Genomic DNA, 288,358 nt, shown 5'->3' on the forward strand with positions numbered 1-288,358 from the left:
TCTTACATTTCTGATGCATAAGGGCGGTCGTGTTAGCGACAAGTACATAACAGAAAACAGCGGCTTTTTAAATAAACTTTTACCAGGAGATCTTGTTTTGGCCGATCGCGGGTTTGATGTACGAGACAATGTTGGATCGGTATGTGCAGAAGTAAAAATTCCAGCATTCACTAAAGGAAGAGACCAGTTGTCTCCTCTTGATGTAGAGGCGACTTGCAAACTGGCATATTCAAGGATCCATGTGGAACGAGTTATTGGATCTGTTCGACAAAAGTACACTATACTAAATGGTTGTTTACCAATAAATTTTCTCATGAACAAAGACTCTGTTGGAAAAACTGTCACTGATAAAATTGTCACAGTGTGTTGTGGGCTTGTCAATCTTTGCGACTCAGTTGTTGATTTTAACTAAAACCTGCTATAGCATGATGTAAAACTTAGAACTGTTTCACTTTAAACTGGTTTGACGGACATATCGGTATTGTTTTTATTCTCAACCACTATGACAGTGGGGAAGTTGCCACTTAAATGTGGAGGTCATTGTCATTTAAAGTAATGCCTATGGAAATAGGATTGACATAAATAAAATTTACCTTTCAGTAGTAAATAAATTGCTAAAAGACAATAAAATATAATATTTATAAATAAATTTATTAGGTTATGAAATACTAATTTATTTGAAGCATACCTTAAACATGTACAGAAAAGTCAGGGTATAGGTAAATTTCTGTAAGTTGACAGAATGACATATATTCATACATAAATAATAACAATGTATATAAATCTGTCTCATCTCAAACAAGGTTGTTTATTCAAAATAGCCAAATTTATACGTTGCATTCACTGATGTAATGACTATGATATACCAATTAAAATGTTTATTGTTATGTCAGCTTTCATTTTTACTTTTTTCTGGTTACTTTTTGTCTTTTACATTGAGGCAACTTTCTACAGTCATGACAGTACCATTTGCCACGCGGAGACTTTTCAATTTTGACACAAGCATAATGGAACCATTGTATTTCACAGTCATCATTATCACACCCAATCATTTTCCCATGCTCCACCTGCTCACAATAGCAATAGATCTCCTCCCCAGCTTCATTGACTGCCCTCTTCCTAGAATCAGTTGTGTTTACCGGTATATTGTCCCCTAATTTGAGTTTGTTTTCAGTTGAAACAAGTGGCGGTCTGCTAAACTGAGTCGGTATTTTGGAAAAAAAATTTCCTACAAGTTCTGGCAGTACGGCAGATATAAACAATTTTTTAGAACGTTCACACATAGTATTCCAGAGATCACTGTCAAATATAATTTCTTCAATGTGCAAGTCCTTTTCCGTCCATACCACAAAGTATCCCCTTTCTACTTCACAACATCCTAATTGTGTTTGTACTTGAAAATAATATTCGTGACTCTTACTTAAAGTTAACATTCCATTGTTACTGTCTAGATATTTACAATCATTCAACTTCTGATCGCGAATACAAAAGGGGCACTTTATTTCAACCGTGGCTGTTCCACAGCAGTCACATGTAAATACTCCATCCGGAGAGGCACCAATGAATGGCTGTGATGTAGATATGGTGAATCCAACATCTTCCACACGACTGTTTTCATGCACAGTCGACATTGCCTGTAGGAACTGGTCACGAGCCATTCTCTCATGCTCACATCCCCACTTTGTTGCATTGTTTTTGAATTTTACTAAATCTGGATAGCAGATAGCTTTAATCAGGCTTGGGGCTAGGCTTGCTTCATCAGTGCTACACACCGACTTCATCCTGGAAGCTGTAATGCGATCTGCTCGGAAGGAGTTCCAAAGCTTGCTTCTACTTTGGTCCCTAGTGGCGAATTCTACAGCAGCACTTTGGTCCTTTGAACATGAAATTTCAATTTTTTCACAATGATCAACAACTTCCTTATAGTTCATTTGATAGCATTTGTCGTCCCTTAACTCTGACAAGACCTTTGGAAAGTCACTAGTGGTAGCCGTTGGTACGAAACTGTCACAATACGGCTCAACAATAGACAAAATTGCAGACTTCGCGCCAGATTCAAAAAATTTCTTATACAGTATATCCATATCCTCATCAGAGGCTTCGGGCACTCTATCTTCCCTAGGGTTTGAACCGGGAGTTCTTGTAATGCGTGTAATAGGGGTTGATGGTACGGGAGAATCTGCTGGTGGCTTACTCACACATGGGGATGAACCGAGAGTTCTTGTAATGCGTGTAATAGGGGTTGATGGTACGGGAGAATCTGCTGGTGGCTTACTCACACATGGGGATGTGACGGAATCAAGCGTTGCATTGAATTTTCTTTTTGCAGTTTCTGCAGATGTGAAGTCAATTTCCTGTACTTTCTTATATTCCACTGCTTTCATTGCGGAGGGTAACAACCAATACGCTTTTTCGTCAGTCACAGTTTTCGAGTCTCTTATTCTAACCGTAGCATCAATTGCAAACAGCAAAGCGGCTATGTGGGTACATGCCTCGCCTAGTCCAGCCATACATGTGCAGTGAGCACCTAATACCTGTCCGGACTTGTCACCTATGATCCAAGGTCTTAGCCATTGGGAATGGAGAACCTGGAATGAAATGGAGAAAGTATTTAATTTAGATATAACCGAATAAAAAACAAGAGCTGTCACTAATGGTGACAAATACCCCCCGCAGCGCCTTGACCTTTGACCTAGTGACCTTGACCTTTCAGTCTATACTTAGCATGATTTTTTATTGGGAATGTTGTCTTTGTCATACTAACATCAAGACACATCCATTACCAATTAATTGGTGGTGGTCTCAGGTAAGATTCATAAGATATCATCATCGTAATTACTGATTATTTTTCTTTTCAGGAATCGATCAACACATCGATTGTCGGCCATTATTGCTTACAAATGCTCTATTGATTAATTCAGAGTCTGAATGACAACACAGAATGAACTTCTGTTCTATTAAATTTGCCAGGACAGCATTTACCAAACATGAATTGGTTTTCAGTATTTTCAAACGGCTTTTAGCCGAAGAAGTCGAGCATCTTCTTTGTTTTTTGACAGAAGCAGGCTTCGATCTGAGAGTCAGTTTGGTCAGAAAGAATCTGCTATCATAAATTATCGCTGATGTATATAATTTTGTTTTAGATCGTTTATGCATAATATATCTTTAGATCAGCAATTATGTCATCTACCGGGACTCTTATGCACGTTTCAATTTCATTTATAGGTCACAAAGTGTGATGTCTAATAATACAGGGAGGACAACAGAAAAGCCGAGTGGCTCCAGCGGAATGATGTGTCCGGACAGGCACATTTGCTGCCAAGCGGGGTAAACAACTTGACAAGTTATCAAAAGAGCAAACGTTTTCTGGAGACATTTAGAGCTTCAATTTGTGCGTTTGAGGGAGAATCATTGGAGATAAAAGAGTTATCATCAGCAGTTAGTCACTTGCAAGAACAAATGGTCAGGCAGAAGCGTTCTGCAACGGCTTGTGGGTCAGATGAACTGCCAACTAAACTGGGGAAAATGAAGGGAACGTCCGAGGTCTGCGAGGAAGAAGACGATTTGGATATAGACGATCTTTTCTGGGAATCTGTTTGTACAAATCCAAAATTGGGAAGCAGTCGGACAATGAATTTATGGATGATTTTGATGACTTTTTTACTCTGGAGAACCAGGTTGGTGCACCACTGCAGGAGAAAGAGGCGCAAACAAGGAGCTGCGTTCAATAAACACTTGATGCCCCCGGTGGCATCCTTATCGATACAAAGCAGCCTAAGTCCAAAACAAGGTCAAGTTCAAGGTCAAGGTCAAACTGAGGTCAGGTTGATGTCTGAAGATGAGGAATGGTCACAGGATACATCTGCATTAGTATCAAGTCATTCTAGTAAGGGGTATTGATGCTAGACGAAACGTGTTCCAATTGGTTTAACCTTCGTACTGATGGACAAACAGACGACTGGACGCAGGACAATCACTATATGCCTCCCCGCAATCATAGAATGCAGGGTCATAAAATTAACAAACAACGAAGGCCAGCACAAATTGAATAGTGCTTAGTTGAAAGTAGCGTCAAAGACATACAAAAGACATAGAGCCACTGCAGTCCCAAAGACAGATGGATCTTTGAAACCACTATAGAACCCGGTGAAGGCACAGGATTTGAAGGCAAAAATCCATTTCACATCTGAACCGAACTGCTGCACCATTATTGCAAGCAAAGAACCATGTGTGGGGTATGGCGCTTGTATTTAGGACTTGAACCTGAGCACCAATGAGGTCTGGTCGCCAGACAAACAAACACTTCATATTAATGATCTTGTCAGTTAGGTTTATTGACTTTATGCGATAATAAGCACAATACTCACATCCGTATTTACACTTATAACACTATATCAGGAGACAATTCATTAAGGACTCATGCCCATATTGCGGGATAGTATGTGAGTAAACAGCTTATCTTATAAAATGAAAAACAATGCCTGAATGTCACAATACTCAGTAAAATCATATATAGTGTTCAAAATCTGGTCTCCTGAAATGGGTTTTTATTGCATCTATACTCAATTTTGAAGACAGACAGATATGCTTTCAAGACTCCCTAATCCATATGCGGTGTGCATTTGCTACTTTCATCATTAGACTGGTCCAATGCGTTCATGAAATGTTTCCCCGCAATACAATTTACTACCAAGCAATCTACAGAAGATTGTGCAGGAACAAAGCAGAAAGCGATACTGGAGACCCCCATTTAGACTACACAAATTGAGGCCTCACTTGCTTCATTTAAGTGTCAACCAGGGATTACCTTCAGGCTCCACAAACAATACTGAGACTGAGAAAAAGGTGCTGTGTGTTTTCAGATATCAGTGAAGCATTCCTCAAGCAAGGAATTTCGAGAAAGTCTGCCGATCTTATCACCTGATGGATGGAGACAGTCCACTCGGACACAATACGCGTTGGTTATCAAACGGTGGATATCGTTTTGTTATTGGAAATCAGTTGATTCAGTTAGACCGACTGTAACAAGAGCACCGCCTTGCGGGTGCTGACGCTCATCTGATTTTTTTTGTATAATAGAAATATTGTCCCTACCCATGTTTTTTTCTAAGCTAAAAAAAGCCATCACTCTTGCAAAAAGCTAGGATAATTATGTTCTTGGATGTAACAGGTGTCCAATTATGATGGTGAAAAACTGCTGCAAGTTTTAAAGCATAGCCTTTGGATAGTTTTATGAAAAAGTTGACTTAAACATAATATTCAACCAAGAAAATGATTTTTCTAAGTCCCAAAAGGGGCAATAATTATTGCAAAAAGCAGATGGAGTTATTTGCTGCTGTACAGTCAGCTTATGATGTGAACAAGAGTTGCTAGGTTTTAAAGCAATAGCTTGAAAGTTTAAGAGAAAAAGTTGACCAAACATAAAACTTTACCAATAAATCTGATATTTTCCTAAGTCCAAAAGAAGGGGCCATTAATCTTGCAAAAAGCAGGATTGGAGTTATGTCTTGCTGTACAGGGTCAGCCTTTTGATGGTGAAACAAGTGTTGCAAGTTGTTAAAAAGGAAAAGCTTTTGATTAGTTTTGGATAAAAGCTGAACCTAAACATAAACATTAACGCAAGGAACCTGATTTTCTAAGTCCAAAAGGGCAATAATTCTTGCAAAAAGCAAGATGGAGTTTATTTTTCTTGAATGATACAGGTCCTGCTTATGATTGTGAACAAGTATTCCAAGTTTCAAAAGCAAAGCATTGATAGTTTAGGAGAAAAGTTGATCTCAACAAAAAACTTAACCAAGAAATCTGATATTTTTCTAAGTACAAAAGGGGCCAAAAATCTGCAAAAAGCAAGATTGAGTTATGTTTCATTCTATACAGGTCAGCTTATGATGTGAACAAGTATTTCCAAGTTCAAAGCAATAGCTTTGATAGTTTAGAGAAAGCTGACCTAAACATAAAACTTACCAGCAAAAAAATAAATAAAACCCGACACCGTGCCGACAACTGCTCATGATGACAATAACTCATCATTTTTTCAAAAAATCAGATGAGCTAAAAAGTAACATTTAAACTTTGACGCAACTGTATTCATTAGGTTTAAGATACAGTGCCTTTAGGAACTGCACATGCTCGGTAGATGCTTATACCTCAATATGTGGAGATCACTGTAGCAATAATGTACAATTACAAAAGTTCATGAGAGGTATGCTTAATAATCAACCAAACATTACTAAACATCCAGCTGTTTGGGGTGTAAATATTGGTTAACATAATTAGCTTGTGTCATTCAAAAGATGATACACTTATGTTTTGTCCCAGAAAAAAACTGTGTCTTTAATTTCTTTGTTGAGTGCACAGAGGTGCCACCACTCATCTTATACATTAGATGATCTGGAGTTTAATTTTGCAACAATTAATTATTTACCCAATCAGTTACTGAAGCCGACAGAACTACATAACCATCTCCATCCTATTATTATCTTGATAGATAAATTAAGGACGAATGCTAGAATTGGTGCGATAATTTTCCCACTAAACAAATTTCATCAAACTTTGGATATCAAGGACAACCATCAAAGGAAACAAAAATATGCAATAAAAATCATAGGTCACACCGGTATCAAAAAGAGTTAACTGCCCATGAAAGGCATTATCCCCCAAAAATGGACGTTTTCAAGGCAGATAACTCTTTTTCCAGACCGTGCCTATGATTTTTATTGCAAATTTTTGTTTCTAGATGATTGCCCTTCAATATACAAAGTTTAAAGAAATTCTTTTATTGGGGAAAATTTTCGCCCAATCTCATAAACAGGGAAATTCTAGCGTACCCTTTAAGAATAATAAACTGTGTTTATGGTACTTGATCGCAACAAGAGTGTTACATAAATCCACAGAGCTTAAGTTACTTTACTAGTACACAGTCGACCGATAAATGAGTATCTAGGGCAACTGGCATTATCTGCCAACTTCCATTCTGTCATTTGAATCATTTATTTTTTTTTTTGAATTAATCTTTGAACAAGCATTGCCAACATGACTTCATGAATAAGCCATAACTCTAAAATTCTGACATTTGCCTTGAAAAAATTAAGCAAGAAGATATGGACTTGATACTGAAAACATAACATTATTTGAATCAAACCTTTCCAGGATCAAATACCACTATTAATAGATTTAGCCAGGCAGAATATGCAAAAGAATATTATTATTATGATTATTATTATTATAAACTCAACACATTTATCTTCCTTATATACAAACAAAACAGTCTTAAATCCACTTTAAGACCTTGAAACTTAATCATTAAAAGACCTTGCCACTGTATTTTAAAGATTCATTCCATTAAATGACTTTGCCACTGTATTTTACAGATTCATTCCATAAATGACTTGGGGCCACGTATTTTTACAAAATAAAACCACTAAAAGATATGTGCTCTTGTGATACAAATTAAAGCCAACTAAAAACATTCCATTTAGTTATCAAAATAAACACAGTGGTGCTTAAAAAATCAAACCAGATTTTCAGAAGTAACTCCTAGACAACATAATCTAATCCTGCCACTGTTTTACAATATCACTGATATAACTACAGTCTTCAATTGTTTTAGAAATTTAGAATTTGGTATTAAACCAACTGTGTTTTACAAAGTAATTCATTCAACATCAATCACTGTTTTTTTACAAAATAATACATTCACATTCATCCATCTTTTTTTGCTCATAATTTAAATCATCATTCATTCACTGAACAGTCCATTTACTTATAATGTTTAACAGGGTTATTTTTTTTTTTAAACAGTTAACCATTTATTCTGTGATCCACTTTATACGTTAATTCAAAATTACCTATAAATAGCCATTTTAATAAAAAGTCTATGCGGAACATTTACCTTTTTCTACCATGAATCCCTATTTTTTTAAATTTAAGTTAAAAAACTTAAAAATCCAGGCACGTGCAGCGTTTGTTATGGCTCGTTGGAGCACAGAAAAGTGTTTAAAGCACGGCGTGGCCAATAACTGCCCTTAAAGTATTGTGATATGGTAGTTTTCTGAAACCAGTTGCCCAGTATTTCTTTCTTTATCAAACCAATCACTAACAAATATGTTTAAATGCAAGAAGTGGTAGTTTTACTTCTAGACCATATCCAGTTACAACATCGTTATACATTAATTAACTGACCCACACTACCAAAGTCCTATAAAATGAATACTTCTATATGATAAAATAATATCAACACAATTAATAGCCCCCCCCAACAATGGTTTAAACCGTAAAATGCAGAAAAGGAGTAATAGCTAAACTCGTGTTATCTATAACTTCTAGTAAACTTGTTTAGATGAGGATTTTTCCTACCAATCTTCGGGCATTAACTTACTGCTACATCCATTAAGTGCAAGCATAATGACATGTAGTGTTGTCATCCATAAGACTGTCAAGTTTGACATGCTAAAATAAAAAAAGAATACTACACGTCCATTGTCAGCCCCAGTCTATATATAAACCCAAAAAGAGCCAAAAGATTTCTGGCATTCTTTTATGCTTCAGTATCTAGTCAGCAGTCAAGAAACACGCACACAGGCTCTTAGCACACTTTTTTTGTTTATATACAACTTACAAAAATATTTAATGATGAAATTTTTCCTATTCCTACTATATCTTTCCTATATCTGAAATTTCGTCCCAAAAATGAATGAACGTTGCCAAAAATGCCCTTAGATGCTGGTGATAAGGTAGTTTTCATAAACACCTGTAGCCAGTATTGAACCTTGTATTATTTCTAATAACCATATCCCTTAACAAAGGCTAAGATTATCAGGGGGAGAAAATATGAAGTATGGCAAGAAATATAAAGAAATGTTATTCATTCTTAACCAGTAGCCAATTAAAAATTTATTCATATTTGGCTTTTCATGTTACCAGACCACAGTCCTAAACTCTCAGATAAAATTCAGGTGTTCTCCCCTACCAATACTGGAAAAAAAAATCTTTGGAGAACACAAAAATTATTTTTTAAGCAGTGTTCTAAAATAATATCCTATAAATATAAAAGAATGATATGTCCTGAGATGCAGCCCTCTCTGATGATGGAATTATTTCCAAAACTTAGTGAACAGCCTGGCTACAATTGTTGCACACATAAAATGACAATATGGCAATAACCCTGTTACCTGTTATGTGAGAGGGCTGACTTAAACACAATCATACAATGCACTTTCACACAAACAGTGGCAGTTCTAAAAAAGCTTATACTGCCTTATCATCCTATCTACTGAAATTTATCCAAAAAACACGGCTCAAAACCATCCTTAAAATGTTGTGATAAGTAAGTTTCTGAAACCAACACAAGTTTTTTTTGTTAGCCCTAACCTACCCATATCTCTAACAGTGAATATTACAAATGCAAGAATAATAGCTTTATATATCATAACCTGTAGTCTTTTTGCGCTTGGATTTTGGCCTAAACCATCCTGGCTACAAGCATTGACAAAAATATTGAATAAGTATATCCTTACCCGAATATTTAATTTTGTGGCAATACACCATTGCAACAGCTTTCTTTAAGCACTAGGTACTTAATTATTACATACACCTTACAAAAGATTCAGAGTCTGCACAAGGAGGGAAAAAGCTATGCAGGGATGCCATCCCTATTTAGTATAAGCAGTCTTAAGAAATGTATTGTTTGTAAAAAATAATAGAGCATGGTGTAGCACCAATGGCTGTTATCCTCCTTCAGTTCCAGATTACAGTGGCTGAAAAAACAACACACTGACTCCTATCATGGCAATTCTCAGATTATAATGTACTCTTTTTATGTCACCTTCCAAGACCAAATTTACTGAAGCATTACTGTCTAGTGTAATGAATAACCATGAAAGATTTAGGAGTTAGAAAATTATTATAAAGCATGAAATTTGTCCTATATTATACACTTTTTATACACAACAACAAACACTATCCTGCTCATCAAATAATAATATTTCCATATCTGCCATGCTGAATCTATCTTATATGCTTGGATATTTCCATATCTGCCATGCTGAATCTATCTTATATGCTTGGATATTTTTATCTAACATTGTCAAACAAAGATAATTTTGTACTATTTCATTTTACTGCCAATGATGGCTGTAGTTCTAGAGCTAAGATAAAAATTTCTTGTCCAACAAATAAAAATCTTGCAATGTCGTAAGTTGTGACGAAAGCTTTATGACTGTATTGCTTTTTTACCTCTTACTGATCTGATAAAATGTTATGTGTGTACCAATTATGATATTAATAATCAGCCTCTGGTATGGTTCAGAGGTGAGTGGTGTTATCACCACCGAGGATTACTGTATTGTATTATTGCATAGGTATTGGTATAGCCTCTGGTATGGTTCAGATGTGAATGGTGCTACCACAACTGGGGATTGCCGAATTATATTATGGCATAAATATCGGTATATTATGCGATTGTATATTACATTTTTATTATTATATTATACATTTTGATCTACTCTTGGTGCAAAAAAAATCGAAAATAACTTTCCCTGATATTTTGAACCGAAACCATGAAAGCGTTCTAAAAATAAGAAAGTTATCGCATTTTTTTTCCCAACAAATTTTACTGCTGCCACTATATACAAGGGAAGTAATTCCATATCTCCTTATAAGGAATCAGAAGAGTTGTCCCATCCAATATTATATGAAAAAGATATGGATTTTTGGGACTGGAGTCCAATATGAAACAAGGAGCTGCGTTCAATAAACGCTTGATGCTCTTGGTGGCATCCTTGTCGATACAAAGCAACCAAACAAAGTCCAAAATGAGGTCAAGGTCAAACTGAGGTCAGGTGATGTTTGAAGATGAGGAATGGTCACAGGTTACATCTGAATTAGTATTAATTCATTCTTGTGAGCGGTATTGATGCTAGATGAAACGGTCCAATTTGGTTAACCAAGAGATGGCCCATACAAAGTAATCTAAGTCCAAAATGAGGTCAAGGTCAAGGTCAAACTGAGGTCAGGTGATGTTTGAAGATGAGGAATGGTCACAGATTACATCTGCATTAGTATCAATTCATTCTTGTAAGTGGTGTTGATGCTAGACGAAACGGTCCAATTTGGTTAACCAAGAGATGGCCCATATAAAGCAATCTAAGTCCAAAATGAGGTCAAGGTCAAACTGAGGTCAGGTGATGTCTGAAGATGAGGAATACTCACAGGTTACATCTGCATTAGTATCAAGTCATTCTAGTAAGGGGGTTGATGCAGAAAAGGGTCCAATTTGGGTAACCTGAAACGAACACAGGAAATCACAATCCCCCTTCCCGCCAGAAATGCCAGGGCAAATAAAAAATGGAAAATGTGGATTGAAAATTTCGGATTTTACTAATAGCTTAAAAAAACGGACACACTGTGACACAGTACAATACGGGTTTCTATAAGTATTGTCACATGTGAAAGAAACGCTTCCAATTGGGTTAAAATTAAAGGGTGAAATAAATTATTTAATGGTTTTGGTACAGCCTAAATGGCCAAGTAGAGTGGTGTTACACCCTGGGGAAAACCTATCCACGCTATTTCGTTATTGGCATTGCATAGTTTCTCAGTGGGTCAGGGGAGTGATGTATCACCTTTGGGGATTTTTACATTCATGTCTCCCCTTGCCCCCGAACTGTTTAGAGCTTTGACCTTTTATCAAACTTGAGATTCTGACGGAAAGTAAAAACTAAATGCATCCTCAGGGGCATAAAAAATAAATTCTTTGTTCACTGAACAACACAGATGCTATAAAATCTATTGGAGCAAAAAAAGGAAACTGTCAACAAAGAATAAGATATAAAATTTTTCAACCACATGGTTGGAAATGTAGTGAGATTCAGATGACCCTTTGGGGCTGACAAAACTAGAGAAGAAATTTTCACGAGCTAGCAGCACAAAAAAACAAGCATACAACACATCAGAAATAATCATATAATCAACCAGACGGACAGCATTTAAAGGGGTCTTTTGGGAACCTTTTTGCCCTTTGGGGTTTCTTCTCAAAATAGCAAACTTCCCAAAAGGGGTTATACAATTTGCTTTTGGGAAAAAAAAAGTGTCCATCAGCTGCTTTGCCTGAAGTTCCTGGGCATTTTTTTCAACTTTGCACAAGAGTGCCCTAAATTAAAACATACAAGCGTATGAGGGGTGACTTAAAAACTTCACATGTTTGTGAAATTTGCATGTTTTTTTTTTTTTTTATGTCATTGGTATTGGTTAGCCTCGGGTAGGGTTCAAGGTGAGTATGCTACAAAACCAAGGTTTACGTATTATATTATTGCTTTGGTATTTTATAGCCCGGGTATGGTTCAGAGGGAGTGGTGTTATCACCACCAAGATTATGCAGCGATGCTATACTTTTTTTATACAATCAATAACATAGAATAAGATGCACGTTTTAAATAGAATCTCAGATATTAACAACAATGAGACCAGACTTTGAATAAAAATAACAAACATACAATAATAACTAGAGCTATCATAAAGGTGTAAAAGTACCCCCCGCATACTGACACGACTTTGCAATTTGACGCACACAAGATTGCATAATTTTGTGGACTGTATGTATAAGACGTATTAACAGATAGTAACAAAAAAAAAAGTCCCCTAACTAGCAAAAATTTATTAAAAGAATGTAACTGCACCAGCACAATAGGGGTTTGGGACTGATCACTTTTGTGAAGTTTTATTAAAGTTGCAAGGTTTGGTAATTAGGGACCCAAGATTCTTTTGCAACTGTATGTCATAGTATGTTAAAAGAAAAAAAGTCCCATAACTCTGCAATTTTTTTCGCTGAAAGAAACCTAACATGCCCAAGCACAACTACGTTGTACTGATCACTTGTTAATTTTATTAAAGGTCAAGGGAGAGGAGAAGGTGCACACAAGATTGTGTCAATAATAAGTAAAAAAAAAAAACAAAGTCCCATAACCTGCAATTTTTTTCTGAAATAATCTAACAGCCCCAGCACAACACTGTTTTACTGATCACTTGTTGAAGTTTCATTAAATTTTTCAGGGGATAGAGAGTGGTGTGCCAAAATTTTCTATGTATATAATAGTAAAAAAAAAAACAAAGTCCCCTAACTCTGCAATTTTTTTTTTTAAAAGAACCCAACAGCCCCTGCACAACACGTTGGGACTGACACTTGGTGAATTTCATTAAATTGTGTCAAGGGGGTAGGGAAGATGGGCGCACAAGATGGCTATGTATTAGTAAGTATCAAAAAAAAAAATTCCAAACTCGCAAATTTTTTTTTTTTAAAGAACCAAACATGCCCCATCACAACTACTGTTGGACTGATCCTTGTGGAAGTTTTATTAAATTTGTCAAGGGGGTAAGGGGAGATGGGCGCCAAATTGGTCTACGGGCAGACGGACAACAGACAGACAACCTGAAACCAGTATACCCCCCCTTACAACTTTGTTGTCGGGGGGTACAATAACATATATATATAATTTAGCAACGTTTGACATGCCATATTTATGTGCGGCAAATATGATTGTTATTTACCAACATGTATACTGTATTAAATTATGGCACTGGTATTGGTATAGTCTCTGGTATGGTTCAGAGGTGGGTGGTGTTATCACCACTAAGGATTACTGTATTATATTATTGCATTAGTATTGGTATAGCCTCTGGTATGGTTCAGATGTGAATGGTGCTACCACAACTGGGGATTGCCGGATTATATTATGGCATAAATATTGGTATAGCCTCTGGTATGGTTCAGATCTGAATGGTGCTATCACAACTGGGGACTGCCATATTATATTAATGGCTCAAGTATTAGCATAGCCTCTAGTATGGTTCAGAGGAAAGTGGTGCTATCACCGCTCTGGATTATTGTAATATATATTATGTTATTTTTATTGGTAAAACCTTTGGTTGGTTCAGAGGAGAATGGTGCTGTTACCAACATAGTTACTTTATTATATTATGATATTGATAGTGATATAGCCTCTGGTATGGTTCAGATAGGAGTGGTGCTATCGCCACTCTGGATTGCCGTATTATATTATGCGATTGTATAATACATTTTTATTATTATATTATACATTTTGATCTACTCTTGGTGCAAAAAGATTTCGAAAATAACTTTCCCTGAAATTTTGAACCAAAACCAGGAAAGCGTTCTAACTAAGAAATTGAATGCTTACACTAACATATTTCATTCAAAAAATAAGAAAGTTATCGCATTTTTTTTTTCAAAAAAATTTACTGCTGCCACTATATACAAGGGAAGTAATTCCAGATCTCCTTATAAGGAATCAGAAGAGTTGTCCCATCCAATATTATATGAAAAAGATATGGATTTTTGGGACTTGAGTCCAATATGAAACAAGGAGCTGCGTTCAATAAACGCTTGATGCCCCCAGTGGCATCCTTGTCGATACAAAGCAACCTAAGTCCAAAATGAGGTAAAGGTCAAACTGAGGTCAGGTGATGTTTGAAGATGAGGAATGTCACAGGTAACATCTGTATTAGTATTAATTCATTCTTGTGAGTGGTATTGATGCTAGACAAAACGGTCCAATTTGGTTAACCAAGAGATGGCCCATACAAAGCAATCTAAGTCCAAAATGAGGTCAAGGTCAAGGTCAAACTGAGGTCAGGTGATGTTTGAAAATGAGGAATGGTCACAGATTACATCTGCATTAGTATCAATTCATTCTTGTAAGCGGTATTGATGCTAGACGAAACGGTCCAATTGGGTTAACCAAGAGATGGCCCATATAACGCAATCTAAGTCCAAAATGAGGTCAAGGTCAAACTGAGGTCAGGTGATGTCTGAAGATGAGGAATACTCACAGGTTACATCTGCATTAGTATCAAGTCATTCTAGTAAGGGGTATTGATGCTAGACGAAACGGTCCAATTTGGTTAACCTCGTATGGACAGACAGGACAATCACTATATGCCTCCCGCCTCAGTACATGCCAGGGGCATAATAAATAATGGAAAATGTGGATTGTAAATTTCGGATGTTACTATACATGCTTAAGAAAACGTGACACACTGACACAGTACAATACTGATTTCTATAATGTATTGTCACATGATAGAAAGAAACGCTTCCAATTGGTTAAAATTATATAGGTGTGAAATAAATTATGTTAATGGTATTGGAGCATTACATTATTACAGCATCTAATATGGGCCAGAGTAGAGAGGTGTTATCACCACTGGGGATAACTCTATACCACTGATATTTCGTTATTGGCATTGGCATAGTTTCTCAAGTGGGTCAGGGGAGAGTGCTGGTATCACCATTGGGGATTATTACATTACACTGTCTACATTGTCCTGTAACTGTTTAGAGCTTTTGACCTATTATCAAACTTGATGATTCTGTTTACTGAGCTCTGCTCAATAGGGATTGTCCTCTTAGTTTTGCTTACTGGGTATTGTTCACTGAGCTCTGCTCAAAAGGGATTGTCCTCTTGAGTTTTGCTTCAAAGCTACAAAAGGAAATGTAATTAATCTTGATAAAATCATAACCATGAACAATTCACTATGCTCTGTTCACTGACTATTGTTCACTGAGCCCTGCTCTCTGAGTATAGTTCACTGGGCCCTGCTCTCCAGGTATTTTTCACTAAGCCCTACTTTCTGGGTATTATTCACTGAGTTCTGCTTACTGGATATTGTTCACTTGTGCTCTGCACCTGAACTCAAGGTGAGCTGTTAGTGTACCAGGTAGATGATCTGTAGCCTGACATCCCCATTTGGTTTGTTTACACTTAAGAAGGATATAAGATTCTTTCACTGGTTGTTGGTGCAGATGGGAATTTCCGGCTTGGGGGGTAACTGTTTAGGCAGTAACGAGGCTCCAGCCGAGTTACCACCTAAACTGTTACCTGAGAGCCGGACATTCACATCTGAACCTACAACCAGTGACAGAATCTTTTTCTTGCATACCGATTTCAAGAAATAATAATAAAAATAAGATCAATCAAACTGCTTTCTTTTTTTTGGAACTATTTCTTATAGTAGTGCATTTATACAAAGCATTGGAAACCACCGTCCATAAACAGGAAAGAGGTCATGACGTTTCAGAGACAAATAACAATGTTTAGTTCTGGTTTTGTTTTATCAGTTGCAGCATAATGTTATGGTTTTTTGATAAAATAACCTGTTTTGAATCGAGAAATATACTATCAGGAACAAAGAGGAACTATCAAGGTACTGGATTTTTATTCCGTCCTTTGAAATAAAATATAAATTACTACATAAATCTTCAACATATAATGTAGTTTGTATTATGTCATTTACAGCACAAGAGCCATCTTACATCCCGGGGTGTAAGATGGATTTTTCCAGCACCGGCAAAAATACCGGAAACTCCTGTCTGGTATGCAAGAAATATTGTTCGCTCAATCTTAACGAATCTTTGTCAGAATGTGTGTCTGAATAAAGTTCTTGGATAATTTTAAATTTTATACATCTCTGACATGTCAAAAAAAAGTTGATAGGTCAAATCAAAGAAAAGCCGTGTAAATAGTTTAAAAGTTGTATTTCCTACCTGATCTTATCTGACCATATCATAATGTTTGTCTTTAAGAGATTTACAGTCAACAATAAAACTGGATAAAAGGTAGTTAGTTAACTTGGTCAAACAAACTTTTTTATACTCTAGGAGACCTATTTTCTACTTCATCTGTATAACACCTAATCAATCTTTTGTGAAATCTAGGGCATGTTGGCAACTTGGACATCATGACATATTCAAGATCAGACAGTGCAATCAGGTGGAGGTGGGGGTGGGGGCACTGTCCCATCATAGCCCTCTTGTCTTCAATAAGTTTTTGAATGACTGCCTTTTTGGTACATAAGTTTTCTAATTTTTGTCCATTTTAAAAAATTGCAAGTACTGAATGGAATTTAAGAGTTGTCACCATAACTGGAGGAAGCACAGAGCTCATTAAACATAACTGTCTGATAATTATGAATTATCTCCCTTATTACAATTTAGTTTTGACCTGACATTAATTTGCAGCAACTGGAGGAAATTTAAAGAAACTAATGTTACAGGTGGCAATAACAAATGCACTGAAACTGAACTCCTTGAACTGCCTACCTTACTGCATTTTTTCAAACTACGTAGTTACTTTTTTTAAATATTAAAGACTTTACATATTAAGTCCACTCAAGATCATCCCTTAATATAAGCCACAAAAGATCAGCCATAACATATAAGTCCACTCAAGATAAGCCCTCACATTTTTGGTTTACACAAGATCAGCCATAACATATGAAGTCCACTCAAGATCAGGCCTTAACTAGAACTGTCACAGGAGTGACTCATACCCCCACCATACGGTCTTGTCACAGAAGAATGGAAACCATAAGGAATCTTAAAAATACTTTGGAGTACTTCATCCTGGGCTTCCACATATAAGTAATACTAGTATAATACAAGTATAGTAATACAAGTAAATATATTAAACCTCTAATATTAGAGATACACTAAAAGTGAATACAAACAAGGGTGCAGAATGTCACAATATACGCCCGTCACAGCAAATTTGTTTACACTAGCACCTGTATTTGCAAATGGAATTTTAATTTTCTAGTTGTTTACAATGTTGTTTTTTTTAGAAATTATTGTAATTCTTTTATTTTTCTAAGTCCACAAAAAAAATCCTTACCAGGTAGAGATACCTTAAAATACACCCAAAATTTGAAAGTAATATCAATGTTGTACCACAGAAAAGTGGTCTTGGTTTTTCCCTACGGTCAATTATAAAAAAGTTACAACGTAAGTTATTTATAGTAACAACTAAGGGAAGTTAATCTTTAAAGAGAAAAAAAAAAAAAAAAAAAAAATCGAAAAAAAAAAATTACAAGTCCACACAAAAATCCTTACCAGGTAGAGATAGCTCAAAATACACCTCAGAATTGGATGTAACATGCATGTTGTACTACAGAAAAGTGGTCTCGATTTTTCCCTACGACTTGTAATGAAAAAGTTACAATATAAGCTATTTATAGTAACAGCAAAGGGAAGTAATTTTAAAGAAGGGACCAGTGCATGACACTCCGTCTCATGATGGGTGTACAATTGTGCCAAGTTGCATCAAAATCCCTACATGCATGAAGAAGAAATGCTCCAGACAAAGTCATTCTTGTATCTGACCTTTGACCTTTAAGTGTGACCTTGACCTTAGACCGAGGGACCTGGTTCTTGCGCATGACACTCCGTCTCATGCTGTGAACATTTGTGCCAAGTTGTATCAAAATCCCTCAATGCATGAAGAAGAAATGCTCCGGACAAAGTTTTCATTCTTGTATCCTTTGACCTCTAAGTGTGACCTTGACCTTACCCCTAGGGACCTGGTTCTTGCGCATGACACTCCGTCTCATGATGGTGAACAATTTTGCCAAGCTACATCAAAGTCCTTTCATGCATGAAGAAGATATGCTCCGGACAAAGTTTTCATTCTTGTATCCTTTGACCTCTAAGTGTGACCTTGACCTTAGACCTAGGAACCTGGTTCTTGCGCACGACACTCCCTCTCATTATGGTGAACAACTGTGCCAAGCTACATCAAAATCATTCCATGCATGAAGAAGATATGCTCCGGACAAAGTCATTCTTGAATTTTTCATTCTTGTATCCTTTGACCTCTAAGTGTGACCTTGACCTTAGACCTAGGGACCTGGTTTTTGCGCATGACACTCCGTCTCATGATGATGAACAATTGTGCCAACTTTCATCAAAATCCCTCCATACATGAAGAAGATATGCTCCGGACAAAGTCATTCTTGAATTTGACCTTTGACCTCTAAGTGTGACCTTGACCTTAGACCTAGGGACCTGGTTCTTGCGCATGACACTCCGTCTCATGATGGTGAACAACTGTGCCAAGTTTCATCAAAATCCCTCCATGCATGTAGAAGATATGCTCCGGACAAGGTCTGTGGACGCCGCCCGCCCACCCGCCCGCCCGCCCGCCCGCCCAACCGCCCATCCGCCCGCCAGGGGCGTTCCCATAATACGTCCCGTTTTTCAAACGGGCGTATAAAAAGGTCTTACCGACCCATGTTACCACAGAAAAATGTTTTCACTTTCTACATAGGACTTATAATAAAAAAGTTAGAAAAATACCTAAAATACTGAAAATCTAAAAATAGGATTTCTAAAAATAGACTAATTCCTGGAATTTAAGGGGAAGAAACTCAATACAAAAGTTAAAAAAAGGTTACTTCCCTTTGGCTCTAAGCCAATCAGAATGAGATATAGTGAAAATACATCAAAATTAACCTTAAATTCTAGGTAAAAGGGGAAACAATTCAAGAAAAATTAGTGTCAGAGTTATGCACCTTGTGTCACATGATGTGGGTGATGAGGTGGAACATCTATTTTAAGTCTGGATCAAATCCATTCAGTACTAACTGAGATGTAGTGAAAATACATCAAAATTTACCTTAAATTCTAAGTAAAAAGGGGCATAATTCATGAAAAATTGGTGTCAGAGTTATGCACCTTGTGTCACATGATGTGGGTGATGAGGTGGAACATCTATTTTAAGTTTGAATCAAATCCATTTTGTAATAATTGAGATATAGTGAAAATACATCAAAATCAACCTTAAATTTAAAGTAAAAGGGGGCATAATTCATAAAAAATTTATGTCAGAGTTAAGCACCTTATGTCAAATCATCTGGTTGATGAGGTGGAACAACTATTTTAAGTTTGAATCAAATCCATTTAGTAATAACTGAGATATAGTGAAAATACAACAAAATTAACCTTAAATTCTAAGTAAAAGGGGACATAATTCATGAAAACTCGGTGTCAGAGTTATGCACCTTGTGTCACATGATGTGGGCACATGATTTGGGTGATGAGGTGGAACATCTATTTTAAGTTTGAATCAAATCCATTTCGTAATAACTGAGATATAGTGAAAATACAACAAAATTAACCTTAAATTCTAAGTAAAAGGGGACATAATTCATGAAAACTTGGTGTCAAGAGTTATGCACCTTGTGTCACATGATGTGGGTGATAAGGTGGAACTTGTATTTTAAGTTTGAATCAAATCCATTTGGTAATAACTGAGATAATAGATTTTGGGACGGGACGGGACGGGACGGGACGGGACGCGACAAAACTGCCTCCTATATACCCCCCTCAAACATGTTTGGTGGGGGTATAATAATGATTATGGTAGCTGGCGCTGTTGCGTTCCATACATACAACTCACTGTACCTGAAATATTTCCGGTTTACAACATTTTAGCAAATTATTCCCATAGTAAGTAGAAATAAACATATGAATTCAAACAAAATTTAATTGTTAACAACCGTTGACATTTACAACTTACGAAACCAGTGTCAATAATTTTTAGTATGTGAAAAACTTGCTGTCAACCAGGATTGTGCATTATGCCCTTGGGGAATACCATTTGCTGTCACTGAATGACATACATGTACTTGTTATTATATCATTTTCTGAAAATTGCTTTTCTGTATCTAAATTATTACTTGTCTCTACAGATGTAAAACACTACTTTAAAAGTACAAACCTTTGCAGTGACAACAGTGTAACCATTACACACAACTGACGACCTGTCCCTAACCCATCCATTCACAAACTGGTTATAAGCTTCCAAGCCTTTGTAACTTTTTAATTCATCTTTTGTATACACACTCGGGGTCCATAGTAAGTAATTTACAATGTCAATGTACGTGACAGGCGGCAAAAGAGACACATCCGTAGACCATGAAACTATCTCGTAAGGGTCACAACCACCTAAGATTTTTAATTTCTCATCGTAACGCACTTTCTCTTCATCTTTGAGTCCATCTCGATACATTAACTTATTTGACACACTTTCAGTCTCTTTAGCACTCTTTTTTGACATGATAATAACGTATTTGGTATCTACAATCGTCAGTTATTGATTAAATTGTGCAACACTATATATCTTTTCTTTGTTTATTTGCGGAGGCCTCCAAAATGGCCGACTTCCGGTTTACGCATCAAAAATAACAGGTGCGTGAAAGACCTCAACTGCATGAAATTTTGTAAAGATCTTGATATATGTTTGACTTCTGACAGTATCCAGGGATAAAAAAGTATTAATAAACTTTAAGACAGAAAAAAATGTTTTTCATATATTTACTACACAATCTCTGCAAAATGTATTTTAATACAGTTCTATGGCTGCTTCCCGAGTTTTAGACCAGAAATCATTCCTTCAGAGGTTTGTGAAGGTCAGAGAGTTTCATTTACCTGAGAACATTTGGTAGTTTGGAAATGGAAGTATTTAATTAGAGGTATTTACTTTTTTGAGCTGTTATATATACATGAATCTTGCTGAATTGTATCGTTCATTAAGATATGCCAGTAATGGTATCAGATTACACAAAACTTCATATAGTTCAGATCTATATGATTTACTTTTGAACCAAGTTGTATACACATTATTTGCTACCAGTTCTTTATATTGGGGGTGTATCAAGGATAATTGTTTATATTCTTTATCAGTACCTTAAAGGTTACTGGTATGCAAATTATATTGAATTTTTATTTTCTTGGCAAAACACCTTGCTATATGCTCATTCTAAACATTACAGGATGCTTAAAATAAGGCCCTCCAAGGCAAATGGCAGGAAACACAGAAAGGCAAAAGATGCAGGCAGTCGTATAGCAACTGCCATCACGAGAGATAGGAATATGATGAAGGAATTAAAAGAACTTACGAATAAGCAGGATGAGCGGGACAAAACCTATGATGAAGAGAATGTAGGAAGATGGTACCTATATCAGTGACTGTACCAATGAAAATTTCACAGTTAATGATACTGCCTCTAGGTGATTCCTCAGAGGGGACTGACTCAGAGTTGGAGGATGATTTTACATGTCCTGGCCCTCAGAATAGCCACTCCGGAGAATTGTTGATCTATGTACTTTTTCAGCGGTACATCCACCTGTGGACAAGAAATTGAGAGAAACAAGAGCTGTCTCCATAGGATGACACATGCCCCCGATGGCCTTTTGAATGAATAGTTATGGCCGATGTTAGAGTTTATTACCTTTGACCTATGGAGCTGGGTCTTGCGCGCGACACATCGTCTTACTGTGTCACACATTTATGCGTAGTTATTTTAAAATCCATGCATGAATGACAATGATATGGACCGGACATGCCCATCAATGCACTATCATGAAAAAGGACATTTAATGTCTAACTGTGACCTTGACCTTTGAGCTACGGACCTGGGTCTTGCGTGCGACACGTCGCCTTACTGTGGTACACATTCATGCCAAGTTATTTGAAAATCCATCCATCGATGACAAAGATATGGACCGGACACGCCCATCAATGCACTATCCTTTAATGTCTAAGTGTGACCTTGACCTTTGAGCTACGGACCTGGGTCTTGCGCGCGACACGTCGTCTTACTGTGGTACACATTCATGCCAAGTTATTTGAAAATCCATCCATCGATGACAAAGATATGGACCGGACACGCCCATCAATGCACTATCCTTTAATGTCTAAGTGTGACCTTGACCTTTGAGCTACGGACCTGGGTCTTGCGCGCGACACGTCGTCTTACTGTGGTACACATTCATGCCAAGTTATTTGAAAATCCATCCATCGATGACAATGATATGGACCGGACACGAAAATTGCGGACAGACTGACAGACTGACAGACCGACAGACTGACAGACCCACAAACGGTTCAAAAACTATATGCCTCCCTTCGGGGGCATAAAAATTCTGAATATGCAATATATTGATATATCATCTCTGCTTTGTCCTACTTTGTCACTATTTTATAAGCATATAACTAACTTTGTACTACGTTTTGATTAGTAAATAATATTACTTTTTAATAAAATGTCTGACATTGGTTAGATGTTCATTTTCAATTCACTTATATCTTGTGGCCTTACTGTGACATAAATGAACTGAAATGAAATAAAGTAGTTTATATTTGCCTTTTAGCTACTATTATTTACATGTGCTCATATTAGCATGGCATTTGGGTCTTACTACTTTGTTCTTGTTACTTGTCCTTTCGAACCTTTTCCCCTTTCCTTTCATTAACTTCGTTTTGAGAGGAAAACATTGGACAAAAACATTGGACAAAAGTACAGAGAAGTTTTTCTCATTTTATTTTGTGGAAGGACTCAAACGGAATTCAAGACAGGCAGAGTTAAATCAGGATTTTGCAGAGTGTAGGCGATGTAGTGTTGATATTCCGAGAGGGTGCTGGAAATTAGGTCGTATAAAAGCGTTAGTAAAAAGCAATAATGAACATTGTCGTTCTGCGAAAGTTTCGATGTCAAATGGGTGAATAATTGGCCGAACATTAAACCGGTATCGCCAAAACTAGTAAGTGACAATCAAACCTCAAGGCCAAAACGCTGTGCAGCAATAGAAGCAGCCAAGAATATCAAACTTTTATACACTTTGGAATTTATCAAATATTTTCAGATGACAAAACATTAATAGACATAAAATTCTGACAGAATACCAAGCTGTTGTAGAAACTCTTAACCTCAACACTGGCAATAGATCACAACCAATATGATGAGGTTCCACAACAGACTGTCATTCTGATTGGAACAAGCCTCATTATCATTACAGTTGTTGTCTGGATGTGCTGTAGAAAGCCTAAATGGAAATATGCCAATGTTAAGAGAGTTATTGTCATTCAGTCTGTACTGTCATTCATCGTGTTCCCAATATCATACAGAATGGTGAATAGACAACATAGTCGTTATGTTGTAGACATTCCTTGGTTTACTGATAGAGTTTACAAAACAAATGCTCTTCTGGCATCAAAGATCAAGGATCAGCAAGTGCATTACTGGGTACCGGTACCCAAAGGTTTCTGGTCTGATGCGGCTTTGACAGAGCTTTTAAGTACTGATTGGGTCCATCTCTCATAAAGGGGTCAACAAAAGCTGTACAACAATATCCAAGCTGCGGTGGTTGTGGAGCTGAATGCTAGCCAGCTAGGCTGTTAAGATATGTATATTTTCATGGCACCTAGATGTATTTCTCTACAATTTACAGTTGAGATTAAGCATTTAACTGTACCTACACATACAGAACCTTGAACAGTTTTATTTGTCACAGATTCACAAATGCCGTTTTTTGTTGGGCTGTCATATATATATATATATATATATATATATATAGAGAGAGAGAGAGAGAGAGAGAGAGAGGATATTTGTTTGTTTGCAGTGAGATATCGAAATATATATATATATATATATATATATATATATATATATATATATATAGAGAGGATATTTGTTTGTTTGCAGTGAGATATTGAGATATCGAAATATATCATCACCGATAAGGGAGACAATTCTGATATTTTCACTCAGGCTCCGCCTTCGTGAAAATATTCAAGATATCTCACTGCAAACAAACAAATTTTCTTTTTATTTTATGCTAGTTTGTGAAGATCAACGAATTTTTCTGTTTATTATGTGCATAAATGTTCATATAAATCCAATATTTCATGACGAAATTCGGATTTATTTAAGCTACCGTGTTACATATGATATATCCGCTAAATTACCATGGACACTTAGGCACATTAATATCGAATATTGGTGATTAGGTTCATTAAATCAACACAACGCCATTTTGTTTTTAAAAACAAAAACTGCATTTAAATATTTTGTGTAAACAAGAGGGCCATGAAGGCCCTGTATCGCTCACCTGACCTATTGACCTAAAGATCAACAAGATTAACATTCTGACCAAGTTTCATTAAGATATGGACATAAATGTGGCCTCTTGAGTGTTAACTAGCTATTCCTTTGATTTTACCCTGTGACCTAGTTTTTGACCCCACATGACCCAGATTCGAACTTGACCTAAAGATCATCAAGATTAACATTCTGACTAAGTTTCATGAAGATACAGTCATAAATGTGGCCTCTAGAGTGTTAACAAGCTTTTCCTTTGATTTGACCCCGTGACCTAGTTTTTGACCCAACATGAACCAGATTCGAACTTGACCTAAAGATCATCAAGTTTAACATTCTGACTAAGTTTCATGAAGATACAGTCTTAAATGTGGCCTCTAGAGAGTTAACAAGCTTTTCCTTTGATTTGACCCTGTGACCTAGTTTTTGACCCAACATGACCCAGATTCGAATCTGACCTAAAGATCATCAAGTTTAACATTCTGACTAAGTTTCATGAAGATACAGTCATAAATGTGGCCTCTAGAGTGTTAACAAGCTTTTCCTTTGATTTGACCTACTGACCTAGTTTCTGACCCCAGCTGACCCAGATTTAAAGTTGACCTAAAGATCACCAAGATAAACATTCTGACCAAGTTTCATTAAGATACGGTCATAAATGTGGCCTCTACAGTGTTAATTAGCTTTTCCTTTGATTTGACTGGGTGACCTAGTTTTTGATCCTACATGACCCAGATTCGAAGCTGACCTTAGGATCATCAAGTTTAACATTCTGACCAAGTTTCATGAAGATAAATTCATAAATGCGGCCTCTACAGCGTTAAAAAGCTTTTCCTTTGATTTGACCTGGTGACCTAGTTTTTGACCCCAGATGACCCAATATCAAACTCGTCCAAGATTTTATTGAGGGTAACATTCTGACCAAGCTTCATTAAGCTTGGGCCAAAATTGTGACCTCTAGAGTGTTAACAAGCTTTTCCTTTGATTTGACCTGGTGACCTAGTTTTTGATCCCAGATGACCCAATATCGAACTCGTCCAAGATTTTATCGAGGGTAACATTCTGACTAAGTTTCATTAAGATTGGGCCAAAAATGTGACCTCTAGAGTGTTAACAGTCAAATTGTTGACGACGGACGGACGGACGGACGGACGGACGACGACGGACACAGGGTGATCACTAAAGCTCACCTTTGAGCACTTCGTGCTCAGGTGAGCTAAAAATACACACCGCGGCTAACAGAGACATTGACAAATGCCGGTAGTTAAGTAGAAGCATATTTAAAACTTTTCGGGTCAATCCGTCAGTTCGTTGAATAACCGGAAGCTTGCTTTGTTTACCAAAACACACGCTGAAGGTCAGATTAAAACAAGTGAATGAAGTATTGCCATGCAATACAAAGTCCCCTACTGGAAGGCACCTAATTTTTTCTACTGCAGTATAACATAATGAACTGATATCTGTCAATGATGTATAAACAATATTGTACTACATATACAATATGTTATAACATTATAACAACACACTTGGATTAAAATGTGCATAGACGCTATATAAAAACCCACAGTTGTTTTCATATTGAATTTTTTTGGCTGATTATAAAAATGTTATCATGTAAGTTATTTATAGTAACAACAAAGGGAAATTAATCTTTAAAAAAAAAAAAAAAAAAAAAAATTAATAATATAAGTCCACAAGAAACTCTTTACCAGGTAGAGATAGGTCAAAATACACCTAAAAATTGGATGTAACATGCATGCTGTACCACAGAAAAGTGGTCTCGATTTTTCTCTACTGCCAGTAATAAAAAAGTTACAAATAAAATCTATTTATAGTAACAACAAAGGGATGTAATTCTAAAAACAAGGGTGCCTCATGGTGGTGAACATTTGGTCCAAGTTACATCAAAATCCCTCCAAGCATGAAGAAGAAATGTTCCATACAAAGTCATTCTTGAATTTGACCTTTGACTTCTAAATATGACCTTGACCTTAGACCTAGGGACCTGGTTCTTGCGCATGACATGTTGTCTCATCCAGGGGAATATTTGTGCCAACTGATATCTAAATCCTGCTTTGCATGACAAAGTTATAGACCGGACAGGAAAAAAATCCTCTTGACCTTTGATCTCAAAGTGTGACCTTGACCTTTAAGCTAGGGTACTGGGTGTTGCGCATGACATGTCGTCTCATCATGGGAAACATTTGTGCCAAGTAATATTAAAATCCCTTCATGGATGGCACAGTTATGGACGGGACAGGAAAAAAACTCTGTTGACCTTTGACCCCCAATTGTGACCTTGACCTTTGAGCTAGGGGTCCGGGATTTGCGTATGACACGTCGTCTCATCATGGGGAACACTTGTGCTAAGTAATATTAAAATCCCTTAATGAATGTCAGAGTTATGGACCGGACACGAAACAGACCCTGTTCATGCTATGTTAACATTTGACTGCTAAGTGTGACCTTGACCTTTGAGCTAGGGGTCTGAAAGTTGTGCATGACATATCGTCTTATTATGAGGTACATTTGTGCCAAGTAATATTAAAATCCCTTCATAGTGGGAGAGTTATGGACCGGACAGGAAAAAAACCTTGTTGACCTTTGACCTCCAATTGTGACCTTGACCTTTAAGCTAGGGGTCCAGGTTTTGCGCATGACACGTCGTCTCCTCATGGGGAACATTTGTGCCAAGTAATATTAAAATCTCTTCATGGATGGGAGAGTTATGGACCGGACAGGAAGAAAGCCCTGTTGACCTTTGACCTCCAATTGTGACCTTGACCTCTGAGCTAGGGGTCCGGGATTTGCGCACGACACATCATCTCATCATGGGGAACATTTGTGCCAAGTAATACTAAAATCCCTTCAAGGATGGGAGAGTTGTGGACCGGACAGGAAAAAAGCCCTGTTGACCTTTGACCTCCTATTGTGGCCTTGACCTTTGAGCTAGGGGTCTGGGTTTTGCGCATGACACGTCGTCTCATCATGGGGAACATTTGTGCCAAGTAATATTAAAATCCCTTCATGGATGACAGAGTTATGGACCGGACACGAAATTGCGGACGGACGGAATGACGGAATGACGGAATGACGGAAAAGAGCATTCCTATAGTCCCCAAAACTGGTTTTCAACCAGTAGGGGACTAAAAAGAACACGAAAAATCTAAAAAAACTGTGGATTCACCAGGAATATGCCTAAGTCCTTGGAATATCAAGCTGCAGAATTAAATATCATCATGGATTCAATGGAAATAGCTAGGAAATATTGATCTAGGAGCTGCATAGCATAACAAAATGGATGGAAGTTGGAACACAACTGGCTGGGCTTGGAGTGGGAAAGTACTTCAACGAAAATGCTGGCATATTACGTAAGGTTGAGTTGATGTCTTGTGATAATTAACTAAGACAACAACCAACTAAATGTGCTGTCGCCAGTAAAATCTACCATACCATAGTGAACCAATGGAAAAAAATTAGAGGGAACAGATCTGTAGCTACATGAATGGCAAGGCCTAGCAACCAAGCTGACAAAGGTAACATTATTTCTTTTGCAAATTTAATTATAGCTAGCCAGTTCTATATAGGATTGTCTAGCAGTTCATGCCACGTGTATGGCTTGAATATTAGTATAATCCAGTAATTTTAAAGGCAGCAAAGGGAGGTAATTAAAGAATATATTTCAAGGGAGATAATTTATCTGGAAAAAAAAGAAGTTCGGCACTGTGAGTGATATCGATTTATATCTCACTGCTATTTTCCAGTATTTCACCAATAAGCATAAAATAAATAAATAAATAAATATATATATATATATATATATATATATATATATATAGTGTACACTGCTTAAGAGAATATTCTATTCAGCAGTAACCATTAGCGGTCTTGGCAGTTGGTTTGCTTTATTTAAGTTATTATACTTATAAACCCATGAGAATGTGTGCTTTAGAGTATTATTACACTATTTGGCATGCAGTTACACCATATAATGGTTTATTACCGTTGGCTTTTCTCAAAGCGTAGTGCAATTGTTCATGCAAATTTCACAGTCTACTGTTTGAGAGTTTTGGGTTTTTCCAAATCTATTCGATAGCTTTTCGGGATCTATATTTCTGATTATGCTGCCTACCTGTGTATACACAGCAGTCAAAATGGGTATTATGGTAGCAGTTCAGCTCATACCAACCACACATTTTTTAAAATTTGCCCTTGTAATCAGTCATTATATAAAACACAAAGCCCTGCTGAAAATAAGTTTAGGAATACAAACAGGCTAAAAGGACAATTCGGAGGACGGACATGACTTTCAAGTATTATACCAGGCTCACTGGAATAATAGAGTATCATCAGTTGCCAAACAACGCCAGAAATTGCGACACATCAATAAGCGGACTAAAATGCCTTTGACCGAAGACTTGTTTTGTTCAAAACCTTTGTGATGAAACAAAAACCAGCCTGGAAAATAATACCCCAAATAGAAAAGCCTGGGAAAGAAGCGGCAAATGATCATGGTTCGAATTATACTAGTCAATAAAAGAAGAATAGCTGAAGTAGCAGAACTAAAAGTATCTGACTTTCTGCAAACCCAGAGAAACGATGAAATGGATACGGAGATATTCAATGCCCTGAATGTGCCAGAGAAAATTATCTCCAAATGGTATGTTTTACTTATTATGTTAGGTTCCTATTATCTAATTTGGTCAAAATAGAAAATGTAGTTTTTCAGAAATCTGTTCATTTCCAATGCAATTTATATTTTTTTAGTAGTTATTAAACCGTCATAAATATTTTTGTCTGAGTACACCTAATTATTAAGAATGTAAGCATATTTACCACATCAGCATGAACGTGATAGAAGTTCGAGGCAAGTCTACGAGAGGACTTAGAAATGTTCACATAATATTAAAGCCTGACATGACAGAAGCCCTTGACTACCTTTTAAGGAAAAGAAAAAGTACAAGTCAGTTCTTGTTCTGCAGATATTTAATTTTGTTTAATTATGTTAATAGTGCTATGCTGGTTACAATACCCCACCCAATCATGAACGCTAGACAACCAAACTCTTGTCATAAAATTCACAAAACGTATTAGTGTTTCACTTTAAATATTAGTAACAGTTAAATTATAAAAATAAAATGTATCTTTTGTTAAGGTTTTCATAATTAATCATTATAAATATTACTTGTATTTAGTCCAAATGAAAGTAGCATGCACCATGTACTGTCAAACTTGTAATGGCCAGCATATTGGTTAAATCTGACTGGCAGATATTTATTCCGGGAAAAACCTACTTTCATTTTTGACGTCATGTATAGAATGTAAACTTGTATATAAACTAAAAACCGTTTGCTTATAAGAAGCATTCAACCGAAAGAGCTCAAACGAAAGAGTTATATAGAAATTCGAAGAAAGATAGAAAGAGTTAGAACATAGTTCAACTTTAAGAATTTTAAGACAGAAAGAGATGCAGGTATTTTATAGAAATATAGAATAGACAAAATTAAGGAGTATATATAAATTTCGTCTCCCACATAACTCCCCTAAGGGGCCCCATAGAGAGATGACGCAGCATCGACCACAGGCTCATCAGAACGAGGCTAAAACTAAAGGCTTATCGGTCAAACTTTTTCCAAAGTGTTTAAAATCGTGTTTTGAAGTTCGATTTTCATGGAATAAATCATTTTTTTGTACACAAGAGAAAGGATAAAAGTACCATATTTGGAAGGATATTAAACAAATTAGGTAAGTTTGTCCATAAATGGAATATTTAATCAAAATTTTATTATTACACGGTTGGTAACATTGTTCTTTGTTCTGAGCACGTGTTGGCATCACGTCCGGAAAAAAGGGAAATTTGATTTGGATAAAAAATAAAATACAGGGCGAACGAAGAGTCGTTATGGTCATAACGATGCTGTTATGAATTATTACTGATATATTCCAGCGTAAATCGCAAAAATTAGAAAGACAAGTATCAGATTGGTTAGACGACGTTATGTACGAATCGTGCAGAACGCGAATCGCAGGCGATACTTTGATCAAATATTAAAAGTTTTATACTTAGGCAGCGGGGATCGCTGTATTTAATCGAGTACAATATGGCAAAACAATTCACCTTGGGAAAAAAGGTTTTTTGTAGGTACAATAGAAGCGTAAATCGCAAAAAGAATGATAATGTTCAGAGGCGTGAAACGAAACAAAGAAAAACATATATTTATCAGCGTGAAACGCAAAAAACATATTGAAAATTAGCGTGAATCGCAAAAATGATTATGAAAAATTGATATTTATTTTCACGACCACCAAGACCAAACATTTAAGTAAGTATATGATTATGTAATTTTCAGAATGGCGAGTGGTCAGGGTGAAACCCGGCAAGAGGAAAATTTGGCAAATGTCCAGGGCGGAAGCAATGAAAAATAGAATGCGTGGTGGGGACCCTGGAGAGGAAATTAGAGGAATTTAGCAAAGCGGCTCAGTCAATTAAGACGCTATCAGACACGGTCACATGCCTTTAATCGGAAGTGAAATCACTAAAGCGAAAAGCAAATTCGCCGGCCGAAGAAACATCATCGGGGCCTTCGACGGGGAAAAAGAGTCTTGTTTCGAATTCGGACGAGGACGATAGGCAGGAGAGTGCACGAGGCACCGAAAAGGGGAAAGCAAATGACGCAGAATCGGTACATTCTAGTGGGGAAGAATGGGAAGATTATTTCGATCAGGATTCAAACCAAAATGACGACGAATTCTCAGACTTAGAGGGTTTTTTCGAAGAACAACAAGAAACGGGGGAAACTGTATGTGAAAAATTAGCTGGCATTGTGAATAGAGCGTTACGGGGGGAAAATGATAGCGGAGACATGGAAAAATTGAAAACACTTAAAGAAAAATACAAGAGACCCCACAACTTACAGAATTTACAGGTGCCTAAAGTTGACGAAATTCTGTGGAGGAACCTCCGGAAGGACGTAAAGTCGGTAGACTACCTGCATCAGCGGACAATAACTAACACCAATTTCGGATTAATACCGGTCCTTAGGGCCATTCAAGCCCTCAATGACAAGGACGCCTCGAAGGCTCAGAAATTCCTAATGGATGCAGTAAAAATTTCCTGTCTGACAGTCAAAACAACAAATGCAATACGAGCGAACAACATAAAAAAGGAAATCCTGCCAAAATACAAGACGGCATGCAACAATCCCCCTTCAACAGAACACTTATTTGGCGACAACCTGACTGAGGAATTCAAGAAAATGGACAGTGGCAAATTGAATGCCACCGTATCTCAACAGCCTTTTTTAGGGATGAAGGGAGCTGCGTACAGCAGCTACAACCAACAGAACCAGAGAATGAAATTCAAAGTGACACCAAATCGGTCACAGTACCAGCAAGGGAAGAGAATAAATCTCGGACGACCGAACAGATTTCCGCAGGCAAGGAAACAACAACAACAACAACAACAACAACACCGGAAGTAAACAGTGTGAGTAATATTTTTAATTACGTTTCAATAAACACTACTGAAAATTTTTATGCGGGGAAAACCAAACTTTATTTGGAAAATTGGACACGAAACACAAATGACCCTTGGATATTACAAACTGTATCAGGTTACAAAGTTGAAATTCTATCACTTCCGGTACAGAATTATGTACCGTCACCCTTAAAATTTTCGTCGGAAGAGTTGTTAAAAATAGACGATGAATTGGATAGATTTATCAAACAGGGTATTATAGAAGAGGTAAATGGGACAGATAGGAATGAATTTATATCCAATATTTTTACGAGACCTAAAAAAGATGGACGAGTCAGGGTTATTCTAAACTTGAAAAAATTCAAAGAAACTTATGCAAAAAATTCATTTTAAAATGGAAACTTTGAACACAGCTATCAACGCTATGAGGGAAAATTGCTATTTTGGTTCGGTAGACTTATCAGATGCGTACTATTCAGTACCAATATGTGAAACAGATAGAAAGTTCTTTAGATTTTACCACCCTACCAAAAATAAAAAGTTCCAATTCACGTCCTTGGTTATGGGGTTAGCAACATCACCTAGAGTGTTCACAAAACTGCTTAAACCGGTTTTTGCGTCATTACGAAGCATGGGACACATTAGCACAATATTTATTGATGATAGTTGTTTAGTGGGATTAAATTATGGGAGCTGTCTTGAAAATATCAACAAAACTGTACAATTGATGGATTCACTAGGATTGACTATAAATCGTGATAAATCAGTACTGATACCAAGTCAGAAAATTGTTTTTCTAGGGTTTGAACTTTGTTCAGTGACAATGTGTATTCGCCTGACCCGGAACGTTGTGCAGATATTATAAACTGTTGCAAAGAAATACTCCTCAAAAAACGGATTACAATAAGGGTTTTTTCAAAAATGATAGGAAAATTGGTCGCTGCAGAGCCAGGGGTTGAGTACGCACCACCCTATTATAAATCTTTAGAACAGATAAAAGAACAAGAATTGAAAAAACATAGAGGGAATTTTGACAGCTTTATGAATGTACCAATAGAATGTCATGATACTTTACACTGGTGGATTATCAATTTGCCCACATCTTATAAGAAAGTCACGCATGGTGCACCAGAAATAATACTATACTCTGATGCATCGGGTTCAGGCTGGGGAGGCTTCAATGAAACTGCGAATATACGCACAGGGGGTCTTTGGAGCGCTTCTGAACAAGACTTGCATATTAACATCTTGGAATTAAAAGCTTGTCAATTAACATTAATGTCCCTTTTGAAAGAGAACAGCAACTCACATTAGAATATATATGGACAACACTACTAGTTGTGCCTATATAAATAAGTATGGGGAAAAACATACAAATCTGAACAAAATAGCACGTGAAATATGGGTTTGGTGCATTGAACGAGAAATTTATGTCAGCGCTGCTCATATTCCAGGGCGAAATAATGTGGAAGCAGATAAGTTGTCTCGAATTAAAAACTAGAAAATGCTTTTGTAAAAAAGCGCATGTCTCCCCCAATGCAAAGTCCTATAGGCAAGAAGTCAATAGGGGTCAGGAGCGAAAGTCAAAGAGACACTGATTGTTGGCTGCTATAGGGATCATCTACTTGGCATGTCCAGTCATCCCGCTAAATTTCAACACTCTTGGCCTAGTGGTTCTCAAGTCACTGTTCAGGCTCCCGTGACCTTGATCTTTGATCAAGTGACCTCAAAATAAATAGGGGTCATCTACTCTGCATGTCCAATCATCCTATTAAGTTTCAACATTGTAGGTCAAGTGGTTCTCAAGTTATTTCCAAAAAATGATTTTACATGAACAGGTCACTTTGACCTTGACCTTTAATAGACTGACCCCAAAATCAATAGGGGTCATCTACTCCGCATGTTCAATCATCCTATGAAGTTTCAACATTCTGGGTCAAGTGGTTCTCAAGTTATTCATCGGAACTGGTTATCAATGGTCAGGCCCCTGTGACCTTGACCTTTAACAGAGTGACTCCAAAAACAATAGGGGTCATTTACTCTGCATGAACAATCATCCTATGAAGTTTCAACATTCTGGGTCGAGAGGTTCTCAAGTTATTGATTGGAAATGGTTTTCCATGTTCAGGCCCCTGTGGCCTTGACCTTTAACAGAGTGACCCTAAAATCGTTAGGGGTCATCTACTCTGCATGACCAATCATCCTATGAAGTTTCATTATTCTGGGTCAAGTGGTTTTCAAGTTACTGACCGGAAATGGTTTTCAATGTTCGGGCCCCTGTGACCTTGACCTTTCACAGAGTGAACCCAAAATCGATAGGGGTCATCTACTTTGCATGTACAATCATCCTATGAAGTTTCAACATTCTGGGTCAAGTGGTTCCCTAGTTATTGATCAGAAATGGTTTTCAATGTTCAAGCCCCTGTGACCTTGACCTTTGACAGAGTGACCCCAAAATCAATAGGGGTCATCTACTCTTCATGATCAATCATCCTATGAAGTTTCAACATTCTGGGTCAAGTGGTTCTCTAGTTATTGATCGGAAATGGTTTTCAATGTTCAGGCCCCTGTGACCTTGACCTTTGACGGAGTGACCCCAAAAACAATAGGGGTTGTCTACTCCAGCAGCCCTACAACCCTATGAAGTTTGAAGGTTCTAGGTCAAATGGTTCTCCAGTTATTGCTCGGAAATGAAGTGTGACGTACGGACGGACGGAAGGACGGACGGACAGGGCAAAAACAATATGTCTCCTGGGGGAGACATAATAAAGATACGGAATGGTCAATAAAACCAGAATTATTTGAACAGATTCAGTCAACTTTCCCAGGGTTAACATTAGACCTTTTTGCATCCAGATTAAATTTTAAACTGCCAAGGTACGTGTCAAGACATCCAGACCCGGATGCTATCGGTATAGATGCTTTTTCATTAACCTGGAACAGTGAGTTTTATTTAATTTTTCCACCTTTCAGTTTAACACCAAAGATACTGAGGAAAATAACAGAGGACGGGGGAAAGGCAGTTTTGGTAGCACCCATATGGACAACGCAGAGTTGGTGGCCATGCTTACTCCAGCTCATCAAAGGCCTCTGCTATCAGCTGCCACATCCGGGTCAGAGCCTTTACCTACCGTCAAACCCACAGTACAAACATCCGCTGAAGGCAATGAATCTCTGTCTTTTTTATATATCAGCAGAGCACTTAAACGTAAGGGAGTCCCGAAATCAGACAAGAATACAGTCTTACACTCTTGGAGAGGAAGTACCAAAAAACAATATGATTCATACATCACAAAATGGATTGACTTCTGTGAGGGGGAAATTAATCCCATTCATCCCAACATAAACCAGGTATTAAAATTTTTGAGCGAATTATTTGATAAGGGGATGGAGTACCGAACTTTAGGGGTTGCGCGCTCAGCGTTAAGTGTATTTTTAACAAGAGCTGTCCATAAGACAGCCAAGCTCGACTATTCGAAATATTGTCACAGAAGCTGGAAATTATTACCCAAAATGTTAAATATCAAAAGAGTTTTAAGTTCAAAAGGGGACATATCAGAGTTATGGGACTTGATGCTATCAACTAGTTTTATAACCCCGAAGAAACATGTTAAGTTTCAATTCAATATCTGCATTAGTTTTGGGGATAGTAAGTTGCATGTAAAACTTTAACCAGAATTTTCTATGTCCAAAAGGGGGCATAATTTGCTCAAAATACATGTTAAGAGTTATGGAACTTGACCCAGTGAGGTAGGTAATTGATCTAGAAAAAGAATAAATAAGTTCCAAATCTATATGCCTTTTAGTAATAGCTGTATGTACTTGCACGCAAAACTTTAACCAGAATTTTCTAAGTCCAAAAGGGGGCATAATTTGGCCAAAATACATGCCAGAGTTATGGGACTTGACCCAGTGAGGTAGGTAATTGATCTAGAAAAAGAAAAAATAAGTTTCAAATCTATATGCCTTTTAGTAATAGCTGTATGTACTTGCACGCAAAACTTTAACCAGAATTTTCTAAGTCCAAAAGGGGGCATAATTTGGCCAAAATACATGCCAGAGTTATGGGACTTGACCCAGTGAGGTAGGTAATTGATCTAGAAAAAGAAAAAATAAGTTTCAAATCTATATGCCTTTTAGTAATAGCTGTATGTACTTGCACGCAAAACTTTAACCAGAATTTTCTAAGTCCAAAAGGGGGCATAATTTGGCCAAAATGAAGGTCAGAGTTATGGGACTTGGTGCTATCAACTAGTTTTATAACCCCGAAGACACATGTGAAGTTTCAATTCAATATCTGCATTAGTTTTGGAGATAGTAACTTGCATGTAAAACTTTAACCAGAATTTTCTAAGTCCAAAAGGGGGCATAATTTGCTCAAAATACATGTTAGAGTTATGGAACTTGACCCAGTGAGGTTGGTAATTGACCTAGAAAAAGAATAAATAAGTTTCAAAGCTATATGCCTTTAAATGATAGCTGTATGTACTTGCATGCAAAAACTTAACCAAGGTGTGACGCCGACGCCGACGCCAGGGTGAGTAGAATAGCTAGACTATTCTTCGAATAGTCGAGCTAAAAATATGTGGAAATATAGACATCAACAATTTTGAGGAAGTGAAAAGATTCATGAAGGGTGCCTTTACTAAGAAACCAGCTTTCCCAAGATATCAAACAACTTGGGATGTGAATATAGTTTTGAGATATTTGAGCACTTTAAAAGAGGTAAATCTGTTGCAGTTGTCGTGTAAACTTTGCATGTTGTTTTTGTTATTAACTGCACAAAGAGGACAGAACCTACATTTATTGACTATGGATGACATTTCATTATTCTCTGATAAAGTAATTATCACAACAAACCATTTATTGAAACATTCAAAACCAGGACATCATACAGAAGTAATTACGTTAAAGTCTTTTAAAAAAGATGATAAACTGTGTATTGTTAAAATTTTAGGACAATATTTAACACGTACAAAACATTTGAGAGTTGATGACAAATTGCTGGTTAGTACTATAAAACCCCACAAAGCAGTATCTAAAAGTACCATTTCAAGATGGATAAAATTAGTGTAAATGAAAGCTGGTGTACATAGTTCATTTGCACCACATAGTGTACGTGCAGCCTCTACATCAAAAGCAAAATTGCAGGGGGTTCCTATGGAAACAATAATAAGAACAGTGGGTTGGACAAATGCTAGTACATTTGCTAAGTATTATGACAAACCTATTGTCAAGGAACTATCTTTTCAGGAAGGAATATTAATGTTATAATAAACCGATGTAATTGTTCAATGTTATAATGTGAATATTGGATAAATTTAGTTTTACAATGTTATTTGGTTAGTAGTTATATATTCACTTAAGGTTTTTCAAGGATCAATCTCTAAAATCTCTATGGGGCCCCTTAGGGGAGTTATGTGGGAGACGAAATTATAAAATTAAACGAGACTTACCTGTAAGGTGAAGTTTAGTTGTAATTTTGTCGACCACAAACTCCCCAGGGGGCACATACCCACCCTCCCATCCCTGGGTTGATCCTTCTCAAAACAGGAGACATTCCATTAGGTCAGGAACACATCCTATACCCTAAAACTCTGAAGACTGATGAGCCTGTGGTCGATGCTGCGTCATCTCTCTATGTGCCCCCTGGGGAGTTTGTGGTCGACGAAATTACAACTAAACTTCACCTTACAGGTAAGTCTCTTTTAATTTTATAATTTTGGTCTATGGAAAAATAAATATTGAAGTACAGAGCTCCAGATAAGCTTTTGGTGCAATTGGGTATTTACCCATCACTTTTTGTCTGAATTGGGTATTGGAAATTTGAATTGGGTAAAAATAATATCATTACCCAGCCTTTTCAGAAGTAATTGGGTATTTGCTAAAACCAATTGGGTATTTTACCAGTCTCGCACTAACAATTGAGTATTTTTTTGCTTACAGTATACATGGTGTATATCATTAAACAGGACTGACTAAGTATTTTAATGGCGCCCTTCAATGTTTAATACAAAAATGTATTTAAAATTGTAATGAATGTTTTATACTGTTGTTTTCTTTTTTAATTTTAATGCAGTCTGAGATCAGTTCATCCACAATATCCCGAACGATGTGGTCACCACAATATGCATTCTCCCAAAAGATGTCATCCAGTATTGGTGACACTACATCGTCACAAACAGATAACTGTCATTGTTGAACAGCAAAATATTCCACAAATTTGTTTGTTTGTGCTGCAACAATGTTTTTTTCCTGCAACCTCTTTACATTTTATCGGCGTAAAATTGTTTACAAAGCGTCCAAATAACACCGATCAGCCGACTGAATGGTCCTGTGATTTTTCCGATAAACTGCAACCTGTTCTGCGGTAACGTATAACCAGTCAGTCAAATCTAGCGTTAAAGTCTCGTACCCGTTCTAGTTATAAGAAAAATGCGATACGCAAGCTATTTTTTACGAATTGGATATTAGGAATTTTACTTGCGTTTCAGTACGCACACTGTATGAATTCAATTGGGTTTTCTGCAATTTTAATTGCGTAAATACGCAAATACGCAGCTTATCTGGAGCTCTGGAAGTATTTGAAGAATTTAATTTGATTATTGGCCGTCCTAACAATATGTTTCACAGATATTCATGTTTTATGAAGTGCTGATTGAAATAAACCAATTCTGTTGAGATATTTATTTATTCCAGCAAGTGTACACTGCTTAAGAGAATGTACTATTCAGCAGTAACCATTAACGGTCTTGGCAGTTGGTTTGCTTTATTTGTTATCATTAGGGGTGGGCGATATACCGCGGTAGACCGGTTATTGCGATGTTTTTCCTGACGATACGATATTGCGATATGATTTTCGAATACCGGTTATTTTATAACATTAAGTAACACTAACGTAAACCAAGAAGATTCACAAAAAAAAAACCCTTTCCTTGCCAGCACGATTCAACTTTGTTTTCATTTTTCTCCTTTCATTTCCAGTGCAGGTAGCAGACTGGTTTACAGGTATTTTACGGACCCAATTCCACATAATAAAACCAATAAGAAAATTTAGATAGATATAGTTTCGTATTTGTCAGCGACTCATTAGTAATTTTTCTATCAACTAGAATTTATTATTCATACAGCAGCTATACCACTTTCCTCGTTTATAATCGGTGAATTGAGCAACCTGTGTTATATGATTGTATCCGTAAACCGAATGTAGTGCCGCACAATAAACTAAATAATATTTTGACACAGTCTACTTTTGCTTTTAAATATCCGGTAATCTTGTCAAAACTTTTATTTTTTTGTTTACTGGTATTTTTATTTATTGAGAAGGTCGAGCAAAGACTCGTGTTCTTGATACTAGTCATTTTACTCATTTTTAATTGAATAAATTGAAAAAAGAACAGTATGATTCGTCATGTTTTTGTTCATTAAATAACTGGTACAATATATCGCAGTATATTGCAATATCCACATACAATATTGTAATATATCGCAATACCAATTTTCGTGGCAATACCCACCCCTAGTTATCATACTTATAAACCCATGAGAATGTGTGCTTGAGAGTATCATTACTGTATTCAGCATGCAGTTATGCCATATAATGGTTTATTACCGTTGGCTTTTCTCAAAGGGTAGTGCACTAGTTCACGCAAATTTCATGCTTGGGAGTATTATTACACTATTTAGCATGCAGTTAATCCATTTAGTTAACACCATTGCAACCAAATTTTCATATATTAACCTCCTATGATTCCAATATGGCTGACCAGCCGGCAACCTTAATTGGGGCCGTAGATAGGATTGGACCACAAAGAAGTATTCTGCTGACGACAAAGAAATATTCTGCTGACGACAAAGAAGTATACTAAAATGATTACCATAAAAATAAACATTTGCGACTGTTTATATTTGTGTGGGCAAAGGATCAGCCATAGTTATTCAATACAGAGGATGTTATGAAATGTCAATACCGTTTACACCATTAACTGATACACCAGCCAGCCTTTGTACGAGGAACAATGTCTTACAAGATCAAGACAATTTAACTTCATGAACAAGAGCTCTCACTATTGCTAACAAATGCCCCCAAAGCATCCCCAAGAATGCTACAGTTGTCTGCAGTTGTTGACATTAAGGTCAGAGACATGTCTCCTGCACCAATAGCAGCGAATGATCCAAATCCAATCTGAAACCAGTCAGTGGACAACTCGTCCCCAGATATGCATCTGCCAAGTTCAAAAAGTGAGACGAGAAGTCAAAACCAAACACAGGACACAATATATAACAGGTCAAACAGAAATGTAAACCGCCTGCCTATTTGAATTATTATATTACATATTGAAACAATAATTAAAGATATTCTACTGAAATCCTTGAATCCAGGAACGCAAGTTTTAAAGAGTAATTGACACATTACTTAGTTACATTGTATTAATCTAGTCTAAGGTCCAGTTTCTGAATCTCTGATCGTTTAAGTGTTGATGTTGTTTCTTCAAAAATCGGACTTTAATTCATCTAATACTTGTTGATCAAATCTAAGACAAAAAGGGATGCTGATATAGCTTGCTAGCAATATCTTTAGTGGTCGCTTACCTAATAAAAACGTTCTGCAAACGCTTATCTGATGTTTTTGTTTTCAAGAGTTTAAACCCTAAAGGTACCTAAGCAACACAGTCAACAAAAGTGCAACTCTGTTTCTCAGTCAAAGTTGTTCAGAAATTGAACGATGAAAACTTTTTGAAGATGGACACAGTTGCATATAAGTTTTAAAAGTTAAATTACTGTAGGAATGCCCTTTTTAGAAGTTAATAAATTTGTTGCACTATTTCTTGTATAGATTTGACCTTTCTGTTAAAATTCTTCATGGTCACAATCAACTTTTCGCTTCAGCATAGTGTCATCATGTTTCAAGGATCAAATGAACACCCTGATGAAATGTTGGAAAATGTTGATAGTTTAGATATGGTTATGTAACTTATTTAAAAAGGTCACTGTTCTGCATCAAGCAGCTTTTTTGCTTATATTTTTCACAGCTCAGAAAACAATTGGTTATTTCAGTGGCAAAATATTGAAAGTTTCATGTATATTTGATTTTTTTTGTTTGTTCAGTATCAAACTACCTTATCTGTTGTACAAAGTGATACCAAACTTTATTCAGCCTCAAGAAGTATGCACAATTACTCTTCATCATCAAGATAGATTTCTACTGAAGGATGGCAACATAAACATTATTCATTTATGACGAAACTGACAGTTCTGGAAGAATGGAAGAATTATAGCAGAGACTGATGTTTTGTTCCAGTTCAAATTGTATCTGTATATATTTATTTTCCACAGACTTGAAATCAAAATAACTTAAGGAGTAAATGCAGATAAATTATACATATTTCTGTATAGATATATATAATTACATTTTCAAGCATAGATTTGCGCAACTATATCATTGAAATAGTTGGACAACCAAAATTTTCTCATGGCCACCATGACATAGAGGATATTTGTTTGTTTTAGTGTAAGATCGAAATATATTTCACCGAGTGAACAGTAAAATGCAATATTTTCACGAGTGGCGCAGCCACGAGTGAAAATGTAAATTATGGTGTTCACGAGTGAAATATATTTCGATCTTACACTGACACAAACAAATTTTCTATTTATTTTATGCATTTTTTTAAAGGTTTTAACCAAATTATATCCAGTTTGTCCGAGCAACGTCACGTGAATCGCATCATGACGTCATAATGTCGTGACGTCAGGATATCTTTGTAGAAAAAGTAAATAGTTCTATTACGTTTCCTGATTTCTTTTACGTCTTATCATGATAGAATGTAAATATTTATGATCCTGTTATTATTTTTTATGCATCTACTAAGTATACCTTTACTAAAGAATATTTTGCAAGGAATTTTCTATCATTTATAATTCATATTTCTTCGCAGTCAAGTGTAGTTCCGTACCAATGAAAAATAAAAATGACATTTTCACTGTTTGCAACAGTGAAAATATCAAATTTTTTTCACTGATAAATTTCAGTATTTCACTGAAGAGCATAAAATAATCATTAGTTAATGGTACAGGTGGTCACTCAGCTGAAAATATCAGTATTTATTCCTGTCACAGTCTAGTTATTAAACACAGTCCCTGCAAGATTTCTGTTAATAGCTTGTTCTCAAAATTGCTCATCCTTAATTTCAGATGCTGAAAAAAACTACAAATTTTCAAATCATTTGCTATTAGCTATTTAGGAAAGAGATATGAGCCGTGCCATGAGAAAACCAACATAGTGGGTATGCGACCAGCATGGATCCAGACCAGCCTGCGCATCCGCGCAGTCTGGTCAGGCTCCATGCTGTTCGCTTTCAAAGCCTATTACAATTAGAGAAACCGTTAGGGAACAGCATGGATCCTGACCAGACTGCGCGGATGCGCAGGCTGGTCTGGATCCTTGCCGGTCGCATATCCACTATGTTGGTTTTCTCATGGCACGGCTCATATGTAACCAAGTGATCATATTCAACACGAAAATTCACTTTTATTATGTTTTCGTCTGCTTTTACAAAGTTTTGCAGTTCAAAAATTTGTCTACAGATAGTGGAATAGTACTTTCTATATATTTTTAGATTTATACAACAATGTATATGTATATGATAAAATTTACATCTTCAAAGTTGTTAAGATGGCAGTACATCAGTACTGTATGACAGTTGTTAACAAACCAAACAGACTGGAGGAACTTGATCAGAACGACTAACAAATTTGCAAGAAGTAGCTTAAAAGTAGAAATAGCCTTATAAATTCTAAGTACTTGATCTCTAAAGGAGGTCTTACTGAAGCAAGTGATCAACAAAATTGAAAAACCTACAGCAACATCTATCTTAAATCAATCTTCTGTTCTGACATAGAAAGTTTTAATTCTTATGTACATACAAAATCACTGCTAAATCATAAATGCATGATAAAATTCCTCATGTCAAAATTTTTCAGGTGATCATTATATGTTTTATACCGAATTATCTGAAAATAAAGATATGTTTAAAAGAATGAAAGGATCAAATTGAACATATGGAAATTTTGTCCTTATTCCTTGCATTGTATCTAAATGCTCCAAATGCTCTGTATATTTTTTAAGGATAAGTAAATATCATCATCAGAGAACAACTGCATATAAATAACACCTGGCATAATATGTTTGGTCTTTGTCAAAATCATAGGTATTCTTAGCAATTAGTAACATGCTGGCAAATATTGCACAATCATGTAAATATTGCACAATCATAAATTTCGCCAATATCTCATAATCTTATACTGTACTACTGACTGTGAAAGAGTCAGTGCATATTCTTCAAAATTATCAAAACTCGAAGTATTTACATGAGGTGTTCAACTTATATTTAAACAATCTGAACTCCTCTGAGGGGCTTTGTAGTGTGCTTCTGCAGCTGTATCTTCAGAGCTCTCCTTACACCGTAGTTCATACTTGGTATCCATTCCTCAGAAGTTATAACACTGACTTCCCTAGTTTTAAGACTTTCAATGTTTGTTCAAATGTACAGCTAGATACACTGTGTTGCCGCAACAATATGTTTAAGTCAGATCTTCTGGAAAAAGTTTAAGTACATCTTTGTTCACAAAAGGTTTAAAATCTGGAATTCACTTTAGTGCTTAAATATACTGATAGCTCCAAGGTTTAAAGTCTGGAATTCACTTTAATTAGTGTTTATATATGCTCCAATCCCAGTCTTGCCTGTTCAAGACACCAGCCTCTGCCAAAAGTCCTGCAGTTAAAGACATGCTTAATGATCTTCAGTTTCTCATGGTCATTGTCACTTTTTCTTATGTAGAACAGTGGTCTTCACTATACGTTCTCATCAAACACAACAAAGTTGTTTCAGTACAGATTCCACAATTTCTTAACAGCCTCCAGGAAAATACCCTTAATGTGTAGTTTTCTACACTGTTACACTGGGTGGATCTTTCTTTTTTTTTTTTGGTAACTCTGCACCCAAAATTTAAGAAATGATGTAGTAAACAGCTCCAAGAGAAAATCCAAACTTCACTCACATGTGTCTTTAAGGCATTGAACTGACCTCTGAGTTCATGAGATAAATCTGTAATCTGTAGTTTTTTGGAAATTTCCTGTGTTTCAACAATATGATTTTCTGTTGCACAAAAAGCCATCACAATGATGAACATTCCAAAGCAACATTTTATCCAAGGTCTTTCATCACTTTTCCAATACTCCCTCATGAATTGTAAGTCTTCAAAGGCATAAGCACTACACCCTCTAATTAATCACGTATCATTTTATATTTTTCAAACAAAGAATATGTATCTATAAAATACTGTGATGATGGAAAAAAGTCTTAAACAAATTTGAAATTCTTGTGCATGCTTCTCAGAAATTCAAATTTTATGCATCTCTGCTATAAGTTGAACACCTCCTGTAGAATCACATTCTTAAGCTTAAACTGAAGGGTGTGAGTCATATCTGAAAGAGGACCTTAATAAGCCTCTATTTCAAATATCATCATTTCCTGACTTGATTCACCGGACAACCTTTAATCATACAACATACTCTTCAATAAATAAAGTGTCAAAATTGCATGTCAAAAACTGAGTCCTAATTTCTAACACTCTTAAATTTTCTAAACCAAATAAAGATAATAAGGAGTTATATGCAATATACAATATAACTCGTCAAATATGACTCATCAACCTTAATAATAACTGTCACATGCATAACACTAAATTGAAAAGTAAAATATATACAAATAATGGTATGAAACACTGATCGTTCAAAATTGCTGGGTACGAGCGGAAAGCTAAGGTATCCATGCTTTGTTTAGATGCCGGAACGAGCCGTGTTTCACTACTGTAATAATAAATATAACACTAACATATTAACATAATTAGTAAGACATGCACAACCTTATCATCTAGAAATATGACTGGGAAATAACTGTATCTGCTTGTCACACATTTCTCTCAAATTAGGTCAATTAAAAATGTCATTTATAGTTTTGGTATATTTTGGATGTAGGTTCTCATTTAATTCTATTTTTATTACTTATATCTAGTAAACTGCATGTCCAGAATTGTATGGATAGGTAACATTTGTGATCAAACAATAGTAACCTGACTTTATTGCCACAGGGAAGCTACTCGTATTTTATAATTTCATTTTACCACATACTCGTAAATAATCCTACTGACAAACATTATCATGACAAGCAGGTGACAGAAATTTTCCAATGCCAAGTATACAAGAGGTATATCACAGAAAGGCACATTAAATATTAGACTAGACAAATCATTAATTCTTCAAACTTTCACTGGTAATATCAGTAGTAAAATCCTTGTCATGGTTTATGAAAAGTAAGTATTCCTTTGCTAGTTAAAGTACATTCCATATGGTATATATGAAAATTATGTATCATGTTAAATATTTCCAAACATTTCAAATAAGTACACATGTAATTTAGTACAGAAGTTGCGTCAAACGTTTGCACCGATAAGACGCACTGAATCGCTGAAGTAACTAGATGGAATGTTGTAACATGTACAAGCCTGGCTATCTGTTGACATCTACCCTAGACTGACCCCTGTTCTTGTATGAAGTCCTGCAAGACTTCCAACACATTGGCAACATCTGTGGCTCCCTCTGTTCTCACATAATGCAGCAAAATTTCACAATTGCCAGAGTCACGCAGAAAGACATACAATCTGAAATAGATGAAGGCATTCCATTGATGGTGGAGGAAGACCCTAGGTACACTTCCAGCATTGTTTCAGGCACTGATTGGGACCCCCACATCGGAGAAGGGCAAGTGACTTGAGGTGCACAATTCTAGACACTATGCCAAGGAGGCACCTATCAAGACAGTTGGACATGCACAGATGGACAGCATAAAGTCAAAATATCTCCCCACATATGGGGAGACATAATTCCCAATGTTATTAACTTAAATAATTTGAGACAGATAGAGGACCACAAGGACAAAGTGAAGGATTGACAGACAGACAGGACAAGGGTTTCTGATATATCCTCCTGGTGTTATTATATAATATATGACTAACTGATTATTCATCTTACATTTGTATCTTCTCTGTTAAGTTGTCTGTACAGCTTTAAGTCACTACAACACAGTTTAAGTCGGAAAGTGACTTCAGACGCCAGGCACCCATTTGGGCCTAATTCTAGACAGACTTCTTGGTAGAAATACAAGCATTCTCCAAGCTAGAATGATTTCCTCACAAAGTAAGGCCAGAATTTCAAGAATAATCACAGGCAAACAAGAGCTGTCCGTAAGACAGCACGCTCGACTTTTCTCAGTGCTCGACTCTGAATTAGAGCTTTGCCAGTAAAAAAAAATCCAAGTTAAAAAGGGACATAACTCTGTCAAAATTCAAACAGAGTTATGGGGATTGTTTCTCCTGGTGTAGACTTTGATAGTAAATAACTACTTAAGTTTCAAGTCAATAGCTTTGACAGTAACAGATATTTGACTTTATAAAAAACTTTAACCAAAAATTCAATTCTGTAAAATTCAAATCAGAGTTATGGGGATTTTTTCTCCTGGTGTAGATTTTGATAGTAAATAACTATTTTAAATTTTAAGTCAAAAGTTTTGATAGTGACAGAGATATTTGACATTATCAAAAACTTTAACCAACGGCGACGCCGGGGCGAGTACAACAGCTATACTTTTTCTTCAAAGAGTCGAGCTAAAAAGGCAACACATTTTTCAGGTATCCTTAAAGGACCACTAACAAGAATGTACTGTAGTTTGAAACAACTTGCATGAAATAAAGTTAAAACATTCCAGTGTTTTGGGTTCCACTTTTCTTAACATATTATGGTTCCAATGTACCTTGTCAACTTGAGGAATTTCTTTTTATATGCCCATTTTGAAAAAAGAAAACAGACATATTCTGTGATGGCAGGTGCATCTGCCTGTCTGTCCGTCTGTCATAATTTGTGTCTGCAGCATAACTTAATAACCATTAAAGATATTGACTTTAAACTTGGCATATAGGTAGATGGTGATGAGTCAATGTACAGAAATTTTGATTCTGCCCTTCTCTGATATAACCCTTCGGGCATATATTGCCTCACCTGGCAGAGCTCGTTTTTATATGCAATGAACTGTACATGTAGGACCATGTACAATTGAACCTGCTTTAGTGGGCACCTGAATTCGTTCTAGTTTCAACTTGTTTTATGCAGCCACTAGACTTAAAACAGCCAGACAGAGTAGCTTCCAGCCTGGGTAAAATTGTGTATCAATACCTGTATAATGCATAGTAGTCATTCTCAGCCTCTCTCAATAATCTCTTCAAGGTATTCATGGTCTGGATGAACTGCAATAGGACAATCATTATATTTTTATTAGGTCAATGTTGAATAACTGCCATTTTTATGTATGATTAATCTAAAAAAAAACTTAATTCTTTTCATTCTATCATTTCTTCATTCCTTTCTCATTAGCTCCTTGCACTTCTGAAAGTTTCATGTAGAGAACTTAATAAAAACATGTCTTTTATTTAACTGTCCTCATACATGTATTTTACATTGATATTTTAACTTCTGCATAAATTTCTTCTTTAACAAGATTGTTTTTCTTGAAAAACGTGTCTCTAACTACTTAATAACATGCAGACATTGTAAAATGCGACAAATTACAGGCCATAACTCCAGACAAAATCACTCAACCATAACATTCCAAAAATATACACAACTAGGCTTTACACTGATTACTCCTGTGAAGTTTGGTGGAATTCAAACCAGTGGTATGGAAGTAGCACAGACATCACAGAATTTGACAAATCAAGGGTTATGACTGAAAATCATTAAACAGGAACATGTGGATGCCTATGCAGAACTATGCTTCACACTGATCACTCGTTAGTTCTCTTAGTTCTGTTGAAAATCAGCCAAATGGTATTTGGCAAGTAGTGTACACACTGTAAAAATACAAGTCAAGGGCAAGAACTCTACTGAAAATCACTGAACAAGAACATACCAAGATATGCGTAACAAAGCTTGACACAGGCAACTCCCAAAAGGCTGGGTGAAAATCTGCCCAATGGTGAAAGAGGTGCCAAATTATTATAAACTTTGAAAAAGGGCCATAACTTTTCTGAAAATCAATGTACCAGAATATGCACAAGACAGGCTCAACTATGTCTGGCAATGACTATTTTCATTTAGTCTTGTAATTTCTTCAGTGATAGTGGAGCAGTTGCACTGACAAGATAAAATGTAACATAAAATGTAAATAGTAGCCAAAAATTCATAGAATTTGACAAATCAAGGGTCAAAACTCATATGAAAATCAATGAACTGGTACATGCTGAAGACATGCAGAACCACATTTTGCAATGATCAATCACACTTGTAAAGTTTTGTGACATACATACAGACATACAGCACAAAACCAGTATGTCTACTAAACAGTGGTGGGAGACATAATTACTTAAAAACATTCATATAAGCAGAAATAGATGGCAATGGCATGATTCTTTAAAGCCTGTCTTAATCAATACATTTACCTTCAGTTTGAATGCTTCAATGACTTGCTTTTGTCTAGCTGGTTGGTCCTGAAACTCAGGTCTGTTTATTGCATTAGCCCATTCTTCACAGAATCTGTTACAACCTGCAAAAACCAGGAAAGATATTAACAAGAGCTGTCTGTAAGACAGCCAATGCTCGACTATTCAAATTGTTGTCCCAGAAGCAGGAATATAACCATAAATGTTATAGTATCTACAGAGTTTCAATCCAGTATCTGGATTAGTTTTGGAGATAGTAACTTACATGCAAAACTTTTAACCGTAAGTTTTTAAGTTCAAAAGGGGACACAATTCTACAAAATACAAGTCAAAGTTATGGGACTTGATGCTATCACCTTGGTTTATAACTCTGAAGACTCCTGTGAAGTTTCAACTCAGTATCTGCATTAGTTTTAGAGATAGTAACTTGCATGTAAAACTTAAACCAGGACTTTCTAAGTCCTAACGGGGGCATAATTTGGCCAAAATGCATCTCAGAGTTATGGGACTTGATGCTATCAACTAGTTTTATAACCCCGAAGACACATGTGAAGTTTCAATTCAATATCTGCATTAGTTTTGGAGATTGTAACTTGCATTGTAAAACTTTAACCACGATTTTTTCTAATTCCAAAAGGGGACATAATTTGCCCAAAATGCATGTCAGAGTTAGGGAACTTCACCTAGTGAGGTTGGTCATTGACGTAGAAAAAGAAAAGAAGTTTCAAAGCTATATGCTTTTAAACGACTGCCATATCTACTTGCATGCAAAACTTTAACCAAGGTGTGATGCCGACACCGATGCCAGGGCGAGTAGAATAGCTAGACTAACAAGAGCACCGCCTTGCGGGTGCTGACGCTCATCTGACTTTTTTTTGTATAATAGAAATATTGTCCTACCCATGATTTTCTAAGTCTAAAAAGGGCCATCATTCTTGCAAAAAGCAGGATAGAGTTACATTTCTTGATGTACAGTGTCCACTTATGATGGTGAAAAACTGTTGCAAGTTTTAAAGCAATAGCTTCGATAATTTATGAGAAAAGTTGACTTAAACATGATACTCAACCAAGAAAATGATTTTCTAAGTCCAAAAGGGGCAATAATTATTGCAAAAAGCAGGATGGAGTTATGTTGCTTGCTGTACAGGGTCAGCTTATGATGGTGAACAAGTGTTGCAAGTTTCAAAGCAATAGCTTTGATAGTTTAAGAGAAAAAGTTGACCTAAACATAAAACTTAACCAAGAAATCTGATATTTTCTAAGTCCAAAAGGGGCCATAATACTTGCAAAAAGCAGGATGGAGTTATGTTTCTTGCTGTACAGGGTCAGCTTATGATGGTGAACAAGTGTTCCAAGTTTCAAAGCAATACCTTTGATAGTTTAGGATAAAAGCTGACCTAAACATAAAACTTAACCAAGAAAACTGATTTTCTAAGTCCAAAAGGGGAAATAATTCTTGCAAAAAGCAAGATGGAGTTATGTTTCTTGATGTACAGGGTCTGCTTATGATGGTGAACAAGTATTCCAAGTTTCAAAGCAATAGCTTTGATAGTTTAGGAGAAAAGCTGACCTAAACATAAAACTTAACCAAGAAATCTGATATTTTCTAAGTACAAAAGGGGCCATAAATCTTGCAAAAAGCAAGATGGAGTTATGTTTCTTGCTATACAGGGTCAGCTTATGATGGTGAACAAGTATTCCAAGTTTCAAAGCAATAGCTTTGATAGTTTAGGAGAAAAGCTGACCTAAACATAAAACTTACACAACCCGACCGAAATTCCTAAGTGTGACAAAACTCATCAATTTTTTTCAAAAATCAGATGGAGTTATGTTTCTTGCTATACAGGGTCAGCTTATGATGGTGAACAAGTATTCCAAGTTTCAAAGCAATAGCTTTGATAGTTTAGGAGAAAAGCTGACCTAAACATAAAACTTAACCAGGCAACGCCGACGCCGACAACCGCTCAAGTGATGACAATAACTCATCATTTTTTTTTCAAAAAATCAGATGAGCTAAAAATGAAATGCGAAACTTTAAGTGCAGAACAATATTTCCTTAAAGATTCATTCCTCAAGGTTACATACTTTTAGAGATACATGCAACAAACTTTAAGGCTCTGAATCAGTCAAGATCTCTAGTTTTCAAAATCACAAACAAAAATATAGTTAGACAGATTACACCCACACAGACAGTGGTAACACTATATGCCCCCTCCCAACTCAATTTCAATGGTGGTGGTCTAAACTGTTTGTAATACTAGAAATACAAGAAACAAACTGACCTTACCCTTGAATACATAGATTGCTTAATGATATGTGTTTTAGAGTCTACATAACCTGTATATTACAACACTGCCCTTTAAGGTCACATAGACCTAGACAAGAGTTTCAATGAATTTAAATGCCTATTGTGACAGTGAACATCCCATTCTAAAGTGTTCATATGTCTTCAACAGACAATAAATCCAACTATTTAACAGACGGTTAATACTGAGGAAGAGAAAGGAAGTTTACCATTAGAATCTAGCCTCACAGAATCTGCTGATATACTGACAGTTAATGTATTCTGTGCGTCTGTCTGTCTGCTGTCAACATCCACTAACAAATCAACACTGCCAGATAAGGATCCTGTCTCTCGCCTCAATCTAGTGTCTCTTAACTGAATCAATATATCCGATAGACTGCATGCATTATAAAATCTGAAAAGAAAAAAGAATTGTCAGCAGACAACTAAGCTTGTCATCAAAGATAAAAAGTTCAACAAGAGCACAATCAGAATGTTTAATACAGGTGGGATGAGTAAGAAAACAAAACAAGAGGGTCATAAAGACCCTGGATTGCTCACCTACATGTCATCAATAACAATAAAGTAGGTCAGAAGGTAAAATAAAGCATAAGTATTGAAATCTGTGAACATGGTCCAAATATCAAAGCTGATGCTAAAATATTCAGAAAGCAAAAAGGTGCTATGTTGTCTTTTTTCATTGAGATCACCAAAATAGCCAATTTTTTATGCTTTCAGGGATCATTAACACTAGAACCCATGGTGGAATATGGCTGGTTCAAGAAAGGAACCAAGATCATATGGTAATATAAGTTGTGAGCAAGTTTGGTTAAAATCAAATCATAAATGAAACCACAATCGTGTAGAAAAGAAACTGTTGACAGACACACAACGTACGACGGACATAAAGTGGTCACAAAGCTCACCTTGAGCCTTTGGCTCAGGTGAGCTAAAAAGATTAAAAAACTGCATGTATGAAAGTAAAACAAGCGCTGTACTTACAATAAACACATATCCCAACCCTCCCCACCTCCCAAACCCACACTCCCCCCTCCATGAGGGCCTGTCAGAGAAAAACAGAAACTGTGCTGACAACTGTAAAATGTAAAATCCTCTTCTTACGTTTTCTATGTACATGTACTTCAACATGCTGTTTTCTGAATAATCTTGCACACAGAACCTGCAGACCTTTAAAATAATCCTTGATCAATACCACCTAAACAAAACTGTAATGAATGCAGGACTGCAGTATTACAAGTTTCTGACATACCTTTGTATATCTGCCTGAAGATCGGCTGTCCCTCCTGTAAGCACCAGTTTGTTGTCATGGAGAGCCTGAAACAAGTAAAAGATATTTCAAGGCTGGCCATATCATACTGGGTTCAGGTTGTTATACTGATTTGCAAGGCTTTGGTTCCATAATACTTGGGGTTACAATATCATAAGATTGTTTAAGGTCCTTTTCTATCCTACTATGATGTCATTCTGTATTTCTCTACAACATATGTCATGGAGGACCTGCCAGGGTGCAAGGCAAATCCCACTGTATACAATTTGCTTTTATTATGGAAATACTTTGGAAACCCAAACTGTCACCAGATTTAAAGTAGTTCTGTATGTTTGATAAACAGATAGCTACTCATTGACACTGAAATGATACATCAAGAGATAGTTTCATTAAGATATGGTCATAAATGTGGCCTCTAAATGTTAACTAACTTTTCTTTTGATTTGACCCGGTGACCTAGTTTTTTACCCCACATGACCCAGATTCGACCTTGACCTAAAGATCCTCAAGATTAACATTCTGACTAAGTTTCATGAAGATACAGTAATAAATGTGGCCTCTAGAGTGTTAACAAGCTTTTCCTTTGATTTGACCTGGTGACCTAGTTTTTGACCCCACATGACCCAGATTTGAACTTGACCTATAGATCATCAAGATTAACATTCTGACCAAGTTTCATTAAGATATGGTCATAAATGTGGCCTCTACAGTGTTAACTAGCTTTTCCTATGTTTTGACCTGGTGACCTAGTTTTTGATCCTACATGACCCAGATTCAGACTGGACTTTGAGATCATCATGATTAACATTCTGACCAAGTTTCATGAAGATACAGTCATAAATGTGGCCTCTACAGTGTTAACAAGCTTTTCCTTTGATTTGACCTGGTGACCTAGTTTTTGACCCCAGACAACCCAATATAGAACTCGTCCAAGATTTTACTGAGGGTAAGAATCTGACCAAGTTTCATTAAGATTGGGCCAAAATTGTGACCGTGTTAACAAGCTTTTCCTTTGATTTGATCTGGTGACCTAGTTTTTGACCCAAGATGACCCAATATCGGAATTGTCTAAGATTTTATTGAGGGTAACATTCTGACCAAGTTTCATTAAGATTGGGTCAAAATTGTGACCTCTAGAGTGCTAACAAGCTTTTCCTTTGACTTGACCTGGTGACTTAGTTTTTGACCCCAGATGACCCAGTATCAAACTCATCCAAGATTTTATTGATGGTAAGATTCTGACCAAGTTTTATTAAGATTGGGTCAAAATTGTGAGCTCTAGAGTGTTAACAAGCTTTTCCTTTGACTTGACCAGGTGACCTGGTTTTTGACCCCAGATGACCCAATATCAAAATCATCCAAGATTTTATTGAGGATAACATTCTGACCAAATTTCATTATGACTGGGCCAAAATTGTGACCTCTAGAGTGTTAACAAGCTTTTCCTTTGATTTGAACTGGTGACCTAGTTTTTGACCCCAGATGACCCAATATCGAACTCGTCCAAGATTTTATTGAGGGTAACATTCTGACCAAGTTTCATAAAGATTAGGCCAAAATTGTGACCTCTAGAGTGTTAACAGTCAAATTGTTGACAATGACGGACGGACCACTGACGACGACAGACGACGGACACAGGGCAATCACAAAAACTCACCTTGAGCACTTCGTGCTCAGGTGAGCTAAAAACTGAAAAAATGCTTAGTAGCCACTTCACTGGTATTGTAATTGTTGTTGAGAATAAATAACAGCCCAGGTATAAAGTGTTAAACAATTAGCACCACTGTCATTCTTATTTGTTTTGTTTTTTTTGTCGAGTTTAATGTCGCACCAACACAATTTAGGTCATATGGCAACTTTCCAGCTTTGATGGTGGAGGAAGACCCCAACTGTCATTCTTAAGTTTAATTTCGACAATTATAAAGGTTTTGATGTAAAATAATATTATGAAATAAGCAACAATGTAAGGACTCCACCTGGTGAATTGTACATCATTATACACAAGGACTAAGACATCTTATTTGGCCAAATGACTGAAAATTGGTATATCTACATAAATGCAAAGTTTCATTAAAATCTACTATTGTGAACTTTTTCTTCAGGATTCATACAGGCTAATCCCAAAAAGGCAGTGTGTTTCAATGGTGTGAAGTGCCCATAATATCTTACTTTTCTTTACAGTTTTTATTCCGTGAACCTTGAACATTATTATTTTTTATACTATGTGTTGTTGTTGTCAGTGTTGTTACTGGTGGTGGTAGTGGTGGAACAGCAGAAGATTGTAAATTTAAATCATTCTTGTGGAATGAAATATTTCTAACATACAGTCGAATACCGTTACCTCGATATTCAAGGGACTGTAAACATTACATCGACGTATCCGAAGTTCGACGTAACGATATCGACGATATCTGGGACTACTTTGTACTTTTGTCGGACGTCTATATTGTCATTATATCCAATGCTTTTACCAGAGAGTTTGAAAGGGGAAAGAAATAATTTAAAACGTAAATACGATTTTAATTTATTGACAAATGAAGCATCTTAATTTATTGAAATACATACATACAACTTTTTAATTTTTCAAAATATACATTTAAACATTAACATTTTTATTCCTTCCATAAACAAGTCTGAATGCAGCGATAATGTTCCTAGTTGAGTAGTCATTTTAACTGTGCTTCAATAACGAAATTTTGCCAGTAAAATACGCATATTATTACTCAATACTAAATGGCAGAATTTTACCCCGTCAAACAGAAAATATTTCATCCAAATTAGTTGTTACATTGGAAACAGCTTTCCTGCTTTTATAAGACTAATTATTTTGAGTTAAGTAACCTTTTGACATTTAAACTGGATAAAAGATTAATTAACAAAAAAAACCCTACACAAACTGACTTGAATATGATTAATACATCGCCGGACAACAATAGGTTTATTTTCACACCTTACAAATAACATGGATATTTTTTGACAATCTGTGATATCGACAAAACCAGGTGTAAAAACTGTATAGGTAAGTTGACGGGACTGAAAAATCTCATCGAGCTAAACAAAATATCGAGCTAATAGTATCGAGGTAATGATAAATAATTACATTAAGATAAAAAGGAAAAAATCGGGACCGACTCAAACACATCGTACTAACCGGAGTATCAAGCTAACCGATATCGAGGTAACGATATTCAACTGTATCTCACTTTTAGCATGTGATTTTACTCTAGTCTTGTCCATGTTTCCAATGTCAAACTGTTCTTTCATACAATTCATACTCTGCTCTGTATTTATCAACTGTATTGCATAAATTTCAACCAGTACACCAATAAAGTAAAAATAATTTTGTAATTTTGTGTACTGTATAGTCAAAAAATATGAATATACAATGTACAGACTCCTACATAAAGCAAACAAGAAATAGGCTGATAAGAAAACACTTACAGAATAGATGAGAAACTTAAGACTGTCTCCCAGTGCCTGTTTACATCGGATCAAGTAGTCAATGGCAACAGTATGCCAGTTCTGTAGAGACTCAACTAATGTAGTAGGGAGCTCCCCATAATCAGACACATCCTGAGTTTTTAGAGGTTTGACAATGTCTGAGCAGTACTCATCCAAATCTGTTCTAAATCTGCATTGCTGTTAAGAATTATAATATGATCAACAGAATATAATATATAAGAGATTACAAACGACAAGAAACATGAAACTTTCCATAAAAACCAGGCTTTCAAACTTTGCATTAAGCTAGCATGTAATGTTTAAGGACACAGATTCCCCCACATACTGTGCCATCTTCTTAAAAGCAAAGTTTTTAGTTTTGCTGTTTTGTTTTGTTGGGTTAAATGTCGCACTAACACAATTATAGGTCATATGGCGACTTTTCAGCTTTGATGATGGAGGAAGACCCCTGGTGCCCCTTTGTGCATTTTTCATCACGGACGGGCACCTGCGTAGAACCACCAACCTTCCATAAGCCAGCTGGATGGTTTCCTTACATAAGGAATTCAATGCCCCAAGTCAGTTGAAGTGAAGGTCAAACCCACATCAGTGAGGGGTAAGTGATCACTCAGTAAAGTAGGCCCTATAAAGTTTTTAGTATAGACCGTCTTCATATGAAGGATATTCAACTAAATGTTTGAAGCCAACTGTATTCAGATAAGGTTGACCGTTGTTCATCTGAGCAACTTTGAATCCATTCTTTCAACAAGGGTGCAATAGTCACTGCAATAGTCACAAAATACGCCCATTGAGAGTTTGTTAGAAGAAAAGTTTTTGTACAAGTTTTGCTCTGGACAGTCATTCTTGAATTTGACCTTTAACCTCTAAGTGTGCCTTGACCTTAGATCAAGGGACTTGGTTCTTGTGCATGACACTCCGTCTCATGGTGGTGAACATTTGTGCCAAGTTACATCAAAGTCCCTCCATGCACAAAGGAGAAATGCTCTGGACAAAGTCATTCTTGTATCTGACCTTTGACCTCTAAGTCTGACCTTGACCTAGGGGCCTGACTCTTGGCATAACACTTCTTTCTCATGGTGGTGAACATTTGTGCTAACACACATCAAAATCACTCCATGCATGAAGAAGAAATACTCCAGACAAAGTCATTCTTGTATCTGACCTTTGGCCTCTAAGTGTGACTTTGACCTTAGATCAAGGGACCAAGTTCTTGCTCAAGACATTCCCTCTCACGGTGGTGAACATTTATGCCAAGTTACATCAAGTCAGAATGTTCACCTTGATGATATTAAGGTCAAGTTTGAGTATATTCGAGCTAAAAAAGGATACAGATCTAGAGTTTGTTCCTGGCTTGAGAGAAAACAGAGTAGGTATTTTGTTACTTCACTCTGGTCACTGGCATTCTCACCCACATGTACACTGTAGTAATAGCAGCCATACTTCTCCTCATTTTCCTCACCACCTGCACTGAAATTAGAGGTACAGTTTGGGATAAATTCAATAAGTCTATCAAATTTTTGAAGAAATAAAAATAGATTTAAGATTTTAATCATAAACAAGAGGGCCATGAAGGCCCTGTATTGCTCACTTGACCTGTTGACCTAAAGATCATCAAGATTAACATTCTGACCAAGTTTCATTGAGATATGGTCATAAGCAGGGTTTTCCCTCGGGATTTTTATTTGGGAGTCCATGGACTCCCATGGCTGCTAATTTAAGGGTCCCTAATAATTTTGGGGGTCCACAAATTATTGATCTTGAAAATGGACATTATTACTAAAAAAAATTATCCTAAAACCGAATGAACTTGTATCTTTTTAATTTAGATAGCAGCTGATTCAATATTTCGGAATGGTATCTTTCAAAATGGCATGAGCTTCTCAATCCAGACTGATAACAAAAGGTGTGACAGTCTTTTTGTTATGATCAACTAGCCAGTAATTACCGGCAATTAAGTGTCACCTCGTGTCAGTTATGTTGTTCACAGTTTGATCTCGGTTAAAGATAATACTCGATCCTTAATTAGTATAATAATTTTTGTGATTTATTAATATTTTTTCATCAAAATACTTTAAATTTAAATGAAATTAATTTTGTTTAATAGAAAAATAAACCATTCGATCTTTTACGGAACGTAACGGCAATCTGAGATTTTAGCGGTGTCAGTTAGCGCGGAGAGTAGTTTCCCTTTACCAAAATGGCGAACATCGGTAACAAAACTTGTTTTGAAGTTGGAAAATCATCTATACCTGTGTATAATGAGCACCCACGATTCGGGGATGGTCCCGGTGGTAAAAAAACTGCGCATTTTACGTGGGTATCTGCGCAAAGGAGGCTTCAGTGCAAAGGAGTTTCATGACCGATTTTGCGGGTCCAGTGGACGCAGAGGCACTACAAAATGCGAGTTCAAAGCAGTCAAAGCGCGTCAGGGACACAGAAAACCTGCATCCGTGAACACCCTGCATAAGTGTTAACTAGCTTTTCCTATGATTTGACCCGGTGACCTAGTTTTTTACCCCACATGACCCAGATTCGACCTTGACCTAAAGATCATCAAGATTAACATTCTGACCAGGTTTCATGAAGATACAGTCATAAATGTGGCCTCTAGAGAGTTAACAAGATTTTCCTTTGATTTGACCTGGTGACCTAAGTTTTTTATCCCACCTGACCTAGATTTAAACATTAACTATACATGTACATTCAATAAGTCTATCAAATTTTTGAAGAAATAAAAATAGATTTAAGATTTTAATCATAAACAAGAGGGCAATGAAGGCCCTGTATCGCTCACTTGACCTGTTGACCTAAAGATCATCAAGATTAACATTCTGAAAGAGTTTCATTAAGATATGGTCATACATGTAGCCTCTACAGTGTTAACTAGCTTTTCCTTTGATTTGACCTGGTAACCTAGTTTTTGACCCTACATGAGCCAGATTCAAACTGGACCTTGAGATCATCAAGATTAACATTCTGACAATGTTTCATTAAGATATAGTCATAAATGTGGCCTCTAAAGTGTAAACTAGCTTTTCATTTGATTTGACCCAGTGACCTAGTTTTGTACCCAACATGACCCAGATTCAAATATGACCTAAAGAACACCAAGACGAACATTCTGACTAAGTTGCATGAAGATACATTCATAAATGTGGCCTCTAGACTGTTAACAAGCTTTTCCTTTGATTTGACTCTGTGACCTAGATTCTGACCCCTCATGACCCAGATTCGAACTTGACCTAAAGATCATCAAGATTAACATTCTGACCAAGATTCATGAAGATACAGTCATAAATGTGGCCTCTAGAGTGTTAACAAGCTTTTCCGTTGATTGACCTAGTGACCTAGCTTTTTACACCACCTGTCATAGATTTGAACATGAACTATAGATCATCAAGATTAACATTCTGACTTAGTCTCATCAAGATAAGGTCATACATGTGGCCTCTGCAGTGTTTACTAGCTTTTCCTTTGATTTGACCTGGTGACCGAGTTTTTGACCCTACATGACCCAGATTTAAACTGGACCTTGAAAACATCAGGATTAACATTCTGACCAGGTTTCATGAAGATACAGTCATAAATGTGGCCTCTATAGTGTTAACAAGCTTTTTCTTTGACTTGACCTGGTGACCTAGTTTTTGACCCCAGGTGACCCAATATTGAACTCGTCTAAGACTTTATTGAGGGTAACATTCTGACCAAGTTTCATTAAGATTGGACCAAAATTGTGACTTCTAGAGTGTTAATAAGCCTTTCCTTTGATTTGACCTGGTGACCTAGTTTTTGACCCCAGATGACCCAATATCAAATTTGTCCAAGATGTTATTGAGGGTAAATTCTGACCAAGTTTCATTAAGATTGAGCCAAAATTGTGACCTCTAGAGTGTTAACAAGCTTTTCCTTTGATATGACCTGGTGACCTAGTTTTTGATCCCAGATGACCCAATATCAATCCCCTTCCAAGATTTTATTGAGGGTAACATTCTGACCAAGATTCATTAAGATTGGGCCAAAATTGTGACCTCCAGAGTGTTAACAGTCAAATTGTTGACGACGATCTTTTATTTTCATTTAAATGACAAAATTTGTAAGCTGAGGTAAAGCATGTTTCTGTGAGAAGAAACCTGCAATACAGCTTCTAAACACGTCATGTTTATCTGGAAAAGGATTTCAAGTGCTGAATGGGAAATGAGAAAACGTTGATAAAACAATCCTCATCAGGAATTCTTAAATGCTTTCACACTATCTACCAGGTATGTGTAAACCCACTATGAGACACTGTACTTAAAAGCCTGATGAAAAGTGAACTGATATGCAATAATTAGCCACTTCACAAAGACATTTTGTGATACTTTTTTCCGTTCTTGAAAATAGAAAGGGAATGACCAAAACTGTACAAGATAACAATACGCACCCAAAACAAATCAACAAAAATTACACAAGAGATAATGGTAAAACGCATAAGGGCTCCCCTTACTCGAGACTTAAACACTAAGGTATTAAGTATGCTGTCACTGTACCTTTGACAGTTCATTCTTTTTGTTTTCCATTCAAAAGGCAAATGCTGACACATAATGCAAAACTAGATTTATCCCAAAACTTTTTGGAAGGATTTATACTAGATAAGTGTCCTTCATGATACCGAGCTGGGCCAGAATTTAATTTTTTGTACTCGAAAAATTTTTGAAGTTAAGATACGAAAATGGACACTATGGAAGACGACTGTCCTAACAGACAGACTGATGCATATTCACAACTCCAATATTGCCCGCATACTTTGTCCTAACAATAATTATGTGCATGTTCACTTCATGTTCACATGGTATACAAAATTTCGTTTGTAATGAAAGAAAACCACGACCAAGAGAGGGACAATTGACAGATAACTCACTATATCACTCTGGGATCTTCAACACCTGTGGCATTTAAATTCAAAGTATACAAATCTTTTACCATATGCGAACAGTAATGCTGGAACAATTAGATGCTGGAACAATTAGATGTAAACAGTGATGCTGGAACAATTAAGAAAGCCCACTTTTACATTTCAGATAAAAAAGTATTGTACTTCCAATATGTAGGTACATGTATATTGTATTGTAGAACTTCAAACCTTAAATCAACAGTTATAACTGTGCCAACATCAGGATACATTATACCCTTCTCAAGTCTCTGGGAAAATACATTCTGTAGTTCTACTGACTGTTCTGGCTCACAACTTGTCTTTAATAACTTCAATTCTCTGAAATTACAAAACTGAACATTACAGTTTCGTTTTGATTAATATTAACAGCTTAAAGAGACAGATTTTGGCTCAAAATGATCATTCTTTAAAACTGAAGTTTGGACATATTATTAACACGAGTTTTTGTTTTTAAACCATCTCAAAAAAAATTGAAATCAAGAAAAGAAAATCATGTCGGTAATCGAATCGGGGCCAATCCGCAACAAAAACTTTCCTACCTTCTTGACCACTACACCATGAAGGAATATGTACTTAACGACCATTAAATATAAAGCTTTACAATTAAGACAGTTTACCTGAAAACATTTAGTAAAGTAATTCCTGAGAAACATGCTTACTTGCAAAACTTTAAGAAAAATTTCTATGATAAAAAGGGGCATAGTTATGACAAAATAAAAGCTAGAGTTATGCAACTTGTCCTGGCAGGTCATCTCATGATGCCGAAGACGGATGAAATCAAAAAGCATTTGGGCCTAGTAGATTCTGAGAAACCTGCTTACATGCAAAACTTTAATCTGAAATTTTAAGTTAGAAAGGGGCATAATTTTGACAAAATAGAAGCTAGAGTTATGTTACTTGTCCTTGAAGATCATCTAATGATGTCTAAGACATGTGTGAAGTTTGAAAGCATTTGGCCTAACAGTTGTCAAGAAACCTGCTTACATACAATACTTTCATGATACAGACACAGACACCAATCAAAGGATAATCAGAACAGCTCTACTTTTTGAAAAAAATTCAAAAACTGGTATTCGAGCTAAAAATCAGAAAAAAACAACTAATTCTCATGTGTTTTCATAACATATTATCTGTCAGTAACTAAGTTTCAAAGCCATCTTAAGAAATATAGCAATGATATACTGACATCTAAAATTTTTTTCCTTTTTTTGTTGTTGTACAATCTAGAGGTCAGTACCTTTAAAAAGATAATGTAAGTTTAAGATCAGAAGACATGTACAAACAAGAGGGTCATGACGACCCTGGATCGCTCACCTGAGTAATATGAGCTACATGTTTCAAATGTCAAACTGATGATTTTTAGAAATTTTTTGGAAGATTTTCTGATGTACAATCAAGTAACCCCTGGGGCAGGGCCAATTTTACCCCGGGGTTCATGATTTGAACACAGTTTGTAGAAGTCTACTAGGCAATGTTACATATCAAATATCTAAGATCTAGGCCTTCTGGTTTATTTCTAGCAAATTTATGAAGATTTCCCTATGTACAATCAAGTAACCCCTTGGGCTGGGTCAATTTGACCCGGGGGGGGAGGGGGGGGGGGGTCAAGATTTGAACAAATTTTGTAGAGGTCCACTAGTCAATGCTACATATCAAATATCTAAGCCTTCTGGTTTATTTTTAAAAAAAATTTGAAGATTTTTCTATGTACAATTAAGTAACCTCATGGGGCTGGGGTCAATTTAACCCCGGGGGTCATGATTTGAACAAAGTTTTTAGAGTCTACTAGGCAATGTTACATATTAAATATCTAAAATTCAGGCATTCTGGTTTATTTTTAGCAAATTTATGAAGATTTCCCTATGTACAATCAAGTAACCCCTGGGGCTGGGTCAATTTGACCTGGTGGGGGTCAAGATTTGAACAAATTTTGTAGAGGTCCACTAGGCAATGCTTCATGTCAAATATCTAAGCTCTAGGCCTTCCAGTTTATTTTTCAAAAATTCTGAAGATTTTTCTATGTACAATCAAGTAACCCCATGGGGCAGGGGTCAATTGGACCCCGGGGGTCATGATTTGAACAAATTTTGTAGAAGTCTACTAGGCAATGTTTGGATGAAATTGGCCTAGCGGTTTATGAGGAGATGTCGTTTAAAGTAAAAGTTTACGGACGGACGACGGATGACGGACTACGGACGCCGGACGGTGAGTGATCCTAATAGCTCACCCTGAGCCTTTGGCTCTAGTGAGCTAATAAAAATTGATAAAACCATACTGCGGAGTTAGACATGTTATCCCTCAATTATTGACTATTAAATATTTTTATATTATTGACTAAGTGAAGGACCAGTTGTATGTGGCCCTAGCTTCTTAGCCACTGCTGTAGTGTAAATAATCTGTCTACCTATTTAAAACTTCCAGTTTTATTGTTTAACAGAGAAAAAGCATATATAAGAGCAACAGAAACCAGAGATGGTAAAGATACAGCACAGAAGCCGTCATCGCTACAACAAAAGTGAATACCGTAGATACCATGTATAATGCGCACCCGTGTATAATGCGCATCCCCGATTTTGGCCCAAAATCCTGGAAAAAAAAAACATTTTTGGTCAATTTTGAGGTGGATGGAAAACAAAAGTAGAGTTTACATCGACACCGGTAATAAATTTTATCTCTGCAGCAGAGAGCAGCATCGGTCTCGCGGTACTATCGATTTTTGTTTTCTCGAAAATTGAACCAGTAAAATATTGTTTTATTTGTTGTTTTACCTTTTTAATTAACTATTTTGAATAACTAAACAGCAGCTGATTCAATATTTCGGAATGGTATCTAGTGTTATTTCTAGAGCGACGCAGCGGGGCGCCCCGCCCTGCCCTTTTTTACTGTCGCCACGCTGCCCGTAAAATGTGCCCTCCTCTTGCCTCTGATCTTCGGCTAAATCCCGCCAATTTCCCTGTTGACATGCCTCGACGATTTTTTGATCCGCAAATTACGTCACGGCGAGTACACAGGTAATGAGAATCTATGAAGTGTTAAAACAAATTGATAAAGAGTATGGATACTGTGAAATGTCACAAAAGCGTGCGTAAGCGGCCAGCTGATTACTGAGCACATAAAAAGTGCCCTAGATTTCTTTGGGCAAAATTAAAATTAGACCGTGGTTTAGTATAACCAGTATATATAAATGCAGTTTGATTCTACTGTAATTTAAACTAGAAAATGCATAAATTTTAATGATTATCGAAAGTAAAAGAAAGTTTAGAATGTCCATTCACGAGTCTTATTACTCCCGATGTTGTATTCAATTTTTCCATATTTCCTTCAAATAAGCTGACAGTTGGTGCATTTTTTATGATGAGAAACATCAAAATATGTAGAACTATCTCTAGTGGGTCATTTAAACTGAGTAAAAACTACTTTCAGACAACATTCCAAAAGTGTACCAGTATCCGGATAGTATATTTTGGATATGCGATTTTGTAAACTTTAACCTTACTGTAATTTAGCACTTTTCTGTTAATGAAATATTGATGAAAGACCTGATAAATACAACAGGACTTTTGATAATTATCAGTTTACAATGTGACTGAAACAGGCATTTAACTATGTTGTTTACAACATTATCTTGGTTTCAAGATTAAGCTTATATTAAGGCCCTCTACTATTTCACATTCATATGAATAAGTTGACATTCTTGCTGACATTTTTAAGAGAAAGGCTTGAATGGTTTAACCTAAACTATAAAGTAAGTAAAAAGCCTTTGTAAACTTTGTTACTGGTTTTGGGAAGATTTAGCACTTTATTCTGTGACATTTCTTTTAAGTGTGTAATAAAGATAAATGGAATACATATTAGCTAAAGACATCTAGAAATGCAACTACTGCTACAGTAGCTTTCACATCTAAAAGAGCACCCTGCCCCTTTTGAGCTCTAGAAATAACACTAGTATCTTTCAAAATGACATGAGCTTCTCAATTCAAACCAATAACAAAAGTTGTGATAGCCTTTTTGTCACGATCGAAGAGCCAGTAATTACCGGCAATTAATGTGTCACCTCATGTCAATTATGTTGTTCACAGTTTGATCTCGGTTATAGATAATTCTCGATCTTTAATTAGTATCATAATTTTTGTGATTTATTAACATTTCTTTCATCAAAATACTTTTAAATTTATATGAAATTAATTTTGTTTGAAAGAAAAATAAACCATTCGATCTTTTACGGAACGTAACGGCAATCTTAGATTTTCGCGGTGACAGTAAGCGGGGGGAGTAGTTTCCCTTTACCAAAATGGCGAACATCGGTAACAAACTTGTTTTGATGTTGGAACATTGTCTATACCTGAGTATTATGCACACCCATGATTCAGGGGTGGTCCCGGGGGTCAAAAAACTGCGCATTATACATGGGTATCTACGGTACAATCTATGAACAAGTCTAGGATTTCATTGTTTTTACAGACATTCTGTAAATATACAAACAATCCATAAATTTAAAGATTTTTCTGTCTGTAAATTTACAGACTGGGTATATCATGGTATATGAAATCTGTTAAAATTACAATATAAGTCAAAACTACAGATATAAACTTAAAAATTTAAGACTGCGTCCATGAATGAAGGTTACTTGTGAGTTTCTGTCAATACAGATGACTTTGAATGTTCGGAAAAAGTGAAAATATTAAAGTGATCCAACCTGCCTGAAATGCTCCTATTTAGTTTTATCTAAATTATGCATGTAAGAAGTTAGTCAAAATAATTTGACGTTCCAATTGTTTTATATTTGTGACGGGCAATCTAAATGGCAAAACTTTGAAGGACCAAAATAATGGAAGTTAAATCACAGTACACAGTCATGTAAAATGATTGGTTTTATATGGCGTGTAAACACACGGTAAACGTTGATTGTGTACAGTACATACAAAGGTTTAAATCACCAGAAAATTCCTAATTTTGGATATTATTTGATAATTTTAACATAGATTAATGAGGCATTGAATCCCCTTTCGATACATGTCAGCCAATTCCTGAAATAATCGGCATTTAAACCAATAGCACGTAAAGCGTCAGCAGCGATGAAAATGTCATCAGAAGTTGCTTCAAGTATTTTGGTCTTTCGAGTGTTTGACGTGAGTGGGGATATTGCCCATATGAAAAAATATCTCAATATTTCCAAGGATCGCATCAAATTAGTTGGACTAGTAAGAAGTGAAACATTTCATTTTAACCTCCAGTGATTTAAATTGTAATTTTAACAGATTTCATATACCCAGCTGTTATATCTTAAGGCGCTAATATGTACGTCAGTATTACGCGACGTCTTTTAACGTCACATCTTTGTATATACATGTCAACATCATATCCATTTTGTATGTTTTGATCTTATTATTATTAAATCTCAGAAGCGTTAGCTGCTCTTGTTCTGAGTCTTAACATTGGCGACGAGGATAAACGGCAATAAATTGAAGAAATAGCTATCGATAAGAAGTAAACATAGAGATAAACTATAGATAATCACCGGAGAATAGTTTATTATCAAGGAAGACAGAAATTGCCGAGATAAATAGAATAATACCGAGGAAACAGACAATTGTTGAGAAGATACCAGATTATTGTACCAGATAATTGTCGAGAAGATACTAGATTATTATCGAGAATACTTAGATTATTGTCTCAAGAAAGAGGAGAATGGAAGATCGTATTACAATTGTGACGCAAAACAGAAATTTGAGAACATTGCCGTTCATTCCTGACGGCAATCAACTTTCCACGGGAAAACAATGGGAAGAATGGTTAGAAGGAATAGAAAAAGAATTTAGATTTTTCAAGATTACGGAGTCACAGGACAGAAAAGATGCTTTGATTATCTACGGAGGGAAAGAAATTGCAAGACTGGAGAAAAGTTTAATAAATCCCGATGACGGCGAAGAGCAGCAGCTGAATGAATATGAAAAACTGAAAGAAAAATTAAGTAATTATTATGCGCCAAAGAAGAATAAACATTATTCAAGATACATATTTCTGAAGATGCGACCGATGCATGGAGAAACAACGACCACATACGCCGCCAGATTGCGTGAGAAGGCACACGGATGTGAATTTCCGAATGAAAACGATAGAATATTGAAGTATATCATTCAAACAACGGACAATCAATCGCTTATCAAGAAAACAATCAACCGGAAATGGTCTTTAAATGACATGTTACAAGAAGTACACCAATTAGAAGATACTTCAATACAAGTAAATGATATGAAAGAGAACCATGAATGCCGAGATATTGCGAAAATCAACTGACGATCAGACAAACTACATATCAAAAGAGATAGACATTTCTCAAAATGATAGAGAATATAAGAAATCCTTCACATACTGCGGAAATTTTCATTCGAACCGACGACGTGAAGAGTGTCGCGCATACGGTAAGCAATGCAACAAGTGTTTATGGTGGAACCATTTTGCAGCTGTTTGTAAAAGTACAATGCAGCAGGAGATTCATACGCGTGAATATAGCGAGGACCGGAATACTAGGCATGATAGACATGGCAAACGACAGCCAGGACAGGCACGAGATGTAAGGAGGACAGAAGGCGATTCAGAGAACGAATATAGTGAATACGGAGGTGAATCAAGTTCCGATGACGAATTCTTCCAAAATGCAGTGAACCATTTACAGAACATCAGGAATGTTCAAATATGGAAGGTAAGTAACCATTCGAAAACGGTTCCAGTTATGTTAAACGATGTACACGAGGAAGTTGAACCAGACAGTGGGGCTGATGTGAACGTCATGGACGAATACCAATACAGAGCATACCGACACAGAACACACGAAAATACATGTCTCACTGAAAGTAAATTGAAATTAAATACATTACAAAACTCTTTACCTGTCAAAGGAGAATTCACAACCACCGTGCGTAACCGGACACGAGGAGTACAGACAAAGTTTGTTGTTATCGAAGGTAGAATCAACTCACCACCGTTGCTGGGAAAGAAGACATTGATTGAATTAGGCATGCTGCAGATAAAGGTCGACAGAACCTTGAAAGAGCCAAACGACATGAGAATTAGAGAAGACAGCATAAAAAGTATATTAGACGATAAAACAAAGCAAATAGCGAAAGGGGTCAGTCCTTTCAAAGCACAGATGAGACGCGAAGTCAGAGAAAAGCTAGACACCACACAAACAACCACTGATGTCCAAGAAATGGAACAACATATCACAACGGCTGATCAATGCTACAAACATAAATGGTCAGAAAACAGACGACGTTCCAGAGACAGCCATCATAAGATCCAACATGGTGATACCGGTTTTCTACGGCAGCAGAAGACGAATAAATGGTGCACAGCATATGAGAGTGAACCATATATTGTGATCAGGGTCGATGGTTCGAGTATTGCAGCACGCCATTCCAGTGATGGCAGAGAGGTTTACCAAGACGCTACACATTATAAAGTGGCAAACAATTTTCCGGCCAATCCAGGATCCGACGGTTGGCGAGAACGTATATTGGAGGTCACGTGATGCACGGGGAAATGCTAATCAGACAGATCGTATACGAGAGAGGAGGGCATGTGATGTACGGGGAAATAATAACCAGACGGATGTACCTAGGGCTTAAAATAAAATTAAGTTTGTTTGACCTTTACCGACCGGCCCGAAAAAATTGCCCCGACTCAAATAATTTTATTGCATTCCAGAGAAAAAAAATATTTTTATTTTCTTATCAAAGGGAAAAACTTATTTTGGTGCTTGCAACTGGCGATTATTTTATTTAACAAATGCGTACATAATTATGGCAAGTGAGAAAGCAACCCGCGGTCGGCTAGTAGAACTCGATAAAGCGGACTGTTTATCATCTCGTGTATTCCGAAAACGTGTCAACTATGCCGATAACGTTGCCTAAGGCCATAGGATGCAGACGACAATCAAACCGCTTATAACCGGAAGGCAATCTGACGAAAGGACATAATTTTACAAATCTAGTATCTAATTTACCCGCTAAACGTAAAGAAACCAAAACGTCATACCGGTACTTTTCCATTCCACGAGCACGTGCGAGCTATCGTAATATCTAATTTCCATCACTCGATGTTACTTTTGTTTACACATACACAAAAAAAAAACGCGCGTAGTGCATTCATTTTTTTGTTATTATCGCATCAATATTTTTTTTAGCACCGCTTAAGAAGTAATATAGTTTGAATTCTATAACGATTTTAATAAGATATCGACAGGAATGTAGGCAAAATTCTATAAAAACGGTCAAATTTAAATTTAGTTCTTTGTAAAATTTCAAACAGTGCGGTCTTAAAATTACTTATTTCTTTCTAAGAGTAAATAAATGATAAATTATATGGGCATAAGGTTCAGACTTTTGACCAGAAGGTACAAAAAAAAAAAAAAAAGAAAAAAACAGAATAAAAAAATCTTAAATTATGAAAAAGCGTTAGCAATTTAAAATAAAATGGCGTTAAAACGACTTTTGGCAAACAGATTTATGTTAGTGCGGCAAAATAGCTCACAGAGGTAGGATATCCACAATTATCGTTTGACACATTTACTGTCAGTTTATACAGGCTATTGAATTCGCTTTAAGAAATTAAAGAAGAAACTTTTTATTGATTAATTCAAAGAACCGAGGCGGTACGATCAAACAGTGATGTGTTATATGGCGCGAAAACATGACGTAATTCCATGACAATCTCGGGCAACTGTAACGCTTTGATCTCCGCTTCAGATGCCGTGATACCTACACACTTCTTTTAGCTCTTTGAGGCGGGTGTTACTTGATGATGAAAACAAGGACAAGGACTAAGTTTATCAACAGATTAATTACCGATAATCGTTTACGCTTTTTATTACGCTTTCAACATTGGGTGGTTTATGATTATTGTGTCCATATTTTTGGGACACTTTACAAAATAATCATTTTTCGGGAATAAGTCTTGAGAAAGTGAAAATAACTAGTCCTAACATTTTTGGAAAATACGGTAAGGGCTAGACTGTGATTATTTTTACTACCGATGCAGTTATTATGGAGAGCAACTAGGTGGTGGTGATTACTAAAATTCCCTGAAAGAAAAATGTCTGCTGTGAAAACGAAATTTAAGAAGAACAAATATGATTGATTACAAAGGAAACGTAATGTACATGAATTATTATTTGTCTACTATGTGTTATATCTGAAAATTGCTTGTACATAATACTGCTTTCATAACAGTGACAGTATTACGGCAATTGACAGGCGAATGGTGGAAATTTGATTATCTGTGAAAATATATTATGAACTGACTTAATTGTTGATTTCAAAATGTCTTTAATCAGAGATCGTTTTGAAATGCATTTGTTCGAAGTGAGAAAATCTCAGTTTCCGAATTTCAAAAATTTTGACACGAACGTAAATGTTTTGAAATATGACAAGCTAGATAGTTTTAATATTTTAATTTTGTAATGCCAGAACAAAGAGGTATAAAAATCTTATACTTCTTTTGCCAGGACAGGGGCATAATAAATGTCTGATGTCGGGGAAACCCAATCTTGTTTCTGTTCTTAGTAACATGACCAATACGTGCAAGTAGCTTAAAGCTAAAAAATCATCACTTTTGCTTGCATACTGCCATAACCGTTGTAAAAACCTTCTAAAACTCATAAAAAGCTATTGAATTAAGCATCAAACACTTGTTGAAAATAAGCTGTAATTCAGTAGTGTGTTTAGATGCCAAATATTTTCCCGACTATATCGTTTTGTACTTTTAAGCGCAGATGTAGTGAAAACATTTTTGATATATATATAAAGAAAAAGTATAGACATGAAAGATACTACTTTGCCTTATGTGCAAATTAAGTCTGTGCCCATATTGTGTGTGCATGAATAGGGCTAGGGGTTTATTACAAGCATACATTTAACAGAGCATCTTCCAAGATTATCTACAAGCAATAGGTATTAATAAATATACTTTAATTTTTATTATTACTGAGACAACAAACATTAAAAAAAACTAAAATATAATAAAATTATTTACCTACCTACCTACCCACTGTAAAAATACTGGGTCGGTAAAGGTCAAACAAACTTAATTTTAATTTAGGCCTAGGCGTGAGCTGATAATGAGCAGACGACAGATTCCACTGAGGAACAGACAATTACCAGCAAGATATCGGAACTAAACATTTATGATAGTAAGACATATGTGTGAAACTTTATAAGAAAAAAAGAAGTTTAAATTAAGAAACGCATTTGATGATTATGGTAACACTAAAACGATTGTGAATAGCAGTTAAATGAAATGTGAATAGACGCTCTGCAGGTGACACCATGTGAGTTAAGTTTTTAAAATTTAGTGCAGAAGTTTTGAATTTTTAATTCACGTAAACTGGATTTCAATTGAGTTAAATTAGTTAACTTTTATATTTGTTAATCATTTAATTATTTCTTAATTCTTGTTATTTCTAATTTTGTGTCTTTTTAAAGAAATGGAGAGATGTTATATCTTAAGGCGCTAATATGTACGTCAGTATTACACGAAGCCTTTTAACGTCAGGTCTTTGTATATACATGTCAACGTCATATCCGTTTTGTATGTTTTGATCTTATTCTTATTATCATTAAATCTCAGAAGCGTTAGCTGCTCTTGTTCCGAGTCTTAACACCAGCCTGTAAATTTATAGACTGAAAACTCTTTAAATTTACTGATTGTCCATATATTTACATAATGTCCGTAAAAACGACGAAATCCTAGACCTGATGAACAGTAACAATCCGAACTGACCGAAAAAAAAAACGTCCGAGGACCCTTCACAAATTTAAAAGCCTAAAATTTAATTTTTGTTGGACCTGATCTCCGTAAATAAATCTCATACTTTTTACAAATAAATACAGCGAAATGCTTTTCCTCGCGTTGGCGGATGCCTGATTGCACGACAGTTTGCTTTTCTTGGTCTTGCTTTTCATCCATTTTTCCCGGGCGGCCACACCAATGATCGACGACACCCGGGTTAATATGCGGACCTAGCAAACAGCGAATATGACTCATATTCGCGAATAAGAGATCATGGAAATAGTCATTGATTTCAGTAAGGCCTTTGACAAAGTTGACCATCGGCATCTTTTATCAAGGCCGTCGCGGCGGTCCGGCCAACCACTTTTTTGCCCGAGCATGATATCAGCCGTACCAGCTCTTTTTTTTTTCGCATAAAATTTCAGCTTTTGCTTAGATTAAAAGTGCCGAAATATTGCCTTGCTAATTTTCGGCAACGAGCGGCATCTGCCATGATTGCCCGCGGGGTGTGAAAACTTCGGCACACTTCGTGTCAAAAGTAACGACCCTGCTTGATTGGATTAATCATAATTAAATGCTTATCTGATAGTATCTTAAATATCTTAATCTGGTACGATCTAAAGGGCGATTTTTTTTTTATAATCTATAATAATTGCTTTGATGGGGAAAAAATAGTCGTATGTTTTAAAAAAAAATGAACATTTGTGTTTTTCGTGGTATAATAAAACAAAACTAACCGAAAGCTAATTTCTTTTAATTATTTTGAATAATCTTAAAAAATTGTTTTAAATCAAATAAAATGCCGACGTACATCTCAACTATAAAGTAATATAAACTTCGTTTCTATCTACTCTAAATTCTGAAACCGTATGCTTAACATGTTGCTTAACGTATTGCTGCTTATTGTCATGTGTGTATGGTTGCTCACATAGACGGCAAGTTGTCAAGTTCGAATCTTGATAATTAAAGCCTTCAATATTAATGCCACCGCCTGATGAGACTCACAGAGGGGTCGAAATAGTTGTTTTCTTTTGTATTGGCTGACACTCAAAAGTGAAATACATCAACATTCATTGGGCAAATGTCGGATAGTTATCTTTGAAAACTGTTATAAAATTTACCGAAAATCTTAATGGAAAATGCGTTCAAGATGCAAGGAAAACGCACTTACGGGCATCCCAAATCTTAAAATCTTCTCGGGGGAGACCCCCAAACCCCCCTTACATGAGGGGGAAACCCCCCTCTCCTGCTTTCCCTCCTCTCCTGCCTTCGGCACTCGCGGGACGCCTTCGACGTTCCATGGCCGGACCACTTTTTCGAAGCCGGCGACAGCCCTGTTTATATAAATTAATGAACCCTGGAATTAATAAAAGTGTTGTTTTTTGGATTAGATCTTTTCTGAACAGTACCAGACATGTCTGGGGTAATAGTTCTGTCCTCGGTCCCTGTCTTTTCCTCTGTTACATAAAAGATCTTCCCAATTCAGATAAAGGTAGAGTCCGGCTCTTTGCCGATGACACCATAAATTAATATATAACAATTGACACTTCTTTAGATATTGTAGGACTCCAAAATGACTTAACTAAATTAGAAAAATGGGAATCTCAGTGGTCAATGGAATTTAATCCTGATCAATGTGAAGTCATCAGAATTAAAAAAAAAAGAAACACACTGTCCACTTTCCATATAAATTACATGAAATAAATCGAACTTAAATCTACAAAAAATGCCAAAAAAAACTTAGGAGTGACAATTAGTGAAGACTTTAGCTGGAAAAAATCATGTAGAAACTAAGTCATCTCAAGCAAAAAAAAAAAAAAGAGCTGTCACTATTGGTGACAAACGCCCCCGAAGCGTGCCCAAGAATGCTACAATTGTCTGCGAAAAAAAAATCTAACATCATTTCGTGACCTTGACCTTGACTCCAGAGACCCGGGTCATAAGCGTGACACACCTTCTCCATATGGTTAACATTTGTGTCAAATTATTTTCAAATCCCTTGATATATGGCAGTTATGGACCAGACAAGAAACACTTTTGACTTCTAAGTGTGACCTTAACCTTGGAGCTAGGGGTCTGGCTCTTACACATGACACCGTGTCACGTCATCTCAATATAGGGAACATTTATGCCAAGTAATTTTAAAATCCCTTCATCAATTGCAGAGTTATGGACCGGACAAGAAATAGACACTGTTAACCTTTAACCTATACGTGTGACCTTGATCTCAGTGCTAGGGATCATGATTTTGCGCAGGACACATCGTCTCATTATGGGGAACATTTTTGCCAAATAATTTCAAAATCCCTTCTTCAATGGCAGAGTTATGGACCGGACACGAAACAGACCCTGTTAACATTTTACCTCGAAGTGTGGCATTGACTTTGAAGCTAGGGGACCGGGTCTTGCGCATGACACGTCGTCTCATTATGGTAAACATTTATGCCAAGCTATTTCAAAATCCATTTATGGATGAAAGAGTTACAGCCCGGACAAGAATTTACACGGACGGACGCACTTCCGCACGGACGGACGGACGGACAGTGAGATTTTAATATGCCCACCTTCGGGGGCATAAAAAACACTCTCAGATTTATTAAAAGAACTATCCAAAGCAACAACATAAACATCAAAGAAAAAACCTATACAACTCATGTAAGACCACAACTTAAATATTGTAAAACAGACTGGCACCCTTGGCAGAAAGCTAGAAAGAGTGCAAAGAGCTGCAGTAAGATATGTACTTAACGAATACTCTCATTACAACAGTGTAACATCAATGTTAAATCAACTTAAATGGCCTACATTCTTTAAAAAGTTCGGACGATCTGTAGTAAAATTTAGCGAAAGCCATTCGTAGTTTATGATGTAGGCAATGAGTGGGGTGCAGTTAGTCCCCATCGGGATGCCAATTACTGGTCTATAAGTTTTATTGCCAAATCTGATAATAGAATAGAAAAGGTGGAAACTCCACAGGTCGCTCAACAAGACAAAACGAAAATGTTGCAGGCTCGGTTTGATTGAGCCTGTTAATGGACGGTAGTGGAAATAGATGCTACCGTCCACGCCCTCTAGCCCCGAGTTGAGCAGAACTCAATATTTAGACATGCTACAAGTACAAAAAACAATCCGCAGATATGTTTATACGGCGGTGCACATGGAACCTCCAATGATGCACTAGCGTCTAATTTCATGAAAAGCGGCGTATGGTACCCAGTTAAAATAATGAGTTTGCCCTAAACGAGAAAACAATGGGCAGAACTAATCAAACAGGAATTTCGGAAAGGGGTCTGAGGTTATGGAGCCTGCATATCCCAGGAACTGCAAAAAGACAAATTAAAAAGCAGAAACCTTAGAGCTTCACAAAATAGAACAAGAGCGCCAGACTGTCACAAAATACGCCCGTCATCGGACTTGGCCTAATTCAAGGGCCATAATCCAAGAGTGCCTGAGGCGTTTTTGGTTATCGAACTTGGCAGAGATATTATACCCCCAAACAATGTCAGCAAGTTTGGTGAAGATCGGATGAAAACTGTTCGACTTAGAGAGCGGACAAGGCTAATTTCGCAGTCTTTCGAGTAATTCAAGGGCCATAATCCAAGAGTGCCTGGGACGATTTGGGTGGTTATCGAACTTGGCCGAGATATTATGCCCACAAACATTGTCAGCAAGTTTGGTGAAGATCGGATGAAAACTGTTCGACTTACACATGCTACAAATACAAAAAACAATTTAGAGACATCCGCAGATGTGTTCATAAGGCGGTGCACATAGAACTTTCAATGATACACTAGCGTGTAATTCCATGAAAAACGGTGTATGTTCCCCAGTTCTAACCTGATCACAACTCCATAGGGTGCATCTTTTAGATGTACTGTTAAAAATGCTATAGTTTCATTACATGCCATATAATTAACGTTTTCTCTTGCAAATGTTTTCTCAATTAAAGCTACCAGTTTTTTTTCTTTTCTGGCATTATGTGGTAAATTAGTATAAAGAGTAGAAAAATCATAAGTACTTATAGTTGAACATATGCAGTGTTTGTTTAAGGCATCGCCACAGTCACAACTCAATATCAGTTCATATTTTCAGGCCGAGTATTTTTCTCTTGAAAATTGCACTAAAGCCTTAACAGTTGGTCAAATTATCATCAACATAGAAGCATATGATGATTTATAGTATATATGCTGCTTGTAAAATGTCTGAGTGTCGTTTAGACCGAAAGCTTACCCCAAAATATTGAAATCTTACGTGCAGTCAAACTCCATTATAACACTTATTACAAAGACACAATTTAGTTCTTTTTGAAGTACAATATGTATACTACAAACTCTTACGGATATTTTGTCGAATTTGTTTTCCTGGTTATTGCATTAGACACAACAAGACTACCCCTTGTAAATTTAATTTAAAATGTTGTTTGTACATATATTACTGACCACAGCTCGCCAGGTAAACCAGTACACATCTGTGGTTCAACGCAACACTACGCTAGCTATATTGATTTATATAGGGAGATAACATAGTTTTTCATTGAACAATCGACCTATAATATCACCTGTTTATATACATGTAAATTAAATGTGAACAGATAAAACAAATTGGATGGTGTTTGGATTTTTGTGTATAATTCAGAAATCAGGTAAAATTTTAAAATAATTTCCTAATACTTTGTTCTTCACGGTCTGCTTTACAATTGGCTGTAATTATTTTTTACATGTATTGAATATATATAGAGTTTGACTGCAATAAAATTGCAAAATTTAGTCATTTTGACCAGAGAAAAATATCGAATAAAGGTATAATACAGGTAGTGAAATGCATATCCTTTTACCTGCATATGTTCACACAGATATTTAGAACAAAATTATTGACTTTATTGTTACAACTTAGTCATCTTTTATTTTTATGAAAATTTGCATGTAAACTTTTGAGTAAAATGGCCGCCCCTGTGGCGATGCCTTAATAGCTTTTTGGTAGAACCTCCAGAATTCTTGATTGACCACATCAGATAAACCCCAAGTTCTCATAAACATTGGAGCAATACTTCTGCACGTGGTCTTTTATTGCAGTTAGACAAGAAGACAAAAATAGAAAAATGTTTTTACAAGTGTATGAAGATTGAATTTGCAATGAATCGAGCTTTATATGGGGTTTTGTGTGGCATAGGGATCCAATAAAGAGTAGGGAGCTTCATCTGATTGTCTTCAATAGAATCTGAAAAGTAGAACCCTCGGAAGCACACAGAACAAGGCAAACAGTGAAAATTGCAGACTCGGTTTGATTGGAGCATGTTTATGAGCGGTAATGGAAAATGCAACACTGCATACGCCCCCTAGCACCGGCTAAAGCAGTATTCAATCTTCAAATCTAAATGAGTTGAAATCAATGATCCCGAAGGACGAGAAAATATAACAATACTGACATTAAAATTTATGCATTGATCTACATGACTTTTACAATATTATTCTCATCTTGTGGCGATAACTGATAAGTTTTCGAATGTTTCAATTCATTTTGCAATATTTCTGTGTAGTAAATGCGTCATAATATTATTATTATTTGAGACTTTGTCTGCAGGAGTTCAAACAAAATTCATATGAAACTTAGATAAAGCTTTTTTTAAATTTCGAGGTGAAAACTTGGGTTTAGAAGGTAATAAGGAAGGGTTTGATTATAGAAATGTTATTCGAGTGTTTATGACTGTACAATTATTCAGTAAGAGCGTTCGGGTCTGCATTTTCTTTCAGACACTATATTGTAGCATCGTCGTCAATAGACTGCGTTATTTCAGACAGTCATGCTTCAAAGTTTATAGACGAAGGAATTCTATATTTTGCACCTTTAGAGAACATGTTTCTGATTCTTTTATCATCAATTATCTTAAAATTACCCATTATGATATTGCCGGCCGGTTGATAACAGTATTTAGATTCTTTACAGTTACAACTGTCTGGAACATTATCAAAGGTCTATGTCTAAATCCGAGACAATTTTATTGTAATTAAATGTAACGTTTCTAACTGGTTTATCATATTTGTAACAGATAATAGGTGTTTCCGAATTCTTAAAATATTTAGGAATAGTAACTACAGATTGGTCTCTAAAAATACTAGGTAAATCAATAAACTCGATTTTATTATTTAGGAAAGATAATTCTAAAAGTTGCGTTTATGGTAGGATTCAGATTCAATATAAGACCTGAGAAAATGAAACATTACCATTACTATATCTAAATCTACATGTATATGTAGCAGAACAGATGCACGTGAAAGATAAAAAAGAAGGAAATTACGAGAAAACTTTTTTGTCTTCGCTGGAAGTATACGACCAATAAGCTTATTGGACACCAATAAAGTCAGACGGGATGAACGGTTTAGAAATCTATCACTAAGTAACCGAACCTTCATAAAATGTGGTTGATCATGGACTCAGATTTCTTCCACTAAAATAATACGAAAAGGAAACCTGTACAATCTGAAACAATGCTTAGAACAAAAATGTAGTAAATGACATTTCTGAAGACACGAGAAGGATTATTCAACTTCAACGAGTGAACAATCGTTCTCAAAAACCTTTCTGATTCAAAGTTACTGTAATTTGTTTTAGTGCTTTCTAACAAGTCCCCCTTGGCAAACAGTTCCACTGTAGTTGTGGTTGTGTAGATAGAGACAATTAAAGGGTAAAACAGCAATAGTATGCTTGTGCTGAGATTTTGGAAAGCTGTACAACATGTCACCTTTTCTTAAAGGGAAAATCTATTTCTTCTGTACTGATTAAATGTCCATCAACATCATTTTTTCTTACACGGTGAAGTTAAGAAAAATGGGTTTAAAAAGCTTATTACAGAATGATACAATTCTCTTTACTTTCATTGTGGTGCAAGGCGACGAAAACTGATTTGTGGTAAATACACAGTACTTACCAAGGATAACAATGCCAACATCACTGAAATCGTATAAGAACTGTTTTCTCCCCATCATCAAAACATTATAATGCAACTCGTTAGATATGCTCAAATGTTGACAAAAATCTCATTCCCCCGCCTGACTATACAGATGTGTTTGAACAAACGGTAAAACTCGCGTGATACGAAACATACACATTTGCGCTCAGTTCCGTCCATAGTTTTCAATTAATTTGGTAATCTTAATTATGGTAAGGACGAGGACAAAACGAACAAATAAAGGAACACAGTGGGGCACTGCCTTGGAACGGTCATTGGCAAAAACACCACTGGGGAGCTTAAACCGGTTTATGGTGCACACCCAACCTTACTCTTAACCCCAACATGTTCCAAGGTAGCCTAAGTCAAATGAATCCCAAACACACGTGTACAAAATGTAAGCAACAAAATTACCCGGGCAAAATATTTATCGAGCCATATTTATAAGCGATACATAGTTTTTTTTGTAATTTCCGTTAATCAAATCTATTAAAAATCTCGCAATGAAAAATTTCAAGATATGGAAAATCTGGTTGATGTATGCAGCTCCAGTGCTGTGTAATTCATTGCCCGATGATATCAAAATGTTGTCTCTTCTTGGAGTAGGGAATCTTGGAAATGTGTATCTTGTAATTTCTACAATGTTTTAATGTTTACGCTACTTTTTCAATCATTCACACGCATGACATTTTCTTAAGTCATTTCTATCATTAAGAATCCACAGTTGGTCACTTTAATCCCTCCCTACTGGTTTCTTAATGATGAAGATTTCACTTCATAGCCTCTATGCTATACATAAATCTGCCACAGCATTACCATCCAAATATTTTATATGCCATTTTGTGTTAGGCTGTACTTATGCAATCATTATAAGTTTACATCGCTATGATTCTTATGTATGTAATTATGTGGTTTGTACACTAATAGCCATTGATAAACTTTGATTCAGTGTTGTTATACTTTTTAGTTGTTTGGGATCATGGTGTCCACTGAATGTTCATTGGTAATAGAGTTCCGCACAAGCCAGTGCCAGGGGGCGTGGGGGCTGTTGCACTTGCCACTACCTATCATGAACAGACTCAATCAAACCGAGTCTGTTATTATTATACTTGGCTGCATCCTATGCTTCCAAAGGATCTTCCTACAGATTTTATTGATATGCAGGTCCATAACATCGGATCCCCTTTCTAAATTCTAGTTTGTTTAGTTATGCCCATTGTTTTCTTGTTTAGGGCTAGTCCATTTTACTGTAACTGGGACCATACGCCGCTTTTCATGGAACTGCACTCTACTGTATCATTGAAGGTTCAATGTACACCTCGGTATGAACACATCTGTGTATGTCTCTGAATTGTATTTTGGTTCTATTCCACCCGGGACTAGAGGACGTGAACAGTTGCGTGCATTTTCACTACCGTCTTTGAACAGGCTCAATCAAACAGAGCCTGCAACCTTTTAAATTTTCTCGTGTTGAGAGACATGTGGTGCTTCCATTTTGCCATTAATTTTGAAAAGAACACACTTTCTTAGTAATACCCTATTTTTTGCATAACCTTGTGAAATATTACTTAATTCGTTACAAATTTTAACAGGATAACAGATTTTCATACATCAGTCTTAATTAATTTAGTTTATACACAATTTATTTTTAGGTCGATTGTGAAGGAAGTTCTACAACTTAGATTAATCACTCTCGACAACTCTTTCCTGATGGAATCCATTGCCACTAGGGTATGAGAGAAGAGGCCAGTTTCCCTTTTAATGCTGAGCGCCAAGCAAAGGAGCTATTGGTACATGTACCATTTTTCACGTCTTTGGTATGACGCGGCCGGGGATCGAACCCACGACCTCCCACACTCGAAGCGGACACTCTACCACTAGTATTGAGGCGGTTTGAAGTTAATTAATTTGATCAAATTTAATATAATATGTTAACCTAATTTTACTACTTTTATCTGTAGCGATCCGTGTCATTCATATAATTCTAATGGCAAAGCAACTAGCTATTCAAAACAGTGTCATAATATATATCCTGTTACACAGATGTTTTATTAAGACTATTCCTATACATTTGTTCTGTTGGTTTGAAAAGGTAAACGAGTTTATTAATATGTAATACGTTTGAAATATCTTGCCGACATTAAACATATAAAGAAAATATTTTTTGTCGATTTTTAGTGTTCAACCCTTTTACAGTTGAAAGCTACGCTTCCCTCTTTGATTGTGTCTGATGGAACAGGAGGAGGACTCAATAAAAGGCAGTTTTTAAATCTGACAGGCTGTTTTGATACCCGTCTTGTAACCTGTTTCGTTGGGCCCTTAAGGGTGTTTCTCAAGATGCTCTGTCTTTTGCAAAGGCATTGAGTACATGTTTTTTTAGTTCGTAAGGTTTACATTTTATAAGCGTTTTCGTGTTTTACATGCCATGCCTTTTATTACCGTTGCGTGTGTTTGTCAGCCAGGGATATAGCTTTTATTTACACTGTCTTGTGACTTTGTGACAAGATGGAGTTAAGTGTGAGGTTGGATGTGCACCATAAACTGGTTTTTGAAACGTGGCTTTCCTTGTTGGATATTAGTCCATGTTTTAAGCTCCCCAGTATGTGCTGGTCTTTCCACTGACCGTTCCAATGCGATGTCTCACTGTGTACCTTTATTTCTTCATTTTGTCCTTATATGTCATGCTTTGTCTTTGTGCATGTGTGTATGTGTCTTTGTCTATGTATGCCTTTTTGGTGCCTGCACGTGCTGTTGGTTACGCTTTTGGGAGGCTACATCTTTGGAGCACTTCTTTTTGTAACATATGCAAATAATGAATTCTGCTCCGTTGTGGACGGTAGCTAGTCTGGTTCGCGTCGTACTATGTATTTCAGTACAGTGAAGGGGCGTGTAATCCAGACTAGGACGGTAGCATGCATTTCTGCGGTACTGGGACAAACCGGACCATGGGACAACCCGGACCAGACAACCCGGATCATGGTCGGGACAACGCGGACCATGTTTCAGTTCGACCTGGACCATGTTTTAAAGTTCTTGACTGCTAATTTTTACCAAATATATGTTTCTTGGTGTTTCAGTTGAGGACGAACAATGTTCATTTTAGTAAAAATACTAAGATAAATATCAAACAGGTAATGCCACGTTCAAAAAACGCAGCCTTCCCAAAACAAAACTCACGGCACGCAGATGTGCACACTGCCAACACACACACACACACACTCACATACAAAGCAAACACACAAGGGCAAAACGAACAAATAAAGGAACACAGTCGGGCACTGCCTTGGAAAGGTCAGTTGCAAAGCACCACCGGTTTATGGTGAGTACCGAATCTCACTATTACCCCCATCATGTTCCACAGTCACGGGACAGTGTAAATAAAAGTAATCCCCGCCAGGTGAATCACATGCAATGGAAACAAAAGGCATGGCATGTAAAACACAAAAGTGCTCCTGTATACATGTAATTATATAAAAAAATCTTAAGAACCAAAAACGTATGTACTCAATGCCTTTGCAGAAGACAGAGCATCAAGAGAAACACCCTTAAGGGCCCGACGGAACAGGTCAGAAAACAGAAATCAAAACAGTTCAGTCCTGGTGGGTTTTAAAAACTGCTTATCACAGAGTTCCCTGCCCCCTCTTCTGTCAGACACAATCAAAGAGAGAAGCGTAACTAGTGTCCAACTCTAAATGGGTTGAACACTAAAAATGCGGTGTGTCTCAAAACAGTTGGGTCGTAACCTCTTTTAATAAAACGTTTTATAATTTTACCAAATACAGTTGGGAAATTATCTTTGCTTGTAAACAACATCCACATAAAAATCGGGTTTTGAAATACCTTCTCACTGAAGTGTCTTTAAATTACTACAGAATTTTTCTTTGAATTATTACTGAATTTAAAAACCAAATCAGAATTACTGTTGTAAAATTTAGCAAAACATTTACACAATTTGTAGTTTAACGGTAAACCAAGCTTAGTTAAAGCAAAGAGCTATAAAAATAAATGTATTATATATGTATGTATTTTATACTTCTTTGGTTAAAGGTTATTACATAAGTTATATAACAACTATGGCCAAACAAGAGCGTCCCTCAAATGCTAAAAGATCTCATATTATGATCGACCCGGACCAAGTTTTAAGACCAAAACAAGGATAAATTTCCGACATAATATGAGGAATATCATTTTATAGATCAAACACGAATGCACGTGCCGGTCTCGGATATCGGGTTTTAGTACCTACACAATTCATATCGGCTAGAAGCAAAGAAAGCGTCTGCATGATATAAAAAGGTGAAATTTATCAAATAGAGAAAATAGAGGCGTTTTCTGTATTAAAAGATAATGTAACTTCAATTAATATTTTATAAATCATAGATAAGAGTCAATTTCGTTTTTGGGTGTTTTTTTTTTCAGAAATCGGGGATACTCTAGAGTCTAGTGGGATAGGATCATTGATAGCAGACGACGCCGGCCTGAGAAAAAACCATCATATCACAAAAGAACAGAAATTATTAGTAAACGAACAACATCTTGACAAATAACTTATCTGCCCAATACATGTTCTGCGTATATTTTTTACTGTTCTGTCCCATAGCAGTGTTTGAAATTCGCGGTAGTCCGATAGCCCGTGGCTACCAAATTTCAGCTTGGGCTACCGATTTTCCGCAGACACAAGCCCGACCTGGCTACCAAATTTTCCTAATTTGATTAAAAACCATGCTAAAACGAGTATAGCATTGTGATTTCATATGATCTCCATTAATAAACGCTAAGAAGGCATGCATCATCCAGAATGAGGAATTGCTTATTGAACTATTGTTGTCAAAGATGTAACCACAGCGCGAATTGGCTAAATACAATCACCCCTAGTGTAACGGATAATTTGATTAGCTACAACAGTCAAGTTTTTAAAATAATTGCTCCCATCCTATGATGAAAGCCTTCGGGCGTATATTGCCCCGCTTAGCGGTGCTCTTGTTATTCCTTCAATGATGCATAGAGATGTCTGTAAAACAAAATGTTATATGGTACAAAAATGAAGTATTTTAAGGTGTTAAAGTTCAGGCTAGTAAAATTGGTGTCGGGCTTGCAGAATTTCCTATCTGGTAGCCTGAACGGGCTGGTGGATTCATATCTGAATTTCGTACACTGCCATAGAATTGGATACTAAAGGAGTTGTTCCCCTTTAAAGAAGAATGCCATTTGTAAAGAAATAAAATGTAAACAATTGTCAAAAACGATGTTTTACCTAGTAATGTTAAGTTTAAACACTGGTACCTTGTTGCAAAGGCATCAAAACAAAGACCAGTAACAGCTTTTTAAAAATGGTGAGTTTTTGAAGGTGCTGAACTGTCCAGAAGTGTGACCCCTTCATGCAGTCCCTTGGCGAAATTCAATACATATATGAGTAAACTGACAATGGTTTGTAAAAAAATATATACATGTTTTATATGCTGTTTAATTTTCATCAAGTCTTACAGTAACCTTACTCTTTTGGCTTATCGGGATGACTTATTTTATGATCTAATAGTTTTTACTTGTCATCCCTCTAAGCTTTACCCATATCGATTTACAGTCAACTCGTCACCTTTTTTCGTCCCCACTTTTTTTAAACATATTTTTGAAAAAATTCAAAAATGATAAATTAAGTCGTATTTTTTTCAAATAAGTATATTTAATGCTAAAAATATACGTTTGTTTTAAAAACTTTTTTGCTTCAAAAATAATCAATTTTTTTTTTTGTAAGTCTGCTACAACACAACATAATTTGCTTTTTTAATGTTCGTAGCCTATTTGATGCAACTTATTTTCAAACTCTTGAATAAACTTTTTTATAACAAATAATTTCCTCAATCCAATCAACTATTAGCACATTTCTTTAGTTAATCAACAGCTTCTCATGCAATTAAATACCATTAACACCTTCCAATCAGCCCAATCAACGACTTTTAATGGGATTAAATAACCTTTAACACCTTTCATATATATAGGTATAGGCTTAATCTACTTTTTAGCTCGACTATTCATAGAATAGTGAGCTATTGCACTCGCCCATGCGTCGGCGTCCGCGTCCGCGTCCCGATTTTGGTTAAGGTTTTGTATGTAAGCTGGTATCTCAGTAACCACTTGTGGGAATGGATTGAAACTTCACACACTTATTCACTGTGACAAACTGACTTACACTGCACAGGTTCCATAACTCTATTTTGCTTTTTTACAAAATTATGCCCCTTTTTCGACTTAGAAATTTTTGGTTAAGGTTTTGTATGTAAGCTGGTAACTCAGTAACCACTTGTGGGAATGGATTGAAACTTCACACACTTATTCACTGTGATGAACTGATCTACATTGCACAGGTTCCATAACTCTATTTTGCTTTTTTACAAAATTATGCCCCTTTTTCGACTTAGAAATTTTTGGTTAAGGTTTTGTATGTAAGCTGGTAACTCAGTAACCACTTGTGGGAATGGATTGAAACTTCACACACTTATTCACTGTGATGAACTGATCTACATTGCACAGGTTCCATAACTCTATTTTGCTTTTTTACAAAATTATGCCCCTTTTTCGACTTAGAAATTTTTGGTTAAGGTTTTGTATGTAAGCTTGTATCTCAGTACTTATTAATGGGAATGGATTGAAACTTCACATACTTGTTCACTATCATGATCTGACATGCACTAAGCAAGTCCCATAACTCTACTCTCTTTTTTTTCAAAATTATGCCCCTTTTTCGACTTAGCAGTTTTTGGTTAAATGTTTGTATGTAATCTGATATCTCAGTATCCACTAATTGGAATGGATTGAAACTTCACACACTTGTTCACTGTCATGATCTAACATGCACTGTGAAGGTCCCATAATTCTACTTGGCATTTTTACAAAATTATGCCCCTTTGACTTAGCAGTTTTTTGTTAACGGCTAAAACAAGATCAGATAGGGAATTTATGTTGCAATTTTGCCAAAAAAATAAAGTTTTTCCAATCCTCATTTTTCCAGCCCATGGTATGGGCTAATATACCAGGGACCAAATACCAAAACCTTTTTGACTAGGACTGTCTGCTATAAAATTTACAAGGCAGCAATTATATGAGGGTAGCAGAGTCACGGACACTACAAACACAAGGCATAACAATGTGTAATTTATGGAAAACACTGAAGTAAAGATTCATTTTGACTGTAACTTGCTTAAACAAGTACAATTTAGCAAGTTTCACTCGAAAACCACTCGATAGAAGACATCATTGTGTTAATATTTGCATAAGAAGTATGATTATAATAACACAAATTGTTTATTAAACTTTCAAATTCTTTTATTTTAACAGAACAGCTGACAATGATAGGAAAACTACTTCAGTTCACTAACAAGACATTGTGCTTTTATGCAAAACAGATGCTAAGGACTAAAAGTTTATGATTTTTGAAAATAAATTGGTTCATTAAGACGTTTTAAAATGTCTACGGACACTCCAAAACATGTTACATGATTTGATGATGATTCCAACATTGCTCTTGCAATATACAGAGAAAGTTATGTAATGACTAACTAAAGTAAAGTTTACACAATCATAAATATACAACTGATGTGAATGTTTCTTTTTTTATGGTTACATATTTCCAAAACCTGAGTCAAAATTTTTTTCTCATGGTGTTTCTTAAGTAGAAAATGTATATCTAACCTCTATCCTGGCATAAAATGTATAAAGATTTTGCATAAAAAGCACAATCTTGTAGCCACAAACAAATGCTTAACATTTTAAACATTTTAAATATCATTAACTTGTCTTAAAGAATCACTGTTATAACATCTACGGACACTACAGAAATTCATACTGTGTCTAAACCTTAGTTTCACCATCATTTTAACCTTTTTGTTACAATTTAGTTTAGAAAATTGACTTTCAAACAGCCATATTTCGAAAATAACAGTAGAAAACTATTGAATTATTCACAGCTATGAAATCTTTTGTTGAAAATGTCCATTAAGAATAAAAATATTAACTATTTGAGACAAAAACTTGTATTCCAAACAGTTTGTACTAACAAATTAACTCATCAACACAACAAAAAACCTACCTCAATCAACCTTGAACAAACAGCAAACAATTTGAAAAAGAATAACACATGTGACAGTTCGATGAACCAATATAGTGGTGCATTCTACGGACACTACATACTAGTGCATGAGTATTTACCAGACTGTAATAACAGTAACACAAGTTTAAGCTTCCAGTGAACTATGATATGTTTTGAATACACTTAGAAACAAAATCTTTTAATAGGAAAATTTGAAAAAAAATACACAAAATTTGATACAAAATTGTATTCCGATGTGGTTTTGCTGGTTACCTTCAAACACACACAATATCACACAGTCACACACGTAGACAGACAGACAGACAGAAAGACAGACAGAGAGAAAGAAACACAGGTACATACAACGCTAAAATAAGTCTTAACAGTTTTTGTCCCAAATTCGACACTTTTTAGGCATAGCAGTTTACTCAGAATTGATAGCTTATGAGATTTTTAAGAAAGGTAATACTCATATCTAACCAATAAAATATAACTGCCTTAAAAGACATCAATCAATTTTATTCAGAAAATCGCTGGTCAGTTTTTGTTAGAGTCAGATACCGCCAAAATAGAGCATACCACTGATAGAATAAACAAAGCCAAACAAAATACATTCCTTGTAGTAGTTAACGTACGTACACAGAAATGAAGTCATAACGATTCAAAGAGGTACAAGATCCGGATTAGCTTTATTAGCTTGACTATTCATAGAATAGTAGAGCTATTGGACTCGCCCATGCGTCGGCTTCCGCGTCCGCATCCGTGCCTGCGTCCCGATTTGGTTAAGTTTTTGTATGTAAGCTGGTATCTCAGCAACCACTTGTGGGAATGGATTGAAACTTCACATACTTATTCACTGTGATAAACTGACTTACATTGCACAGGTTCCATAACTCTGTTTTGCTTTTTACAAAATTATGCCCCTTTTTTTACTTAGAAATTTTTGGTTAAGGTTTTGTATGTAAGCTGGTCTCAGTAACCACTTGTGGGAATGGATTGAAACTTCACACACTTATTTACTGTGATAAACTGACTTACATTGCACAGGTTCCATAACTCTATTTTGCTTTTTTACAAAATTATGCCCTTTTTTCGGCTTAGAATTTTTTGGTTAAGGTTTTGTATGTAAGCTGGTATCTCAGTACTCACTAATGGGAATGGATTGAAACTTCACACACTTGTTCACTATCATGATCTGACATGCATAAAGCAGGTCCCATAACTTTATTTTGCTTTTTTACAAAATTATGCCCCTTTTTCAACATAGAAATTTTTGGTTAAGTTTTTGTATGTAAGCTGGTATCTCAGTATCCACTAATGGGAAAGGATTGAAACTTCACACACTGGTTCACTGTCATGATATGACATGCAGTGCAAAAGGTCAATAACTCAACTTCGCATTTTACAAAATTATGCCCCTTTTTCTACATAGGAGTTTTGGGTTAAATTCTTATATGTAAGCTGGTATGTCAGTACCCACTAAAGGGAATGGATTGAAACTTCATATACTTGTCCACTGTCATGAGCTGATAAGCACTATGCAGGTTCCATAACCCTATTTTACTTTTTTACTAAATTATGCCCCTTTTTTGACTTTCGTATTCATTCAAGCGACAAGGCTGTTGAATAGTCGAGCGTTGCTGTCCTCCGACAGCTCTTGTTTAAGAAATAATTTATAGTAAAAGAGTTTTTTTAACACTATGCACGATGGGCGGTTATACATCGGGCGTAATAATTTAACGAGGGCGCAGTCCTAGTGCAATTATTTGTACGACATATTACCGCCCGAATTATTTAGGTTCTAATATGCCTTTAATCTTTAGAAAATAGTAGATAAAATATAGTAGCACTCTTTCTTGTTTGCAACAAAAAACATTGACGTCACCGCACGATAACGTGACGTTATTCTAGCTTTTAGTGTTTTAAAGAGAATAACATATGAGAATATTTCTTGCGCAACGTTATGTCTGTTCCGTATTTTTTATTTGAATCAAGAACTATACTAGAGGGAAATATCTATCAAGGCTTTATCTAACTTCTGTTTATTCCTAAATCTTCTCTATTGTTCTCTTTTTTGACGTCTTAGTTCATTGCACAGAACTGGATCAGTCTGTTTTGCTATTCTCTGCATTTCCCTTTCTCTTTTTTTCCTCTCTCTGTCCTTAAGTTTCATCTTTCGTATTTTGCACTGTCACTTTTAACTTTTGCCCTGTATCTACGCATAATTTTGGCCTTCTTACTCTCAAGCACATAATTCTTTTCATTCTCTTCATTGTTATCTTTTGTAATGTTTCTTTTTGGCCCCATTTTGTTATAATTTCCCTTTTATAATGTTAATTTTTCAAAAAGCTGTAAAACACTTAAGTATATTAGAGATTGTGTACATATCATGCATTCTTGTAGTGTCCGTAGATCAAGTGACATATAAAAAAATCGCCCTGTTAAGAGATCAAGTGTGGTTAAATGTACTTTATAGTTTGCTGATTCATATTGGATAGTTATACTGTATGTAAATAACGCAATCTGGCTAAAGTACACTTAGTGAAACTCGTTTTATAGCTTGCTAAGTTCATTTTCACTTGAAAAGATAGACAAAAACATATTTTTCTAAAATACTCTGAAAGATGAAAGTTTTATCTCTTTGGAATCAGTATATCCTTATAAAAACATCAATAATAACCCAAGCTCATTGATTATGTACTGGTTTTAAGAAATTTATCTACAGTTAAATTATTGATCTACGGACACTACGGTCTACGGACAAATTTCTGTTGCTTCCCAACAAATAACCAGTCGCAGAAGCAAAAAGATGTTTAGTTCTGCTAATTCTCTGAGACAGTCTCAAATAGAAAATAATACAAAATAGTAAATATTGTTTGTGGGTCTTACAATTTACATATTGCAAACATTGATCTACGGACACTACGAAAAAGTAATGTTACCAAATTATGACTCAATTTTTTTCATTTGGACCTGAAGCAAAATCTTTATATTCAGAGTGGTATATGATTATCAGCAACAGCACACACTACCATACTGTATCTGGCATATCACTGTTGCCTTTGTAATAGGGTGATAGAGACAGACCTTCAAAAACCAAAAAAACATAACAAAGGCCTGTTTTCGTATTTTTTTTATTAAAACTTAATTCCTTCACTGATAAAGAAATAATTTGACTTTCTTTAATTTGAAATGCCACATTTTAAGTCTGTTATTGCCAATTCACATTAATGTAATACTGCTTTGATCACTTGCTTGCTAAAATTTGCCATTTTTTATTTGCAACACCATAACGATGAAAAAACACCATTTTTCGACCATATTATCTTTTACAGTGTGTAAGAAATTGCAGGAAAGTATGTAATGTTATACATCTTAAGAAAGCCCGAAACCTGTACTTTTACATGCACAAAGTACTTATTCTCTATCTGTCAACAGTAAGGAATGCCATCACCATAACATGGGCCCATTTCATTTTCCCTATCTGATCTTGTTTTAGCCGTAAGTTTTTGTATGTAAGCTGGTATCTCAGTATCCACAAATTGGAAAGGATTGAAACTTCACACACTTGTTCACTGTCATGATATGACATGCAGTACAGAGGTTCAATACCTCTACTTTGCATTTTACAAAATTATGCCCCTTTTTCAACTTTTGTATTCATTCAATTGACAAGGCTGTTGAATAGTCGAGCGTTGCTGTCCTCCGACAGCTCTTGTTTTTTTTAGAAATCCCTGTCCCCCAACTTTTGAAGTATTTTTTTTTCATATTTTCATGACAAAAATGAATATAAAGCATGTTGGTTATCTTTAGCATGTTTAGTAATACATATGTGACAGATATCAGTTGTTTGTTTATTTTTTTTATTGTATTTCTAATTATTACTTTCTTTTATTAAGACCAGGGATAAGGATTTATTGCTCTCTCTTTTCTTCCTATGATTCTTAAAAAAGTTAATTATTATATTATATTTTTATTACTGAAGGCATTGACTTTATTTTTTTTTATTTCAGTTAATTTGGTTTTATATTTTCAGTATATTTCTCTTATTATTTTATCTAACCTTATTATCTAAGGTTAACGATTTCCAGTATAACTCCTTCTAAACTCACGATGATTTTAAATACCAATTTTCAAAGTCAAAGATATGATAAAAAAGCGAAAATACCTCATATATTTAGGGGGACAAAATCACCAAAAGGGGGACAGATTGACCAAAAGGGGGACGAAATGACCAATTTTAGGGGACAAATGACCAAATCGGGGACGAGTTGACTGAGGGACGAGTTGACTTTATACCCCCGTATCTGCAATTTACTGTCAGGAAAACTAAGACATTAAAAAATCCAAAAACGTCATAATATACTGGTCAGACTTACTTGCTTTAAAAAATTGTAAAAACTTCAAATGGGTTGAACATAACTCATAATTTTAAATAAGAGACTTAAATCTTCGAAAATATGATGTGACAGGTGCAAGGAGATTTCTACTCTGACACCGTTTTTAGTACACAGCAGACAGCCGATAACATTAAATTGCAGAAACAAAACACAAAATATACATTCATAAAATGTCAGCGAGGCAAGTTTATGCTTTAATGTCAACATTAATTCATTATGATCAGGGATGTAATCATTACAAATACTTTGTCCATGTACCAGAAAACGTTCCCAATGCATTTCATTGGTGATTTCCTAACAGAAATATGCAGAATAAAATTGGACGTGATGGAGACAGCGACAGTCAAAAGTTATCACACTGTCCCGAAACATCCTATTATTTGGACTAGTCTCACAGTACTTGATTAATATGTAGCACTTCCTATGTACAGCAAACATTTTTAGTCAACTTTATAAAAAGCTAATTAAGGCAAGATTATATACAATGGATAATCTGTTCTTTTTTGCTCTATTATTGGTGGATACTATTTATCCCCGGGAGCTGCAGTTAAATAAAAGTAACAACTCGGATACTACTGCTTCATTTCTAGATTTACATCTCTCTATTTACGACAATTTTATACATACCAAAATTTATGACAAGAGGGATGATTTTAATTTTAGTATTGTAAATTCACCCATTTGGATGGGGATATACCCCAAGCAACATCTTATGGATAATATATTTCTCAGTTAAATCAGTTTTGCAAGAGCTTGTAGTCATGTTGAGGATTTCAATGAATGTAATCAATACATTACAAATATGCTTCTTCAACAGGGATACCATTATTATAAATTGCTAAATTTTACTATCGTAATTTTCAGATTTGGTTTAAAAATACATTAGCAATTTAAAGACACTTCTGCGAGAAGGTATATCAAAACCCGTTTTTTTATGGGGATGTGGTTTACAAACTTTGTAAGATTTTGGGTCATGGCAATTTTTCAATTGTATTTGGTAAAGTAAACGTTTTATTACAGGGATCGAATTTAGCGGTTGCTAACTCGCAAAATTCGAGTAAGAATAAAAAAATGCAAGTTGGAAACCATGTCACTCAAATATTTTTGCGATCACTTTCGAAAATCGACGAATTCACTCAAACTATCCTTTACTCTTTAAAAACTACTTTGGAGTAGCATTAAACTTTTATATGAAACCAAACCAACAAAACAACTTAATAAATTTAGCACCTAAAACAGCCTTTAAATAATTGCTAGTGGAACCCACCATTTTGCTAGTGGAAAAAAATGGCACTGGCAAAAAATTGCTAGTGGGAAAAAAAGTTAAATTTGATCCCTGTATTAAAAGAGCTTATGATCCAGCTGTTTTGAGACACACCGCATTTTTGGTGTTCAGCTCTTTTACCTCTTTGATTGTTTCTGATGGAACAGGTGGAGGACTGTGTGATAGGTAGTTCTTAAATCCCACCAGGACTGAGCTATTATGATTTCTGTCTTCTGGCCAGTTTCTTCAGGCCCTTAAGGGTGTTTCCCTTGTTTTAGGTTCTTAAGGATTGCATTTATATAAATATACAAGTCTTAGAGCATTTTTGTGTTTTACATTACATGCCTTCTGTTGCCTTTGCGTATGTTAGGGTTTCACCTGGCGGGGATAACTTTTATTTACACTGTCTTGTGACTTTGGAACATGGTGGGGGTAAGAGTGAGGTTGGGTGCTCCCCATAAACTGGTTTAAGCTCAATAGTGGTGTTTTTGCCACTGACCTTTCCAAGGCGGTGCCCCACTGTGTTCCTTTATTTGTTTGTTTTGTCCTTGTTTGTTTGCTTTGTGTGAGTGTGTGTGTTGGTAGTGTGGGCGTCAGGGCGCTGGGTTTACATTTGGGGAGGTGTGTTTTTAGAACGTAGCTTTCTCTGTTGGATATTCATCCTTGTTTTTAAGCTTCCCCACCATCAGATACTTCACCTGGTTTGAGAGACATTCTCTTAGAAAGACAAACTGTGTCATGGTTCAAAACTTCATAGGGTGATTGGACTTACAGATTAGATGACTGCAACATTTTTAGGGGTTACTCGATATAAAGGTCAAGGTCACAGGGGCCAGAACATGGAAAACCGTTTCGGAGGGACCAGAACATGGAAAACCATTTCCAGTCAATAACTTGAGAAACACTTGACCCAGAACGTTGAAACTTAATGGGATGAATGGACATGCATAGAAGTTGACCCTATTGACCTTGGGCCATTCTTTCAGAGGTCCAGGTTGTGTTGATATTTGTATTTAGCCTTGTCTGGCCTGAATGTAACCTGTTGTGTGGTTGTTATGATATATGAAGTTGTACAAATGAACCAAATAAACGCTAAAAAAAATAAAATGTCAAATGTTCTTAATTACCACTGACCTGTATTAACCAACTATACAAAGGTCGAAGGGGCTAGAACATGTAAAAACGTTTCAAATCCATAACTTCAGAACCACTTGACCCAGGAAACTTTATGGGATGATTTCAGCTAGTAAGCAAACCATCAGACTCCTGTCCTATTGACTTCTTGCCTATTACTACTATGTTTTGAAGGAGACATGTGCTTTTCTCCAAAAGCATCTTCTAGTTTCTTTGGTAAGAATATTGAGAAACTAACGGTGTCCCGGGATCCCGAGGACACCAAAAATCCGCAAGGGATCCTAAAGTTCACAATTTCGGTGTTCCGTCGGGACTCTTGATTTTCAAATAAAATATGATTCTAAAAAAAATGAAATTCCCCAGTCTTGTTCGCTCAAACATCGGTCTTTTGCTTCAGTTGACCCGAGGTCCCGGGTTTTGACCCGCGAAAATCGAGAAAAACTCGTATTTTACCCGCATAAATTACGGCACGCGCGTCGGCTTGACTCGCGGAAATTTACTTAGATGCGTTCCAAGTTCGATAGTTCTGCCCCCTGTCAATCAAAATCCCAGTGAATTTCAATATTGTTCGCCGGCACAAGCGGAAATATGGCAGTAGGCGGAGCGTCGTATGTTAATTAGCTACCGACAGATGTCAGTCACGCCACGCGCCAAATGACACGTGCTTATCTCGCGGTTTGTATTTAGTACAATATGCCTTGTCATTATCAAAGGTGTTTATTGATCAATGTTTACAAGTTAATTGATAAACAATGCAGCCTTAGATTATCGTGTTTGTACCATTATTTTGTGTGCTCGATACGATTACATGAGCCGGTCGGCCGTTACGGTCTATAACAAATTTATTATCATTGCCGAGGCTTTGTTTGGGCAAAACAAATTAAATAAGCAGAAATTATACGTGGTATGATGAGAAAATAAAGTTAAAACAGTTATCTTTTCAAGAACTTTAACTGTTACTTTTGTTTTTCGTTACTCGTTTTCTAGACCGACATTTTCGAACATTTTTATCATTTCTTACAAGATTTTTCTAGTACAAACTAAAATAAAAAGCCAATAAAACGTCTGCATTTACGAAAAATATGATCACTGTTGCCAAAGCAGCTCTTATTTAGAAGAATTTGCTGATAATAAAAGCATGCAAACACTAAACCCCACCCACTTTTAGGCAATGTGCAAAATAAAACAACTAAAATATGAAATGTTTAAAGACACTGATTCTGGTATGCCTGGTATGTGGCCTATGCACACCCTATTACCTGATGTCCACCACGCCGAGGGATGCGACTGCCACAGAGGTAGGAAATCAATAAAGGTGAATAGTGGTGTTAGTTTTTTGCGCTGTATTTTTTCATTTCGACTTTCCATGAAGATATTCTGGTGCAGGCATACGTGTAAATGCATAAACATATTATATGATTAATCCAGATCGCCAACTTTGCGAAATAAAGAAGTATTCAGCTGTTTGAATTGGACGTTTATCAAAATTGATGCGAAAATCATATTCAACGGCCAAATTCGAAGTGTTTACAAAATATTTTGATCGGGTTTACCTCACACGTCAAACGACCAATCATCTGGGGATAATCTTGGCAAGTTTCAAGTCTGTCCGTACGTCTACACCGACGTTATGACCCTCAAAAGGGACCCGGGTACAGTCACGTATGATAAACTTTACCGCAGAGGGCATTTTTAAATGATGCCCATCCCGCCGAGGAGTCAAAATATAGGATATCGTTTACGACAGAGGGAAATTTTGTGTAAAAATGTCTATTTTGGCTGTTTGTTTTGCTTTTGAGACCTTGGAGGTAATGGAATTATTTGCAGTATGCATTGTTTATACTTATGTTTAATAATGGGCGGTTTTCAATGGCGGACACCGCTGCAACACGGTGTTAATCAGTCTAGATTGAACTTCTATCTATCTCTGACGTTGTTTTGCTACTATAAGTCTTCGTTTTGTAAACTCAATTTTGTTTCAATTTCTTTTATAATGAAATATACAGAAATAATGATATCGTAAGTCCTGATGGTATCTTGCTGAATTCAGTGTTAAATTTACGGTTTATATTAAATGATAAATCGTTTTGCAATCAGTCTAGATTGTATATATACATTGCATACAATCTGATACTGTACATGTATAGAGTTGTTTTACCACCGAAAGTCTTCGTTTTGTAAAATCACTTTTGTTTCTTTTTATCATAATATACAGACATTTGCTGCCAGCAATGAAATCCTAAGTCCTGGTACTTTCGTTCTTGCTGGTTTCAGTGTTGAATATAGGTTAATATTAAATTGTTTTGCATTATCAAGCTTTCATACTAAGAGGCTACTGACAGTAACATAGTTCTACATAAAAGATCTGTTAGGCTAGAAAATTTAAATATATTTGTTGTCAATGGCATAAGTCAAGAGATCGGTTTTCAATAAAGCTGTTATTCATTAATCGTTTACAGAAATGTTCTAAACAATTTATTCTGCATTCATTTTGAATGAAGGCGTACACGTGTTATTACTGTAACAATGATTTTGAAGTTAACACTTGAGTGATTGACCATTTAGTTAATTGTCACGTCAAGAGAGATCTATCAAAATGCAATGGAAATAACTGAACCATCTGTTATTACCGAGTTACTATCTGAAATGACGATTTCATTCTGATCGATCTCTCTTGAAAACTTTAAAGATGTATTTAATTTTGATATTTTGCCCTATAAATTCGATACATGCCCACACGCTGGTCACTAGAAATAAATATTTCACCTTCATTTGAAATCACGGCGGTACTAATCCACAACGATAACAAGATTCTCGCTGAAACGCGAAGACGATTCTATTCCATGATAACCGATGAAATACCAATCCATATAATGCTTACACATTACCTTCTAAGTAAATATTAGTATTTCCTTCATCTTAAATATACTATCATTATATGGAAACATAGCTTAGTCGGGTAAAACGCAGATAACAATTGAATATAAGCAAATCATTTTGTGGGTTCGAATCTTCGTGAGTTTTTTTTTCTCAATTTTTGTCTTTTTGTGTTTTTTTTTCTTTTCGTTTTCAATTTTGTTCCAGTATTTTTGTTTCTTTCTTTGATGGTTTGTATTTGTATGTATGCCTTTATATAACACAACAGTATGTTCATTATTTGCATGGCTTAAATGTATGCATTTAGTCAAATATCATCTTTAATATAATGTTAAACTTTTCTGATCTGCCATATCGGCTTAAGATACTTCTCTGTTGTGTTGACACATAGTTCATGAAGGAATCTACATGTTTATGAGAAATAAAAAATTAATGTCGATGCTGAGTTTCGAACCCACACGGCAAAAGACCTGTTTAATATGGACTGTATGCTTTACCGCTGAGCTAATTTGCAATTGGTAGAAAGTCTAGAAATATTTAGATTGTAACATGTTAGAAAAATGTTGAATTCCCTATATTCAATTTTAATCTATTTATAGTCCTGTTTGTAAATATCAAGTTATCGTTGGGGCATAGTATATATTTTCTGTCCTATATCCAGATTTCCAATTGTTTTCATCTTATTCCAGTTCCATGTACTTAAATGGTCAATCACTCTACCGTAAGCTGCAAATCAGTGTCTTAGCTTTTTTTAAACAATTCTCATGCATTTCAAATATATATGCTTAAATATACTACTCGATAAACTGTGTTTAACTATATGATCTGATGTGTATTTAAATGAAAGCTGTATATAATAAATGCAAAACGATTTAATATCTAATATTAACTGTAACTTCAACACTGAATCCTGCAAGAACGCAAGTATCATGACTTAAGATATCATTATTTCTGTATATTTCATCATAAAAGAAATTGAAATAAAATGAATTTACAAAATGAACATTACAGCAGCAGAACCAATCTATACATGTAGCAGACAGAATACAATGTCGGAGATAGATAGAAATACAATCTAGACTGATTAACACTGTGTTACAGCGGTGTCGCCAATTATTAAACATAAGTATATAAACAATGCATACTGCAAATGATTCCATGACCTCCCAAGACGTTTTTACACCAAATTCCCCTCTGTCGTAAACGGTATCCTATATTTTGACTCCTCGGTGGGATGGGCATCATTTAAAAATGCCCTCTGCGGTAAACTTTATCATATGTGACTGTACCCGGGTCCCTTTGGAGGGTCATAACGTCGGTGTAGACGTACGGACAGACTTGAAACTTGCCAGGATTATCCCCAGATGATTGGTCGTTTGACGTGTGAGGGAAATTCGATCAAAATATTTTGTAAACTCTTCGAATTTGGCCTTTGAATATGATTTTCGCAGCAATTTTAATAAACGTCCAATTTAAACAGATGAATACTTCTTTATTTCACAAAGTTGGCGACTAGGATTAATTATATAATATGTTAAGGCACTTACACGTATGCTTGCACCAGAATATTTTCATGGAAAGTCGAAATGACAAAATACAGCTCAAAAGACTAACACCACTACTCATCGTTATTGATTTCCTACCTCTGTGGCAGCCGCATCCCTCGGCGTGGTGGACATCAGGTAATAGGGTGTGCTATGGAGATGATAAGGTCTGCGTATTGGCGGTAAGGGCCAATACACAAGTCGGGACCATTGGTAGACTTGCTTCTGTTTATCATAATAAGCTACTGTATAGCTACTGTGCAGCAAATAAATTGCAGGTGATATTTCTCACCTTTATAGCAAATCAGTTCTCACCTTTATAACGAGTTTAGAAAGCTTGATTGAATTAGGGCTAAATAAACAAAGTGATAAGATACAGCAGTGTTTTATCATATTTTTAATAAAGTAAGTTTTTTAACAATTACATCTCATTATTGCTGTTTTTTATTATCAAAAATATAAAAAAATGCATTCAGGCACATAGCTTTTAGAAGTAATAAATTAGTGTGTATTTTGAACAATGATATATCTTTATTGCTGGATTTTATTATACATAAAAGAAAGTTAACATTATTTAGACAACGCAAGAGGAATTAAGCATTTTTAATATATACCATCCTTCTGTCTATATACCTTCTTTATATATTAAAAATGCAACTGAACACTTCCTTAATTTCTAATAAAATCCAGCAATTATCTTTTTTTTTTTTTTCGTTTTTATTTTGTTACTTTTGATAAAAAGATCATAATCATTGAATAAACAAACTTGTAATTTCTCTTATTAAGTTTTGAATAATTATTTTATAGTGAGAATTGCTTTACTATAAGAGTTATAATTTAACTGGCCAGGACATTACTCAACATGACTGAGCAATCAAAATTAGTATCTTATCAATTAACATGATTTTGTGTACATGCTGAAAAAAAGACTAAAAAAAAACAACAGCATTTCAATTAATAAAATGCAAAACACAGGAAATAACCAATTTACCTGTAGGCAATAAAATTTATGATTCTCTGACAGTAATTAGGCTACATGTCAAGTCTACAGGGGTTTTATGGACCCTTATCAGACTGGACCAGACAGGATCTTGTATATTGGGGATTAAAAAGTCTGGTATTTGGGGGGGGGGGGGGGGTCACTTATATAGGAGATTTTCTTTGCCTTTAAGAAAATCTGTTATGACCAATGTACTAGTTTTAGATAAAGTCTGTTGGAGTTGCATTAATAAGGCCTAAAAAATCTTTGTATCTGGTAACATGCTAAAAAAATTAGGGTAGGTAGGTCGGAACATTTTTTTTTTTTTTGAATTTTTTTTTTATTTAAGGGAGACTTTTTGGAATTTTTTTTTATGTCAAAAAAATGATTACAAATAAGGGGGTTATAAGGGGGAATGAACTAGGCGGCATACATTTAGATGAACTACAACAAATCGCAGAGGAGTGCGATGGTAGTGAAGATGAGGGGGAAGAGGACTTGGGCAGAAATGACATTATTCTTTTACAGCAAAAGTCATACAAGCTATTGTTGTCATTGATGTAAAATGGAAATAAAGTGAAAATAAAATACATGTAGTACTGTAAACAGTTGTGTTTGTTAGATTTTAGTTTTTTCATGTTCTAACCACATTTTGTTATCAGGGACTCCTAATTTTCAGCAGGGATTCCTAAATTTCCCAGCAGGTATTCCTTCGAGATACCTGGCAAAAAAGTTAGTGTCGAACGCTGAATATGTTTTTATTTTCCAGAAATGGCATGGTCTGCAAACCAGTTTAGTGACTTTACAATAAACAGGCCGACTAACCAGACATCAGGGCTCCATTTAAATAACAAGACATCCTTCAACAACAGAGGACTTGGCACAACGAATTCATTTAATAGACAAAACTATCATTCAGCAAGGAACACTGGATCTGGTATACAGAAACTCGAGGAATTAACCCCTGGATCAATAGCTGTAAGTCTTAAAGTTGTATGCTGGTGTTCACTAGTGTGTACTTAAATGAACCACCTCGATAACCTCCGCTTTGAGTGTGGGAGGTGGCGGGTTCGATTCTTGGCAGCGTCATACCAAAAACATGAAAAATGGTACCAGTAGCTCTTTTTCTTTGCGCTTGGCATTAAAAGGGATTCTGGCTTCTCTTCTCTCATACCCTTGTTGCGATGGATTCCGTCAGGAATGTGGTGTCTAGAGTGATTAATATAAGTTGTAGAACTTGCTTCACAATCGATCTAAAGTAACCCTTACAGAAAAAAATGCCCTGCGATGAATATTGTGATGAATGTGCAGCAAATATGATGTTAACATTCAGTGAAAGTTTGTTGCATGTTAGTCGCAAGTTCTTTGTATATTCATCACAGGCTCTATTAATCACACATTCGTTCCATGTTAATTTTTCGCATGCAAATGAGCTCTGCAATGAATAGTTCTGACGAATATGTAATGAATAGCTTTGGCGAATATGCAGTGAACACCACCTAAAACTTCTTCTCTGGTGAGCTTCTGACGAATATGTGGTGAACAGCTTAAGAAATTTGTAGCTTGATATTTTCTACATAAGTTTTAACTCTTGAAATAATCTAAGTGTCTCCAGCAAATATGCAATGATCTATTAAATTTTCTATGTACAACTCTCGCCACAAAGCCTCAGAAATTTTCAAAGTGTCCGCGACGAATATGCTATGAGCACTGAAAATTTGTAAGTATCTGTAGGTAATATGAATAGAACATGGAGAATTGTTAAAGTATCTGCAATTAATATGCAATGATCAGTATGACTCAGATACTGTTAGCAGTTAATGTTTAATGAACACATCACAAAAACTAAGTGTCTGCGATTAATATGTAACAAACAAGACTTTTAGTGAATATCCAGCGAATGCATCCATAATGTGTTAACCACATATTTGTCAGATGCAGTGAATATCTGATGACCTGCTCTGATGAACATCACTATTCATCACAGATTGACTATGTATTAGTTTAATATTCATTACAGTCATGCTTTTCTGTAAGGGAAATTAATATAAACTAGAGTGTACTTTCGGTTCCCACCTGTCCATCCATCAGTTGGTGAGTCTGTGTGTACACAGGAAAGTATTAAAGTGACTTTCAGACATTTTAGGTGAAATATTTTTTCTCTCAAAAATAAAATGCAGGTAGTGTGGAAGTGACTTGTGATACAAACTTATTCACATACTTTTGCAATGTATCCTAATAAATAACCAAACATATTGCGCAGAAAGGAGTAAACTGAATTTTTGAAATAATAGAGAATCAACATTCTTCTTGCCATTTCACCAATGTCTAACACTCATTTTTGCTTGGTTCATCATTTTTCAGTGTCATCAATACATTTTATGCCAAACTTGGTGGAAATAAGCATGTTGAAAAATTTTAACCCCGTCCAGCTGTTCACACACATACGAGAGTTGTAAAGTGGATATGAGAACAGTCTATAACAGTGAATTCTATTCATTTTAAAAGCAGATTTTTTGTGGTGAAAATGAAAAAAAGAAAGTAGCCAGACAGTCTTGCAAGGAAGTCTGTCACACAAAGTGAGATCCTATGATAACTTTAGAAGTACAAGATATCGTTTCATGAAACTTGGTAAATAGATAGTTTAGTTAGCAACATGGAAGATATGGTCAACGTTTCATTTTGTTGCTGTGGAAAAATATGGTTGCTGTGGCAACAAATAGTTCAACAAAATGGCAAAGTGTGATCCTAGAATAAGGTATTTTTTCATCAATCTTGGTACATATACATGGGTTGATGACAATGTGTAGAAAATGCATGTCTGTGTTGAAACAAGTTATTAAACTTCTTATGCACTTTGTGTGTACATAATTATGTTATTTTATGTACCTAATTTGTGTATCTGCAGATGTGTTTGAAATCTCATTTCTCTTGCAGAACTGAAGTTATGGACACTTGTGTTAACGCATTATGCAGTCATTCTCGTGTAAACAATAATTAAACCACGATAATCTGGAAATAGCCAATAGCAAAGCAGTGTAACCGTCTATATTTCATATACAACAGTAATGTATATATATATCAGGAGAAACTGGAGCAAAACGTGTGGGTTTCATGTCAGTTTACTTTCTTACAATACTGGCTATGCAATATTCTCATCAGTTATTTATGGGTTTAAAAATAAGATTAGTACAAATGACTCACAAAATTATATAACTGGGAGGTAAAATGACTATGTCTAAAATAATATTGTAAAAATGCCCCATGTTATTTGATATCAGTAAAAAGATGTGACGTAACAGAAATACGAAACTTAGAATAACTACGTAATACATTGTTCACGTGAAAATTAAAAAACAGAATTCATTCCCATTTGGTACATTTTTAAAAATAGCTGTATAGCAAAATGTATATCATCATAACAAAGCAGTGTTTGAGAGCATCCATCTATTCCATTGATGTCTTGTTTCTGGTTGTTTTACTCTCGGTAAAAGTTGTAAAAGCATGTAACATTTTACAAGTATTTTACCCTGCTGTAATGAAATAATATATGATTATGACTTGTATAGCTGAAAAAATTCAGGATTTCTTTTACATATTTGCAGGATTCGGACAGTAATTGTTTTGTTACTTGTGGCTATTTATTTTGTATTTGCAGAATATTATTGGTGTTGTTATAGCCAAGGAGAGTCCTAGATCAGTTTTTAGCAAAAAGAGTATGTATCGATTCTTTTATTTCTTAAATTAAGTTACTACAAAATTTTAAGATATTTACATCTGTAAATATACTTGTATATGGGTTCAAATTCACAGGTTTTATTTTGTCTGAGCTTACAACAATACCTTTGAAATTGCTTTGAACCTTTTGAAATTTCCATGCCACCTTCAAGTTTTTCTAGAGACATTTTTATACCTTGTTGAATATGAATGTACTTTTACAAAAATATACCATTAACCATATCACATTATCAATCCATATGCAGAGAAAGTACAAAGTTATGCTATAAATGCTTTTAGTATACTTGCATTACTGGTACAAATTATTTGGACTGAAACACCGCTAATTATATAAACAACTCTTGTGCTTTTTCAGATGCAGGTACAGAAAGGTTCCTGCTGGGTTTTGTGATCAGGGATTCACCAGCTGGTTTTGTAAACTGTACTTGCTGGGGAAGTGAGCCTTTCATAGCAGATCTTGCCAAGTCTTTCTGTATTGGAGATGTTGGTATGTACTTGTTAATGTAATTTATTTATGCAGACTCAAAAACATCACATAAATGATATATCTGTTATTTTATAGATTGGAAGCCATGATTTTTTTTTTTATAATTATTTATAATCTTGGATGGGTTTCGCTCTTAAATAGTCTTTTTTAGCTCACCTGTCACATAGTGACAAGGTGAGCTTTTGTGATCACCCTGTGTCTGTTGTCAGTCCATCCGTGCGTCTGTCCGTCAACAATTTCTTGTCTGCACAATAGTGGTTTCATTTATGATTTTGTTTTAACCAAACTTGCACACAACTTGTATCACCATAAGATCTCGGTTCCTTTGTTGAACTGGCCAGATCCCATTATGGGTTCCAGAGTTATGGCCCCTGAAAGGGCCAAAATTAGCTATTTTGACCTTGTCTGCACAATAGCAGCTTTATTTATGATTTGATTTTTACCAAACTTGCACACAACTTGTATCACCATAAGATCTTGGTTCCTTTCTTGAATTGGCCAGATTCCGTTATGGGTTCCAGAGTTACGGCCCCTGAAAGGGCCAGAATTAGCTATTTTGACCTTGTCTGCACAACAGCAGCTTCATTTATGATTTTATTTTAACCAAACTAGCACACAACTTGTATCACCATAAGATCTTGGTTCCTTTCTTGAATTGGCCAGATTCCATCATGGGTTCCAGATTTATTATTATTATTATTATTATACCAGATTTATATAGCACCCTTTTCATGATCAATTTCACATTCAAAAGCGCTTTACATAGTTCAAATGCAGCCACACAGGGTGCATAATTCATCCTCTACTAGTACAGACACAGAGCGATCTGACCAGAGGGACAGAGTGAGACAAAGCCCCTACTACAGAGAGATCAGAAATCAGATACAGGCTTGTCCGGCTAACTTAGCCTAGCTCGTTGTGAATAGACATCCTGGTTCTTTAACGTGCCCAGTGTATAGCACTGATACACGCAAGGATTAAAAGGCCCAAAATTTGCTATTTTGCAGCCATATAGAGACTTCATTTATGTTTTGATTTGATACAAATTTCCAAAATATCTTCAACAATAATAAATCTTGGATTCCATGACGAATCTGTCAGATCCAATTGTAGGTTCCAGAGTTATTTTATATCTGATTACCTCCCCTGATTGTAATCAAAATGGATTTATATCAGTAAGTTCTTATAAGACTTATTTGAAATTTCATTATTGTCATTAGTTGGACTGAGACAATCAAGGTAGATAACTATGGACTGATTTTATGTCAAATTACCTCCCTTTATTTCAAATTAAAATGGGTATATCTCCGTAACTAATGAAGATACTGATCTGAAATTTCATTTATGTCAACAGATGGACTTGGACAATCAGTGAAGATACATATTGACTGAATTTATGACAAATTACCTCCCTTTATTTTTTATCTAAATGAATACAGCATAGCAGCTTCTAATGAGATTGGTTTGAAATGTTATTTATGTCTTCCATGGTAAGAAATAGTCATATTAGATAACTCTTGATATAACATTTATCGATATGAATACTTTACTAATATATTGTTGTATAGGCTTGTACTTTGTATCTTCTACATGCATATACCAATGCATGATTACCTCCCCTGATTTTAATAAAAATAGATTTGTCTCGGTAAATATTTATAGAACTCATTTGAAATTTCATTATTGTCTTTAGTTGGACTGAGGCAATCAGGGTAGATAGCTATGGACTGATTTTATGTCGAAATTACCTCCCTTTGTTTCAAATTAAAATGGGTGTATCTCAGTAACCAATGAAGATACTGATTTGAAATGTCATTTGTGCCATCAGATGGACTTGGACAATCAGGGTAGATAACTTTTGACTGAATTTATGACAAATTACCTCCCTTTATTTTATGTAACCGAATATATCTCAGCAGCGTCTAATGAGATTGGTTTTAAATGTTATTTAAGTCTTTCAGGGTAAGGAATAGTCATGTTAGTACAAAAATGCAGCATTTGAGCCTAGGACCCTCAAACTTGGTATGGAAATTGGCCCTAAAAGACTAGGTCAAAAGGGACCGTTACAAGAAAATGTTTATCCTGATGATATTTAATGTGTATGCCTATGTGCTCTATGCCAAAACTTGATCATATCAGTTTGAGCAATGGTACTCAGGTGAGCGATACAGGGCTATCATGGCCCTCTTGTTTACAAGTTAATACTATACTGGAGAGAATTCTACTACAACTGTTTACTCCAGTACTTCTAGTAACACCAGGCAAGTATATACAAGAATGTGCTGTTTATAATTTAATTACCAGGGTATAGATAATTGTAATTGTTAAACTGACATGTAACAGGATTTATTTAATTGCTTGAACACCTTCCCTTGTATCAGATATTACTCTCATAAAACAGAATTGAACAGTAACTGAACTACTGCTTGTCAGTTAGGAACGAACAATGTTGTTAAGTTTCAGTTTCATGTCAAATGTTAGTTTATGACAAGAAAAAGTTCCAGTGTAGCACTGATCATGTGATTGATCAGATGTTTGTTTGGTATTACCAGTGAAGGTAGACAATGCCCAGGTACAGATGAATCCCTCAGATGGATCGGATGAAAAATTTAGAGTGTCTTCACCTCTGTAATATGTTTATCTTTTATGAATAGTTTGTGTTTTTAATGTTTTGTTTATTATGTCTTTCCCCAACTGTGGGAGACATATTGTTTTTGCCCTGTCCATACGTACGTCACACTTCATTTCCGATCAGTAACTGGAGAACCATTTGACCTAGAATCTTCAAACTTCATAGGGTGGCAAGGCTTATGGAGTAGACGACCCCTATTGCTTTTGGGGTCACTCCACCAAAGTTCACAGGGGCCTGAACATGGAAAACCATTTCCGATCAATAACTTGAGAACCACTTAACCTAGAATGTTGAAACTTCTTAGGATGATTGGTTTTGGGGTTACTGCGTTAAAGGTCAAGGTCACAGGGGCCTGAACAAAGAAAACCATTTCCGGTCAGTAACTTGAGAACCACTTGACCCAGAATGTTGAAACTTCATAGGATGATTGGTCATGCAGAGAAGATGACCCCTATTGATTTTGGGGTCACTGCATTAAAGGTCAAGGTCACAGGGGCCTGAACATGGAAAACTATTTCCGGTCAGTAACTTGAGAACCACTTCATCCAGAATGTTGAAACTTCATAGGATAATGGGACATGCAGAGTAGATGACCCCTATTGATTTTTGGGTCCCTCCATAAAAGGTCAAGGTCACAGGGGCCTGAACATGGAAAACCGTTTCTGGTCAGTAACTTGAGAACCACTTGACCCAGAATGTTGAAACTTCATAAGATGATTGGTCATGCAGAGGAGATGACCCCTATTGTTTTTGGGGTCACTCTATTAAAGGTCATGGTCACAGGGGCCTGAACATGGAAAACCATTTCCGATCAATAATTTGAGAACCACTTGACCCAGAATGTTGAAACTTCATAAGATGATTGGACATGCAGAGTAGATTAGCCCTATCGATTTTGGGGTCACTCTATTAAAGGTCACGGTCACAGGGGCCTGAACTTGAGAACCATCTGACCCAGAATGTTCGAACTTCATAAGATGATTGGTCATGCAGAGGAGATGACTCCTATCGATTTTAGGGTCACTCTGTTAAAAGTTTCCGGTCAGTAACTTGAGAACCACTTGACCCAGAATGTTGAAACTTCATAGGATGATTGGTCATGCAGAGGAGATGACCCTATTGATTTTGGGGTCACTGCATTAAAGGTCAAGGTCACAGGGGTCTGAACATGGAAAGCCATTTCCAGTCAGTAACTTGAGAACCACTTGGCCCAGAATGTTGAAACTTCATAGGATGATTGGACATGCAGAGTATAATTGATTTTGGGGTCACTCTAATACCATAAAGGTCTAGGTCGCAGCAGATAGAAAATGGAAATCCATTTCCGGTTTATAACTTGAGAACCATTTGACCTAGAACCTTCAAACTTCATAGGGAGACAGGAATTACAGGTAGGTGACCCCTGTTGTTTTTGGGGGTCACTCCTTCAAAGGTCAAGGTCACAGGGGGCTGAACATAGAAAACTCTTTCCAATCAATAACTTGAGAACCACTTGACCCAGAATGTTGAAACTTAATAGGATAATTGGACATGCAGAGTAGATGACCCCTATTGATTTTGGGGTCACTCCGTTAAAGGTCAAGGTCACAGGGGCCTGAACATGGAAAACCATATCCAATACATAACTTGAGAACTACTAGGCCCAGAATGTTGAAACTTAGTGGGATGATTGGACATGCCATGTAGGTGATCCCTATTGCAGCCACCCATCAGTGTCTCTTTGACTTTTGCTCTTGTCCCCTATTGACTTTTTGCATATACAGCTATGCATTGGGGGAGACATGCACTTTTTTACAAAAGCATCTTATAGTTATTCAATGTTTCTTGTTTTATTTATCACTTCTTTGTATGTTATACATACTAATTCTAACTGTGACCATGAGCAAAAATTATCAAAGCTTCATACTACTATGACTAGGGAGTAGTCAGGCCACGATATATCAAGCATTAGTCCTTTTAAAACTTATCTTCGTTGTCTATTGCTGATAGTACATTTTAGCAGCATTTAGTTTTACTATTTCAATGTTAAAAAAAGACTATTGTATACTGAGGAGAGTTCTTCTAAATTTAAATTCTAACTAATTAATGTTATGTTGATAGCTCAGGAATGGTAATGTATAAATATGCCAGCATTCCCAATTTGTGAAATTCCTATACATGTGTTGCATTCATATTTCAGCGGATTCCATTTAACGCTGAGTGAGAATCACAGTAGTTTAACCCTGTACAATGGTTTAGACTTGGGAACATATTCTCCACTACAGTTTATCCCAATCAAGCCAAACAGTGATTACTACACACTGGAGGATGTCCTAGCCAATGGTCAGGCTTTAAATGGAGAACATATCAGTCTTCTGGCAGCAGTAAGAAAGGTGAACGTTTAGATTGTTCATGACATGTCCAGACTTTCTTCTGTACCTCTGGCAGGATCTAATTAGACTATTTAGGAAATATCTGTAATAGTGGATCTTGATGTTACATTTGGTAGGGTTTTTTTCTATGGAATTTTTATCCCTCACAGTTAGAGCAAAACAGCTAAACGTTTTAAACCCAAATTGGTAGCATTGATTATCTAACATAGTGGTGTTCATATCGAAATGTTGCATTAGCATAACATACTTGTTTCAAAGCATATTGTATTTATGTCATGGTTTTTTTTCCCTGCGGTAGCAGTAGTAATATATAGGCAGTATATCTCACAGAGAAAATGTCTTTAAAATGATGCAGTTTCACTAAAATTGACTTAACATCAGGTTGCCCAAATACTGAGCTATTTTTCCCCAAAATAACGAGCCCAGAGCACTTCCTTGAGAGTTAGAAAGCCATGATGTCATTTTCTTTTGATATAAAGTAGAGTCTCTATTCAATAGATTGGAGAACCACGTGATATCACCACAAAAGCTGGCAAACATACAAAGAGGTGTGAGATAAAGTTGTTTGATGAAAGTTGCCCAAGTTTTCCATTGGTTCTGTAAGTTTTAACTTCAGCTAGACCATATACTTAGACTTTTGTATGCTTAATTGGTCTCTATATATTTTGAAATTGTTGCTTCATAAAATGCATCCCTCAGTGTAGTAGGAATGACTGTAAAATGTTTAGAAGTTTTCATCAGTATTTGTAGTTCGAATTAAACTTACATGCAATGTATAATAGTCAAGTCAGTTAATGGCAAGATTTCTGTAGATGTGTGGTTTGTTACAGAGTACAGGTATTAAAAAGCCTGTACAGGTATTTTGGCCAGCAATATAGGGCAATCATGGCCCACAAAAAGAACTTACAGCATTTGTCCATTAAGTATCTATCATACTTTTCCAGGTGGGGAGAAGAATTGGTAGATTACGCTCAGTCATGGACCCAGGGAGAGACAGGTGGGTTTACCTTTTTTGATGTACATGTATTTGTTTATATGAATTTATCTGAATTTGAATAGTCACTGTATCAGTATCACATTTTGATTTTGTGAAGCCAAGAAATTCGATATCTTTCCAGGTGGAAGTGGACCAGGAATGACACTTGGCAATATCTGTTTGATTATTTACTCCTGTTAGGCAATTTGGCATTCTTCTGGCATAAGTGTAGCTCAGTGTATACATGGTTTTCCATAAAAAACAGAGAATGCCGAAATCACATACATGTAGGATGAAAACGTATAGCTGTTACAGGTTCACTACCTTAAGTTATCTGCTAGTTGTGGAGCAATGACCAGTGCTTCATATACTGAAATGTAGAAATACGTTAAACCCTTAAACCCGTATCACACAGACAACCACTTACAGGTCTGTTCATCATATAACAATATCCTTTGTTATTTCTGTGGCTATCTACAAGTATTGTATTGCTGTACATTTTTAGATATGATTATACATTATTTGTATTACTGATTGTATCAACAGTGTTGTTTGTGGCAGATGTGAGAATGAACTATGATGACTTTAGGTCTTGTATGGTGGCTACTGCAGACTCTAAAACTGTCTTTACACCAAACCCTGGTAAATTTTTACATATTAGTATATATACCACATATATCTTTAAATAAACTCTTATAATTAACTGTATATTATGCAGTTTTAATGTTACACAACTTCAACAACTTAAGGTAAATGATGCAAACAGCATGTTTGAAGTGTCTTTTATCTGTAAACTGCAAATTCAGTAGACTTTTGCAATTGACTTGTACCTAGTAAAGGACCATAGATAAGAAACAAATACTGAAATTTATTTAAACTTCAAACCTCAAAAAACATCTTTGGCTGTACACCTGGGGGCATGATTTTGAACGTTAAAAAACACAGCTCCTTTTTAGCTCACCTGTCACATAGTGACAAGGTGAGCTTTTGTGATCACCCTTCGTCCGTCGTGTGTGCATCCGTGCGTCCGTCAACAATTTCTTGTCTGCATGATAGTGGTTTCATTTATGATTTTATTTTAACCAAACTTGCACACAACTTGTATCACTATAAGATCTCGGTTCCTTTCTTGAACTGGCCAGATTCCATTATGGGTTCCAGAGTTATGGCCCCTAAAAGGGTCAAAATCAGCTATTTTGACCTTGTCTGCACAATAGCAGCTTTATTTATGATTTGATTTTTACCAAACTGGCACACAACTTGTATCACCATAAGATCTTGGTTCCTTTCTTGAACTGTCCAGATTCCATTATGGGTTCCAGAGTTATGGCCCCTGAAAGGACCAGAATTGGCTATTTTGCCCTTGTCTGCACAATGGCAGCTTCATTTATGATTTGAATTTAATCAAACTTGCAGAAAACTTGTGTTGCCATAAGATCTCAGTTCCTTTATCCCCTAATGGGTTCAAGAGTTATGGCCCCTGAAAGGGCCAAAATTAGCTATTTTGACCTTGTCTGCACAATAGCAACTTCATTTATGATTTGATTTTAACCAAACTTGCACACAACTTGTATCACCACAAGATCTTGGTTCCTTTCTTAAACTGGCCAGATTCCATCATGGGTTCCAGAGTTATGGCCCCTTAAATGTCTAAAATTGGCTATTTTGGCTTTTGCAGCCATATAGAGACTTCATTTATGGTTTTATTTGATACAAACTTCCAAAATATCTTCAACAACAATAAATCTTGGATTCCATGACAAATCAGGTCCAATCGTAGTTTCCAGAGTTATTTTATATTTGATTACCTCCCCTGATTGTAGTCAAAATTGATTTATATCAGTAAGTACTTACAGGACTTATTTGAAATTTCATTATTGTCATTAGTTGGACCGAGCCAATCAAGGTAGATAACTATGGACTGATTTTATGTCAAATTACCTCCCTTTATTTCAAATTAAAATGGGTATATCTCCGTAACTAATGAAGATACTGATCTGAAATTTCATTTATGTCAGCAGATTTATTTGGCAGATCCTTCTTTTGTTAACTTACAATAATTTTCTTTTGAATTACTTCCCTTTTACGTTACTATAAATAGCCTATTTTTAGTAACTTTTTTATTATTGGCCGTAGGGAAAAACCGAGACCACTTTTCTGTGGTACAACATGGATGGTACCTTCAATTTTTAGGTGTATTTTGACATATCTGTACCTTGTAAGAATTTTGTTTTTCTTTTTGGTTAAATTTCTTTCCTTTGTTGTTCCTGTCCTTTGGACTTAGATATTTTTTCTGAGGACCTTCTTGTCCTCAAGTGCAGTGATAACAGGTGAGTGATATAGGGCCATCATGGCCCTCTTGTTTTATATTATAGATACCTACCCCTCAGGCTGTTGTAGGAACATATATATTTTTCATGCATAAGCATTTGATTTTGTTTTCAGACACAGTTGATGCTAAATGCTTGTACCAATTTGCTCTTACCCAGAACTTTGTTGAAGATGATAGTGCAGGAAGAGACCAGAGTGATCCTCCATGTATAGTCTTTAGATAACTATCTTACCTTAGTTCATTCTTTAACTTAGATTTAGCAGTTTGTATAATGGAGGTTGACTGGCACCATATATCAAATCAAATATTAAATAAGAACTTTATGAAACTTTGCATGTTGCATTCTGGCAATTGCCTTTGCAAATTTTGTTGAAGTAGCCAGTCCTTGAGACACTTTAGATTTTAAACATAGCATTATTTGATTTAGTGCAATAGTACTTATGAACCACCAGGTGCATGCATTTTCATGCTGTATATGCTGATTGAAACTGATGGACAGTCCTTAAAAATAGGTCCCAAGGAATAATTAAAATATGTAATTATTTTAAATCTTAGAAATTTGAAAGCCGTAGATTCCATGTTACCATGTAAAAGCTATTTTGCTGAATTAATGAAATTCCATGCCTTTGAAATTAAATGACTTTACAGTATACATTGGATTGATTTCAGTGGAGGAGATAAAGGACATTTTGGTTGTGGAACAGATAGCCACCAGGGAGGGTGTTACCTCAGACTTTGCTGTGTTATATGGAGTTATCACAAAGTTTGACCTGGACTCCGACAACACTGAACACTTCTGCAGGAGAAAATGGTATTTATGTTTAATATTCTAGCTTGGTTTGATTTCAGTTAATTTACAATGTGATATGATCGTAGGCTACAGTGTGAAAGACTGAACCATTCAAGTTAAATTGAAACCAAAATTAGTACAGTTTCCTGTTTCGGACCCCCAGATTTGTGTTGTGCACATCTCAAAATATATATTACTCGGAATCGTCAGACATCACAGAAATGTTTTTCAGTATGTGAAATTGTGGTCATGGTGTTTTAATTTGGATCTCACATAGCCAGACCAGAGTTATTGTTCTTGACTTAGTCAAAAATATGCATAAAAGGGGCCTAAAAGTTTGTGCCACATCTATCTCAAAACATATTTTATGAGTGATCATGAAACATTACCATAATATCATTCAGCCTGTACGCCTGGTGTGCACCTGGGGTTTTGTTAGAGATTTCATTCAGTCAGATTAGAGTTACGGTCTTTGAAAAGTATTTGAGTTATAAAACATTGGGGATTGTTATATAGCATGTATAGTTGTGCACCTGGTGTTCTATTCTGGATTTTACTCAGCCAGACCAGAGTTATGGTCCTTGTGAAAAATACACTTAATTTGCTAAAATGTTTGTGTTGCATACATCTTTAAAAATATTTCACCTTGAATCATGAAACCATATTATTCAGCTTGTGAATTTGTGCACGAGCGTATTTTTTTTAGCTTACCTAAGCACAAAGTGCTCAAGGAGAGTTATTGTAATCACTCTGTGTCTGTCATAGTCCATTGGCAACAGTTAGAATGTTCATTCTAGAGGTCACAATTTTAGCCCAGTGTTAATGAAACTTGGTCAGAATATTACCCTGAATTAAATTTTGGACGAGTTTTTACTAGGCCATACAGGATCAAAAACTAGGTCATTAGGTCAGTTAACAGGAAAACCTTGTTAACAGTTCAGAGGCCATATTTTCTCCCTTATCTTTATGAAACTGCATGTCAACATGTTTGTCTGTGTGAAATCTAGGTCAAGTTTAAAACTGGGATACCGGAGGTGAAAAACTAGGTCAGATCATAGAAAAAAACCTTGTTAACACTCTAAAGGCCACACTGTTTGATCTTCTTAAGGAGGTAGGTTACCTTCATATTTGTATGTGCGCATGTCCAACCGGAAGCTAACGTGACGATTTACGGTGACGTTTACGACAAACTAAATGTGTTTGTATATTCATTCTTCTGAAAACAAATCATGAACCTGTCTTCGAGCGGATGCTTTATGGTTTAATAATGCAGAAATAATGAATAACTTGCCGCAGAAACGCTTCAAAACAATGTTGCCTTAAATTGACGTCATTAACGTCATGACGTTACGTGTCAGTTACCGCGCAAAATTAATAGTTTTTATCTTGAAAGTACGTAATTCTCTGCATTTTCTTTATTTTAACTATTTTCAAATAACCATTTTATGCTATAATATTTTTTATTAGTCTTTTGCTCTGAATAATAATCAATATTTTGCTTCTTTTATGTAGTTATATTGAAATGTTATGCGGAACGTAAGAAAATGTATGATGGTAACCAATGTTATTTGGAATATAGTTGGGTGAAAGGTTACTTGTTACGGCCATTTTCAAATAAAAATTCTAGCAGTTTGATTTGTAATACCTATTTTTCAGGTTCCGTCGATAATTTGTTACTTATATACTAAAACTAAGGTCTAAAATTGTTCAAATTTCAGTAGAAAATTGTGGTTTCTTGAATTGAATTGATGTTACCATGGAAACGACGCCCGTGACCTATGTATCTAAATGTAAAATTCAAAAGCGTTGACACTGGTCTATTTAAGAAACACAGCTTCAGCTTTTTATTTTCATTTCAACAATATCCATGAGAATAATAGCAGCATGCTGAACGATTTTTCCATGAAAAATGCCAGACGAGGGGTACTACTATAAGTATTCTAAGCTGTGACATTTGTTTGAGTAAATGCAGATAACACGAAAATATAACGTACGTTAGAAATAATGTGTTTTAAAGCTACATTAACTAGAAAGAGAATTTTATTCAATATTTTTTATAGGAAATTACGACAAAAAAGCAAGATATAAGCTATTTTAAACATCTCTGTTGCCATGGTTACTTTAAACTTTAAGAAAAATAGGGTACCATGTAAAGTGCTTGGTATCTTGCTAATAATATTACCCAAATATTTCATGTTGGTCATTAACAGAATGGCCCTGAAGCCGTCGAAAACCCCTGTTTTTATACATAGTTGTTTAAAAATGAGAGAAAATGCGTTACCATGGAAACACGAGCCCCGCGACATACACATTTTAAGCTCATACTAGAAAGCTAACGTGCATACTTATAAAATTATCAATTATGCAGACTTCTACGGATATTAATGAAACTAAAATACACTGAAAAGTGTTAAATATCTATATTTTCCTTCTTTTTTCAATATGAAATACCTTTAGAGGGTCATGTTCTTCAAACCTGGATAAAAATTGAACTTGAAGGGACAGACACAAACGAAATTGAGATTGTAGCAGTTAAAACTTCATATTACACGAAATACAAGAAAATGCTGCGGTTCAATTAATTTGAATTTACCCTTGTAACAAGGTAACCTACCTCCTTAAAAGCTGTTTATAATGTCTGCCTCTATAAAAATCTAGGTCAGGTTTAAAATTGGATTACTTGAAGTCAAGAACTAGGACACTAGTTCAAATAATAGAAAAACTTTGTTTACACTGTAGAGGCCACATTGTCAGCTTGATCTTTTTTAAAAATTTTCAGAAAGTTTGTCGCTACAAAATCTAGGTTAACTTCAAAGTAGAGTTACATGAGATCATAAACTAGGTCACTAGGTCAAATCATGGAAAGACCTTGTTAAAACTCGAGATGCCACATTTTATGCTTGATCATTATAAATCTTTGAATGTTTGTCTCTATAAATACAAAGTTAAGATCAAAACTTGGTTATCTTAGGCCTTAAACTACAGTCAACATTGTATTAAGAGACCGCCCAAGGGACTGCTTAAGAATGGTCTCTTAATGGAATGGTCTCTTAATGAATTTCAGTTAGGTATAGAGAAAAGTTATTTTTAACTTCCCGCCGGGCATTTCTCCTCCTGTGTAATTAGCAAGTACGTTTTGCACCTGACTGAATGCAATTAACCTTTGTAACAGTTGAACTGACGAACAATCCAGCTATAATTTTCACGGTTTGTGGACTTTGAAAAGTGTTCATGATGTACATGTATACATTTTGAAATATATATATACATATATGTATGTTCATAATAAATACAGTTACGTGAAGAAATGCCCGGTGGGAATTTTGTACCCGGTTGCTTAACAGATACTTATGTGGAATACAGTCGAGACTGTTTTAAGAGACCGACTTTGGGAAGCAGCGAAAAAGGTCACATATGACAGGGAGTCTCTTAAAACAGTCTCACTTAACAGTATGGCACTGGTTTCATATATTTTTCTAATTAAAGTACATGAATATCGGATACTTCTATATTGGCCTCTTTTAAAATAGGAGTGGAAAATGATTAAATACTATTTCTTTAATTGTATATTGATAAAATATACATTTCAAATAATTTGCATCATTCGTATGATGTTGATAAAACAAATTTAAGCTCATGATCTGGCAAGAAAATAAAGGGGAGCAGTAAAATATAAGTGTTCCATTTGAACTATTTACACACTGAGGTTTATGATAATTATATTTTTGTGTACTAATTGTTCATTGACATTTATTCAATTATTGACTGCATCTTTAATCTGTGTTTACATCGTCGTTTCCTGTTAAATACCGCCATATTTTTGTTTCACCAGGAATAAAGTTAATTCATCAGCCATTTTTTGTAAACAAATAAGTTCTCGTCTCAAACAGCTTCACGCGAGATAAACAACGGTAACTCTATCATGTAAAATCTTGCGAGGGAGCGTCTCAAAGTCGCTGAAAACGGTCTAAATATCGATTCAGGGGCCTGATTTCACAGTCGCTTGTCGCGTAAGGCAGGGGGTTGCTTAATTCAGTCTCTTTTAATAGTAAATTGCGTCCGGAGCATAAAATAGGGTCGCATATGACAGGGAGTCGCTAAATTCAGGGGGTCGTTAAGGCAGTCTCGACTGTATTTTACCCGTTGGGACTTCATTAATGTGGTCGCTAGTCGTTTGATAAAAAAGCTGTTTAATGGAATGAATTTATGTATTGAATGCTTCTGGGAGGGATTTTAACAAATCGTTTAATAAAAAAAATCGCTTAATAGAGGCGGTCGCAAGTACAGTGTCAACAGTAGGTCTGACATAAGAAATCATTGTTCACCCTCTAGAGACCACATTTACTTCTTGAACTTAGTATGTTTGTCTGTGTGAAATCCAAGTCAGGTTTAAAACTGGGTTGCCTGAAGTCCTAAACTATTCTGTTTGCTTTTGGTTTAACACTGTATTTCAACAATCTTTCATTTATACAATGGGGAGCAGTTAACCTAACCAGTGTTCCTGAATTCTGTACCAGTACAAACCTGTTCTCCGCAAGTAATTGCCAACTTCCCCACATGAATCAGAGTTGGAGGAGGAGTAATTTCAGACAGTGTCTTTTATAAAATCATCACGGAGAACATACACCTCGCCTGGGGATCAAACATACTACCTGTAGATCTGCCCTCTCTCTATTGAGCTAAGCAGACAGGTCATGGTCTTAAACTAGGTCACTAGATCATAACATAGAAAAATTTTGTTAATGCTTCAGAGACCACATTTGCTACTTGATCTTCATAAAACTTTCTCAGAATGTGTCTCTATGAAAACTAGGCCACTAGGTCAAATTATAGACATTGAGCCAAATTTCCTGTCTGATTTTCATGAGACTTGGTGGAAATGTTTGTCTATGTAAAATCTAGGATAAATTTGTGTCTGGGTCACTTGGAACAAAATTAGGTCATTAAATCAGATCAAAGAAAAACTTTGTTAACACTCTAGCAGTCTCTCTTTCATCTTGATCATCATAAATCTTTGCCAGAATGTTTGTCTGTATGAAATCTAGGTCAAGTTTAAAAGTGAGTTGTATGAGGTATGTAAAATTGGATTAAGGGTTAATTGTTCATTTTGGATTTAAAATTTTGGATCAGTACATCCACAAAAACCACGTAAATTAGCCCAGAATGAAGAATAATGATTTCACAGTATCCTCTATTTATTGGAATTACATTTTCAGTCTATTGAAATTGTGAGAGAATAAGAATCTTTGTTTTTCAGCACCAAATGTAAGCAGATGGTATCAGCAGATACTGGATATCAATGTTCAAATCCTAACTGCTCTCAGGCAGCACTTAGTGTGTTCAACACAACAGGGGAGATCATCCATGTACAACCAGAAATAGACTATAGTGTACCAATCAACATATCTGACCATACTGGCACAGTGCAGTGTAGACTATCAGCAGATATTCTCCACACTATCACAGGCTGGAATGTAAGATATCTTGTGTAATGAAATTGTCTGTCACATGCATTTGAATTATATCATTGTTGTTATTGCACTTCTTCTAGAAATTCACAGTCTTTAAGTATAATTGAAATTAATGTGTATTTGACCTCATAAATATCTTTGAAGTGTGTTAAAACATTTTCAACAATGTATGTTCATAACAAATTAATTAATAAAGGTATGGATATAAATTACTTTTAGATTTAAGAAATAATAAATCTGTTCTTATATTTTATCAGTTAATAAAATATGGGCAGGAGTTAAGATGCATAATAACTAAATCACGAGTGCATAGCACCAGTGATTTAATTATTCCCTTCAGAAGTACTGCCCATATTTTATCAACTGATAAAATTATTGGAACATGTTTATCATTTAGATTCTAACAATGCAAATAATTCACATTTTACAGTACTACATTTTCAGTGTAATACATCATTTGGGACATATGCTGTTACAATTTACCTCCATGGTTAAAAAGTGTTGCTTAGCCAACGGAACCTTCAGATATTAGGTTCTTTTTTATCAGAATTTTGAGAAGTATTTATAAACTAGTAATCTTACAGCTTGCAAACAATTTATGGACAAAATCATCAATTTTTGTTAGCTCACCAGAGCACATAGTGCTCAAGGTGAGCCATTGTGACAGGTCATTGTCCAGCGTCTGTCGGCTGTCGTCCATCACCATTTATCTTGTGAACACTCTAGAGGCCACATTTGTGACCCAATTTTTATGAAACTTGGTCAGAATGTTAGTCTAGATGATCTCTAGGTCAAGTTCAAAACTGGGTCATGTGGGGTCAAAAACTAGGTCAGTAGGCCAGATCAAAGGAAAAGCTTGTGAACACTCTAGAGGCCACAATTTTGACTCAATCTTTATGAAACTTGGTCAGAATGTGTGTCTTGATGATTTTTAGGTCGAGTTTGAAATTGGGTCATGTGGGTCAAAAACTAGGTCACCCGGTCAGATCAAAGGAAAAGCTTGTGAACACTTTAGAGGCCACAATTTTGACTCAATCTCAATGAAACTTAATCAGAATATTTGTCTTGATGAATTCTAGGTAAAGTTTGAAACTGGGTTATGTGGGTTCAAAAACTAGGTCAGTAGGCCAAATCAAAGGAAAAGCTTGTGAACACTTTAGAGGCCACAATTTTGACTCAGTCTTTATGAAACTTGGCCAGAATGGTTGTCTTGATGATTTCTAGGTCAGGTTTGAAACTGGGTCATGTGGGGACAAAAACTATGTCACTGTGCCAGATCAAAGAAAATCTTGTCGTAACTCTAGAGACCATAATTTAAAGGGTAAGGAAAGCCTGAAAATAAGTTAATTTTATATGAAAGCCATCATCAAGCCTTTCATAATGCTGAAAGAAATTTTAAAATCGGACAACTATTGAAAAAGATATGGCAGTTTGAAATTTAAGAAAATGGCTGATAACGGAGGCAGCCATTTTAGTGTGTTTATGACATCATTTACACACTACTGAATACTTTATTTAGCAAATAACCTTTTAAAAGACTAATTTTCATATGTTTCTTGAGTGTACGGTGTAAAACATGATAATATCTTTCATTATAGCTGGAAAAAGTAGAGAAATTATTTTACAGTAATAAGTAAATGCAGTTCAAATGCGTATCTAAAAATATAATAAATCCGCCATTTTGTTTTTTGTTGCCATGGAAAACAAAATGGCCACCAATTTGACAAAATATTTAAATGCTCATACCTTTCTCATTATTACTCCGATTTTGAAAATTCTTTCACTTCTTTAAATGGTTTATGAAACCTTAGCTGACAAAATTAACATAAGGACAACGTTGCCTTTCCCTTTAAGTTTGAAACTCATGAGAATTAATTAGAATGTTTGTCTTGTTAATCTATTCATAATTTTAACATGTCCAAAACATTGCCGAATGGTACTTATTTCACTTGGGTATTGATTACATTTTACTCGGACTTTATCATAGACTCATTGTGTAAAATCTCAAACTTTTAACTAAAATAAAAATGTTAAATTGATATAATATTTCAGTGGCACTTCAAAGTTTTGTTGTTTGTAGCATCATCTGGGGTATGTGCAGTGAAAAGTCTTAATTTGATTTCTAAAATAGAGTGATATTTATTTCTGAAGTCACTATAATTATGTTCATTGTAAATATGCTTTGTTATAGGAGAGATCGCCATGACATCATGCATAAATACCTGTTTATCTGGTGTTGGGTAAAACAAATGTTTTTACATTGTTTGTGTATGGGATCTGAATTTTTTATTTTTAATAACTTTCGCTCATTTATGGATTTTAAAAATTCAAAAAGTTTTGAAATGCTTACGATTTTCATATTTTCCCATTTAAATATCTTTTTAAAATGAATAACCATTTTAAATGACATAAGATTTTAATAGCGGCGTAGCGATTTTCCAAACTTTTTGAAAAAACTCTGTAAGTTAAGCGTTCATAATTAATCCATTTAATTTCGAAATTATAATCAAAAGTAATCAATAAATTGCTTGTTTTATACACTTCCCATTGATCAAAAAATTATTGATGTTATTTGTGTTTTAAGAAAGTTTAAGCCGTTAGAAAAACATCACTGTTTACAAAAAAACATGGAGGCTCGGCGTCTGCCCACCCAGTCTTTGTCTTATCAGTTCTAATAATAGAAAATACAATGGGTTTGTTTACAAACACCCAAGTTGAAACTGGCAGGTACTTGAAAATGCAGCTCTTTGATTGGTCAGTTAGAACCCCTAATGTACTGTGATGTCATGATAATGTTATGAATAGGTCATGGTTAAATCTGGGTCATATGGGGTCAAAAACTAGGTTAGTAGGCCAGATCAAAGGAAAAGCTTGTGAACACTCAAGAGGCCACAGTTGTGACTCAATCTTTATGAAATTTGGTCAGAATGTTTGTCTTGATGATCTCTTGGTCAAGTTTGAATCTGGGTCATATGGGGTCAAAAACTAGGTCAGTAGGAAAGATCAAAAGAAAAGCTTGTGAACACTCTATAGGCCACAGTTGTGACTCAATCTTTATGAAATTTGGTCAGAATGTTTGTCTTGATGATCTCTTGGTCAAATTTGAATCTGGGTCATATGGGGTCAAAAACTAGGTCAGTAGGCCAGATCAAAGGAAAAGCTTGTGAACACTATAGGCCACAGTTGTGACTCAATCTTTATGAAATTTTGTCAGAATGTTTGTCTTAATGATCTTTAGGGCGAGTTCTAATCTGGGTCATGTGGGGTCAAAAAGTAGGTTAGTAGGCCAGATCAAAGGAAAAGCTTGTGAACACTCTAGAGGCTACAAGTGTGACCCAATATTTATGAAACTTTGTCAGAATGTTTGTCTTGATGATTTCTAGGTCAGATTCAAAACTGGGTCATGTGGGGTAAAAACCTAAGTCAGTAGGCCAGATAAAAGGAAAAGCTTGTAAACACTCTAGCAGCCACACTTGTGACACATCTTTATGGAACTTGGTCGGAATGTTTGTCTTGATGATCTCCAGGTCCAGTTTTAATCTGGGTCATTTGGGGTCAAAAACTAGGTCACATGGTCAAATCAAAGTAAAAGTTTGTGAACACTCTAAAGGCAACAGTTGTGACTCAATCTATATGAAACTTGGCCAGAATGTTTGTCTTGATGATCTTTAGCTTAAATTCGAAACTGGGTCATTTGGGGTAAAAAACTAGGTCAGTAGGCCAGATAAACTCTGGCGAGTGATATAGGGCCACCATGGCCCTCTTGTTATTTGACCCACTGTTTTGAGCTAAACTTTGGTATGACATCACATCATTATGATGTCATACTTTTATAACGGAGCTAATTTGCTGGTAGAGATCAAAACATGTTTTATGGCCCTGCACTTAAGTCAGTACAACTTTATGATAATTATGTTTTTGATATGTTGTTTGCAACCGCTTGGCCCTGGAATAATTTGTATGTAATGGAACAGAAGTAGAATCTCTTATGTTTCTATCGTTGGGGGTAAAATATATCAGTCAATAATATTTTATCAAAGAGTCATATATATGCTGTTAGCTGTATCTTTTTACCGCAATTAATGTGAGTTGTATTAGAATTAAAAGCATAACAAGGTTCAAGTCTTCTCCACAAAACAGAATTTGCTGTAATTTGAAAATTATAAATAACAGAAGTAGAAGCAACATTTACAGAATTATTATGCAAGTTATGTAAGTTAGTAGAGATGTTAATTGTATTTCTTAAGGTGTTACTCCTTGTCTTTATTTAAAGAAGTAGACTTTGTGTTTATAGGTGAAAGAACTAATGCAGATTCCAGCTGAAGGAAGAACTGAGCTGAAATGGCAGTACCTTCTGGAGAGATGTAAATTTCATATCAAGGTATACTTGTTCAGCTCTGACATTAGTAGAGCCTGGCATCTTAGGTTGCATTATTTTATATTGGATAAATTGTAAACTATTCTTTGAGGCAACTAAAGTATTTACAAGCTAGGCTGTTGTTGTAACTCGAGGTAAGTGGTTGTAGACATTAGATAATATTATGGTTTTCTGTTGACTACCCAGGAAGGGATTAAGTGTCAAGTTCTGTAAGATGCCTGGTGACTACCAAAATAGGGATTAAATTTAACCTTTTAGGCAATTTCTTACTTAACCATGTATTTTCTGGTAAAAATATTATGACATTGATACATAACTTAGTGTTGTAAAATAGCTGTCAAACTTCATAAACATGCTGAATGTTAAAAGTTTCTAATTTTAACATTTCAGATGCTGCGCAATTATCGTACTCCAGAGAGACTATCTATAAGGGTAATGTCATGTTGTAAAGCGGACTCTGCTGAGATGCTGCAAAGTATTTCACCAATCAAAGGACGTTAAGTTCATTATGGTGTCCTGATATACTGTTAAGGGTTATAAGAATGTTTTAACTTCAGAAAATTTATAAAGAAAACTTTGGACTACCTAATTATATAGAATCAGACATTTTCCCACAAAATTACTTTAAGTATATTTTTGAAGCTTTTCCTATTTTTTTTATTCGTTTTCTTAGTGTAAATCATTATACCCCAGATACCCAGATACAGAATATAAGTGGGCTTTATTCTGTATCTTCTAAACTGCTGGGCAGATTTCATAAAACTTGTATCAGTTATTAACCGCGTCAACATAATGTGCAGAGCGCACAACCCGTGGTCCATGCTTTAGGTTACATTTGCAAGTCAAAGGTCAAATAGCTGAACTTCTTGTCATCTCCATATCATCTAAACTGCTTGCAGGATTTTCATTTAAGTAGCAACAGTTATTTACCACGTCAAGACAACAAGCAGATCTCATGACTCTGGTCACTAATTTCAAGGTCAACATCAGAGAGGTCAAAGATCAACTAACTTGAATTTGTGTCCACAGTTTCTTTTAAACCAATCAAAATCAATTTCACAAAACTAACATTACTTCATTACCTTATCAAGATGACCTGCAAAGGATATGACATGGGTCACCAAGTCCAAAGTCAAGGTCAAAGATCATTTGACTTAAATTTGCATTTACTCCGTATCTTTTTGACTGCTGCAAGACTTTCATATAACTAGCATCAGTAGTTAACCACATCAAGATTACGTGCAGGGGACGATCATTAACTCCATAGTCAAGGTCGCACTTAGAAGTCAAATTTCATATGGCTCAATTTTGTGTCCAATACATGTCTTCATAAGCACTGCAAAGATCTTCATAAAACTAGCATCAATTGTTATCCTCAGAGTGTACAACCTCGGTCACTAGGTCCAAGGTTAAGATCTGTGATAAAAATTATACATTCTTGTGATAACCACTATGCTGTTCATATTGTTTTACCTGTTATAATAAAATTTCAATTTTCACTTGTATTGTCATTTTCTAGGGGAGAAGGTAGTAGTCTTTCTGCACAAAATTATACATATAATCTTCAGATTTTTTTTTGTGCCCAAAAGGTTGCATGCAGAAATACACTCCAAAAAATGTTCTAAAAGATCTCTTGTTCTTGTAAGAGTTAATGCTGGTTATATTAAATAGCCAACGAGTAACATGGCTTGTGTATAGTAGCCCATTGTGATGTACAGAATATCAGTTCTCAAACTGAAAAAAAAACAAACTGAAATTTGCTGTAACTTTACAGAAGAATTTTACTTGCATTTCTAAATTTACAAATATATATACTAGTATTAGTCATAAATTAGTTTATTTACCACTACAAATGGTCCTCTAAACTTAAATCTTTGCTGAAATTACTAAAATTATTAATCAGTTAGAAGCTTGTCATTCTGTGTTTTAGAGCTGTTGATGTTTTCAATAGAAAAATAATGCACTACACCATTTATTGTGTGAAAATTACTTAAAAAAAGGCACTTTAATAAAATCTGTAAAAAGATCCTTTGGAGCATCCTAAAGCATCTGATGTGTTGTAACAAATCCAATTTTTGGAGGTTAAATTTAGTATAGTTCTACCCACCACACAATGGAGTTGGGCGGTGGAAGGGGGGAGTATATGGTTTCAGGTTGTCTGTCTGTAGACACAATCTTGTGCGCACCAACTCTCCTCATCCCCTTGACACAATTTAATGAAACTTCACACAAGTGATCAGTACCAACCCTAGTTGTGCATGGTGCATGTTAGGTTCTTTCAGAAAGAAAAATTATAGAGTTATGGGAGTTTTTTTTTTGTTACTATACTATATACATAGAGTCTGTACATGCAATCTTGTGTGCGCCTAATCTCGTGTACCCATGCACACAATTAAAGAATAGTAGAGCTATTGGACTCGACCGTGCGTCCGCGTCAGCGTCCCGATTTGGTCGAGTTTTTAAATGTAAGCTGGTATCTCAATAACCACTTGTGGGAATGGATTGACACTTCACACACTTATTCACTGTGATAAACTGACTTACATTGCACAGGTTCCATAACTCTATTTGGCTTTTTAACAAAATTATGCCCCTTTTTTGACATAGAAATTTTTGGTTAAGGTTTTGTATCTTAGCTGGTATCTCAGTACTCCCTAATGGGAATGGATTGAAACTTCACACACTTGTTCACTGTCATGATTTGTCATGCACTATTCAGGTTCCATAACTTTACTTTTTTTTTTTTTATAATTATGCCCCTTTTTCCACTTAGCAGTTTTTGGTTAAATTCTTATATGAAAGCTGGTATCTCAGTACCCACTAATGGGAATGAATTGAAACTTCACACACTTGTCCACTGTCATGAGCTGATAAGCACTGTGCAGGTTCCATAACCCTTTTTTGCATTTTTACAAAATTATGCCCTTTTTTCATTCAATTGACAAGGCTGTTCGTTAATGTACTATATACATAGAGTCTGCATATGCAATCTTGTGCGCACCTAATCTCTCCAACCCTTGCACACAATTTAATGAAACATCACACAAGTGATCAGTACCAACCCTAGTTGTGCATGGGCCATATTAGGTTCTTTCAGAAAAAAAAAATGTACTATTATGGGACTTTGTTTTTTGTCACTGTACTATTTACATAGAGTCTGTATATGCAATGTTGTGTGCGCCTAGTCTCCTGCACCCATGCACACAATTGAATGAAACTACACACAAGTGATCAGCAGTAACCCTAGTTGTGCATGGGGCATGTTAGGTTCTTTCAGAAAAAAATTCTGCAGAGTTATGGGACTTTGTTTTTTGTTCATGTACTATATACATAGTCTGCATATGCAATCTTGTGCGCACTTTGTCTCTCGAACCCTTGCACACAATTTAATGAACTTCGCAAAAGTGATCAGTACCAACCCTAGTTGTGTATGGTGCATGTTACATTGTTTTAGATAAATATTTTGTAGAGTTATGGGACTTTATGTTTTGTTACCGTGCTATATACATAAAGTCTGCATATGCAATCTTGTACTTGCCTAATCTCCGGAACCATTGCGCACAATTTAATGAAACATTACACAAGTGATCAGTACCAACCTTACTTGTGCATGGTGCATGTTAGGTTCTTTCAGAAAAATATTCTGCAGAGTTACGGGACTTTGTTTTTGTTACTATACTATATACATAAAATCTATATATCTACATAAAGTCTATATACATACAGTCCACATAATTATGCAATCTTGTGTGCGTCAAATTGCATTGTACTGTGTCAGTGCAAGTGGGAGGTACATTCATCACCTTCAGTGATAGCTCTAGTTTGGTTTGGGAAAGTCTACTGCAGTCCTTACCTCTGAATGCATGTAAATGCCAGAAAATTAAATAAAGTTAGTGATTTTTGGTTTAGAGAGCAACTAACTTACTTAGTGTTTTGCACTGAAATTATACAGAGATCTTACCCTTATTATTACATGTATATTGAAGGTACAATGGCATTTTCTGTGATATCTGGAATTCCAGATAAAATATATCCATAAATATTAGACGACCAGTTTGAAAATTTGATGTACATGTACCTGTGTTGTCCGTTCTTGCTTCAGTGTTTCCAACCATAGAGTTTGTGTCCAGTCCATAATTGTCATCCATGCATGGAGTGATTTTGAAATGCGAAACTGTATAGGTGTTTGCTGTAACATGATGGCCTGTGCCTTGAAGGACTAACCACCTTGGTTACAAGGTCATGGCGGAATACTGGTGATATAGATTTTGTCTGCAGGCCGTAATACAGACATCATTCTAGGGATTTTGAAATATAAATGACATATCACCTGCAAGACCCTTGTACCAAGATCAAGGTCACATTGTTAAAGGTCCAGTTTGTGTTCAGTTTGTAATTCAGTCATTTAAAAAATTTGAAATAACTTTGTTAAGAGGTTCACTGCTACATGGGCAGAACTAAACAATAATACAACAAACCAATCTTGCTTAAGAATCATCAAGCTGTTGGGCTGTTAGTCATGAAACTGGTCACGACTGTTTTAGAAAAAGATCTACACCAGTTGTAAATGTAGTTATTTCCATTTTTAGCAACTATTCTATTCGCCTAGACATTGATTTCAAAGTTGGTTAGAATTTTGTTCAAGATCTTCTGTAACCATTTTATGTACTGGACTAAAACTTCACACCAGGCTGCTCAATCATCAGACCTACTGTAATCACTTTAAGTTGAATTTTATGTGAATTATGGCTCTATTTCGAGCAAATTCAGTTCAAGTATCTCAGTAACAACTGTATGGTAAGTATCTCAGTAACAACTGTATGGTCTGGATTGAAACTTGATGCTTCCCATTCACAAACCTACTGAAGTACCTTGATATACAAATAGAAATTTTGTTGCGTACAGTGAAACACTTGTGGCCGAGGCATTTGGCAGGCTAATACTCCAGCTATTCATGTGGCTCCTGACCATTTCCTTGTACTATATATGGATTATTCAAAAGCATGGATAACATGACCATTTTTCTCATCCCCTTGCAACCTCAAACCATTGGCATTTTACTCTATATACATATCACAGTCACTTTTATTTATTCATGTGCAAATTATTGTCACGACCAGCTGCTAATATTAGCGACTCCTTTCAGAAGAATGTTAATTTTTTAGATTTTTGAGAATAGCGTGAGATCTACTAGATTCACATCTGAAAAAGCCATGAGCATTCTAATATGGGCAGTCCATCCCGAGCCTCGACCTTTTAAACCACTAGGCTGTTCTCTGCTATTAATACAGTATAATCACTTTATAAATGAAGAAATCAGTCATTTCACTTTGTTGGGTTTAAAATCACACTGACACAGACATTAGTCATATGGTGACTTTCCAGCTTTAAATGCTGAAGGAAAATCTCACAGCATTGTTTCAGGCACATTTGGACCACCGATCAGTAAAGGATTCCACACCCCATTCAGTGTTTTATTTTTAGTGCAGTGAGACGGGGGCCTCCGCGGCCGAGTGGTTAAGGTCGCTGACTTCAAATCACTTGCCCCTCACCAATGTAGGTTCGACTTGGGGCATTGAATTCTTCGTGAGGAAGCCATCCAGCTGGCTTACCGAAGATCTGTGGTTCTACCCAGGTTCCCGCAAGTGATGAAATAATGCACGGAGGGGCACCTGGGAGTCGCCACATGACCTATAACTGTGCACGTTAAACCCAACAAAAACAAAACAGTGAGACAATCGTTTTCAACCAGTTAAGGAAGGTATCTTTAAAAGTAATAGCAATGTGGACCTCTTCAGCTCAAAGCTTGCTAGCACATGGTTTATAGTCTGAAAATTGGTCAAATACTAATCTGCTGGGTCATGTTGGGTCAAAAACTAGGTCACTGTGCCAGATCAAAGGAAAATCTTGTTGTAACTCTAGAGACCACAATTTAAGTTTGAAACTCATGAGAATTAATTAGAATGTTAGTCTTGTATTTATAGGTCATGGTTGAATCTGGGTCATATGGGTTCAAAAACTAGGTCAGTAGGCTAGATCAAAGGAAAAGCTTCTGAACACTCAAGAGGCCACAGTTGTGACTCAATCTTTATGAAATTTGGTCAGAATGTTTGTCTTGATGATCTCTTGATCAAGTTTGAATCTGGGTCATATGGGGTCAAAAACTAGGTCAGTAAGCCAGATCAAAGGAAAAGCTTGTGAACACTCTATAGGCCACAGTTATGACTCAATCTTTATGAAATTTGGTCAGAATGTTTGTCTTGATGATCTTTTGGTCAAGTTTGAATCTGGGTCATATGGGGTCAAAAACTAGGTCAGTAGGCCAGATCAAAGGAAAAGCTTGTGAACACTCTATAGGCCACAGTTGTGACTCAATCTTTATGAGATTTTGTTAGAATGTTTGTCTTAATGATCTCTAGGACGAGTTCGAATCTGGGCCATGTGGGATCAAAAAGTAGGTCAGTAGGCCAGATCAAAGGAAAAGCTTGTGAACACTCTAGAGGCTACAAGTGTGACCCAATATTTATGGAACTTTGTCAGAATGTTTGTCTTGATGATTTCTAGGTCAGATTCAAAACTGGGTAATTAGGGTAAAAAACTAGGTCAGTAGGCCAGAGCGAAGGAAAAGCTTGTAAACACTCTAGAGGCCACACTTGTGGCAAAAACAAAACAGTGAGACAATCGTTTTCAACCAGTTAAGGAAGGTATCTTTAAAAGTAATAGCAATGTGGACCTCTTCAGCTCAAAGCTTGCTAGCACATGGTTTATAGTCTGAAAATTGGTCAAATACTAATCTGCTGCCAACCTCTCCTGTAGCCCTAAAATCTATGTCTAAACCATAGTTAACTTTTTGTCCATAAATATATTATGAACCAGTGATAGTAGAATCTCTGAGAAGGAAAAAGTGAACAAACAAAATCTTGTATGTCTGACATTTTACCGCATCTAGCAACATTCAGTCAATAACAAAGCACTAAGCAAAAACACAGGTATAGACAAGCACAAACATGCAAATACAGAAGATCATCAGATACAGTCGTACAATGTCACAAAACCTGATTATGGTGGTATCTTTCTTGGGGCTTGAAAGTATTCAAATAAATCTTCGAACACCGACACTAATGCAGTGTTCTGAATTGTTCATTCATTGAACAAGGCTTATGTTTAGCTCAATCTCAGAGAAAGTTTTTAAGTTGGAAAAAAAGACATTTTTCTTGTTCTGTTAACAGTTAATGATCTTAATACCTTATAAAATTATTCAATTTCTTTATGAGATTTACAAAACTGAGAAGTTGATACTGAAGATTGTGATCTCTGTGGAACACACCCGATTACCTTTGCTGTATTATGAACAAAAGTCATCGTCGTGGAAGTACTGATGGCAGCTTGAGTATAATATGATATTTAATGAAGTATATAAAATGTTCTGCTGCCTGCAGCAACTCTATGATTACAAGCAGAATGTTATATCACTTAGTGATTCAAGCATGATACATATGACTAAATGAGAACAAAACAAATAAAAACACAAGCTTAGTAACACAACACTAAGAGAATTAAATTCCAAAATAAATCACTAAAACTGATGCAATCCAAATAGTATAATCCAAAAATAGAACTGTTCTTTCCTTTAAATAGAAAAAAATCCTTAAAGCATATTAAATTGGAATATTTGGTATGACAGTAGACACAAATAAGCTTAATTTTGCATTAGCAAGTCTGTTGAGTGCCATATAAAAGAATGAAAATGTAGAACAAGACTTATTAGAAAATAAAAAAGCAAGTGTCTAGTCACAACCCTAGTAATATGACAGAAATTTCCAAATGATATGTATTTTGAAATACTAGAACTGTCAATTTAACAAAATTTCCCATATTTTGCTATCTTCAATTCCTTCAGTTTACTTGGTAAACACATTACTGTCAGCATCAGAATGGATCTTTGTATTCAACTTCTCCAACAAAATATGCTTTGTCAATTCCTTTATCACTGTTATCTCTCACTGCATCTTCTGCTCCTCTAGAGCCTGTAAATAATAATAAAAACTTCTCATTGTAAATATTTTACAATATATCATATCATACTATAAATAGTAACAAAACTGTACAAAACAAAATCCTGTAGTCCATGCCAATAACCAGAGAATTGCACAAATACTTGAAATTGGTACTCCATGTATGCCAATAACTGATGGTTTCATTTAGGTTTTTGATAATCGACACATTTACATTAAAAGGCAATGATGTGCCTTTTGTGGTTATTGGCACTACAAAGCCTACATTAGCACTCTAGCTATACCCTCATGCCATTATAGCTTTAATTCTGCCAATAAACACTTCCAGCACGATTACCATTCAATAAATACATAAAGTTTTACAGAACAAATACAGTCTGCATGCATACACATGACAAAAATGAAGATGGTGCCTCCCACTGGATGTTAGAAAGAACATCAATCAGACAGGCCACCCATATGTTAGCATTTGCCTAAAATCTGCCATTTGTTTTCACCAGAAAACTATAATTTTCTGTGAGAGATTCATGCTAAATCTCCAGATATTTAAATGAAGTAATAGTAATTAAATTACTTAAGTGAGAAATTTTAAGAATTATTACACTAACTGGTTTGGAAGGGAAGGTAAATCATATTCAGTGCCAGGAGTTTTTCATGGTGACTCATTATGTAAACTAGATATATGTGACAATAGGACACTGGTGCCCTCAGCCCTCCCTTCTCTGTCACTGTATGTGTTTCATGATTAGGTGAAACATTTTTTAAGATAACTGCAACATAAACTTAAGCACAACATGTATTTTAACTAAGGACCAAAATTCTGGTCTGGTTTAATGAAATCCCAAACAGAACACCTGGTGCACGATACAAGCTATGTAACAATCTTCTAATGATTTATGACTCTAGTTCAAATACTTCTTTTGACACATGTGACACAAACTTTTATGCCCTCAATGCATATTTTTGACTAAGCTAGGAGCCATAATTCTGCTCTTGCACAGAGAAATCCAAAACAAAACTCATGTGCACAAATTCACATGCTGTAAAATATTCGTACATGGATTCATGACTATGAAATATATGCAACACAAACATTTAAGCAGTTTAGGTAGTAGGCCCGAAATGACAATCAAAATTTTCCGTTTGATTATGTATTCTCCATAATGTGATTTCGGCATTCTCCGGTTGAATGATGCCAAAATCACATACAGAAAATACGTAATCGAATGGGAATTGCCGATTGCCATTACAGCTCCATTACATTAATGGGTATTTTTTTCACTAATCAAGGACCATAACTCTGATCTGGCCAAGTGAAATCACAAATGAAATGACAGCTGAACAACTTCACATGCTATATAACAATCTGTAATGTTTTATTCTGTCCAATAAAAACTTTTATGCTCATCTATGCATATTTTTGACTAAGGGCCATAACTCTGGTCTGGCTGAATGAAATCTCAAACAATATCCCTGGTGCAAACTTCGCATGCTGAATGATAATACTATAATGTTTCATAATCCTAGGTCAAATACAATTTGAGATACATGTGAAACAAACTTTAGGGCTCTTTTTATGCATATTTTTTACTAAGTCAGGGGCCATAACTCTAGCAAGGCTGTCTGAAATCCCAATTTAAACACCAGGTACACAACTTTGCATGCTTAATGACAATCCTGTGAGGTTTGATGACTCTTGGTTGAATACTTTTTGAAATATGCACAACACAAACTCGGACAGATGGACAGCCAAGTGCAGCTTTTAACTGCCCTCTCCCCACCCCCCCACACACACACAAATGAAGGCAAAGGAAAGCCTTAAAAACACCTCCATTTTTGTTTCGAAACAACATACCTGCAGGCTTTTTTTATAAGAAACAAAATGTATTTCTCCTGACTTGAATTTGCTAATAAAGTGTGAACATTTTATTTATCTATAGAAATGCATTAAAATTTTCTCTCCAATGACTTTATAGACGCACTTCAGTACTTTTTTAAGTTTTAAAATGAGATGTCCTCAAGATTGTACATGTGTACACACAGCAATGCAAACGATGCTACTTGGAATAGAAAAAAAAATTAACCTAATACTTACCAAATACTGCTTTGCAAGAATCAGATGCTGACGTAAATCCATCTGTGTGGTTCTTATAAATCTCAGCATAGAATCAGGAGTGGGTGGAGTCTTTGCCCTAAAATAATCATATACAATAGTGTACTTGTCTGCAGTCTCTTGTAGCTTTTGTATTCGTTTTTTATTTAGATAACCAGTGAACCCACGTAACACAGCCTGTCGCTGATTGTGAGACTGTCTGATTTCCTCATCAATCTTTGCAATGTCTGTTGGATTTCGCATTGTTTGTCTTTTCTCATACATGTCACTCAGGTTATTTCTGAGCTGTAACAGTTTATGGTACGGTTTGGCAGACAGTGGCACCATTAATATGAGAAACACTTCTTCTGCTTCAGACTTAAATCCACTTAACTCTGTACTAAGTAACAACTCCTCTGGAACACGTCTATGTGGGTAACCATAGAAACATGTTCTATTAAGGTGAGTTCTCATTTCACTTTCTACTAATGTCATTGCAACAATCATTTTTTTCTCTTCTGTTGATCCTACAAGTGATCTAGGCAAAAATCTACCAAACTGTCCACCTTGTTGATAAGGCCTTGTATTAAAATTGCTTAAAGACGTTTGTTGTTTAACTTTTTCTTTTAAGAAATTCAAAGACGTCCCTAACATCTTTAATTCTTGTTCTGTTTGCTCATTTGAAACTTCAGGAGAGTAACTGGGATTAATAGGCTTTGCTGCCTCCTGATCAGATAATAATACTTCAACAGTTACTGTATCTTTTCTTTCAAAACTGCTCGCTTTTGTACCTTCCTGTTCTATAGCATTCTTAACTTTCATTCTTATTCTTCGTTTCCTTTGCTTTGGTATTTTAGTTAAGTCTGTATCCAAAGCATAGGGTATGATATTTTGTAATGGTTCAATATTATCTATTTCTAATTCAAGTTTCAACCATTCACCAAGTGTTTTCACTTGAGACTGAGCCTTGTTTTTCTGTCTACTCTTTGAGATAGATGCTGCAGACTTTGATACAAGACTTGCTGTATCATCCCCACTCTCTCCTGAAATGCTACGCAATGATGGTGATTCTATATTAGTGGCTTTAACTCTTTCAAGTGCTCTTGTTTCAGGGTTCTGTATAATGTCGGCCCAGTCTGCACCGATTTTGAAAGCACTGGGTTTATTTGATCCAATTGTTGAGATTTGCCTAGGCTGTGTATTTTTACCAATATTAATGCCTACATTTGGTAAAACTTGTTGCCATGAGCCTAGGGTAGGTATTCTATTGAACTGACCAGGTGTGGATCCAAGCACAGGTATACTTGCACCTGCTGATCTGCTTGCTTGTTTTCCAGTTGTCATTTTTTTAGGTTCCTCCGATTCTGACACTGAATCCTCTGAGATTTCTCCATCTTCTAATTCTGATGACGCTCCAGACTCAATTTCTTTCTTTACTTCATCTTTGATTGTTTTGACTTCTGTTTTCAGCTCAATCACTTTTGGTTTAATTACAGGTTTCTCTGGACTTGGAGTACTCTTTTCTGGACTTCTCAGTTTATTTTTCACTTCAGTTAAAGTTTCAAGTATTCTAGACCCAAAATCACATTGGGGTTTAGTTTTTGTATCAAATTCGTTTTTCATTTTCTTTGCTGAGACTATATTACTTTCCTCATCTCCAGGTCTTTTTTTATTGTGAAGGTCACTGCTGGCACTTGTTTGTGGACTGTCATTTTGTTTTTTCACAACTTGTTCACCTTTTATAATTGTATTAATATTTCTGACATTTGATTGTGCATTTAGCTCTTTCTTTGCTTTGTTTTCAATGTCCTCAAGAAACATTTTAACAGAGTAAGCAATTTTTGTTTCGCTGGCTGCTTCTGAAGTAACAGATGGTTTTACTTCATAGTTTTGAATATTTGTTGTTTCCTTTTTCATTTCTCGTTTTTCAAACTTGTCACGGAAACAATCAAACACATCTGTAGAAGTTTTGTTGGATTCAGTTGTACCTGGTGATATTTTAGATACTGTATGTTGTCCTGGTGACACAAGTACTGGCTTATTAGTCTGCTGAGCTGGTATAGTTCCGAAAGTCTGTACAGCTAAACCTGGTCTTTGCTGACCAAGTCCTGTTGGTAGAAATGGTAGTCTTGATGAGCCAGTAACTTGTCCTGTTTGACCTGGTACAATAAGAACATGGCGGGGAGCTTGAGATAGTACTGCTGGTGGTGGGACTGGCTGTGGGACTGGTTGTGGGTCAGGCATTGGAACAGTAGCCCTGGGTATCGAAGCAACGCTAGGTTGCATTGCTACAGTTTGTGGTAATGTACCATAAGCTATTGTTTGGCCAGTAAATGGATGAACGTATTTCAGAGGTTGTGGCTGTTGCTGCACTTGATTTACAGTTGGTATCAAAGTGACAGGTGGAACTGGTCTATTTATTCCACTGATGTTATTCGATACAGATGCTGCACTTCCAAATACTGAAGGTGCAGAGCTGCATGTAATAGTGCTTTGGTTTGTCTGCCTCATAGGAACCTGACCATAAACTTTATTTCCAGTCACTACAGTGTCTTCTCTTGGAGTAGAAATGTTTGGTTTGATACTCTGACTTGACTTTCCAGAATTTCCAATTGCCTGAATAGGCTGACCTTGAACTGAGTTTGACTGTCCAGCACTTGCCTTAGCTGTGGCAGAGCTGCCTCTGCTTACAGACACAATTCCATGTATTGGATGTATCTGCTGGGTTGGAATTTCTTTAGAAGATGAGGACTGGCCTAGTACTTCGATTGCTGATCCCTTAGGGCACTCATTGTAGGCTTTTCCGGTTTTAGGGTTAACAAGTTTGGTTTCACCTTTTAATTTTATAACCATGTTTTTCCTACTTTTTTCAATCATGTTTGTCATTTCATCTTTCGTCTTAGCACGTAGTGTATCTTCAACATGTAGATCCTCAGAATCAGACTTGTCTCCCTCTTCATCATCAATCTGAAAAATAACAAGAGCTGTTTGTTAAACATATACCCACCACAGTGACATGTCAGATGAAACTGGGTGTGTAATTTTCAGTTTCAAGTATGCCTTGATGTTTGATATAATGACCCAAACAAACGTTATTTATTGTGATAACCTAAAACCCAAGTGTCCTTCAGCTAATGATCAGAAATCATTTTCAGTCTCAGCGTCATTGTGGCCTAGACCTTTAACCTCCCCAAAAAACAATCGGGGTTGTCTACAAACTACAGGCAATTATCCTATAGACTTTTGACAGTCTTAGGCCAAAGTGTTCTAAAGCTATTGATCTGAAACCATTTTGACCTTTGATCTGTTGTCTCCCAGAACGATGCAGGTCATCTACTGACCACAAGCATTCTTTCTATGAAGCTTGACACCTATATAACTCTCCACTTATTGATTGGAAATTGTTCTTGACCTTTGATTTGAGTTATGACACAGACATCTGACGACTTTAGGGCCAAATGTCATGGTGATCTTGACCTTTTAACATCATGATCCAAAAAACAACAGGGGTCATTTATTGATCAAAGAAATCATTTTATTAACTGCTGTAGGCCCAAGCATTCTCTAGTTGATGATCAAAAACTGTTTATGGCGTCTGAAAGTCAATCTGACCTTGACATTTGACCTACTGAACCACTAAACAGTTGGGGTCATTTACTGACCACAGGCAATGATCCTTCTAAGTTTTACCACTGCAGGTCCAAACAATTTCTAGTAATTGATCGGAAACCAATTGGTCTACCAACAGACAGAGACCAAAGTGAGCAGAACAATATACATGTACATCCTCTTCTCTGAGGGTGTAAATTAAGATTTTGAATTAACTTTAAGTACATCATGTATAAACCATTACTTTAATACATGTACAAATGTATCTGAAAAATGTCAATATATTTCAAACCTTTTCTTTATTCAACATTAATTTCGTGAATTCATTACTCAAAAAATTATTCACCTTCCTGTTACATTTATACCTTATAGCCATAAGTGTCAGTCAGTCACTTGCCAATAAATCTGTATTAACCAGTAGGATAGCAAATTATTTATCCGTACACCAATGTTAAGCACTACTGCAGTCTATCAACTTCTCATTCTTTCGGTGATATAGTCACCTGTACGCTGTTTTATCAGAACTTTTTTTTATAAATTAAAAATTACCACAAGCACTGGTTCCACATCATCAGTTAGATCTACAATTGGGTCTGATTTGTCCATGATATCTACTGTGTACAGCTTTGTCTTTACTGCTGGGCTGTCCTATACAAGTGATAATAATGAGTAAATTAACTGCTCTGACATAATATAGGACTAAGCTTAGACTAGAACTGTTGCCTTTTGGCAGACTAAATTATACCACCGTAACACCATTTTCCTGTATGAAAAAAAAAAGAGTAAAGAAGGTACTAAAACTATCTATAACTTATAATCATAAACCTGTGCACAAAAATTAAATTCAATCCATTCCTCCTTTCAAAAGTTATTGCATGTACAACAACATTATATGAAATTTATGAAAAAAAAAAAGGACCCAACTCTGGTAAAAGGCAGTATATTGTTACCAAAATCATCTATGACCAATATCTTATGATTATATACCAGTGTACCAAAAATTATCTCAATTCACACACCCTTTCATGAGTTATCACAGGTGCACAGACACACTTACATAATGGCCCCAGTATACAGTTTACAAGGCTAAAATAATGACTTCATATAGCAGGTGAGAATATTGTTCCATGTACATTCCAGCTGTAGCTTAAATCCATACGAACAAACTGACACAGTAGGCGAGAAATTTCAAATGTTGCAGTGGTCAGTGGTCTCTGCTTGCCAACATATGTGTCATAATTATTTCAGATGCAAGTAATTAGCTGTGCAACAGCTGTAGCAACATCCCATATTGTCTCATACTGTTTACTTTTGAGAAAGGCATCTAACCTTCATCTATTCCATGTAAGACCTTAAACCGGCATAATGACAGGCAAGCTACTGAGGCATATTTTTACTATTGCAATGCCATTGCCACTGTGGAATAAGACTACTGTCACATTACATATAAGAAATAATATATAGAGAGCAGAACAATAAATTAATATTTGTTTGTTTGTTTGTTTGTTTTGTTCCGAGTTTAATGCCTTATATCAGCAGTATTTCAGTAATGTAATGGCGGGAAGTTAACTTAACTAGACTTCCTGGATTCTGTACCAGTATAATCCTGTTCTCTGCAAGGAACTGCCAACTTCCCCACATGAATCAGGTGTGGAAGACAAATGCTTTCAGACATTCCAGTCTTTTATCAAATCATCCTTCTTTACAGGATCAAACTCAGTACCCGGTGATCCGTAGATCTGCACTCTCCCTATTGAGCTAAGCAGGCAGGCAAGCTTATGTGTTAAAATATCTCAACAATATGAGGTGATATGTCTGCCGAGTAATTTCATGAGGATGTAACCCGAATGAGTTATTACACCTGGCATACTAGTATACAGATTTGTATTGAGATATATTAAAACATTGTTCTGCTACATATTTTGATTCTTACATGTCTGTTCCTTAGATAAGTAAACGAAATAAAGAAGCACTATTTCATGGCACATGTATGGTGCCAAATACTGTAGGATGACATGATGTCAATGCATATTTGTGTTTTAACAGTGCTGAAATATGGGAAGTAACACATCCCTTGGAATAACTTAGGGAGTGCAAAGACATCTAGTGAATTATTCTGCATTCAGAGTGTGTGAATTAAGAGTAACACTGTATCATTTCGATTCTGGAACCTCGTTTATAGAAAATAGTTGATCATATGTGGTAGCACTCTTTCTTGGTGCCTGTATGGCACCAAATATAATGTCAAAGTTACATCAATAACGCTAATTTTTAACGACAGCTTACATGATTTTCATATTAGACTTGATACTGCAGCCTACTCTTGTAATAATGTTGCAATAGTTGATGGTATGGCAATGTTATGTTCAATTTGCACTCTGAAAATCATTTCTTTACTTGCTTCTCATATTGTTCACCTACTTTCACTTACTCGAGTAGTACTTAAAAGCAAGTAACAGGAAAGTAGTCAGATACATGTATGTTTATATTTTGTAAATAGAGTAATGTTTTAACGAAAAGATTTAAATTACTGGTAACTCACTACAGTAAAATGAAGGCAATGATTTTGGAAAAAAAAGTCTTATAACGATTGTGAATGGTTCTGTCATTTATCCAGACTATAAAACAAGAGCTGTCACAGGAGACAGCGCGCTAGACTATTTCGATGCTGGATAGTGAAACTGGGCACATCTGAGGAACTGGAGCTGTCACTGGAGTGTTTAATGACTCCAATGGTGGATGAAGATATTGCACAATAGCTCGAGTCTGTGTCAAAAATATTAAGTAATAAGAGAGGTAAAGATAAGGTGTATCAAAACACTATATAAGTATAATTCTAAGCAAAAAGGGGTCATAATTCATAAAATATTGGTGCAAGAGTTATGCACCTTGTGTCATATGATGTGGGTGACGATGTGGAACAACTACTTCATGTTTGAATCAAATGCATTTTGTAATAATTGAGATACAGTGAAAATGCATCAAAATTAACCTTAAATTCTAAGTAAAAAGGGGCATAATTCATGAAAAGTTAGTGCCAGAGTTATGCACCTTGTGTCATATAATGTGGGTGATAAGGTGGAAGAATAATTTATGTTTGATTCAAATCCATTTAGTAATAACTGAGACAGAGTGAAAGTGTATCAAAACTTTAACCTGAAATTCTAAATAAAAAGGGGGGGGGGGATAATTCATGATATATTGGTGCAAGAGTTACGGCCATTTTGTCATATGATGTGAGTGATGATGTTGAGCAACTATTTTAATTACGTAATTTCAAGTTTGAATCAACTCCATTTAGTAATAACTGAGATAGAGTAAAAGTGCATCAAAACTTTAACCTGAAATTCTAAGTAAAAGGGGGCATATTCATTAAATATTGGTACCAGAGTTATGGGCCATGTGTCATATGATGTCGGAGATGATGTGGAACAACTTTTTTCAGTTTAAATCAAATCCATTTAGGAATAACTGAGATAGAATGCAAGTGCATCAAATTCTAAGTAAAAAGGGGGGATAATTCATGAAATATTGGTGTGAGAGTTATGGCCCTTGTATCATTTGATGTGAGTGATGATGAGGAATAACTATTTTAAGTTTAAAGCAAATCCATCAAGTAATTACAGAGATAAGGAGAGAAAAAAAAAGTGTAAAAAAAACTTTAACCAAGGTGGAGTTGCGGAAAGATGCCGACACTGGGATGAGTAGGATAGCTCTCCATATACCTCGTATAGTCCAGCTGAAAGTAGAAAGCTTGGGAACTACTGGCAATAGTTATTAGATTGTAACTTTCACTATCCACGCAATCAATAGTAACTGTCCCATTTATTATTACACCTCTATACATAATCTTAAGATGCAGGAAACCTTAGATCATATTGTCACGGAGGATCACTAAATTAGGTCTCAAAATTGCATGCATACCTTATCACTTGAATTTTTCACAATAGGGGACATCATATCTAGGTCTATAACCAGCCCAGACTCTTCATCATCATCATCTGTTTTATTCCCGTCATGTTCTCGCTTCACCACTTTATGACTGCAAATTTCCTCATCAGAATCTTGTCTACGCTTTTTTCTATCAACTTTGTCTTTAATGCTTTTAGTGGACTTGGACCTGTGTCTCTTTGGTGTTCGAATTGGAGATTCTTCCATTTCTGATGCAAACGAGTCATCGTTTCGGACCTTCAAAGCCGACTGTTCCATAGATTCTAATATAGCTGCTTGATAAGAAATGTCAGGCAGAGGTGTCATGACATCTTCAATGTCTGTACTTAATTTTTTACCTTTAGGAGTTGATGGTAATGAATCACTAACTTTAATATCAGAACATTTCTTGTCTTTCAACTTTGACTTGCCCAACTTTTCAGGAGACGGGCTCTTGGTTTTTTCTTTCTTTGAGTCAGAGTTAGTATTTTTTGCAGATTTATCTGCTTCATCAACTTCCTTTTCTGGAGTAACATCAAAGCCTGGAATTCGGACTACTGGTTTTTCTGGATCTGAGTTTTGCTGAAGAGTTACATCTCTGTGTTTCTTTGGAGATTGATACTGTTTATAGACTGATCCCAATTTCCGTGTCTCACCTGGTTTGTTGTTCATTGATGATAATCCTTGAAAAAAACAAAAGATATTTTGAGAGTCAGACCTAATTGCCCAAAGGGTCAGTCACGCTTAACATTCACTTGCCTGCATTGACTTCAAGTTGCTTTAGAACTTTTACATACTTAACCTAAAATTCAGTCAGCAACATAATTTTAGTTATTTTTTGAGAAACCTAATGCCTGAAATTTGTAATTGCCTAAATAGTAAGCTGTTTGGTTTGCCCAAATGAATTAGAAACATATCCCAATTTCAAACACCATTATTATCTATATAGCACATAACATAACACTTGCAGTTCCTTTTCTATCAAATGTATTTATGATGATGATATACTAAGTTACAAGGAGGTATCTTAAATAGCTCTTGTGAAAAGCAGGCATTAACTTAGAATTTAGGTTATACATATTTAGTTTTGGTTGAATGTAATCAGTGAAAGATTGAAGCTTATTTCAATCACTCTTTATGTAAGAAATGCAAATTTCTGAAGCACAAGAGTATGATAACAAAATGCCAAGTATTTACTAAGCTAGTGATGTGATCTGGAATAAAAAGGGCCTTAATTCTAACAAAATCAGAGGAGATTATTTGCCAAGTTACTCATCTATAAAAAAGACATTATCGATGTCACTAATGAGTAAATCCAGTTGAAACACTTGTACATAACAAAAGATACACAATTCTGAGAAATACTGCATCCTTATTTACCTTATGGTGATAAAAATGTGTACAACAGCCATAGCTCTTTTAGTTTTCATAGAAGTCTGTAAGGCTTAAAAAAAAAATTCTTTGTTTTCGGTAACATGCTAAAAAAAATTAGGGTAGGTAGGCTGGATATTTTTTTTTTTTTTTTAATTTTTTTTTAAGGGAGACTTTTCAGAAATTATTTTTGTGTCAAAAAATGAATACAAACAAGGGGGTTATGCCTTTAGAGCATTAGCAAGTTGATTTTTAACATCACTGAGCATGTTTAAAGCATAAAAAGTGCAGTTTTGCAACTTTTTGTCAAAAAGTTGAAAAAAATATTGTCCAAGGCCATAAAAACATTTAGGGTCGGGCCAAAAATTCAGGGTAGGTCGGGATACTGGAAACGAACAATTTTTTTTTACGCCTGAACGAAAACTTGAAACATGAAATTCCCATTTCTAAGTAAGAAAGGGCCATGATGAAAATACAAACGAGAGTTACAATTCTTAGTCTATTAACTCACCGAATGATGATAATTAAATGTACAAAGTTTCATGGCTAAAACTGTTAACATATATATTAAGTCTTCAAGAAAAATGAAACATTTTCTACAAGAAATTTTTTTCTTTCTTAGTTCAACAGGGTCCAGGACCATAATCTTAAAAAAATTAAACAAATGGCTCTTGGTCTATAATGGAAAGTGTACAAGGTTTCAAAGCTATAGCTCATACAGGTGTCAGGAAAAGTGGACCTAGTGACAGCAATAACCTATTATCATATGTTGGTGGTAAACATTGTGGGTAAGTTAGAGTGAGGAATGTAAAAAAAAGTTGTGTATGTGAATGTGTTTGCTTGTGTGAATGTGTGTGGTTTCAGAAATACTAAGACACAATAGGAGATATATAAGAAATGGAGGGATGGTGAGGAAGACAGGAAAGGAGGGTATATGGGGGTGGGTGGGGTGGACAAGTATTTCAAAGTAATAACCAGATGACATAGTATCAATCTTGTCTTTCATTAATGTAAACATTCTGACCAAGTTTCATTATGACTGGGACAAAATTTAGAGCTCTAGTGCTTCAGCGGCATGACTGTGGACATTATTAACATAGCAAGTTTGGGAAAATTTATCAGATGTCTATATCAACACAGCTTCAATTTTTTTGAAGTGAAATCTTCAGTTTGTTATAATAAATTTATCATTCCTTACCAGTAACAAATGCAGGTTTGTCATCATCCTCTTTTTTGCTAACTCGATCATCTCCACTTGCCGTTGCAGCAGAGTCTGCACCAGGCTGCTTTACTGTGGCCAGAATATTTTTCAAATTTGAAAAATCAAGATTCTGCATTATATTATGAAATCCTTCTTGATGAGTTTTCTGTTGGCTGTCACTTGTGGTGTAGTTATGAAGATACTTCTTGTCAGGTATATTGCTTGTCCTATATTCCCCAGCAACAGCAGTTTTTGATGTAGTGTAAGATTCATAAGATTGAGTGTTTTTAGACTGAATGGTACTATATGTATCATAAGAGGAGGCTGATGTCTTATACTGCGTAATACCCTGACCACTGTTGAACATGCTTTGCAGGTTTTTGTTCATTTGTTGGAAAGGGTCAACATTATGAGTAGAAAGTTCAGAAATTATCACTGGAGCTGCAGTTGAAGGTGCTATCTTTGTCTGATCAAGAATACCACTATATGTAGGCTTTTCCACAGGTACAGATCTCAAGTCAACATCTCCCATTTCTGCAGCTGCTACTTGCCTCCAATCAATATCACCAAACTCATTGCTAGTATGTCCTATATTGTCAGATTTCGATTTTCCAACAGAATATGCATCAAATAGTGCACCAGATCCCGAGTTTGAATCTTGTGAACTATCTAGTGCAATTTCTTTCATTCTTGAAATTTTCATATTCTCTGAAACCAATGGTGAATTGCTTCTTGAAATTATTCTTTCATCAGTATCATCATCTAACCCAAATGGATCAACAAATTTTCTAACAGGTTGTTTAAAACTATTAGTCCTTTCTTTATTTGAAGCTATACTAGCTATACTAGGTGTAGGTGAAACACTCCTGGAGTGAGATCTTCTCAAATCAAAATCTCCTAAATCACTACACTGTGAATTATCAGTACTTGTATCTGTAGAACGCATATCGACATCTGCAATATGGACATCTGATGCTGTTCTCCAGTCAATATCGCCAAAGTCATTTACTTCTTTCTTCTGAGAGTCTGACTCACTGATGTTCCGGTGATCTATATCTTCACTTCCTAGTCCAAATGGATCAATAAATTTTGCTGTAGACATTTTTTGAACTGTTTGTACATCTGAAACCTTACGTTCATCCCCCTTTTTGGCTACTTTACTTTCATCTATCTTTAGTTTGTCTGAATCAAATGTATCTACTTTGGTCTTATTCTTTTCAGTATTTTTATCGGTGTCTGCACTTAACATACCTGATTCTGTCTGTTTTACAGAAACATTTCTAAAATCTTTGTCAGTCAAACCAAAACCTGATTTTTCATTATCACTACTTTCTTTTCCCTTTACCAAGTTTATATCTTTGGTAGCAGGTCTATCCCTAACTCTCATGTCTATATCATCTTTAAAGATATCTAGGACATTTTCAGGCAATATTGGTTTTGGTTTCAGATTTGATTTCTGATTCATTTTGAGATTTATAGAAATGACAGGTTTCTTTTTCTCTTTGAAACTTGGTAATATTGGAGTAACTTTCATGTCATCTTCAACATCTTTAGTCTGAGGTGTTTTCTTTGTGTGCTTTATTTCCAATTTCTTTCCATCATTTTCTTTCATTACCTCTATCGATGTTTCTTGTATCTTTGTCTGTGTTTCTTGTTTTGCTTGCCTTGGTGGGTCAGGTGGTATAGGTATATCTAACAAATGAAGGTCAGGGGAACTTTCCTTTTTGCTCTTTTTATGTTTACTTTTGTTACTGTTTTTTCTTGTCTTGTGTAATTTTGTTGAATCTGAGTGTTCCAGTCTTGCTAGTTCTTGTAATGTTTTCTGCATTGCTAGATCTAGTTTTGATTCAGGCTCACTCTCGGGTTCATCAATGTCCATATCCACACACTCAAGCGATTTTTCAACGTCCATATCAACACTTTCAAGTGGTATGTGCTTTACTGGGACACTATTATCACTTTTAGAATCATTTGATAAGTCTGGAGACATAATCCTATCTGGTGAATGTATTTCGTGAATGTCTCCACTACCTTCTGCACTTGGTGCATTAGATACTTTCAATTTTTGTGCCTCCAACTTTGACAATTCATCAATTTTTTCAGCAATTTTCTTCACCAGAAATTCAGGATCTGTCAGCTGTTCACCAAATTGTTCAGCAGATTCTTGTAACAATCTGAGAGCTTCAGTAAACAATGTCACATTACCAGAATGTTCAACAAGCTTTTGCATTGCATCCGACAACATCGGATCATCAGCATCTGGTTTCTCAGTAACAGGTTCATCAAACTGTTTAGGGGACTGACTAATATCATCAGGATCTGAAAGTTCATTTAGTGTTTTAGCCATATCATCAGGTTCTTCCACAAAGTCATCTTCCATACCTTGAGTCTCATCTTCCTCTGCTGTAACAGAAACTGAAGGCTCTGGCTGTTGTTCTGCGCTTTGATTGTAATAAATTGATGTATCTGGCAAAGACTGATCTGATATTCTTGGATCAGTTCTCTTTAAAGAAATACTACCATAATTTGCTGGATCAGTTTGAATTGCCATTTTTGTTGACAAAGTGTTTTGTTCCTGCACATTGTCCACCTCATTTGTTGACGGAGCTAATTCCAAGGTACTTTCAGGTTTAGAAATATTTACTTTCTTCTTGTAATCACTCAAAGTAAGTTTCTTACGTGTTTTTAAAGTATCATCACTTTGGGGATTATCACTCCTTTGAGTCACAGGGAAATTAACATTCTGTCCTTGATTTAAAGACTGTTGAACCCTTGGATCTAATACATTAAGTCTAGGATCAGGAGGTTGTTGCTGCAGTCTTGGATCTAATGGTCTTTGCTGTCTTCTGGGATCCAATGACATTTGTTGAAGTCTTGGATCTAATGGCACAGACTGCAGCCTAGGATTATTTGGCCTTAACCTTGGGTCATTTGGAACAAAAAGAGGATCACTTAACCTTAGCCTTGGGTCATTTGGTACAAAGTTAGGATCATTTGACCTTAGCCTTGGGTCATTTGGTACAAAATTAGTATCACTTGACCTTAACCTTGGATCATTTGGAACAAAACCAGGATCACTTGGCTTTAACCTTGGGTCATTCAGAATAACATTAGCACTGGTATCAACATATCCAAATCTTGGATCAGTGTATCTAGTATCTAACTGTGTATTTGTTTGTTCTGGTAACTTCAGTGGTGGCAAACTTGTCAATGGTTCTTGTGGTTCACTCTCTTCCTGGCTAGACTCCTGTTGTTCTTCTGATCCAGGCCCAAATGAAGGTTGGTAAGGGTACTCCTCAAACGCAGGATTAGCAGATGATGCCAGAAAACTCAGTTGTGATCTTGGATCATCTGGATCGCTTACCAAGCTGACAATTGAAGCTTGTAGATCTCTGGGAAGAGGACCCAAGGTTAAACGTGGAACACACAGACTTGCATCAACTCCATCACCAGGTTTTGATTTGGAATCCGCTTGAGCAAGCCTCGGATCACGTCTATTCATAATAGACTGGGCTGTGTTTGATTTTGCTGTATCCACTTCTGATGGCCTGGATACAGGTGTAGGGCGTTTGGAGTAGCTGTCTACTTTAATATTTAATGAACGACTAGGGACATTTTCAGCTTTCTCATATGTTAAGACAGCATATGGCAGAACCTGTCTTGGTCTTACTGATGGCTCACAGTCATCTGTATATTCATACAGGTATACCTGTTACAAAATAAAGAACGATTAGAAAGAGCATGTATGGTTTTCTTAAAGATCAAAATATAAGAACCTATTCCTGTATAAAAGCATTTATGTCTCTTTCATTTTAATTATATTTATTTGCTTTTAAAAAAGCCATATCTTTGCAAAGCTCCTTATTTTTTAAACATATTTATAATCTTTTTCCAGAACAAATATCAACAATAAACTTTGGTGACATATTCTATTTAAACATGAGAATATATTAAGAACCCGAATTTACATGTTGTAGAAGTGTAAGAAACAAGAGAAAAATATATGAACACAATGCATATGTGATGTATAAGTGTAGCTAAAGTTGCCATTATGGCTGGTATGGGTATGTGTGGTATATACCTGTGACCTAGCAAGCTGAACACTGAAGTTATCAGTATATCTACCATGGGTATGTGTAATGCATACCTGAGATCTTGAGGGTTGAAAACTTAAAGTTATATCTATGTCTAGCCTGGGTCTATCATATATATCTGTAACCTTGCAGGCTGAAAACTGTACGTTATAATTATGTCTAGCCTGGGTACTAAGTATGTACCTGTAACCTTGCAGGTTGAAAACTAACTTGTATCTATGTCTAACATGAATATACCTGGGACCAAACAAGTTCAAAACTGTTCAATTATATCTATGTCTAGACCAGGTCTGTAGTACATACCTGGGACCAAACAAGTTCAAAACTGTTCAATTATATCTATGTCTAGACTGGATCTGTAAAACATACCTGGGATTGAACAAATTCAAAACTGTTCAATTATATCTATGTCTAGACTGGGTCTATAGTAAATACCTGGGACCGAACAAGTTCAAATCTGTTCAATTATATCTGTGTCTAGACTGGGTCTGTAAAACATACCTGGGACCGAACAAATTCAAAACTGTTCAATTATATCTATGTCTAGACTGGGTCTATAGTAAATACCTGGAACCAAACAAGTTCAAAACTGTTCAATTATATCTATGTCTAGACTGGGTCTATAGTAAATACCTGGGACCGAACAAGTTCAAAACTGTTCAATTATATCTATGTCTAGACTGGGTCTATAGTAAATACCTGGGACCAAACAAGTTTAAAACCGTTCAATTATATCTATATATAGACTGGGTCTGTAGTAAATATCTGGGACCGAACAAGTTCAAAACTGTACAATTATATCTATGTCTAGCCTGGGTCTGTAGTACATACCTGGGACCGAACAAGTTCAGAACTGTTCAATTATATCTATGTCTACACTGGGTCTGTAGAACATACCTGGGACTGAACAAGTTCAAAACTGTTCAATTATATCTATGTCTAGACTGGATCTGTAAAACATACCTGGGATCGAACAAGTTCAAAACTGTTCAATTATATCTATGTCTAGACTGGGTTTATAGTAAATACCTGGGACCGAACAAGTTCAAAACTGTTCAATTATATCTGTGTCTAGACTGGGTCTGTAAAACATACCTGGGACCGAACAAATTCAAAACTGTTCAATTATATCTATGTCTAGACTGGGTCTATAGTAAATACCTGGAACCAAACAAGTTCAAAACTGTTCAATTAAATCTATGTCTAGACTGGGTCTATAGTAAATACCTGGGACCGAACAAGTTCAAAACTGTTCAGTTATATCTATGTCTAGACTGGGTCTGTAGTAAATACCTGGGACCAAACAAGTTTAAAACTGTTCAATTATATCTATGTCTAGACTGGGTCTGTAGTAAATATCTGGGACCGAACAAGTTCAAAACTGTACAATTATGTCTATGTCTAGCCTGGGTCTGTAGTACATACCTGGGACCGAACAGGTTCAAAACTGTTCAATTATATCTATGTCTACACTGGGTCTGTAAAACATACCTGGGACCGAACAAGTTCAAAACTGTTCAATTATATCTATGTCTAGCCTGGGTCTGTCATACATACCTGTGACCTTGAAGGTTCAAAACTGTTCAATTATATCTATGTCTAGCCTAGCCTGGGTCTGTCATACATACCTGGAACCTTGCAGGTTCAAAACTGATCAATTATATTTATGTCTAGCCTATGTCTGTATTGCATAACAATGACTTTGCAGGTTCAAAAAGTTTAAGTTATATCTATGTCTAGCCTATGTCTGTACATTTTTGTAGTACATACCAGTGACCTTATAAGTTGAACATTGAAGTTATCACTTGGTCTGGCCTGAATCTGTGCTATATGACAGTCAAAATTAGGTGTTGGTTCTATATTCTCATCATTGTGTTGTTGGGATAGAGCTTTACACTTTCCAAGTACAATCTGAAAAATACAGCTTCCTTTTAAAGTTTTTTATGCTCTGACTTAAAGGTGTAATCATTTTTCAAAATATTGCATTTATAATATGAAGTTTGACAGTTTAACATTGCAGTAACTTTTCACAAACAAGCATTCAAGAAGCTGTAAACATTCCATTACAAAATATGAAATAAAGTTCAAATTCATTTACTTGAATGTGACACGCCTGTGAAATCTGTTTGCAATGGCAGTTAAATTTACTGGAAGGCATCTGTACTCAATATGAGCCGTGCCATGAGAAAACCAACACAGTGGGTTTGCGACCAGCATGGATCCAGACCAGCCTGCGCATCCGCACAGTCTGGTCAGGATCCATGCTGTTCGCTTTTAAAGCCTATTGGAACTGGAGAAACTGTTAGCGAACAGCATGGATCCTGACCAGACTGCGTGGATGCAAATGTTGGTTTTCTCATGGCATGGCTCATATTATGTATGCAAACTGTAGTACAGCATAACCTCTGCAGAGCAATATCTCACAGAGACACAATTTTGGTACTAAGTCAGCTGCAGACTTTTTGGCATCTATTCTAATACATGTATAACAAATAGAGGAAAACAATGTGTTCTTTTCCTTCATCTATTAATTGAAACAAAAATCTTTATGTATTTTATTAATTATTTTGCCCATAAAAATCAAAGTTTTCTAAAACAAAAATTATCGAAAACAATGTATACAGACATATATCTTCCTGCTTTTCAGGAGTACAAACTTACCTTTGTCAATGCACATGTGTTAAAGTCATAAATTAGTAAACTTTTAACAACTTGCATAATTATGAAATCATCGGAATTAATCAAAAGAAAAGGCAATCATCAAATTAATTCACCGTTTGCTTTAAACTGCTTATGAAAGTGTAATGTTTTCGATATCATCTTTCACTAACCTTTAATCCTAACATAAGTATTTTGTGCACAAGATTACGGAGTCCCAAAGCACTGTCAGGGAAACACTCATGCATGTAAATGTTATTTTCAGATGCATTATCAGTCAATTTACTGTTCTAAAGAAAGCTTGCTGGATTTCCATTGCCGCTATTTACAGTAATGCATACACAATACTGACACAGGATGTGTAACAACTATATTCTCCTTTAAGCAAAAATTACATAGAAGCAAAACAGCAAAGACAGCACACTAAACTATTTGAAAAGCTGTTTATAGATAAACAACAAGAGTGCCAGACTGTCACAAAATACACCCGTCTAAATATTCAGTTACGTATCATAAAGGTAATAATGTTGATGCTGTATGCCTTGTTATCTCAAAAAAAAAAAAGAAGAGTTAATGGAATCAAGGCTTTTGTGAGGTTCCATGTGGGATGAAATTGACAATCAGATCAAAATTGTCTGAATGGACAAAGCTAATTTCGCAGATTTCGAGTAATTCAAAGGCCACAGTCCTAGAGTGCCTGGGGAGATTTTGCTGGTTATCGAACTTGGCCGAGATATTATGCCCACAAACATTGTCACCAAGTTTGATAAATATCGGATGGAATGGCGGACAAGGCTAAATTCACAGTTTTTCAAGTAATTCAAGGGCCATAATCCAAGAGTGCCTGGGGTGATTTGGGTGGTTCTCAAACTCAAAGATATTATGCCCACAAACATTGTCAGCAAGTCTGGTGAAGATCGGATGAAAACTGTTCGACTTAAGAGAGCGCTGACCGCCCAACCATGACAGGTGTTTACTTAATACGCCCCGCTCTTTCAGAGACAGGCGAATAAAAATGAAACATTTGGTTCAGGTGAGCTAAAAAACAATACAGTAAAATACCTTGAAGACCATCAGTGTACATGTTGGCAGTTTCCAACCTTCTGCTAGCTTCAGTTGTACATCAGCATTCCTCCACAAATACACACCCAACTTGCTGTCACCTGGGTAAAAATACCAACTAAATAAACATTGGTTACCACTTTCTGTCCTAACATTTCTGTCCCAACATTAAGTCATCTGACAAAATAACATATATATGTACATGCCAAAGGTTACAACTTCACATCCAGAATAACTTTGTACATTAACATCTTTGCTTCTTGCTTTGATGACACTGGTCAAGCTAACAACTACATACAATTTTTAATTGATTGGGGTTGGTAAAACATTAACAAGAGCTGTCCGTAAGACAACACACTTGACTTTTCTCAGTGCTTGATTCTGTATTAGAGCTTTGCCAGTAAAAGGGGCATAAATCTGTCAAAATTCTAATCAGAGTTATGAGGATTGTTTCTTATCGTGTAGCCTTTGATAGTAAATAACTATTTTAAGTTTCAAGTCAAAAGCTTTGATAGTAACAGAGATATTTGACTTTATCAAAAACTTTAACCAAAAAATTCTAAGTTAAAAGGGGGCATAAATCTGTCAAAATTCAAATCAGAGTTATGGGGATTGTTTCTCCTGGTGTAGACTGTGATAGTAAATACCTATTTTAAGTTTCGAGTCAAAAGCTTTAATCAAAAACTTTAACAAAAAAAATCTTAGTTAAAAGGGGCATAAATCTGTCAAAATTCAATCAGAGTTCCGGGATTGTTTCTCCTGATGTAGACTGTGATGGTAAATAACTATTTTAAGTTTCAAGTCAATATCTCTGATAGTAACAGACAAAACAGAGTAGTCAAAATAATTCGATTAGATTGTTTTATATTTGTGACGGGGCAATCTAAACGTCAAAACTTTAAAGGACCAAAATAATGGAGGACAAATCATAGTACACAGTCATGTAAAGTTATTGGTTTTATCGCTTGTGCATATTGGCGTGTAAATGTTAATAGAGTACAGTACATACATAAGTTTAAATCACTAGAAAATTCGTAATTCTGGATATTATTTCATAATTTTTACATAAATCAATGAGGAATTGAATCCCCTTTCGATATACATGTAAGTTTTATTTGAATTTATGGCCAATTTGTGACATAATCTGTATTTAAACCTATAGCATGTAAAGTGTCAGCAGCGATGAAAATTTCATCGTAAATTGCTTCTGCTATTTTGGTCTTTGGAGTGTTTGACGCCAGTGGGGATATTGCCTATATGAAAAAATTAACTCAATATTTCCTAGGATCGTGTCAAATTTGTTGGACTAGTACCAGAGATATTTGACTTTATAAAAAAACTTTAACCAACAGCGACGCCGAGGCGAGTGCAATAGCTCCACATTTTCTTCGAAAAGTCGAGTTAAAAACACAGTTGAAAGTTGAAGAGAGGCTTACAGCTAGAACTTGTGATGCAACTGTTCCCCTTAATTTTGTCTTATGTTTTTAAAATGCAGCCATAAATGACTGTCTCAAAAAAATATATACTCCATGACAAAATTAGGGAGGTCTACAAACTTAATATGGTGCTCAAATTTACAAATGCAAATTTAAAATATACATAACTGACATTCTTGTTTTTTAAATTAACTTTTACACTAAAACACACCAAGTGAGTTCTGATGTACAGATTTACACCGCAGCCCATCTTTCACCACATACGGTACTATAGTATTGTCCCTCTGCACAATGAAAGCATAATGGTCTGCCAAATCCCTTGCATGTCGTCCTTCCTCTTTCATGTCTGCCTTCTTTGCTCTGTAAATATTCAAAGATTTGTCAGAAGTTAGCATTCCTACTAACATGTGTGAGGGAAATATTTTTAAGATAGTTCTGCACGTTTGATAAACAGGAAGTGATGGCGTAATGTCATTTATCCGGAAAATGTAGAATACGGAAATGAAAACCATTTTATGAAATAATGGCAACCCCCGAGTAAATCTATTACAAAGGCACTGTTACTATCCTTCTACAGTTAAAATATGATATTAAAACATCTGACACACTAAATAATTCAAAATAATGTCTTCACATTAGCTTGAAATGTGAGGCTCACTTTAATCATGGTCAGATATCTCAAAATTAAGCACACAGACCTTAACATTTTATTTCACCACATAATAGACTTATTATTGTTCATTTACAACTGTAAGAAGTTTCATTAAAATCTACATTGTAGAAAATTTCTATTTGCGAAAATGTTACGAAAGTTGTAATTTTCCCATAGACTCCCATTATGAAAAATTGCGTGAGGTCCAAGTTTTTCAATTCAGTCTAGCAAAAAATCAAACACACGACCCTATCTGTTTTATTTGTTGAATTTTCGGAGTATATTTTGAAGTTTTGAGAAAACAGTGTTTAATCAAATTCTACATTGTAGAAAAAAATTGATCCAAACGTGCAGAACTACCTTAAGATTACCTTTCTTTTGTTTTTTTTGCTTCCTCACATGAAAATTCTACACTCAAAACAAGTTATCAAACCAAAAGCAGTGAGGGGTGTGATTCAAAGTCAGCCATCTAAAGCACTTGATCGTGAGGGAACCATTTTAGGATAACAGTGCAGATATAACAACCTGAATGAAGAAGTTGAAAAGCTCAATTAAACAAGTACGATGCTTTAAAGTGAATAAGAATCTGAGGTAAAAAAAATAAAGAATACAGCACCTATAAATAGCTTCTAGTTCTCTGTTCTCCACCAAAGCTGCAGTCTTCAGCCTCCATGCTGTCTCGTAGTCACTAGCAAGGTATGATCTTTTAACAGTATTCACAATCTCAAGACAGTCACGACTTGTCACATCAATTTGTCTCAAGTTATCTGAAAACAGCATAAAATAAAATGTCATTTAAACTGTACCTTTAAACACAGTTTTCAGCAATTGTTTATCTTTATTTCTTTACAAATGGTATTCATTTTCAAAGGGAAACAACTTTTTCGGAGATTCATTTTCAAAGGGAGACAACTTTTTCCAATTATTTTAAGTAATCGTCGAGAAAAAGTTGTCTCCCTTTGAAAATGAATGCCATTTGTGAAGGAATAAAGATAAACAATTGCTAAAAACTGTGTTCAACCTTGTTATGTGAAATTTCACCACTCGCATGCTATTGCAAATGCATCAAAATGAACATGTGTAACAGTTCTTTGAAAATGGTGAGTTTTTAAAGGTGTTCGACTGTCCGGAAGTGGGGCCCCTATAGGCAGTCATTTTCTGGAATTCAATGTTTATATCAGTATACTGACACTTGTTTCGTAAAGTAATCTACACGTTTTACATGCTGTTCAGTTTTCATGTCAAACAACTCTTTCTTTCTATGATCTGGTGTTGTTTGATTTTTGTTTCTCAAGGCCTACTTCTTAACCTTAATCATATATGTAGTGCATTTTTGTTTCTGTATTCTACCTTTTAGCCCAGCAAATACAGCCTATAGTTGAGTTCATACTGAAGAACCATTATAATGACAACCTACATTTAATAGTATAACTGCATCTTGTTTTCTACCTCTGATCTATATTACAGGAAGATATACAGTAATTAACTTGTGAAGAAATACAAAATACAGGTACTGAACTAGAAACAAACCCATGCTGACCCGTGTGGTGTCCCGGTGTAGTTTATTGTGTAACATGACACTGCTCATATTTTACTACAGTCATCATTATATTCATCATTTCAACAAAATATACAACAGTCTAAGCTAATTAATTTTAATAAAATAAAAGAGACTTTAAGGTAAGTGAACATACATAAATGGAACAGAACAAAAGTTGGTGCTAGTTTTTTTTTTTGAGATTTTTTTCTCTTCCTGCTGTCTGTGATGTGTGGCAATCATGACTTAATGTCATTATCTTGAGAACAAGAATAAAATCCAAGACTTGTCATATGAAAACATAAAACTTATTGCCAAAACAACTCTTGTGCTGCCTAAACCAGCTCAGCTTCTATTGTAAAACACTCCCCCCATTTTCCGAAAATGCACTGTGCGCATGACGTACTTTTTGCAAAATTATACTTTTCAAATATGTATGTGTGACATTCACTAAAACTAATAGCAACTGGCATTACGTAACAAGCAATATCAATTTCGCAAATAGTATTAAGCAAACTGCGTTTAGCATACACCAGGGTTCCCACTCTTTTCCGTGGAAATAATTCAAGGACCTTTCAAGGACTTTTCCAGGACATTTTCACAAAATTCAAGGATTAGAGCACCTCGTGGTTCAAAGGTAGTCTAAGCGCCCAAACCTGATCCAGGCATTGTAGGTTCAAGTCCCGTCAGAAGTGAAATTCTTTCACTGCCTCTAAGATCTTTAATAGGTGCTAGAACTTTAAGAAAATAAGCTAGAGCTATCCCTAAAGGGGATGAATACTTCTGCCTCGCTCACTGTCACTTGGTTAAAGTAGTACTGTTTAAGAGACATAATGGAAAATATCAAGGTCCGAGTTATCTCCCCTTTGCTAGATTATCTTGTAATATGAACATCCTCATGTCATATACTACCAGTCTGTAAAGTTTCAACAAAACCCTTCGAATAGTTTAGCGTTAGGTTCACAAGAATCATGGACAGACATAAATGGATAGATGGACAGACTCCAATATACCCCCTTTGAACTTCATCGGTGGGGGTATAATACATGTAAATTTAATTAAACTAAAAAACAGGACTCAATTTTCACCAAGCGTTTAAGACTTTTCAAAGTTGTCAGAAGGTTGCTTTTTAGATTGACTTCTTGTGCTCATCTCTTCACCTTGTGGTTCAATTTTAAGGGTGTTCTGCAATTTGTCAGATGTATTTCAGTCAGATTATAAGCATGTACAATGCAGTCATCTGGCAATACCGATTTATTGTAAAGTTTCAGACTTTTGAGGTCGTATTTTATACTAGCTTCGCCAATTTCTCTCCTTTGTAGGAAAGAAATCATTATTCAAAATGTGCCACGTTTTTCTTTCATCTTAATCACCAGACGCTTGACAAAGAAAGACAACTCCATATAGACTAAGTCGGTGTAACACCACTAAAATCTCAGCTGATGTGAAGAGTTGAAGACGCAAATTTTTCAAGAACAGGGATAGCAGTGCTGGTGTTTCTCTATTTAAATATGTTTGCTTTTTATGTACACTGGCAATATTGTGAGCATGCAGAAAGAACAAAATTCCTGACTTTTTCCAGGTTTTTTGCTCTTTCTTTAAAATTCAAGTACTTTCAAGGCCTTGAAAATGAAATGAAAAATTCATGGACTTTTCCAGTTTTCCAGGAAGCGTGGGAACCCTGATACACTGTAGTTTAAACATATTTTAATGACAAATTGGCAAAAGGGTCAAGCCACAAGTTCTAACAACTTAATTATGGCTCTGCATTGCATATACTGTAAAGATACCGCCCCAGCCTTCCATATAGTTCCTAGTCAAATGAAATGCTGCTTGAAATGTCTTCAAAATGCGTTCTGTATTGCTGAATATGCATTATCAAGTAAGATTTCACATATCAATGTAATGTAGAGCTAGTGTACAATGGTGCAATACCGTTGTTAAATTACAAACAAAGAAAACACCTTTGTGGTTGCAGATCGCCTGGAAATTGATACTGTGTTGATGTTTTCTATTAACAAATGCGGCCTCATCTGGATAACCAGGCAAAATTATTTTAACATGGGTCCCGTCAACACAACCAATTACAGATGGGAACCTTCTGATGGCATAAAATCCACTCACGATTCGTCTGTCGAGGTCTGTCACAGAAAACTACCGGTAGATAAAATGGTCTTTCAGTCCTAACAGAACGTCGGTCACTACCCTCACAACTCGCGAGACGGTAGAAATGTCTATGCCAAAGGTGTCACCAGTAAGTCTCATGTCTGTAAATACTTTGAAACTGTCGAGTTCATCTATCTTACAAAATGAACGGTGGCCATGTTTGAGCAGTTACTTTGTTGTTACCAAGCCCCTGTAGGTAGGTTAAAATTAACTGTGGTTATATCACGGTAATCATGAATGGCATTACTTATACAATCACTTAGCACGTTGGTAACTGGCACTTAGTGTTTACTGTGTGGTTATAAGTATTGTACAATTGGCTGCTGAAGATAATAACCTAGTTGGTTGTAAAAATAGTAGCTTTATTATACAAGAGGGCCATGATGGCCCTATATTGCTCACCTGAGTACCATAGCTCTTAATGATAAGATCAAGTTTTGATATAGATCACATAGGCATACACATTAAATATCATCAGGATAAATATTTTCTTGTAACAGTCCCTTTTGACCTATGGTCAGGGCCAATCTCCATACCAAGTTTGAGGGTCCTAGGCTCAAATGCTGCATTTTTATATTAGCATGACTATTCCTTACCCTGGAAGACTTAAATAACATTTAAAACCAATATCAGTAGAAGCTGCTAACGTATATTCATTTACATAAAAAATAAAGGGAGGTAATTTGTCATAAATTCAGTCAATATTTATCTAAACTGATTGTCCAAGTCCATGTGATGGCATAAATGAAATTTCAGATCTGTACCTTCATTAGTTATGGATATACCCATTTTAATTTGAAACGAAGGGAGGTAATTTGACATAAAATCAGTCCATAGTTACCTACCCAGATTGTCTCAGTCCAACTAATGACAATAATGAAATTTCAAATGAATCCTATAAATACTTACTGAGATAAATCCCATTTTTATTAAAATCAGGGGAGGTAACCATGCATTGGTATATGCATGTAGAAGATACTGAGTACAAGCCTTTACAACAATATATTAGAAAAGTAAGTAAAAGTAGAAATTTCTTACCATGGAAGACATAAATGACGTTTCAAACCAATCTCATTAGAAGCTGCTAGGTATATTCATTTACATAAAAAATAAAGGGAGGTAATTTGTCATAAATTTGGTCAATATGTATCTTCACTGATTGTCCATGTCAATCTAAAGGCATAAATGAAATTTCAGATCAGTATCTTCATTAGTTACGGAGATATACCCATTTTAATTTGAAAGGGAGGTAATTTAACATAAAATCAGTCCATAGTTATCTACCCTGATTGTCTCAGTCCAACTAATGACAATAATAAAATTTCAAATGAATCCTATAAGTACTTACTGATATAAATCCATTTTGATTAAAATCAGGGGAGGTAATAAGATATAAAATAACTCCAAAACCTATGACTGAATCTGACAGATTCATCATGGAATCCAAGATTTATTGTTGTTCAAGAAATTTTGCAAGTGTGTATCAAATCAAACCATAAATGAAGTCTCTAATATGGCTGCAAAAGCCAAAATGGCAAATTTCAGCCCTTTAAGACGCCATAACTCTAAAACCCATGATGGGACCTGGCCAGTTTTCGAAAAGAACTGAGATAGTATGCCAATACAAGTTGTGTGCAAGCTTGATTAATGCTGATGGCAAAATGTGGTCTCTATCATGTTCACAAGCAAAAAATAACAAATTTTGACCCTTTAAGGGGCCGTAACTCTGAACCCATGATGGAATCTGGTCAGTTTTCGAAAGGAACCAAGATATTATGCCAATACAAGTTGTGTGCAAGTTTGATTAAAGCTGATTGCAAAATGTGGTCTCTATTGTGTCCACAAGCCAAAAATGGCAAATTTTGGCCCTTTAAGGGGCCTTAACTCTGGAACCCATGATGGGAGCTGGCCAGTTTTCAAAAGGAACCAAGATATTATGCCAATACAACTTGTGTGCGTTTGATTAAGGCTGACTGCAAAAATGTGGTCTCTGTCGTGTTCACAAGCAAAAAATAGTAAATTTTGGCCCTTTAAGGGGCCATAACTCTGGAACCCATAATGGGATCTGGCCAGTTTTCGAAAGGAACCGAGATATAATGTCAATACAAGTTGTTTGCAAGTTTGATTAAAATTGATTGCAAACTGTGGTCTCTATCGTGTTCACAAGAAATTGTGAACGGAAAATGGGCGATCACAGAAGCTCACCCTGTCACTATGTGACAGGTGAGCTAAAAATAATGTAAATTCAGAGCAAGATACTTTCAACTGTTTTATTAACTTGTTTATACCTTTACTCTCTTGCCTTCTTATTTTTGGCACTTTAAAACTTTTCCCATTTTTGTTTGACATTTTTCCAACTTCATTTCAACACACAACTGAAAAGATAAAAAAAAAATATTAAAAGATAACACATAAAACAAATCATTCAAAGGGCCAAGAAGGCAATTTTATCATTCAAATGAGTTCCACTGCTCTTTATGACAAGTTAAAGGTTCCATAAATTACCTGAAATTACCCTTGACCCCACCCCCCCCAGTGAGACCTTGATCTTTAATTTAGGTAATGAGGGCAGAACATCACCTTACTGAGGCAAACTCTTCTGTCAAATTTAACAAGAGGGCCATGATAGCACATGACATTGGCCAATTGACCTTGAATGCGTCATGCATACTGTATCATAAAAGGCAACAACACACAGCGCGAGATTCGATCTGGCAAAAATCCACTCAAGCCGAATACAGCATCCCAGATCGAGCTACTGTTATAATAACCCTATTGTATAACTTCTCATTTGATTCGATTAATACTAATTTCACAGTAGTAGTTTAGCTGTTTTATTCAACTTCCTGTATCTACTGAACTGATAATGGACTGAAAATCCTTTTTAATATCACATAGTACTGGTATCATTAGCAATCCGCTCCTTGCTTTAAATGCGGAATATGCATACGTTGCTGAATTTTAAATAACACTTTCCGAGTTAGAGCTCATTAAAATATTGAATTTATGAATATTAGGTTTGTCATAAAATTTCCTAGCGATATCCCTTGCTCTTTGTGAAGACATTTTTTGGCATACTAATACAAAATGGAACTCTTTTTCAACTGCATTATTACAAAGTTTACATATTCTTTGCTCTCTGGGTGTGCTATCATATCTACCTCTTTCTATTTCAAAATTATCTAAGATTTGGCTAGTGCATTTCTGAATATTCTAATCATTAAAACATTTAAATATTTTTCATGTTCAAAAGTATTCTTGAACTGCCCGTACGCAGATAATTTAGGGCTACCTTAAATTACTGAGTTCTATTCTTGCAAATATTGGTCCATCAGTTTTTGACAAAAGCTTTAATAAAAACATTTTCATTGTTCACCCATGGGCCATACTAAATATATTCAAACCCATTACTACACAGCATATTTCTTAAACCCATTCACCAATTTGTTTGACCGCTATTGTTTCAAAACAGAGCTCTTTCACTCTGCATTATTGCCATATATCATTATGTTAAGTTTCATTAAATTCTATTCAGAGCTTTTAAAGTTATTATTTGGACACAATAGTGGTCATCTAGTGACCACAGGCAGTCATTCTATAAAGTTTGTGGACTGTAGAATGTAAGTCTTCTTTATTTACCCTTACAGAAGCAAGCCTCTGTGGCGTACATGCTGCGTATTTGCTGTGTATATGCCGCGAACACAGTAGTACGCCAGAGGAGTGCATTTTACATACACCGCATGCCGTGTACATGCCGCGTACTATTTCGACGAGTACACAGCATTTACGCAGGACGTCACTAGTACACTTCAAGTACGCAGCACAGACTCTGAAAATTTAAGGAGTACACTGCATGTACGCAGGAGGGACTTGTACAAGAAAATAGTACACTGCATGTACACCGCAGATACTTTGAAATTTGTGCAGTATACTTCATATACGCGGGAAAGACTTGTACAATTTCTTTTGGCATTTATACTTAGTTTTTTTTTTTATAAGTTAAAGTCTGAAGTAAACTTCATATACGCGGGAGGGACTTGTTCGTTTTCTTTTGGTGTTTATACTTTGAATTTTTTTAGGTAAAAGTCTGAAGTACACTTCATGCAGGAAGGATTTGTACATTTTTTTTTTTTTTTTTGGAAGCAAGAACTTGATTTCCAAGTAACTTTAATCTTAATAGCATAGAATAGTTCAGATTACCGGTATTCTGAACAATGAAAATTTGCCAAACTATTTGCAATGCTCATTTGTGAAGCTTACATCTTAGTGATTTCTGAATTAATCCTGGAGCTTTCTAACTTGGATAATTGAAAAGCCTTATTTGAACTTTGTTGCATTACATTTTGTAATACATGAAATAATTACCAAGATAATGCCTCAACAGCGCCCGAAAGAGAAGAATTAATAGCTCTCACTGTTATTTGAATACTCTTAAGCAAAACACCATTCTATCATGTTTTATAAAGCCTTTAATGCTCATTATGTTAACTCATTAAGGCCTCACCGGATTAAAAAGTTGTTCATCGGATTTGCCACTCGTATATTTTCAGAACGTTTTTGGCTTATTGCGCTCGCCCTATTGGAAAAATCAATCCAAAATTTTTTGGTGCGCTGCTTTTTACGGACGTAAAAGTGTATAGATGCTTATATAATTCCAGTCTCAGATTGTTCTCAGATGGATTTTAACCAAAATAAATACATACTACGCACACATCGTCTATGATAAATCATAACACTTAATTTAGTTGCATTAAAGTTGTTTCCCCTTGATGCAGTTACGCCATTTTCTTCAAATGTTTACCAAATTACATGCTACAAAAATTGATTTATTTCATTGAAAAGTGGATGAAGAAAAGCATACTAATTTATTTGATAACATCAGTCTACATTATTTTGGTAAGGGTAAATACTTATTGATGCATGTCACTTATCTTTTTTCTGTTTTTTTTTCTGTCCAAATGATCAGCATTTGCATACGAAAGTTGGTGGGGTAAGGAATTTACATTATCACAGCAGTTTCACCACAAGAGTACACAGCATGTATGCAGCAGGAGTACACAGCATGTACGCCGCAGGACTCGGGCCAGGAGTGCATAACATGTACGCCGCAGGAGTACACAGCATATACACCGCAGGAGTACACAGCATGTACGCTGCAGGGGTAGTACACTGCAGGCTCATTTGCATGTGAAAAGTGTATGTGCCGCGTACATGCTGCGTACTATTTCCCGCATACTAAATTCCTCCAGCGTACATCCTGTGTACTATGTAGTCCACAGCATGTACGCAGCAAGTAGTACGCGGCAGAGCTCATTTGCATGTCAAAAGTGTACTACAAACGTACTATCGGTGTATATGCGGTGTATATCCTGCGTACTATTTAAAGCCCTTGATTTCAGTACACATCATGTATGCATCATATACACTGTATGTACACAGCAAAAGTACACAGCAGGCCTTTTTCTTCTGTAAGGGTATTGAGCTCAAACTTTTTCAGTATCAATGTTTTTGATACCTTGCCCTTTGACATACTGACCCCAAAAACAATAGCAGTCATATCTGAGCACAGGCAATCATCCCATGATGTCCAAAGATTTCTACAGTCACTGGGCAGAAACAGTTTTCAGTTCAAGGTCACTGTGCCCTTGGCCTTTGACCTACTAACCCTCAAAACAATAGGGGTTGTCTAATGACCATAGGCAAACATCCTTTGAAGTTTAACAACTGTAGGTCAAAGCATTTTTCAGTTACTGAGATGAAAACATTATATTTAGCCACAATAATAATATGACTCTGACCTACTAACACCAGAACCAGCAATGAGCAAAACAATATATCCCCACTTCTTTAAAGAGGGGCATAAAAAGCCCTGTTTACAGATTTGGTGGATCAAACAGTATTTATGTGTTACATGAAAGTCTAACCCAACTCAGTTTGTTTTTCTATTAAACAAAGAAGACTGAAAACTGTGCTATTATGCAACAATTCACTGTTAGTAAGTCACAATTATTGTATACCATAGTGTCAAACATCTTAGCAACACACTGGAAAAGAAGCCACACAAAACAAGCAAGTATCATTGGATGTCATCTAGGATATACATAATAATGCTTGATAACATTGCTCTTGAATGAAATCATCGTTTATCGTTTAGATGCTCTTTACATTGTATTATATCATCCAACTTGGCCCTCATGATATAATTCCTTCACATCTGAGCTTCAAAGAATGATTTTATTCAACGACAAAGCACTGTTTTGGTTATATTTCTTAATACGGTAAAGTTTAACTTTCTTGTTCCTTACTTATATGAGAAAAACACGATAAAAATGCTGTTAATGACCACTTAATGGCTTACATGAACTTATTTTTGTTAAGAAGTTTCATATGGAGTACAAGATCAAACACTGCCATGGTTGCTGTATTTGAATAAAAGAGCTGTCTGTTGACAGCGTGATTGACTTTACGAAGAATTGAGGCAAGAATGGGGTCAAAATATTGCCAGAGATTTTCAGATTTCTAATTTCTATATCAAACAAGAGCTGTCCGTAAGACAGTGTGCTCGACTTTTCTCAGTGCTTGACTCTGAATTAGAGCTTTGCCAGTAAAAAAATTCCAAGTTAAAAAGGGACATAACTCTGTCAAAATTCAAATCAGAGTTGTGGGAATTGTGTCTCCTGGTGTAGACTTTGATAGTAAATAACTATTTTGAGTTTCAAGTCAAAAGCTTTAATAGTAACAGAGATATTTGACTTTATCAAAAAATTTAACAAAAATTTCTACGTTAAAAAGGGCATAATTCTGTCAAAATTCAAACAGAGTTATGGGGATTGTTTCCCCTGGTGTAGACTTTGATGGTAAGTAAGTATTTTAAGTTTCAAGTCAAAAGCTTTGATAGTAACAGAGATATTTGACTTTATCAAAAAATTTAACAAAAATTTCTAAGTTAAAAAGGGGCATAATTCTGTCAAAATTCAAACAGAGTTATTGGGATTGTTTTTTCTAGTTAGACTTTGATGGTAAATAAGTGTTTTAAGTTTCAAGTCAATAACTATGATAGTAACTGAGATATTTGACTTTATCAAAAACTTTAACCAAAAATTCTAAGTTAAAAAGGGGCATAATTCTGTCAAAATTTAAATAAGAGTTATGTGGATTGTTTCACCTGGTGCAGACTTTGATAGTAAATAACTATTTTAAGTTTCAAGTCAATAGCTTTGATAGTAACAGAGATATTTGACTTTATCAAAAAATTTTCTACCATCTAAAAACTTCTACCAATGGCGACGCCGACGCCGACACTGGGGCGAATGCAAAAGAGCCATACCTGAGCCAAAATCCTTGTCCTAGTTATGAAGTCTTGCCTAAATGTGGAGACTCTGGTGGTAAACAGTCGGTCAAAGTCTCAAAGCTATATGTCAAACAGTTTCGATAAAGTACGGACTGGTACGAAAAACTTAAACCGATTTCCAAGTTCAAAAAGGGTAAAACTTCAGCCAAATAGCTTTGATTTGCAAGTTAGAAGGGGCCATAATTTAGACAAAATCTTTGATGGAATTATGTACTCTTGCCTAAAATGGAACATTGTGATGTAACACAAGTGGTGAAAGTTTCAGAGCTATATGTCAAAAGGTTTTGTCAAAATGTGGACTGGTATGAAAAACAAAAACATGGCGTGCCGCCAACGCCGTCAAAGACACCATGGTGAGTAGGTTAGCTCTCTTAATCCTTAGACTAGCTGAACTAAAAATGATATATAATGGCACTAACTGACTATGAATTGACTGAATCTACCAAAGATGCTGCTGATGGCACAATTATAAAAATCTTCATAGCAGGTAAGAAGACCTGAAATGGACAAAAATTAAGCTATTTGACCATTGACCTGAAAATGTGACCTTGACCTTGGACTAGTAAACTGGTTTCTGTGCTTTACATGTTGTCTTAGTGAAGGTTATAACTGATACAAGTTTTATGAAAATCTTCCAAGCATTTAAGAAGATATAGAGCAGACAAAAGGGATGGACAGCCATGCATGAATCAAATAAGCCACCCTATAATACTTTGTATCTAGAGGTATAATAATTTTAGAAGAAGGCTGTCTTTAGGATAAAAAGCTATAAGACTGCCAAACACTACCAAGAACTTGAAATTCAAACTATATTAGTAATATAGTTATCTCCCTTCATGCACATAAAAGTATTTCCCTTTGATTGTCTCCCTTCATACAAAAATATATCACAAATTTGTCCCCCCTTTTACAATTAAAACTAGGCATAGTACTAGAACTTATCTAACCTGTGATTTTAAAAGAAAAGCCACTGAAGGTGGCCCCCAAAATGTTCAGTTATTGCTCAGAAACAGTTTTCAATTTCAAGGTCACTGTGACCTTTTACCTTTGGTCTAATGATCCGCTCAACAACAGGCAATCACCTTATGAAGCATTCCCTAGCTACTGAAACAAATGGTCTACTGACCAACAGGCAAGCCGACCAACAACAAACAAAATAATATACCACCTCTTTATATGGGTCCATAAAAAGATATTACCTAATTGGGCATCTGGCCAGTTTGCATGGTGAAAAAAAGGGGAACAGAAAAATACTATGTGAAAGGGCCATAACTCCCTAAATATCATCTAACCTAAACCTATGTGAAAATACGAACATTCTGTAGACTGAAAACACACAACATTTAACCAAACATTAGGTCACTATCTGTATGAATGTTGAAAAAAGTGATAGAAAAATTTTCCAGATGGACAGACAGTGCAAAAACATGCAACAACCAAATTTTTTTCCAGATTAACTGAGAACAAAAGTGGTTAACTGTCATAAAATATGACAGTCACAGCAACTTACTAGCTGTCAATTTTTTCAGATTCCACTAATTAATGGTATTATTCCACAGCTATAGACTATACACCCAGTTATCGAACTTGGCTAAGATATGCCCATAAACATTCTAACCTTTGATAACATTGGATAATAACTGCTTAAGTTGTCAATTTTCACAGTTTTAATAATGGAAGGACAATAACTCAAGAGTGACTGGGAGTATCTGGCTGGTTATCAAACAAGATATTATGTCCATAAATATTGTGACCATGAAAGGTGAACATTGGATTATAATTAAAGTTAGAAAGTGGACACTGTCAATTTTCGCAATATTTAAAAATTTAAGCGCCAAAACTACAGTGCCTCTAGGACACTCAGGATGGTTACTAAACTTGGCCTCAATATCATGTCGATAAACACACTGACATATTTTGGTGAACAATGCATAAGAACTACTCGTATAAGAGAGCACAGTCTATTTTCACAATTTTAGTAATTCAAGGACCATAACTCTGGAGTCACTAGCACAATCCAGTAAGTTATCAAACATGACAGAGATTATATGCCTATAAACATTGCTGCTAAATTTGAAGAATATTGGATAAGCACCTCAGATTAGAGTGGACAACTTCAGTGGGGGTGATCATATAGTATGTCCCATTTCATGGGATTATAAAATGACCACAAAAAGGAAGGCCATACTGGTGCATCCATTAATTATACAACTTGATAGATTTGTTATATCTTCTTTGGCACAGCCTCATTTATAAAAGAAAATATAAACGGTTAAAAACCTGGGTAAGAACCGCTGATGTGCACATTATATCAGTAAGTTTCAATAAAACCTGTACCTTTTGTTTCCATTAATTTTTGTTTGAAAACATCATAAAATACTCTTAACAAATCTTTTTGATATAACAATATCAAGCTTGCCTTATATAATATAATAATACTAACATGGTATATTTAGCATGTAAATCAAAATAAGCTGACCTAAAAAACCTCTCTATGATTATACTGCTATCTAATACCTGCTGAATCATATAAACTAAAGTTTGTTAAGAATAAAGTATCAAATGTCCCTTTTAATAAAGTAAATTTTCATGATGAAGAGATGCCAATTTGCAAAAATATTTAATAATAACTAAATTTTATTTATTATATTATATTTGTATCATAAATAAATAAATCTAACAAAAAGTACTGGAAAATGACTACACTTTTTACAGCCACATGGTACAAGTACATTTGTAATTCACCCATCATCTGTTGTGTAAGTGAAAATCAGTCATAATTCAAATCTGCAATGGATTATTGACCATCAACAGACTCTATAATGGTTAATACCAGTTCAAATTCTGAAAGGCAAGTCTATGTATTTGTAAGTGTCAACTTTGAACAAAAAGAACTCTCCTTTAAAATGTAATGCCCCTGGGATTTAGCTTTGTATTATAATCAACTTCTATTACACCATGCAGAATTGACCCACAGGCATGTGCAGAAAAAAATGGAGATTTTTTTTATTGTGTGGCCAATCAATAATCATTGTATCGCTATCAATAACAGCAAAATTACCAGTAAATGGATTTTAAACACAGCTTTTAACTTTAAATGACAAATCTATTCAACATATTGCCCCCTACAGGGTTGAGGCTATCTATTTTATGTTCTTCAGTGAAAATACTGAAATTTATAAATGAAATAAAGTTGATATTTTCACTGTTTCAAACAGTAAAAATATTATTTTTACTTTTCACTGGTATGGAACTACACTTAAATGCGAAAGAATATGAATTATAAACAATAGAAAATTCCTTGCAAAATATACTGCAGTAAAGATATAGATGTACAGAAATACTAACAGGATCTTAAATATATACATTCTATCATAATAAAATGTAAAAGAAATCAGGAAACGTAATAGAACTATTTACAGATTTTCTACAAAGATATCCTGATGTCCCGACATTATGATGTCAAGATGTGATGCATGTGACGTTGCCTGGACAAACTGGTTTTAATTTTGTTAAGACCATTAAAAATACATAAAATAAATAGAAAATTTGTTCAGTGCAAGATCTAAATATATTTCACTCATGAACACCATATAATTTACATTTTAACTTGTGACTGCACCACTCATGAAAATATTGCATTAAAGTGTTCACTCGGTGAAATATATTTTGATCTTAAACTAAAACAAACAAATATCCTCTATTTCTCTTTTTTCAAAAGTTAAAAATACAAGATTTTCAAGCAGTTCGCCCGACTTGAATAATCATGATACATGTACCCTAATATACACTCCTTTCACATTCTATAAGAGCACACTGTTTAGTAGATTTATTATAAATCTTCAGAAATGGTCCATTCATACAAATAAATTTGACAGAAAGTATAAAACCATACAGTCTGCAAAAATGACAGCATTTGTTATAGCCAAGTGGTATGAGTAGTTGATTTTAAATAACTTGCCCATCATATGTTGAATTCAAAAAGAAACACTTTCAAATTTTGGCATATAGACATTTTCTGAAAAATATTCTTTAAGTAACAAATACTGAAAACATTTGTCAGGAAGGAGTATAAGTGCAGCTAAAAATTCAACCCAAGATTGCATCAACAGACCTTCACTAGTGAAATGGGCTGTTGGAACTCTTGTGTTGTATGTATCCCAAACATTATAAAGACGTTAGAACAGAATTATTGCTTCTGCATTTGACAAAATACAAAATAATTTTTGTAGTATTTTAATAGTAACAAATTACTCTATGGAGTTTGTAAGACTTGTGAATTTTAGTCATTCTTGTCAAAAATAAATATTAATTTATCAATTTATTAATATACAATTACATAGACCTGTTTCTGCTAAATGGTGGTTTTCTTTGGAAACATGTCATTAAAATAATAAAAAGATACGAAAAATATCCCACTTGCTCGATGAAAAATGTACTCGCCTCTCAAAAGCTTGGACAAATTGAGAAAAATTAAAAAATTTCCAAGGAACTATTAATTGATCTAGAGTGGCCTTATCTTCAAGAACTTTAAAAACACATAATTATGCCTCAATGGAAGTGCATCTGAGTTAACTGGTTTGTACCCTCAACTATACTCTGACATTGTCTAATGCCAAGGAGTTCCGCAGCTTAAGGAGCCTGAACTGTTTCAGCCTAAATGTTACTGTGACCTTGACCAGAGTTTGACCTTCTGACTCCCAACCCATTAGAAATCATAGGCAATAATTATTGCATGACATTGGATCACAGTGGACCCAATCATTCTCCTTATTATTAATCAAATAACATTTTCAGTCTGAAGATCACTGTTGAACTTTGGCGTAAGGAACCTTAAAAGGTCATTTTGTGACCGCCGGTGTAACATAAATACTGACCCCGTTGAAAATAGACCCCATGGGTCCTTTTTCAATGTTGAGAATTAACCCTGTCAACATTTCAAGATAAAATTTTGATCAAAAAGTCCTTTTCCAACTTTGAGAATTGACCTCCCCCCCGCCCTGCCAACATTTCAACATTAAATTTTGATCAATGGAGTCAATTTTCAACGGGGTAAATATTTAATGTTACAAGCAATTGTCTAATATTGTTTGACAACTGAATACTAAAGAGTTCTCCAGCTATCATTTGGAAACCAAGTTTAATTAAGTTTTTCAGTTAATTACATTACTCTACATGCTGTCTAATGTGTTGTTCACATCAGGTTTCCAAATGAAGCCGTTTGAAACATGGTACTTTCTGTACATTGCTAATTTCTTTTAGCATTTTGAAATCATTTAACATGTACTTTAACACTGAAAAATACCAATTTTCTCAAGCAAGTATCTTTTGAATGAAATTTTTTCTCCAACCAGACATTAATTTTGTGTATATATATATATAGATATATATCATAATATATAAATCAAATTTACCTCAGATCAAAAAACTTATTTCAAGTATTCATTACTATTCACTTTATACATAATCAATAAGATTACTTCTTACATAAGAAATTATATACAGGTTGTAATCAACTTTTGTAATCAAGTTTTTGCAGAATTCAGTAAGACAACTGCAGTATATACATAAAACATAAATAAAAGCAAACACTCTTTACATTAGAATCATGCAAGGTGGTACTTCATCTCCCCTAAGTAAATTTTCATTTTGGAATTTTATACTTCATAAAATACTGCCAGATGAGATTTTCTACAGATTGTTGTGTTTGGAAAAATACATTTTGGCTTTGTAAGATATACACTGGCCACGGTCCAGTTCTTCATAGCCGCATTTTAGTTCTAAGTAATAATATTATATAACTTGAAAGAATATGCATTAATGCTATAATAGCAGAAAACAAGAGCTGTCGAAGAACAGTGACACTTGACTATACAACAGCCTTGTCAATTGAATAAATATAAAAGTTGAACAAAATAATTTTGTATAAATGCAAAGTAGAGTTATGGAACCCAAGCACTGCATGTCAGATCATCACAGTGAATAAGTGTGCGAAGGGTCAATACATTCCCATTAGTGGGTACCGAGATTTCAGCTTAAATACAGCAAGAGCTTTCCGTAAGACAGCCAATGCTCGACTATTCGACTATTGTTGTCCCAGAAGCATGAACATTATCCTTAATGTTAGAATATCTAAAAAGTTTCATTCCAGTATCTGCATTAGTTTTGGAGAAAGTAACTTGCATGCAAAACTTTAATTAAGTGCCACGCCGACACCACAGTGTGAATAGATTAGCTCGACCTATTCTTTGAATAGTTGAGCTAAAAACTTAACCAAAAATTACCAAGTCTTAAAAGGGGCATAATTTTGTAAAAAAGCAAAACCGGTGCAATGTAAAGCATTTCATCAATGTAAATAAGTGTGTGAAGTTTCAATCCATTCCCACAAGAGGTTACTGAGATACCTGCTGACATAAATAAACTTAACCAATTACAACACAGTCCAATAATTCTATTCTTTGAATATTCAAGCTAAATAAAGCATTGCTTCGTGAATGTTGCCCATGAATTTCAGGATTTCTGGCAACCTTTATTAATCTCATATTTTATTAGCTTGATATGCAACATATTGTTCAGTGCATATGTTACTCTTAAGACAAATAATCAGTAATTTTAAATATATTCATTATTGGCAACATCAAAAATGGTGGTTCAGCAGTTTTGTTCAGTATTTTTCAAAGAAATAAAATTCCAAAAATTATCTGTTTATTAAGGGGAGGTTACAAAAACAGGCAACATAATCCTTTAAGTTCAAACATGGTAACACAACACAATTTCTTCTTCTCTGATCTGTGAATTCTTCAATAAATCAAAAATAACTTCTAAATTATTGGTAGAAGTTAGCATCTTTCACAATTCATTTGATTAAGTTGTAATTGGTCCGTCAGTTTCCAATTTCAAGTGTTGTACCACACTGATGTCTGTTTTACTTGATCTGTTAACGTCAAACTGTGTTGTTGTCTGTATAGCACTCTTTGCAGTCAAACTTGGAGCATCTCGACACAAAACAGGTTTGAAAATGGAACAAATAGTACAGTTATTTAAAAAAACCATTATAATTTATATTTATACATATTACTGCTTTAAAATGAAGATGATGCGCAGAAGAAAAGGTTCACATATTTGAAATGCCTGCAACTTTTTTAACTGGTTTACTTGTTCCATGTTATTTTATTTTCTGTAATAATCTAATATTAGTCTTTGAAATATAAAATAGCTGGTTATGTGTTTTATATGTTAAACAACATCTAATAAATCTGGTCAGAAGATGATTTAATTAAAGCCAAGCTGAGGTATCTTCCTAAACTAAGTCATACTATACTCACCAGCCATACTGGTCCTAATCAGTTAGCTTTTTCTGAGATTGCTAAACATATTAAAGATTTCATAGTTGTCAGCCATCTTCAGGTATTTGATATCCTAGGCTATACTGGTAGTAATAAACACAGGAGAAATAACTCTTGCAAACCTTTCACATTTGTCCACAAAATACTGAAATGTGCGCAATTGCTTTTCAAACCTAGCTTATAGTGTTGCACAGAGGGTATTTTATACAGTTTTTGATTTTTACGAAATAATGGGTGCAGTTTTGAATCTATACACAATTTTCCATGTATTGGACTGGGGCTACCATTTAATTTTTAATTTTTTACTGATCTTCCTGAAAACATTTAGGAAATCTTCTATAACAAAGAATGAATAAGTCTTATTAACCCTTTAATACCATGCTAGACACGATTGATTCTGCCTTTGCGACCAGTGTAGATCATGATCAGCCTGCACATCCGTGCTGTCTGATCATGATCTGCACTGTTCTCCATTCATTCAGTATATTTTGGTAAGCACACCTTCTAACAGATAATGGTACTGACCAAACTGAAAGATGGACAAGTTCATTATAGAAATTTAGCATGGTAAGGGTTAAAATAATAAAAATAATGTGGCAGCAAAAACGCAATTAGACCACTGTTTCCTGACCAGAAGATTTTTTAAACTTGCAGGAAATGCTGTATAAATATGGAAAAGTGACAAACCCCTCTGGCTGCTAGGTTTTTGACAAAGTGGAATAATTTGAAAGTATAGTCACCAAAGGAACATTTCCGTCAAATTATTTGAAGTAAATTTAGAGACTGTTCTTCCTGTACTTTGATTTTTGTAAAAATATAACAGGATTTATAAATATGTGCACCAGTAACATGTACAAATGTGAACAATGGACTTTATGTATAGAATCTTAGGAATTAATGAAGGACAGTTGAGCTTAGTCATTATACTGATTGACAATGAATGTCAATGACTTTTTGTGATGACTTTGTGTGATGCAGAGAGGTACTTTATAAAGCTATCGATTGAAATCCTCTTGAATCTTGTAAAATAATTACTGAAGTTTGGGCAAAGCTTGCTGTTTTTGCCATTTGCCTGCTGCTAAAAGGATAAATATAAAAGATTTGGTTTATGTTAAATTTACCACTGGTTCTGCCAGTTTATAAATAAGTTCATACAATAAAAATCACGTCAGAAAAATGTGGACAGTTTTGACTGAATAAAATTGTTGGAAAAATTTGATTATATTTATTCTTTATAAATATGAAAATTGCTGTTATCTATGTCAATAAACTGATATTCCCAAACTGCTCCAAACAGGTCATGGTCACAAGATTGTTCCAGTTTACATAACAGTCAGGTATTGAATAAGGGTGCACTTATAGACTGTGTTGTTATAGTGAAGGGGTCGAGTGTCTTGAGATTTAATATCAGAGGTCCTGGATTCAAGTGCCGGTCAGAGCTTAAAATTTACATAAGGTTATGCGACTGTTCCTGGAGCCGGTTGTTCGAAACTTTAACAGTTGATTAAGCTAACAGCCGATTAACTTTTAGATTAATATTTTTACACTTTAGAAAACTTAGCAAAACAAATGTATGACTTAAGGTTTATAAACACTAAAATGTCTTTACAGTAAAATTAAAACATCATACTAGTGTTTCCCACCAAGACTAGTATTTTGAATCAAAATTTAACAGGCTGTTAAAGTTTCAAACAACTGGGCCCAAATGTTCTATATTTTTAGCGAACAGTATCACGGATCATTGTTTAGCAGTCCAGATCACTGCTGAATGTAAAATGAAATATACCCAAACAGAAAATATCCAATATATTATGTCCCTTTGATGTTTCTGCTCTACCTGTCAAAGAAGAGTTAAATTTCCTTGATCATAACCCAGTATATGTAAATATAAAATGCTTATTAACTATACACTTTTAGTTACAATATTATAAATATATTTACTTTGAGAAATATATGGACATTTGCATACATTTCAAAGTTTTTAAACTTCATAACTATGTTTTGAAAAAAATCTATACTATTTCTACAAGTGGATTTCATCAAAATGTTTTATGCAAATCAGGCAGATCATTTTACCAAGTGTTTTTTTTTCAATGATTCAACCTAGTGACCTAGTTTTTCCCCTATATTATAAATATTAAACAGGCAAACATTCTTACCAAGTTTTATGAAGATAAATTACAAAATGTGCCTCTAGACTGTAACAAGGATTTTCTATAATTTAACCTAGTCACCTAGTTTGTGTTATCAGGCATCATACTTTACAACTTGAAACAGGCCTGGTGTAATAAAGGCAAACATTCTGACAACAAAGAATGATGCTCAAGTTGTAACTAGATGATGCTTTTGTAAGAAAGCACATGTCTTCCCAAATGCATAGTAGTAACAGCCAAGAAGTGAATGAGGACAGGAGCAAAAGTCCAAGAGACACCGATGGTTGGCTGCAACATTTACTTCATATGTCAAATCATCCCAAGAAGTTTCAACATTCTGGGCCTAAAGGTTCTCAAGTTATGGATTGGAAACAGTTTTCCATGTTCTGGCACCTGTGACATTGACCTTTGATCGAGTGACCCAAAAATAAATAGGGGTAACCTGCTCTGCATGTCCAATCATCCCATGAAGTTTCAACATTCTGGGGCAAGTGGTTCTCAAGTTATTGATCGTAAAGTGTTTTCTATGTTCAAGCCCCTGTGACCTTGGCCTTTGCTCAAGTGACCCCAAAATCAATAACGGTCATCCACTCTATAATCCTAGCACCCTATGAAGATTTAAGGTTCTGGGTCAAATGGTTCTCAAGTTATTGTTCAGGAACGGTTTTCCAATTTCTGGCCCCTGTGACCTTGATCTTTGATCAAATGACCCAAAACTCAATAGGGTTCATCCATTCTACATTTCCAATCATCCTATGAAGTTTCAACCTTCTGGGTCAAGTGGTTCTTAAGTTATTGATCGGAAACAGTTTTCAATGGTCAGGCCCGTGTCCTTGACCTTTGATCGAATAATCCCCAAAATAATAGGGGTCATCTACTTTGTAAGCCCTATCACCAAATCACCAAATGAAGTTTGAAGGTTCTAGGTCAAATGGTTCTCCAGTTATTGATCGAAAATTAAGTGTGATGGGCAGATGGCCTCTGTTATCTTGACCTTTGATGGAGTGACCCCCAAAAACAATAGGGGTCATCTACTCTATAAGTCCTATCATGCTATAAAGCCTGAAGGTTCTGGGTCAAATGGTTCTCAAGTTCTTTATCGAAAATTGATTTCCATTTTCTGGTCCCCATGGCCTTGACCTATAATAGAATGACCTCAAAATCAATTGGTGTCATCTATCCTGCATGTCTAATCATCCTATGACGTTTCAACTTTCTGGGTTAAGTAGTTCTCAATTAATTGATGGAAAATGGTTTCTATGTTCAGGCCACTGTAACCTTGACCTTTGATTAAGTGACCCCCCAAAACAATAGGGGTTGTCTACTCCATAAGCCCACCACCCTATGAAGTTAGAATGTTCCAGGTAAAATGGTTCTCCAGTTACTGATTGGGAATTTGTGGCTGTGGCAAAAACAATATGTCTCCCATGGGGGGGGGGGGGGGGGGGGCATTTCATCTATATTGACCTCATTTAAATCGTTTTAAGTTAACCTAGATTTCAATCAAAGAGAAATATTCTGACCATTCCACCTACAGTGACCTCATTTAAATCTTTTTTAAGTTGACCTAAATTTCAATCAAAGAGAAATATCCTGACAAAGTTTTATGAAGATCAAGTTGAAATTGTGGCCTCTGCAGAATTTTCAATGCTTTTCCATGTTTTGATGTAGATTTCACAGATGCAAACACTCTGACAAAGTTTGGCATCATACAGTGTTAACTGTTAACAAATTGAAAACTGGTTTACCCGAGGTCAAAAACTAGGTCACTAGGAACCTTGTTAACATACAGACAAACACTGACAAAGGTTTACAAAGATCAAGCAGATTGTTGCCTTTAAAGTGATAAAAAGATTTTCTTGACCCAGTGACCTAAATTTTGACCTCAAGTCTTCCCTTACACTTCATTTATGACAAATACTTACGATAATCAAATAGAAAATGACCTCTAAAGTGTTGACAATTTTTTCATCATTTGACCTAGTGACCTAGTTTATGACCACAGGTAATCCAGTATCTTACCTGACCTAAGTTTCATACAGGCAAATATTATGACAAAAAGTTTTCTGAAGATAAGATCTATAGAAATTTTCACTAAAACAATGTTTTCCTATCAACTGACATAGTGACCAGATGACCCAATAATGTACTAGAAAGGTTTTATTGAGGGTAACAATCTGACCAAGAATGTTAAGTCAAATGAGGATGCATGATGGATACAGAGTGATCACAAAAGCTCACATAGAGCACTTCGTGCTCAGGTAAGAATGTTTGGTTTAATTTTGGGTGCAACACCATTTTTCAACAGTATTTCAGTTATATAACAGCGGGCAGTTAACCTAACCAGTGTTCCTGGATTCTGTACCAGTACAAACCTGTTAATAACCCCCTCGGTAGCCTAGTGGTAGAGCATCTGCTTCGAGTGCGGGAGGGTGTGTGTTCGATCCCCGGCCGCGTCATACCAAAGACGTAAAAAATGGTACTAGTAGCTTCCTCACTTGGCGCTCAGCATTAAGAGGGTAGTGCTTGGACTGGTCAGCCCGGTGTCAGTATAATGTGACTGGGTGGGGTATCATGTCACATGTCTACGGCTTGATACTCCAGTGAGGCAGCACTATAAAGTTGGGCATTGTGCTCACTGCTACAAGTAGACACCGTCGTTTATATGACTGAAAAATTGTTGAAAAAAGACATTAAACCCAAACACACACACACAAGTAATTGCCAATTTCCCCATAAGAATCAGAGATTCAGAATGAATGATTTCAGATACAATATTGTCTTTTATCACATTGTCACGGAGAACATACACTGCACCCGATGATAGAACTCACGACCACCAGAGATCTGTAGATCTGTGCTCTCCCTTCTGAGCCAAACTGGCGGACAGGTAAGTTAAAAACAAAATGGAAGTTATTGTGTCAAAATCTAACACACAAGTTTAACATCCCATATTTAAGCACAACTGCTTTGTCATATACTATTCTTTTTGCAATTAAAACTAACCAAAAAGTGGCAGCTGAACAATGATAATATTGGACTTCTGTCATAATCAAGGATTTGACAATTTTTAAGCATAAATCAAAGAGCTATAAATAAATTGTCTTTTATACTTCTTTGCATAAATTAACCCTCTTTACTTTTGTTTTGCTCTTGCTTGATTTACCACAACACTGCCACTGGCACAATCATAGGTTAGTACATTTTCCAGCACTTGGACGTGGAGGATACCGGGGAAAAATCTGGGTGGAATCACTGAACTTCCAGATATACCTCCAGGACAGTTTCTTCCAATGAAATAAATCTACATCCAAGTGCGATTTTGAACCTACAGTGGCGAGATTCAGGTGTACGCGATTTGACGTATGCAACCTTAACCCCTCATCCCCTAACCCAGTTTATATAGTGGGGGAATAGGATATACTATCAGTTTGTTTAAAGTTAAACTGAAAGTTCACAGTAATATTTCTTCTCAAATTATAATGACTTTCAATTCCCTCACCAGTACAAGAGGAAGGAATATATGCATCATAATGTGACAAGACGGACCTATTTACAACTCTGGCAGCCCTTAATGCGTTTATATCAAAATGATTAAGTAACACATTTTCTACACAAGATGCCAATGTGAGAATTAAAGTTGTTTACTTCCCTTGAAAAGAAGACTCATCAAATATTTGTCATGTCAAATGTCTGGAATCGAGTTTGTGAACTGCGACTTGGACGTGAAGGTTTTTATAACCACTTACGTCAAGTCTACTTATCATCAAACTCTCTGTCATATGTCTGCATACTTACAAAATTGATTGCGTTTGGTGTTCGGTCGCAGTACGGTAAATAACATTTTTGACAACAAAATAGTATAACGCAACACAACACGGTATTGACGAAAACGAGGCTTCCGTTTTTGTAACTTGATTTATTATAAATTCAAAAATGGAGTCATCATTCGACATCAACACTTTTAAAATCATTGATCAGATCAGAAGAGATATCTGTTCGTTGTAAAAAACGTGAAATCAACAAAAACGAAAAAAATCATTTTGTAAGAAATAGCAAAAGTGGAAACACTGTCTTGTCATAGCTGGATCCGCTGGTCAAAATCTGCTCCTATTAAACAATACCACCATTTATTACGCTTACCAAAAACGAGTTCTGTTTCTGTACGCCGTTTCTTTATGGTAATATTTTTTGCTATTGTCCATATAATAATATGTTTAGTCCATATATTTTGATACAGATCTACTTTTATTCTTTCCACTTAGGTAGTTGGCTGTGCAAAAACATTTGTAGCTCGACAATAAAATATTTCAAATTAAGTATTCGTACCATAAATTCTCGACCCTGTACTGTAGGTATCAAGTCAAAACGTCCCCTAGTCAAAACGTCCCCTAGTCAAAACACCCCCCATTTTGGTCAAAACGTCCCCCATTCAGTTTAGAATTTGGTCAAAACACCCCCCTAATATTTTTTGTATTATTCTTAATTGTTTTTAATTAATCCATATATTTTATTATCTTTTCAATTTGAAACTTGTGGATTATGTACTGATAATACACAAAATTGATTTATTAGCACCTAAAATAATGCAATCAACACCTATCAACTATATATGGTTGTGCTTTAATTGAGCTGTGGGCTTAATATTAGTAGGTGTCATAAACCCATTAATCACCAGTAATAAGGTGTGAACATTTGTGAAGGGAAAATCTTTTCTTCTATACAATCAAAATTTGTACAGAATGAACAAAATGCTGATCAGAGTTATAACTTTATTTATAAAACATTAATAAAACATCAGAACAGTCGCAACTGCATATTTACTAAGTAAAAATAACATCATACTATTCATCCACTGTTCTTCACCAAGAAGTCAAATTCACAATATCATATATTATTATTATACCAGATTTGTTGAGTGCTCTTTTCATATGAAATATACGGTCAAGGGCGCTTTACAATTAAACATGTGACATATAGCAGATATGTAGGAAAATCACAAAACATGGCATATGCAGTCATAAAACTGAAACTGAATAATTTGCTGTTCCAGTGTTCGTAGGTAACTCCAGCAGTCAGGGGTGTAACTGTTTCAAGTTATCGCAGTTTATAACCCATTTGAGTTATTGCTTATATTTTCGTAACTTGTTTCAGTTATCATAAAATATTACAAAGCCCTCCTGTGCCAATTCCTCATTTTGAATGTGACTAATGCAATTATTTCCTGAATCCTTGAACTCTTATCTTTCCGGCTATGCAGTAAAAAGATTTACGCAAGGCTGATAAAGTTTTACGCAAAATGTTTAAAGCTATAAAACTCTTAGCATCCCATTATGCTTATCAGGTCATGATCAAACTAAAAGAGAATTTGATTAACCACAGATTGCTACTTATTTCACTGTATAGGTCACTTTGTGAGAACAGCAAAAAGATAGCTGGACGATTTTGTGATGAGGCGGGCTGCTATGTTTTGAACAAGCTGTAGTCTTTTAAGATTTGTTTTCGGTATTACATGCAGCAGCACATTACAATAGTCCATCCGTGATGTTACTAGGGAGTTTACTACACATTTTGTTGCATCAGTTGTTAGATATTTTCTTATGTGACCAATTTGTCTGATCTGACCATAGCACGATCTGGATACAGAGTTTATGTGCTGTTCCATGTCTAGATTTCGTGTCAAGAATATCACAATATTAATTCAAAGTGTTCCAGTTACACAATATCAAGAAGTCCAATTCACGTTTATGCTAGTTAATGTTTTTATCAAAATTATTCCTCATCCTGAACTGTTGTGGTGAGCCTTGGTTTGTAAATGGTGCTCATCTTTTTTAGCAAGGAACTTGCAGACATACCCCCTGTGCGGTAGCTGTAAAAGACATAAGAAACATTTATAGGAGATAGAAATCACAAATTGTGCATAAGTAACTGAAAAAAAATATAGTAAGAAAATGAAATGACTGAAAAGAATGTTAATATTACCTTTTTACACAAACTATAAATAATAATACCTTTTTACACAAAATGCCTTCGGTAACTTACTAGCATTGTAATTCTTGAAATAGTGAAGATAATTACTTCAAATTTTAAGATTTGATAGATAAATGGAAGTTATTAATGAATATTTTGCGATCTTAATTTTGATTTTTGTCACTAATACAGGTTTCCTCATGGAACGGCCCATTTTTCTTTATTATATTATTTCTTTTTAATTCTGGTACTTGTAAATAAATATTTATCGTTTATTTCTCATTTGTATTTACTATCAATTCAATATACAGAATCTGTTGATTGAATTAACACCTATTGTAATCTGTTCCTGTTATAACACATTATCTACTCTGATTGGATTAACTTGACAATGCATTGATTACTTGTATATTTGAATTTGTTTGCTTTTCATAATGTGATTATGATCTGTATATTGTTTTTATTTCTTTCTGACCAGATTTTCAATATTTTATAAAATAAAATAAAGATATTATTAAATGGTAAAAGGTAGTTAATCAGATTTTGGCAGAAAATTACATATTTGCCAAAAAAGTAGTTTGACAATTTGGAATATGGTAAGTATTCCACAAAAGACATTTACTGAAGTCTAGTAATTCAAGAAATCAATAATAATAATAACATGAATATAACTTACCTGTGTCACAGGTTCTGTGTTGCCCGTTGCCACACAAGTCGCAGGCAATGGCATGTTGACGCGGTTTGACTTTGTTCCTACACTTAATGTAAGGACACTTCATTTTTAATAGTTATAACTTTTTTCACATTATTTAATTGTTGTGCAATTATACTTTTAGATACCTGTTTACAAACAGCTTGTTTGATCCATTAACGCTTTGTCTTCATGCAGTTGTAACAATTTCATTTATTATACCTCACTTTTGTCTACAATGATAAAATCCCATTACCCATAAAAGAGATATTATGACTATCAAACACATTTTCAAACTTTTTGCCACGTGACCGAGCGAAAGTGACTGTCAGATCATGTGACCGCGCTGATATTTTGAATGTCATATAAGGGCAAATAACTGCTTCAATGTTTTCAGCCAAATCATGAAATGATTGCCTCCCTTGTACACATATAGTACTGACGTCACTGTTTAATGTGTAAACAGACGATTCAGACAAAAGTTATAACAGTTGAATTAAATGAATTAAAAACTTTTTTTTTTTACTTTTTTATGTACTTAATTTTGTTCGGTATAATAAAATAAATATCATATGGCAGCGTGTGTGACATTGATATTGTCAACCCTCGAAACAGAATGTCACCACTCGGCTTTCGCCTCGGGTGACATTCTAACCTCGGGTTGACAATATCAATGTCACACACGTTGCCATATGATATTTATATATTATAACATAACAACATTATAATTTCATTTAATTTTATTAATAAATAACAGAAACATCACTTTTACACAATATAAACATCAGATAATTTCACAACATTTAACATTCTAAAACTAACGGTTTACAATATTCTAATTAAAATCTATGCATGTAAAACAATATAATGAACATTATAATTTAATAATGTTTACCAAATTAACTTAAATAATATGTATTTACATAAATATAATTTTTAAGGGGGTGTTTTGACCTGGTAATTTTTGGAAGGGGGGTGTTTTGACCAGAAAAGGGGGACGTTTTGACCAAAATGGGGGGTGTTTTGACTAGGGGACGTTTTGACTAGGGGACGTTTTGACTAACATCCGTACTGTATGTTTTCAGTTTATTTGTTGTTGACAGTCTAACATTATTTCTGTGTTTGTAGAACAGTTATTTGTGATTAAATAGATAAGACCAAACATTCCAGTTTCCAGAATTAAATCTTAAAATGGAACAAAAAAAAACGAATGTGGGACTTTATGTACCAGTCCACTTATGTACCAGCCCTTTATGTACCACTTTATGAGACTTTATGTACCACATATAAAATAAAATAAAATTTAAAAAAAATCCAGCATTAATTGATCTCTATGAATTGTTCCTTATTCCAATTTTGTGAAATGCATTGTTAAACTGTTTAATCACTTTAAATATTTAATTTAAGTCAATTTAAAATGTTGGCCCATATTGTTGATTTAATCAACAATTTCACAGTTAATTACAACCAAATTATCACCTATTATCACCTATGCACAATAGGTATATAGATAGAAAGTATAGCTACTATATAATATATGTGGTACATTAAGTCTCAAAGTGGTACATAAAGTAGCTGGTACATAAATGAACTGGTACATAAAGGGTCGCACCCAAAAAAAAACCCATCATAAAAATTCATATATGTCAGGACAACTTTTGTAACTAAGTACTCTTTATCTGTTACCAACACAACTACCAAATTTGTTTTGAGAACTTACAGTAATAACGCCATAAATAAAGTCCAAAAGAAGAGGGGCTTAAAAAGGACCTAGTCTTTACTTCAGAGCCCAAAATCATCCTACAGGTATACGCCGCTTTTCATGGAATTACACGCTAGTGTAGCATTGAAGGTTCCATGTGCCTGCCGTATGAACACATCTGCGGATGTCTCTAAATTGTTTTTTTTGTACTTTTAGCATGTGTAAATGTTGAGTTCTGCTTAACCCGGGGCTAGAGGGCGCGGACGGTAGCATGCATTTTAACTACCGTCCATGAACAGGCTCAATCAAACCGAGTCTGCAACATTTTCATTTTTGTTGTGTTGAGCGACCTGTGGAGTTTCCACTTTTCCTATTTTGTTGATATTACAACTCGTAGGAAGTTGTAAGGGGCACAGATACTTTGGGTTTGGACTAGCTACGACCCTGCATTGGTCTAAAATCCGGTCAAATGCAACAAAAACCATTGAACAACATCATAACTTTAACAGTTCCAAATATAACAATTTAATCAAAATCAATCCACATTTTTAAAATCATAAAAATACCCACTGATCTTTAATTTCTATAAATTCGACCCGATTGGGTGAAGATACTTGTAGCATCCTGTAGAGAAACCCTTTCCCTTCAAGTTGACACCCGTAAGTCTACCTATTTTTGAATATTTAGCAGAGAATCGGCTCTTAATTCAAATTTGATTTTTTTTCTGTTTCATATCTTTATAAATAGAAATTAGAGATCAGTGGGTATTTTCATGATTTTAAAAAAGTGGATTGATTTTGATTAAACTGTTAGTTTTAGAACTGTTATGATGTTGTTCAATGGTTTTTGTTGCAAATTGACCGAATTTTAGACCACTGCAGGGTCGTAGCTAGTCCAAACCCCAAGTATCTGTGGTAAGTGGGGTACAGCCAACTTGCCCATTCCGAACCAGTTTTTAAATTTTTCTTGTTTTATTTCATCAAGTTTATATTCAAAATATAAATTCCATCTTAAAAGCTGGACAAATGTGTCACAATCAAAATAGTATGAAAATAAATTCGAAACAAATTAACAGATTTCTGTAATTGATCAGACTAATACTGTGTGTAATCCGGGTCAAACTCGCCTATTCCGAATCACCACAAATGAACTGAAATGGTCAGAAATTGTCTGAAATGGTTTTCTAATTACTATCAACAACAACATAAAACTACCATCTTGAATCGAAAACTGAAATTATTTTGTGTTAGGAATAGAAATAATCGCCTTTAAGGCCATTGTAAAGTAACTGTTTGGTTTACATCAAAATGGAAATATTGTGTAGGTTACCATTTTACCATTTATACACCATGTCAACAATGAATCTTTGGACAACCCTCTACAGAACTAGAAGCCTAGTAACTAGTAATTGCGGCTTAATCTTAACTATTTACGTCAAACAATGACTATTCAGCTCATGCGCTTGTCACATATATACATATAGTTTGTTTGTTTTGGGTTTAACGCCGTTTTTCAACAGTATTTCAGTCACGTAACGGCGGGCAGTTAGCCTAACCAGTGTTCCTTGATTCTAGCCCGCCCGCTTAGCTCAGTAGGTAGAGCGTTGGTCTACGGATCGCAGGGTCGTGAGTTCGATCCTCGGGCGGGGCGTATGTTGTCCGTGACTATTTGATAAACAACATTGTGTCTGAAATCATTAGTCCTCCACCTCTAATTCATGTGGGGAAGTTGGCAGTTACTTGCGGAGAACAGGTTTGTACTGGTACAGAATCCAGGAACACTGGTTAAGTTAACTGCCTGCCGTTACATGACTGAAATACTGTTGAAAAATGGCGTTAAACCCAAAACAAAACAAAACAAACAAAAAAGTTCCTGGATTCTGTACCAGTACAAACCTGTTCTCCGCAAGTAACAGCCAACTTCCCCACATAAATCAGAGGTGGAGGACTAATGATTTCAGACACAATGTCGTTTATCAAATCGATTGGTGAATGCGAAAGAGTTCTAAGTGCATATAAATAAAGAAGAACTTTTTCGCATTCACCCCTCGAAATAGTCACGGAGAACATACGCCCCGCCCGAGGATTGAACTCGCGACCCCGCGATCCGTAGACCAACGCTCTACCTACTGAGCTAAGCGGGCGTGCTATACCGGCCTCGACAATATGTGCAGAGAAAAATACCCTCGATGTACCCCTAGCTCTGATATATCCTGGTAACACACTCTCACACATACTATAACTATTACATATAGAAATGACAAAATAATCAACTGTATGTGTTACATGTTAAAATCAAATTACATAGATTACATGTTATATACATATAGAAATGACAAAATAATCAACTGTATGTATTACATGTTAAAATAAAACGACATAGATTACATGTTAAACTTTTATAACAATTTACTCTGTTGAAGGTGCAAAGATATTGGTTTATATAAACCACTATATTGTTTAAAAACATGTCTCAATAACAAACAGAATGAATAAAACTTGCCACAACATCCTTCTCAGGCATTATTGAAATATGCTGTTTTAAAACAGTCATGTGAGCAGTCTTGTCCTTTGGTAAATAAAACAGTCACAAGGTATAATTATACATCTGCCCTTTTCTTTAACATGTGACCGTCATGACCATGGGTAAAAATAATTCAATTAATATTTTGGACACATTGAATCAACAATTATTTCTGCAATCTTTAAACAACATGCAGCAGAACAGAACTAAATATGGCATTTGGACATGTTGCAAATATGGATTATGTATGCATAAGACCTAAAAAAAAATTCTTTGTTTCCGGTAACATGCTCAAAAAAATTAGGGTAGGTAGGTTGGAAATTTTTTTTTTTTGGATTTTTTTTTTTATTAAGGGAGACTTTTCGGAATTTTTTTTTTTTTTTCAAAAAATGAATACAAATAAGGGGGTTATGCCTTTAGAGCATCAGTAAGTTGATTTCTAACATCACTGGCCATGTTTAAAGCATAAAAAGTGCAGTTTTGCATCTTTTTGTTAAAAAATCGAAAAGAATATTCTCCAAGGCCATAAAAACATTTAGGGTCGCGCCAAAAATTTAGGGTAGGTCGGGATACCGGAAACAAACAATTTTTTAGCTCGACTATTCATAGAATAGTAGAGCTATTGGACTCGCCCATGCGTTCGCGTCCACGTCTGCATCCGTGTCCCGATTTGGTTAAGTTTTTGTATGTAAGCTGGTATCTCAGCAACCACTTGTGGGAATGGATTGAAACTTCACACACTTATTTACTGTGATAAACTGATTTACATTGCACAGGTTCCCATAACTCTGTTTTGCTTTTTTACAAAATTATGCCCCTTTTTCGACTTACAATTTTTTGGTTAAGGTTTTGTATGTAAGCTGGTTTCTCAGTACTCACTAACGGGAATGGATTGAAACTTCACTTACTTGTTCACTGTCATGATCTGACATGCACAAAGCAGGTCCCATAGCTTTATTTTGCTTTTTTACAAAATTATGCCCCTTTTTCAACATAGAAATTTTTGGTTAAGTTTTTGTATGTAAGCTGGTATCTTAGTATCCACTAATGGGAAAGGATTGAAACTTCACACACTAGTTCACTGTCATGATATGACATGCAGTGCAAAGGGTCAATAACTCAACTTCGCATTTTACAAAATTATGCCCCTTTTTCAACTTAGGATTTTTGGGTTAAATTCTTATATGTAAGCTGGTATCTCAGTACCCACTAATGGGAATGGATTGAAACTTGAAAGTAAATTGTCCACTGTCATGAGCTGTTAAGCACTATGCAGGTTCCATAACCCTATTTTACTTTTTTACTAAATTATGCCCCTTTTTCGACTTCCATATTCATTCAAGCGACAAGGCTGTTGAATAGTCGAGCGTTGCTGTCCTCCGACAGCTCTTGTTTTTTTACGCCCAACTTGAACATATGATTACCATCAATGAGCTATTAGTTAAATACATTAGATATTAAACTAAAACATAACCTATGGTTTTTGTGCCCCCATGAGTGGTGGGGGCATATAGATTTTGTCTTGTCAGTGCATCCGTCCGTCCGTCCGTCCGAAGTTCGTGACGCGCCTAGCTCAAAAAGTATTTGATATAAATTGATTAAACCTTGCATGAGTCTTTATCATGATATGAACTTGCACACCTCCCATTTTTTGTCTGGCTCCGCCCCCTATTTTCTGAGTTATGGCCCCTGAAATAGTCAAAAATGCACATTTTCATCTTGTGATGCGCCTAGCTCAAAAAGTATTTGATATAAATTGATGAAACCTTGCATGAGTCTTTATCATGATATGAACTTGCGCACCTCCTATTTTTCGTCTGGCTTCGCCCCCTATTTTCAGAGTTATGGCCCCTGAAATAGTCAAAAATGCACATTTTCACCTTGTGACGCGCCTAGCTCAAAAAGTGTTTGATATAGATTCATGAAACCTTGCATGAGTCTTAATCATGATATGAACTTGCGCACCTCCTATTTTTTGTCTGGCTCCGCCCCCTATTTTCTGAGTTACGGCCCCTGAAATAGTCAAAAATGCACGTTTTCACCTTGTGACATGCCTAGCTCAAGAAGTATTTGATATAAATTGATGAAACCTTGCATGAGTCTTTATCATGATAGGAACTTGCGCACCTCCTATTTTTCGTCTGGCTCCGCCCCCTATTTTCAGAGTTATGGCCCCTGAAATAGTCAAAAATGCACATTTTCACCTTGTGACGCGCCTAGCTCAAAAAGTGTTTGATATAGATTCATGAAACCTTGCATGAGTCTTAATCATGATATGAACTTGCGCACCTCCTATTTTTTGTCTGGCTCCGCCCCCTATTTTCTGAGTTATGGCCCCTGAAATAGTCAAAAACGCACGTTTTCACCTTGTGACATGCCTAGCTCAAGAAGTATTTGATATAAATTGATGAAACCTTGCATGAGTCTTTATCATGATATGAACTTGCGCACCTCCCATTTTTTGTCTGGCTCCGCCCCCTATTTTCTGAGTTATGGCCCCTGAAATAGTCAAAAATGCACATTTTCACCTTGTGACGCGCCTAGCTCAAAAAGTATTAGATATAAAGATGAAACCTTGCCTGAGCCTTTATCATGATATTAACTTGAGCACCTTCTATTTTTCATCTGGCTCCGCCCCCCTATTTTCAGAGTTATGGCCCCTGAAATAGTCAAAAATGCACATTTTCACCTTGTGACACGCCTAGCTCAAAAAGTATTTGATATAGATTCATGAAACCTTGCATGAGTCTTAATCATGATATGAACTTGCGACCTCCTATTTTTCATTTTGGTCTCTACCCTATTTTCAGAGTTATGGCCCCTGAAATAGTCAAAAATGCACATTTTCACCTTGTGATGCACCTAGTTCAAAAAGTATTTAATATAAATGATTGAAAACTTGCATAAGTCTTTATCATGATATAAACTTGCACACCTCTTATTGTCTGGCTGGCTCCACCCCCTATTTTTAAAGTTATGGCCCCTGAAATAGTAAGATAATGCACATTTTCACCTAATTATGTGTCTAGCTTAAAAAGTATTTGATGTAAATTTATGAAACCTTGCTTTGGTCTTTATCATGATGTATCCTTGCACACTTGGCATTCTTCCTGAGAATCTTAGCATTTATTACAAAGTTATGGCCCTTGAAATAGCCAAAATAGTGGATTTTTTGTTTGTGATGCTCATAGCTCAAAAAGTATACGGCCTAGAATAATGAATCTTTTTCATAAAATGTTTGTTGAGGCTATACCCCATTAAGACTGCAAACATTTGAATTATTTCTCCTTATTTGTGACAAATGTACCAGTAGGGGTGCACACCCTGTGTCCTACAGACACATTCTAGTTTTAAGAATGCACGACAGCTGCTTAAAAGCTTGGAAATGACCACGATTTATAGACTGGTTCGGAATAGGCAAGTTCACTGTATACTGGTTTCAGGTTGTTGTCAGTCTGTCTGTCTGTCCCGACTGTCCGTAGACACAATCTTGAGCAACTTAAAAGATAGAGAGGGCCATCTTATTGTAAAGAGAACAATAGCTTCAATCCTTTAACAATAGATTATAGGGCCAGGGCCCCCTATACAACAAAAGAAAATAAGAAAAGAAATGGCCCTCTATACCATTTCAGTGGCACGTCCGTGCTCACCAACTCTTCTCATCCTCTTGACACATTTAATGAAACTTAACACAAGTGATCAGTAGTAACCCTAGTTGTGTATGGTGCATGTTAGGTTCTTTTAGATAAAAATCTGCACAGATATGGAACTTTGATTTTTGTTAATATACAGTCGAACTTCGATGGCTCGAACTCGAGGGTCCTGTTGAAATAAGTTCGAGTTTTCCGTTGTTCGAGCCATCCAAATGGCGGCCATTTTGAATTTGGGAATCGAGGGCATGATGTGTTACAAACCTTACATCGTAATATATTGTTATATTGTACCTATATGTGTGTATGATACGATGATTTGTAAAAACAAAAGCTGAAATAGTCTTTATTATTTATTTTCAAACATGACATAGATACGAAAAAACATAAATTAAACACTAATATATAATCATAAGAATTTGGTGAAGACAGCATCAAATAAGAAGACATGAATAGCAAACCTTTATGAATCATAGTCCAGTGCAAATATTTTCAAATATAAACGTGTTAAAACGCAAACAATTAATTCACGGACATGTACACAGAAATATTTGAAAAAGTTTGTTGAACTCTAATTTGGAGAGATTTGTACATAGTTCTAACACATGCAATTGAGTTTTTCACATTTGATGATGGCATTATATATTTTGTTTCTAAAGTTTTTTGATCTTATTTTCGTTTTGTTCCTTGCTTTCAAGTAGCCGACTTAGCTATCCCCCCGTTTCCGGGTCCTTTACTTTAAGTTATTCAGCCATGCTAAAGCAGTATGAAATTTAACATCGAATCTCCAGTTTTTATGCAGAAAAAATAAAGACAGACATTGCTCAATTATTTTAAATAATTTTATTCGTATTATTCAAAGCCCATTAAAGCATTGCAGTGAACGAAAGTCACTTTGTTTAATTTGTTTGTCATATACTGACGCTAATTACATAAGCGTGTGAAAATTACGCACGCACCGGTTAAAGGGGAAGCTTGGCGAATGTCAGGTAGAGGTGCGAAAAGAGTTCGAGCGATCCCGGGTGTTCGAAAGATCCAAGTTCGAGCCATTGAAGTTCAACTGTACTATATCCATACAGTCTGCATATGCAGTCTAATGTGCATGCCTTATCTCCATAACCCTTGCCCACAATTTAATGAAACTTCACATAAATGATCGGTACCAACCCTCAGTTGTGCATGATGCATGTTACGTTCTTTGAGATAAATATTATGCAGAGTTGTGGGGCTTAGTTTTTTGTTACTATGCTATATACATGTACATAGAGTCTGCATATATGTAATCTTGTGCGCACCTAATCTCCTGAACCATTGCATACAATTTAATGAAACTTCACACAAGTGATCAGTACCAACCTTACTTGTGCATGGTGCATGTTAGGTTCTTCTAGAAAAAAAACCTCTGCAGAGTTGTGGGGCTTGTTTTTAAGCTCACCTGAGCACAAAGTGCTCAGGGTGAGCTATTTTGATCGCTCACCGTCCGGCGTCTGGCCACACTTTCCTTTAAACAACATCTCCTCCTAAACCACCAGGCCAATTTTGATGAAACTTCACAGGGATGTTCCATGGATGGTCCCCTTTAAAAATTGTTCAAAGAATTGAATTCCATACTGAACTCTGGTTGCCATGGCAACCAAAAGGAAAAACTTTAAAAATCTTCTTCTCAAAAACCAGAAGCCCTAGAGCTTAGATATTTGGTGTGAAGCATTGCCTAATGGACCTCTACCAAATTTGTTCAAATCATGACCCCGGGGTAAAAATTGACCCTGCCCCAGGGGTCACTTGATTTTACATAGGAAAATCTTAAAAAATCTTCTTCTCAAAAACCAGAAGCTTTAGAGCTTAGATATTTGACATGTAGCATTGCCTAGTGTACCTCTACTAAATTGTTCAAATGATGACCTCCGGTTCAAAATTGACCCCGCCACAGGGGTCACTTGATTTTACATATGAAAATCTTCAAAAAATTTCTAAAAATAAACCAGAGGGCCTAGAGCTCAGATATTTGACATGTAGCATTGCCTAGTGGACCTCTACAAAAATTGTTTAAATCATGACCCCCAGGGTCAAAATTGACCCCGCCCCAGGGGTCACTTGATTTTACATAGAAAAATCTTAAAAAATCTTCTTCTCAAAAACCAAAAGCCCTAGAGCTTAGATATATGGTGTGAAGTATTGCCTAATGGACCTTTACCAAGTTTGTTCAAATCATGACCCCGGGGTCAAAATTGACACCGCCCCAGGGGTCACTTGATTTTACATAGGAAAATCTTAAAAAATCTTCTTCTCAAAAACCAAAAGCCCTAGAGCTTAGATATATGGTGTAAAGTATTGCCTAATGGACCTTTACCAAGTTTGTTCAAATCATGACCCCGCACCAGGGGTCACTTGATTTTACATAGGAAAATCTTAAAAAATCTTCTTCTCAAAAAGCAGAAGCCCAAGAGCTTAGATATATTTGACATGTAGCATTGCCTAGTGGACCTCTACAAAATTTGTTTAAATCTTGACCCCACAGGGTCAAATTGACCCAGCCCCAGGGGTTACTTGATTGTACATAGGGAAATCTTCATAAATTTGCTTAAAATAAACCAAAATGTCTAGATCTTAGATATTCGATAATTATGTAACATTGCCTAGTAGACTTCTACAAACTTTGTTCAAATCATGACCCCTGGGGTAAAATTGGCCCCGCCCCAGGGGTTACTTGATTGTACATCGGAAAATTTTCCAAAAAATTTCTAAAAATCATCAGTTTGACATTTGAAACATGTAGCTCTTATTACTCTGGTGAGCGATCCAGGGTCATCATGACCCTCTTGTTTAAGATACAGCCTTGAAATTTTGATGACATACACAGTTTTGCACACCAATCGTAAAACTGAATTTCATTGACCATGAATGTGACCTGCTGACTTCCTGAATATTTCATCATCAGTTTGATCTTTGAAACATGTAGCTCATATTACTCAGGTGAGCGATCCAGGGTCATCATGACCCTCTTGTTACTATACTGTCTGCATATGCAATTTTGTGCATGCCTAATCTCCGTAACTTTTGCACACAATTATGCAATCTTGTGTGCGTCAAATTGCAATATACTTTGTCAGTGTGTGTGGGGGGTACATTCATCACCTTCAGTGATAGCTCCAGTTAATATTTATTAGCAAGTACTAGTTTAACCTCAGTGAAATTTTGCATCAAAGCAATCATTTTGATAGATTTTGTTTAAGAAAACTGAATATATAGGACTTCCATTTTTTTATTTGGATAGATAATTTTTGTTTTGATAATAAAATTATATAGTGATAAAAATAATCGTTTGTTTTATAATCTATTTACAGATAAGCCGGAAGTTTACAAGATCACTGCCATTGGCTTTATTAAGGATGGCACGTAGAGATTTTAATTTTCACAAACATTATTCAAATAGACAAATGAATTTACGTGTGCTTCTTGATATGGATGGTGTTTTGTGTGACTTTGAAGGAGATTTTTTGGAGGCATTTAAACGAAAGTATCCAGATGAACCGTATATAGAGCTTGAAGACAGGGAAGGATTTTGGTTAAGGGAACAATATGAAAAGATGAAACCAGGCAACACAGTATGTTAATATCAGACTTATTAAGTAGGCACTGCAATAATAAATGGTTATCAATGATGAAATTTGCCTAAAGAATTGTAAGTTCAAAAATAACTATGTATTGTAAGACTACTGAAATAATACTTAGTGTTTGAAGTTTTTTTGTCCTTTGACAATATTACATATGTCAGACATTAACATGGGGCCTCTTTGGCCAAGCAGTTAATGTTACTGACTTTGAATCACTTGCCCCTTACTGTTGTGTGTTCAGAACTACTCTTCATATGTAGAAGCCATCCTTCTGGCTCACTGAAGGTCACTGTTTCTACCCTTTAGTGTTTGTGCATGCCTGAAATAATGCCCAGATGGGAACCTTGGGTCTTACTCAACAGTCGAAAGATCAAAATTCAGTGTATGACCTACCATTGTATCAGTGTGATGTCGAAGCCAACAAAAAGCGGAAATGAACATGCATAGAGCTAATTTCTCTTTTGGTGAAGGGATTTGATGCTTGTTTCTGCCAAAATTTCAATAGCGGAAACTTCCCATTTGGGAAACAATCCATGTGTTTTTCCCTACTTCCCAAACAGAAAACTTAATACTGTAAATAGTAATTTGCTTTCCGTTCGGGAAGCAAATGACCATTTTTACTTTGTTCTTTTCATAAGGCTCAGTGCATAAGGATATAATTATATGGTACCATTAAATAAAACACACCGTTTTGATCCAGAGATATTTTTCTAAATTTCTACTGTTCAAATAAATTTTTTATAAGTACATTTTAAGGCATAATCATTTGCTGACAGCAGGCTAAAGGTTAAGGAATTGATAGTGTTGTGATATCTTGTAGTAATAAATAATAAAAAAATACAGATTTTTATTTTTTCAGTTTTGTGGGACTATTTTCATTGTAAATTTATGATATTTTGACAATATTTGATCAGCTGGCATAAGTCATGTTATGCTATACATGTGTAGTTTGTGTCGTTTTGAAATGAATGGAACAAGAATGCATTTAAATTTCAGGCAGTGTGTGCAGCTATCTACAATTCAAGGGGATTTTTCCAGAATCTGAGTGAAATCCCTGGAGCAGTAGATGCTGCAAAGGAAATGGCCAAAATGGAAGGGTTTGTAGTACACATCAACTAATTTGATAAAGGTGGTAGTATTAATCATTGTCAGTTGCATCCTTTCATTGGCTTCTGAAATCTGTTGAAAGCTGTAGTGCAGTCACACAGGAATTTCTAATCACGTTAAAATCACATATCGCTAAATTATTATTTATTCATGCAGAAATTTTACTGTGCAGGTACCCCAAGGTTAGCAATTTCGGCATTGTTAAGTAAACATCAGAGTAGTTAGAAAAAGAAACATGGGAGAGTAGATGGAGGGAGTAATACGTAGCATGAGAAGAAAATGGGCTCACTATATTCTGACACTATAGAATTTGATGACCTTTACACAATTCTATAATTTTGTGAGAACAAGATTTCTGCAGTTTGTGTTTGTAATATTGTGTATTCATTTGTATGTGATTTACAGTTACACACTGGAAGTAAATGTTAACTCATTATATTTCAGAGTTGATGTGTTTGTGTGTACAAGTCCTCTTACTAATTACAAGTACTGCATAAAAGAAAAGGTAAATTGTAATATTTATTTTCGCTTTTTAATTCATCTGAGCTAGAGGTGATCATGATGAGCCTTTAGTTGTGTGGGTTGTTGCCCATCCACAGTTGATTTGTTTACATTGTAGCATGCACATTAATGAAGCAAATGTGTACACAACATAAGTTTTCAAATGACTTTGTTCAAGTTTGATTATTTGTTTTGTAAGTTCTTCACACTGCCAGGTGCTCAAGGGTGACTTCATCCTTTGTAAGCCAATTGTGAGTCTATCAGTCTGCCAACAGTTTTACTACTTGCACATCTTGAGCAACCTACCTGTAACATACACAGAATATACATAGCCACAAGATCTGACATGATTGCTTCAATATCATCAGTTAGTAAAAATTGTTATATTTCACATACTTAACACATGAGCAGTCAGATTTCTTCAGCGGTGTATGGAACTGACACAGAATGCCAGAAGATTTTACTGAAGTTGTTCACAGAAATACTGCTGTAGGAAAATCAGAGTTAAAGCCCTTGAATCAGTCTAAATTGCCTCCTTTGTTTGGGTTAATCTATTAGTAGAGGCAGGTAGTCAGGCATCTGTTGTTCATCATCAACATTTTAACTTAAACATCCCTGAAACTGTTAGTGAGAATTACACCAAATTTGGTCTTTAGCTTCTTAGCAAGGTGCTCTTTATTCAAATGGAGGCACTTGGCCCCTGTAGTGGCTGCTAGAGCTAAAAGTAGTAAAACCAAGGCATTTGAAGAATCTGGCCTTGCTGTCTTCTGACAGCTATTGTTCAAATGGGGTCACTTGACCCTTTGTAGGAGCAGCTAGAGTTAAATAAGAAATACCTTTAAATGTCTTTTTTGAACTGCTTGCTGCGTTCTTCATCAGACTTGGTCTGTAGCATTATTATAAGGTCCTCTCCCAGTTCTGTTCAAATGTTTTAGGGCCACTAGAGATATTTTACTAAAAATAGCTTTTCTTTGATAAGTAATATTGAGGTAGCTTGTAACATAGGTAGTTAATGCATTGAGACCAAAGTTACTTCTTTCAGTTGTGCTGCTTATATCACCAGTGCTACAAAATAGCAAAGGGGTTTTCACTTATAAATTCGGCTAGGATTATGAATGAAACATATGAACTAAATTAGGTACATATGTAGCTGGCTAAAAATATTCAGCGTCAGAGATGTTATAGGCTGTTTCAGATCTCTGAGCTGAAATGAACACCATATTGAAACATAACCAGAAATTGTGCCAGAAATCCATCTCGCTATAATTTCATCAAATCAGATGCCACAGACTCACCTTTTAATACATTTTTTATCCTTTTTGTATCCCCCGACAACAAAGTTGTAAGGGGGGGTATACTGGTTTCAGGTTGTCTGTCTGTACGTCTGGCTGTCTGTCCGTAGACGCAATCTTGTGTGCACCATCTCTCCTTATCCCCTTGACAGAATTTAATGAAACTTCACACAAGTGATCAGTACCAACAGTAGTTGTGCATGGGGCATGTTAGGTTCTTTTAGAAAAAAAATTTGCAGAGTGATGGGACTTTGTTTTTTTGTTACTATACTATATACATAGACACAATCTTGTGCGCACCATCTCTCCTCATCCCCTTGACACAATTTATGAAACTTCACACAAGTGATCAGTAACAACAGTAGTTGTGCATGGGGCATGTTAGGTTCTTTCAGCAACAAAAATTGCAGAGTTATGGGACTTTGTTTCTTGTTAACATACTATGTACATACAGTCTGCATATGCAATCTTGTGTGTTCCTAATCTACCAAACCCTTACACACAATTTAATGAAACTTCACACAAGTGATCAGTACCAACCCTAGTTGTGCATGGTGCATGTTACATTCTTTTAGATAAACATTCTGCATAGTTATGGGACTTTGTTTTTTGTTACTATACTGTATACATACAGTCCACATAATTATGCAATCTTGTGTGCATCAAATTGCAATGTACTGTGTCAGTGCATGCGGGGGGTACATTCATCACCTTTAGTGATAGCTCTAGTTTTTTTATGCGACATAAAATGATAACCGCAACACCATTTGAAAACGAGATATACACAAAAGTTTCAGTCAATAAGTTCATTTAACATAAAAAATGTTGATCTTGATATTCAAAATAAGCCATGTGCTATGAACTTCACATTAAGTCATCAGTTTCTCACAAGAGTCAGTGCACAGATGTTACAGTTTGACGTAGTTAAGTAAACAAATGGTGTTACACCGTAACTTAATGGATGTGACCATCAGAATATAGAAATAGCATCAGTTAAGTTATGGTAGCCAGAACTAATAGGTAGCTTGCTCAGAGACTAAGCTTTTGTTACTTGATTGAAGGTCGGGGTCATTGTTACTAAAAGTAGTAAAATGTTTCTTCTATAGTAATGTCTTTGATAATTTGATTCATAGTGACTTTTCTGGTAAGGGTTACTCACATGATAATTGGGTGTTTATATATACACAATCTCACGATGTTCAAACAGTATATAATGTACTGCACCCATTTTCCTGTGATATTTTTCTCTTTAATGAATATGCTTGTAACCTTTAGTGGTAAGGTCACTGTGATGTCGCTATAGAAACATCCTAGTTCCTACTTTTACTAAAGATAGCTAAATATGTCCAGTAGAGAATGAGATAATTAGACCAAACTGACATCCATTTTCTTCACATATTCTTGTTTTCTTCTTTTTAGGCAAAGAATGCTGTTAGGTCAGGGATACTGATACAAAAATATTGCTTGTATCTTACGTTTTGAAGAACTAACAGAGTTTATACAGGATTAGTTGTAGTTGCAAGCTGCTAGTCCTGCAGACTATCAATTTGTTAAGATTAAAACTGTGGTTAAGTATAGGAAAGATATATCAGCCAAGAGTATTCTTACATCAAATGTATAATGTTAGTAGTAACCATTACAATGTTTTTCAGTTTCACTGGATTGAAAAACATCTCGGAAAACAGTGGTGTGAGAAAATCATTCTGACCAAAGATAAAACAATGGCTAATGGTCATCTCCTTATTGATGACAGACCAAATATATCAGGTAACTATGGTAACATTGTTATATAATGTATTGGTTGGGACAAACTGAATGTGTAAAAAATGATAAACTAGTCTTATCATCAAATCGGTTTTATATATTTTTTTCTTGATTATTTCCTAGATACAAAAATCCAATATTTTTAGGGACTTTTTTTTCAATGGTTGTCAGGTAATCACAATATCGTAGATAGGATTAAAATTTGACAAAAATAGTTATAGAGTGAGAGCTAATTTAGATATGCATAACAATCACAGGTAAGGAATCAAGGACTTTTTCTTTCCCATGACCTTTTTGTCTTGCATTCAATTGTATTGTCTCATAACGCCTTGCGCACTTATTTCAAGAAATTGATTTTATATTTATCATTTCACACTACTCTTTTATGATGGCCTGACTAAAAATGAATTTAACAGTCTCTTTTATATTGGGACCTTCCAGGGAATTTATAGATGTTGTTGATCTGCTAAGATGAATGTTTACCCATTATGTACCTGATATAGTTACGTAATTGTTTTAAAATACTGCTAGAAAGATGACATTGAATATGTATATCATTGTGTAACATTGTTTATTAAAATTTCACCCACTGTAACGCTTTGAAATTATTTTTTTCCGTAAAGATAAGGCTTACCACACTAAGGATTCCATATACAGCTTACTTCTAGATTTTGTTGTTTACCATCGTTATGCATATTTACCTTGACTTAAGAAATGAAAGAATGAAAAAGCCATTTTATTGTTGTTTGTAGGTGCAAATTTTAGTCCTTCTTGGGAGCATGTTGTATTTACGGCTTGTCACAATGTTACAGCTGATATACGAGGTAAGAGAAGGCTAGAGAACTGGAGTGATGGATCATGGAGAGACTTGATCGACGATTTCAAGAAGCGTATAGGATGACACTTAAATGTGCAATAGTTAGTGATAATATTCTGTGATATGGATTATATTTTGAAAAATAGGCTAAGTTAAGTATGCTATAACAGAAAGTACCTTAATTGAAGCAGAATGACAATATGTAATGCTATCAAAAATATTCACTGCTGCTGAATGTGTTTTCACATTTTAATTTACAATTCAAAACTTTATAATCTGAAACTCTTTAAAATCTTTAAGGTACTTCTTGTTTAGCTGTAATTTATTTACTGTCAAATCATTATTATTCATGGGGGATTATTTTCGTGATTGTAACAGACCATTAAGCAAATGGAACTCCCATTAATTTTAGCTTCCAAAGTTAAAATCTCTGAATTCTTAACTCCACAGAATAGCGGTTTTGGCCAAAAGTACAAATTTCATGCCCATGTAATAAAATGATTTCACAGTTACAAGAACTATATATCTTATAAGTTATTAGTTTCTCAGGCATATGTGTTTGAAAGATGTATACAGCAGGACTGCATTTTTTTTGTAGCAAATGACATTACAATGTATAAAAAAATTGCAGGATTTGTGAAGGGTTCATGTTTGTTCCTTCAGATTACCCGAGTATTCTGATTGATGACCATTACATAATTTCTCGGAAAATATGATTATAGCCACATATGACAGTTTCCTTCTAATTGACAGATCTGTCTGAAATTTTGCTCATTTGTTGACTTTGAATAATGAATTAAGAATAACCAATAAAAGGTATAGGCCTTTTCGTTTTCAGTTTGTTGCATGTTGTAATTTTTTTACAAATTCATAACTACCAGAATAAGTGTTGGTAAATCTTCATGAGTTTAAAATAATCTGCAAATATATTGCAATGTACAACACTTGCTTAGAAAAAAAGCATACAAAAGTAGACATTAGGCACAAAAGTGTTCACTCTGAAATTTATGCTAAGCATAAACTATTATTGTTCAGAAGATTGTCAAGTCTTTGACTTTGACTGTTTGAACACCTAAACACTGTGGAACACTTCAAGGCATCTTCTGTATACTCAAACATTACATTTGGAGCATTTTGTCCTGCATTTCTTGCCACACAATGAGCCACGCACTTCTCTTGATGGCTCTGCATAATGATTTATTCCATCAAGTCGGATGTGGTCAGGGATTCTTTTTGACAGTGGACTTATCCGGCCTCTTGGCCTTCCTGGACTTACTACAGGTGTATGTCCTTGGGCAAGCGGCACAGTGACCTGGGCTCGCCTGACACCTAACAAATCTTAATGGTTGCCTTCTTCCTGCCTCTGTTGCGCGGTAAATGTGCAATGTTTTTTGTACCACAAGATCTATACAGTACATGAACACTGGCCACCACCACTTTCTGGATCTGATAGAGATACAATTTTTTTTCAACATTTTGGTCAATTCTATCCACACCTCCTATTGTTTGGTTATAATGCTGAATAAGATATGGTTGCGGAAAGCGAACCCTAGCTCTTGCCTGCTTTGACCACTGTGTTGCTTGCTACAGAGGCTCAACCCCATGACAATTCGACACCATGCTCACTATATTGTTGTCATTCCACCTCACCACTATGAGACCTTTGTGTGTGTCATACCTTTTATCATAGCTCCCTCTTGATGTTTTCACATTGTCCCCCACATTTTTGACTGGGCAATCTTTTATTTCTGTTTGTGCAGATGATTCCTTTGCAAGATTTTCCCATATCTGTAAGCCGGTCCTCAAGTTTCAGAGAGGTAAGTAGGTTATCAAAAGTCAGGTGGTAGGCATGATCTTATTGTAGCTCTGAAAGTAGGGTCATAACTACTGCTCCACCCATTCCAAGGAAGCCAGGATCATAGGTTTGGTGGCCTTTTGTCCCTTGATAGGGCTCAAATTGTGAAACGGAACCAAATGCTGTTGTCAATGCCCACATCTTGTAACTGAACCTAATCAGTTTACCGCGAATGAATTGCTTTGCTCTGTGGCGCCCGTAGTGTGGGATCATACTTTCATCGATTAAAAGGTTTTTCTCTTTCAAGAAGTATAATAAGAAGCGCTCATTCAGCAGACATAACTGTGGTCTCACTTTCTAAATTTGTCATCTCTGTCATGGTTGTTGTTATCACATAGGTGGAAATATCTGACTAATGTGTCTTTATCTGTTCCATGGTATTGCATTACCTAATGCACGTCTTTGTCCCAACTCCAGAACTGCCTCTGTCTTGGTACAGTGTTATAGCCTGATATAAGTAAAATGGCATTTGGAAGACAAAGGGACACCTGTGGTCTTCCTCCACCATTAAAGCTGGAAAGTTGCCATATGACCCATAATTGTGTCGGTGCGATGTTAAACCAAACAAATAAATAAATAGGAAGACCCTTATTACTTGAGGTGAAGTTGAAAATGAATTGTTGTCTTTTGAACCAGCCTACATTATACTTTGTTAATCAATTTTGTCGATCAGGTCATCGTCAAAAAATAAGTTGAAAATGCCATCTGGTGTTTGCAGCATTCGACTTGTGTCTATATTTGGTCCGTGCCAAATGAACGGTCTTTGTCTGGCTCAGGTAGGTCTTTATTTTGCCACTTCCTCTGCACTGGAGCAGGCTGTTTAGGGTGTGGGGTGTGCTCGGACACATGGTGCAGTTTTTATCTAAGGTCTTTGTGGAAGTGCCTGTGATGTTTGAGGGCTCCTGAAAAATAAAATATGACAAGTGTCCCAGTGTAGCGTGGCTGTTGTATATTAAATTCAAGTCAGCAACCAGTCTTTTTTTTCTACAATTTTATTTCTTAAGTTTTTCTGTATAGTTCTTCAAGTTCTACGACATAAATTCATCTAGTTTCAATATAATAAATTCGACATGCGGCATCTGTTGTGCCGCAGACCGCTCTATTTTGTGAGCTGAATTTCTGGCCTTATTAGCTCACCTGAGCCAAGGGCTCATGGTGAGCTTTTGTGACCGCTCAATGTTGGTCATCAGTTGTCCGTTGTGCGACTGTCAGTTTCTAAAAAATCTTCTTCAGAACCACTGGGCGGATTTACACAAAACTTCACAGGAATGATTATTGGGTGGTCCCCTTTCAAAATTATTCAAAGAATTGAATTCCACCCAGAACTCTGGTTGTCATGGCAACAGTAAGGAAAAACTTAAAACATATTATTGTCCAAAACCGCAAGGTGTAGAGCTTCCATATTTGGCATGTAACATCATCTAATGGTCCTCTGTGAAGTTTGTTCAAATTTTGCTGCTGGGATAAAAAAAGGCCCCACCCTTGGGGTCCCAAGTTTTACAGAGACTTATTTAGGAAAAAACATTAAAAATCTTCTTGTCTGAAACCACAAGACCTTGGCCTTTGATATTTGGTATGTAGCGTTGCCTTGTGATCCTCTACCAAGATTGTTCAAATTATTACCATAGGGTGAAAAGAGGCCTCGCCCCGGGGTCCCAAGTTTTACATAGACTTATATAGGAAAAAACTAGGCTTTTGATATTTGGTTTGTTGCATTGCCTAGTGGTCCTCTACCAAGATTATTCAAATTATGCCCCTGAGGTGAAGAGACCCCACCCAGGGGGTCCCAAGTTTTGCATAGACTAATATAGGAAAAAACTTTAAAAATCTTCTTGTCTGAAAGTTCAAGGCCTGGGCTTTTGATATTTGGTATGTAGCAGTGCCTAGTGATACTCTAACAAGATTGTTCAAACTATGCCCCTGGGGTGAAAAGAGGACATACCCCAGGGGTCACTCGTTATATGAGTTATATAGAAAAAACTACTTAAAACATTATCTGATCATATTTCCTAGACAGTTTAACTATAATTACCTGATGACCCCAAGTAGGGGGGTCACTTGACTGACCTTGACCTACTGACTTACTTTTTGGGGTTTTTTTTTAAGATGCAGCCTTTAAATTTGGATGACAGTTTTGCACACTAATTTTAAAACTGACTTTCAGTGACCATGAATTTGACCTACTGGCCTACTTTCTTAATATTTTAGCATCAGTTTGACATTTCAAACCTGTTCACACAACTGGGAAAATACTTTAATGCTTACTTATATTTTAGACTTTCTTACCTGATCTCTTACATTTGTCTATGTAGCTCACATTACTCAGGTGAGCGGTGCAGGATCATCATGGCCCTCTTTTTTTTCTCGGCAGTTGTGGACTGTCATGTTTCAACAATTCAAAAGATTCTTACACTTAACGTATTTGATAGGAGCTTTATTTGGAATACAAAAATATTTCAACATGAAATCAGTTGAAAAGAACAACAAAAAATGCGAAATTTAATAGTGATAAGACAATATAATTGAACGATATGAAAACACAAGAAAACATAGTGTGTGAATATTATCATTGATATTAAACAATACAATCAAAACGTAGTAAAACATAATAATAAGAACATTATTAGGATGAAAATTATTCACTGTTTTGTACAACAGTTCTTGTCTTCCTGGAATGAACAAAAATGAATAACTGTACACGCACGTTCCCGAACTTTTTGTCCCTTTAGAATAAAATTTTACACACATACAATTTTTTTTTTAATACATATTCCTGTGTTGAGCCGAAATCTCACTGATATTCCAACTGAATTTCCCTTGAGAATCAAGGAAACACACTTTTTTGTTGAAATTTTTGAAAATTAGTCGACGCTGTCAAGATCTGGGTACGAGCTGGTGATGGTCAGTGATGCAGGTTGACTTGGCCTTTTTGGTGATGCAGGTTGACTTGGCCTTTTTGGTGATGCAGGTTGACTTGGCCTTTTTGGTGATGCAGGTGGACTCAGTCTGTTAGTTGGGCAGTTAGAGATCATGTAAAGGCAGTGAAGTACATCTGCCCAAAAGTCTGCACTTGCCAGTCTCTGTTGTAATGTTGCCCCTGTGGCGACACGGAAGAGAGTTAGCAAGGTGATACTCTCCCCCTCTCGCAATTTCAATTCTATACCCTTACCTTAAAGCCGTATAAAACCTTACATAAAGGTCCATAAGGGGTGCGATGGCAGCATTGAATGCACCACTGAAGTTTTCCAAGAGTGCAAATGTACAGATGTACCTTCCGTTACTGCATCCTAGACATGATTCTATTGCTATAGAGTTTGACTGTCCAGCAGAATTGTAATAAAATAAGTAATAATGTAATCGGACACTGCATAGTTATTAACCTCTAAATATGACGTTAATCCATGTTAGTGATTTAAAGCACTGAAAAAATGGTGTTACATTCAGTAGCTTCCCAAAATGTATGAAAACAGATAAGAAAAGATTGGTTGATACTGGTCATGTGACTTGAACAAGACATCTGATTGAAAGTAAACTAAAACAATAATATTGTGGAGATAAGCCTGCGGAACCACACATTCTGGTTACATAAATTACTTTATTTACCATAGAATTTATATATTAATATACATGTCATGTGTGCTCTGCTTTTTAGCTCATCTGATTTTTTGAAAAAAAATGATGAGTTATTGTCATCACTTGAGCGGTTGTCGGCGTCGGCGTTGCCTGGTTAAGTTTTATGTTTAGGTCAGCTTTTCTCCTAAACTATCAAAGCTATTGCTTTGAAACTTGGAACACTTGTTCACCATCATAAGCTGACCCTGTACAGCAAGAAACATAACTCCATCTTGCTTTTTGCAAGATTTATGGCCACTTTTGTACTTAAAAAATATCAGATTTCTTGGTTAAGTTTTATGTTTAGGTCAACTTTTCTCCTAAACTATCAAAGCTATTGCTTTGAAACTTGGAATACTTGTTCACCATCATAAGCAGACCCTGTACATCAAGAAACATAACTCCATCTTGCTTTTTGCAAGAATTATTGCCCCTTTTGGACTTAGAAAATCAGTTTTCTTGGTTAAGTTTTATGTTTAGGTCAGCTTTTATCCTAAACTATCAAAGCTATTGCTTTAAAACTTGCAACACTTGTTCACCATCATAAGCTGACCCTGTACAGTAAGAAACATAACTCCATCCTGCTTTTTGCAAGATTTATGGCCCCTTTTGGACTTAGAAAATATCAGATTTCTTGGTTAAGTTTTATGTTTAGGTCAACTTTTTCTCTTAAACTATCAAAGCTATTGCTTTGAAACTTGCAACACTTGTTCACCATCATAAGCTGACCCTGTACAGCAAGCAACATAACTCCATCCTGCTTTTTGCAATAATTATTGCCCCTTTTGGACTTAGAAAATCATTTTCTTGGTTGAGAATTATGTTTAAGGCAACTTTTCTCATGAACTATCAAAGCTATTGCTTTAAAACTTGCAACAGTTTTTCACAATCATAAGTGGACACTGTACATCAAGAAACATAACTCTATCCTGCTTTTTGCAAGAATGATGGCCCTTTTTAGACTTAGAAAATCATGGGTAGGACAATATTTCTATTATACAAAAAAAATCAGATGAGCGTCAGCACCCGCAAGGCGGTGCTCTTGTCTTGTATATCTCCTTACAGATTTGTCAAGGTACTTCTGTCTTCGGTTAGTTACATTCCAAGCGTATAAAGCACAATAGTGGCTGTTGCCAAATAATGTAAGAAGGGCTTTGAAATGTTTAATTGCAACACGATCACGGCCCATTCCAGTCAGTTCAACCCACTCTGTAAATAGGTCAGTTCAGACCATTCATATAAACAAATGCACACATGATAATTTGATGAAAATGTCTTAATATTTTAGTCCAAAACAATCTTCTAATCATTGTAATCAAATGAGGCCACACTGAGAGGAGGCATTTCCTACAATATCTTGTAAAGTCATCCAACTTTCATGTTGCTAGAAGACATGGCATTTGTGTATAATGGGATGTATAGTTCTGCAGTATTTCCACTTTCTTGTGCAATGTGGTAAATTTGGCATGTATTGCCTTATAAGAAGACGTATGTTGATGCTATGTAATGCAAGTCTTGAAAAAACTTAATCATTCAATCCGTAAAGAGCAATGTCTTAATAAATTTACAGAAATGACTTTGCTATGTTTGAAAAAGTAATAGTCATTCTATTAACAGATTATTCTCAACCTTCCAATTAACATCTGACAGAAAATTCTAATCAGTCAGATTAAATGTCTTACTGGCTGAACTAAATATGTAATTCACAAGAGAGATTTATTTATCTAAAAAACTTTCTTACTGGTCCACCATGATCTTACCTCATTTCAACAGTGAACTTTGCATACAACCTACAACTGGCATCAAGACATCTGTGCATAGCTCTGAATGCACATTCAAGAACTCATTTCCTTGAAACAATAATTTCTTGTTTATCTTCTGTGTTAAGTTTGCCGTGATATTCTCAGAGTATCAGAGGACCAGTGTTGTACTTTGTGGATATTTAGCAAAGCCCAATAACTTGTAATGGTTGATGATGATGTTTATATGGATGTATAGACAAGATTTGTCCTTCAGTCAAAATGGACGTCAGCTGTGTGGAACACTCCATAGGAAATCACCACTTCAGCTTGCAGTTAGGTTATCTTCCCATAGACAATCCTAGACTGTACACAGCTCTACACTCCTCCCTGTCCTATTAGAAGGATGTAGTCCATAGACCATGGAAGTATAACATAGTCCCTTTCTCATAAATATGAGGTGTATGGCTTTCCTGTGTTCAGCCAGTACTAGTATTGTACTGCCCACAAGTCTCAAGTCTTCCTCCAAGACATATTTCATGAGCTTATATTCAAACTGTCTATAAAGTCATCTGGAAATGGAACAAATCTAGTTCTCAGTACCCATTTCAGTCTGCTGTGACCTCTTGAACGAAACAAGGAATTTCGCAGTGAGTCAGGTACATTTTCTGCTATTGTCTTTAAATAAATACCTTCTGGCAGCCTCTCAACAGTCAAGTTTTCATAGACCTCTAAACTTTATATAGGACATTTTCCATCACAGGGTATGTTGCATCCACATGGAAACTCTTTGTTGGCATATTTTTTATCTTCAATTCCAAGGCACACAATGTGCAGCCACTGGCCACACATGCAACACTGCACCCAGCAAGGCCTTGTCAGGTGTGGGTTAAACCCGTAGGTGAGAGTGCAGGCTGACATATCACCAAAAGCACACTCTTCTGCATGTGCCCCATATGGGCCAAAGTGGCAGACTGCCGGTGTGACATGGTTGATTGAGGCATACTTGCTTTTAGGTACTGTTGGAACCCACACAAGATGCAAGGTTGACGGATATTTAACATCGTGCAAAGGTGGATCAATTGTTTATACTGTTTGTAATGGTCATCTTTTGCACAGTGTTGTTGGATTGGACGACTCAAAAGATGGGATAGGAGGTGTAGTCTAGTTCCATCTCTAAATGGAAACTGAACAGGTCCCATCAACTCCTCCCTCAACAGCAGCTCTATCTCTTCTGCAGTGGCATTTTGTGAAACAGGTTTCTGCAATTGTGTTGCTGTACTCAACCATAAATGGGTAAGATCCCTGAACTCTTCCAGAATATATTTTGCATATGGCACGATATCTTCCACCATCCTGACCACTGATGACAGACGCAAAGTCATCGCCATGTTCTCAGTGCCATATATTGCTGTAGAGACCACATTGTGAATACAGTTTCCATTGGGAGTGGCACTGAGAACATTCCTCTCTCCAATTGTCATTGGAAGTAACTCCTGTCTCCAGTAATGGCTGCATGGACCATGTTGTTGATAATTTATATTCAATCCTTTGAAGGTTCGAAATTATGGTATCAGACAACCCCCAAAGTTGATCCCAGCTTGTGATCTGCTTCATTGTCTGCAATGACTTTTCATCCCAGCTCATATCTAAATTTCCAAGATGATCTATCTCTTGTCTTACCTTATGAATCCCACATGTAGCATCACTTTTGTCTGCCACACTTTTCTTCTCTTCACAAATTACTTATTAAAGATCGAGTATTATCTTTAACTAAGATCAAACTGTGAACAACAAAATTGACACAAGGTGACACGCTAATTGCTGATAAATAACAAAAAGACGATCACACCTTTAGTTACCAGTTTGAATTGAGAGGCTCATATCATTTTGTTGTTTTCAACCCAGTTGATAATAAGCAGTGAAATCTAGTTCTCAGTACCCATTTCTGTCTGCTGTGACCACTTGAACGAAACAAGGAATTTCGCAGTGAGTCCGGTACATTTTCTGCTATTGTCTTTAAATAAATACCTTCTGGCAGCCTCTCAACAGTCAAGTTTTCATAGACCTCTAAACTTTATATAGGACATTTTCCATCACAGGGTATGTTGCATCCACATGGAAACTCTTTGTTGGCATATCTTTTATCTTCAATTTCAAGGCACACAATGTGCAGCCACTGGCCACACATGCAACACTGCACCCAGCAAGGCCTTGTCAGGTGTGGGTTAAACCCGTAGGTGAGAGTGCAGGCTGACATATCACTAAAAGCACACTCTTCTGCATGTGCCCCATATGGGCCAAAGTGGCACACTGCCGGTACGACATGGTTGATTGAGGCATACTTGCTTTTAGGTACTGTTGGAACCAACACAAGATGCAAGGTTGACGGATATTTAACATCGTGCAAAGGTGGATCAATTGTTTATACTGTTTGTAATGGTCATCTTTTGCACAGTGTTGTTAGATTGGACGACTCAAAAGATGGGATAGGAGGTGTAGTCTAGTTCCATCTCTAAATGGAAATTGAACAGGTCCCATCAACACCTCCCTCAACAGCAGCTCTATCTCTTCTGCAGTGACATTTTGTGAAACAGGTTTCTGCAATTGTGTTGCTGTACTCAACCATAAATGGGTAAGATCCCTGAACTCTTCCAGAATATATTTTGCATATGGCACGATATCTTCCACCATCCTGACCACTGATGACAGACGCAAAGTCATCGCCATGTTCTCAGTGCAATATATTGCTGTAGAGACCACAATGTGAATACAGTTTCCATTAGGAGTGGCACTGAGAACATTCCTCTCTCCAATTATCATTGGAAGTAACTCCTGTCTCCAGTAATGGCTGCATAGACCATGTTGTTGATAATTTATATTCAATCCTTTGAAGGTTCGAAATTATGGTATCAGACAACCCCCAAAGTTGATCCCAGCTTGTGATCTGCTTCATTGTCTTCAATGACTTTTTGATCCCAGCTCATATCTGAATTTCCAAGATGATCTATCTCTTGTCTTACCTTATGAATCCCACATGTAGCATCACTTTTGTCTGCCACACTTTTCTTCTTTTCACAAATTACTTATTAAAGATTGAGTATTATCTTTAACTAAGATCAAACTGTGAACAACAAAATTGACACAAGGTGACACGCTAATTGCTGATAAATAATTAAAAGACGATCACACCTTTAGTTACCATTTTGAATTGAGAGGCTCATATCATTTTGTTGTTTTCAACCCAGTTGATGATAAGCAATGAAATCTAGTTCTCAGTACCCATTTCTGTCTGCTGTGACCACTTGAGCGAAACAAGGAATTTCGCAGTGAGTCAGGTACATTTTTTGCTATTGTCTTTAAATAAATACCTTCTGGCAGCCTCTCAACAGTCAAGTTTTCATAGACCTCTAAACTTTATATAGGACATTTTCCATCACAGGGTATGTTGCATCCACATGGAAACTCTTTGTTGGCATATCTTTTATCTTCAATTTCAAGGCACACAATGTGCAGCCACTGGCCACACATGCAACACTGCACCCAGCAAGGCCTTGTCAGGTGTGGGTTAAACCCGTAGGTGAGAGTGCAGGCTGACATATCACCAAAAGCACACTCTTCTGCATGTGCCCCATATGGGCCAAAGTGGCAGACTGCCGGTACGACATGGTTGATTGAGGCATACTTGCTTTTAGGTACTGTTGGAACCCACACAAGATGCAAGGTTGACGGATATTTAACATCGTGCAAAGGTGGATCAATTGTTTATACTGTTTGTAATGGTCATCTTTTGCACAGTATTGTTGGATTGGACGACTCAAAAGATGGGATAGGAGGTGTAGTCTAGTTCTATCTCTAAATGGAAACTGAACAGGTCCCATCAACTCCTCCCTCAACAGCAGCTCTATCTCTTCTGCAGTGGCATTTTGTGAAACAGCTTTCTGCAATTGTGTTGCTGTACTCAGCCATAAATGGGTAAGATCCCTGAACTCTTCCAGAATATATTTTGCATATGGCACGATATCTTCCACCATCCTGACCACTGATAACAGACGCAAAGTCATCGCCATGTTCTCAGTGCAATATATTGCTGTAGAGACCACAATGTGAATACAGTTTCCATTAGGAGTGGCACTGAGAACATTCCTCTCTCCAATTATCATTGGAAGTAACTCCTGTCTCCAGTAATGACTGCATGGACCATGTTGTTGATAATTTATATTCAATCCTTTGAAGGTTTGAAATTATGGTATCAGACAACCCCCAAAGTTGATCCCAACTTGTGATCTGCTTCATTGTCTTCAACGACTTTTCATCCCAGCTCATATCTGAATTTCCAAGATGATCTATCTCTTGTCTTACCTTATGAATCCCACATGTAGCATCACTTTTGTCTGCCACACTTTTCTTCTCTTCACAAATTACTTATTAAAGATTGAGTATTATCTTTAACTAAGATCAAACTGTGAACAACCAAATTGACACAAGGTGACACGCTAATTGCTGATAAATAACAAAAAGACAATCACACCTTTAGTTACCAGTTTGAATTGAGAGGCTCATATCATTTTGTTGTTTTCAACCCAGTTGATAATAAGCAATAAAAATTGATATTTCATACAAGCCTTTAATTAACTCAATACCGGTAATAATAACAAAATTTCAGTTTGCATACTTTTAAAATTCTATGTGCGCAGCATTAGGTAGTTTTGATCTTTTGTTTAGAAAAAAAAACGTAACAATGTACAGCCTTCATTAAAAAACATTTAACATCTTTAATTAATGAAGTTGATTTTTGCTCCTATTCTACAGACAGTTTCATTTGACAACAGGACATACGTAATTATGTCTCCAGCCATACAGTGGTGTGGGAGACATATTGATTTACTCCTGTATGTGTGTTAGTCTTTCTGTCACAAAGCTTGTCGGCACTCTTTAAATCGAACATTTCTTATCCTATCTTCACCAAACTTGAACAAAATGTGTTTGCCAATAAGTCCTCGGTCTAGTTCGATAACTAGCCAAATTGGCATAGGCACTTCGGCATTCTGGCCCTTAAAACTTGTTTTTATGCCCCCACTTTGGTGGGTGGGGGTGCATATAGATTTGCCCTTGTCCGTCCTTCCATCCGTCTGTGTTGTGTCGCGCCTAGCTCCAAAAGTATTTGACGTAAAGTCGCAAAACTTTACAGGACTGTTGGTCAGCATGTGTAGTTGTGCACCTGGGGTTTCACGTCCAGATTCATTCAGTCTTGTAGGAGTTATGGCCCCTGACTTTGTAAAAATTGGTCATTTTAGTGTTGTGTCGCGCCTAGCTCCAAAAGTATTTGACGTAGAGTCGCAAAAGTTTACAGGAATGTTGGTCAGCATGTGTAGTTGTGCACCTGGGGTTTCACGTCCAGATTCATTCAGTCTTGTAGGAGTTATGGCCCCTGACTTTGTAAAAATTGGTCATTTTAGTGTTGTATGTTATATGTACATTATATATGGTTATTTTTTGCTTTGTTTTTAGCTCACCTGTCATAAAGTGACAAGGTGAGCTTTTGTGATCGCGCGGTGTCCGTCGTCCGTCCGTCCGTCCGTAAACTTTTGCTTGTGACCACTCTAGAGGTCACATTTTTCATGGGATCTTTATGAAAGTTGGTCAGAATGTTCATCTTGATGATATCTAGGTCAAGTTCGAAACTGGGTCACGTGCCATCAAAAACTAGGTCAGTAGGTCTAAAAATAGAAAAACCTTGCGACCTCTCTAGAGGCCATATATTTCACAAGATCTTCATGAAACTTTGTCAGAATGTTCACCTTGATGATATCTAGGTCAAGTTCGAAACTGGGTCACGTGCTGTCAAAAACTAGGTCAGTAGGTCTAAAAATAGAAAAACCTTGTGACCTCTCTAGAGGCCATATATTTCATAAGATCTTCATGAAAATTGGTCAGAATGTTCATCTTGATAATATCTAGGTCAAGTTCGAAACTGGGTCATGTGCCATCAAAAACTAGGTCAGTAGGTCAAATAATAGAAAAACCTTTTGACCTCTCTAGAGGCCATATTTTTCATGGGATCTGTATGAAAGTTGGTCTGAGTGTTCATCTTGATGATATCTAGGCCAAGTTCGAAACTGGGTCATGTGCGATCAAAAACTAGGTCAGTAGGTCAAATAATAGAAAAACCTTGTGACCTCTCTAGAGGCCATATATTTCATGAGATCTTCATGAAAATTGGTCAGAATGTTCACCTTGATGATATATAGGTCAAGTTCGAAAGTGGGTCACGTGCGTTCAAAAACTAGGTCAGTAGGTCAAATAATAGAAAAACCTTGTGACCTCTATAGAGGCCATATTTTTCATGGGATATGTATGAAAATTGGTTTGAATGTTCATCTTGATGATATCTAGGTCAAATTTGAAAGTGGGTCACGTGCCATCAAAAACTAGGTCAGTAGGTCAAATAATAGAGAAACCTTGTGACCTCTCTAAAGGCCATATTTTTCATGGGATCTGTATGAAAATTGGTCTGAATGTTCATCTTGATGATATCTAGGTCAAGTTCGAAACAGGGTCATGTGCGGTCAAAAACTAGGTCATTAGGTCTAAAAATAGAAAAACCTTGTGACCTCTCTAGAGACCATACTTGTGAATGGATCTCCATAAAAATTGGTCGGAATGTTCACCTTGATGATATCTAGGTCAAGTTTGAAACTGGGTCACGTGCGGTAAAAAACTAGGTCAGTAGGTCAAATGATAAAAAAACCTTGTGACCTCTCTAGAGGCCATACTTTTCATGGGATCTGTATGAAAGTTGGTCTGAATGTTCATCTTGATGATATCTAGGTCTAGTTTGAAACTGGGTCAACTGCGGTCAAAAACTACGTCAGTAGGTCTAAAAAAATTTAAATCTTTTGACCTCTCTAGAGACCATATTTTTCAATGGATCTTCATGAAAATTGGTAAGAATTTTTATCTTGATAATATCTAGGTCAAGTTCAAAATTGGGTCACATGAGCTCAAAAACTAGGTCACTATGTCAAATAATAGAAAAAACGACGTCGTACTCAAAACTGGGTCATGTGGAAAGAGGTGAGCGATTCAGGACCATCATTTCCTCTTGTTAAATAGCAACTTACTGTTTTCCCAAAGTTGATCTGTGTCCTTCGTCATGTAGTGGAGGCATCTGTGTCCCATGGACACATTTCTAGTTGTTACTTAACTATTTACATAGAGTCTGCAAAATTACGCAATCTTGCATGTACCTAATCTCCTGAACTGATGCACGCAGCAATTTCATGAAACTTAATATAAGTGATCAATTGTTCCCTAGTTGTGCATGGTGCATGTTAGGTTTGTTCAGAAAAATAAATCTGCACAATTATTATTATTATTATTATTATACTAGATTGATATAGCGCCCTTTTCATGATCAATTTCACGTTCAAAGGCGCTTTACATAGTTCAAATGCAGCCACACAGGGCGCATAATTCATCCTCTACTAGTACAGACACAGAGCGATCTGACCAGAGAGACAGAGTGAGACAAAGCCCCAACGACAGAGAGATCAGAAATCAGATACAGGCTTGTCCAGCTAACTTAGCCCAGCTCGTTTCGAATAGACAGCCTGGTTCTTTAACGTGCCCAGTGTATAGCACTGATACTAGCAAGGATTGCCTGGGTTCCTGAACAGTACACCTCTAGTTGGGTGGGAAACACTGAAGAGCGTTTCTGAAAATTCCTGAGTAGCTGCCGGGGACCGAACCCCCAACCTCAGGATTGGAAGCCCAGTGTGCAAACCACTAAGCTATCCGTCCACCCACAATTATGGGACTTTGTTTTTTGTTAAACTGTATACATGCAGTCTGCATATGCAATCTTTTGCACGCCTTTTCTTCCAAATCCATTAACACAATTTAAGGAAACTTTACAGAAGTGATCAGTACCAACCCTAGTTGTGCATAGTGCATGTTATGTTTTTTTTAGATAAATATTCTGCAGAGCTATGGGACTTTTGTTTTTGTTACTGTACTATGTATACATAGAGTCTATATACATGCAGTCCACATAACTATGCAGTCTTGTGTGCCTTAAATTGCAATGCACTGTCAGTGCGTGCTGGGGGTACATTCATCACCTTAAGTGATAGCTCTGGTTGTAAAAGCATAAACATTTTATGCTTACCTAGTGAACCATAAAATCAAATCACACTGTATGCATGCTCTTATTGTAATACAGTTCTGCTTGTAATACAATGGAAACTGTTCTCCACAAGTTACAATGTCTGGAAAAGGTTGATGATTGATGAGAATGGAAATAATTCTTAACTGCAAAGTTCAGATGTTAACTATGCACTTACAACATTGGAAATACACTGTGATGTTTTGGGGTGTTCTCTACATGTCTGTTTGGAGGTGTCCTCGTGTCATCCCTTACATGACCTCTAAAGTAACGTGACATGAAGTTAGACTTTGAGTTGGACCTTGATCTTCTTTGTGGGTATGATATCTCCCTAGACATACAAGGCAGGGATGGGCTTTTTTATGCTGAATACCTGCAATTTGTCAAATGCTATGGAGACGTGGATCTTGAACTTCTAAATGAGCATACACTGTGTTCCCACGATCGCCTGCATTCCTCTTATCCTCTAGATCTTTTGTGGTCTCTTGAAGATGACCTACTTCTGCTCCGACTTATGTGCTTCTTCTTCTTTGAAGTGTAGTTTGAGGTTGGCAATATAGACCTACTGTTTGATTTTTAGCTCACCTGAGCACAAAGTGCTCAAAGGTGAGCTTTTGTGATTGCCGTGTCCATCGTCGTCGTCGTCAACAATTTGACTTTTAATACTCCAGAGGTCACAAATTTGAGCTGATGTTAATGAAACTTGGTCAGAATGTTACCCTCAATATAATCTTGGACTAGTTTGATATTATTTCATCGGGGGTCAAAAACTAGGTCACCAAGTCAAATCAAAGGAAAAGCTTTTTAACAATCTAGAGGTCACAATTTGGGCCCAATCTTAATGAAACTTGGTCAGAATGTTACACTGAATAAAATCTTTGACGAGTTTGATATTGGGTCATCTTGGATCAAAAACTAGGTCACTAGGTCACCAGGTCAAATCAAAGGAAAAGCTTGTTAACACTGAAGAGGCCACATTTATGACTGTATCTTATGAAACTTGGTGAGAGTGTTAATCTTGAGGCTGTATAGGTCATGTTCAAAATGTTAATGTGTTCAGAATGTTAATTTTAGTGATCTTAAGGTCAGGTTTGAATCTGGGTCAAGTAGGATCAAAAACTAGGTCACCAGGTCAAATCAACAGAAAAGCTAGTTTACACTGTAGAGGCCATATTTATGACCATAGCTTAATGAAACTTGGTGAGAGTGTTAATCTTGAGGCTGTATAGGTCATGTTCAAATCTGGGTCTGGTAGGATCAAAAACTAGGTCACTAGATCAAATCAAAGGAAAAGCTATTTAACACCCTAGAGGCCACATTCATAACTGTATCTTCATGAAACTTGGTCAGAATGGTAATTTTGATCATCTTAAGGTCCAGTTTGAATCTGGGCCATGTAGGATCAAAAACTAGGACACCAGGTTTAATCAACGGAAAAGATAGTTTACACTGTAGAGGCCACATTTATGACTGTATCTTCATGAAACTTGTTCAAAATGGTAATCTTGATGATCTCAAGGCCCAGATTGAATCTGTGTCATGTAGGATCAAAAACAAGGTCACCAGGTCAAATCAAAGGGAAAGCTAGTTAACACTGTAGAGGCCACATTTATGACCATATCTTAATGAAACTTGGTCAGAATGTTAATCTTGATGATTTATAGGTCAAGTTCAAATCTGGGTCAGGTGGTTTCAAAAACTAGGTCACCAGGTCAAATCAAATGAAAAGCTTGTTAACACTGTAGAGGCCACATTTATGACTGTTTCTTCATGAAACTTGGTCAGAATTGTTATCTTGATGATCTAAAGGTCCAGTTTGAATCTGGGTCATGTAGGATCAAAAACTAGGTCACCAGGTCAAATCAAAGGAAAAGCTAGTTAACATTGTAGAAGCCACATTTATGACCATATCTTAATGAAACTTGGTCAGAATGTTATTCTTGATGATCTATAGGTCAAGTTTAAATCTGGGTCAGGTGGGGTCAGAAACTAGGTCAAATGAAGGAAAAGTTTGTTAACACTGTAGAGGCCACATTTATGACTGTATCTTCCTGAAACTTAGTCAGATTTTTAATCTTGATGATCTTTAAGTCAAGTTCAAAAACTCGGTCATGTGGGGTCAAAAACTAGGCCATTGGGTCAAATCAAAGGAAAAGCTGGTTAAAACTTCAGAGGCCACATTCATGACCATATCTTAATGAAACTTGGTCAGAATGTTAGGTCAATAGGTCAGGTGAGCCAAACAGGGCCTTCATGGCCCTCTTGTTTATCAAATGTCTGTACATCTTTTGTATTCAGAATAAACAACTGTTGCAAGGGCTGATGAAGAAGGACTTCTCCTGTATCGTCCCAATCAGCTTCTGGCAATAAACCATTTCTTTTCCTTTGATTTCCACAAAGTATACTTTTCTAAAGTTCTATTTTACCAATCCAATTTGAGCTTGGTCCTGAAAAATGTGAAACCTTTATCAGTTTCTATCTTATGCAATAATGTTTAAACATGTATACCCAAAATACTTTTCCTAACTCATGAAAGCCCATTATAATTTTTGAAGTTTTAACAACACTCTTGACAGCAGGTTATACAAATAAAATGAACTATTTAGAGTTCATTCCGGATTTCAGCTGTATATTTAGAATATAACCAAGCTCAAAATAGCTTTCTATAATTGTAAAATTTATTTGGCAAACTTCTGATAACAGGTTGTGGGAATAGAAAGAAGCTTAGGCCTTTATTTTTTAGCTCACCTTGAGCAGGTGAGCTTTTGTGATCGCCCTGTGTCCGTTGTCGTCCGTCCGTCGTCAACAATTTGACTGTTAACACTCTAGAGGTCACAATTTTGGCCCAATCTTAATGAAACTTGGTCAGAATGTTACCCTCAATAAAATCTTGGACGAGTTCGATATTGGGTCATCTGGGGTCAAAAACTATGTCACCAGGTCAAACCAAAGGAAAAGCTTGTTAACACTCTAGAGGTCACAGTTTTGGCCCAATCTTAAAATGAAACTTGGTCAGAATGTTACCCTCAATAAAGTCTTGGACGAGTTCGATATTGGGTCATCTGGGGTCAAAAACTAGGTCAAAGGTCAAATCAAAGGAAAAGCTTGTTAACACTGTAGAGGCCACACTTATGACTGTATCTTCATGAAGCTTGGTCAGAATGTTAATCTTGATGATCTTTAGGTCGAATTTGAATCTGGGTCATGTAGGATCAAAAACTAGGTCACCAGGTCAAATCAAAGGAAAAGCTAGTTAACACTCTAGAGGCCACATTTATGACTTTATTTTCATGAAACTTGGTCAGAATGTTAATCTTGATGATCTTTAGGTCAAGTTCGAATCTTGGTCATGTGGGGTCAAAAACTAGGTCACTGGGTCAAATCAGAGGAAAAGTTAGTTAGCACTTAAGAGACCACATTTATGACCATATCTTAATGAAACTTGGTCAGATTGTTAATCTTGATGATTTTTAGGTAAAGTTTAAATCTGGGTCAGGTGGGTCAAAAACTAGGTCACTTGGTCAAATCAAAGGAAAAGCTTGTTTAACATTCTAGAGGCCACATTTATGACTTTATTTTCATGAAACATGGTCAGAATGTTAATCTTGATGGTCTTTAGGTCAAGTTCAAATCTTGGTCATGTGGGGTCAAAAACTAGGTCACCGGGTCAAATCAAAAGAAAAGTTAGTTAGCACTTTAGAGGCCACATTTATGACCATATCTTAGTGAAACTTGGTCAGAATGTTAATCTTGATGATCTTTAGGTTAGCTTTAAATCTGGGTCAGATGGGGCCAAAAACTAGGTCACCAGGTCAATTCAAAGGAAAAGCTAGTTAACACTGTATAAGCCAACTTTATGACCGTATCTTCATGAAACTTGGTCAGAATGTTAATGTTGATGATCTTTAGATCAGATTTAAATCTGGGTCAGGTGGGGTCAAAAACTAGGTCACAAGGTCAGATCAAAGGAAAAGCTTGTTAACACTCTAGAGGCCACATTTATGACTGCATCTTCATGAAACTTGGTCAGAATGTTAACCTTGATAATCTTTAGATCAAGTTCGAATCTGGGTCATGTGGGTTCAAAAACTAGGTCACCAGGTCATATCAAAGGAAAAGCTAGTTAACACTTTGGAGGCCACATTTATGACCATATCTTAATGAAACTTGGTCAGAATGTTAAGCTTGATGATCTTTAAGTCAAAAGGTCAGGTGAGCGATACAGGGCCTTCATGGCCCTCTTGTTTATTTTTTGGTTTACGAACCGCCAGGATGAAACATGGTGGTAGGAGAAGGGAAAAAAAGTAAAATAAAAATACAGAATCAGAATTTTTTTTCTCCATAGGAAACAGACCTTTGAAAGGAATATGGGTAAATTCTACATAACATCACACAAGCTGCATGTTATAATCTTCTTTCCCATATTTGATGCTTTTTCCTTGGTTATATTTGATTAAAAATGAGCCTTGGGGCTTGTTATAGCTGCTTGAGAAAAAATCTAAAATTGTCTTTGTATTTCTGTAAAATTACATTAATATATAGCTGGGCAGTTAGCTGTAACATTTTTCTTGAAAGGACTTTACTATACATAAAAACTATTCTCACATACTAAATGAGTGGAGACATAGCAGTCATATATTAAACATTGATTGAAATTAATACCTTGTGTTAAAACAACAGATGGGAAGAATCTTATTGCCCACATTTGAGCAACACTGTCAGATCTTACTGGATATGATTTTACACTCAGCAGCTATCAAGCATCTTGGCTGTTTATGGACCCAGTTTGAAACTTAGGGGTACAACTACAGGAGAGATCGTGTTTGTATACAAACCTGTTGTATTTTCTTTTTTTAGCACTGATAATACAGAGATCGGGTGGGCAGACGCCTAGCGTCCATGTTTTTTCGTAAAAAGTGATGTTTTTCTAACGGCTTAAACTTCCTTAAAACACAAATAATATCAATATTTTTTTTGATCAATGGAAAGGTTAAAAAACAAGCAGTTTATTTATAACTTTTAATTATTATTTTGAAGTAAAATAGATCACTTATGAATGCTTAACTTACAATGTTTTTCTAAAAATTTTGAACAATGCTACGCGGCTATTAAAATCATATGTCATTTTAAATGGTAATTCATTTTAAAAAGATAATTGCATAAGAAAATATGAAAATCGTAAGCATTTCAAAACTTTTTGAATTTTTAAAATCCTTAAATCAACAAAAAAGTTATCAAAATTTAAAAATTCCGATCCCATACATAAACAATGTAAAAACAATTGTTTTGCCAACCACCAGATAAACAGGTGTTAATACGTGACATCAAGGCGATCTCTCCTGTATGACAGTGCATGAACTGCACTGTGCCTAATAAGCAATTATCTTTTTAAGTGTTTGGAATAGGAAGTGTCTAGCCATCTTGTAAACAGACACCTAGCCTATGTTCTGCCGGTACATCTGTTGACTGGAAGCCTTGCTTTTCATCTTATGGTTTTCTTGGCATTTGTTAATTTATTTTATGAATAGGCCTAATGTAACACAACAGTTCATATTTGCCATAATCTTTGAAAATTCTGTTAGTTAAACACAGACTGCATATCACCGACAATTGGCCATTTTTCCAGGAAAGCACTATGTCGCAACTTTGAATGTTGTTGCATTTTCATTAAAATAACTTCAAAACTTTGGAAATAATACAGCCGGGGCGCAGCCATTTTTTAAATTAATTGCGTAATAAGCATGCTGATTAGGTGCAGTATATATCAGAAATTTTAATTGGAGGTATACGTCACGCATAAGATATTAAGTTTAAAAATAAAATTATAGGAATTCCTAATGTTGATTTGACTCATTCGCTGGGACGGGTATTCAAAGAACGAGACGTTTTTTTCCTTTTTTGGAATATGCAATGCATTTTTTCTTCTGCAAGCTTTCATGTCATAGCGGAGGAAATAAAAAAATTACGTTTTTCCAATTTTTTTTTTTTTTTCTGAAAACTCGTTTTTTTGAGCGGCAGTTCCATAAACAGAAAAATCAAAAATAAAAGGCCTTAGAGTTTACAACCACACAGATGCACTGTCTAGTAAAATAAATATTAATATATCGCTAATACTACAGAGTGTTAAGGAGATTTTTGCTAAATCAGAATCTTTCACCTACCATGACCGTTTTTTTTCTGTCATTCTTTTCTTCTTTACACTGGTTTTCATCATGTAAAAGGGTTACATATTTATAAGATATCAGTCTTGAATTTTGGGTTATATTCAGTTCAAGATATTTGAATTATTATGTCTCCCACCACACATTGGTGTGGGAGACATATTGATTTACTCCAGTCTGTCTGTCTGTCTGTGTGTCTGTCACAAAGCTTGTCCGCACTCAAGTCGAACATTTCTCATCGGATATTCACCAAACTTGAACAAAATGTGTTTTACCATAAGACCTCGGCCAAGCCTTTTTACTCTTGTCCGCACTCTTTAAGTCGAACATTTCTCATCCGAACTTCACCAAACTTAAACAAAATGTGTTTGACCATGAGACCTCGGCCAGGTTTGATAACTAGCCAAATCAATCCAGGCATTTTGGAGTTACGGCCCTTGCATTACTGAAAAATCTGCCTTTTTACTCTTGTCCACACTCTAAATCAAACATTTCTCATCCAATCTTCACCAAACTTGAACAAAATGTGTTTGACCATGAGACCTTGGCCAGATTTGATAACTAGCCAAATCGATCCAGGCATTTTGGAACGGCCATTGAATTACCGAAAATTATCGACACAATTCTAGTTTTTTGTTTTTGTTTTTTTTTTTACATTTAAAAATCATCTTTCATTTCTCTTATTTGGTCTTTTACTGTCTTCAGCTGTTTTGCTAAATTTAACAAGTTTTCTTCTATTATATCAATGTTTCTTAACGCCACAGCCTAGAAAACAAAGAAACATATCTTTTATGAAAGTAATAAAACTGATGTTTAGCTCATGTGTTATTTTTTAGATAATTCATGAAATATGTGACTTGATATTTTAACGAATGTACTCCTTTTACCGTTTTCAAAATATTCATTCCGGAACCTAGTGGCTAAATAACATATGTGACTTGATGCTACAACTTACAGCCTTTTACATTCATATTCTTTCCAGAAATTAGTGGCTAAATCGCATATGTGACATAATACAGTTGTATATAGTCTTGACATTTTCGAAAAGCCTTGAAAACTTGTTTGCTATAAGTTCTTAAATACACGCTAAAGTAACATGTACGTAAAATCCCTGGATGCCAGGGCACGTCCTGCTTCTCTTCTCTCTCGATTTCTTCCTTTTTTTGTCCCTCAAGGGCGGGGGTAAATAACACCCTCCTCACTTTTTGCAGAAAACAAAATGTGAAAAGGTTTAGAAAGTGTGTCTTTTCATTAAAGTTATGCGTTACAATTGTCTCATTTCTGTTCGCTTAATAAAATTGAAACAACAAAACAGTTTTACTTACAGACCGTTCCCCGAGTGGGGAAGTATCTACCCTGGCATGTTTTTCAATTATTTTTTTTCTCTCCAAAGAGATGACCTGCGGAAAAAGGAAAAAGGTAAAATTTGTTTGTAAATAAAACATTTATGTGGGGAAAAAACTCGATATCTTTACTATTATCAAAAATCTCTTTATTATTTACACCCAATAAATGTTTAAAATCAATAATATAGATTATTTAGAAAAGGAATGAAGGTATTTAACCTTTAGCCTGCTGGCCACAATTTATTCAGCCTTTGTGACCAGTGCAGACTAAGATCAGCCTGCACATCTGTGCTTGCTGATCATGTTCTGCACTGTTCGCTATTCATTCAGTACATTTTAAGTGAACACTCCTTTAAATGATAAGTGGTACTGCCCAAACTGAATGATGGACCAATCCATTTTAGAAATTTAGCAGGGTAAAGGTTAACTTAAGTTGTTTTTTCTACATAATGATTTCCTTTGTCTGAAAAAAAAAAATGCATACAGTTAGATTAGATTTCATACCCATATCATGTGCGGACTATATTGCATTATGTTTTTGCGTAAAATACTAACTGGTAATTCGCTGGAAGATTTTTGTTAGCTTTTTTGAACACCGATACTTATGCAAATGACTCTTACGTATTTCGTACCACATAGCGGGCTTATTCCGAGTGCCTGTCTCAAGAAAACGGACAAAAGTGTACATCTTTGTGTAAAACTTATTACTGATGTATAATATTATAATGTATTTTCTGCTGTATTCAACATTTGTGTTTGTGTGTGTTTTTTAAAAAAAAAAATAAAATAAAAGTATAAAATGCTGTTGTGTTGTATCAGTGGATTCAAACAAAATCAAGCAATATTTCACGATTTTATTCAATAAAAGTTGTCACACTGTTTCAAATATTACAATAAGTTGGCACACTATATCTTTTAGAAAATATTTACAAACTCACGTAACAGTTACTGTTCTTTAAACGAATTAATTCGCAAGTTAGTCTATATAGTTTGGTTTTCCAGGCTAATGTTTTCATATCTGTTTCCCTCCAAACACGACAGTGAATCTTTAATTTGTACATGTCAACGAGTTCGAGTGCAACATCCCGCATGACAGAAATGGCAGAATTCCAGTACCTTAAAATCTCTGATTCATTTGCTTTGCGAAGAATCTCTTCCAAATACAGTTCAAGCTGTTCGTATTCAGTTAAGTTTAAAAGTGTGAGATAATTTCCCTTCTTGGCATCTGGAACAGTTTTTTTTAAACACTGCGTACATTTTGTTCATAATTTCCTTTGCGTAGAAAAACTCAAAATAAGACTCTAGCAATTTAACTTCATCCATAATGTTAGCTATATGAACCTTGGTTCTCTTCCAAGTAATGTTTTAGAAAAGTCCTGAGAGAGACTAAGTCCCTCAAAAATATCGAAAGGAAGTTTAAAGCGCCTCCTTCCGCTTTTTTTAATAAAAGTTGAACGGAATGCCTTTGACGTTTCACAACGATCGAAAATCTGTCGTTCAGTTCATGAGTCACTTCATTATTTGAAAACGCCACGAGTTGAAGTTCGTCATTGTTTAATCGATATTGGGAAAGGTTCAACTGTCTTTGCGTCATATTAAATGTTTAACATAATGACGTGAACTGTTTGAGTACTCGGCTCTAAATGATAGTAATACTGAAGGTGGTTACAATATATGGACAATATATATCACATGATACAATGATTGACAGTCGAAAACTATAAGAAAAATAAGGCGTAAACTTAAAAGTAAACTGGTCATAGTGTTGTTCAATTATTTGGATGATGTCCCATAGGAAAAAGTTGATACAGGAGAGGGAAATGATAAGAAATGATTTACTAGTTAGTTTATATACGGCATAAATATCTGATTTGTTTTCACTCATTTATTTTTTGAAGAGCTATTTTTATGCCCCTGAAGGGAGGCATATTAGTTTTCAACTGTCCGTCCGTCCATTCGTTAGTTCGTTAGTCACAACGTTAACTTTTTGCATGAAGGCACTTTACTCGCGAACCACTGCACTCAGGACCTTCAAAATTCGCATGCTGATAGTACTTATTGAGTATACCACCCCTACTGACTTTAGGGTCACCAGGTCAAAGGTCAAGGTCACAGGGGCCAACCTTAACTTTTTGCATGAAGGCACTTTACTCGCAAACCATTGCACCCAGGACCTTCAAACTTCACATGCTGATAGTACTTATTGAGTACACCATCCCTAGTGACTTTGGGGTCACCAGGTCAAAGGTCAAGGACACAGGGGCCAACCTTAACTTTTTGCATGAAGGCACTTTACTCGCGAACCACTGCACCCAGGACCGTCAAACTTCACATGGTGATAGTACTTATTGAGTACACCACCCCTACTGACTTTGGGGTCACCAGGTCAAAGGTCAAGGTCACAGGGGCCAACGTTAACTTTTTGCATGAAGGCACTTTACTCGCGAACCACTGCACCCAGGACCTTCAAACTTCACGTGCTGATAGTACTTATTGAGTACACGACCCCTACTGACTTTGGGGTCACCAGGTCAAGGTCACAGGGGCCAATGTTAACTTCTTGCATGAAGGCACTTTACTCGCGAACCACTGCACCCAGGACCTTCGAACTTCACATGCTGATAGAACTTATTGAGTACACGACCCCTACTGACTTTTGGGTCACCAGGTCAATGGTCAAGGTGCTGCGGGGGCATTTGTCACCATTAGTGACAGCTCTTGTTTAAGTCTGTTTTTTGTACATCCTGGTCAAAAATCTGAATTTTATGACCGTACTATGTATCATTTATTTCCTTTAGAAATAAATAATTAATTAAGATCACGCTGTTTGAAATTTCACAAATAATTATATGAAAATTTGATTGTGTTTATAGAATTTTGCCTACATTTATGTCAGTATCTTATTAAAATTGTTATAGAATTCAAACTGTATTACTTCTCAAGCGATGTTGAAAATTTAAAAAGCTTATATTAAAAAATGAATACACTACACGCATTTTTGCGTACTTGTTGATAAACAAAAGTAACAGCGATGTATATTAGATATTACAATAGGTCACACGTGCTCATGAAAAATTACCGGCATAACGTTTTGACATCTTTACGAGTCGCGGGTAAATTCCAGTTAATCCAGGAAATTTTTCGTGATGTAATTTCTGAATATGGTAAAGTTACGACGTAAAATCCACTCGCCTAATCGGTCGAGTAAACAGTGAGGTCCACTCGTCCTATCCAGACATTAACTCGCCAGTGCGAGTGGACTAGTGGAATTTTACATCAGGATAAATGCCAGACTGTCGGACCGACCTTGACTCAGAAAATGGCGTTCCGTGTCAAAATCTTCCGGTCTTGTCTGGCGGACGGACGAATTTCTGCATATTACTCAGGTGAGCGATTCAGGGTCATCATAACCCTCTTGTTTCTGTTGTTTGTTCTAGTATCCTGATCTTTTCGTAATTGCTGGTTCCTTTTTCTAAGGTCCATGTTTTCCAGCTGCATCCTAGATTTGCCACTTTCATAACTATGTGCACAACTATCTAAAGAATCATTTATGGTCATAAGTTCAATACTACATTCTTGAAGTGAATTTTTTTTCTGTTGCAATCTAGTGAACAGTTCAATTAACTGCATAGAAAATGAATGAATTTTTTTCTCTGTTGCAATCTAGTGAACAGTTCAATTAACTGCATAGAAGTTCTTTTCATTTCACTTTCCCCCTCCGACTCAGTTGATGTGCCTGGTTTCATTTGACTCTCCAGCTCAAGTGATGTGCTTACCCCTGTAGGATCTGTTTCTTTAGCCTGCTTTGTAGACTTGTTTTGCTGGGGTTTCTTTGTTTGCTGGATCTGCTAGAAGTACTTTTGACACATTTTTACTCTCAGAAGAAACAGATACCCTTACTTGCTTCCTTTGTGCCATCTTTTTCACTAAGGTGTGCTGCCTAAACTTATTGGACATAACTATTAGATGGTACATAACAATTAGATGATATATCTATTCTATCACAGTAACCTGCTAAGTCATTGACTTTAGTAAGCTTCTTACAGGGTCTTCTTCAGGTTCTATGTTGGTTTCTTTTTGTCTGTTGCTTAGCTTAAAAATTCTTTATAAAGATCAGATGACACAATTATATTTTGACACTCACTGAACATTTTATCACCCATTTTGTTTAAATTGTCACTGATTAAACAATCCAAACACTTTCTAATTCATTTGGTAAGAAAATGTACAGACAGTCTGGAATGTTTGTTAACCCTCTGTTTAAGTTTTGTCTTCTAGAAATATCTAAAAGGGAGTCGGGCTCTTCTGTACTTGCATAAACATTGCACACCTGACATTTTCATATGCCTCCTTAGGCCTAAATTAAAGACACATCTGCTGTTACTTTTAGCTCACCAGAGCACAAAGTGCTCAGGGTGAGCTATGTGACCGGTCATTGTCCAGCGTCCATCAACATTTGCCGTGTGAACACTCTAGAGACCACATTTGTGACCCAATCTTTATACAACTTGGTTAGAATGTTATTCTTGATGATCTCTAGGTCAAGTTAGAAACTGGGTCATGTGGGGTCGAAAACTAGGACAGTAGGTCAGATCAAAGGAAAAGCTTGTGAACACTCTAGAGACCACATTTTTGACCCAATCTTTATGAAACTTGGTCAGAATGTTTGTCTTGATGATCTCTAGGTCAAGTTTGAAACTGGGTCATGTTAGGTCAAAAACTAGGGTCAGTAGATTAGATCAAAGGAAAAGCTTGTGAACACGCTAGAGACCACATTTGTGACCAAATCTTTATGAAACTTGGTCAGAATAGTAGTCTTGGTGATTTCTAGGTCAAGTTTGAAACTGGGTCATGTGGGGTCAAAAACTAGGTCAGTAGGCCAGATCAAAGGAAAAGCTTGTGAACACTTTAAAGACCACATTTTTGACCCAATCTTTATGAAACTTTGTCAGAATGTTAGTTTTGATGATCTCTAGATGTAGTTTGAAACTGGGTCATGTGGGGTCAAAAACTAGGTCAGTAGGTCAGATCAAAGGAAAAGCTTGTGAACACTCTAGAGACCACATTTGTGACCCAATCTTTATGAAACTTGGTCAGAATGTTATTCTTGATGATTTCTAGGCCAAGATCGAAACTGGGTCATGTGGGGTCAAAAACTAGGTCAGTAGGTCAGATAAAAAAAATAGCTTGTGAACACTCTAGAGACCACATTTGTAACCCAATCTTTATGAAACTTGGTCAGAATGTTAGTCTTAATGATCTCTAGGTCAAGTTAGAAACAGGGTCATGGTGGGTCAAAAACAGGTCAGTAGGTCAGGTCAAAGGAAAAGCTTGTGAACACTGTAGAGACAGAATTTGTGATCCAATCTTTATGAAACTTGGTCAGAATGTTAGTCTTAATGATCTCTAGGTCAAGTTCGAAACAGGGTGATGTTGGGTCAAAAACTAGGTCACCCTGTCAAATCAAAGGAAAACCTTGTGAACACTCTAGAGGCCATAGTTGTGACCCAATATTTATGAACCTTAGTCAGAAAGTTTGTCTTGATGATTTCTAGGTCACGGTTGAATCTTGATCATGTGGGGTCAAAAACTAGGTCACCTGGTCAAATCAACGGAAAAGCTTGTGAACACTTTAGCGGCCACAGTTGTAACTCAATCTTTATGAAACTTGGTCAGAATGTTTGTCTTAATCATTTCTAGGTCAAGTTTGAATCTGGGTCATGTGGAATCAAAAACTAGGTCACCTGGTCAAATCAAAGGAAAAGCTTGTGAACACTCTAGAAGTCACAGATATAACCAAATCTTTATGAAATTTAGTCAGAATGTTTGTCTTGATGATCTTTAGGTCAAGTTTGACTCTTGGTCATGTGGGATCAAAAACTAGGTCAGTAGGCCAGATCAACTCTGGTGAGCGATATATAGGGCCATCATGGCCCTCTTGCTTTTAACAGATTTCTTTATAATTTTTTATACACCCGTTTGAAAAACGGGACGTATTATGGGAAAGCCCCTGGCGGACAGATGGGCAGGCGGCGTCCACAGACTTTGTCCAGAGCATATCTTCTTTATGCATGGAAGGATTTTGATGAAACTTGGCGCAATTGTTCAGATGGAGTGCCAGGCGCAAGAACTAGGTCTAAGGTCAAGGTCGCACTTAGAGGTCAAATTCAAGAATGCCTTTGTCCAGAGCATATCTTCTTCATGCATGGACAGAGTTGGAAATAGTCGCCTGCCTGATTGCCCTGGCAAGTAACAGACTTCAGCGTAAATCGCCATCCCGAAGCCCGAGTCAAGTGATTTGCAGATCAGTCGAGTATAAAATCCAACCTTCACACCGGACCAGTTGAGTGAATTTTACTTTAAAACCCCTAATATTCAATATTCAAGTGGCCAAACGGACACTTTACTGCTCTTAAAAACTGCAGCACCATCAGTATTGAATGTAAATGATATATTATTTGGATTACTTAACATTCCACCATTATCAAAATGAGACTTGTAAACAGATCCATCATAGATGTCCTCATAAGTTACACTTCTTACATTCCTTTGAAATCTGTGTTGAATGTTTTCATAAAACTTACCTTGTTTGAATAGATTTTGGATCTGTTTCTAAGAAATAACTACCATTCCTCTTACTGAAGTTTTTCCCACATATGTCATACGGGCATTTTGTTACATTAGAATCTTCAGTAATTCCAGAACAGTACGAACAGTAATAATGGAAAACAAGCGGATTTTTTTAGCTCACCAGAGCCAAAGGCTCAGGGTGAGCTATTCTGATCACTCGCCGTCCGGCGTTCGTTGTCCGGCGTCTGTAAACTTTTACTTTAAACAACATCTCCTCATAAACCGCTAGGCCAATTTCATCCAAACTTCACAGGAATGTTCCTTGGGTGAAGCTCTACAAAAATTGTTCAAAGAACTGAATTCCATGCAGAACTCTGGTTGCCATGGCAACCGAAAAGAAAAACTTTAAAAAATCTTCTTCTCAAAAACCAGAAGACCTAGAGCTTAGATATTTGGTATGAAGCATTGCCTAGTGGACCTCTACCAAATTTATTCAAATCATGACCCCGGGGTCAAAATTGATTCCGTCCCAGGGGTCACTTGATTTTACATAGGAAAATCTTAAAAAATCTTCTTCTCAAAAACCAGAAGCCCTACCCTTACAGAAGAAAAAGGCCTGCCGCGTACTCTTGCTGTGTACATACAGCGTATTTGAGGCGTACATGATGTGTACTGAAATCAAGGGCTTTAAATAGTACGCAGGATATACACCGCACATACACGTAGTATGTTTGTAGTATACTTTTGACATGCAAATGAGCTCTGCCGCGTACTACTTGCTGCGTACATGCTGTGGACTACATAGTACACAGGATGTACGCTGGAGGAATCTAGTACGCGGGAAGTACACTGGAGAAATAGTACGCAGCATGTACGCGGCACATACACTTTTCACATGCAAATGAGCCTGCGGTGTACTACCCCTGCGGCGTACATGCTGTGTACTTCTGCGGCATACATGCTGTTCACTCCTGCTGCATACATGCTGTATACTCCTGTGGCATACATGCTATGTACTCTTGTGGCGAAACTGCTGTGAACAGGTTTTACTGTGCATGTGCAGCCTTTTCTAAATCAAACAAAATTCATAATGCTCAAAAATACCATATTTAGTTTAAAATTTACGGTTTTAAATAGTGACCTAAAATGCACCATAATTTGACTTTGGACATTAAGAGTAACAAGTGCACTTAAAGCATATGGCAAATCTGCGATAAATGCTGAGGAGCATGGGTAAGACACAGCTCACTGCTCAATTTTTCATTATAATTGCATATACAGGTGTTACTTTTTTTTCCCATATTTATTACATCATGGCCTTCATTCCATCTTCCATTAGCATTCTTATGTCAAAAATATACCTTCAATACATGATAGTATATACATAAATATTATATACCCTTTTCAAATGCACTCATTTGATTGGTCGAAAGATGTGCATGCACAGGTCCGCAAAAAGCGATACTGACCTGCAAAAGTGATAATGAGTCTTGTGATTTTCACGACCATGTAGGTAAAACAGTCACTGTCATTGTAAACAAACAAAATGGCTGCAAAAGCGACCAAACAACAATTTGTACACAGTCACATTTGAGAAGGGCATATAATATAACAATTATAGACTTATGTTGAGGTCAGTATGTGTTTTTGAGGATCTGAAAAATGATATTAAAAATGATATTGACCTCGGACTGCGTCCTCAGTCAATATCATTTTACAGGTCCGTCAAAACACATATTGACCTCAACATATGTCAATAATAGTGTAATACTGCATTCCTCTAATCATTGACAGTATTTGAATATATATCACATAGCTTTCAGTGCATGGGACAGTAATACTGTCAGTCTGAGAAGAAGCAAGTCAGCTGTGCCAAAGCTAGGCGATAGTATTTTCTGCAGACTGACAGTATATATAGTCTAACTCAAACCATAGTTAAGTAAATTTCATTGTACTTGGGGGAAAAAATAAATATGCGTATATGAAGTGTACTTCAGACTTTAACTTATAAAAAAAACTAAGTATAAATGTCAAAAGAAATTGTAGAAGTCCTTCCCGCGTATATGAAGTGTACCTCACAAATTTCAAAGTATCTGCGGTGTACATGCAGTGTACTATTTTATTGTACAAGTCCCTCCTGCGTACATGCAGTGTACTCCTTAAATTTTCAGAGTCTGTGCTGCGTACTTGAAGTGTACTAGTGACCTCCTGCGTACATGCTGTGTACTCTTCGAAATAGTATGCGGCATGTACGCGGCATGCGGTGTATGTAAAATGTACTCCTCTGGCATACTACTGTGTTCGCAGCATATACACAGCAAATACGCAGCATGTACGCCACAGAGGCTTGCTTCTGTAAGGGTAGAGCTTAGATATTTGACATGTAGCATTGCCTAGTGGACCTCTACTGAAGTTGTTCAAATCATGACCCCCGGGGTCAAAACTGACCCCGCCCCAGGGGTCACTTGATTTTACATAGATTTCTATAGGAATATCTTCAAATTTTTTTAAAAAATAAACCAGAAGGCCTAGAGCTTAGATATTTCACATGTAGCCCCAGGGGTCACTTGATTTTACATAGGAAAATCTTCAAAAATTTTCTAAAATTAAACCAGAAGGCCTAGAGATTAGATATTTGATTTGTAGCATTGCCTAGTGGACCTCTACAAAATTTGTTAAAATCATGACCCCCAGGGTCAAATTGAACCCGCCCGAGGTGTCACTTGATTTTACATAGGAAAATCTTCAAAAAATTTCTAAAAATAAACCAGAAGGCATAGAGCTTAGATATTTGACATGTAGCATTGCCTAGTGGACCTCTACAAAATTTGTTCAAATCATGACCCCACCCCAGGGGTCACTTGATTTTACATAGGAAAATCTTCAAAAATTTTCTTAAAATAAACCAGAAGGCCTAGATCTTAGATATTTGATATGTTTCATTGCCTAGTAGACTTCTACAAACTTTGTTCAAATCATGACCCCCGGGGTAAAATTGGCCCCGCCCCAGGGGTTACTTGATTGTACATCGGAAAATCTTCCAAAAAATTTCTAAAAATCATCAGTTTGACATTTGAAACATGTAGCTCATATTACTCAGGTGAGCGATCCAGGGTCATCATGACCCTCTTGTTTACATTAGAAGTGGAAGACAATATGTACAAATATGTACAAACAATAAGGAAAATGAAACAAAACTAACAACACAACAACAATGTATTTACAATTATATACACAGAGATAAAATCCACTTCTGATAACATTAAATTGTCAGATTTTGTTGCTGCAATTTATTTCACAGGCTGTCTGACAGTGTCTGTTAGATTAGTGTTATGATCCCACGCTGTAAAATCAAGTAATGGTTATCTTGCATCATAGAGGTCCAGAGAATCACTGATAAAACCTTACAAATACATAATGCGAAAACATTAAACTATCAGCAACATGAATAATATGGCATGAATAAAATTTGCATGATTCAACAGAATAATATTGCTGTGATAAAATGCTTGAGAAAAAAAAATAATGAAGGAAAAAATATGCCATAGTTTGTTCTCGCATAATGCTTACACTAAATAATTCTGATGATTTTCGAACGCATATTATTATGATGCGTATCACTTCAAGAAAAGTCACACTATATTTCCATTGAATTATATATCCAGCATTCCAGTGAATTTTCATGAGAAACATAGCATATAAATTATGAAACTGAATGATTTTATGATTCCAAAGAAAAATCTTATAAATGTTAATTATATGAAGTTTCACACTAATTATTTAAACACAATTGTTTCAACTAAACCATTGCTCAATGAAAATAAACACATGTTCTTGTACATTCATTCACATTGTTCTGTCATATGTCAAAAGGTACGTTTGTACGTCATGGACGTTGCGATCGTCATAACCCAGTACACGTCAGTGACGACTCCTCCTTATTGACATCCTCGAATTGTCCATGGAACCCTTTAAATTTTGAAATGTCTTGTGTAATTAACTTTCCATTCAAGTTAATTGTTATTGCCGAACCTTTCCTTTTAAGAACTTCCTCGGGGATCGGATGATACGGAGTTTGATTTTTCATGTAGTTTTCACGTGGCAGAAGTACTTTATCTCCAACTTTCACATCACGGTGCTGAGCATGTTGTGTTTTGTCAGCATACTTTTTGTTTTTCATTTTAACAGACTTATCTTGTTGTCTGAAATATTTGTCTTTGACTTTCACAGTGAATTTTGGTAGTTTTGTGTTTAGTTTACCTCCGAACATTATCTCAGCTGGAGATAACTGTATTATACTGTGAGGTGTGTTTCTATAGTTCAGCAAGAAACTCGTTATTTCATCTTTTACTCTATTTCCAGAAATTGTGGCAGATTTGATTGCTTTTGATAGTGGTTTCATAAAAGATTCTGCTATAGGATTACCCATCGGGTGCAGCGGAGTTATTTTCCTATGCTTGAATCCTGCATACTCTTTGAATGCATGGCTTTGGAACAGAGGACCGTTGCCGCTTCAAAGCACTTGGCAATACCCGAACATCGCGAAAACTGACACTAATTTGTTAATGACTCTGTTCGCCGTAAGACTTGTCAGTTTCTCAAATGAAAATGTAAAAATCCAAACAAGATCGAAAATAAATTACCTTTTTAACATTAGAAGCCAAAGTGGAAGACAATATTTACAAATATGTACAAACAATAAGGAAAATGAAACAAAACTAACAACACAACAACAGCGTATTTACAATTATGTACACTGAGACGACCAGACCAGAAAAAAGAAAAATGTTTTTAAAAGATTTTAGAAGTTGATTTTTAAATTATACAGAGTAGTAGAAGATACCTGTACACAAAGTCCTCAATACAAAATAGTATTTGATTGTTAAGATCGCAGTCAATTTCAGCACTCACAAGATTGGAACCCACGGCCTCCAGGACTTCCTGGGTTTCTTACCAGTACCCCATTCTGAAGACTACAGCCAAATTCCAAACTCACTTGGAATAGAACCCACAGCCTCCAGATTTCCTGGGTTTCTGACCAGTAATTTCTTGTGAAAACCGTAGTGTTTATCTATGTGTTATTTATATCCAGACCCTTGATATTAAGGGATAAGTGTTCAGACCCAAGACTGGGATGGCTTTACACTTTACTATCAAACAGGCACATACACTCTCCCTGACCATATTACAGAATAGAGGCAATGCAACAAGAGATGCTGTCCTCTGATTCGCTGAGAGGTGGAGCTTAACATAAATACATTATATACTGCATACCTGCCTTCTTTTAGATTTGTCCTTGCGATAAATGTCTGAAATTTTATATCACATGTAAATTTAAACTAATTTAGTAATTGAAACAATAAGACTGGTATATTTAACAGATTAAACACCTATTTCAGTTTGATATTAGATGACTAAATTAATTAAATTCCTATTTACAAACATTGTTGTGCTCACTTTTCCCCTTCGACAAAATTATAATGTCATACAAATTAGCAAACTTGAGATAAAATCCATTTGCAATAACATTATATTGTCAGATTTTGTTGCTGCAATTTATTTCAGAGGTTGTCTGTTAGATTAGTGTTATGATCCCACACTGTAATATCAAGTAATGGTTATCTTGCCTCGTTGAGTTCCTGAGAATCACTGATAAAACCTTTCAAATACATTATACGAAAATATTAAACTATCAGCAACATGAATAATATGGCATTGTAAAAAATTTGCATGATTCAGCAGAATAATATTGCTGTGATAAAATGCTTGAGAGAAAAAAATAATGAAGGAAAAATTATGCCATAGTTTGTTCTTGCATAAGGCGTAAAAAAAAAAAATTGTTTGTTTCCGGTATCCCGACCTACCCTAAATTTTTTGCCCGACCCTAAATGTTTTTATGGCCTTGGAGAACATTTTTTTCAACTTTTTAACAAAAAGATGCAAAACTGCACTTTTTATGCTTTAAACATGGCCAGTGATGTTAGAAATCAACTTACTGATGCTCTAAAGGCATAACCCCCTTATTTGTAATCATTTTTTGACAAAAAAATAATTTCCGAAAAGTCTCCCTTAATAAAAAAAGATTCCAAAAAAAAAAAAAAATTCCGACCTACCTACCCTAATTTTTTTGAGCATGTTACCGGAAACAAAGAATTTTTTTTTTTAGGCCTAATGCTTACACTAAATAATTCTGATGATTTTCAAACGCGTATTTTTACAACCAGAATCGGGAGAGTTGGGATGTCTGTGAGGATGATGATGAGCCAGAGTTATCAGAGAAGGCTGTGATTTTGTTTGTTCTGTCCTTCAGAGAATAGATAATAAAGAAAATGTTATGACTACCCTTATTTACAGGAAAGTACAGTGCTGAAATAAGAATTATTTTTTGCACTAGTAAACTTGGATTATAGCTAGGACTATTTCAAAGACAGTAGCCTGAAAGTTCGGAATTGAGCATGTTTTTAAAGGGCAAGTTGGAATCCAAGGGGGCAAGTTGAAATCAGTTCTAGGTTGCCCTATAGGCAAGTTGGAATTAAGATTTATTTCACACACAGCATGGTTCATGGCCCTCTTGTTTCAAAAACCATACAAGCCAAAAACGCTTTTAGCTCAGCTATTCGAAGAATAGTCTAGTTGTTCTACTCACCCTGGCGCCGGGGACACACCTTGGTTAAGTTTTTCGTTCCAGTCCACATTTTGACAAAGTCTTTTGAGATGATGCTTCGAAACTTTCAACACTTGTGTACCATCACCATGTCCAGTTTTAGGCAAGAGTACATAACTCCATCAAGGATTTTGGCTGAGTTATGGCCCCTTTTAACTTAGAAATCTTGGTTAAGTTTTTCGTACCAGTTCACATTTTGTGTAAAGTGTTTGACATATGGCTTTGAAACTTTTATCACTTGTTTATTATAACAGTCTCTATCTGTGGGCAAGAGAACATAACTCTGTCAACTATTTTGGATGAATTATGGCCCTTTTTGGACCTGGAAATTGTACAAGTCCATGTTATGTCAGAACAATTCAACATGTGGCTTTGAAACTTTGAACACTTGTTTATCATCATGATTTCCATCTGTAGGCAAGAGAACATAACTCTGTCAAGTATTTTGGCTGAATTGTGGCCCGTTTTGGACATAGAAATTGGTTCAGTTTTCGTACAAGTCAAGGTTTTGTCAAAACTATTTGAAATATGGCTTTGAAACTTTAAACACTTGTTTATCGTTTCCATCTATAGGTAAGAGTATATAACTCTGTCAACTATTTTGGCTGAATTATGGCCTTTTTTGGACTTGGAAATCAGTTAAGTGTTTTCATAACCAAGCGTCCATTTTTTGCCTAATCTGTTTGTCATATGACTTTGAAACTTTGACCACTTGTTTACCATCATACTACATAACTAGGACATAACTTGTTCACTGTTTTGGGACCCAGGAGTTCTACACCTTTTTTTTTTTTTAATATAACATAACTTTATTATTTCATGTAGATATATTGTATCAACAACAGATTTTACAAGATTGTGCAGTTTTTGTTCCTGGGTAGTAGAGGGTGGGACAGGGGTAGGAGCAGGCCACATGCCGAGTGCCTGTGATCTATCCTAAAACTTAATTGTCAATTATCAAGACCTATGCTGTCCTGAGATTTACAGCACTTTCTATTGTTCCAAGATTTATTGGGTATAATATGTGTATGTCGAGTGTGGTTAGTTAGCTGTAAATCTCAAGACAGCATAGTAAAAGTACCATGAGGGGACATAAATGGACCACTAAATTCTGTTTTTGCAGAGCCCGCTTGCGGTGAGCTCGACTTAGTCGCCACTTTTTGCGGTTCGGTGTATGTGCGTGCGTTCATCTGATTTTGTCCAGACCATAACTTTGACTTGCATGGAGCAATCTTGTTATGTCTCCTAACTGCAGGAGACATATTGTTTTTGCCCTGTCCGTCCATCCGTATGTCACACTTCATTTCCGATCAATAACTAGAGAAACCATTTGACCTAGAATCTTCAAACTTCATAGGGTGGCAGGGTTTATGGAGTAGACAACTCCTATTGCTTTTGGGATCACTCCGTCAAAGGTCAAGGTCACAGGAGCCAGAACATGGAAAACCATTTCTGATCAATAACTTGAGAACCCCTTGACCCAGAATGTTGAAACTTCATAGGATGATTGGTCATGCAGAATAGATGACCCCTATTGATTTTGGGTTACTGCGTTAAAGGTCAAGGTCACAGGGTCCTGAACATGAAAAACCATTTCCGGTCAATAACTTGAGAACCACTTGACCCAGAATGTTGAAACTTTATAGAATGATTGGACAAGCAGAGTAGATGACCCCTAATGATTTTAGGGTCACTCTGTTAAAGGTCAAGGTCACAGGGGCCTGAACATGGAAAACAGTTTCAGGTCAGTAACTTGAGAACCACCTGACCCAGAATGTTGAAACTTCATAGGATGATTGGTCATGCAGAGGAGATGACCCCTATCGATTTTAGGGTCACTCTATTAAAGGTCAAGGTCACAGGGACCTGAACATGGAAAACCATTTCTGATCAGTAACTTGAGAACCACTTGATCCAGAATGTTGAAACTTCATAGGATGATTGGACATGCAGAGTAGATGACCCCTTTTGTTTTTTGAGGTCACTCCATCAAAGGTCAAGGTCACAGGGGCCTGAACATAGAAAACTCTTTCCAATCAATGAACATAGAAAACTCTTTCCAATCAATAACTTGAGAACCGCTTGACCCAGAATGTTGAAACTTAATAGAATGATTGTACATGCAGAGTAGATGACCTCTATTGATTTGGAAATCACTCCTTTCAAAGGGCAAGGTCACAGGGGCCTGAACATGGACAACCGTATCCATTTCATAACTTGAGAACCACTAGGCCCAGAATGGTGAAACTTAGTGGGATGGTTGGACATACCAAGTAGGTGATCCCTATTGCAGCCAACCATCAGTGTCTCTTTGACTTTCGCTCTTGTCCCCTATTGAGTTCTTGCATATACGACTACGCATTGGGGGAGACATGCACTTTTTTACAAAAGCATCTTCTAGTTTATATTTGGCATGAATGTTAACCTCAGTGAGGAGTGTCATGCAGAAACCCCATGTCCCTATCTCAAAGGTCAAGGTCACAGTTGGAGGTCAAAGGTCAGATTGAAGAATGAGTTTGTCCGGAGCATTTCTTCTTAATGCATGGTGGGATTTTGATGTAACTTGGCATAAATGTTCACCATTATGAGACGGATTGTCATGTGCAAGAACCAGGTCCCTAGGTCTAAGGTCAAGGTCAAACTTAGAGGTCAAAGGTCAGATACAAGAATATATGACTATATGAATTGCTCTTATTGTGAGACAAGTAAATACCGCCGCCCATCTTTTTGATGAAGCTTGACCTCCACGTGACACCTACATAGGGAAAGAGGGCTGCTTGTTTAACATTATCTACCAGTAAACCTGACATTTTTTATTCTAAGAACAGACCTCTAAGTTTCTTACATGTTACGCAGTTGTAAATCTGAGAAGAAACTAAACGTTTCCCACCCATTATCTAGAAACCTGCATCTCGTACTGCGTCTGCAGTCAGTTGTCGACCTTGATGCTGCACAAGGGTGTGGAAATACTTGACTAAAAGTTTGGCTACATAGTGCTTTCCTGGCACCTGCTTCCTCCTCAGCAAACTGAGCATTTGTTTTTGCAACTTGTGCCTCTGCGTACTTAACAGTTAACATTTCAATAGTCTTAGAAGACTTACTTGATGAAACTTGAGATCCTTTCACAGAAGACTTTTTTGATGAAACTTGTGAACCTTTCACAGATGATTTACTGGACAACACATGTTATGCTTTCATTAACTGTTCTAGGATTTGTTGTTTAGTTTTTCGCACTAAGTCTGCAAAACCAGAAATTTATTTTTCAAGTTCAACTAATTTTGCCTATAAATGCTCATTCAGACGAAGGCTTTTCTCAGTATTTGCTGCAATTAAGAAGTCACTATGCACTTTAGCAAGAGATTTCTTCATAACTGGTTTTGATACTTTCGTCAAGATTGTTAAGTGATGTGACACTGCCATCTGTACTGACATCTTTCTTTAACCTTTAGCATGCTAGATAAATTGTCGTCTGCTGGAAATGTCGTCTGCTAAAATTGTGAAGTTCATTCAATTTGCTCCAAAATTGGAAGAAATATTGTCAGAGTACAAACAGCTTGGAACCTGACCAGACGCCGATTTAATCGGCGTCTGATCTGGTTCCAAGCTGTTTGCAAAGGCTGTTAAATTCGCCTGCAGCAGGCTAAGGGTTAATAATGATGAAATTTCCTCATATTTCTTTGACAATCTTTTTTCAAAGTTTTTTTACTTTCATTCCCTTGGATGTTAGTTTTCTAATTCTTTTATGTGTAACTGACATTTAATGTTAGATTACCAGAATTCACTGATAAATACACTGAATGTGTTCTCTGAAGATGAAGTTTATTCTTTCTGCGCAAATTTGCATCACGTTTCCTCATGTATTTATCCGATCGCTTGGGTCTGAATTCCGGTACCTTGGTTTGAGCACTCCTTCCGAACATAAAGGTACTGGGTGTAAGTCCTGTACTCGTGTGTGGTACAGCCTTATAGTTCAATAGAAACGTGTCCAGTTCTTTCTTCAAGTTTCATCCTTGAATGTGTGAAGCAAGAACAGTTTTTGTTAGTGTTTTCATAAATCTTCCTGTGGTTTAAAATATCTGTCCAGTTCGGATTTTGTTTGAGTGTAGTTATCTGCATGTCCCAGGTCTAATGTCTTGTAAATTTCAAACACTTCATCTCCTGAATATAGCAAAAGTAATGCTTTCTTTCGTCAATTCCGAGTCCATTAAATAAGTTTTCTAGCTTTTCCACTTATGTCCCCTAACGGACACCAACATTGCTAGAATTTTCTTTGACGTGAAATGGTGGAAACAGCGTTAGTCCCGTCATTATGTAAACAAGTGTCTTACACAGGTTTTTCATTCAGATTAATCATAATTCCACTTTTTAGCTCACCTGAGCACAAAGTGCTCAAAGGTGAGCTTTTGTGATCGCCCTGTGTCCGTCGTCCGTCGTCAGCACTTTGACTGTTAACACTCTAGAGGTCACAATTTTGGCCTATTTTTAACGAAACTTGGTCAGAATGTTACTCTCAATAAATTCTTGGAAAAGCTTGTTAACATTCTAGAGGCTACATTTATGACGATATCTTCATGAAACTTTGTCAGAATGTTAATCTTGATGATCTTTAGGTCAAGTTCGAATCTGGGTTAGGTGGGGTCAAAAACTAGGTTACCAGGTCAAGTCAAAGGAAAAGCTTGTTAATACTCTAGAGGCCACATTTATGACTTGGTCAGAATGTTAATCTTGATGATCTCAAGGTCCATTTTGAATCTGGGTCATGTAGGATCATAAACTAGGTTGCCAGGTCAAATCAAAGGAAAAGCTAGTTTACACTCTAGAGGCCACATTTATGACCATATCTTAATGAAACTTGGTCAGAATGTTAATCTTGATGATCTATAAGTCAAGTTCAAATCAGGGTCAGGTGGGATCAAAAACTAGGTCACTAGGTCAAATCAAAGGAATCTCGTTAACACTAGAGGCCACATTTATGACTGTATCTTCATGAAACTTAGTCAGAATGTTAATCTTGGTGATCCTTAGGTCAAGTTTGAATCTGGGTCATGTCTGGTCAAAAACTTGGTCACTGGGTCAAATCGAAGGAAAAGCTATTTAACACTTTAGAGGCCACATTTATGACAATATCTTAATGAAACTTGGTCAGAATGTTAATCCTGTGGATCATAAGGTCAATAGGTCAATAGGTCAGGTGAGCGATACAGGGCCTTCATGGCCCTCTTGTTTTTCAAAAACCATAAAAGCCAAAAACACTTTTTTTGTAAACGTATTTCCTATCTTGTTAAAACCCTCCTTCTGCAGTGTTTTTCTCTAATTTTGCATCAAAATATTAAAACATTTGCAGGAAACAAACTTGAAAAGCAATTTTGCAAATTACCATCACAGCAGGGGGTTTTGACATCATTTATCTTCATCTCCTTTATTTCAATCTTAGGTCTCTTGTCAATGCTGAAATTAAGACATTTTTGGCAAACTTCAAGTGAAGAATATCTTGTCAGCACTATTATAAGCTTAGCATTTATGATGTTCTCAGGGGACTTCATTACATGAGCTGTTGTGTACTGGTCATGCTTTTCTGGTGAAAAGCTGATAAACCTGCAAGTGAATGAAAAATGATTGATATTGTAAGAAGGCAAGACAAAGACATTTGGGAAAAAATCCATCAAAATCGCTGTTTTGAAAAATAAATTTTACAGCTATTATGTAACAACAACTGGGCTTTTCATCAGGAAATTGGGAAGAGGCCCTAGCCTTTCAAATTGAGAAACACATATGGAATAATTTGCTGACTACAATTTTTTGCAAAGTGCCTGCAATTTTTTTTTTTATATTTTGAATGGTTGAAATGATTTTTTAGCTCACTTGTCACAAAGTGACAAGGTGAGCTTTTGTGATCGCGCAGCGTCCGTCATCCGTGCGTGTGTCCGTCCGTGCATATACTTTTGCTTGTGACCACTCTAGAGGTCACATTTTTCATGGGGTCTTTATGAAAATTGGTCTGAATGTTCACCTTGATGTATCTAGGTCAAGTTCGAAACTGGGTCACATGCGGTCAAAAACTAGGTCAGTAGGTCTAAAAATAGAAAAACCTTGTGACCTCTCTAGAGCCCATATTTTTCAAAAGATCTTCATGAAAATTGGTCAGAATGTTCACCTTGATGATATCTAGGTCAAGTTCGAAACTGGGTCACGTGCCATCGAAAATTAGGTCAGTAGATCAAATAATAGAAAAACCTTATGACCTCTCTAAAGTCCATATTTTTTCATGAGATCTGTATGAAAGTTGGTCTGAATGTTCATCTTGATGATATCTAGGTCAAGTTCGAAACTGGGTCAAGTGCGGTCAAAAACTAGGTCAGTAGGTCTAAAAATAGAAAAACCTTGTGACCTCTCTAGAGGCCATACTTGTGAATGGATCTTCATAAAAATTAATCAGAATGTTCATATTGATGATATCTAGGTCAAGTTCGAAAGTGGGTCACGTGCCTTCAAAAAGTAGGTCAGTAGGTCAAATAATAGAAAAACCTTGTGACCTCTCTAGAGGCCATATTTTTCATGGGATCTGTATGAAAGTTGGTCTGAATGTTTATCTCGATGATATATAGGTCAAGTTTAAAACTAGGTCAACTGCGGTCATAAACTAGGTCAGTAGGTCTTAAAATAGAAAAACCTTGTGACCTCTCTAGAGGCCATACCCTTGAATGGATCTTCATGAAAATTGGTCAGAATGTTCACCTTGATGATATTTAGGTCAAATTTGAAACTGGGTCATGTGCCCTCAAAAACTAGGTCAGTAGGTCAAATAATAAAAAAACCTTGTGACCTCTCTAGAGGCCATACTTTTCATGGGATCTGTATGAAAGTTGGTCTGAATGTTCATCTTGATGATATCTAGGTCAAGTTCGAAACTGGGTCAACTGCGGTCAAAAACTAGGTCAGTAGGTCTAAAATTAGAAAAATCTTTTGTCCTCTCTGGAGGCCATATTTTTCAATGGATCTTCATGTAAATTGGTCTGAATGTTCATCTTGATGATATCTAGGTCAGTTTCAAAACTGGGTCATGTGCGGTCAAAAACTAAGCCAGTAGATATAAAAATAGAAAAACCTTGTGACCTCTCTAGAGGCCATATTTTTCATGAGATCTTCATGAAAATTAGTGAGAATGTTCACCTTGATGATATCTAGGTCAAGTTCAAAACAGGGTCATGTACCTTCGAAAACTAGGTCAATAGGTCAAATAATAGAAAAACCTTGTGACCTCTCTAGAGGCCATATTTTTCAATGGATCTTCATGAAAATTGGTCAGAATTTTTATCTTGATGATATCTAGGTCAAGTTCAAAAGTGGGTCACATGAGCTCAAAAACTAGGTTACTATGTCAAATAATAGAAGAAACGACGTCATACTCAAAAACTGGGTCATGTGGGAACAGGTGAGCGATTCAGGACCATCATGGTCCTCTTGTTTTTATTTGTCACATGAATGGTTATTTACGGTACTCAGTTTGTATCATGATATGCACCTTATCGTTGCATCTGTATCTAAATATTTGTAATATCGTAAGACTAGCACTATTGATAAAACAAAAAAGGTAGTTAAATTAAATGAAAATTTCCATTTGGGTAGCTTCCAGTCAACTTCATCTTCTGTTCCAGCATCAGGTTCTCCAAACAAAGACTTGATTAATTTTTGAGTCATGTCCTTTTTCTTTAGTTTCTGACTAGGACTGATAGAACTATTATCATCAGGAACATCATTCTCAAGTTCAGTATGCATATTTGGTGCACTGTTAATATCAACATACTGATTCTCAATGCCCTCATCATCCACTATTTGCTTAAAGTTTTGCTCGTACAATGGGCGAGCCTCATAGTCATACTGGGGTAAACCCAACTTAGTCCTCAACATTTTGATATCGTCTTGTGACAGATTGTTCAGGTCAGCTAAATTTTGTTTTGTTTCAGAACTAGTTTATTTCACTTTTGCATGACCTTTCGCAGGTGCTTTACCTTTTTTCACTTTGTTTTTGTTTTTACATTTACACCCTGCGGGTTCCTCGACCACACTTTCAGTTTCGTTTTGTGCGGGTACAACTACCGCTGATTTCACATGCTGCTAATAATTTTCATTTAATGTTTCATCCTGTGAAAAACCCGAAAATTCAGTGTCTGTGACAGAGACTTGGAGAACATCATTCCCAGCTTGGCTCATAATGAAAAAATAGAAAAGTATGAAAAAATTGCTACTGTAAATAAGGTCTGGACAACGTCATAGACTGAGCCAAAACACAAAATAATAAAAAGAATTCTTACCAATAATCCGAAAACACTTTACAAAGAATGTAAAACAATCCTGTAATCGTACAAATAAGTAAAACACGACACGTTTCTAACCGACAAGTGAACAGCTGATCGCCGGAAATAACTATGATTGATTTGGGGTTTACACGGTATATATCGCGACACAGACAACTTTTTTACGCACCATTAAAGAGGTGTAGTGGACAGCGTGATGTCAGAATGACATGCTTTCTGATACATGCGAAAGCCAAAGGCTTTGCGGAAAATAATGTACCGGTAATTAACAGTTATGGCTCTTTACTTACATAATCTCCTAATGATAATGAACAAGTTTACAATGTTACAACACTTGTGTTCTTTTAGTAATCAAGTAAAGTGGAATTAGACATATACAATATTTCTAACAAAATGCATACAAGACTTATGGTTTTTCGCATACAAAAATCTTAATCAGCACTGAAGATCAAAAACCATACAAGCCAAAAACACTTTTTTTTGTAAACACATTTCCTATCTTGTTTCCTTCTGCAGTGATTTTTTTCTAATTTTGAATCAAAATATTCAAACCTTTGCAGGAAACAAACTTGAAAAGCAATTTTGTAGATTACCATCACAGGTTACATTCTTCCAATTCAATTCCTTTTTTATTTCATATTAATAACAAAACATTCAGACCTCATTTTCAGCACTATAGAGCATTTCAATGATATGAAAGCCATATATGGTCATTTAGTATAACGTGTCTTCTTATCAAAAATAGAAAAATATTGACATGTTATGTTGTATATAAGAAAAAAAATCTGTTCTGAGAAACATCACCCTCTAAAAATGCACCTATGAAAACAGCCGTTTAGCAATTACGCATAGGTAGACATTTTTCGCAAAGAATAAAACTTATGCCAGGAATTTTACAATGAAAATGGTCTAGATCTATTCTCAATACAATAAGCAATAAATATAAGCCAAAACTTTAACTGTCACCTCCTCATGTCACTCATTATACCAGATTTCATCCATAGCATGGAACTACTTTTTGGACTACTTCACAAGTAACACTGAGTATTCACTTCCGGTTTGGTGTAATCCGTCCTCACAGCAGGGGTTTCGACATCATTTATCTTCATCTCCTTTATTTCAATCTTAGGTCTCTCGTCAATGCTGAAATTAAGACGTCTTTGGCAAACTTCAAGTGAAGAATATCTTGTCAGCACTATTTCATTCGTACCTTGCTTCGGGGTAACCTTAGCATTTATGATCTTCACAGGGAATTCATTACATGAACTGTTGTGTATTGGTCATGCTTTTCTGGTGAAAAGCTGATAAACCTGCAAATGAATGAAAAATGATTAATATTGTAAGAAGGCAAAGACCAAGACATTTGGGAAAAAATCCATCAAAATCGCTGTTTTGAAAAATAAATTTTACAGCTATTATGTAACAACAACGGGGCTTTTCATCAGGAAATTGGGAAGAGGCCCTAGCCTTTCAAATTGAGAAACTCATATGGAATAATTTGGTGACTGCCATTTTTTGCAAAGTGCCTGCAATTTTTTTTTTATATTTTGAATGGTTGAAATGATATTTTTTTAATTTGTCACATGAATGCTTACTTATGGTACTCAGTTTGTATCACGATATGCACCTTATCGTTGCATCTGTATCCCAATATGTATAATATCGTAAGACTAGCACTATTTATAAAACAAAAAAGGTAGTTAAATTAAATGAAAATTTCCATATTGTTATGCACAACATATTTTAAAGAACACACTGAAAATATTCTTTGGCAAGTGATTTGTAGCAGCAAAATGTCTCTGTTTACAGCGGATGTATGTCATTAACTTGGGTGAAAGTACGCACCTGGGGTCTTCCTCCACCATCAAAGCTGGAAAGTCATATGACCTATAATTGTGTCAGCCCAAAGTGACCTGCCCCCCCCCCCCACTCCAAAAAAAAAAAATCAAGGGAGGAATGGACATCTGTGATCCAATTATTAAGGTACATAAGATTAATACATGAACTAGGCTTAGTTGGTTCAACTTTCAACGGCGCTACAATGTATGGCGGCTCACACTCATCAACTTTGCAGATAAACAATGGAACCATTTTGTAATCGCTTACCAACAGTTTCGCTAATAAATGCCACAAATGATATGCAGTTATTTGCATTCTTGAATGCTCTGGGTGGTGGGTAATCACAGTTATATAAGACACCCCAAAATGAACCTTTGACAGGTACTATGTAATTATTGATGTTAACACTGTGTTCTAACCATGACCACCTCATTAGACTCGGCATTTTTGTCTAGTATTGTTTTCCATTGTGACAAATTTTAATGTATTTGTCCCACCACAAAGTTAGAATTGTCCATAAAGTTTAAGCATTGAAAGTTAGGGTACCTCATGTGCTTCTTCTGTAGACTTTGGATTGTTATTCAATTGGAAAGGTCTGCCGTCAATGTGAACATAACATGGCATATTCTAACCTCTTGGTCCAGAGGATCACATGGCATGGTTACATTCATTTCCTCAGGATTTAATTGAGTAAATATTCTGAAAGTTATATATAGATGAGTGCAAGTAACAAACAATGATCACACATTCATATTTGCGTTACTGTATCTAAATCACACTATTGACAGTATTAATTGTTTCCAGATGTTACTGCACAATCCTTGACCATGTGTCAGACACTATTGCACTTAAAACAAGTGAGTTTGGTGAACGATCGAGTCATGTACCTGAACTGCTTGCCTTTGGGTACTCCCCTCCCTTGAAAGGCAAAGGGGTGCATAGGAGGGTAAAATGGGAACCCAGGAAAGCTCGACATTTGCCACGGTGAAGGCGGTAAGGCACAGGAAGGCGGTGGGATAGGATCAGTAGTTTTTGATTAAACAGCTTTAGAGCTAAGCAACTTGAAAACTAATGCTGCTGCAAATTTCGGTTGTTCTTTGTGCATTTGGAAACGCAAGATGAGCATTGAAATGGTTCTCTTTGTGAGTTATTTATTTTCTGGACCAAGGATGATTAGCTTGACAAAAAGCTCATCGAATTTTACCCCAGTATATGCTGCCTCCTTTGTCTCCCTTTTAAGTCTTTCAAATTCCGCAATTTCATTAGTTACTTCCTTCCAATTCTTGTATTTGCCCCATCAATGCATCATACTGTTATATGAAAAAAGGAGTCAAAATGACTATCGATTCTTCATTAAATACTACTGCCCACTCTTACTCTGTGATTATACCCTTACAGAAGAAAAAGGCCTGCTGTGTACATACAGCGTATATGATGCGTACATGATGTGTACTGAAATCAAGGGCTTTAAATAGTACGCAGGATATACACCGCACATACACCGATAGTACGTTTGTAGTACACTTTTGACATGCAAATGAGCTCTGCCGCATACTACTTGCTGTGTACATGCTGTGGACTACATAGTACACAGGATGTACGCTGGAGGAATTTAGTATGCGGGAAATAGTACGCAGCATGTACGCGGCACATACACTTTTCACATGCAAATGAGCCTGCGGTGTACTACCCCTGCGGCGTACATGCTGTGTACTCCTGCGGCGTACATGCTGTGTACTCCTGGCCCGAGTCCTGCGGCGTACATGCTGTGTACTCCTGCTGCATACATGCTGTGTACTCTTGTGGCGAAACTGCTGTGATAATGTAAATTCCTTACCCCACCAACTTTCGTATGCAAATGCTGACCATTTGGACAGAAAAAAACAGAAAAAAGATAAGTGACATGCATCAATAAGTATTTACCCTTACCAAAATAATGTAGATTGATGTTATCAAATAAATTAGTATGCTTTTCTTCATCCACTTTTCAATGAAATAAATCAATTTTTGTAGCATGTAATTTGGTAAACATTTGAAGAAAATGGCGTAACTGCATCAAGGGGAAACAACTTTAATGCAACTAAATATAAGTGTTATGATTTATTATAGACGATGTGTGCGTAGTATATATCTATTTTGATTAAAATCCATCTGAGAACAATCTAGGACTGGAATTATATAAGCATTTATACACTTTTACATCCGTAAAAAGTAGCGCACCAAAAAATTTTGGATTGATTTTTTCCAATGGGGCAAGCGCAATTAGCAAAATGGTTCTGAAAATATACAAGCGGCAAATCCGATTAACAGCTTTTTAATTTGGTGAGGCCTTAATGAGTTAACATAATGAGCATTAAAGCCTTTATAAAACATGATAGAATGGTGTTTTGCTTAAGAGTATTCAAATAACAGTGAGAGCTATTAATTCTTCTCATTCGGGCGCTGTTGAGGCATTATCTTGGTAATTATTTCATGTATTACAAAATGTAATGCAAGGAAGTTCAAATAAGGCTTTTGAAGTTTTCAATTATCCAAGTTAGAAAGCTCCAGGATTAATTCAAAATGAAAAAGAATATATTTTTACACTGCATGCAAGGTGCAGCTCAGAAATCACTAAGATGTAAGCTTCACAAATGAACATTGCAAATAGTTTGGCAAATTTTCATTGTTCAGAATACCGTTAATCTGAACTGTTCTATGCTATTAAGATAAAAGTTACTCGGAAATCAAGTTCTTGCTTCCAAAAAAAAAAAATGTACAAATCCTTCCTGCATGAAGTGTACTTCAGACTTTTACCTAAAAAAATTCAAAGTATAAACACCAAAAGAAAATGAACAAGTCCCTCCCGTGTATATGAAGTTTACTTCAGACTTTAACTTATAAAAAAAAAACTAAGTATAAATGCCAAAAGAAATTGTACAAGTCTTTCCCGCATATATGAAGTGTACTGCACAAATTTCAAAGTATCTGTGGTGTACATGCTGTGTACTATTTTCTTGTACAATTCCCTCCTGCGTACATGCAGTGTACTCCTTAAATTTTCAGAGTCTGTGCTGCGTACTTGAAGTGTACTAGTGACCTCCTGCGTACATGCTGTGTACTTGTTGAAATAGTACGTGGCATGTACGCGGCATGCGGTGTATGTAAAATGTACTCCTCTGGCGTACTACTGTGTCCGCGGCATATACACAGCAAATACGCAGCATGTACGCCACAGAGGCTTGCTTCTGTAAGGGAAGGCAGAGTGGCCCAGATGACAATTTGCTAGATTCTGGGTTGATATAGACTGTTAAATTGTTATAATTGTACCCCCCGACAAAGTTGTAAGGGGGTGTTATAATACTGGTTTCAGGTTGTCTGTCTGCCTGTCCATCCATCCGTCTGTCCGTCGACACAATCTTGTGCGCACTATCTCTGCTCATCCCCTTGACACAATTTAATGAAACTTCACAAAAGTGATCAGTAACAACAGTAGTTGTGCATGGGTCATGTTAGGTTCTTTCAGAAAAAAAAATTGCAGAGTTATGGGACTTTGTATTTTGTTACTATACTATATACATAGACACAATCTTGTGCGCACCATCTCTCCTCATCCCCTTGACACAATTTAATGAAACTTCACACAAGTGATCAGTAACAACAGTAGTTGTGCATGGGGCATGTTAGGTTCTTTCAACAACAAAAATTGCAGAGTTACGGGACTTTGTTTCTTGTTAACGTACTATGTATATACAGTCTGCATATGCAATCTTGTGTGCGCCTAATCTTCCGAACCCTTGCACACAATTTAATGAAACTTCACACAAGTGATCAGTACCAACCTTAGTTGTGTATGGTGCATGTTATGTTCTTTTAGATAAATATTCGGCATAGTTATGGGACTTTGTTTTTTGTTACTATACTGTCTACATACAGTCTATAAACATACAGTCCACATAATTATGCAATCTTGTGTGCGTCAAATTGCAATGTACTGTGTCAGTGCATGCGTGGGGTACATTCATCACCTTTAGTGATAGCTCTAGTTTCTCACAAGTTCTTCAATTATTTCTTAAATTTCTTTAAGGCAAGCATTAAATGCTGCAGCCAAAAATGGAAAATCTTGCTTATTTCCATAAAATACTGGTATTGTGACTCTTTTCATCTGGTGTGTTAAGTCTAAATCTAGTTGCTTTTTCTCGCTAGTATCTTCACCTGCATCTGACTGACTGCTCATTGTTTCATTCTGCAAGGCATGATAGTCCTTCATAACTTTGTCGTATTCTTTTTCAATAGCTTCAACTTCTGACATAATAGATCCCATTTCTTTTGTTTTCTCTTGCAATTTGTATTTATAACATTCTTAACGACCTAAATTTAAAGACATAATCTGCCCATGCAGATGAACCTGGCCTCATTACTGCTAAATCTCGTACCATCTCCCCATCTCCTCATATTTCATCAGCGTGGGGGTATCTGCGGGTAATTTCATTGCATACACAGCAACATACCTTAGAAATGCTGATGTCCACATATCAATGGTAAGCACCTTCTGTTTCTTGTTTGAAATAATGTTAATATTTGATTGCCCTACCAGTTGTTCCTGGTGCAAATGAAGCAGGTCACTTTCTTCGTCTGAAAAGTCAGAGTCTGAATCAGTATCTGATGTACAATGAACGTTAGGTCTGTGTCTTTCTGGTTCTTTTCCGCTCCTTGATGGGGCTCAAGAGCATTTTTTGGTTCTAGGGTTGTTTTTCTGTTGTAATGATAAGAATCAGATGTACTATGGTGTTCGGGATCTGTTGACACTGAATCTGATTCTGAATCTGTAGTTTCCGTGTTAGCTTTGGTTCGAGTCTTTTAGCTCACCTGAGCACGAAGTGCTCTTTTGTGGTCGTCGTCAGTCCGTCGTCAACAGTTTGACTGTTAACACTCTAGAGGTTACAATTTTAGCCCAATCTTAATGAAACTTGGTCAGAATGTTACCCTCAATAAAATCTTGGACGAGCTCGATATTGGGTCATCTGGGGTCAGAAACTAGGTCACCAGGTCAAATCAAAGGAAAGCTTGTTAACACTCTAGAGGTCACAATTTTGGCACAATCTTAATGAAACTCGCTAGTTGGATGATAAATGGTTTCTGGCAAAGACAATGGCAGCTCAGATGTTCTGGAACAGCTTTATTTGACTAAGTGTTGATAAATGTAGGCCATCACTCCCAGGAACAGCTTGTTGGTTCTGGACAGACCAAAATCCCTTGAGCCTTCACAAGTGTGCGTAGTCAATTTTGGCAATTCAAGTTTGTAGGGTGGTGTTAAAATGATCCACCCTCCTATTGAACCAGTTAACATCGACCGGGTGACGTGTCTGTACGTGCTTATGGAGCAATGAATTGTTTGCACAATCAACACTAATTTAACCCCTAATCTCGAGCCAAAATACTCTGTAGTGTCCAACACTGATTGTACTATAGTTTCTGGAGATTTGGATTTATCTGACAAATCATTCGCCCCTACTAAGAGAATAACGACATTTGGTTGAAATGTAGCAATAACTTCGTGATGTTCCACGACACCCTCAGTGTAACATCCTGTGAATGATGTCTGAATCATGAAGTCATATTGGCACAGATTAATTTCAATTTAATCATTCACTACTCCAAAGGAATGTTTTCAGAATGTTCTACAAACAAATGACTGCAGATCTGAACTTTGAGAGGCATGACGACACACTAGATACCAAGAATGTTCACGAAATGTTCCCGAGCCCCTGTGTCCAACAGAACACAGAAGTCATAGAAGTGAGCCTTACTTCCGTTATCCCTTCACAGTTGATGAGTAGAATACCTTTATCCGAAAAGTTTCTATATAATAATTAGTGAAGTCAAGCTGACAGTAGGTTTGTGTTCTATAACTTTGGTAAAATAACTGAAAAATTTTCTTTGTTAATGTTTTTTGCAAGTAAAATGAAACCCACGTTAAATATAATTTGTAACCGGATCTGCTATTGGCTCTTTATTTTACAACTGATACGAATGGCTGATATCAAGGTAACCGAAACACACGCATCTATACTTAAAACAAAAGCTACAAAAGTACTAATTGTATGTAGACAAAAATTTTATATGTATATACAAAAATAAAGGTCCATGACCACCACCATAAATTATTTTATGCTAACATAAAATACACTTATTAATAATAAATAATATTCTAATGTTCACATTTTTAAAACAGGAAAGTCTGTGATAATAACTACTCTACCTCTGTCCAAAAGACATTGCCATTTAGTAGATCCTACCGGTGGATACTTTAGGAATGCCCTCTGTCTGTCTGTCCGTCCACAAATCTAGATACTGCAATTACTCAAACAGTATTCAGGCTAGGTAAGGAATAGAGGGCAATATTTAAATTATGCATGTACATGACTTGTGCTTTAATGTCATAGGTCAAGTAAAATTGTTTATGCTCCATAACTTTTAAGTGCGTTGATGGATTATCTTAGTACTGCACCTATGGTGAAACAATGTGTCGCATACATGATCTATGCTTCTAGGTCAAGGTCACTATTGAAATTTAAGTAAAGATAGTTTTTGTTTCTTAGCTTCTAAATGCCTTGAAGCATTTTTAGTCCTAACACTGATTCCAACAACCACAAGAGATGAACACTAACAAAGTTTTCCACCAGTAGGGGACTTCTGTATTGCCACTGCAATACTCAGTCACTTGTCAGAACCTGTGACTGGGCTTTGAAAACCTTGGCTGGGACATCAGTGCCCGAGAGTGACGATTTCGCCTTACCATTTAGCAAAACTTTTCATCGTTATATATTTACCTATTTTCAATCATGTTGCCAAATATAATTTTTGGGTCTATGTGCTTAATTTTTCAGTTTGCAAAATATCAACTTGGAGTTCTTACATAGCTGCTTATTTTATGTTATTCTTTTGAATTGTTTTATATCAAAACATATATTGTCAAAATTAACCTTAAGAAAGACAGCAGCCTGATTTATTATTACTTAATACACAGGATGTAATAGATTCCGGCATTATTCAAGGTTTTTCCAGTTAAATAGTGAAACGCCATCACTTTCAGTTAAAAAAATGCAGAACTACCCTTTACCATAAAAAAATGCGTATTTTATTCTTAACCTGCAGTTTAAATAAGTATTAAATGATAAATTCATCATTTTGGGGGTGGGTTTACCTGCTTCCAAAGTAATATAAGTGTATTTCTGAAAGTTATAGAATCTTTGTTTAATTCCTAATTACATCAAAAAGATTTTCATGAGCTACACAAAATGGTTCCATTCCTGAACTTTACAGATGAATTATCAATGAACAAGCAGTCCTAACATAACCTGACTCTTTTAAATATTCATGTGAGGTCATGTACAGTTCAACTTAAGATTTTTGATAGTTTGGCATTTGTTTTGTTAGTTTATTTATAGTGAGATATTTATAAAGTAAAGGTATTGAATGTTAATTTTTCATAGTGAAGTTTTATTTTTGACTTGCATGCAAACTGTTGTTTTTGTTTTATAAAGTTACATTTTGTACAGGTGTTGTGACATTTTTGATAGACAAAAAGTAGCTTCAGGTATTCTCTGCTTTATCTTAGCGGTTAACGAATGGCATAGAGGTGCACAATAGTTGCCATGAAAACAGAAAATAAATCTACCTAAACCCGCTCCTGCCAGACATCTCAAAGTTTTGATTATCACTATGAAAATAAAACTGTAGTGTACATATTTAGTTACCAGGGAGCTTAGCTGTTGTTGTATCATTGCTGCTATAAAAATGTATTTTGACTGCATTTAAAGTATTTTCACTGTGTGGTAAAAATGTTTATTTTTGTGACAGCTTAGCCATTGTTATATCATTGCTGCATAAAAAATGTATTAAATTTTTCAATACATTTGAAGTGTTTTTTCCATGGTAAATATTTTTGTTTAGGATGGCCAACCATAATATTTTTGTTACCTAACACCTTGTTTGGACCCTGAAGCTATACCTTATTGGGCCTTCGCCAGCCATCTCTCATCTTCGGCAATGCAATCAGTTTAAGCCATCATTTTTGGAATGCTTGGGGAAAAAGAAATGATATATCATAAAATGGGGAGTGGGGTGGGGGTAGCATTTTAACAGCATCTGATATTTACTTACCTAAATACAAATAAAAATTACAAAGTAGCAAAACAGTGGCGAAGCACTAAAATCTTGAAATTGACAATATTTTGTGAATTTTAAAATAAAGAAAGTGAAAAGATTTTTGCTTTGTAACTCAACAAAACTGTGCCTGAGAAACAAAAACCCAGATATTTTGATTTCATGCTTGTGTGAAAGGGGAGGGGTATGCAGATTCCGGTATGTAGAATCTTTGAAATATATCTGTACTGATATCTCAGTGTCAAATTTTATACATGTTTGAGGCATAATAAATTATTTGCTTAAATAACATCCCTGCTTGCCCCAGTTTTTTCATGCTGCCTGACACTTTATTTTTTTAAAAGAAAAAAAAAAAGGAAATGTATTTTTTTTCATTGCTGTCAATTATCAGAAACAATAAAGCCCCTCCCCCTCCCCACCGTCAAGAAAAATGTGCATTTAATTTATGATGGCCTTATACACTTAATATGGAACAGTATTTTGTGATATTTTGAATGTTATTTTTTGCCAGAATGTGAAGAATAAAAGTTAATGTAAAGATGTTCAGATGTTTCTTATTATATTTTGTCCAAGCATTTTGCTGGTGAGTTGAAACAGTGATGCTCAACGGTCAGTTAAGTACCATTCCGGGAAAGGTATGGTACAACACAAGTCAAGTTTCAAAGAAGTTCTGTTATCAAGTATCAGGAATAAATGGTGGTTATTAAATCATCACCAAGATGTAAAATACATTAGGCTGTTTAGAAGGCCTCCAGTGCCGAATTGTTAATAGTCACCGACTTTAAATCACTTGCCCCCACCTCTGCTGTAAGTTTAGAACTTTCTTAGGGTGTAGAAGTCTCACATGTGAAGTAACCATCCATTTATTTTACCAAAGTTCTATGGTGCCCCCACTGTTATCTGAAATAATGCATGCAGGGACACCTGGGGTCTTCCTCCACCATCCAAAGCTGGAGAGTTGTCTTGTGACCTTTAACTGTGTAGATGTAACATTGAACTAACAAAACAAACTGTTTGAAGTATATGGAGGCTGGAGGCCTTTGTGCGATGTATCTATCACATGGTTGAAGTCATGGAAGTGAGGTAAAACTGTAACATAGTTTTGGTATTACAATGTGTTAGATCTATCACAGTTCGACGATGACATTCTTTTGAGGTCACATTGACTTTGGCTATCACATTGTAAAGGAAGAAAAATTAAGAAAAAGAGCTAAAATGTGATAAAAAGAATATTGCCTTTGTGTCATTCTTCATTGAATTTATTAGACTTGTTGGATAACAAAATCTGTGAGAAGAGACAGGGCACTAGAATGTATTAATGCTGGATAGAGGAATGGAGAATGTCTGTGGAAACTAGAGCCATCACTGGCATGATTTATAACCCTACAATACTGCTTTGTTAAAGGAAACAAAACATTGATTGAATTTCCTTACCTGCCAAGGAAATTCAAGTTCGAACCAAATCCATTTAGATATTCAAAATAGTAAAACTTTCACCAGAAATTTTAAGTAAAAAGGGCAAAATTCATGAAATATTGGTTCCAGGGTTACAGATCTTGTGTCAGGTGATGATCTTGACTAACTTATAAATCTGAATTAAATCCATCTACACGTGCTAATAACAAGCGGTAGAACAAAAGTGCATCAAACTTTAGTGAAAGATGGGATATAATTCCTGAAATACTGGTGCTGGAGTTATGGATCTTGTGTCATACCATGTGTAACTGATTTGATTTAAATCGTTAAAAAGAGAGTGAAAGTGCATCAAAACTTTAACTGGAAATTCTAGGTTAAAAGGGGACATAATCCATGAAATATTCGTGTAAAAGTTATGGCCCTTGTGTCAAATCGTGTGGTTGATGATAACAATTTTAAATTTGAAGCAAGTCTATCAAGTTAACAGTTAATGGGTGCAAGTACATTAAATCCTTAACCAAGCTGTGGATGCCAATGCATGGTGAGTAGGATAGCTCTTCATGTGCTTTGTATGGTCAAGGTAAAATGATAAATTGCTTGGCAGAGCCTGGCATTTTATCCAACTTGTTTAATGAACTCAAAAACAACAGAGTCTATTCCTTTGACAATACTGAAGTCTTTGAATGCAGAATACCGAATACTTGAACCAATTGCAAGGCCCTAAATCTCTCACCTGACTTAGTTTTTTAGAAAGACCGTTCAGTTTAATAAAAATCAAGAAGAAAATGCAACCTCTGATATGTGAATTTAGTTCTGCAGGTTTGATAAACTGGAAGACATTTGTCCAGACAATATAGACTATAGCTAGAAACAAAAATTAAAACCGAGCTGCATTATCATGTACCACCTTTACAGGATTTATCTGACATGTTTACCTAGATTTTCATCTCAGATTACAGAGTTTTAAATATGAATTAAATTTTAGAAACATGTGTTTTGACAAAGTTTTATAAGATCTGTAGAAAATGTGGCCTGTAGTGTTGATAAGATTTTTCTAAGACTTAAGACCCAGTTTTTGAACCAAGATGGCCAAGTTTTGAACATGGCTTAGATTTCATACAAACAAGCATTCTGACCAGGTTTCAAATAGATCAGGTATAAGTATTTTAAAATGCTACTGTTGAAGAACAGGTTAATACTGGTACAGAATCCAGGAACACTGGTTAGGTTAACCTACCACTACATAATAATAAAACCAAAAAATCTCAACACCTACCTACAGAATTGTGGGAAAAACATTATAGTCCTGTTTTCCTTCTGCAGAATACAGACAAAATCAGTTGATACATTTTCCTGGCTTTTATCTATTTTTTAGAGAGAGAAAGAAGACAAAAGCACACCAATGTGGTCATGATTTTATTGACAACAAAGTAATCAGCGACTGAAAGCATGTACTGAATAAATCTCAAATATACTTTAATAAATATGTACCAGGGTCAAACTTCTTTCAGCTTTTTATTAGCAATAGAAATTAATATTGTATAGCGGAACAGAATTTCATGACCAAAATAAAAAAAATATGCCAAAAAATCCGTCTTTAAACTTCTCTAGGTACAAAAAGAATAGTTAAGTACCTAGCCTTCTTTTCGTGTGATTTTTGAGCCCTTTTAATCTATTTTGGCATAAATCCATTATTCCTACAGCATATGTATAAATACTGCCTCTATACAATATAGTCAATACAATACTGCATCTATTCATATTCCAGTTGATTTTTTAAACCTGCTGGTCGGACACTGAGAAAATTTAAACATGATGTTTGTTCATGGCAACAGTTTGACAGCACTTTGAATTAACTTCTCCATAGAGCACATGTATATATCATCAGTATGTCTGCATTTTTGAACTTCCAGGAATATCATCTTCATGATTTCCGGAACTCTGAAAAAGTAACAATTTCTGTGCATCAGTAACAGAGCATGGTCCAGTTTTCTATCAAGTTTTGACAAATTATTCTATCCCATTCTGTTCTATAGGTACATGTATTTCTATTTTATCAGTACATATACTTGTTGTGTGTGATTACAAGAATATGTTTATATAATGTTGAAACATTTCACCACTGTACAACTTTATCTACTCTAATTGTTTACTTGTGAAAACCAGAAATCTATAGATTTAAATCTGTTGTCAAAATAATTATGTTTTGAAGGTTAAACACCAGTAATACAATGCCAATAAACCAAACACAAAACAAAAAGTAGAATTTTCTAACAACACAGAACAATAGATATTTGTCTGTAAATAAGTCGTATGATTTTCATTTATCAAAAATAAGGAAAAGCTCGCGTCTTTATTGATTACAAAATATGTCTGTAAGCAATAAATATTTCAAATTAAATCAAAAGAGAAGCATAAAACGTCTACAGCTAGTCTATATGTAAACAGCAGTTCACTGACCTTCTGAACATATTGAGGATTTACTGCTATCTCATTATCCATCTCTTTAAGCTTGGCATCCAACTGTATACATTTCTGCATCTAGCGAATATATACACAAATATTGATATATCACTTCTCTAGGAGCAAATAATTATTACATTAAAAGATATTCAAATCAAATTTAGATGAAAGTTTCTGGAGCAGCAGATGTACAGTCTATTGTACATTTACCTATTTTACATCCATTATCAAACTAGAAAATGCTTTTGTAAAAAAGCGCATGTCTCCCCCAATGCAAAGTCCTATAGGCAAGAAGTCAATAGGGGTCAGGAGCGAAAGTCGAAGAGACACTGATGGTTGGCTGCAATAGGGATCATCTACTTGGCATGTCCAGTCATCCCGCTAAATTTCAACACTCTTGGCCTAGTGGTTCTCAAGTCACTGTTCAGGCTCCTGTGACCTTGACCTTTGATCAAGTGACCTCAAAATAAATAGGGGTCATCTACTCTGCATGTCCAATCATCCTATTAAGTTTCAGCATTGTAGGTCAAGTGGTTCTCAAGTTATTTCCAAAAAATGATTTTACATGAACAGGCCACTGTGACCTTGACCTTTAATAGACTGACCCCAAAATCAATAGGGGTCATCTACTCTGCATGTTCAATCATCCTATGAAGTTTCAACATTCTGGGTCAAGTGGTTCTCAAGTTATTGATCGGAACTGGTTATCAATGTTCAGGCCTCTGTGACCTTGACCTTTAACGGAGTGACCCCAAAAACAATAGGGGTCATTTACTCTGCATGAACAATGATCCTATGAAGTTTCAACATTCTGGGTCGAGAGGTTCTCAAGTTATTGATTGGAAATGGTTTTCCATGTTCCGGCCCCTGTGGCCTTGACCTTTAACAGAGTGACCCTAAAATCGTTAGGGGTCATCTACTCTGCATGACCAATCATCCTATGAAGTTTCATCATTCTGGGTCAAGTGGTTCTCAAGTTACTGACCGGAAATGGTTTTCAATGTTCAGGCCCCTGTGACCTTGACCTTTGACAGAGTGACCCCAAAATCGTTAGGGTCATCTTCTCTGCATGACCAATCATCCTATTAAGTTTCAACATTCTGGGTCAAGTGGTTCTCAAGTTACTGACCGGAAATGGTTTTCAATGTTCAGGCCCCTGTGACCTTGACCTTTAACGGAGTGACCCCAAAATCGATGGGGGTCATCTATTTTGCATGTACAATCACCCTTTTAATTTTTCAACTTTCTGGGTAAGTGGTTTCTAGTTATTGAGGGAAAGGGTTTTTCCCTGTTCGGCCCCCTGTGCCCTTTGACCTTTGATGGAGTTCCCCCAAAAATCGAAAAGGGTCATCACTTTTTATGCCCAATACCTATGAATTTCAACATTGGGGTAAGTGTTCTCTAGTTATTGTCGGAATGGTTTTCAATTTTCAGGCCCTGGACCTTGACCTTTTGACGAGTGACCCCAAAATCGATAGGGGTCATCACTCTTCATGCCAATTATCCAAAGAAGTTTCAACTTCGGGTCAAGGGTTCTCTAGTTATTGATGGGGAAAGGGTTTTTCAATGTTCGGCCCTGTGACCTTGACCTTTAAGGGCCCCAAAATCAATGGGGTCACTCTTTCATGACCAATCATCCTTGAAGTTTCAACATTCGGTAAAGGGGGTTCTCTAGTTATTGACGGAAAATGGTTTTCAATGTTAGGCCCCTGTGACCTTTGCCTTTGACGGAGTGACCCCAAAACAATGGGGTCGTCTACCCCAGCAGCCCAAAACCCCTTGATTTTGAATTTCAGGAAAAGGTTTCCCATTTTTTGCTAAAAATGAAGTGGACGACGGAACGGACAAAAGGGACGGACGGACAGGGCAAAAAAATATGTTCCTGGGGAGACATTTTATAGTGACTGAAAATTACTTTTCATGTACTTGATAGGGAACAAGAAAAAGAAATTGTAATAGCAACAATAAAACTAGAAATGATTCAAAAGACACCCCAACTATATAATATAAAAAATGAAATCTAATCCTTTTGGAAGCTAGAACACATGCAACCACTTGTTTGGGGGTCATGAGAGTATGAAAATGTCCAAACTCCGCCAGAAAATGGCCCCAAAGGACCAGAAGAGGCGTGTTCTGTGTATTTTTTTTCAAAATCCCACATGCAAAAAAACATTTAACCTACATAATCCCTGTCTTGTTATGGAAAATTTTGAAAACCTTAAAGCATACAATAATACATAACGGGACAAATTTTTCTAATTTTTTACATTAAAATAGACCTGGGTTTTTGGAAAGGAGTCTGGTCTTGAATGCTACATATCTCCTTGTTAACGATGGTCATTTGTGAAATCGAATCAAACATGACATATTCCTTGGCTGTAGGCAATTTTCTAAACTCACAAACATACACAAAATTTAAGTTACCAAACAGTGACCTTGACCTCTGAAATGGTGACAATATTTTTTCATGCAACACACAGTCCTCTTAGCAAAATTATTCAAAATCCTACAATAAACTTTCTCGGCCAGAAAGAATTTTCAAACACCTAAACATATCAACAGAGATAAATCTAACAGTGTGAAATACCCAAATTAATGATGGCCATACTTTAAACATTTATTATTGCCAATCATTCTTCAAAGGCAAAAAAAAGCAGTCATCAGGTAAATTACCTCGATCTAGCTGTAAACACATCGACGTATTTTTTTCTTGGATTTCAAAAACCGTACCATACCCTTTTTGATTTTATTTTCGCATAAATTCTATTCAATCTACACAAAAAACAGCTTAAAAACAAATTTAAATACAATTCTACACTTCAAAAAATAACCCATTTTCATGTAAACCTTTGGGTTAATGAACAAACAAATTCTTAGGGGGTAAACGATTCAAAAATTTTAAAAGAGGAAATCCCTTAAGTCCCCTTTAAAACATTAAAATTTTTTAAGGCCCAAAAATCAACAAAAACAACCCCGGAAATTTTAGAAAATTTGAAATTTTTTAAAAACTTTAAAAACAAAGGGGGGGAAAAATTTTTTGTAAAAGGCCCTGGGCAATTTCATGCCAAAATCAAGCTTTTTTCCCTGGTTTTTTTTTAGAAAATTTTTTTTTTTTCTTGTAAATCAAGTACCCCGGGGCGGTCTTTTTGCCCCCGGGGGGCAGTTTAAATAATTGAAAAGTCACTGGGCTGTACAGAAAATACAAAATCTGGGTTCTGTTTATTTTTAGAATTTTTTTAAGATTTTCCTTGAAAATAAAGGCCCCCTTTGGGCTGGTCAATTTTGCCCCCGGGGAAAGTTGAACAAATTTTGAGGGCCCACTAGGAAATGCTACATGTCAAATATCATCCTAGGCCTTTCATTTTTATTTTTAGAAAATTTTTTGAAGTTTTTCCTATGTAAAATAATGCCCCGGGGGCGGTCAATTTGACCAGGGGCCTATTGAACAAATTTTGTAAAACCATAGGCAATGCTACATAAAAAAATATCTAGTCTCAGCCTTCTAGTTTTTTTTAAAAATTTTTTTAAAGTTTTTCCTATGTAAATCAAGTGACCCCTGGGGGCGGGGTAAATTTTTGACCAGGGGCAGTTTAACAAATTTTGTGGGGTCCACTAGGAATGCACATGTAAATATCTAGCTCTAGGCCTTCTTTTTTTTTTGAAAATTTTTGAAGATTTTCCTTTTGTAAATCAATGACCCGAGGGGGGTAAATTTTCCCCGGGGGGCCAATTGAAAAAATTTGTAGAGGTCCCTAGGAATCTACATGTAAATATTAAGTCTAGGTTTCGGGTTTTTTTAGAAAATTTTAAATTTTTTTCCTAGTAAATCAAGGCCCCCCTGGGCGGGTCAATTTTGCCCCCGGGGGCAAAGGGGGCCGGGGCCACGGCAACCCCGCCAGGGCCGGGGTTTTTGGGGGGTTTTTTTTTCCCCGAAAATGGCCCCGGGGGGGGAAATTTTGGGGGGGGCCCATGATTTGAACAAATTTTGTAGGGCCCACTAGCATCCTACAGTAAAATCTAAGCCTAGGCCTTCGGGTTTATTTTTGAATTTTTTGAAGTTTTTCCCAAGAAAAAAAGTGACCCCTGGGGGGGGGGTAAATTTTGCCCCCGGGGTCATGATTTGAACATTTTAGAAAGGGGTCCCCTGGGGCAATGCTACATGTCAATATCTAAGCCAAGGGCTTCTTTTTTTGAGAAGAAGATTTTTGAAGATTTTCTTTGTAAATAAAGTGCCCCCCTGGGGCGGGTAATTTTGCCCCCGGGGTCATGATTTAAACATTTTTGGGGTAAGGCCCACAGGCAATGCTTCACACCAAACTAAGCTCTGGGGCTTCTGTTTTTGAGAAAAATTTTTTAAATTTTTTCCTTTTGGTTTCCCAGGCCCAGTGTTCTGCAGGGAAATTTAAATTTTTGAACAATTTTGAAAGGGGCCATCCAAGGAACACCCCTGTGAAGTTTCAAAAAAAAATTTGGGCCCTTTTGGGTTTGGGAGGAGATGTTGTTTAAAGGGAAAGTGGGAGGGGACGAGGGAGGGAGCCGGACGTGGCGATCACAATACCCCCCTGAGCACTTTGTGCTAGGTGCTCGTTGAGCTAATAAAAACAAACGGGAAGAGAAAACCCCTATCTACAGTAAAAATTTGTGTATGTTTCATGTTTATGCACATCACTCGATACAAATTTTAATTACAATGAACAAATGACAAAAAATTTAACATTAAAAATACAGATGCAAGTTCAAATTTTGATTTACTTTTGGGGTGCCTTTAGTTAAACTTTACCTGGCTCAGCAAAACTGGAAGAGTTTAAGGTATTAACGGGTTTTGTTCAGTACTGACAGTCAGTAGCTCCAAAACATCTATAATTACAAGAATTTAACCAATTACCATATGGAGAACATATTTTTCTGCTTCTTTTGGTCCAGATAACTTCACTCTGTTAGCCATGTCAGTCAGTGACAGTGTCAAAAATGTCTGAAACAGAAAAAAAATGCCTTAGTGAGTTTAGGTTTTATATCCAATCCTACTTTTATTGAAAATTTATAAAATAAAGCAATTTGTTGACCTTACCGCTTTTACAGTATAAAATATGTAAATGCACATTTTTTCCGCTAGACAAGACAAACGGGAAAAATTTTTGTATCTTTCACAAAACTTGAACACAATTACAGAATCATGACCTTGGTAAATTCACTGTATAGACTGAAAACATTCTGCAGCCCACAGACAGAATGTCGAGCCCGGCAGTCCCTTTGGTTTCTAAGTGTGACCTTGACCTTAGCCCAGGGACCGGGTTTTTGCGCAGACACTCTTTCCAAAAATGGTGAACATTCACCCAAATTATATAAAAATTTCCCCCAGCATGAAGAAGAAATGCTCCAAAAAATTTCAATTTCCCTCTGCCCCTCCAACTGTGACTTTGACCTTTTAGAAAAACAGGAGTTTGCACATGACATCAGACAATTAAAACAAGATTGCCCATGCATGTCTCAAAGATAGGGCCCCGGAAAAAAGCAACGCACACTGCACATACCCAACCCGTCAAAAGTGACAACAATAATCGAGCTCACTGCAAGCGGGCTCGACAAAAATGAATAGTGGACCTCAAAAAGGCTTACATTGAAATTCTCATGAAGTAATGCATTTTAGCTAAAGCCAAAGGCACCCTTGAAAATACAACAAAGGATTTCAATGGCCCAAATAAAAAGGTTTCTAAAGAAAAAGCTGAAACCCTGTGTTTATAAAAACAGGAGGCGTGTATTGTTATCAAACAGTCTTGATAAAAACTTTTTATAGAAAATAGGAAAGCCTTTTTCCCCCGGACAAAAATTTCAATAAGGCCAGATGGCCAAGACTTCTCCCCCTAATTTCCAGCCAAAAAGGTAAAAATTTTGGGGATGCAGTCTTGGATCAGGTTTTCAATTCAAGGGAAATTTTTTCCAATATCCAAAAAGGGAAAAACTAGTCCTGCTATGTTGGCGAGGTTACTTGGGCATTTTATGGAAAATATTTGAAATTGGGCAACACTTGCGACAAGATTTTTTTAAAATTTCCCAAATACACAAAAAAATAAAAATGCACATGTTTTTCTTTCATGAATGCAAAAAAAACTGAACAATCTTAGGTGCACTTGTGTGAAAATATTTCAAAATTAGACAAACACTGAACAGTTTAGGAATAAATGTTTGAAGACTTTCCTATTTTAGCCCTTCTGACTACTGTCTACAGCGCAGCAGAATCATTTGAACAACGTGCCAAGTTTCCCAAAGTCAGAGAAGACATGGTTAGAAGAAAATGTTGAGGGATGACAGACACAGCTAAACAGGACATGAACAACAGAAGTTACGGGCATGCTTGAAGAGAAATAAAAACATAAAAATCTATGTATACCTTTGTTAATCTCTGTATATTTTTCTTATAGATGGATGTTAAACACTGTTTTACAAGCCCCAAGTTTTTTTCCCGAATAAATAAATCAAAAAAAAACTGTGTTTCTGTAAAAATCTTTTCAAGCTAATACCATATAAGATATTTTTTCCCTGCGGGAAAAATTTTTAAAAATTTTTTTTAAAACCCAAATAAAATTCGTAATATTTGCCTCTATAACCCGCATAGGGAAGAAACGGGGAGATCTTTGATTTCGTAAATTTTTACATCGTATAAAAAAAATTTTTTTACCCCGAATCCATAATTTTTATAGTAGTAAAAAAAACCCTTTTAATTGGAGTTAGTCTAGGGGGAAAATATAAATTCTTTTATAGTTTGAAATTTTATTAAATTGTATTTGTCTAACTTGGATTTTAAACTGCGAATTTTAATTTTCCGCCAACTTCTCAAAAAAATTTTTATCATAAAAAAAGAAAAAAATTTTACTCGACTGAAAAATTTTGATTTTTGTCCACATTCCTCTGGCCTCCAGGATTATTTGAGGAAACTTTTACTAAATCATGTAGGGCGACACGGGGGCTGAAATTTCAAGACATCTTTTTAAAAAAAAAACATTTTAAATAGTAATGCACAAAAAAAATTTTGTTGAAAACATTTTTCAAATTCACTACTTGTAACTGAAATTGTAAAACGCGAATTGTTTTTTTTTATAAAATGATCTTGTCTTAAAAGATTCGTTCACATATTTATACCCAAAACCTTTTTTTGGAGTAAGCAGTGCAACGGGTTTATGATCTTTTTTTATGGATAAAGTGAGAAGTATTTTGACTGGAAAGCATCCAATCTTTTGCCTGAAAGCTATTTAGCTTCTGCACAAATTAAATTTGACACAAGTAAAAACCCAATCCATCATCTGGGGGAAAAAGTGTTATACTGTTTCTACAGGAGACACTGCCCCCTCGGGCTTTGATGGCTTGAACCCCCGGCTTGAACCCCCTGACCACTCTGGTAATTTGTGTGGACATTTTTGGGTCACCGAAACCCTGGTTACCCAAGCTTTTTAAACCCCTCCCATTCGGGTCTCTATGTTTCCTGTAGTTTATGATCATTGGTACCAATGACCACCATGGTTTGATGTACCGATCTATCTGGAAGCTACGGGTTTTAAATCCCTAACGTCTTAACCTCACACTTGTCTTCCCTTTTATGTACTTGCTACAACCTGAGATGTTATTTTGGTGGGGGGGGGGAAATACAACAAAAAAAAATTAAACAACAAAACGTTTTGCTTAAAAGGCATGCCATTTAAAATTTACGAAATTTGATAGACATTTTAATAGGTGATAAGAAAATACAAATAATAATTTTAAAAATTGAATTCTATCCAAAAGATTTTAAAACCCTGGGAAAAATAACAAACCATTTGTCCCCAGTCAAAAGTTTAAGAACAAAATTTATGTATAAAACCATTTTTCCATGGAGAATAAGCGCAAAAAGGATAAATTTCTGTAAGCCTCTAACACAATGACGACTGCCATACTGGGACATTTTTATCCCCTATAAAAACCCCAATTTTTGCATAAAACATGGTTCAGTGAAAAAGGGTTCACATAAATGTTACACTAACCACAAAAAAATTAACACTTTCGACATTTCCCAAAAAAAGTATATACAGTTGTGTGCACCAGGCATATTTTTAACTATAAGTAGCAGGAAAAAAAGATTGAGAAAAAATTTTTAATTTTGGTATTAAAGCTTAATATAAAAAAAATATTTAAAAATCGGTATGCTAAAAAAATAACTCCCGGTAGTTTTTCCCTGTTATTTCATTGGGGACCGGGTTCAAAACTGTACGCATAACAAAATTTTACCTGAAATTACAATTTCAGAAAGAGGGGCTCTCTCAAATTTTTTAAATGCTGGTAGATCATACCCCATAAAGTAGTAACATAAAAATTTTTTTGGAATCATAAGCCCACCCTGAAACATCACAAGATATTGTTTAAAATATGTCTTATTCATACACATTTCTGTAAATATAACAAAACAATTTCGATAAAAATTATTTTTTCGCCTGTCTAATCTACGACTTAATATCTTTCAAACACAGGGGTTAAAAGGTTAGTAAATTTAAAGAGACCATCCCTTTTCATAATTCTGACTGGCTGTTTCAGTTGATTCAACTAAAAGCCCCTATTTCCCAGTTTTCTATTCTACTGTAATGGGTGCCTCCAATTAACATAAAAATTTTCAAACTTTTAAAAAAAATAGAACATATTAAATAATTTTCCAAAGATACAAGTACAGCAAAAATTCCTTCCTTTAACGGGAAATTTCAAAGCGTGACTTATGCTTTTGAGGGTTTTCTATATATTTTATTGATTAAGAGTCTCACTGAAGATACAAGGTTCCAAACACTCAAATCACTGAAAAATTTCTTTTTATTGCAATTATGCCAACACATTTTGTGACCAAAATCGATGAACATTGGATAAGTTACAGCACAGAAAACATTATAGGATGCCACCTGCATCCCCCTCCCGCTGTTTTCTAAAATGCCCCCTTTCGGGCATGTTAAAACTAGAAGTTTTTAAAGAACTTTATGTGTATTTTTTCACTAAATAAAGGACCAAAACCTGGCCAGCAATGAAACCCAAAAGGGGGAACACCAGGTGCAAAACTTCACATCTATAAAAAAATCTTAAAATGTTTTAGATCCATGTCAAGGCTTTTTGAGATACAGGGGCACAAACTTTTTTTTTTTACTAAGTCGAGGGCCATATCTGGGCTGCAAAAAGAAAGAAAAAAAAATCAGGGGGCCAAATTCCAAATTTTGGTTAATATTCCTACATGGTTTTAGACGTATGTGGAGTATTTTTTAAAATATATGCAATACAAACTTTTAAGCACTTTGTGTATTTTTCACTAAAGCCATGGACCGTAACTCCAGTGTTGTTGAGTGAAATCCCAGAGAACACCATGTGCACGTCTCCACATGCACCATGTCACGTCTTCACATCTGTATAAAAAAACAATTCCCAATGTTTTAGACTCAAAAACAAAAACTTTTTGGAAAACATGGACCAAACATACCCATCTAGAATTTTTGACAATTTGGGCCGTAACCGATTTAACCCATAGAAATCCGGAAAAAAAATCCCGATGAAAAAACTTCAATCTTGCTTGAAAAATTTTATGTTTTTAAAAATTTTAATGAAAGGGGGACGGGTTTCTCAGGGTTTGCACACTGGCCCTTCCCAAACCGAGGTCGGGGTTCGATCCCTCAGTACTCGGAATTTTCAGAAACGTTTTCAGTGTTTCCCACCCAACTAGAGGTTACGGTCGGAAACCCCGGGGTCCTTGCGTGATAGTGCTTACACTGGGGACTTAAAAAACCGGGTGTCTATTCGCAAAGAGTAGGCTAAGCGTATATTTTTGATTCTCTGTCGGGGGGCTTTGTCCACTCTGCCCCTTTGGCAGATCACTGTTGTACTAGTAGAGGATGAATATGCCCCTGTGTCTGCTTGAACTAGAAGCCCTTTTTAAAAGAAATTTACATGGAAAGGGCACTATAAAAATCTGGTTTTTAAAATAATTTATAAGGTTTTGCGAAATTTTCAGAAATAGTTTTTTACTAGCATTCTAAAACAGTACTCTTGGCACTTTTTCCCAAAAAGGGTTTTTTCTTATTAAAATTGTTACTTTTTTAGTAACAAAATAACAAAATTTTGACGCACTTTTTAGTACCTTAGGGCTTTTTAAAAATTTAGAATTTATCCGATGAAGGTCAGAAAGACCGAAAAAAAAGTTTTTTTAAAACTAGTCTTTAAACACCTGCTGTTTGCAGTTGTTTCCAATTAAACCCCCCCCTTAGTAACTTGACAGCTGAATAATAAATTTCTATGTTTTAATGACCAGGTCTAAAACTTTTTGAGACTTTTCAAAACAAATTTTACGCCCCTTTATGCTAATTTTGACTAAGTTTTGGGGGGATAAAAACAGCATTGGGGGGTTTTTAAAAGCCTATCCTTCTAGGGTTTAATGAAAACTTAAAAGTTGTCATTGACGCTTAGACCCATTAATTTTTACCTCTTTTGCTGATACGGATTCCCCATCCATAAAAGTAAAGCTGGCTTAGATTCTGGGTAACAACAAAGTGGGGTATGAAAAGTAAAATAATATTAAGTAAATTTTTTTCCAAAAAAGCAGAACAAATTTGCAAAAGGTTTACAACAACAGATTCAGGAATGACAAAGAAATACCAAAATAACCTTGCATGTCCCTAAAACCTTACTGGCAAATATCAAGCAATTAAAATTAAATTTTCTGACCTGGCAGAGGGCACATGTTAGAATGAGCTGTGTGGAAACAATGGGGTTTTGTTTAAAAGCTTTTACCAGACCTGGTACCACGATTTGGGTCAATAAAATAAATCAATGAACAAACCTACTCATTTTATTAAAAAGTTTCTAAAGACATTTATTTACAATATTAACTTAAAAAGTGTTGTACCCCAACTCCAAAAATGAAGAAATTTTAAGGGGAAAATTTGTTTAAAACCATTTTGTTAAATGAAAACTGCTAACTTATCATTTTAATTTTGACTTTCGGGCAGAATATTTTTTTACCTGCTTCCTCTCGACAAGGTTATGTGTAAACTTGTGACATAAATCTGCATCTGTAACATAATACAAACTGTGTTAACTTTCTTCTTTAATCAAAAACAAGATTACTGGTTAGCACATGCAATACTGTGTGTAGATTTCTGACTTTTCATTACAATCAAGATTGCATTTTATCTCAGTTTACTTTTTGTATATCACTGAAGTCATTGAATTTTGTGAAAATGACATTCCAGGGCTTCATGCAAAACAGATTTTCGGACATTCTCGCATACCAACGGTCTACCATGGTTTCCTGGCTGAACCTCTGGTTCATTTCAGTGATACATTTTGTTTGTTTACATTGCAGGGTAAAAGTTTTTAGCAAATCAGTTGAATTATGTGACAAATCATTGGTGCCAAATTATGAGGAATGTTTCTATTTATCAAAACAAGTTTCTAAATGCCGTTTGAAGAGCAAATCTGTATTGATCCCGTCTTCAGTCAACTCTGAGCATATAGTTCAAATGTTGCTTTTATTTTCTACATCTAACACTGGAAAAAATGGATTGCTGAAACCCTGTGGGAATAAAGGTAGTACATGCAAAAAAATAAACAAATCAACATTTCTCTCAAACTATGACGGAAAAGGGGGTTTTAAAATTTTTATTGAGATTTTTAATTTTATGGACTGACCAATCGAAAACCAGACAATCATCCTCCAGCAGTATTCTTAAATAAACCACCAAAATTTTTCTATCAGAATCAAACTAAAAAATATTTTTTTAAACTATACTAGAAAGGGATTTGAACAGTTTATACTATTAAGCATATTGCAAATGAGTCTAGCAACTTTCGCTTCATTGTACAAAAATAAACCCAACTGATATGCTAGAGTGGTCATTAATCTAATAAAGACAGAATGCATGAATTCAAAATCATATTCTAGGAAATGCCTTTTAAATTTCCAGTATGTACATTATGAGTCTTGTCAGGAATTTGAATCTTGGAAATGATCACTGGGAAGCTTACATTTACATTTTACAATCTTAAATAACAACAAAATAAACAACTTACAACTGTCTGTAGCATATCGTACATGTTCTCCATTACATGACAAGATAAACTCTTGTGTTTGTACAAACAATGTTTCAAAGTCAGGAACATTTGGCATGCTGTATTTTTCACACCTGAAAAGTAAACAATGTGATGTCAAAAAATTAAAAAGGGCAAGTGAAAATCAGCTGAAAATATCTAAATAAGACATTGTTTTTATAAAATTTTAACCCTTACCCGCTATTTTCTTAAAGGATGGTTTTTCTTTCAAATTTTGGGCACCCACTTATTACTCAAAAGGGGGTTTTTACTGAAATTTACTGACTGAATACGAACAGTGCAGACCATGATCAGACGCCGGATGTGAAAGGGTGACTTGGGCTGCCTGGTCGCAAAGGCAGAATCATCTTCCGCCAGCGTCAAGGGGAGGTTATAACAGCTGATAAATATTAATTTTTAAAATTTTTTTTTTTTAACATAACCATTTGTTGCAAACTTAAAATTAACTGGTAAACACTGAAGTCAACTACAGGGGGAAAGTAACAGAAAATTTTTTTTCAGAAATTGTTTTTTTTTCTTTGCTAAATACCTGTTTTTATATTCCGGCTTTTTTTTCACTAACATGTCTTTTGAGTGATATTTAATTTCAAGGTAGAGATCCTCTCAGTATTTAATTGGGTAAAAATACAAAATAGCTTAAACCAAATTGATGTCAGTACAGTGCAACTTTTCAAAGGACGAAATGTTTGTTTTTACGAAGTTCTTGCCAGAAGAAAAAGTTTATGCGAATTATTTCTACCGGGAAAAAAACGTTTTTTCTTTTAAAAGGGGGTTTTTGCCCCTTTTTTAAAAGATGGTGGGGAAGACCCCCCGATGCCCCCCCATGCTTTTTTTATCTGGGTGGGGATTTGGGGAGAACCACTGACCTTCTGTACAAAAATTTGATGAATCAAAGGGCCCAAAATTTTCTGAAAAATACGAACCTAAACGCCCCTGGGATCACTGTGACAGGGTTGGCAAAAAAATTTTTATGAAGTTTTTGGGGTTTAAATTTCCCCCCGCCCGTATCAGAGCGAGGTGGACAAGGGGAAAACCAAAAAAATTTAAGGGGATAACTCCCCTGAAAATCAATGAACCAGAAAATGCTGACAATAGCACAATGGGGGTTTGGGATGATCACTCCAAAGGGTTTTTAGAAATACGTCCAAATAAAAAAGGGAAAGGGCCCAAAAAATCATAAATTTTACTAAGGGCCCAACCCATTAAAAATTTCGAACCAGAAAATGCTAATATGCACATGGCAAGATCAGTCTTGTGAAGTTTGGTGAAAAACCCCCATGGTATTGTGATGTTTTTTGGGGGAAACCGCGAATCTGACACACAGACGCAAAAAACAGCCAGCACTAAATCAATGTTCCCCCCTAATTTTGAGACATAAAAAGGGCCCTTTCAATAGCCAAATACTCCAGTAGGGTTTTCGAACACGAGAGTTGCGAGAACATTGTCCAGGGGTCCTACATTCTTCTTAAAAGCTCTGCCTTTTGCAGAAATCACCATGCGAGAAATTCCCGAAAAAAAAAAAGATCCCCACTAATTAGAGTTTTCAAAATGTGGGTAGTACTGGGTCTTGGGAGGCGTAAACCAATGCCCCATATTATATCAACAAAAGGGCGTTACAACTATTTATTTAATTTCAAAAGAAAAATTTTTTTTTTTGCAATATTTGCTACCCATTTCTGTTGAAGTTTAAATCATATGGCCCGACCCCTAAAAGAACATAAATTTTGTTTTTTGTTTTTAAAATCGAAAAGTCAAATTCAAAAATTTTACATGTGACATGTACCCACAAGGTTTGTCTAAAGGATGGAAAAAGGGTACTATTTTGTTCAAAAAAACTTATTTTTTTTCTACATATTTTCTGACAAATTTTTTTTCTCAAACATAAACAAATTTTTTCCCTTTTGAAACAGAAAAAACCTGTTGTACGTTTCATCAGAAATTTCCCCACTATTTTAGTCTTTTCAAATGTTTAACACGAGTTGAGATATTGCCCATAAGAAAATATTTCCTAATGTACACACTAAATCAGCATGTGTAAACAATGGCAAGGAGAGAAAAAACACATGAATTTCTATTAGAAGCTTAATGTTTTGAAATGAATAGACAGTTTGCTTTTGATTTACAGTTCTTTATATTGCAATTCAGGAAAAAATTGCTAGCTATCCTCTAAACCCTAAAGCACTGTACAAAGGTAGTGTCTAGGGGTAATGATCTGTACCTCTGAATCAGATTTTAGAGTACGGATCCAACCCTAGACAAAACTATTAGAGGTTGTCTGGGGTACGGACCTTTTTCCGATATTTGGTCATTTTCAAACAAAATTTGTTTAAAATTACAATAAATAAATTTAACATATTAACCTAAACATGAAACTAAATGGTTTCAGATGCCGCTTTAGCAACTGTTTTGCATTTTTTCGAAAGAAGTAGCCGAGGGCTCCAAATGAATTATACTGCCGTGGATTAATTTTTTAGTAAAAAATTTTAAAGAGCGTAAAGTCTTTTAGAAAGAAGATATTGGGGAAAAACCAAAATTTTTTAATTTTTAAAAAATTAACAACAGACATGGCATTGCACCTTTTTATAAATTTTTTTATTATTTTCTTAATACAAAAATTTTATTAAATTTTTTTTTACAGCACAAGCAAAAGGACGTTTGAAAACTTCAAAGAATCCATAAGGTTTTTCAAAATGTGAGGAAAATATAAAACCAAAAATTTTTATTTCAAAATGGTTTTTCACAACATAAATTTAACATTTTTTTGTCCATCTATTTTGGTTGGTCGACTCCTTTTTATATACCCCCAATTTTGGTGTTCCTTATTATTTATGTTTCAAAAAAAAAACTTGACAATCGGGTGAAATACTATTAACCCTTAGATTCAAAATTTTTTGTGATATTAGGTAAATCCATGGGAAGATACAGTACCGAACTTAGGGCATCATTCATCCAACTGATAAAATACTTGGATTTCTAAACGAAAACTGGAATGACCTTTCAATTCATCTTTTTGTTTTTTGGAAATTGGGTTTCAGATACTTATTTTTATTTCGCAAATCCATTTTTTATTTGAACCAATCAGAGACCATTTCAAAAAGTATTTTTCGAATCAACAAAAAACGTAAAAGTCACACGGGGAAAAAAATGTCAGCACTCAGGCTTTAACCCGGACCCCGCTTTTCAGGGTGAGTGCTCACGCTGAGCAACCGGTGCCTACACATTTCTCCCCCTTTCTGACTAATCTTACCGGACACAACCTCTCAAAAGACAAGGGCACATGATGTGGGCGTCATTGGAATTATTAAAATAAAATAAAAAACCCAGGCTAAAAATAGATCTTTTTTAAAATTTTTTTTCACTTTTAAAAAGTTTAAGCAAGGGGCTGATTGGTAGGGGGGAAAGGGGCAAAAGAGTCTTAAATTCAAACACGTCTTAGATCTAAAGGTGCGTTAATCAGAGTACCTTAGTCAGACGCATTCTTTCCAATTCCATTTAAAAAGGAAACCACTTCTTTCTCAAACAGTTGCAGCCCCGACCACGAGGGGTTTACTGGGGGTTCAAGGGGAGTGTGAAATATATATTTAAAGGGATTTTTCTTTAAACTTACATTTTGGCATCTTAATTTCTCGAGGAAGAAGTCACTTGGAAGAAGAATCGATTGAATTTATTTTCAACAAAATTTGAGATGTAAAAAACGAAAAATCTTGAAAAAAAAGGTCCAAAACCCCAACAACCCTAACAGGCTGGTTTTGTGGTACGGATCCGTACTTTTGGAATCGACACTTCCTACCCCAAAAATGCTCATGGCAGAAAATTCAAGCACTTTGCTGAGTTTTAGCAAATGTTTCACTGTTAAAAGGGTTTTTTTTCTGAATATATTTCATTAATTTAATCTACACCCTTTGGGTAGACGAGTTGCACAGTGTTTTCATACGTTCCGTGCATTGCCAATTTTTTGTTTCTACAAGCAGCTACACCAAAAAAAAATTTTATTTCTTTTAATTAAGTTTTTTTACCTGAAAATGAAAACAAAAAAAACCATTTTTTTGGTTTTAAAAAACAATAAATCAAAAAATTTTTTAAACATCTTTCTTTTTTTTTTGATTTCATATTTTTAATGTTTTTTAAGCAATATGTTCCCAAAAAACTCAACGTGAAAAAAAAAAACAAGGATCTTTTAAATTGCAAAATTTTTAGAAAGAGCCTTCGTTTTGTTTTTGATGAGGCTATTCAAGTAATAATAGAGCAGCTACTAAAAAAGCAAACCTTTCCCCTACATCTACTTTTGTACGTGATGCTGTCAAAAATTGACCATTATATCACGGGCGCAAAAATAAAAAATAAAAGAGAAATAGAAAACTCGGACAAGGCAATAAGAAAAGGGGGAAAAAAAAAGGAAAGATTTTCCCGTTAGACATTCCCCAAAAGAAAACGGGGGGGGGGGAAGGAGTGTGGGGGGCTTTTCTTAAAAAGCCCCACTGGGGGAATCCCCCATAGAAGTGGGTTGATACCCCTCTTGAAGGTGCCAAAAAAAGGGGCCTCAGCAACTAAGGCTGGGGGCTTCCACTTCGGATTTTCGGGAAAAAAAAGTATTTTTCATATGCTAGATGGTTGGGAAAGTTGGTTTTTAAAAATATTTATTTTCAATATTTTTACAACTGAAACAAACAACAGTGAAGGTTTTAAGGGGAAACTTTATAAGCTTAGGTTGTTTCCCTATTTCAACAAAAAAGCATACTAGTTATGGCAAAAAAAAATTTAAATTTCATTGGAAAAAAAAAAAATTTATAAAAAAATATACATTTGTAAAGAAAATACTAAAAGATACCCTAGTTGGGGAATAGTTAAAAAGAAAGAAAAAGAAACAGAATACGTAGTTGAAAGACAACAAAAAAAGAGGGAATTTCATGTTGGAGTTCTACACTTAAAAACAGTTTAAAAGGGGTTTTATTGTATTTTTTGTAACTTTTTCTGATATGTTTACTTTTTTGTAGATCAAAAAACTTTTGGTTTAAAATTGTAACACTGAACAGTAGAAATATTTCTACGTTGATTCATCATAGGGGAGGTTACCTTGTAAGATAAAATTTAATGTTGGGGTACAAAACTGGGGTATGTATTTATCAAAATTTTATTCTTGTAGAATACCTCGAGCATTAAAAAAAAAAAAAATGATAAAGGGGTTTTTAACCCCCCGTCACAATTGGGACCATAAGTTTTTAGCAAGAGCTCAGAAGACGAACTTCATTGGTACACCTTGAGAAGATTTGGAAATTTTTTTGCTGTCAAAAGTACTTTTGAACTTTGGAAAGAGAAAAAGCATTTCGTTTTCGTCTGGTTTAGCGTTAAGTGTTTGACTGATGGAAGAATGAATTGTAAAAAAATGCGTATGTGTGTTTAGTCTGAATATTTTCAGCATTTTTTGAGGTACCTTGGTCCTTCCTACATTGATGGAACAAGGTCTGAAAATAGGGTGGTGTGAGGTTTTTTTTCGTTTTATAAAACAGTACTAATTTGTTTTTTTCCCCCTTTTTAGCAAAGGGGGTTTTCCCCCCAACTTCAGGTTTCCCAACCAACTTCAGTTTAAAATTTATCAAAAGAAACGAGTTTCGTTGTTCCAGTTACTATTCTTGCTGCTTCATGCTGATTTTTTTCAAGTTCCTGTTTTTCATTTTGAGTGCAATTGTCAAAAAGTACGTCACCATATTCAAGAATAGGTCTAATGAATGATTTTTAGATTACCTCAAGAGAATTTCTGTCTAGCTGAAATTTTAACTTTTTCATGACATTTATTTAGGCTTTCTTTGGTATGTACACAATTTGTGTAGTCCACCTTAGATCATTTGATAGAAAAATACCTAGATGTTTATGATTATGGACTTCGTTTATTTGTTGACCCTGCATTAATAGTGGAGGATGATAAGCTCTATTTTGTTTGCGGGATATCAATAACTACTCAGTTTTAGAAGGATTAAAGTTCACTAGCCATCTTGATGCCCAGTTTGAAATTTTATTAAGATCTGAATTTAAGATAGCAGAATCAGTATTTGGATTTTCAACTACAATTGAAAGGCTTGAATCATCTGCAAATAACCTTATATGAGCTTGAATATCTAGGACTATGTCATTGATGTAGATTAAAAATAAAAGGGGGCCAAGGATTGATCCTTGGTAAAGTTGGAACTGAATTTGGTGCCTAGATCTTGTCATTGAAGTCCTTTGGCTGAGGTATGCATCTGCTTGGATGTCGATTAAGTTGTGATAGATCTTGTAGATGATTGTGAGTTGAAATTTAGTCCGCCTAGCTTTCCCAGCGTGGAGGAGACACTACTTGTGTTATGATAATGACTGAGTGCAAATCGAGCGGTTTGACGTTACATATACCATTTCGATCTGATGTTGTTGCTTTTTCTGATATGGGTTCCATGCTGCTGCGCAATACTCTAAGTTGGATCTCGCCATGATAATGTAGGCGTTTGTTTTAGTTTCTGTAGAAGCATACCGAAGATTACGACGAAGAAAGCCCAGCATGTTGTTAGCTTTTTTTGGTTATGCGATTTATGTGATTATTCCATGATAGCTACATAGAGAATAATAGGTTAGTGCCGTAGATGAGAAAGTTTATCTGGCGAGGCGGACGAGGTTATCGGGTGAGCCGAAGGCGAACCCGATAACGTCCGGAGCCGAGCCAGATAAACTTTCTCCATCTCAGGCACTAACCTATTATTCTATTTATCTTGTCATTACTTCATTTTCCGATATTTGGCAATTTATTTTACAAAAATAAGTGTGCGACAACCGCTTTAATGACGTCATATTCGTAATGACGTCACTTATATAATGACGTGATCACCAGCAAAATCGCAACAACTTCTTCATTTTTGAATCAAAACTCATTATTTGACCACTCATTTTCTTAGTTCGGACATTTCCAACACAATGATGATGGTTTCGTTGCAAAATTTTTATGACAACAATATCGATCATAAGGTCACATGATCAACTGACCGTATATCACTGGTCACATGATCAACTGACGGTATATCAAGAAAGATATACGGCACCCTGATATCGGGTCGAAAATACTGCAAGTGACAGGATAAACCGAGATACTTAGTTGATGATTCTTCTGCTAGGGTGACGCCTTTTAGTTTTGATAGCTTATACATCAGAAGAAATTAGAGCAATGGCCATGGAAACGTTTAAAATTTCAAACAATATTGCTCCACCTGTCCTGAATAGTGCTGGTTACCAACCAGGCCCGGTTCCAGCATCGAGGGGGCTCCCCCCCCCCCCCCCCCTCCTACCACCACCAACAGTTGGCTGAGGAGTCACCTATACTTATCAAAGATGCACCGAACTATTTTGGCAAAGGAATAATAATTTCTCATAATTTAGACCCAGAAACGCACCAGAGGCCACAATTTCATACCTATATTTCAAAATTTTTCTAAGGAGAGAGCCCCCGACCCTCCGAGGCTCCGACCCCTCCACTCATCAGGTGGGGAGTACCCTTCCTCCCCCCCCCCCTCCCTCACTTCCTATTACCTCAAAATTTAGAACTAAAATGCACCAGAGGTCACCATTTCATACCCATATAGTTCAAACATTTCCGTGGGGAAGACTCCCCTGACCCCCAACGTGGGCAGAATCCCAACTCCCGTATCTACCCGTTCTCGGCGGTGACGTCTTCGTTCTAGACTGGTGCCCCCCGTTAAATATTTCTGGATCCGGGCCTGCCAGCCCCCCACCCCGACCCCCCTCCCCCTGTTAAATATTTCTAAATCCGGGCCTGCCAATTTACTAGAAGTTCCCCGGGTATCAACAACCAGGTATGGTACAAACAGTTTTAGATATACCGCTCCGGTTCTGTGGAACTCGCTTCCAGAAAACTTCAGGAAGACATCAAGCTTTAACAAATTCAAAAGCCTGATTGCACATTCTAATATGCATGTCTCTATTAAAACACGATTCAAAAGCCTGATTGCACATTCTAATATGCTTGTCTCTATTAAAACACGAGCCCCATGTGGTTCTGGGACGATCTGTGTATGAAAAGAATTGGTACCACTGCCTTACCCTTGCATGATCGTAAGAGGCGACTAATAGGGTCTTAACACTTGGTTTTGCTGTAACTCTGTGATTCCAGCAGGTATGCAAATTTTGATTCCATACCTCATGTTTTTATTTCGATGTAAATGAGATGTGAAACCAAAATGTGTAGTCCTGTTTGGCGCCATATAATCTATACTGTGTTGGTGCGCCGTAAAATCCAAATAAATAAATAAATTAAGGAGGTAGGTTACCTTGTTACAAGGGTAAATTCAAATTAGTTGAACCACAACGTCTTTTTGTAGTTCGTGTTATATGAAGTTTTAATTGCTAAAATCTCAGTTTCGTTTGTCTCTGTTCCTTCAAGTTCAGTTTTTATCCAGGTTTGAAGAACATGACCCTCCAAAGGTATTTCATATGGAAAGAAGAAGGAAAATACGGATATTTAACGCTTTTCAGTGTATTTTAGTTTCATTGATATCCGTAGAAGTCAGCATAATCTATAATTTTACTAGTATGCACGTTAGCTTTCTAATATAAGCTTAAAATGTATGTCGCGGGGCTCGTGTTTCCATGGTAACGCATTTTCTCTCATTTTTAGACAGCTATGTATAAAAATAGGGGTTTTCGACGGCTTCAGTGCCATTCTGTTAATGAACAACATGGAATATTTGGGTAATATTATTAGCAAAATACCAAGCACTATACATGGTACCCTATTTTTCTTAAAGTTTAAAGTAACCATGACAACAGAGATGTTTAAAATGGCTTATATCTTGCTTTTTGTCGTAATTTCTTATAAAACAATATTGAATAAGATTATCTTTCTGGTTGATGTAGCTTTAAAACATATTATTTCTAACGTAAGTTATATTTTCGTGTCATCTGCATTTATTCAAACACATTTCTAAGCTTAGAATACTTACAGCAGTACCCCTCGTCTGGCATTGTTCATGGAAAAATCGTTCAGCATGCTACTGTTATTTTCATGGATATTGATGAAATGAAAATAAAAAGCCGAAGCTGTGTTTCTTAAAAAGACTAGTGTCAACGCTTTTGAATTTTACCTTTAGATACATAGGTCACGGGCTTCGTTTCCATGGTAACATCATTTCAATTCAAGAAACCACAATTTTCTACTGAAATTTGAACAATTTTAGATCTTAGTTTTAGTATATAAGTAACAAATTATCAACGGAACTTGAAAAATAGGTACTACAAATCAAACTGCTAGATTTTTTATTTGAAAATGGCCGTAACAAGTAACCTCTCACCTAACTATATTCCAAATAACATTGGTTACCATCATCCATTTTCGAACATTCCGCATAACATTTCAATGTAACTACATAAAAGAAGCAAAATATTGATTATTATTCAGAGCAAAAGACTCATAAAAAATATTTCAGCAAATAATGGTTATTTGAAAATAGTTTGAATAAAGAAAATGCACAGAATTACGTACTTTCAAGATAAAAGCTATTAATTTTGCGCGGTAACTGACACGTAACGTCATGACGTCAATGACGTCATTTTAAGGCAACATTATTTTGAAGCGTTTCTGCGGCAATTTATTCATTATTTCTGCATTATTAAACCATAAAGCGTCAGATCGAAGACAGGTCTATGATTTGTTTTCAGAAGAATGAATATACAAACACATTTAGTTTGTCGTAAACGTCGTCGTAAATCGTCACGTTAGCTTCCGGTTGGACATGCGCACATACAAATATAAAGGTAACCTACCTCCTTAATTAAAACACGTTTACGCTAGAATGACGTCACGTTAACGTGCGGTGACGTCTAAGTTTTTGTTACGACCAAGAAAGAGCGCTACTATATTTTATCTATTGTTTTAGATAAAAGGCATATTAGAATTGAAATAATTTATAGCAAAACCGTGTTTTAACACTATTTATACACTTGGGCGGTAATGCGTCGTAAAAATTTCACTCGGGCTGCGCCCTCGTGAAATTATTACGCCCGACGTATACCGCCCGTCGTGCATAAATAGTGTTAAAGCACTCTTTTGCTATAAATTATTTCTTAATTGGAATGGCCAGGATTGCAGGTGTTCGAGGTGTAGATTTACCTATAGCAGCCTGTTCTGCAGGACCGGACGGCATTTTCTCAACACCCTACTGGTACTTTTATTTTGGCCTTTTACTTTTTGCTTTGCTTAGTTGTATGCCTTGCTTTCCTTGTTTAGCTGCTTTAGTTTGTATACCTTGCTTTCCTTGTTTAGTTGCTTTAGATGTTCCGAGAAATCTACACTTAGTTATTATCTTTAGATGTATACCTTGCTTTCTAGTGTTTAATATATCGTAATGTAATATGCTTTGAATGTACTATTATCACTATTACATCTTTATAATGTTATGTTTTGTGTGCTACTCGAGCTGCTGCTCAGGCCACTTCATATCTGATCTGTGGTGATATCTTCCTTTAGTTAATTTTTATTCAGTTTATTTTTTGTCCATCAGTTTTTCTTCCTGTTTATCTAAAGTTGTTCGTAATCATTGCTTGTCATAAATAATAAGAAAGAACATGCAAAATATATTCGTAAATTAACTTTTTATGGTGACTTGTTTCTGCCGGGAGATAGCTATAGCTAGGTTGCTATCGTATGGTGCATACTATCGCGATGCTTAAAAAAACTGTCTTGATAAAGCGAAGTTTTCTAAAAAGATTATCTCAATATAGTCGAAAGTTTCCTGGAAATATCATTGTGAAAATTTACATTATCATCTTGATACTTTTTGCGGAAATTCTCACAGCTGCCATTCATAAGCTAGAGTATCACGGTGTAAATACCTATTTCCACACATGATTTCGATTCTTTAAAAATTGTCTTGATATTTCGAACTTTTCTGAAATGTTTATCTGAAAAATCTTAACATACCTGGAAATATAATTTACTGCGATAATGTTTAAGAAAAAAGCATAGCTTTGCTGGAAAGTTAAAAATATTATCGTGATATCTACCAAGCTTCTCGTGGCAGTTTCAAGCGTTAACGCGAAATTTTGCGCTAAAACATTTTCAGGGAAAAAAACCCTGAAAAATAGTATTTATTACTGTGTTTTCAGAACAAAGCAAAATGCACACATTGTCTGAAAAGTTAACAGTATTATCGTGAGAGCTACCTAGCAATCACGTGGCAGAAATATGCCACTGTGTTTTCTATCAATTCTAATTAAAAAGGTCCTGGGTGCAGTGGTTCGCGAGTAAAGTGCCTTCATGCAAAAAGTTAACGTTGTGATGAACGAACGAACGGACGGACGGACGGACAGTTGAAAACTAATACGCATCCTTTCGGAGGCATAAAAAACCCGGTTTAATTCATGATCAGAGTAAAATCAGTTAATAAAGTAATCAAACGAGAAAGGTTTTACGACACAGGCCTGAAACATCAGCTGTTTTAACAACGCAAACAAATACGAACATAACTCATAAGGCCTCTTTATAAAACCCTTACCTATTATCTTTTTCAAGTGTGACCGTCTATTATAAAGTTTAAATATCTCTGTTGTCACGGCTTTATGCTCATACTTGATACATACAAAAACACTTCCGTGTAAGTTTACATTTTAGGGATCTTAAACCAGGAATATTAAAACATCAGTATCACGGGAATTATATACCAGTTTTAGTAACAGGAATTAAATGTCAGTGTAACTGAAAACAACGACAAAAACAATCATCTTACTCGGTAAGTAATCATTCTAACAGAAAGTTTGTGTGATATATATTATGACATATAGGTCATAATATCCGGTGTATTCACTATAAATATACTCGATAAAAATAACATTAACTCTGGACATATGTGCAGGTATTTTCATATTGGGTTGTAAACTATTTATATATTCGGAAGTTAAAGTTCGTACATTCTACTATCTGTCTTAAATAACCATGAACTCTCAACAAGTATTTTCATATAGCTTTAAACATTGATAGAATAATATTATTTGTCACTCCGTAAATGTTTAATGTGTTCGGCGATAAAGTTCATATATTCTTACTGTGCTTTTATAGAGAGAGGGTAATGTGGCAGACAATGACTCAGTTTTTGCCAGCCGATACCTCATGTGCTGTAACAGGATCAGACGTAAGTCATTCTCATATTATCGTATCCTATGTAACGCGTTATACTGTCACGCTTTGGTAAATAGGTAAATATGCAATCTGATTAAAATCATCTCCTCACCTAACTCATGTACGAGAAGATCGAGATTTTAATCAGATTGGGTAAACAAGTTGGCGTTGGTTGGGTTTTTGCATGTAAGGCCACACCAAATTGATAAGTTGTTCATCGGATTTTTTTCTGAAAAATTTGAGGCGGCGAGCGAAAAAATAATTTAAATATTTTTTTTGCTTTTTGAGAAAATCAGGAGCGAGCGAAGAGCGAAGAAATATATTTGTCTTCATTTGGCTCTTGACTGACTAATAAAAACCTTAAAATAGAATGTATAGCCCTTTTAAATTAAAAAGTAAGTCCCCAGGGATTGAGAAAATCTAACCCGCAGACGCACAACAAAGCGAACTCGTGAAAAAAGGTAATAACATTGTCATACAGTACACTGTAATCAAATATCGAATCGAATATTTACTGCTATGAAAATGTAGCATTCTTAGCTGACTTTACAAAGTTTTTGATAAATCAAATATCTATGTAAGTGTTGCTAGATCTATTAAAGCTTCTGATTTGAAACTTAGAACAGTTATTTACTGTCAAAGTCTACACCAGGAGAAACAGACAGAGTTATGCCCCTTTTTAACATAGAATATTTTTAATTAAGTTTTATATAATGACCAATAGCTCTGTACTTTAATAGCTTCTGACTATTATGCCCCTTTTACTGGCAACGCTCTGATTTAGAAAAGTCGAGCATGATGTGTTATGTACAGCTCTTTTTTCTAACTTTAAACTTTCATAACATATTAAATTTGTTGAAACAAAGTCTCAATTAAAGTCTGAAATGGAGATTAACGTGTATTAACATTAGTCTACTAAATGACTGGAAAATTTGAAAATCAAAACTGTCCTGAAAAAAACTCGTAATGTAAATTCCTTACCCCACCAACTTTCGTATGCAAATGCTGCTCATTTGGACAGGAAAAAACAGAAAACAGATAAGTTACATGCATCAATAAGTATTTACCCTTACCAAAATAATGTAGATTGATGTTATCAAACAAATTAGTGGTTTTCTTCATCCAGTTTTCAATGAAATAAATCGATTTTTGTAGTATGTAATTTGGTAAACATTTGAAGAAAATGGCGTAACTGCATAAAGGGGAAATAACTTTAATGCAACTAAATATAAGTATTATGATTTATTATAGAGAATGTGTGCGTAGTATGTATTTATTTTGATTAAAATCCATTTGAGAACAATCTGGGACTGGAAGTATAAGCATTTATACACATTTACGTCCGTAAAAAGTAGCGCACCAAAAAATTTTGGATTGATATTTTTCAATGGGGCGAGCGCAAGCCAAAAACAAAAAAAAATATTTTTTTTGTGTTTCCGAAAATATACGAGCGGCAAATCCGATGAACAACTTTTTAATTTGGTGAGGCCTAAGCTGTACTCTCAATCTGATCACCTCGGCCTTTATGCTACGCAATAGACAAGTATTTACCGGAGTATACGGAAATGCCCGATGTTGCACGATTGCTGTACTCTCAGTAACCACTTGTGACAGTGAAGTGTATTAAACTGCACACACTTGGACGATTTGACGTGCAATGCAAATATTATAATGTTCACTTAATAGTTGACTGTATAATGTTGGTATCTCAGTAAACACCTGTGGGAATGAAATTAGGTCTTTGTGATGTTCTGACATTCACAAATTACATAACTCTGTTTTCATTTTTCGCAGTTATTCCATTATTTTCCTCGTTGATTTATGTCGAATTTGTGTGGTTTCAGGAGGATGTTAGCAGGGGTTGCCATTTTGAGCCACGCGACTCTGACATAATTATACGGTCTTCTTGAGATATCGGCTTACTGTACAAATTCCATGTCATTTTTATTCAGTTTGATATTGCAAAAAGCATGCTCTGCTTTTAGTAATAAAATTCGTGTACAATTCATGGACAGTAACGTGAGGATGGTGGCAATGATTACATAATAAATATCCAATCAAAATTGCATCAAAGTTGTGTAGTTTAGAAATAAACTAGATGTGTGTCCATAGTACACTGGTGCCCCCATTTCCTCTCACTGTACATTGTTTCATGGCCCGAGGTGAACTATTTTTCTAAGATGTGTGCAACTAACACAATGTTTTAAGCACTAACGTGTATTTTTAGCTCACCTGAGGACGAATGCTCAAGGTGAGCTTTTGTGATCGCCCTGTGTCCGTTGTCCGTCGTCGTCAACAATTTGACTATTACACGGCCTGTAAACACTGGCTCGTCCTCTTTCAGGAGATGAGTTGAAAAAAGAGCCAATGATACTTCCGAGGAGGCGCTAATGACCGGAACTTCATGCAGAATGTAAACAAAGAAGAAGGGTGAGTTGATTGTTTCCTTTCTCAGATAAATGTAAGGCCCTATTTTAAAAAAATAGCCAATGTAGTTCTACTCAGAAATGATTATACTTTTTATATATGCAGGCCATTTTGCAAGGTAAATGCATTCCTTGACGTGAGAACTTTTGAAAGTTGGAAAATGCAGTAAGTCCAAACCAAAAGTGGACATTTTCCCATATATTTCACCCTAATTTACACAAATTTAAGATTTTATAGTCCCTGCATCAACCTTGCTGAAAAGCATATCTTACTACTGCATGACTTACGTGGTTTACTAGCGTGTTCATCCCGTACACGTGCATTTATCACCATGTGGAGGAGCCAACGCCGCAGAAGAGGCGCTAAGAACCGGAGTGGGAGCCAAAGCACTTTGAAATTTAGTTTTTTTTAATGTGTCATCAATTCTCACATACCAGATCTTTATCATGATTTCCTTGGATTGTGACAAACATCTGATGGATGATGTTTTAACAACATCCTATTCATTTCCTTAGAATGTATTACGAGATATTTGCACTTCTCTTCTCTTTTGCACTTGTCTAATGATGGGCTGTCATGGCGTTATAAGTTGTATAATTATGATATTTTATGTGAAAGGGACATTTCCTAATGCACAACGGTTTTCATGTCCAACGCATTTTGGATTTTTTAATAGTTAGTGTTAACTTTGTGGTAGTCTTGAAATGCAGTTGCAATATGTGCTTCACTAGGTACTTACAAATGCTAAATAAATATAATTGTTTACTTGTAAATTGCTTAATTCGATTACATATACGTATATGAAAATGCTAACACTCAAAATACCTCTCCCAGATGTTCTAACGAAAACAAAGAAACTGAAAACGTTATATATTTATTCCCCTGTCGAACCGCATGTATCATATAGCTTTTGTCTCATCCTTGTCCGTTTGTCAGTCGCCGTTCTGCAGTCAAAGTCATATTAATTAGTTATTATTTAGTACTGGGAGGGTGCCATCTGTTGAGGCAATATTTCATGTCAGATTTGTTTTTGATTAATGCTACGTAGTAAGAATGGGTATTGACCGTTACTGAGCTTACAGTTACAGAATTATAAATACAGTTTTCTAATTTACTTAAATAACGTTTGTAAGGAAACATGTATGTTGATACTTAATTTCCAGCTAGCGCGGTTCGCTGATTTGCCGATCCTATTCTGCGGAATATCGAAAAAAAATCATTTCTTATATTTACATTATATAGAATCGCTGCCTTTCTCGATTTTATTTATGCTTTCAAATAACTCTTAAAAAAATTGTTTCTAAATGAATTAGAAAAGACATAAATATATTGAAAAGATAAAAAAAAAAAAAAAAAAAATAGCAAAAATATCGAGGGAGTTTTATAAATAAAGTGTACATTCTAACATGACCAGCGATGCTTAAATCGTCAAAACGATATTGTGTTCACGTCGCAGTCGGCGTCGGCGTCGCCGTTGGATATTTTTTTTTTTATAAAGTCAAATATCTCTGTTACTATCAAAGCTATTGACTTGAAACTTAAAACAGTTATTTACTATCAAAGTCTACACCAGGAGAAACAATCTCTATAACTCTGATTGAATTTTGACAGAGTTATGCCCCTTTTTAACTTAGAGTTTTAAGTTTCATAAAGTTTTACTGGCAAAGCTCTAATTCAGAGTCAAGTACTGAGAAAAGTCGAGTGGGCTGTCTTATGGACAGCTCTTGTTACTTTAGGTAGATTATGTGCATTTGGGTAGTATAATACAATTTCAAGCATCAAATTATAAACATTAAAACGGAATAGATATTACATTGCGAGAACGAAAACGCTTTATACGAGTGTTCATCACCCAGGAAATGAACTGGTCAGTGGCTCCGACTCTGGACTTTTGCGCCTCCTCCAAGGCTTTGGCTCCTCCTCTTAGCCAAAATTGAGCATAGAGGGGTAAAACCCGCCGTTAAAACACATAAATAATACAGATTTAACATACCATTATGGGAAAAATTGATACAATGTATACTCTTATATGTGTAAACTGGGACGAAATATATGGGTAAATCTCCACTTTTGGTTCGAACTTGCCCCATTTTCCAACTTTCAAAAGTTCTCACGTCAAGGAATGCATTTACCTTGCAAAATGGCCTGCATATATAAAAAGTATAATCATTTCTGAGTGGAACTACATTGGCTATTTTTTTAAATAGGGCCTTACATTTATCTGAGAAAGGAAACAATCTACTCACCCTTCTTCTTTGTTTACATTCTGCATAAAGTTCCGGTCATTAGCGCCTCCTCGGAAGTATCATTGGCTCTTTTTTCAACTCATCTCCTTAAAGAGGACGAGCCAGTGTTTACAGGCCGTGTATTAACACTCTAGAGGTCACAATTTTAGCCTAATCTTAATTAAACTTGGTCAGAATATTACCCTCAATAAAGCCTTGGAAGAGTTTGATATTGGGTCATCTGGGGTCAAAAACTAGGTCACCGGGTCAAATCAAAGGAAAAGCTTGTTAACATTCTAGAGGTCACAATTTTGGTCCAATCTTAATGAATCTTGGTCAGAATGTTACCCTAAATAAAATCTTGGACAAGTTTGATATTGGGTCATCTGGGCTTAAAAACTAGGTCACTAGGTCAAATCAAATGAAAAGCTTGTTAACACTCTAGAGGTCACAATTTTGACCCAATCTTAATGAAACTTGGTCAGAATGTTACCCTCAGTAAAATCTTGGGCAAGTTCGATATTGGATCATCTGGGGTCAAAAACTAGGTCACCAGGTCAAATAAAAGAAAAAGCTAGTTAACACTCTAGAGGCCACTTTTATGACCATGTCTTAATGAAACTTGGTCAGAATGTTAATCTTGATGCTCTATAGGTCAGGTTCAAATCTGGGTCAGGTGGAATTAAAAACTAGGTCACCGGGTAACTTCAAAGGAAAAGCTTGTTAACACTCTAGAGGTCACATTTATGACTGTATCTTCATGAAACTTTGTCAGAATGTTAATCTTGATGATCTTTAGGTCAAGTTCAAATCTGGGTCATGTGGGGTCAAAAACTAGGTCACCGGGTCAAATCAAAGGAAAAGTTAGTTAACAGTTTTGAGGCCACATTTATGACCATATCTTAATGAAACTGTCTTGATGATCTTTAGGTCAATAGGTCAGGTGAGCGATACAGGGCCTTCATGGCCCTCTTGTTCACTAAGTCAATGAGCATAACTCTGGTTTCAAAAATCGCAAAAAGAACACTAGATGCACAACTTCACATGCTATATAACAATCCTCTAATGTTTTATGACTCTTGGTCAAAAAATTTTTGAGATACATGGGACACAAACTTAAACCCTTGATGCATATTTTTGACTTAAGTTAAGGGTCATAATTCGAAATCCAAAACAAAATCCAAGGTGTACAACTGCACATGCTGAATAATATTTCTATTATGTTTCATGACTCTGTGTCAAAAATGTTTGAAGATCGGCGAAGATAAGCTTTCATGCCCATTTATGCATATTTTTGACTAAGTCAAGGGTCATATAACTTCTGCCTTGACTGATTAAAATCGCATACAAACCCTTAGGTGCCCAACTTCACATCCTGTAATGTTTCATAATCCTAGTTCAAATGTTTTTTAGATACATGCGACCAAAACATTTTGGCCTTTTATGTATATTATGCATATTTTGACTAAATCAAGAACCATAGCTCTGGTCTGCCTGTGTGGAATCCCAAATAAAACCCCAGATGCATAACTTCACATGCCAAACATGCCATCATGTGGTTTGGTGACCCTGTGTCAAATACTTTTTGAGATATGCGAATCACAAATTCAGACGGGTGATCCGGCTGACTTGCTGACAAGGGCAATAAAAAAATTAGGAACATAAAAGTGTTAATGTCAAACAAAAGCAGTTTATGTAGACGTTTTGTTCAGAAAACTATATGGTGCTGGCCGAAACTTTGACTAGTTTTATGAGCTCACGAATTTTAATTCTATCTGAAGAAATATTCTGTCGAAATGGAATAAGCTTCGATGGCATTGTGGTAAAGTTAGAAGATTAAGAATTACTTGCTCCTCACCGCTTTGGATTTGAAATTCCGCTTTGGGACTTAGAATACTTTAGATGGTATTTTGTATAGCTACTGTTTTATGCGAATAAAATCTCTGGCACTGGTGTTGATAATAAGAATGATTAACCCATCCAGCTTACTAAAGGTTCGTCCTTACATTTTAAAGACGTATCCTGGAATGAGTTGTAGCGCAGAGAATTTTGCTTTCACGTCCTTTAAGATATAATAAAATAAAAATAAAGTTAATAAGTATCGGTTGCCATGCTTACTCCTGTACTTTGACTATTTTTAGAACACCACTACACCCAGGAAGCACAGTAACGTTGTGACAATGTTGTGCACATTCAATGTTTTTCGGCGACGCCGTCTAAATTCGTTTTCGTTACCTATGCCACGTGACTTCAGTTTACAAATCAAACTACTTGATAAGGCATTATAGACAATTTATCAAAATGGAAGATTTATGCAAGACTCTTCCTGATTGGACGAGAGTGTCAATTTCTTTCACTCTGTTGATTGTGCTACGCTGAGTGAAATGTAGACAAAGCGTTTATCCTAAACGACGCTGTTCACAGTTTTAAAGCTAACTTTGGCTCAGTATATTTAGCAAGAATATTGATATATCTCAAAATGATAAGTAAGTTTAATAAATATGATAAAAACCTGTTCAAATACCAACATATATCAAATTAAAGAAAGAGCTGAATACCGTCTGCGTATCACATGAATAATGGTGTGATAAGAGTCTTTTATGTAGAGAAGTGCTTTTTAAAAGATTTTCCTTGTTACAATTGTCGTCTGCATATGAAAAGGTTTCTTGCTTTTGTGACTTATTCAGATTGCATATTAAAATGAGTACTTGTTTGCTTTGATATATTTGTTATAAATTATTTAACTGATTTATTATATATAAATATTTTTCTTTAGTATGGTATGCAAATATTGAACTCAGTTGAAATCTGTTTCATTATATATATGCTATATAATGACTGAATCTCATTAGGTTGAAATGAAGGTACGCTGCATACAGTTTATCTATGTGATATGACTACGGTCAAACTTTGTTTATGAAACAGAAATATTGAAATAATTACAATTGTATGTTTTGCTTGAAAAAATCATAAACTTCTTTTCTTATTACAATTCGCCGACCATCATTTTTAAAGATATTTCTTGTTTACCCTTCAAAACACTTGCAATCTTCCCGCCTGATAACAACTCCATGAACAATTGATTTAAACCATAGAACCCATCGCGATTAATGAATTATTTGAAATACTGGAAATTGCAATTGTTTCATTATTTCATCTTATAAAACCTTATCATTTATTAAGCAACTCATATCTGGCTCATTACATTCGAATTGTTTATTATATCTATAAATATTTGTTGATAAAGTGATCAATTCACAGTGTTCTGCTAAATTATCGCATTTTAAAACAGTTTAACAGCTTTTTGTAAAGTGAATGTGCAAAAAGATGCGCACTGGTTACTCCCGGATACGTCTTTAATAATATTCGGAGGGATAACTAGGGTTTTTGTACAACGCAATTAAAACTGATGTGCATAAGATATGAAGACAGTCTTGCTAAATGTTCAAAGTTTCTGTGGAATACATTTATTTATAAACATTGATATGTTTACCACTAAAAATACTTACATATGCTCGCCTCATTTTCAAATATGAAATATTTTCACAGCGGATGATCCAGAACCAATTGCAGTTGGTCAATGAAGTTAAAGAGATTGCCCATCGCCTGGATATTCTCGAGAGTGAACAACAAACGCTGATCAAAGGCCAGGAGTACATCGTGAGAACACTTAATCAAGTCCTGAAGAAACTTACTGATAAAAGCACAACAACGAAGAAACCTCCGGCACAGAAACTGTCAAATACAAAACGTAAGACATATGCAAAGAAGGTTTTGTTTAAATAAAGGGTGTAAGGAAAGTTCGTTCCAAATGGGAAAGTAAACCAGCATATCAAAAACATGTAAAGACAATGCGAACTTGTATCCTAGCGGATCTCACGTATGGGAAAGTCAACTGTTCTGAATATAATTATATCCCTTAACGCAAATTATCTATATATATTCAATGTATCCTCGAGATCCAGTTAACTTTCAGAGAGAGAAAGTATAGCTTCTCTGGTCCCAATCAGTTATAAAGACTAAAAAGTCACTACTGATTTGTGAGACATGAAAACAGAGATTTGAGTATATATATGCAAATGTTGAACCAGTACGAATGTGTAGTACAATTCGGGCTCGTATATAAAGCAGTATCGAAACTAATCTTATTGGGTTAGTGGTCTTGCTGTGGCATGTTCGTGTTCGTTTGTATTGCTAGGCGCTTTGTCGTAATTGGTCTGGTATATTGTGGTGGTGATTTAGTTCGTATTAATTAATTCTCTCTACAATATATATATATATATATAGTTTTCCGTCATATTAAATGCTGAAATGTCGACCTATTAATGCTGCTAAAGAAATTTGGTTAATTTCAGATATTGTTACTGGAGAAAAAATACTTTGTTCAACTTTTGAAAATAAACAAGCGTTTCTTCTTTCTTTGATTCTTACACAAACATTTTATGTCAGATCTGAATTATTTGTACAATACAAATTCAACTGCTATAATGTAAAACGAAACAAATAACTTCTAAATATATTGCAACATATGCGTACTGTTAGTTATGAAAGTGACCTACCATCATAAATTTTAGTGAAAAATGCATTTTCTACATAAGAGAAAATTTTCAACGAATGGCATACATTAATCTCAATTCATCCAATAGTAAAATCCTAAACATGATCATTGGTAGTCTTTCAGTGAATGGAATGAACCTTTCCTGTTTTCTCTTACATCTCAATAAAATGATATGGTCATTTGCTTAACCGGAACGAACTTTCTTTACACCCTTTACTTTATTTGATTTTGTTCGTTCTGTCAGAAATATATGCATTTACTTTAATACTTTTAAAGAATTTCAACTATAAAATGTACAGAAATAATTAACACGGTTAACTATTGTTGTTACAGCTTGCGTGAAATATGACTTTGTTTCTTGTTCAAAAGGTAGAATTGCGTACATGT

At 35.8% G+C, this 288,358-nt stretch overlaps 8 protein-coding genes, 1 long non-coding RNA gene and 1 pseudogene across 11 annotated transcripts in view; 5 read left to right on the plus strand and 5 right to left on the minus strand.

Moving 5' to 3' along the window:
* Positions 1-552: 552 nt before the first annotated feature.
* On the minus strand, positions 553-24,043 carry LOC123564267 (uncharacterized). The gene is made up of 2 exons (XM_045357684.2): positions 20,568-24,043; positions 553-2,588 (listed from the first exon to the last, which is right to left on the minus strand). The coding sequence occupies exons 1-2, from the start codon at positions 20,904-20,906 to the stop codon at positions 903-905; spliced, it is 2,025 nt and encodes a 674-aa protein (XP_045213619.2). The 5' UTR covers positions 20,907-24,043; the 3' UTR covers positions 553-902.
* A 5,197-nt stretch (positions 24,044-29,240) lies between these two features.
* LOC128549548 (uncharacterized) lies at positions 29,241-35,833 on the plus strand. Its single transcript, XM_053526474.1, has 3 exons — positions 29,241-29,389; positions 31,424-32,473; positions 35,180-35,833. Exons 1-2 carry the CDS (start codon positions 29,241-29,243, stop codon positions 32,208-32,210), a joined length of 936 nt encoding a protein of 311 aa, XP_053382449.1. The 3' UTR covers positions 32,211-32,473; positions 35,180-35,833.
* A 6,864-nt stretch (positions 35,834-42,697) lies between these two features.
* LOC123564268 (protein Njmu-R1-like) lies at positions 42,698-71,722 on the minus strand. Its single transcript, XM_045357685.2, has 9 exons — positions 71,592-71,722; positions 60,911-61,039; positions 57,121-57,258; positions 55,771-55,960; positions 52,312-52,376; positions 51,272-51,456; positions 48,758-48,861; positions 47,496-47,566; positions 42,698-45,928 (listed from the first exon to the last, which is right to left on the minus strand). Exons 1-9 carry the CDS (start codon positions 71,684-71,686, stop codon positions 45,796-45,798), a joined length of 1,110 nt encoding a protein of 369 aa, XP_045213620.2. The 5' UTR covers positions 71,687-71,722; the 3' UTR covers positions 42,698-45,795.
* A 10,890-nt stretch (positions 71,723-82,612) lies between these two features.
* Positions 82,613-123,411, plus strand: LOC123564269 (meiosis-specific with OB domain-containing protein-like). 2 transcript variants are annotated; one of them, XM_045357688.2, is made up of 14 exons: positions 82,613-82,751; positions 99,506-99,714; positions 102,395-102,452; positions 102,830-102,961; positions 105,514-105,589; positions 107,773-107,965; positions 108,464-108,564; positions 108,910-108,962; positions 109,488-109,583; positions 111,387-111,479; positions 111,943-112,084; positions 117,321-117,537; positions 121,829-121,915; positions 122,303-123,411. In XM_045357688.2, the coding sequence occupies exons 2-14, from the start codon at positions 99,508-99,510 to the stop codon at positions 122,411-122,413; spliced, it is 1,566 nt and encodes a 521-aa protein (XP_045213623.2). In that variant the 5' UTR covers positions 82,613-82,751; positions 99,506-99,507; the 3' UTR covers positions 122,414-123,411. The 2 variants fall into 2 exon arrangements, with proteins under 2 accessions (XP_045213623.2, XP_045213622.2); XM_045357687.2 differs by having other exon boundaries at positions 82,730-82,804.
* A 5,421-nt stretch (positions 123,412-128,832) lies between these two features.
* LOC123564271 (uncharacterized) lies at positions 128,833-176,491 on the minus strand. Of its 2 annotated transcripts, XM_053536886.1 has the most exons (12): positions 176,384-176,426; positions 158,024-158,110; positions 155,534-155,925; positions 152,649-152,799; positions 151,592-151,740; positions 149,945-150,045; positions 147,995-148,135; positions 142,128-145,839; positions 139,553-140,241; positions 136,178-136,276; positions 132,023-134,986; positions 128,833-129,939 (listed from the first exon to the last, which is right to left on the minus strand). In XM_053536886.1, the coding sequence occupies exons 5-12, from the start codon at positions 151,722-151,724 to the stop codon at positions 129,913-129,915; spliced, it is 7,866 nt and encodes a 2,621-aa protein (XP_053392861.1). In that variant the 5' UTR covers positions 151,725-151,740; positions 152,649-152,799; positions 155,534-155,925; positions 158,024-158,110; positions 176,384-176,426; the 3' UTR covers positions 128,833-129,912. The 2 variants fall into 2 exon arrangements, with proteins under 2 accessions (XP_053392861.1, XP_045213624.2); XM_045357689.2 differs by lacking the exon at positions 155,534-155,925 and having other exon boundaries at positions 176,384-176,491.
* A 132-nt stretch (positions 176,492-176,623) lies between these two features.
* On the plus strand, positions 176,624-197,046 carry LOC123564272 (5'(3')-deoxyribonucleotidase, cytosolic type-like). Its single transcript, XM_045357691.2, has 6 exons — positions 176,624-176,766; positions 190,466-190,726; positions 191,732-191,832; positions 192,287-192,347; positions 195,288-195,402; positions 196,152-197,046. Exons 1-6 carry the CDS (start codon positions 176,764-176,766, stop codon positions 196,298-196,300), a joined length of 690 nt encoding a protein of 229 aa, XP_045213626.2. The 5' UTR covers positions 176,624-176,763; the 3' UTR covers positions 196,301-197,046.
* On the plus strand, positions 184,978-186,044 carry LOC128555215 (uncharacterized). The gene is made up of 3 exons (XR_008369880.1): positions 184,978-185,375; positions 185,539-185,699; positions 185,863-186,044. It is a non-coding gene; the product is annotated as an uncharacterized LOC128555215 (long non-coding RNA).
* Positions 197,047-206,839: 9,793 nt separating the features above from the next.
* On the minus strand, positions 206,840-207,585 carry LOC128549552 (uncharacterized; annotated as a pseudogene).
* A 45,864-nt stretch (positions 207,586-253,449) lies between these two features.
* Positions 253,450-266,681, minus strand: LOC123564274 (COP9 signalosome complex subunit 3-like). The gene is made up of 7 exons (XM_053526485.1): positions 266,575-266,681; positions 265,525-265,574; positions 262,768-262,876; positions 260,900-261,003; positions 259,397-259,483; positions 254,509-254,589; positions 253,450-253,989 (listed from the first exon to the last, which is right to left on the minus strand). The coding sequence occupies exons 1-7, from the start codon at positions 266,669-266,671 to the stop codon at positions 253,933-253,935; spliced, it is 585 nt and encodes a 194-aa protein (XP_053382460.1). The 5' UTR covers positions 266,672-266,681; the 3' UTR covers positions 253,450-253,932.
* Positions 266,682-278,150: 11,469 nt separating this feature from the next.
* Positions 278,151-288,358, plus strand: part of LOC123564275 (uncharacterized) — a 12,289-nt gene continuing 2,081 nt past the window's right edge. Inside the window, exons 1-3 of the mRNA XM_053536919.1 lie at positions 278,151-278,375; positions 278,702-278,774; positions 286,963-287,164. Coding sequence (XP_053392894.1) covers positions 278,712-278,774; positions 286,963-287,164 — 265 coding nt within the window. The 5' untranslated portion in view covers positions 278,151-278,375; positions 278,702-278,711. The remainder of the gene's footprint in view (positions 278,376-278,701; positions 278,775-286,962; positions 287,165-288,358) is intronic.

Source organism: Mercenaria mercenaria, chromosome 2 (genome assembly GCF_021730395.1).
Source record: "Mercenaria mercenaria strain notata chromosome 2, MADL_Memer_1, whole genome shotgun sequence".
Classification (NCBI taxonomy): domain Eukaryota; kingdom Metazoa; phylum Mollusca; class Bivalvia; order Venerida; family Veneridae; genus Mercenaria; species Mercenaria mercenaria.

Excerpts from the sequence above, each read along its gene's own strand:
- LOC123564269 (XM_045357688.2), top strand. The coding sequence starts at position 99,508 with ATGGCATGGTCTGCAAACCAGTTTAGTGACTTTACAATAAACAGGCCG. Across the intron at positions 108,565-108,909 it reads CCAAGTTTTCCATTGGTTCT|GTGGGGAGAAGAATTGGTAG; the intron begins GTAAGTTTTAAC and ends ATACTTTTCCAG. Across the intron at positions 111,480-111,942 it reads AGACCAGAGTGATCCTCCAT|TGGAGGAGATAAAGGACATT; the intron begins GTATAGTCTTTA and ends GATTGATTTCAG.
- LOC123564272 (XM_045357691.2), top strand. Across the intron at positions 190,727-191,731 it reads AGATGAAACCAGGCAACACA|GCAGTGTGTGCAGCTATCTA; the intron begins GTATGTTAATAT and ends TTTAAATTTCAG. Across the intron at positions 192,348-195,287 it reads AGTACTGCATAAAAGAAAAG|TTTCACTGGATTGAAAAACA; the intron begins GTAAATTGTAAT and ends AATGTTTTTCAG.
- LOC123564268 (XM_045357685.2), bottom strand. The coding sequence starts at position 71,686 with ATGGATGAAAAGCAAGACCAAGAAAAGCAAACTGTCGTGCAATCAGGC. Across the intron at positions 52,377-55,770 it reads TTAAGTTTCTCATCTATTCT|GCTCTCCATGACAACAAACT; the intron begins GTAAGTGTTTTC and ends TACTTGTTTCAG. Across the intron at positions 45,929-47,495 it reads GACTACTATGCATTATACAG|ATTGTATGTCTTTCTGCGTG; the intron begins GTATTGATACAC and ends CATCTATTTCAG.
- LOC123564267 (XM_045357684.2), bottom strand. The coding sequence starts at position 20,906 with ATGTCAAAAAAGAGTGCTAAAGAGACTGAAAGTGTGTCAAATAAGTTA. Across the intron at positions 2,589-20,567 it reads ACACTGTTGTCACTGCAAAG|GTTCTCCATTCCCAATGGCT; the intron begins GTTTGTACTTTT and ends ATTTCATTCCAG.
- LOC128549548 (XM_053526474.1), top strand. The coding sequence starts at position 29,241 with ATGGTTCGAATTATACTAGTCAATAAAAGAAGAATAGCTGAAGTAGCA. Across the intron at positions 29,390-31,423 it reads GAGAAAATTATCTCCAAATG|TGGGGAAGAATGGGAAGATT; the intron begins GTATGTTTTACT and ends GGTACATTCTAG.
- LOC123564271 (XM_045357689.2), bottom strand. The coding sequence starts at position 158,084 with ATGTCAAACAAAAATGGGAAAAGTTTTAAAGTGCCAAAAATAAGAAGG. Across the intron at positions 151,741-152,648 it reads GAACTAGAAGCTATTTATAG|AGCAAAGAAGGCAGACATGA; the intron begins GTGCTGTATTCT and ends GAATATTTACAG. Across the intron at positions 150,046-151,591 it reads TGTACATCAGAACTCACTTG|GTGACAGCAAGTTGGGTGTG; the intron begins GTGTGTTTTAGT and ends ATTTTTACCCAG.
- LOC123564274 (XM_053526485.1), bottom strand. The coding sequence starts at position 266,671 with ATGCCAAATGTTCCTGACTTTGAAACATTGTTTGTACAAACACAAGAG. Across the intron at positions 261,004-262,767 it reads TTCTGAAATTGTAATTTCAG|AAACACAGTTTTTTTTTGAT; the intron begins GTAAAATTTTGT and ends AGATTTTTACAG. Across the intron at positions 253,990-254,508 it reads ATCCTCAATATGTTCAGAAG|AGTTCCGGAAATCATGAAGA; the intron begins GTCAGTGAACTG and ends TTACTTTTTCAG.